The sequence below is a fragment of the Pempheris klunzingeri genome, chromosome 20 (assembly GCF_042242105.1).
Source record: "Pempheris klunzingeri isolate RE-2024b chromosome 20, fPemKlu1.hap1, whole genome shotgun sequence".
Taxonomy (NCBI): Eukaryota; Metazoa; Chordata; class Actinopteri; order Acropomatiformes; family Pempheridae; genus Pempheris; species Pempheris klunzingeri.
Window position 1 is genome coordinate 22,145,731 of NC_092031.1, and position 260,431 is coordinate 22,406,161.

Here is a 260,431-nt window from a genome sequence, read left to right on the forward strand (position 1 = left end):
CAAAGTGCTTCAGAGGCTTCAGCCTCTCAGTCATCCGTTCACACACACAGTGACACACTGACGGCAGCAGGTGACCATACAAGGCCAACCATCTTGAGCAATTTGGGGTTCAGTGTCTTGCCCAAGGAAACTCAACATGTGGACAGGAGGGCCATCATACAATCTGATGGTCTTGCATTTCCACTCCCAGATACTCCATTGAATCCTCCAACAAAGACCACAAAGCGTGACAGCTGAGAGAATGCTGAAATTGTAGTAGCTATCCATGATCCTGAAAAACATGATGAGACTTTCTGCAAAATCTCTGCCATAGCAAAAAACAACAGAGTCAACTTCAAGCCAGATGGAGAAGCTAAGCTGGAAGGCATGACTGTCAGTGCTGTAGCTGAAGGTGGTCCCTGAGGATTCATGGCGTGAGGGAGGAAGATGGAGGGGACATCATGAGCAGAATCACTGATATTTTCAGGAAAGTGACTCCCAAAATTCAGGACAGTTTGAAGGAGTGGGTCGACATTGTCCATTGCATCAGGTAACAATGATGAGAGGGCTCAAGCAGATCAACCATCGTCCTGTTTGCAATGCACCACTGTGATGCTGTCTGGAAGGAGGCGAAACACTCAAAGTTTCTTCTTGACTAGAAACTGGATCTCAGTGGGAATGTCCCCAGAGACTACCGCAGCGAGAGAGATGCTTTGGCCCTCAGCAGAGAAAGAAAGGCAAGAAGGAAAGGAAGCTTCATTATGCAGCACTTCTGTCTTCATGAAAGGAAGAAAGCTCGACTTCTCAGAGGTGATATAAGTATTCAGCTAAACTGAGAAGTGTCATGCAAGCTCATCAATGCTCACAAAAGTCATGTTCTTTTTCAAGAAGGCTGTTTTACAAAAGTTCAAATTGCACCTTATAGTCCTGGTTAACTAACTAAGCCAAAATGTTGCTTCTGAATATTTTATTGAAGTGTAAAAAAGTTGAATTACATCCCCAAGTCTGAGCCCAACTCCATCCACTGCCTCATTTATAAGAAATGGTTAAAAAGTAGGCAAGAGGCAGAAGGGGCAAGGGGGCATATCTGTGTGAGGCAGGAGCTGCTCAGTGATATGTTCCCCCGGGCCACAGAAAAATGGACAGTGGCACAGAATCGCAGGGGCCTACGTCACAGGGTGGAGGACTTCCAGAATCCCCTGAAGGGGACGTTAGTGTGGTGGAGCCTTGGTCCTGAGCAGGATGAGGCTCTCAGTTTTCTCTGTGCTCTCTGTAGATCACTTTCGTAAACATTCTAACTAGTAACTCTGAACAGAATGAACTCTTGTGAATGATGAGTCTCAATCGGCATGTATTAGAAAATGAGCGCTGTTTCACAGACGTGGCCGTTAACAATCGTCTTTTTTTTTTGTTTTATTAAATTCATGACATAGTTAGCTCCCAATCTGATGCTCATGAGAAAAGTGACAAGAGAAAAGGACCTACTCCTTTTCAAATGTGACCATGAGACAGTATTCCAAAAGATTAACTCATTGATGCAATCTTTCTTTTTAGTTTTCTTTCAAAATACACAGTATAAAACTAACCTGAAGGCTGTATTTGTGGATAATTGGGTGCTAATACAGGCAAAGCTTGTGTGGCCGACTCAGGGACTATATTTATGCATCCATTTTGAGGGGGACCTGCACAAGTTGCATCATTTTTCAAATGCATGCAGTAATATTTTTCTTCTTTTCCCCTTTTTGTATTCATGGTGGCATACACATGGTGGTGGAAACACTCTAACTGAGAATCCTATTCTATTCAGGCTGGCACTTCATCACATGGTCATATGTGGTTTGTTGCCCAAATCATCTCTACTGCAGTATACTATAGCTTTGATCACAGAGGAGCCCATGTTTTAGCAATTCCTGGGGTGGAATCCTACTGAACACCTCTCAGCATAATTAGTTCTAAAACCCCTGATCTCCTATTTCATAGCTTTCGCCTAGATTAGCACCCAAATTATTTCTATTTTGCAGTAGAGACCCGTCTTCTCTATGTGTTGAAAGGTTCAAATGGTTGTTCAATCATCACTTTGTTCACAGTGGAATTCTTTGAGCACACATCAAGGTTTTTTGGTGCTCAACTGGTTTAAAAGTAAACCTCTTTTTTCCTCTATGAATTTTAAGTTTAATTTGCTTAATGTAATGTCCTTAAAAACCAGGGGTATCAGGGATACTGAGGGGGAAAGCACACTGATTTAATTTCACTTCAGAAAACACATTCTTGGGTATTCTGAGGTATAGAATTCGGGAAAGCACAGTGTGGTGCTTTAGCTCATTTAAGCCACAGTACTAAGTAACTAGTAATCTTTTTACCTATAATTAAAGGGGATGTTCTTGAAACAGTGTCATCTGGTGATGGTAGATGGACTGCACTGATAATTAGGCTATCTTTATTGTTTGTTATATATATGATTTTAATTCCCATGCTTCTAACAAGGTCTCATTTAATGAAAAAACATCCAAATTGAAGGAACTAAACAATATCTACCGAGGTTCACTATTATTCTTTGTGGTGACTTTAGTGAATGTCCTGACGATATGAAGGGTTGATGTCCTCCCAGGCTAAACTAAGCTTCAAGGAGCAATAACCTTGTTTCATTGTTCTGTTCTGACCTTTCCTTGACTGACGCAACCCTAGTACGAAGGAAATTACTTGGTGCAATAGGAGAACTTTGAAATCAAGAATTGAACTATTGGTATCGATCTATTATCAGACCACAAGCAAATAATTCTGATATCAGGTGCTCCTCAGGAGACCTTTGCTGTGCAAGGTTATTAAAACATATTAAATAAGTGTAAACTAGCAATAGCTGCGACCACAGACACTGGTGCATCTATGCCTGCATGAGGTGGCCAGTGAATCTGTGGCACGAGCCTTTGTGGAGTAAGATTTATCAAAGCAAACTTTTTGCAAACATTCGAGTGTCATTTGTTGAGATGTGGAGCCGTGTGAAGTGTTCCTTGATTGTATTGTGCAACACTGTTCCCTTTGCAGTGTAATATCGTTAAGTAAATTAAAGTTAAGATTGTTGTGATCCAAATGACTGGATACTTGTTTGAATGTGAAATTCTTTCTATATTTGATGTGTAGCCAAAGAAAAAGTCTCTGCTGAGCTCAGTGATGCCTCCCTTAAGAATCTATGACAGACGCTTCCTGAGTTATGACAGGGGGCGTAAAGTGTAGGGGGGCAGGGCAAACCATCACCAGTAAAAATGTATGTGTGTGTATCTCTCTCTCTCTCTCTCTCTCTCTCTCTCTTGCTATCTGTGTGTGTGTGTGTGTGTGTGTGTGTGTCCTACAAAGTTTTGCCACGTTACTTGAATCTGTTTAAAACGTTTGTGCCTTGTGTTTATAGGCCACTCCCACTGTCACCCCCCCCCTTTTTTGGGGGGGGGGGCTATTGACTTTTCCACAAATTCTTGTGCAAATCTGAATCCATTTTGAAATTTTGCACCTTCTGGCAGTAGACCACTGTCATGCCCCCTTTTAGTTCCGTTTGCATGAACACAAACGCACCCCTTCATACAAACATTTAACTTTCCTGGCAAATTTCAGCTTGGAGAAAGTTTTGTGGGTTGACCAACCAACAGACAGAGGAGAGCTATGTCTTGTCGCAGCCATAAAACAAGCAAAGAAAATCCTCAATGATGGATTTAATAAGGACTATAAGAAAAAATGTACACTCTTTGAGTATAAGGTCAGATATGTCGCTATTAAAAAAAATAAGGAACTAAAGAAAGAAAAAAATATGCAAGAATCTTACTTGACGCACAAACTTGACCTTCTACTGACAAGTGAAAATATTACTTTGGGGGAAGAACTGGAACTGAAGGACATCCAGCTACGGCTGCATCAAATTTACTTAGTCATGGCAAAAGGAGCATCTATTAGATCTAGAGCCAAGTGGCTAGAGGAGGGGGAAAGGAGCAGGCATTAGTCTTGAGAAAAGAGATTTGAAAAGGAAATAATTTACTGTTCTTAATACTGGAGATTATATCTGAAGTTATCTACATCTGGAAAACTATATGAATCCAAATGTGATGCAAAACATTGTGCAAGTTTCCTGGAAAAAAAATGTCCCTTTAATCGATGAAGAATTCAAATCTATGTGTGATTCATCAGCTAATGAAACCCATGATCTAATCATGCACTCGTGGAAACATATTCAAATCCCTTAATCTGTATGTACAAATAATGCATCAGTCAAAAAAAGCGTCAGCCACAATGAAGCAGTTCATTCTACCTCTTACCCCCAAACCTCATAAAGGAGCCTTTATCTCTACATTATAGAGATAATTGGCGTCCTGTGAATCTTTTAACAGTAGATTATAAGATTAGTATATTCAAACAGGTTAGGGAAAGGGCTATATACTATTATGGCTGAAACTCAAACAGGATTTGTGAATAAGCAACTCATTTTAGACTCTTAGACTTAGATTAGTGAGATTATGCAGATGCAGTTAATTCTAAGGTGCTTATTTTCTTTTTGGACCAATTAAAAAAAAATACTCAAAAAAGCACACACACACACACACACACACACACACACACACACAAAAACAACAACATTGTTACACTAACAAGAAAGTAATTTGTTGCTCCCACCCCTGACAAAGTTAGCTCCATCCTCTAAGATAAGGTTGATTTGTATTTTTTGCTTTCATGCTTTGAATAGTCAAAATAACTGGATCACATTTGTTCAAAAGACAGCACTGAGTTTACATTTCAACATGCATAAAGCACGTGAGAGATCAGATGCACTGATTTCCATATTTTGTCTGATGACTGCAGTACATCCGTGTGCATCCTGGTGTGGGATAACTGCAGTGGAAAGACTCCGTGGTGCCACCGAGCGGCATGACCCCTGTCATTTCATTGTTTCCCCATAAGAGGCAGTGTCAGCAAGCACAGATTCATAATTGAAGGTCAGTCTGAGGCCATCAGTCTCTGGAGTCTCAGCAGGGACGCTACTGTTTGTCCCAGACATGTCTCACACACACACACACACACACACACACACGAGACACAAAAACACACATCCACCACACGTAACACACAAAAATATATGCACACATGAAATGCATATAAACACTCTTGCATGCATGCAGACACATACACCCTCCCAGTGACACAAAGCCAGCTCAGCACAGCTGTGGCTTGGTTTGATGTGAGCATGGCCATCCAGGCAGAAGAGGTCGTTTCCCAGCATCACTCATGGGTCCAACCTTTGATCTCTATGTTTCTCTCATCCTGTCTCATTCGCTGTCTCTCTCTCTCTCTCTTTACAGTTCCTCTGTTTGCCGTCAGTTTTCCCAACAGGATCCCTAAATGACTGATTGTAGAGTTCAAGATGTTTAATCCCAAAACCCATTTTTAACTCCCACTAAGAAGTTCCTCACTACAGTCACAAGTTGAATTGGTTTGTATTGTTTTTTCATTACTGAAAGGTAGAAAAAAAGGGCGTTGGTGATGTATCAGAAATACTGTGTTAGCCTCTGAGTGGGTGTGTCAGTGTGTTTGACTGACACCGAAGCGCTCAGACTGGTTTCTTGTGCTTATGCTGCATTCATGCAATGTCAGAAGAACAGGAAAACCTCCCGTTATTCTGATTTAAGACCATTACCATCATTATTCCAAGACGATCACCCCCACTGGCAGACTCGGGCTATCTGGGGGCACGGATGGCAACAAGGAAAAGGGCACCAGCTGCATGCCGTTCCAAACCCTGGTTGGATTAAAATAGTCTTATTATGTGACACACACGCACACACACATTTGACCTTCATAAACATTCCAGCTTCTAAAGGGTGGAGAAATTTTTGTGGACGGACCAGCCAATCAAGAAACGGACAGAGTGCGCTGTAGAGCTTCTAGCTAAAAAAACTATCAAAGAAAATGCTCAATGATAACTTTCATAATGACTGTGAAAATGTTTTTATTCTTTACATATAAGGTCATATACAGTGCTATTAAAAGAAGGAAGGAACTAAAAAACTGACTTGAAGAACAAACTTGACCTTGTAATGACAAGTGAAAATATTACTTTGGAGGAAGAACTGGAACTGAAGGACATCCAGCTAAGGCTGGATTAAATTTACTTAGTCATGGCAAAAGGAGCATCTAATAGATCTGGAGCCAAGTGGCTAGAGGAGGGGGAAATGAACACATTCTTTTTTTTTGCTCTTGAGAAAAGACATTTTAAAAGGAAATCATTAACGGCCCTTAGTATTGACAGCGGCCCTTCCAAAGACTTAGGTTAGTTTCTCATGTTGTCACTGCATTTTATGGAAAACTATATGAATCCAAATGTAATCAAAACATTGTGCGGAATTAAATATAAGAGTTCAAGATGTTACATCCAGAAACCCATTTCATCCCTCACTACAGTCACAAAACACGTTGAGGTGGTTTTTAATTTTCCTTTTAATACTGAAAGGTGGAAAGAAAGGTCTTTGGTGATGTATCAGAACTACTCTGTTAGCCCCTGAGTGGGTGTGTCAGTGTGTGTGTCTGACTGACACCTAAGACACAGCGTATAGAAACTGTAGCTTGTGCTGCATTCATGCAATGTCAGCAGAACAGGAAAACCTCCCGTTATCCTGACTTCAGAGAGTTATTATAATTATTCCACTGCCACACTAACACAAAAATAAACTAACATCTATTTAACCATTCAGAGGCACGTACAGGCCGACGCTCTGTGTCACATGGAGGGCAGCTTGTGCGGCACTGCATCATGTTTTCTCCACTGGAGGGGCTCTCCAGAGGGCACTTTGTCATGGTTTCTTACACATGGGGCCAATGTAGAGGTGACTCTATCATCTTCGATTTATCACAGGGGCATCCGAGAGGGCGCTTTTACGTTTTTTTTTTCTGAACATGAGGGTACCAGGAGGAGTGATCAGGCTGCTGTCTGGCTGTAGGCAGCGTTGTGCTGACTGTTGTAAATGGGCACTGCTTTTGTTGTATTGTGGCAGTTTTTAAGAGCTCTACGTAGCACAGGCATTTCTAACCCTCAGAATTAGGAAAAATGGCAACACCAGTAAATATTATGCACCTTATAGCAAATAGTGATCTTGATGAAGCCAGAGAATCAGCATTATTTAAACTGGTTGATGCGTATCATACATCAGCAACATCATAGAACCAAAAAATGGACTGTTTTCCTTTTTGACACAGATTTTATTTCAAAAACAGGTTTGCAATTTAACAATTTCATTTACAAGTCTCTATGTGGAAGCAGAAAAAAACATGCTATTATTTTCAAATGGTCCATGTCTTATTGTCAGTGTGAATGGCATGCTAAGATTGAGGCTCAGGGAGAAAAAAAAAAAAGAGAAAATATGTACGGAGCTAAGAGAAAGAGACCAGAGATTGAACAGCTTTGTTTTTCTGGCAGGCCGCAGGCAGCTTTCAATCCCCACAGCAGTGAGACAGAAGCAGTTGATGGGAAATACAGTAGCTGAGGCAGTTTACATATGAATGTGGTCCTGGACGGTATGGATGATGCAGAAGCAGAGAGCCTGGAGCGCTCATTGGTATCCTACCAACCAGAACACTTTTAGCGTCAGCTACTGTTTGTTCTGTTTTTGTTCAATTATCAATGTCCACAATGTTGCTAAATTCATGCAGCTGGGTTTTTTCCTGCAGCTTGGGAGATGCACCAAAGCACATGAAAACATCTCTCGGGAGAGACGCTGGGTTTTAAGGGAACTCTGGGTAATGAGCTGGAAAACTGCATTGATAATGTTGACCGTCACTCGCTGGACTGACGTGAACGTGTCAGGCTCCATAAATAATGTGTGAGGTGCAGTCTCAGTTTTGTGGTTGCACTAGTCTATAGCTCACCGAGGCTGTTCAATTATGTAAGCTCATAGTATAGAGAGAGGGGTGAGGAGAGCTAGGGAGGGAAGGGACTGGCGGGAGGGCTATTTTACATTTCATTTTGATGCTTGTGTTGTGTTATGAGGGGAAAATCACCTTTAACGAACACGAAGCGCCATCTGAGGTGCTTGTTAGTTGTTTCTGGTAACTACCCCTAACGATGTTAAACCTTCAAGTGGAGACAGAGAGCACACGCTCCACAAATAAACACTGGTGGTTTTTTATTAGCAGTGGTGTGTTTGAAGACAAAGGCACGTCGTGGAATATTCAGAGAATATTCTCAGCCCCAACGATCGGCGCAGAAATTGAAAATGCAAGACCCTAAATGGATTTTCCTCAACAACAAAGATAAGACCAACCTGGGAAACAAGCTTTGAGAGACTGAGCAGATATCAAAGAGAAATGGAGGGCCAGTTGAAGGGCCTATGGAAGATAGAAGGAAAGACGCACATCAGTATGACTGCTTATTTATTATTCCACGGGAAAGACCATGTGGTTAGAAACCGGAGTGGATGAGGGCGAGGGAAGGACGAGGTTGATTGTTGGTTCGAGGAAAGCCCCTGCTTTATCTTATTTTGGCAGCTGTGACCCACTTTCACACGTACACACTTGAGTTATGATATGCGCACTCACACACATACACACGCTCACACGCCCACACATGCAGCAGCGCATCAGTGAAGAGGAAAACAGAGGCATCTGGAAAAGCCGTCCTCTGGGAGGCATTGACATGATTTGCGGGGGGGGGGGGCTCACTGCGTTTCCCATAACTTTGGTAGAGCAGCTCTCTGCCAGGTGACTTCCCAGCGCGTTCGCTGCGTTAACTGATGGCTGCACAACTAATTGGTGAAACGCGTAATGGTGACCTGCTCGGGGAGGAACGCGCTGTGTCGTAATGTAAGGAGGCATGTGAGACCACACGGTGTATAAATGATTGCACATTAATGTTTAACTCTAGTTTAAGTGTCTCCTCAGGAGTGAGGGGGAGCGTTTAAGTTTCCCGAGGCTCAGCTGGAGCTGAATCGACAAATGTCATCTCAGATGTGATGGCCTTGTTTGTGGTTAAAGATGTTTGTTCCCTGACATATACTGCAAGCTCAGGTTATTGTTATTTAAGGAGTTGAGAAAGAAAGAAAGAGCAATTTTGATGCATAATTTTATATTTTGTCTGGTTTTAAAGCCCCTGTGTGTCACGTGACTCTGGTGCTGCACTGAAACATGAGAGAAAGGTGAATGAGTAACTGATGACATGAAATGGGATCACATTAATCTGATCAAAACCCCCAGCTGTAAACCATTACTTACTGTGGAAAAACAAGATCACAGATGCTTTGAACAAGATGCTGCAGAGCTTTTTTTTTTTTTGTCAGTGCAGTTTCTTAATGGGAATGAATTATCCATTTATAAGTCTGCTTCGCACGCTGATGCTTCCATGTGGGAGCGGGAGTTCCCACAATACCAAACTATTAATGGGAGGATACAAAGTGAGTGAGAAAGCAAGAGAGCGACGAGATCTCATGTCGATCAGTCCAGCTTCGTCTGTGAGGAGAGGAGTGAAATATGCTAAAAGTTCTGCTAAGACGCATTTCTTCTAATGACCGCTAGACGGCGTCTCCTAGAAAAGCCGATCGATACTAAATAAAAGAGAAATACTGACAAGATTTTAGAGTCTCAGTTGCTAGTTTCATTAGACAGTGCCGATACAGCTGTAATCCTTAAGATTTTAAATCACATTTACTACAGTTTACGATTAGCATGTTCATTTAAAGGTTCTCTATTTCATTTTTCAGCATCTCAGACCAAAACAAATGTGTGCCTCACATTTGGTCCTGTGTAAAATATATGTTTTCTTGCTGCCAAATGCTGCTAAATGCTCCACTATATTTACCAGCTAACTTCTTTAGTACTGGAAAAGTTTTTGGTTTTTTTTAGCTAAAAACAGCTGCACCTTCTGCATCAGGAAATGAGGTTAATGAAAGTGGAGTTGTTTGGCTGAAAAACCACAGCAATGAGCTGAAAACTGAAAGATGGAAAAAAAAAAAAAAAAAAGTTCTGTGCTTTGTGTTTGGTGATAATTCCCTGAAGTTCTGTCACTACAAGCAACGTCTTTCACATTACACATCGTCATTTGACTCTGTGTTAGTATGAAAATATTTCTTGGTGCAGCTTTAAAAAAAAAAAAAGTTCATATCTTTTACAGTGTAGATTTGGAATATCCCAGACAGTTGTGGCAAATTATAATAATCTGTAACTGATTACATTTAGAAAGAGAACTTCCAATTCCTATATGAGGGGACCGTTCCCCAGGCGCACACTACGCCATCAACTCCCATTCATTACATTGTACAAAGCAGCACCACAGTAATAATCATTTATAACCCCAGCCACTGAGCTCTCTGAATATATAGCCCTGATCAAAAGCCAACACTGAACATCAAACAGGCTCACTCAGTTGTAAGTCTGGCTGTAAATTAGTGAGACATTATATCGTGCCAGAACTGGTGCCAGGGACGGGAGCGGGGACAGGATTTTAGACTAACAAGACAGTTATGGGAAGTGATGACAGCGTGCTGGCAAGTGCCATTACTCCAAACCTGACCCGCTATTCATCCTGAGGAGGCAGCTGGCAAACGGCTAAAAGCCAAGAGAAATATCGACAGGGTTAAAATGTTTTAGTATTCGCAAAAGTGATGTAATGCATTCCGTTGGTTTCATTTGGCATTAGCACACCAACACAGAGAGGAAGAGCGTGTGCATCATTTACTTTTATTGGCAGCATACGAGGCTAAAGCAGAGATACATGACACGAGCAACACCTCCTCATCTCGTCCTTTCTGCCTGGGCTTTAATTCTCTGCCCTGGTCGACACTCCACCCCCCAAACCCTATGGCTCAAACTTGTAGCCCTGTGGGCGAAAAAAGGCGCATTATCAGAAATTCTTGACATAGCACTTTCCAGAGTAGGACTCAGCAGCACGCATAGTTAAACTCAAGGGGACAGTTTCTCTTAAAAGCTCTTGTACCAGCCCCAGCTCTTTCTGCAATTTGGGAAACACAGTTTTCAAAAGAAATTGGGTCATGGTAATGGCAGAAGAACATGGCATGTATAAAGGATCGGCCCCTGGAGAGAGAGCAAGAGGAGTCAAGAACAATGGTGGCCGGCTCAGTCGGGCCGCGCTTCATTGCTTTGTCAGTGCTGTAACAGCAAAGTCTTGTAGGCTGAAAAACCGGTTTTCCTCGGCCCGCCTTTCTGTTTTCCTTCACATTTAGGTAATTTGCATCATCTCAGGGCAGCTAGTGGGCATGGCGCTGATCCTGGGTCATTTCATAAACAAATAAGAAGCTTAAAGTGTTTCTCAGCCTCTAATGATTGTGAACTTCAGAGCCTTTCCGGATGAAAAAAGGGTCTTTTTGTGGTCATGTGGAAAAAAGAGAAATCCAAGGCACTTCTAAAACCTTTATTCTGCATGGCTGGTCATAATTGCAAGCTTAAAATTACAGAGGGAAAAAGGGATCTAAGGCACTCAAAAAATCAGTTAAAAAGCCTTTATTCTGCTCAGCTGGTCACTGTGAAGTTGTTAACTTATGACTACACAAACAGAAATGCAGAACCTTGCTAACAGATTTTTGCAGTGCCGTTAATCTCACTCTTTAACGTGACGATAAACAAATCTTAGAAATGTCTGACTGTATTAGGGATAGGATGGAATAGAACAGACTGGGGAAACAAATAAAACTCCCCTCTTTAACACTTATAACTCATTATGTTGGGCATAAAACATAATTCCAAATAAAGTTACAGCAGTAAACCTGCAGAATGTGCGCATTTTAGTACTCATGAAGAAGATGAATGTGCCATTTCTTTTCCCCCAAAAGTCTTGCTTTGCAAATGTCTGTGTATTTGCCTACATTACACTGAGTCATAAACCCTTTATGGATTGTTTATACCGTGCTTATAGAGGCCAAATCAGAAGGAGGGGTAAACATGAGGAGTTGGCTGGAATAAGAAAATAGCCATTGATTCATACAATGATATCACCAGTAATGATACAAGCATAAGAAAAAAAAAAAGAAGGGATGCAGTAATAACACCAAATGCAGCTTCGTGCAGGATGCACCCTCAATCATGTTTATTGCAGGAACAGAAATGGATCTGAAACATTAATGGTACGTCATCCCAGTCGGTCACAAACTGCAGCACACAGAGGCAGAAGCCTCAGATATTACCTTCTATCTATCTGTCTATCTTTTGGCTGCTTATGGAGCAAGCTTTAGGCCATGTATGTATTTTGGGATCCACTAACACGATTCATGGAGAAGGAGCAAGGTCTGCATTCCTACTGTGAGTTTGTATATTTTGCACCATTGTGTGCTTTTCTTCGATGCTCGGCTTCCAGCCCCGATCCATATGTCTCAGAGCGCATCTATATCTCATGTTAAAGTCCCAGAGAATAGTTCAGTAGTGAGTTTAAATTTTTCATTACAACAAGGATGGCATCGTAAAACGTGGTTACCAAGCAACTGCTTCTCAGCCTCCCAATCAGCAGCGTTGTTGGTTTGAGATTCAGACACAAATATCATCACACTCTCTCTTTTTCCTCTTCCTCCTCTGCATGTCACTCAGGCTGCAAAACCTGCACTGAATGGATTGATTTGATATGTATTAAATGAAAAAAACAAAACAAAAATGCTGATCAAAAAGTCTTTCAATTTAGTCCCCTGAAGGACAAATCTTCTCCAGCCTGATGTGCTGAAGGTGTATAAGCCATTCAGGAGATACTGTAAGTTTTATAGGAAAGGCTTAGACTTTAAATTAGGATCTTTTGGTACCCTAACCTGCTGCCAGTCACACCACTGGTGATAGTGAAAAAAAGATGCTTATGCAAAGCATTTTTCCCCCTACTGTTCCTGTCAGGGTGCTTTTGAAATCCCTTTTCTAATGAGAGCTGGCATTCCACCTTCCTTCAGTATTTCCTCCGGAGGGGAAGCAGGGAGGGTTAGCGACAGAAGGATGACAGCAGTGAAAGTGCCACAGTCAGGAAAAGTCTTCTGCTCTCAGCTTATAGAGAAGTCCTTCTTGGGTTTGAGATTTGTCTGTTTTATAAACAATGTCGTATGATTGCGAGGCGGCGGTCAGCTCTGTGACCTCCATCTGCAGCAGCGATATCTGATCTGGCACCGCTGGCTGTCCCTGCAAACCTCTGACAGGCAGTGCTGATGGGGGTGGATTCTGGCAACTTAAGGTAAACTTACTTAAAGGAAGTTTACAACTTAAATGTCCTGTGATAATCATTTTCTCCCCCCCCCCCCCCCCCCCCCCCCCCCCCCCAAGTATGTCCAGGAAATTCTGACTTCACCACCCTAACTTCAAGCCCACTGGTTCTTACTGCAGGTGTAGGTTTAAAAGATTAAAAAGGGCTCGTAAATATATAGTTTCTGTACTTTTCTAAAGCAGCTGTTCACTGCAGGTTTTGGCAAACAACAAAAGAAGAAATGGTGCATTTGTCAGGGACTATTTTCAGCAGATTGATGCATATTTGGTTGCATTCCATAGACACGTATAGGAGAGACTGAGCCAAAATAAATTACAATGTGTGTGTTCATGCTAATGAAGGAACATATCATATCATATATCAATACATAATTGTGACTCATTGATGTGTTTGTTAATAGTTTTTTGAAAACACTAGAGCTCTATTGCACAGAAGGTGAAGATATATCAGGCTGGGATGCGCACAGAACACACACACACACACACGACGACACATTCGTTGTTTGCTTTGGGACTTTTTGTTGGATTTGTTATCAATAAGAAATCTTGATCTTTAAACAAACATGACAACTAACTCTGTACAGGTGGAGTCGATGCGTCCTGATTGGCCGACACTAGGCCGCTAGTCCGCGCTGGGGACACACTACGCGATTTAAAGATTGATTTTAACCCCGATTTGGCCGTGGTAATTACCGAGATCGTGGCGAGTCTGCACTTATTTGCAATGAACAGGGCAGGTCGTCATGGACAGCTGGCTCATAGGAGCCGTAATTAGTGTGTTCTCACCTCCTGACCTGCTGAGTACTGGCTTTCCAGTTCAAATACTTTTAGTAACCTTATGAGGCAAGCATATACACAGATCGCATTCCAACTCAGCAATGATTTGAAATTGAGCAGAGTGGCTGGAATCAGTCCAGGGTAGTTGCACTGTACATACTGGCCACAGAAATGTAGAGAGTGGGCAGCTTAAATCACTCTTTAATATGAGCTGTGAAACATGTTTGATTTTAAATCAAGGCACAATCCACCATCCTTTGATATGCTCTTATGGAACTCAACTCACTGCAAGGAATTTCAATAGCTATGACAGCATAAAGGGATTTTTTTTGGCCACTTGTGGGCCGTGGAATGAGCTGAAAAGACAATATTGTCATGTTGTCACCTTATAACATTGATGAACATGTTGACAAAAAGTTGCCTGCCTACGAATCCAGCAGATGCAGAGCAACATTAGTATCGATGAATCCAGTGGTCACTCTGTTTCAGCTCTGTTTTGGTCTCCACCAACTCTCGTGGGGAAATTTCTGGGTCTTTAACCGCTAAATGCTGCTGGAAACAAGGTTTATAAGAGTGGAGTTACAGGGTGGAAAAAATCTGAACAAATAGCTTAAAAGGGCTAAAACACTCCACAAAGCTGAGGGGAGCTGCAGAGCGATGAATCTCTCATCACTTCATGCGACCACTTTAGTCCTCTGATCAGTCGTTTAGTATAAAAATATTTAATGGTGCAGCTTTAAAGAAATAGCAACAACCTCGATGTCACTTTTGTGACTCAACATTTTCTGCGTCTCAGTGATGATGATGCAGAACTGACGAGCTTTAACGTCTGTGCAAAAATGAACTTGGAGCTCTCTCTGCTGAGTGCTCACTGTGCACAACATCCACGACTTATTGTGCATTCACCTCTTTTCCACTCGCTTTCCATGCAAGTTTGGAACACAAGCGGCTGTATGGACGGCACACGTTTATCGCTGTGAACACAGGTTCATCACAAATCTTCTTTCCGCTGTTTGTTAGTTGTCTGAGGCTAAAGCTGCTCATTAGTTCTTAAGTCTTTCCATTGTAAGTCGCTGTCAGGGACATGTGGCAAAAGATAAAGATATACGAAATACAAAAATATAAAAATTAATTTGAAATTGCAGGTTAAATTAAACCCCACAGACATAATCACACGCTAACAATGTCTTCAGTGTCTACAATCCACACCCACGTCACATGTTATCTGCATGTAAATGAAGAAACCTTAATTCCTCCCATAAGATGTCTCACTAGTGCTCCTTTGGCCCACATCATTACAACCTCCCGCCTGCCAGAAACAATGTGCTGTGTTCTCATCACACTGTTCCCAACCGAGGCAGATAACTGCGATTTAAGGTCTCACCTCATCCTGCAGCTTCCACACTTCCCTGTACCTGCTGATGACAAGACACCGCGGTAGTCAAATATGGTGTGCAGTACAGCTCAGTGCTCTCCAACCAAGTGGCACTGAGAACCGTTTTTCATCATAACCAAGCTCTCTCCCTGCTGATTTGGTCCTCCCATCTGATTAAAGGTGTTAATTAGTTAAAGTTCTTATTTGGAAAGGCCTACAGATATGTATATGTATATACATATATATATATATATACATGACTTTCACTGGATATTGATGGCCACAGAAGAAGGATAAAAGGCTTTTTTTTTTTTTTTAAACGAGGACAGAGCTGTGTGTAGGAGTGTGCTATATAGCTTTGGTTCATGTCAGTGCAGCAGTGTTGAAACACTCTTCACTGCTAATTTAGCCCCATCACTTCTCCATGATCCCTCAGGTGGCATGGCTGGGCTACAGGGCAATGTGACCGACTCTATCTGAAATAAAGACTGTATTCACTGACAGCACCCCCAGTTACTGTTTCATCCTAAAAAAAACACACACCTGTTTACAGCTGCAGTGAGACACCAGCAAAAGGTCGAGGGATTGTGTGACTGTGTTAGGATGCAGAGGAGTGTTCTGCGGACAGAGGTGTGTGCAGCCATTTCATTTAGAAGTGTTAATGCCCAATAACCAAGCTTGCTTGCTTGCTTGCTTGGAGGAGGAGGAGGAGGAGGAGGAGGGGGCTGCAATTTACCGAGACTTGGCTGAGTTCTGACGCCAGCACTGAAGTGATGTAAGAGACGGAGGGAGGGAGAGAAAGCCGAGAAGGAGGAGAGAAGAAACTGGGAGGGAGAGAGAGAGACAGAGGAAGAGAGAGAGAGAGAGAGAGAGAGAATCATAGCTCTGATATTCTCCTCACTTTCGGAGACCCAGACAGAGAGCAGCTCCCCAGCGGGTATTCTAACTGAGGTAGGCTGTCTTTCCACACTCCCACCCTTTGAATAGACCAAGAAAAGAAAATATCTTATAAAGTTAGATTTGAATTGCGTTTGCATTTGATTTGACAGTAACTGTCCTGCGTGCACTGTGGAGCACAGCGGCGGTAGGGTGTGCTGCTCTGTGTCTGTCAGTAGGCTGCTGTGTGGGTGTCACCTCTCCAAGTTGAACGCATCGTGCAAAACTGCAAGAATGACTTCAAACAGTCATTTTTTCCACCACTAGAACGAGTCAAGTTATTGGGACGTGTGGGAGCCTACTAATTAATTAATGACGTGATTGTGACGTGGGGATAATACCTAATGAGCCCATTTGTCTTGACGTGTTTCTCCAGCCTAACTTGAACAGAACCGCCTGGGTCTCCAGGAATCAGCACCTCGGACAGCGACGCAGCCGAGGGAGAGCGCGCAGAGCCCCGGGCACCCGCCAGCCTCCCCCCCGGTCAGGATATGGTCCTCTCCCGCCGCCGCTTCCCGACGGGTCGCGATGGGCTTTAGTTTGTCCACTGCATAATAACTGCCGAGAAATGCCCTTGGCAACCGTCCGCGCACACTTGTATTCAGCATGACGGCGGCGCAGGAGACCGAGCGAGCAGGGGAAGATTCGGTGGCGAAACTTGCGCACGACTAAAGCCCCTGCATGCTTAAACAGAGTTGAAGTCTCGAAGCCAAAGCATAAGACTCGAAGAGTTCTTCACACGACCATGGGGATAAGGCACCTTTTGCTGCTGCTGATATACCTGGACCCGCTGAGCGTGCTGAGCGCCGCTACGGGCGGTAAAAAGCCCAAGCAGGCGCCCAGGAAGGTTCCCAAAGCCACCGCGGTCCCCACGGTCGTCCCGCAGAAGACGCCTCAGCCGGCGCCCGCCAGCAGCCACGACACCTGCCTGGGCTACTACGACGTGAGCGGGCAGTATGACAAAATGTTCGAGTGCAACAACACGGACCACCGGTACTGCTGCGGGACGTGCTACCTGCGCTTCTGCTGCGAGTACAAGAAGGACCGGCTGGATCAGAAAGCCTGCAATAACTACCAGACGCCGGTGTGGGTGCAGACGGCCGCACCGTCTCCCATCCCGACCGGCGATCCGTACGATCCCAGCATGGATCAGACCAACACGGCGGTCTACATCACCTGTGGGATCATAGCCTTCATCATAGTGTTGGGAGTGTCGGCCAAAGTTGCGTACGACAAAGCCACGGAGCCTCCTCAGGAGATGAACATACACAGGTGAGCGGGCACAGGACGTCATGTGTGACAATGAACCCTTGGAATGGAAATGTGCTCTCTGCTCATCGTGTTGTGCCAAATGGTTTCACTTTAGTGAGATAGAATAAAGATATCTATAGCCTATTGCTGGACAGACAGACATGTCCCCTTGCAGGGGGGGTCAAAGGTCAAGACCCACGTCACAGACAGGCCCAAAGTCACGTCACATGCAATAGTTTTCAATATGTTACATTATATTTTTATCTTAACTTGAGGTCAAAGGTTTTTTCCCCGTATATCAGAAATAATGAAGTAGAAATCAGGCTGGTGAGGCGTTTAATGACTGAACAGATTGTTATCTGAAGCCACTCTGATGAGCACCTTTCACATCAGATTCACAGCAGATGTTAAATCCCAAAGAAGTGCGTGCCAAAAATAATTACAGAGGAGTCAGAAGAGAACTATTACAGTGATTGTAGTGGAGTGTAGTAGTGTTTGTGAAGATTATGTGTGTGTGTGTATGTTATGAGTGGGAGTGGGAGATTTCTACCAGATGTTTGTCAGTTTAAACGACCAATAAAAATGCCATCTCACATGTTCGAATCTAACTAGAACCCGTGCATTTGGCTTGTGAGGCACCCAAGCCGAGGCGGGCAGCTGCCAAACGTCACCCTTCATGACGCACCCCCGCCCTAGCCTTCCACCCCACCCTCTGCACATCGGCACATGGCTGTCTGGTGTGTTCAGGTGGGGATTTGACAAGAATGTTTAGCAGCGATGGGGTAGCACAGGGAATGATTGCATCTCACCTCCTCAGCTGGGTCCCGCTTCCCCCTGGGGATTCGCCATATGAGAGTTATCATACATGAGTGGACCACATGTTGTAGACTGTACCCACATCAGTGAACAAATGCTGACACACATTATTTCCTCAAGATTGAATAGCTTTTTTTATTGGATGCATTATTCAACACTTGAGCAATCTTAAGACTGTGAATAATGGATAGTGTTAACGTTGAGGCTGTATCAAGGTCGTGTGACATGCATGCACCGCTGCACATTCAATAAGGAACAGGAAGAGGTGGGGGAAGGGGGGGGGGGGGGGGGGTGAAGTTAAAATATTAATTTAAAAGCAAAGGTTACATTGGCGATACATTTGTTGTACAAAAGCTTTGAGCTGCTGCAGCGCTGCAAGAGTAATTTGATTTCCCTTTTCAAAAGTGATGCCAGAAAAAGCAAACAAACACTTTTTGAACTTTCTTTCATCATGATTGCTTCTTCCTCTCTTCCACTCTCCCCCCCCTTGAGGGCTCCATCCTTCCATATGCACCTGGTGCGGTCTGAAAAACATTCAAATTCAACCCAATTAGATGAGATACTCACACATCCAATGTTGTTTCTCTTGCAAATGAACATTCGTCATGTTCCCAGACGTAAAAAAAAAAAGAAGAAGAAATAGAGCAGCTCTGAATTACCCATAATAGCACAACAGTGTCTTAACAATTAGCAGCCATTCGGCATGCAGAAAACAGACGTGCTATCACTTGATTTTTAACTCGGTTCAGCTGTTCTGAGAGAGAAAAAAACGGTATGCGCAAACTGTACATCTTTTTTGGTGCATTTTTAACAGTGGTTGTTTCTTCGGGTTTCCAGGGCCCTTGCAGACATCCTGAGGCAGCAGGGGCCCATCCCCATATCGCAGTATGACTGTGAGAATTTCGCAGCGATGAACGGCTCACCCAAAGACAACACACCAGTCAGAACCTCATCCAAGAACCACTACACCCCTGTGCACACCTCCAAATCCAACCACGGTAAGAGCTCTCCTCTCTCTCTCCTCTCGGTGCTCAAAGCCTCACAAGCATCCACTATAGTTTATGTGTCATGACTGTTGGTCAAATTTAGCTTGAAGGCAGATTTCTGCAGTATAGCCCTTTTTTCCACATCACTCTCACTGAGTCTATGGAAAGCCTTTGCAGTATATTCATTATTTTTGGTGCAAAACTCTGCACCCCCTCCCCCCACCCCCCCAAAAGAGCACCCACTGTGCTCACCCTTTCAGCAGCCTAATCTCCAATGTTAACATCCAGTAATCATCCGATTTGAGCGAGAGAGCGCGAGGGAGAGAACGACAGAGAAAAAGAGGGGCCTGCTAGTGGAGATAATTGCAGGCTGCCAAGGTAGCGCGGCCCTGCAGCCTCTGACAGGCTGGAAGTGATGACCCCTCAGTCACTCAGTGGGTGAATCACACGCAGCACACACACCGCGTTGATTTAACCCCCGCGATTCACAGAACAGACAGGGAGCATAAATTGGTAATATGGCCAAAAAGTGCAGAAAAAACAAAAAAGAAAACGTGAGTCCAAAGGAAGCCAGTCAACCCCGTCAGGCTCCTCAGGCAAAGCAGGTGTCAGATCGAGAGACGCTCAGGCAAAGGCACATAGATGGAAAATAATTATAATTATGAACTCACAGGAGTCGCTGAGATGGGAAGAAAAATGAAAGACGTGTGCAAGGGGAAGTAAAGAAATATTCCAATCTTGCAAACTGCCAGTGTTGATTTTGCAGCAGCAAAATGATGATATGTGTGTATTTAGCATTTTCTGCTACCTCGTTTATTTCTACTACACACAGTTTGTTATGTTAGGGTCACCGCAGCCTTCCAAACCTGCTAGTTTTGTTGCGTCAGGAAAACAATGAGTATAAACACACCAGTGAAAATCTGATTTCTATAGGACAGCTGTTGAGTAAAATGCAGCTGTCAAATGAAAAACCATCTATGTCCAGATCTGGTCATTTTGAATAATTCACAAACATAAATCATTTAAAAACACATTGGAGCATCTGAATCGCTAAAAATCGCTGTTTTACAGAAAAGCATTTTGGAGATGCACATTTTTCACAGTGTGTACATATGAATTATTTTAGTGATTTTTAAACTAGATTTCCCCAACATCTGCTGGTTTTCCATTCTGTGAGGACCTCACATCACTGCACTCTGCCTTTACATAAGAAATACAATACATTTCTATGGTTATATGTTATTCTCTCCTGTTCCTTACTTCTATCATCTTCCGCTTCGGACAACACAACAGCAAAATGCTGTAGGTGCCATCAAATACGAATCATTTTTGGTTTGAGAAATATCCATTTCTATAAGGACCACGAAGGTTTGTTTTCTCTATGTTGGCGCTATGGAGAAACCTGATTGGTGGATGTTGCAGTCACTGCCCTTAAAGCTAACTGTCCTCACTATTACTTTGAAAAAGGCCCAAACCACTAGGTCAGAGTCCCTCCACTCCTCTAGACCAGGGGTGTCAAACTCAAATATACAGTGGGCCAAAATTTAAAACTTGGACAAAGTCGCGGGCTAACATTGATATTTATTGAAAAAATGGGCCCAAACAAGTTCAAACAATATGGAACAAGCAAAGCTTGATATAACTTAATATTGCACACATGCAAAATCGAATTTAAAAAAAAAAAAAAACATCAATGGCATTCATTTCTTAAATAAAATTTAAATAAAATTCGTATGCCTCTTTTTTTATTTGCAGCCTTCTTTAAATTTAAATTTAACAAGCAAGAAAAAGTGCATAAAGACAACTTTAATTGTAGCTCAGTTTGCTACACACTGATCTACTCTGTGTTCAAGCCAGATACCTGGCATCTTTTCTTGGATGCTAGTTCATCAATATCTGGGCTCAGGCTCTGAGCTGAGGAAATCCTCAGGATCGAGCAAAGGTGTTCATCTGTCAGACGACTCCTGTGAGATGTTTTGGTCATCATCATGGAGGAGAACAGTTGCTCACATAGATAAGTGCTGCCGAACATGGAGAGCATCTAAGCAGCTTGGGTGCGGAGCTGAGGCATTGTGTCAGGGATGAAATGTGGAAACTGTGCGGCACCCACAGCATCATACTTTGACTTCAGCGTGTCACTACACTGGAGTTCAATCAGCTCCATTTGGAGGTTGGTAGGTGCGTTTTCCACGTCAACTGCAAACGGATTACTGAGCAGTTCAAACCTACATTTCTGGACATCAAAGTCGGCAAATCGCCAGGTAAACTCGGCACCGAGTTTTTCAGCAAACTGTGCACATGGGAACACGGCGGTAGAGATCTGCGTTTTAATTGTTTGGCAGCAGGGAAAATGGCCCAGGTTACAAGACAAACAGGTCTGTCTTTTACATATGTAAACTGATATTCTGCCTCCCACCTGTCCAGAAAACTCCTGTTTTCTGCCTTTCTTTTCGCCATTTTTGGGATGGGTAGCACGGTGCCAGTAGCAGCGTGAGGTCGCTATGACTACTGTCAACAGAGGAGAGGGTGTTTATGGGTCCTGTACTGATTGACGCGCCAAAACACGAGCAGAGCATTCTGGGATTTGTAGTATTAGCGGTACATGCGCTGTATAATACTGGCGGGCCAGCTCTAGTAGTCATTTGGTATTGCCTCGCGGGCCAAATATAATTACACTGCAGGCCATATTTGGCCCGCGGGCCAGAGTTTGACACCTATGCTCTAGACCATAAAATGAACGTGTGTCAGTATTAGTGGATACCAAAAAATAGGTCAGGGTCCTCATCATAGTACGTCTCTGTAATGAGCATGGTATTGTCCTGGGTAGCCGACTGTAACTGCAGAGCGCTGACGATGATGAAATGAAAACGTGTCTTCAAACAATTCATTTTGCTTCTGTGGACATTCGTGCACATGAATCATGCAAAGAACGTAAAGTACCTACATTTATCTTACCGTGCATTAAATCCACATCAGATATGAAGATATAGCAACATATGAATATTTAAAGAATGATAAATAGGAGGGTCAAAAACACTTTATGTGGCGTCAGGGCAGCGGTATTTAGTTCAGGGTTAACGGAGTGTAAAAGAGGACTGAACAGCTGCAGTTCTGAACTTCTGAAAGCCAACCTTCATAGCAGCTCATACAACACATGGAGATTTTACAGCTGGTTTGAGCTACAAGACAGCAAACTATTTTTGCGTCTGCATCTCTAAATAATAGATTCATTCATCCAGGTTTATTTGGGTTTGCAGACTATTGTATGTCATGTAAACTTGGCCTCTTTCTGCCATTACCCTCTATCAAATGCTTACTGGGAGCATTTCCTCGCAGCTCGGTGTTTGTTGCAACCACAGTCTGCATTCATTCATTTAGTGTCTCCTCCACTCAGCTGCTGCATCACTCTATACCTAATGGTCACTCTCCTCCACGCAGGGGGCTGATACATGGCTGCACGTGGCAGGCTGCCTCCAGTGTGACCTTGTATGCATTTATACTCAGTAAAGGTCGGGCATCATTTTATCTGTCTATCTGACGCTCTGCTTGGCTGCGACTATTTTGCCTGCTTGCACACAATCACTGCAACTCAGGCCAGCTCAGCTCAGTCTACCCCTGCCAAGCCCCCCCCACCCCCACCCTCATCAGGGACCACAGCAGTCCTGATGGGGTTGGACATGAAAGGCAGTGACAGCCCGGGCGAAAGCGTGGTTAATGTGTGCATATAAATTGGGAAGCTCCGCTTGATGCCCTAACAGGCTCCAAGGTGCTGCGGAGAGGGAGCCCACTCGCGCTCATAGAAATGCATATTCATGTGCGCCTAAATGGGCATTTGGCACAGAGCAGGGAGGCAGGCCACTTAAGGAGAGGGTCCTCGGCTGGAGTTGCCGCTGCTAAGAATGGCACTTCACATCCAGAGGCCATTGGAGACTCTTTTAAAATCAGGTGGAGGGACCTCATAAAGCAAGTGGCTAAAAGGCCCGAGAGGATCCTATCAACTTATGTCAAGAGTGGGAATAACATTCGTCTCTCCTTTGATCCCCAACGTGTAATGATGCACAGTCTCTCTCGGCAGTAATCGCCTCCATACCCCAGTACTTTTTTTTTTTAGTTTTGTTTAGGCTCGATTCTAAAAATACATGCTGATTTATTTTTTCATATTGCAGGCCTTGCGTGGTGACATGGCACCCTTGGTGCACTGCAAAACTTCCCTTATTTTTAGAACGATATATTCCTTTTAAAAAAAAAAAAACGGCCTAAAGCAGGAACAGTACAGACAGCATAATATGATACCAGCGCAAGTGCTGCTATTTCTATCTGCATCCACTCTGCATTGTTGTGGGGCTCAGATCCTCTTTTAGGCTGGGGTGTAAACACAGAGCGCCCCACAGCCACAACAAGGAGCAGACCTTGAAAGGGAGTAGATACCTTTACAGGAGTTCGCCTTTGGTTAAAGTAAACAATAACCGCTTCTCTGAGTAATGCAGTTTGGCCCACAGCGCTCCTCAGATGAAGTTGATTTATTTACCACACACCACAGGCAAAGATTTGCTTCTCTTTTTGTTTTTTGAAAAGTGTTGCTTGGTTTCCTCTTCTTAATGCGCAGAATGATGAAATATAGTTTTCAGGTAGTGCGGAGGGTTGCTATTTCCTCTGTCTCAGTTTACTCAACAGAAACCAAAGAAAAACAATTACTCCCATATAGCAGTTCTGCAAAAAAAAAAAAAGAATAAGCAAATTGGATTATGAGTTATGTGTCTGTGTTTACTGCACCGGAGGAATCAGAATACGCAGAATGAGAAGGATGACTATGTTAGCGTGTGTGCTCGTACAGGATCTCTACGTGTCGGAGCTCCTGTGCATTACTGGGAGGATTCGAGCAGTTGTTTAATTTTGTTTGAGCTGAGCAACCTACCGAGCTTAAAGGTCAGCTGCTGTGGACAATTAGAGGTCGTGATGATAGAATAACATCTCCAGCTATTTAGCTGCTTTGACGTGACCTTCAGACATTTTTAAAGCACACAGCTGTGTGTGTGTGTGTGTGTGTATGCTTTCTGAGAGTTCCCCAAACAAGACGATTTTCGCCTAAATAACAAAACAGTGATTTAATTACTCTAATTATTCGCCAAAAGGCACTTTTATAATCATATTCGTCGAGCCCCTCCTGCCCCCCCCCCCCCCCCCCCCACACACACACACACACACACACACACACACAAGAAACACCTCCCTCTTCCCTCCAATTAATTCTTTAAGTTTGCAGCTTTAACATCTCCACTGTGACCTCACTGCCCCCCCCATTGGCCAGATAATCATCACCCACGTGTTAAAAACAACATTTCTATGCTGACAGCATCAAATGCTTAATAGAAGCCTCCTCCTAAGTGCACCTGTGTTAAACCTCAGCATCTGAGAGACCCCGCCTAATTGTCTCCTGCCCTAGATCTCATTATTGCACCTTATTATACAGCTGGACCTTTGGCCCCCTGAGTGTACGTGAGTGTGTGTGTGTGTGTGTGTGTAAAGAGGTTTCGTGTTTGGAGGCAGGGATCCATCAGCATCTCTTTCCAGTAGCAGTACTGGTTAATTATGGACCAGCGTAGATCAGGACTTACTGCACTGCACCATTAGTTTCATGAGAGGGCAGTGGCAGGGTTAAAAGAAGAGGGGCATGTATTTGCCAAGGTGGCATTTAAAAAGCCCCATTTTTTTTAAAGAGGCGTCAGCGTGGATCTCAGACTGAGAGAGCGAGAGGGGAAGATAAAGGAAGATATGCGACGCGGAGCTCCACCTGAACAACTTTATCAAGATGATGTATACAGCTCCATGTCCACTCCAGCAGATCGGCATCTGATAATGCTATAAAATCAGTATACCATGTGAATTACTTCTGCCTGGCTGTGTTAAAGCTTAATCGACCTTGGAGTCGGATAACCTCCCAGATGCCAGCCTCACAGCACCACATCCAGCTCGGTTCATTATATAATTAACTTATTATTCCCGTTTTCCCAATCTCAGAGGTAATTCAGAGGTGTAGGTGTCCAGTGAAGAAGTCTGATTAAAAAAGTATTACCATATGAATCCTCACCGCCCGCCCGCTCGCTCCGGTGCCCGTTCATTTCAATGGCAAATCGTTGAGGTGAAAGTCACGATTTTCTTTGTATCAGGGACAATAAATTCATAATGCGTAGCCTTCCCCCCGCAGGCTCTTCATGCTACCTCACCTTAATGAGCTGGGAACGGGAGCAGAGGGAAAGGAGGGGATTGCTTTTGAAGGGTCTTTCAGACTCAAGGGTTGTCGCAGTGGGTCGTGGAGCAGCCTACCAATGACAAAGGTGACAAAGGAAGACAACAATAGCATGTGTGCGTGTCACACACAGAATTGCTGGTATGATGGAATGGGAAAATAACCCCAGCAGATTCTCATTCTGCAGCCATGAAAGCAGCGCAGGGAGAGGTGTGATTGAGTTCAAAGTGCACTGGTATGTGGGTGGTAGAAACATATTGCTTTTTTTCTGAGGATCATCACACTATGCTTGTTTGTATGGTTCACTTTTCCACCATTTCCCATCTATCGCTGCCTGAAGGAGAGACACCACGGGGAAGTTCTCCCATCATCATGAAAAAAGGACCTGCCAAAACACTTTATTTTATCCCAGTGATCCCCAACATTTGCAGATTCCTGTGAATAGAGCTGAAACTATTAGTTGAATGCATTACTCAAGTGACTTGAAATTTTTGGCAACTATTTTGACGCTTTGCTTTGTCTAAACCAGGGGTGTCCAAACTTTTTTCACCGAGGGCCACATACAGAAAAACATCCAAAGGGCTGGGCCACTCACTAGAAGTGAGCTATGCTGCTAACTTTAATCCACTGGAGGTGATGTATATCGCCTCACCTCTAGTGGATTAAAGTTGGCAAAATCAATCAAATGTAAATCAATCAAAGGTAAATTCTGCTTGATAACTGAATATGATTCAAGAAAAAAAACAGCCTTTCCATTAGTGGCCTTTCATTTATTAGTTGTGGTACAAGCTGCTCTTTGCCTTGTAGGCTCTTGTTCAGGGTGTTAAAGTGATCAGTGAGATCCACTAAAAATGCCAACCAGAGAGGGTCACTGAGCTCATGAAGAGCTCCTTCTCTCTTCAAAACTGGTCCATTTCTGATCTCAGGGAATAAAACCGCTGCAGCACAGAGCCACGACTTAGCCAGCACCAGCACCAGCACCAGCATCAGCATCAGCATCAGCATCAGCATCAGAGAGGGAAGCTTGAAATAGTCTGTGCTAGAGCCCTGGTGCTCGAATTAACAGTCTTACCTCCACTTTCTTGCCCCTCTGCGGACACCGTAGATTCCTTTGTGCTCTCCTGTCCCAGCTGGAGCTCCATCCCATCCTACCTCCACACAGCTCGTCCCATTTAAGTCCGATCATGCCAACTGCATCTGGCACAGCTTCAGAAACATCCTCACCCGTCGTGGTGCTCTTTAGCCTGCTAACATCCAGCAGCTCCTCCGTAATGCAAAAGTGATCGTCATTAGTTATTAGCTGTGCTCTCATCACACACCGCGTCTGAAACTTTCTACACTCACTTGCTCTCTTACGTTTCCTTAATTCTGCCATTTTGGGTCACCTGTAGCACATTTCTTCTTCTATTACTCATTTTATAGAGAAGCTGCCTCATTCAAGACAGTTACTCCACCTAGTGGTGACACTAAGAAGTACAATACAGTCCAGTGCAGGTTCCATGTGTGGGCCGTGTTACAATACATTTTTAGAATTTCCTGCGGGCCAATGAAAATTGGACCATGGGCCGCAGTTGGCCCGCGGGCCGTAGTTTGGACACCGCTGGTCTAAACTAAATATCTTAAAAGAGAACTCCACAAAACTTAACTCATCCGAATTTCTGACTGAACTGTCAGTGGTGGCGAAGCATTTTGAGCAAAGTGGGCGCTCAAAAGGAAATAAAAAAAACAAAAAACTTCAGCTCTATCTCTGCTGCAACAAACTGACTCAAAAGCTCACTCCTGCCAGCTGCCACTGTGTAGACGCACAGTGAAGTAATTCATTTCCCAAACGACATGTGTTTCCATGCATTTTTTTAATCCTCAAGTTTTGATAGTTCATGAAAGATATATCACAGAGAATTGGGAAGCTGCTTGACCTCCATGTTTCTTCTGAAGTTTTGCGTAGGTGAATTGAAGTAGAAAAAACAACCGTGTCTCCATTTCTGAGGGGAATCAAAACAGGGCCAACTAGTTGCCTCCAAGCTGTTGCTCCAGCATGTCAGAGGACATCTGAATGGGGCTGAACCTTGCTCAAGTTCCCATGGCGCACTACGTTGAGTCATGACTTCTGGTTGGAGGTGCTGTTATTTTCAGGTTCACGGATTCACAATGAACGTCATCCAGTCGTGTCTCCAGTTTTTGAGTCCGTGCGTGTGATTGGCAGGTTGGTCCATAATATGGCTCATGATCCAAAAAGATGGGCTAAAAGAATATTTCAGAATCGTCATTTATTAATTGCATTAAGTTATGGTTTTGGATAGCTCTTGGAATATTTTAAGGTTTACGTTGACTTTAGATGAAAACTTGTACATGAGTGCATCAGAAATGTCGATGAAATGAATCAAAAAGAGGGATTCCTGATTAAACAAAGGTTAGACAGAATATAATTAGATTATTTCCTATCTCCCTTACTGCGAAGGAATAGCATCTTTTGTTAGACCTTCCACGCCTGGTAAACAGTCACATCTCAACATGACATCATCAGGGTTATTTTCTCAGATGTGAAATATCTCCTCCTGAGCCACAGATGACATTGTACAGCAATTTTCACAGGCTGGGTACCATTACACATTACTAGTAAACTGATCTTCATGTGCAAAATAGTTGGATTGTCCCTTTTTATACTCAGAAATATGTACTTGTGACCTGTTTTATATTCTGGTAATCTGGTCATCCTGGGAGGGTCCTGCCCCCCAGAATGGGAACTGATCAGAACACTAACACTGTGTGTGTGTGTGTGTGTGTGTGTGTGTCTGCCTGACTGATTGCACCTGTGTGTATGTTTGTATGCATGCATTCCTACATGTTCCTGTCTGGTGGCCCTGCAACCTGCCTCCATGTGTGTGTGTGTGTGTGTGTGTGTGCGTGGACAGGTCTCCACTATGGAAAGGAGAGTGTGCGGAGCAGTGGAGGCGCTGACCTTCACAACTTCATCTCCTCTGGCTTTGTAACGCTGGGTCGAGGCCATCCTAAAGGTAAAGTACCTTTTCTTTCCAACTTTTCTTCTCTTTTCTCACACAGGAGATTGAACTGACTCTTATCTATTCTACAAACACTGTGTTGTGTACCTGCTGAATGCTAAAGCCACTTATGTAATGTTCCACTTGCAACACCAGCGATCAACAACAAGACACAGACGGAGGTGAAATGTTCCCAGATTCAATTTCTCTCCCAAACAATTCACATGAACTCCTGCCTCTGCTTTTTGCAATTAAATATACAAGCAAACACACACTTAGTTCTGCTGATGGGCGACAACGGGGTGGAGAAGGTGACTCCTAACCCGCACACACACTTCCACAACAGACACATACACAAGCAGCCATTAGTCTGGGAGGGCAGAGTTTTCCCATGGGTAATTCACTGATTAGTATGCAGCCATATTGGCCGAGCTCTTGTGATTTATTCCCATCTATTTTGGCTTCACGAACCACACTGTGTGTGTGTGTGTGTGTGTGTGTGTATGTGTGCGTATGTCACCTCGTGGGGGTTGCGAGGCAAGCTCCTTTACCTAAAAGTGCTTTCGAACGTTTAATTGAATGTGTTTGTACCGAGCAAGAACGCTTGTAATGTTTCGTGGCGACTGACTGCTTCAGTAAAAATCCACATGATTTAAATGTACTTTGGTTCAACTGCTGCGTAGGTATTTCCACTCTTCCTCTTTGCTCTCAAAACCTGCTGATATCCTGTTCATCGTCCTAATTACAGCAGCTGATGACCTGTCGTTGCTTTAATAAATGCCAGTTCAGATTTATGTGTTGCTTGGCAGGCGTGCGTGTCTCTTCTACCAGCAGAAGCTCATCCTCTTTTACAAAGTATCACGGCTTTGTTTCCCACTGCACAAAAAACTGCAGGGGCCTGGAAGCTTCTCTCCACTTTTATTTCTAATGAGGAACCATCGCATTTATGTTTACATGAAATTAGCTGTTTTTCTCCCTACTTTTTCCTTCGTTTGTTTTCATCCCCAGAGGGGGGTCCATTTCACAATTGCATTCATATGCAGCCAGAAAAAAACCCCCAAAAAAACAAAGCAAACTCTGCTGAATGATTAGGTTTTAATAAATCCTGATTCGTTTAAATAGATTTTCCTCTCTGTACAAATATCTTAACGGCATCACTGCAGCATCTGCGGCTATATACTTGTCGTAACAACAGCATGGGGTTTGGTTTAGCATTCAGCATCTGTGCGGCTAAATCTGTGTTTTCTTGCAGCGGGTAGCCTTTGAATCCTTTGCTGCCAAAACAAATGAAAAGTGACAGATTGAGATCTACTTTTTTCTCGCAAAAAAAAAAGTATGTGAAGCACATGTAAGAGCTTCCCTTCTTTAACAATATTCTTCTTTCCAACGTCTCTGTCTGGTTGCCTTGTGCCCAGAGGCAGGTATTACAGTGGATTGAATCCCCCCAAATCAATGAAACACTGAAGTTTGGTTGGGATGGTGTTGCTGCTTGGCTTTATCTTTAGCATTTCACAAGTGTACAATCACTTCAGGGTGGTGAAGGGAAACGAACAGTTTAACCATGCCTCCCCCGCGCTCTCATTGTCTTTTTACAAGTGCTCTTCATATCCACAAAAGCAGAATGGCTTCAGCTGCAGAATATATTACTTTGAATGATTGAAGGATATAAATTGCTCTTACTTACAGTATATTCAGTGTTGTTGACAACACACAGCCATTTCTTTATACAGTTTAACGATTCACAAATAGCCCAAAAATCGCTTGATCCTTCACTTGACCCAGCATTGAATTTATTGAAAATCTTTGGATGGATTTTAACGTCCAGAGCGATGAACCTGTGGGCTGATGTGAACTCACAGCGCAGAGATGGAGTTATGTCGGGGTTAACAGCAAGTAAACAGTCCGGTTGAATTTAAATCACACCGAGCTTGAATATTTTTGAAGAGGTTTGCACAGCTTGGTTTGCTCTGGCTGAGAGTAACAGTGCTGGAAAAAAAAAAAAAAGAATACAAATACATATTCACTGGTCAGTCAGTGGAAAAATTGTGCTTCTACGTGAAGCTGGAAACAGATGTTGTCTTCTTTGCCACTTCTCAGTTGTTCTTTAGCATGTTTGTTATTTCCCGCACTGACAGAACAAGGTGTAGAGGTCATGATTGAGTCCTCTGGCATGGGTATGGCATCTCTTTTGTTGCCTAATTATACGGGCGGAAAGTGTTTTTGTTTTTTAATGATATGGCAAGCTGTGTGCGTGTTTGCGAGTGTGTTGCAGTGCTGCCCTTTGGGAGGACATGTGAGGTCAGAGCAGCTGGATGTTTCACATCTGCGTGGTGGGGTACAAAACAACCCTTTGCTGAGCTCTAAATGAGATGTGCCATGAGCGCTGGGGTGGGACACTAAAATCCAACCTCTCATACCGCAGTCCAAGAGTTTGTCTGTTGTAATGTACCTTTTTTGGGGGGTACTAACCTTCCCCTCAGCTTACCCTGTGTAACTCTACTCCAGTTAGCGCTGTCCTACATTTCCCAAAATGCCTTTCAGCAGCCTTTAGAAAAAGGTCATGATCTTGTTGTTGTTTGTAGGGTGCACAGAGTTTTCACGTGCGTCCTAATTTCAAACTATAAGCTAATTCTGAACAGGTTTTAATAGGGTTTGTGTTTACATGGGGAATGGGACAAAACTAAGCTTTCATTGCGAAGCAGCTGTAGGAACTGTAATGTATCTGTCACCAAGATTAGGGGGGCTTTGTTAGCCGTCTGGGATGACAGAAAAAGACACAACCACAATGAGTCAGTACACGAAGAGCTGCAGCTTTTACCAACATGTCACCTTTTGCGGTGACATGGAGTCCTATGGAACACCATGTGTGCCAGCACAGCCTGAATAAACACATTTGCTCACAGCTTGAAATGACACAAGTGTCCCAAACACCTATCAAAAAGAGCACGAGCACACACAAAAAAGTTAGGCTCGACTTTTTGAGAGTGCCGTTGATGCACCCGTTCTCCCACAATGCAATGCCTACAGAACAAGAGGGGCCGTCCGAATGTCTAGTGAAAATTATTATTCGGTATAGTAGACTCAAATGATCCCACAGTGCAGAGAGGTTCGTTCAGATGACGACGTACGTCAGATTTCACCGTTTGACACACTATATATGTGCTCTATATGCAGAAGAATGCACAGAAGAATATCTTTACATATATATATATATATATATATATATAAATTCAGAGTAGGAAATAAATGAATGATTTGAGACGCCGACTGAAACAAATTGCAGAGGACGATGAGGCAGACAGGCAGATATTGGTAAACAACAATGCCAACATTAAAAGGAACAAAGCATTAAATCTTTGCATTGACAATCTCTCTTTGCTTACAAAAATGATACCAATAGATTTACAGCTAACAGCAAACTCTTTGTGCTAATAAAGCTCCAAACCTAATTAGAAAATATGGTGGTGCATTGCATTCTGGTCATACGGGACACCATTTTGTTTTCATGTGGGAAATTCACACACACACACACACATGGGAGTTTCAGACATGTACGTGTGGTGAATTATGCACACGTGATTTTTCACACATTATGTGTCTCACGTAAAATACAAGACGTGACAAATGGAAACATTTGTGAATTTCACATGGTTAAAGAAAAAGTCAGCACCAGTAAGGGCTGTAAATCAGTAGCCTCTTCAAATGAATGATCAGTTTTAATATAAATAGAGAAACCGTCTGTCCGTGGGGCCTTCACACCCCCCCCAGCGTAAAGACCATCCACGTCTCTTCAGACGGAGAAGGGCAGTGTGTGGTTTTTGTCCAGGCAGTCAAACTACCGGCAGAGACGGGCTTTTTGTGTAAGACCATGTCATTTGTCACACTTTCTTGGCTCCTTCCAAACTCTTCTGCTACTGTATGGAGTCAGGTGGAGTTTGAGGGTGGGTGACCATCTGTTCTCTGCATGACCTCCCTTTGCTCAAAGTCCCGGCTGTGTCTAAACACATGATGACCACCAGAACTACTACTGGCTGTAAAGGTGGTTTTAAATTGGGATTTCAGAGTGAATGCTTTTTGCTTCTCTTAAAGAAGATAAACGGCTCAAACACACAGGGTCACTTTTGTTTGTTACTCATGTTTTTCAAATTTCCTCCAGCCTTTTTCCCAGAGTGACAATCTTTTAGCGATGCTAAACTTTATTTAGCATGCACAGCTGCTTGCCCTGCTCCTGTCCCCTCAGCCATCTGTCCAGATCGATGCACTGCCTCACAGATTCCTCTGCTCCTGTGTATTCTGTTGCCCTCTTGTCCAAAATTAGGAGGCAGCAAGGTTGAGGCTTCTGTCAAACTGAGCCAAACTAATGAGGATGCTCACTGATCTGTTGTGTGCGTGTGTGTGCTGCTGTCAGATGGGAATGCACTGTTATACTGCCTTGGGTGTAAAAACTGCAGAACTCAGTTTGAAGGTTCAGAGTTGCCAGTAATTCTATAAGAGTTCTCTGGAAACGTAATCTCAGAAGATAGATCAGAGGGAGCCGGAGCTACTTTGCTCTCCCTTGTTTGCTGGCAGTGGTGATGCAACGCTGCACCACATCGTCGCTTCAAGCCTATGCAGACCGATGCCCAATTGCAGGCTTATATTAATTGTTCTTGTCACAGACGTACTGTGGTGTACTTTTCTATTCACTCAATGTCACCAACTAAAACTCTGCGCTGTAAATCACTGTCACATTGCCACAAACATTTCTCTGTGCTGGTGAGTGTCGAGTGATGAGAAAAGCTCAGCGTGCAGGCGCTGAGGATTGAGAATCCCTGCCAATGATGTGGTTAGATTACAACTCTAACACCTTGATTGATTGGGCTTTTCTGGCTCAGACAGGAGAGTGGATTGACAGGCAGCATACAAATTTGACAGTGTATTTAAAAATACAGCTTGCCAGCTGTTATTGGTTGAATGCGTCCATTTTAATTATTTTTCCATATGTCAGTCTTGTTGATATGAAACGCAGCCAAGCCACAGCATCCGGAGAAGTGATTACTTCAGACAAAGCCTCCATCCTTGACTTAGCGTGTGCCATACTTCATTACCTTGCTAAGCCCAACTTTTAATTCTGCCCTGTGGGGGAAGTCAAATTGGTTTTCATGGCAGGCAATTATTGTTTTTATGAATATGATGTGTCTGGAATGGTGGATATGGCGATGGAGCAGCAGAATTAGCGGGGGGACGTTATCACATAACTTTTATTTACAGTGCATCTTCAGCACATTAACGAGTGCAAGAGCCACTAATTGGCATGCTCCTTATGTGGCAAGTTGTACTGTACAACAGTGTAGCTCTAAGAGGCCGTAGGGACTATCAAGGGAAACTATTTGAAGCAAAAGAGAATCTAACAAAGCAAACACCAATCCTTTGGTTCTGCTGTTACAGACTAACAGCTGTTTGGCTCTAATTTGTCCTTCTTGTTTACCTTTTGTGAAGAACTTGATGACAGGGTATAAAAAGCCCCTCTCTGCGTTTCAGTGCAGCCCTCTGATTGTGAAACAGTCATCTCCTGTTCCTCCGAATGAATCAGATGCCATGGAACAACAAGCCCACAGGCAGTATCATCATTTCCAGCCCGTGTAATCAACACTCGAGGCTGATGAGGCAGAAGATGAAAACATCCGTGCGGGAAAACCTTTGGTGGTGTTTAAGGTACACAAGGAAAAACAAGCCCAGACAGGAACTGATTCATACTGTGACCGCGAAAAACTCCAACGCATCAAACCGGAGTTGGAAAGAGAGATCCATGATGCAAAATGTACCTTTTCTCGGTGATTGGAACAGAGTAATCGTCATTTCAACCTTCTGTCCAGTTTGTCAGCTTCTATTGACTCAACGATGCTTTGTGCATTTTGCGAGGCCCTCTTTTAGCTGCATCACTGAGACTTGCAAAGCTGTTTTACCTCTACTCTTTAGACTGAATATCTGGCCTGTTTATCTTGAAATAAAACCACTGTATACCTAATAGTAAGCTGTATCCAAATGATTTATCATATACTGTACAAATATCTCTAAGTCACTGCTAGTGTTAATAAACTAAGGCTACGCTTACTGGTGGCTTTTAAGCTGCAGTAATTGATATTTGGATATTAACATTAGAATTACTGCATTGTGTTTGCATTATCACATCATCTAGCAGCTCATACTGCAGCCGTAGAGTGGAAGTCCACACATTTATTCTGACGGTGAAAATAGGGATGCTTGAGTTGGTCATGGTCAGCCGCCTCCAACTAGTTTTGTCCTCCACAGTATGGATGTGAAAAGTCCCGTGTAGTAAAGCTCATCCAGCATTACCTGCTAGCTTATCATTATACATTAACAAACGTGCAGACCTGCATTGTAATCTGATTGGATACATCTTTTAAGAAGAAGAGAATGCTTTTAGACAGAACAAATGGATTTAATTGGGATGAATTAAGGTGGAATTGATTTCATTGAGCAGATGCTTGTACAGGTTTACTGTTTTAGTTGATAAGAGCGTGGCCTGAGAAGTGTGGGCTTAGTTACTCCCTGGTGAAAACGACATCCAGACATCTATCAAACTCTACTGTAGGTATGCTGTGAGTAAATAGAAGGTATGTCAGCATGAATATCCATGAAGGTTGCAATGTCACCTCTTGTCTTTTTTTTATGGATCAGTCGTGTTATTTGCTTGTCCACTGAAGCCTCTGTTGATCACCCCACACGTCATGGCGGTCCTTCAAACGTCTCCCAGAAGAAGTTAAATCTTCATCACTGGCTGCTCTTTTCTTCCCTCGCTGACAAAACGTACTCTTTAAACACTTTGGAAACCTTCAGTTTTTTCTGAAGAGGGACCTGACGTGGAAGAAAGTTTCGGCTTTGACTGTCAGGAGCTGAAAATGCAGCCAGGCTGCTCACTGTTGGCTCGGTGGCTGTTTTTGATTGACAGCGGGCACAGGTGTACCTGCTCATACAAATTGATGGTCAAGTTCAGGGGAGGTGGCACGGCTGACCTGCTGGCTAAGCACTCTGCGGAATAACCAATAAGAAAGTGTTAATAAGGTCCTGCAGAGAGCAGGGCCGAGGCCGTGGCACTCATTAGCGGAGAGAAAGATCAAGACAGATTTCTCTTACACACTATGTGGAGAGTTGACCGGACATTTCTATACCTCGCCCCCTCTCTGGAGCCTCCTCTACTGAATATGCAGCAGATGCCACGATGAGGACAGGGGAGAGGAATTGTGCTGATGTATCGTCCCGGTAAACATACTGTCGGCTCAGTTAGGGGTTAACAGGGTGTTGGTGGGTAAAGTAAGAGAGTGTGACAGGCCTGTTTTATCATTCACTTTGAGCTGCAGCAGGAGCAGACGGGAGTGGGAAAGAAATTGGATGGTGAAGAGTGACTTGCTGAGCCTTTACCTCCACTCCAAGACACCTAATTGCAGTTTTTCTTCACCCCCATTTGCACAACTCTCTAGTGATCCGTGGCGTCCTTTAGCCGAGGACTGAATTAACAACTATCTCTGGGTATTGAGAAATTAACACATGCGACAAACACCTTGTAGCGTTTTTCAAAATACCACCGGAACTCAAATATGTTGAGGTCAGTGAATGACAAGCCACCCTACAATTCCTGACAAGACACTCGGGTATCCTGAGGAACAATAGCACTTCCAGATACACTGCAGTCAATTACAGTGATGTGAGATGCGGGGGCAGACAGAGGAAATGACAGTTGGGAGACAGCTCTCTTATCATTGTCCTTCTGTTGTGGCCACTTTGAAACAAGTGGAGCTATTTGTCTGGCAGTGAGGTATGCTGGAGGGAAGAGAAAGAAGGCTTTTATCAAAGAGAGACGGGAGAAGGGAATATGCAAGGAATGTAGCGCCGACAGAATATCTGAGTGGTAAAAAAGCGTGGAGCTAAACAAGAAAAGGGATTTTGAGAGCCGGAGTTTGGCAGGTAAGATGGCAGGAGAAGAGATAGAGTCCTCGCAGGCAGGTATTCGGGGACAATGGGCTGACAAGTCTGCTGTGATGTTTGCTCGGGTGCGGTAGCGCACTCTTAATGTGCAGCATCAATCAAGATGCTGCCCACTGCACAGCATGGCAACTTTTATCGCCACTCATTAAAGTAAGTGCAGATATTTTATGCATCAGTTGAAATGCAAGGACTTTTTCATGCTAATTTCCCTCCTTTAGATTTGTTATTCATCATCTTTGATCAACGGGGTCCTGTACACAAATAAAGTGGAGTGGAAGCTGTGCGCCTGATGAATCGGGAATCCTCCATGTGCTGAAGCATCACATCTGTGGATTGCTACCACTGCTTAAGTTTATTTAGCAAGCTCAGGTGTTTCATATATATCTAACTAAAGTGTATAATATATAAAACCCTCCTCCAGTTGTTTAACAAGGCTTTTCTTGGGTCAAATTAAAGAAGTGTTGCACTAACTTGTTCTTACAGTACAGAGTATCTATCCTGAAAAAAAGTGCTGGCTGGAAGTCAAGGTTTCTGTCGTCCTACTGTTCCCATGGGAGCCATTCCCTGATGAAAAGAACATTTAGCAACTTTAAATCCATACCTTCTTTGCCCCCTGCCTCCCCCACCTTCACCCCCACTTCTGCAGGTCCACCCAAGACTGATAAGATTCGTTAAAAGGCCTCGTCTGAAATAAAATGAACTTGTGACCTTCGCCCCAAAAATCTATCCTTGTGGGCCATTTCCTCTCCCTCGTGGATGCGTTAGCAGATGAAAGGAGGTTGGCATGAGCGGTAGAATTGTGTTTTGGGTCAGGTCCCAGTCTTTGAATTTCAAGCTTCTCCACAGTGGGGCTTCTATCCCCCTTCTTCTTCTTCTTCTTCTCCTTCTTCTTCTCCTTCTTCTTCACAGCGTACGCTATGGGGATTGAATCCAATGTTTAGATTTAATTGATTTTTTATGACTGAACGTGAGCAGTGAACACCCTCTCTCATTAGAGACATGGACGCAGATGTGAGAGCCGTTAATCCACTGCTAAAAGGAATGTGTCAAGCCTTTGAATCAAACAGCCTTTTTCTTTCAACCCTACCTATGTGAGATGCCTCTCAGTCCTGACTGCATTTGTTAAATTACACAGAGGCAGTTGTTTGGATTTTTGTTTTCCTCTGAATACCTCTAACCTGGTAATCTGCCATTGTCGCTCCCCACCAGCTGAAAACATAACATAACATGCATAAAGGCGGCTGAGCTTGGAACACGAGGGATAAAATGTGTTAAGTGCAAAACAGCGGAGTGCTCCACAGCCTGGGTTAGCAAATATTTAGCAAGACAGGCACCAAAAATAGCTGGCCCAAGCTGTTTATCATATTGAAAAGCATGACATTGTATATTGAACAGCCATGTCCTTCACAGAGTTGCTTTGAGTGATAAAGCAGCCGTTATAAATAGTCATGCGAAGGGCGTTTTGAGGATACTTCTCCAAGTGTTTTAGAAAGACCTGCTAAGAGACTGATCTTGGCTCTGCTGCGCTGACCTCAAGCAGCTTCATACCCACCTCCCTGCAAGGCAAACTCCCGCTCTCATCTGTAATCTATTATTCATAACGAAGAGGCAGAGACGAAGACTGGGAAAGGCAGATAACTTGGTGGCTTTTTCCTCCATCCACCCCACCCCCCCCCCATATTACTATTATCCAGAGGCCATTGTGTGGGAAAACAAATGGAATGATTGCCTTTTGTTGTATAGGAGGGGGGGAATTTTGTATTCTGTGCAGAATTTGACTGTAGATTTGCTATTCAGAGCACACAAGCTATGACTGCCAGTTGCATTGTGCAAATAATGATGCATGGGAGGGATCAAATTAAAATTTATCAGCCCTGGGTTGGGATCCATCTCCAAATCTATTTCCAGCAGATGAAAAATTGAAAAGGGAAAGGGGAGTAAGTTTTTTGAGTTTGGTGTTAATTTGCTCAGTCACTCCTTCTTGTTTTGTGATTGATTCTGGCCAAATGTTAACAGTCTGTAGTGGAGTGTGTTGGGGCAGAGGTGATGCTTCTGATATTGATTCAATTTCTTCAGTTAAGACATGCACAATCTAAATGCATCAAGAGTTACCTTAACTAAACCACAACCAGTGCACGCCTTAGCTCTCACCCTAAACCTAAACTAAAACCCTATTCTTAACTGTGGGGACCCGCTTTTTGCCTTCAAATGAGTCCCAGGACAGACTTTTGTACCCATAATATGCACGGCTCATATTTGCATGGAAAAAATCCAACACCTTGCAGCAGACTAACAACCCTGTGAAGCAGCCCCGGTCTTATTGTGGAGGCTGATAAATGACTCCTGCTGTTGTGATAATCTGTAATCATTATCACTTTACAGTGGGCAATTGTTTACTGAGCATCTAAACAATTTGCTAATTTTGCATTCACAGTTGATAAACCATTATGAGGCACCTTTTGCTTGATGCCGTCAGGGAATTAGCGCAGTGATAATCCAATTCGCTGAACTGGACCAACCAAACCTTTAAACATACCTTTTTATTACCTCTGCAATATATTTACAACAAGCCGAGTCTCTCTGACTCTCCGTGAAGCAGGTGCTTTTTTTCCCTGGAATCTATTTCACACTGTTGTTCATGCAACACGCGAGCTGGAGGGATCAGAGATCAACACCTTGTCAAGCGTGGTGTTAGGCTCCAATCTGAAACAGCGCAAGAGATGACAGAGGCCTGACGTGCTGAGAGGGGTCCCGTTGGACTGATAAAGCTCCTCCACGAGCTGCTGGCTGAAGAGAGAAAGCGGAGCCATGTCTACAACTCTCGGCTGTCACTGACTCCATTCCCCCACCATACATTACGCCGCAGCGGTCCCAGCCCTCTGCGACCACAGCGGCAAATTGTCTCCACATTGTGACCGGTGCAGGTTCTGTGAACTTTTCACATCGCGAGTCGCTTGAATTATCGCTGATAGAGGCTACAGGTATTCAATCTAAATGCCCAGGCTGTGCAGTAATAGACAAGGGGGCTGAGGTATTATACAGTAATTGAAAGGCCCCTTCAATAGCGATAAATAATGAAGTTTCCCTTGGGGCCATTAGGGGTTGGGGAAGAGAGTGTGTCAGATGAAGGGGGGGGGGGGTGTTCTCACATATAAAGAGCCAGCCTGTTAACCCCCCTCTGAGTGAGGCATGGAGGGAATATGATACGGATGTGAAAACACAGGAGGGGGAGTCACTCACCGTAATTCATTATGAATCAACCGGAACAGGTCTATGCCTGACGTAACCATGGTATTACTGTTAACTGAGGTGCTGTTTACTGGGATTATACACTGTGTCTATGAGAAGACATTACAAAAGCTACTTCACATGCTCGCTCACCATTTAGCAAAACATTGTAGTTTTACACATATTTTCAAATTTGAATTTGAAAGAAAATGAATGAATGGAAACCAACTACCGGTTCAGGCATCTACTTTATGTCCACTGTAAAAGTTCCAAAAGCCTGACAATAGATTTACATAACATATGGAAATAAATGGAATCCAATGGCTGTCTGGAGTGGGTGCCATAGATTTCCATTCTTTATTAAACAATATGACCTTACTGCTGAATCGAACATCAAGCATTACATTCACCAGTTACACCTGATTTTCATAACTGATAGAGTAGAAACCAATGGCGGGAGTAGTCTTTTAATTCCATTCATATGTACGCAATCCAGTAGCAGACTCACACTTGCCATTCACTGTGATGGATTGTATAGCTCAAACAAGCCTGCTTCATCATACTGTATAGAAATGAACAGAATCCAATGGCTTCATGACGGGGTGCAAACAATAAACCCCCAAATACTCTAATACTGTATTTACAGTACTGTATGTAATATACTGTATTAAGTGTACGTAATTTGTAGTTAAAGAGCTCAAGTGTGCAAACACACTGGTATGGTCCTTTATGGTCCGGGATCGACCCACCGACCTTCTGATTGAGGGACGACCCGCTCTAAATATGAGCCACATCTGTCGATTTACCAAAATGTTCATGCCACAACTGGCTTCTCTCGAACATTTAATGAAAAGGTAAATCTCTCTCTGTAGCCATGACGTGGTGAACTGGTAGTTCAGTGCTTTGAGGCAGAGGAGGAACATCATCAAAATGCAAACAAACTTTTCTTTTCCCCAAAACTAGTGCGCACTCCTGCCATGCGAGTCGCATGCCGCTGCCTATAGTATATGCACATAGTAATTGGCACACCCTTGAAGCGCTTTCAAATCAGGCAAAATTAGCAGCATGCTGCCGCTTCTGACAGATATGAGCTTTTCAATCCTCTTCCCAGCTGAGTGGAGGAGTTTTCTGTGTCTTAATTACCTCACATTTGGCACAGTGCACTGCAGAGCTAGCAGGAGCCGCGGGGAGATGGGGACTCAGCTGAGACACTCAGACAGCGGTTGGTGACAGAAGCCAGGGGAGGATGCAGTGGAGAAAAGGCTCCCAGCTAGCATGCCTGGGATGACAGGAGTGGTGGTGGTGGTGGTGGGGGGGGGGGGGGGGCAGAGATCCCCAGAGGAGGAGCAGAAGAAAGAGGAAGAGCTAGCTCAAGGGAGAATTCCCCTCAGGCACATATGGCAGAATTGAAACATCCATATGCCGGCGTAAAACAGAAGATATTCACAGTGTCGATGCTCTCAGTCGCTCGCTCCCTCTTCCTTTTGTGATATTGCGCACTGCCTGGTCTGTTTTATTTTGCACACAACATATTCATATCCCCCAGGAGTGCCGACAGTGGTAGAGGCAAGACAGGGATGTTTCAGGAGCTGTACACTGGGAATACAATGTCATGGTCAGTGGATGGAGCTACAGTAAATAATGTAGGCTGGGACAATATAGAACAAATCTTATATTAAAGCTGCACATGACATTAAGAGTTACTTTTGCTAAGAAACCATTATATATCATTACATATGCATATATATATATATATATATATATATATATATTGCATTCTGCACTAATTCAGTCAAATTGTATTTATCTAAAAGGAGATTTACATTTCAATTACTTTCCCTCAGTGACTGCAACCGTAATATTAGTGTCCTCCAGGGGGTGGGAATTTTCGGGACCCCTAATGATGTAGGTATTTAAATTTAATTGGCACACTGTCCCTGTAAGCTGGCACTAAAATTATTATTTTTTTTTTTATATCACATGCCTTTCAACTGCCTAACACACACACACACACACAGTTTAACCGCCAGGGGGCGATTTTGATTGAAGCACTCCCTGCGCTACACACACCACAAAAGCTGACACTGTGTCTTATAGCGCTTTTAGTTAATTAGTTAGATCATCAATTAGTCAGCTGATGCTGTGGGAAATGACCACTCAAAGGCTTGAGGTTTAGTCTCTTTTTCCACATATTTTTGAAAGACTACATGCATCAACAGCGGCACTAGCACATCATTTATACATTCTACCATATGTTCTTACTCTGCATTAAAACAACATGCTTTGGCTAGAAAATGAGCACAGGATTGCATCCATTGTCAAGAACATATGGGCCAATCAAATCATAATAAATGAAAAAAAAACTATCCTCTGTTAAGTTTAATGACCCCATTTAGAAGTAAACTTAAAATAAAGCACTAATGTGCACATATTTTACCCAAGCAATTTCCAGACAGTATTTTCACTTAGTTAGTTGATGGTAAAAAAAAAAAAAAAACCACAGAAGGAGCCTGCAGAGAGAACTGACTCCTGCAGCCGTGGGCAATGAACCGCAAAGGCTGACAGCGAAGCACTCGAGGTGTTAGTGTAAAAACTGCTCCCGTATCCACGCTACAACACTCCGCTACCCAAACCCATGTTTGCTTGCTCAGTTTTTTAGTTAAAATAATCAGCTGATTGTGGGTAAACCATGCATATTGACAGCAGTAACGTGACACAGATGCGAGATGTTGCGACGCTGTAAAACAAGGTGGATGCGGAGAAGCGTTCGTGACCGTGCCTGCTCTCAGTGCTGATGTGGAGGCTGTTTCTGTTCTCCTGATAATACACAGTCTACTGAGGCTTCGTGCTGTAGCCTCCTGTGTATAATTTCTGTCCATTGTAAATCACAAAAAGTAGATCTGCCTCCAGTTCAGTTGTGCTCCTTTCTCTAAACTGTTTCTAGCTCCTTGATGTGGCATTGATCTCAGAGCATTGTCTGTGCCAGCCTGACCAGCGCCATCAATACTGCATCTGATTCAGTCTAAACAGCTCAGAACTCTTTTGCGGCCCATCGGGGGGAGAGGTAATAAAATTCACGCCTGTCTTCATTCCCTGGATGAGGAGAGTCACATGACAGCTGATCTGGCTCTATAGCTTTATTTTGTATACTAGAGGACAGAATGAGTCAGACAATCTCTATTTGTGCCAAGAGGTGATGTTAGGAAATGATACTCTTGGGCCATGCAAAAAGTAACTTTTACATTATTAATTAGCTCAAACATAAATTAGTAATCCTCTGTAATTAGTATTTGGTCCTTTTATCACCCAGAATCAGCTGTTCCGAGAAAATTAAATGTTTACATGAGAGTGAGTCAATATTTGCTCGCTGGAAGTTAAATTGAATTATCTGAAGAATTACTTCTGAGTGCTCAAACCCACCTGAGCAGCAGTGGGAGTTGATGTTGTCCAGCTCTGTTCTCTGGAACACAGTTGGGCCAGATTTTGGCCCAAACTCCACCTGACTTTTCATTGTTCCCCTCTCCATCTCTCCCGTGACCATGGTAGTTTATCTGGCAGATATAGCAATCTAGAGAAGCATGAAGATATTAAATTAAACCAGGAGGAATCAGCCATGCAGCTGCCATAATGCCCCCTGGGAAATATAGTAAAAAATGGAAAATGTTTCCAGAAGATGATATCTACTGCTCTGGCGGCTCATTGACTTCAAGCCTTTTAGCTAGCTCATTAGCCTTTTAGCTATAAGTGACTCTGCAGAGCCCAGTGGCTTTATGGTCGTGCTGATGTTATACTGTCCTGTTTTTAATTAATGGCCTGAGAAGATCTTAAAATCCACATTGTGTATTGTTGTGATGCACTTAAATTGTGATTAGTGCAGAATCAGGGTCACATGACAGACTTCATGACTAAATGGGATGTCTTGGTTGAGCAAAGGGACCAACCAAGGGCACGACCTATTTCTGAGGGCGCTGCAGCTGAGTTGGCTAACGATCTCGTCCAGTGCAACGACCTCAGGCTGCCATCTTAGGCTCTTTTTTTAGGAACACTAATTGAGGAAACTCATTGCCATTTTCCCGTCCTCTTAAGAGAAGTGAATCGTCTCAATTTGAAAGGTCACACATTTGCATGGTAGAAGATCTTAAGGATACGTTCATGAAAACAGGTCTTATGTAAGTGTTCTTTGAAGTTACTCCCCCTAATCATTTAATAGGGCATCACTAATGTAGTCTAATTTGTTCTAATTGAATTTGAGTATGGAGCTTGTCTGGAGCTGATGTATTTGTGCAAAGAAAGACAACTTCCATTTTACACTCACTGATGTCCATGCGCCATCCAACAATTATGATACATAAAGAAATTAGAGCTGCAGCATCAGAATAGGTCGGTCTAATTTAGACTGATATGTATTGAGTGAGTAATGGCTTTATTAATAGTTAAAATATAATTAGTAATCAGTTGTGTGCCCTTAAAAAGCCTGAAAACTTCAATACAAACTTCAACAATCAGAGTTGGAGAAGACATATGTAGGTATTTTATATTAAAGGTGTGGTGCGCACAAATGTGGAAAAGGCAACAAATAAAGAAGCAAAGCTCTCCCCTTTCTGCCTGACGAGCACAGACAGCTCAGGAAAATACTCATCATTCCGACTGTGTTTGTGATCCCCGGCAGCAGCTCTATGACAATTACCATCCTGCTCTTTTTTGCAAACACGTGGACCTGTAAAGCCATTTGACATGATATACACGGCCTGATTTCAGGCTCTAATGTTACGTTAGCAATCGCTCCATAAACATGACCTGTAATTATTCGCAGAAGTAGCAGAAGGCTGAACAGTTAGCAGCATTCAACACAACGTATATAAGCTAATAACCCACTGTAGCACATTTAGATATTACAGGAAATTGTGCAGCTTCAATCCCAATTGGATTATGATCCTGATGCCCTTATAGAACATTATGTACATAAATATAAATTAGCCCACAGCCGCCAGCCAGTTTGGAACTATTAACAACATTCAACATAGCCACTCATGGTCTGCTTCCATAGTAAACCTACATACACAGCATATAGATGTATTATAAGAGGTCTAATGATAACATTAAATCTATGACCCAACCTAACAAATCACTTCAGCTCAGATATTATGAAATCCAGTTAGTTCTGTCTCTGATATTGACTCGTGCTTTATGGCATTTATTTTCAGCCTCTCTTTTAGACTCTCTTTGCGATAAGTCTGTCCGTCCTTTGTCTGGGTTGCTTTGCAGTGTAGGCAATTGTTGCCACACTGGACTAGTAGCTTTTTCTGCCATGAAATCAGGCTTTCACCAGCATCTGAAGGGATGCGCACGCTCATGTGTGTTTGTAGAACAGCCAATAGGAACGCTCTTTCTCTGGGAGGACCGGTGACTGTCTAAAGTCTTCTGTCGCCTGAAAACACAGCATGGAGGAGAGGCGGAAGTTTTCTCTCAGACCACTTGAATGTGCTGAAATGTTATTATTATGGATTATTTTTTGCCTAATTACACCAAATGAGTGAGAGTGAGTGAAAAATGAGTGACAGTGAGCCTAACCCCCCAGAAATCTCTCGATGCTCTAAGAGCATGCATGCTTAGCATCTTTAAAGCAGCTATCATCAATATTTTGACAAAGAATAATTTATCAAATGTGAAAAGTTGCTGTATAGTGATGAACCTTCAGAGAATTATTAGCAGAATCTATATCCCCCCTCGGCTTTATGGAGCTTTACTTTGAGTATCTGTCTGACCCACAAGCTTTGGTTCGCTCTTTTGCGTCACGACAAAACAACTCTGACTAACTGCTCAGGACCAAACAACAGACAGACACAGTTACCAAGTTAGCGGGTGAACATAGTTGGTGAATTGGTGGTCGAATATAAAGTTAGACCCATTATCCCATATTAAGAACTAGTAATATTTAACTGTAGTAACTGCAGACTTGATGGCATAGGAAGTGAAGAACATTTGTTCATTCATTAATTACTTTTTTTTTCAATGACTTGAGTCACTTTGCAAACCAAAAGGTGTTCTTATTAATGGCTTTAAACGCAGTCCTAAAGCATGAAAAAACTAGGGTAGGGAGTGTATTTAATCAAGCAAAACCCCCTTTCCCTTCAGAGAACAAACATTTCCATTGACAGTTCTACAAATGTGGATGTGCATGCACGTCTCCTCAGATGCTGGTCAAAGCCAAATTCCTGCAGAAAAAAGTTGCTATTCCAATATTGGCTACAACTGTCTTCACTGCAAAGCAACCCAAAAAAGACTTGAAAGGGAGGCTGACAATAACAGCAATTAAGCCAATAAAGGCAAAGTGCTTTAGAGATGGACAGAACTGATGCTGCTTCATTATCCTCTAATGTCTAAATGTGCTGCAGTAGATTGTTAGGTTGTGTCATGGATGGAACATTATTATAACACCTCTTCCATATTTTCTGTTTGTGGGTTTACTATGAAAGCAGGTCTAATAGTTTAGCCTTCTGCTAACCGTAGCCAAAGGCTGAAGCTAATTCCAGTTCAGAGCCTTAAATCACCGTACTTTATCTTAAAGGGCTTTACAGGTCCACCCGTCTGCAAAGAAAACAGGACATAATTCTCATGGCATTGCCACCGTACAGTATAACAGCATTAGAACGGCTCCTGCAGCTTTAACCATTTGTAAAAGATGACTTATTAGAAAGTGGTACAAATACATAGCTGACATAGCTGGTAAATAGCTACCCTGTGGTGCACTGTCTGATTTCAAAATTCACAGCACAACAGCGAGGGCATTTGTAAAATGCACCATCACTCTGTTGCTGCATGACCTATCAAGCTATCAGCAAATTAGGCAGTTGATGTTTTCTTAGCTCACAAAAAAAAAAGGCAAAAACTGGCAAGCTGTGCTTAACAATTAGTTACGACACCAAACTGAAGCATGGGAATATTTTGGATTAGAGAAAGCATGACAAAAGGTGAGGCTGTTTGCTGCCTTACAGTGACGTCACCATGAGAAAAACATAGATGACTTGGTGATGGTAGCAGTGGAGGCAGGATGAATGAATTGAACATCAGCCCAACAGCGTAGTTCAGGATGAAGCTGCATACCAATGGATGCAAACTGTTTACTGTGAGTGTTTCTTGTCATTCACTCAAACTTGATTTCTTGATAGAGTGACAGCCCCAGCAGTCTAGATGTCTCAAACAGGCTGGTGTCAGTGGATGTAACCTCAGTTAAAGGGTCAAGCTAACATTTTGTTACTGTTTCTCTCTCTCTCTCTCTCACTCTCTCTCTCTCATTGCGTGCAGAGGCTAGTCAAGGTCAGCACAGACATATTCCTCCCAAAATACCTTTGACAGGTAATACAATGACATCCAGGAGACAGAATGTGAGTGATATTTCTAAAAGCCCTCCAGCCTCTTTCATAAATAGCATGGCTGCTGCCCGTCCTTCATGACTTCCTTCCCCCGATGGGCTGATTGATAGAAATGCACACGATCCATTATTTTGGTCCATTGATTGAGCCCAGCGATCAAAGATCGGTGTTGTGGCCGAGGTAACTGGACCCTCCTATGCGACGGCTGCGTCGTGAGGCACAAGCAGAGGTGTCAGCCGCCGGCCTACTAATCACCCTGTGCTGTGAGTAATGGCTATGAAAGCAATCACAGGGGAAATGCATCATCTGTACGGACCCTCGATCTATCAACCTGACTCGCTCTCATTTGACTGAAACGTGTGCCAACGTGAAATATGACGCTTTGTCAAAGGCAGGGAGAGCACGTTGGCTCCGGAGCTGCAGAATGTAATAATTAAAGACACCCATAAAGACCCATTGTATTTCATACACTGACATGTACGTGTTGCGCATTCCTGAAGCTGTATCTCTGGGTAAACATTTCATGCTTGGCTCTGGTGCATAATTACAATGCTTCACCAGTTCATACAGAGTTCCAATATACTAACAGTCATTTTCCACTTCAGTCATCTTTCAATTTGTTTCCCCACATGATATCAACAGAGTAAAGGTGGAAGAAAATTCCTTGCTCGCACACCATCAAAAAACTATTTGTCAGAGAGTTTGATGTGTTTCGCCCAAACAAAAGCCACAAGCGGGCGTCCTTGGCTTACCGGTCCCTTTGATGGTTTGCATTATGAATGGGAGCAGAAATGACTTCCTGGTTTTCTTTACAAATCTGAGATATTTGAAGTTGTTTTGTGTTGCAGTTTGGGCTGTGCTGTTGTAATTTCACACTGTGGGGAACATTTCCTCTCCAACCGCAGGAGTCCCCGGTCCCATCACCTTGCAATCTGCAGGCTGGCCTCTCCCTGCCCTCTTCTCCAAAGTGCCTCTCAATTATGCAGGATGTTGTTGGTCTCAACAGGTGCCCAAAATATTTGCACAAGGAACCCTGGATTTTCCAGGTCAGGAGTACTCCAACGCTAAAAGAGTCAGGGTATCAACTGTAGAAGAAGCTCTAATTTGATCATTTGGCAAAAAAAAAAAAAAGACCGTCAGATGGGGTCCTTTGCCCCATAACAAATTCAGAAGATGATTTATGTTTTTGTACATCTAACGAATGCAATATTTGTCATTTTGGAACAAATTGCCACTGCATCTCTGGAAATGAATTCTATAGATTTTCTTCTCTGCTCATTCTGGTTTTCTCTCAGCGAGGGTTATTACTTAATTAGATCAGAGGAAGGCTCTGTCAGATATCTCCCCTGCCTCTGACTGAGCTTGCCTGACCTCAGCTGCTCACGTAGAATACTGATCGCTCTGCAACGCTTCATCCAATTACCTGATGTACAAATAATACGTGAAATGACACATAAATATATTTACACACAACATGCTCCTACCTTTGTTTCCTTGTTGTTGTGGGATGAGTCACCGTTTTTCTAGACTGGATGGAATTCAAACACAGCAAATTTGATTTCATTATAATTAAAACTAAATATCATACAAAGAATAGATTCCCACACCATTTCATGACATTTTCATGGTGACGATGTTCTGAATGTGTGCACACAGTGTTGAAACAGGGTGTGCCCTATCACAACCGTACAGTCTCAGCCGGAAATTTATCCCAAAAAAACGTATTAAAGTACCGTCCAAAAAGCTTTCTGTGGTTGCTGAATTTTATTATCTAATTCATGTAACATAAAAAATGTAACTGTTGGAAGTTTTCATGTCAGTTTTAAGCTCTGGCCAAACAGCTCTTTGTCCTCTTCAGGCCACAGAAGTTTCTCCTGACAAACCGTAGCACGCCATGTGAGAAAGAGTTCTGTACAGCTGAGGCTGATGGGAAATGTCATTAGTTTTGCAGTTATTTGGTCAAAAGCCAAAGTGCTGAACAATTCAAAACTTTGACCTGATGGTGGTGCTGGATGAAAAGTCAGAGGATCACTAAAGTTATTACAATTCATCCTGAGGCGGATCTGAGTGCCTGAACCAAATTTCATGGTAAATCAACCAAAAGTTGATTTGATGTTTCATTAAAAAGACCTCATGGAGGCACTAGATGAAAAGTCAGGAGTTCAAATTAGGATTCATCATCCAGGTATCATGTGTACAAAAATCCATGGCTATCCATCGGACCAAAGTGGTGGACTGTCTCACCGGCAGACATTGCCATCCCTTGAGTTTGCAATAGATGGTGAAAAAGTCACATTGAATCAGTGCTGTAAGACAATTAACATGAAAATGTCTACATAGGTGAGCACTCTCTATGGGTGCTGCATATGTTGTGGCGTTAGTGAACTGAAAAAAGAAAAAAAGAGAAAAGGACTTAGTTCCCTGTGAGACGCAGTCACAATGAAATATTAAAATGCCTACATATGGTGCCGTAAGCCTCACCCAAGTTACCCTGCCCCCCTTACTCCCTCTAGTCTGATCTGGAGAGCCACAAAATCAATCACAATAGCTGTGATCAGGGCGGCCGATGTCACTAGTGGCACTTTTCTGAAATGTTAATAAAGCCATATTGAATGGTGCACTATTCTCGGCAGGAGGTCCGTAGCCTGTGGCTGCTCACTAAATCTCAATGACTTCATTAACTCATTACCATGAGTCACGGCGTACAGTGCCAACAGCAATTAAAACACTACAGAAAAGAGTGGTGTCCTTGGGCCGCTGTTCTGCTTGCGAGACTGATACGCTTTACTAGATTTAGCAGGATGATTGACATATCAATAGGCACCGAGGTGGATTAAATGGACTCAATCAATATTCAGATTTGTCTCACTCACGCCTCGCTCGTTGCACACCTTGTCAAGTGATGTTGGCCTTTGTGCTCCGGGCTGTGCGATGCTGCTATTGAAGCGGGATATCCTGTCTGTCGCATCCAGGACCATAACATGACTCTGAAGATTTTATTTGGGATTATTTAAATGTTCTTCAATTCTTCAAAAAAAATTACTTTTTCACTTATGGTAATTGAAAAATGACCAAAAGCCAAAACAAAGCAGAGGTTGGTTGAGAAAATCCTAGAGGGCATAAAAGGTCACTGACATTTTCTCCCAGTACAGAGAAGACTGGTTAGTATTCATTCAATTCTTTTGTCTTTTTATTCCATATTCAACCAGGAGGCCAGAGGAGGCAGAAAAATTGTAACTTTCAATGAATATGTCAAGGCTTTAATTCAACTCTCTCCTCTGTCTTTTGTAGAAACACATTTCTATTCATGAAGCCAATCCTCCGTAGTCATGACACTGCATACTTATGTTTCTTTTGTAAAACTCCAGCAAAATGGTAATTAAATTGCAACTGTGGGCTTCTGTCCCCTATGCAGACTTAAAGAAGCCTTTATCTTAGCAAATGACTGACAGTTGATTATGAAAAACCCAACACTTCTTTTTTTCCCCCTCCTGCGTGAAAGCAGTCCACCCACACCTTCTGCTTTTGTGTGCACTATTGTTATGGCTCCATTGTTAATGAGTTTAGAATTAACTGGCTGTAATGACTGGAGACCGGAGCCCCTGCTGAGCCTGATTGTGCTGTTGAATGGGGAGCTGGCTGGAGGAGTAATGTATGGATGGATGGATGGATGGATGGATGGATGGATGGATGGATGTGCACACTGTGCTCGGGTATCTGCGTCTGTTGCTCGCTCACACGGGGAAAAAAAAAAAACACAAGCGGCGTCAGGAGTGGGTGGGTCGTTTTTTCGGGACGGTCACGCCTCGATACCCATCGCCGCCGTGCAACCTGACATCAGGTGTCATCCTGTGGCCGCTCATCTACTTTGGGGGATTGGATTTACAGTGATTTTTTTTTTTTTTTTATTAAGCAGACATCAGTTGTGGCCTCAGTCAGCTGGGGGTGTTAGATTCTTCCAAAACTAATCCATTACACTCTGAATTAGTGCTATAAACTCATTCAGAGACATTTACTTGGCAATAAAACATTGTAGATGTTGATACATTTATTCAAGAGTAGATTAATATTTTCTTTCTGTATCGTGTTGGGCAGTAACCCATTCAGTATTAAGTGGTGTAAGGGGTTACAGATTACAGCTGCATATGTCTACATCCACTAGTTTTTTCAGCTTGTCAGATCACACTCAAACCGCTAAATCTGGTGATTAAATGCAGAAAACTCAAAGTTTAGTAGTTGCATTTAAATATATATATCATAAAGCTGGAGGAGCATGAAACAGTGACTGGATCTCAGCTCTTAAATGCTGCCTGTTAACCAGGTGAACAGTAGCTCTGAGGTACTGGTCACAACGCTGTGAAGTCACCTGACAACATAAATACTGCTACATTCCAACTGCTGTCAGGTGTGATCCTCTATAGTGACATTTAAAATAGGATATCACAGACAGTGTTAGAAGCTACAGGAAGTTGTCTCTTTACTTTAACTGCCATTTTGAGATTTATCCACTCTTGAGAGCATTTGTAAAAAAAAAATGTCCCATGTCCCACCTTAGTGTGGACAGAATTATGTGATTGATCCCATAACGCTCTGTCACTTCAATATTTTGGGGGCTTAGAGGAAAAAAACACCTTCCAGTAACTCTTAAGTTGTCTTATTTACGTCTAGTTTGGATTGGAGGGTGCGTGAACCCTCGGCAGGCTCCATGCAGCTGCTGCACTAACGGTGTTTTTTATGGTAAATGCAGTGATTACCTCTAACCATTGGTTGGCTGCTTTTTCACCCGCAGCGTCTCGATTTCTGTCCCCACAGGTAATGAATTCAGACGATGTGGTGTGTGTGTGTGTGTGTGTGTGTGTGTGTGTGTGTGTGTGTGGTGGCGTCAGAGTTGTCAGAGATGACTTTGATGGACCTGGGCTGAGCGATGAAAGCAGTGAAAAGGACGGATGTTTCCTATATTATTATGTCGAACTGATAATGTTCATGTCAAATGATATTGTAATCAACGCTGGCCCCCTTCGTCTCTGGGAGATGCTGGGGCCACTTTAGTCCATTTACAGCGTCTATAAGAGGTGGAGAGAGGTTAGGTGTGCATCAGTGCTTAGTGAAAAATGAGTATTCACTACACTGTAGTAGACTAGCTGGATTTTGGGGGCTTTTTAAGTGCGCCTCTTCTGTCTCTGCTTCTCTTCTTCTTCTCTCCCCCTCTGTCCTGCAGCATAATTCTCTATAATGAGCTTGTGGACAGGAGATGAGATATGATTCTTGGAATTAAAACAGCATTTTCTACTTTGATCATCCAGCAGTGTGTGAAGCACTGAAATAAGACTCTCCCCTTCTTTATCGAATCTTTGCTCTCACTCCCCCCCCTCCCCCCTTAATCTTTCCCTTGCTCGCTCGCCCAGCTCTATCTGGGCTTGGGGGATTGCTGTATGAGATGGAGAGTTAATGAAGAAAGCTTTTTTCCCTCCCGTGCAAGAAGACCGGTAAACTCAAGCAACTTTGTACTCTGCTTTTGTTAATCGCGTCACGATCGGCTTTCATGCCTTACAATCCCAAACCCTGAACCAGTTCAGCATAAATATTTAACATCGTTATTTTCAAGCCCCTGAGAATATGTCTTAAACAATTGCATGAGCTACTACACGGATGAATCAGAACTATTTTTTGCTCCTGAAGTTGGCCGAACAGCTTTCGTCTTTCTCTGCGGAACAATCGACATCATCCCCTTTTGCCTGTAAGTGATGTAAAATCAAAAGATGGTGTGTAATGAAAAGGAATAACACAGCCATCACAGGGACCCTCGCTCTCATGCACACACCCACGCTCCTAAGTGGCCTTGTCTTCGTAAACTGCAAGTGAGATGCAACATTGTCAAAAAGCCATTTAAGATGCTATCATCTAATATGGAGGTTGACGTGGGCTGGTGCTGGCAGCGTGGTTATGTAAGCAGCTTTCTCAGGGACTGATAGCAATCCAACACACCCAGCAGGGGAGCTGTGGTGTGTGTTTGTGTGTGTGTGTGTGTGTGTGTATGTGTCGGGTGAGGGGTGGGGGTGGGGTGGGGGGTGTGAAACAAATCACACATTCAGTACGCTACATAATATTGCACCCAGTGTTTTGCCACAGGTACAGAGAGAGGCGCTCCTTCGTGCCAATTGATTTGTTAATATGCTAATGTTCCGTGATTAGCGAAGCAAGAAACCAAGCGCGTCTTCGCTCAGTCAGGTGTTGATTGAAAGAAATCAACAACCGGGGTGGTGGATGACAAAGAAATGCACATTTTGGAAATCAAAACTTTGAAATCTGTATTGTAATGACAGGCCAAAGGGCATGAAGAGAGCACAGTTTTGGCGATCTTTCAGCAGCGAGGCAGTCCCACAGTCAGGCATGCTAACAGTGGCTTTACTGTGGCACACTGAAAGCCCTGAGTTAGCACATACTGTACACGGATGTTCAGTTTGTTTGAATGCAGTTTCCAGGCTCATGAGGGGAATGCATTGCCACCGTTAGCAAACATGAATCATGACACATTACATGTGCTACATTATACGTTAATATGAAATGCAAGAGTATCTGAAGTCCGACAGTCATAAAAAAACATTTAGCTAGTATTGCAACATACACCAGAATACAGCAGCGGCCCCTGGAGTCACTGCTTCCATCATGTAGCCTTAATGTCGCTGGCATTACTATCAATGAAACTCCCAGCTGTGGCTGCTAGATGAAGTTTTAGAAAAAACACATTTACTTTTGTGTATTTTGTGAATCATATTCAGCTCAGTGAAGACTGAGTGGGCCAAATGGCTTTCAGCTGCACACAGTGTCCTACAGAAGAGTGAAGTGTTGCCGTCAGTGCTTCTTGAAGACTCGTCTTACCTTGGTTCTGTGTTTATTGTGAACGCATGGCACGTTTGCGGCTGACATTTTAGTGGGCCTGAGTCCACATCATTGATTTCCAGAAGATAGCCCTGCTGATATGTCAAGGCCATCCGGGGTAAGGGTGGCAGGGATTGCAGCGGAGCCCGTGTAGAACGAGTTACCTTGGGCTGAAAATCGGAGAAAACATTGTTAAGCGCTGATGGTAGGCATGCTGGCAAGTAGATTTGCCCTGGGAGGGAGGTCTCCTCAGGGCACTGACTCCTCTGCAGTCTTTCCACTCGCACTTGTCTTTCCACACCGGAGTCAGGAATTTCTGCCTGTTCCAGCCAACATCCCTCCTGCAGACTTCATGTAGGTGTAGCAGTTGACTGCAAAAACACAGTCCTGTTCCAATTAAGGAGCATAAGCAATGCTGTTTACTGTTGAGCTGCCATCTACACTTATGTCATTTGAGTCCTGCTTTAAAAGTCTCACTTTTATAAATGGAATCCATCGACTGACAGTCGCTTCTAAACCTTTTGATGTATCTCTTCTCCCTGTATTGCAAGAAAACGGCTGACTGTTTTACACGGCAGCGCTGTGAAATGAGACGATTGTTTGCTTGTGCGGTGCTGAAGGGAAATGCTGAATCTTCCTGTAGCACTCTTCAGCGTTACAACTTTCTGTTGACTAAAACACTGCACGCATCATAAATATGCCGCATTATGTTGAGTCAGGAGAACTGTAACTAATGCTCGGGCATCAAGGTTTCTTGTCACATTGTGGTTCTAAATAACCTTGCAGGAACACTCAGGTCGGTAAGCTGATGTGTGAAAGACTGTGAATGGAATGCTTTGGTCTTTTGCAGCTCATAGCAGGATCACAAACAGATGAATTGCCTGCATTACTTCAGTCAAAGCAATGGGAATACATGCTGTAACTACTATAACAGGTTTAAAGCAGCTACAGATTTCCTCAAACCTGCAGAGTAGAGTTCAATGGGTCCACCGTGTCTCACACTATCTGCATCATCCTCATTATCCCCCTCTCACCAGGCATCAGATACGGAGTCTGTCCTCTGGGGGGAATATTCCACAAGCATCAATAAATCAGCCTTGCATTACATGTCTGATGGATTTATCAAGCCATCGATAAGGTATTGACTGGAGTAATGCTCAAGGTCATCTTGTAGGAATCTCCAGTAGCCCTGCCTAACAGAGTATTTTAAGAAATTAACGTTAGTGGTCTGTTTCTGTTCCTCTAAGGTACAGTGAGTACAGATTTCACTCCTTCATTTGGTCAGAACAACACTGAAAGATCTGAGAAATACCAATGGAAGTGGGAATTGGAGATCTGTGCGCTCAAACTGTTCGACAAAAAGTATACGAATTAAAAAATATGATGAAATTCTTAAACAAAATCTTCCAGTACAATTTAAATTGCTTTTACTGTGATGCATCACCTGTTCAGCAGACAACGTTTGGACGACACAACCTAATTGATGATGACAACTACAGGCAATGTCAGTAATTGTTGAGGATTGCATGTAATAGCCCTTTAATAGTAAAAACTCTTTCTAGATGCATTAACAGGTAAAGACAGTGAGATAAATATTAAATGCATGCATGCTATGTTTTACTAATTTCTTGACGTTTCTTTAAATGTGATTTAAAACAGAAGAGACCAGACCTAATGTTCACGGCCTTAAGGCATTCTTGTTTTGATGAGAGGGGCTTTTCTGCAAAGGAGACACTGTGCACTACAGTGGATTGAATATAGCAGTGCAGTTCTAATCCACAGTATGTGCCCTCACTCTGCTGGTACTGATGTTATGTGTACTTTAGCATTTTACTACAGAGATGGGCTGTTTGCATATTTCTCTCACAGGGGATTTCATGTAAAGCTCCTGCTGTTATCAGTACCCTGATGTGGAAAAAATCTGCAGTTTGTGCTCATCAATGTGCCAACAGCAGCGCTGCATCTGTCATGAATGTACTCCAAGCTATAAAGGTTCATTTGGATAACTGGGTTTAAGGTCAATACCAGTGTGCATATCGTTCAGAGCTGGGGAGAACACATCCCTGTACCTTTGTGTTGCCGCGAGGGAGGCCGTAGCGATGAGAAGCTGATGGTAAATCAATAGTGATGGATCAAAGTGCCACATGGCTGGAGCCCCGTGGTGTCCGGGTGCGGGGAACAACGGTGACTTTTTACACCCCCTCCCTTCTTCTCATTATCCTCTTCCCCTCTCCTGCTACCCCAATTCTCTTTCTTCATCTTGAAATTCCAACTCCTCTCTCCTCTTCGCCCACGCTCGGTGGCATTTTATGTGTGTGTGTGTGTGTGTGTGTGTGTGTGTGTGTGTGTGTGTGTGTGTGTGTGTGTGTGTGTGTGTGTGTGTGTGTGTGTGTGTGTGTGTGTGTGTGTGTGTGTGTGTGTGTGTGTGTGTGTGTGTCAGAATGTATGTGTGAGAGAGAGGTGACTTGATGCTTTGTGTCGTGGTGTCAGGTGGCATCAGCCAGTGGTTGATGGGAAGATAAAATGTAACACAATCGATATCCGAGCGCTAAAATTGTTCTCCTTTCCAGCGGCTTTCTGCTCCATGTGTGTCCACACGTCTGGTGCTGTGACATGTCGGAAAAACACGACTCATTATTCAGAAAGTTTAGCTGTTGTACTGCTTTATTGTCTAATGTTTGGGAGCAGCAAAGACTGGTGTGAATTGAATCCTTTTCCCTGCATTTCAGTGTAAATACAACTGCCGCTTGTTCAATGTGACTGTATTGTTCTGTTATGTTACCATAAAAGGAGCACATTCTAATAAATAACCACTTGGTTCTGTTTTCTAGGAGAAAAACATTGGCCGGTCCGCTCCCAGAGTCACCATGGTAGGGATGGCTGTTCTTTCTTAAAGGGTCAAAGTTGCCTCTAACCACTTTCTTTCTTTCTTTTTTTTTTTATGATTTCTGCATTTCTCTAATGAGCCTGTTAATGAATAATAGTGGTAATCTGAAGTAAAGTGTGGCTCCTGATTAGTGTTTGGAGGCAGCTTATCCCCACAGTGTTAATTGTAGTGCAGTGCCTTCCTGTTGACCTCTATCTATCTATATGGCTAACCTGTGTATTTTCCCCTTGACATTTAGCTCTTCTGTCTGTCCCATGAGTACATGTGTGCAGTCTAGTCTGTGTGAGCTGGTTCTAGGGGTGGAACGGTACACAAAATCCACAGTTTCATAGAAAATGTCCATTAAGACGAGTACAGCAGGCTCATTATTCACTTACACACTTAAAGCTATTCTCCTTCTTGCCAAGAGTTGTATGAGAAGGTTGATGCCACTCTCATGTGGAACCAGGAGGCAATTATCTTAGCTTAGCTTAGCACAAAGGCTATCTATCCGCTCCTCTTAAGTGCACAAATGACCACATTGCACTTTGTGTGTTTAATCTCTACACAAACAGAAATATATAAATGACAGTGTGAGGGGGTCTGATGGGGATGCTGCTAGGACTTGTCACAGTGGGGTTGCCAGACCAGTGCAAGGAGGCTCAATCAGCTGTTGTTTGTCAGGACATAGTCACACTATGTAACTCCCTCTCGTTTTAACACAGGCACCTTTCCGTAGTCCTGAAGGTGCACCAGACTGACCAAAGGGCACGTGTGCAGGGACATCATAGCAGGCCTCTGGCCCTGGAAAGACTGAGCTGAAGCTCTCTGAGTGGGACTCTCTCCAGAATTTATGCTCCTCACGTACTAAAACAGTGACCACATTAGACAGCATTAAGCTAATCCAACAGAGAATTAAACACATACCGTTTCACCCCTATCTGATTCTGTTCAAATCAATGGTGTGATGATGTGGGCTCGCTTACAAGGAAACATTCTAAAGAGGAGATTTCAATTGTACAGTTTTTGTTTTCAACTAAGAAATCCATTTTCTGAGTAGAGTTTGGGCCTAATTAATGAAAAAAAACTAACCAAACTAGGACATGCTGTATGTAAATAAGAATATTCTGTACCTCTTGATGTTTGCTGCAGCTGGCCCACATTGTTCTTTATTTCATTGTGCTGTGCCTTAAAACCCAACTGGTCCCATTTTCACTCTGTTCTAATTCCTGCCCTTTGAAATGTGTGTTTTGAACTGTTTCACTGAAGCTTTTTCTGTGTGTTGTCCACTTTACTGAAATGAATGTCCTTACCTCTATGGTGTGCGTAGTCTTCGACTCTGTCCGTCTCAGTGGAGAGGAGGGCTGGTCTATAAAGGCATGGATAAAGGCAGTTTTGATGATGTTACTTCTTTTATTTTAAGAAGACATCAGATAAATCTGTGCTTATCCTTGCTTAAGATATACGGACCCTCCTCTTCCTCCTCTACCTCTTCCTCGCCCTCCGCCTCCTCTCAATGGAAGTCTGCTTTTCAACAGCCCGCAAATGGATTCGGTTGGTATGTCAATCAACTGTTGAGAGAAATGGCTTTTTGATTAGAGTATTATTCCTATGATGTGACATCCGATGAAAATGCCATACTGTTATACTGTTTGATTTTTCAGAAAAGATTATTACTTTTAAACCCAGTGAGTCACCTCGACTTTTGTAGTGAGGGAACAGAGTGAAACCAGAGGAGCTCTGTAAGAACATCATGGAGCACCACTTCAATAAAATGGATCTCTTATTGCCTCTTAACACACAGGGTCACAATAGTCCACAGTGGGTTCACTGTCTATCACATTTCAAAATGAACTGGATATGAAGTCCATCTCAACCTCCTGCCCTTTCCCATCCCTGCTGAGACTATCAAGACACATTTGTCAAGCTGGAGAGGCAGCGACATGTCAAGTAACTGGTTGGCCTTTGGTGTCTTGAGGGTGATTGTGAGTTATGAGATAAAGAGTGATACTTACTGGCAATATGGGCAGAAACTGCCTGGACAGGGATTTTCTTGCACTCGGAAGAACACAAGGAACTTTGCAATCTGCAGCTCTCGTGACTCGTTAATGGATTTATTATCTATGAATGCATAATGATATCAGAGTATTTCGGTGTAGCTATTCATTTCAACCAATTTAAAACGTGTGTTAATTAGTTTTCACTCATTAGCAGACATGAGATGTAGATTAACCGACAAGCACAGCAATTTAGCAATATACTGTATTTGCAGGTACACAAATAGTTATTGCTGCAATAAAACCACATCACCACAATAAAAACCACATTTCTTAAATAGCATACAAACCGGTGGAAACAGCTCATAACGCTGCCGCGGTACACTGAAGTGAGCTAATGCTTTTTTTTATGCTTCAGTACACGTTGATAGTGTTTTCTTGTGTCAACATTTTTAAAATCTAACCCTTTTATCTTATATACACACACAGAGTTTGAATCAATTAAAGCCACTCTAATCAATATCTAACATCAACATTGCAGTTTCATAATGTGAAACGTTTGGTGACTAACCTGCAGAGAATTATCACCAACACTCTACAGAGCTAAAAACAGAGAGAATATTGTTGTTCAGCAGGTCACCAGAAACACTGCAGATGTGGATGTGCGACGCTCTGAAACCGGTTTTTATGCACATTTTCAATCTGCGCATAAAAAGTCTGAAAATTACAAAAAAAATCTATTTATTTTTAATTTCTATTTTTATTTTTTTTTGTTGCAATTTTAATGCTTTATTTGACAGGCCAAATACAAATCTGGACCTCTGCGGTAAGGACAAAGCCTTAATGGTACGTGAGTTACTGCTGTGAGTAAAGCTTTCAAATGGAGCTGGAAAAGTTGGCATGTGGATAACAGCAACGCAAACAGACTCAGTGAATACATCACAGCGTACATGAAGCACCAACTGTTCGTCTGTATGCATCAGCTCCTAATATACATACGAGAGTCAACAAGTTCTCCATGCCAACTTTTCTTCCCACAAGAGACCCAAAAAAAGAAAGCTGTGACAATGTGCAAAGTGTTCCCCCTCACATTCTCCAGGAGCTGGTGGATTTAGTGGTGGGAAACTTCAATTTTACACACGCAAAAATACGACGAGGTTCTTGATATCAGTAGCTGAGATAGCTTGCAGACCCACGTAGCTCATTATTTTCAGTCTAATTACCGTTAGCACGTACATTGCTGCTGCTCTTTCTTGCCAGCATACAACAACCGCTGTGAAACAAGTAACAGAAACAGTTCCTTCTGAATAATTTAGAAGATGCTAAAAAGAACACATACAAATTCTACACATGGTGGCTTTAAACTGTGATTTTGAAGGAGCCAGACTATATATGCTGAGATCAGGAATGTGGAAGTGACTTGAAAATCCTCTCAGCTCCTTTGATCTGAGCAGTTTCTTCATTTTGTTCTCTATTTTTCTTTTTCTTTTTTTTCACGTTCGCTCCCGAGTTGTAGTTATTCCATTTTATATTACTGACACCTTTTGGTAGCATGCAGTCAGTGGAACGCTACAGTGCTTTTGTGCTACACTTACAGATATTGCATGTCAAACCGTGTTCCCATTGCTGTTTTTCAAATTCTGTGTCGCTTTATTGGCACATCGTTAAACGCAGTATTGCCACAGCAGCCAGTACAAGCTTGTCAATGTAAGTAAGTGTTGTTTCATGTATACTGATGAAGGGTGGCGTTCTTCTTGTTGTCATGGCGGCTATTGCCAATGCTGCACAGTTCATCCTCTACTTCTTACACAGCTGCAGTTGCTCAGGCTTCTCTGAACTAGCTATAGGTCGAATCGTATCAAACAGCAGCCGCTTATCATGAAAATGAGACTTTTACTTAAAGATACCGGTTAAGCCTTTCTATCTATGCAAAGTCCAAGTTCTGACTAACAGTAGCCTTTCAGTTAAAAATGAGCAGTGGAAGCTAAAATTAGCAGAGCTAGAAGTGCTATAAATATAACTTATAAGCATTATCACCAGCGCTGCAATTGGGTCAGAGTTAAGCCTCCGTCTCTGCCAGTGAAATCAATGAGAAGGTGGGAGCTACTTCTGTCCAGGGGCCTGTAGCTTTGTCCCCTGCTCGCTGAGTGAAGTGGGGCTATTATGGCAGTTAACATTTAGCGATTATATGTGCACGCTCTTTGTCATTTTCTAAATGTCAAGCCCGTGGTGGCGTCCCTGCCCTCCCATTCTTCTGCTGGAAGAGGAGGGCAGGGACGAGTCGGTAGCACCAAGACTGTCAACACGGCCAATAGGACGGAGACGTCTGTATTCATGCCTGTCACACACAGTTTGCACAAACACTTACAAACACATACATGCGCAGCGCACTCTGTAACCCCCCCCCGGCGCTACCACCTCCACCTCCACCTCCTCATATCTCCTGAAGCTCCACTTGGCAGGGCTAATGGGATGGCAGGGCTGTTGGTTTTAGAGAGGGATGACATGTTGAGAGTGGAGCAGAGAGCGGCTGAAGATGGCTCTCTAATAGATCTGGGGTGGGTGGTACGGAGTCAGGGTGGGGATGGGGGTGGGGTGCCTTGTGATCACTGGCCCATGTTGCTTTTTCTCTCTTCTTTTCATCCCACTGCCCCACCGCATCCTCCTTTTTCATATTTTTCCGTCTCTTATCTGCTTTCTGTCAGTTTATCCTGTGCTTCTGTCTCTGCAGCCCTTTACTTCTCCCCATTCCCCCTCAATATGTTGTTAAGAGATACCAAGCCTTTAGGGTTTCCATGAAGTTGTGCCCATCTGTCTGTATTGTCTGTGCTTTGAATTCCCTCTGTGTCTACCATATCTACTTATAGTTTGCATTTTCCAATCAGTAAAAGGGTTTCTTGCTTTTATATGCTTATTCACATCTGGTGCATACAATGTGTGCTGGGTGCTGCATTTCCTTTTTGTCAAATGTTCATTTGTGAAACTCTTCTAAACTTATTCTTAAAAAAAAAAGTAAAAGATTGAAGCTCAAGTTACACATCGTGCCTAAGAGTTGAGGGAATTAGCAAACACGGTAAAGGGAACACCAACATAAAGTGTGCAAACATGTATTGTTGTAGGAATGTCAGATGAGCATCTGAGAGCCTTGGGTGCTCACATCCCGAAGTTGCTCAGTTGTTCAAGCAACTGATGAACTCGTCTGGTTGTATTTCAGGTTAATTTTAGCTCCCTTTTTCAGTCTGTTTTTCAGGGCTCCATTTGCCTCATCTCTGCTCTCAGAATGACTTTCCGATTCATAGAAGAAAAAAAAAGAAAAGAGACTGTGGCCAAACACGCTCACACACTCAAACCCCTTCCACAGAGAGCTGACTGGGTGTCGTGACTTGACTGTTCAGTTGCTGGACAGAATGCAGATTCTTGGAAATCAATGATCTGATGGTTAGCTCTGAGGATGTGACCACGATTGATTGATTCTGCAAAAGCTGATTTAACCTTGGCACAGGGTTCAAGGTGCTTTGTGGTCAGCTCAGCGCGCCTTCTCTTGCCTCCCCTGTGTGCTGTATGTGGATGTAATGTTTGGAAGTGCGATGTGAAACAAAATGCCACGCCAAATGTCAGATTACTGAGTCACTTGCATGCCATCTGGATGCTATTATGCAAACTCGGCAAGGAGGTATTCTCTGGACATCAGTTATGAGCGAAGGGACATTTAATGTGAGTAATCTTCTCGCGAAGGTGAGGGCGACTGTATCCAGGAGAAAGTGTCTAAGAGTACATTCTGCATTGATCTGCGGTTAATTCAGACACTAAATCTGACTGACACCATCTGACAAACACGCAGCTGCGTCATCAACAACTGACAGAAAAACATCCATTTAGCAATTTAGATAGGGACCCTGTTTAACCCAACAATCTGGAGAGCATGTCAATCATAAATAATCAGCCCACTCTATGATTAGACAACAGCACTGGCTTTGCATCTATTTCAATATGCCAATTTAAGGAGATGAAGGCAATAACTAATGGCCAGCACTGTATCCGGGGGGGTCTCACGCTCCACTGTAAGCTTCATCACTGACAAATAGTCTTCCGGAGCGGCTTCATGGCAGCACAGCGTGTGGAGGTTGTTTTGCAGCGTTGACTCAAAGTGGCGGGAAGGGTGACGGTGCGGTGGGGTGTTCTGAGCCGATAAGCACCCTCATGGCTGTGAGAGGTTGAGGGTGTGGGGAAGGCGCTGATTGTGCTGGGACTCCTTTCCTGAAAACAGTTAATTGGTCCCCAGATTACGGAAGGATCCCAGAACATTGGCTTCCCGGGTTCTTAATGAGCTGCCGTCCTCTGTGCCGCCGCTGTGGGCCGCTCAGCTCGGCCCATCTCCCCGGGCCCCTCAGACCAGGCTTTGAGTGGAAATCACCAGATTGAGACAAACCCTCTTAGAGATATCAGTGGTCCATGTCAGGGCTCTGGCACTTTTAAGTGAGAGAATTATCTTTAAGAACATAACACCTCCGTGACCAGTTCTCTGACATTTTAATTTCTTTTTGTGAAGTTTGTTTTTCAGGAAGTAGGTCGCGGTTTAAAAATTCTCACTTTTATGTATTTGTTTTCCTTCAGTTATCAGTATTGCTGATAATCTGGAAATGAAGAATGGATGTTGAAGTATGAGGTTGACCACTTTTTTTTTTTTTTAATGATTAACAAAAACAATTAGCTTTTCGCAATTAACAGCCTTAACCTGCAGCAAACAACGTGCGCTGAATGCTGAAAAAAAAAACCTGCGAATGTGACCCAGACTAAATTGCATTTGCTCCAAATGTTAGTATATATTATATTAGCATATAATATTAGTGTAAAAAGGTATTTTGTTGGAGACAGGGTAGAAATATTTGCTTCCTGACACCTAAAAGCAAATTCAGCAACAGTTTCATTCTGGAAACTATGATATGCTCACTTTTCTCTGTGTCACCACATGTTAAAGCTTTTACATTCTGGCTGTAGGTTCAATTCCTCGTTATACAATAGATGGTACCAAAAGTGACATATATTCATATTCCAGTGCTGTTAATATATACAGTCTCAGATGACTGTGCTTTTCCCCCTCAAATCATCTCCTCTGTGAGAATCACTGTTAAGCATTTATATGAAAAAAGAGAAAGCCAGTGAAGGAACACACAGACAGCACATCCCATCTATCTCCATAGCTCGAGCAAATATTGAAACCCATGATGTGTAAGCGCCGGGCCTCCCGCTCCTCCTTCACTTCTGTGACAGATGTAAATGGACGTTTCAGCAGTTGGCTCTAATGCATTTTTAAACAGGCACAGCAGCAGACAGCAAATGAACGTGTCGCGACGGCAACACTCCACGACGGGGTCTCCATCTATCGCTGCCTCCCCCTCACATACAAACATACAAACCCGTGCTCACACACACACACGCGCACGCACGGTCGGTCCTACACACTGCTGAGAATAGCTGTCATTCATCAACTTTCCCAGTACAATGGGCTCAGTAAAGGTCTCATCTTTCAACTAAAGCACCTCCACACTGCGGTGCCCAGCCAAGCAGTGTACCACTGCATCACATTCCCTGTCAAGCGCAAACACTCCTGCACAGTGGGATGGATGGATGATTGGGTGAAACTGTTGTTTATTCTGCGAGTTGAAAATTAAAATGGCTCGGCTTCCTTAGATGTCAAAACAGAGGACTGTTACTGCTGATTAGTCCACACGGAGAGCCAGAGAGAAAAGGGCTCGTGGCCAGAGACGGACGGAGAGAGAGTGTGTGTGTGTGTGAATGTTTTAAAGAATTTTACTGTAGGAATGCTAATAATTTGCTAATAATGACCATGTGGTTGAAAGCTCAGAAAACGTAGGAGGATCTTTTAGCAGAAAAGGAGTACAATATTCATAAGTATTTTCTTAGAAGTGTTTAATCACCTGAAACAATCGTTGTGTTTTCGTCAGCTTAAGATGAGCCCATTACACCTACATACACAGCCAGGTTTCTACAGTAGCCTTTCGCAATAAACCGAGCTAAAGTGGTAGCTTGTATTTGGCGATTGGAAGATGTAAAGGAAGAAGGAGAAGCAGAAGGAGAAGGAGAAGCAGAAGGAGAAGCAGAAGGAGAAGGAGAAGGAGAAGGAGAAGTGGTTGCCGGTGTTTTGTGTTGTACGAGAACCCAAGTTCTGACAAATGAAGGATTATACTCGTTTCTCCTAAGGGAGCGGTGAGGCGAGGGGTATTCGGACACCGCTAGTGCCACTAAATTCTACAAACTGGTCCAGCAGTGGATCATGAGTTTACATAATTCCATACTTTTCCTGATCTGAACTTTCACTGCATTGTTTTGTCTTAACGTTCTAATTGGATGACTGCTGGAGCTGGACGGATAATGCTAGGTGTATAGCACTACGGAATACCTGCTTCTTAATGGTCCTGACAAACAGTGGAAGGTACAAGCTAGAGGGTATTAAAAATATGTTACATATCAACTACAATTCCCAAGGTGCACTTTGATAGCAACCATATGCTTGGCTTAAGATCTGGTGATGTGCACTGCTGCTAGCGGATGGAAGCACGAGATAACACAAGGGGCACCATTACTTCATTGATTTTCAGGATTCTTTCATTTCTTTTTTTTTTTTTGGCAACAGCTCTGATTCACTCACTAGTTTATGTGTTTTTTCCTTGCAATAGTCTGAGGCTCATGGGTATTGTAGTGTTTTGATCCGTCTGCCAAACTAACAGACGAAACTTGATGGTCATAACTTCTATGGCGTTGTTACATGAAATGACACTTCCCAACAAACACTGAAACAATGAAACAAACAGTGGATTACACAGATTCTCAGAAAAACAAAGGGTGAGGTGTGGGTGTGAGCTGTTTGTGTGAGAGTGTGTGAGGCCAGGTGAGGATGTGTCTGCAAACAATACAAGCAGGCAAAATAACACTAATGCTTCTGCTACCTTTACTTCTACCACTTTGTAACTCCATCTGCTATGCGTCTTTGTGTACGTTGTCATATTGGTGGATGTGACTCTTTGCTCTCTTTGCTTGATTAATATGAGGCATTATTTTCAAAATGCAATGTATTTGTTGCCATGGTGGTAAAAAAAAGAGTATCATTTGATTGTGCTTTGTCTGTTTGCTTGTGGTTTCTTCAGTTAAACGGTGTTGGCTTCTAAAAAGTCCCACATTTGTTTTCATGGTGACTGCACCGGTCAATGTAGCCGCTGTCTGCACTCTTAAATAATGCTTATATAAAACTTTCAAAAGAAAATGGAGGCCAGTGTGTTCCAGGACAAGATGTAATAAAAATTCTATCCAGCTCTGTTTTTGTTCGTTGTTTTTCTTCCTGTCTTTTTTTTTTTCTTCCTCTCATCTGTAAGGTTTGTACTGTAGCCTCTGATTCTCTGAATTATTGTTTGATGTAAATACGTTTTGCAGGATAAATCTGAGGTCACAGCGGGCTCCGCCTACCGTACTTCCACTCATCTCACAATCTCTCTCATCTCTCTTTATGTTTCTTCCCTTCATTTGAGGAAATTAAAGGGATATTTCACCCATTCAATAATTTGCCAGCAACTGTATATTGGTGATGTGGCACTGTGACTTGCATACGCTATGCAAGTCCATTTACAATGCACACACATCTCTACATAAATCTGTATTTTGTGAATTATATAAAACGCACATTTCAAAATGCCACCAAAAGGCAACCGCATTTTAGTGAATTATCCCTTTAATTGTCGCCCTCACATTACTAGCAGTCTGTATATGTGCTGACACATAACATTCCTCATGGACCCTGAACAGATCTTTCATTGCTTTTGTCATTGCAGGTACCCATCAGCACAACTATAACCATGTGGCTCTAGGTAGCCCTACACGCACACCTAAGAATGGTAAGACACACTAGATGGAGAGGGGAATACTCAAGTGTCCAGTTCAGTTCAGTGTTTGAGACCAAGCCTGGACGTGGGCAGGAATGTGAATATAGTGTGAAAAACCATTGACATTGTCCTCTTTTCAATACGCCCCACTGCAAATCCATTCTGTTATTGAAAATGAGGCTTTTTCGTTGAAGACTGAATCACAGAAGTGTCACATCCCATAGTCACAAACATCTTTCTGTACGTGGAATAGGCCGCAGTTGCCGTCCATCTCTTTTTTTTAAAAAGGGAATGAGGATGAGGATGAACTTAAGGTTTTGTCCTCATGTAGTCAGAGACCTGCGACGTTCCCTGCTGATATCCCAGAGAACTAAAGTTATGGCAGTGACCTCATGCTCCCCGTGTGGTGCATCACTGTGAAGGTTTTTTTTTTTTTTTTACTGATTTTTACTGATGTCATGCAGCTGTTTGTTCCACTAGTTTGTGTGAGCGGGCTGAGGCTGGCCCGGGGTCGCAGACTGGCAGATGTGGAGAGTAGCGGTTGCATAAGGATGCAAGGTTGAGGCTGGAGACAGGAAAGACAGCAGAGATAAAAGGAAAGAAAGGAGGCTGTAAGCTCAATATTCACTGTCTTCTGTATTTATTAAATCACTACGATCTTACCACTTGATTTATATTCTGTTTGTTTCTGCGACAAATATAATTCTTGCTCGCTCTCTGGCACTAAGGGGCTTGAATTCTGCAGCCAGAATTGCCTCTTCTTTACGGACATAATTAACCATGTGGTCCATTTTACACGCACACACACGCATACATACAGACAGAGAAAGAGAGGGGGAGAAAGAGAGAGAGAGAGAGAGAGAGAGAGAGAGAGAAAGATAAGCAAACCACAACTATGCAGAAATGCCTTGGAGATCTATGGAAAACATGAAAAATCCATTTCAACAACACATCTAACACAGACTTTGATCACAGACCCCCTGAAAGGCTTGAAATTTCAGCACACAGTGTATTTTCTAGATAAAACTCCCCGCTACGACCCCCACCCACCCACCCCCAGCAGCCTGCAACTGAAACAAGTAGGAGATACAGCATCGAATCATGAGCAGAAAATGTGCAATCCTAAACTTAAGTGTACATCACATGCCTCAGGAAGTAAAAGCTGATTTGAATTATTTTTTAAGGGGGGGGGGATTTTCTGTACTTGTCATGCTGAGTGTGGAGTAGGTCTTTGTAGGTTATGTTTTTCTCACCATCAACATGTTTCTGAAATGTTTGTTTTTCACTTGGGTTTGGTAGCTCACCGATCATTGAGACGTGGTAAGTCATACATACATACCTTTGATTTAGTGTAAAAACTCATTCATGACATCCCAGCACACATTTGTGTACACACGCACCACGCACACCGACCTCACGTTTGTGTCGACCTTTCTACCACTTAAACCGGTGTGTTTTCAGACCTGATTTAAGTAGCATTTGCCAAGAACTCTTTGTTGAACAAGAACATTTGCGGTTTCTCATGCAGGGCAAAAAAAAAAAAAAAAAAGTCTAAGAACCCTTTTGATCCGCTAAAAAGTTTGTGAAAATACAGGACAAAAGCTGAGGCTATAAAGTCCAATATATATTCTTCTATATTTTTCTTATTGTCCACAAAAAGATCAGGACCAGTGATGTGTCCGTCCATCTCTAAATGCTTTCTGACTCTCCTCGTCTGTTTGCGGCACTCAGCTACAACTGACTTCTATTTTTGACAAGGGGTCACGAATGTAGTTTCAAAGAAGCTCATGTAATCCCTAACGGTCCAGGCCCAGTTCCAGGCTTTGGCTAGAGGGCCAATGCTTATTAGTGGGATCAGTAAATTGTTGGCTTTGCTCTTCGCATTGGATTTGTTGGCAATAAGAAAAATATATTATTCACCAGACTTGTCCTTAAAACACACGCTAGCATTTGCAAAGACTATTTGAGCCAGGTCTGTGTGGTTGTACTGTATCGTGATGAAGCAGTGAAATGTGTTTGCAATTGAGATAGGTAACAGCATGCCACAGTCTGAGTCGATTCTCCCCTTATCGATGCAGTGTGGCAGACAGTCCACCGACAGATCATTCACTTCCTTCGAACCCCCTCCCTGCAGCTCCCAGGACCCCCTGCTGTCGACCGCCCCTGCTGTCACCCCTCCGTCCAACTCTCTTAAGCTCCCCTCCTCTTTTCACCCTTCCATTTTCTTTCCTTCTTGTATTTCAGTCTCATTTCCCCCCTTTTAGATTCTCTAATCTCTATCTCTTCACTTTCCCTTTCCTTCCTTCTCTCCATCCTGCAGCAGTTACTAAAGCCCTATTTTTATCTGTCCATTGGAGGCTGGTCTGGAGCCGCACCCATATGCCCACTGCTCTGCACTGCGTGACAGACTCACAGCCCACTGGGGAAGGCGAGATAGAGCAGGAGCGAGAAAGAAAATGAGAGAGAGGGGAATACTGAATGGACAAGAAAGAATTAAGGAGCGAAGGAAAGTGGGTGGCAGCATGGTAGCACAGATAAGATTGACAGAGCAAGGATGACGGCGGTGAATGGGACAGACTGCGGATGTTTGTGTGTGTGCATGTGTGAGAAAGAGAGATAAAGAGAAAGACCAGAGCGAGAATAACAGAGGGCTTTGGTCTGGTCGCTGCCCTCCTACCCCCCCCACCCCCTCCCACCCATGCGTCTTCCTGGCATCATATCACGTCACATCAACGACAGCCAGCGCAGGCACTGCTCCCTGCTCCGTCCCAGATCACATCACAGCACTGTCACAAGCAGGGTCACTCTCCAGCACACATCTGTTGTTTGGTGTGTTGTCTCATTTTTTGCTTTTTCGTCTTTTTGTCTCTTGTTTTGGACCGCTGTTTCCTCCCGTCAAACCACCGCGTCACCTGTCAAGTCAGTCCTGCACCACATGCTCACTGAGTGCCTGATGTGACCGCCTACACTCTCCCCCATCCCTGCCACCGGCAAGTTGGAGTTTTAGATATGCAACCATTTCTCAGAGGCTGACACACTCAGTTCCTTGGCTGAGTTAAAGCTCAGGATAAGAAATAAGTGATGTCCTAGTGCCTGTGATACCAACCTTAGACTGTATATAAAGCCTTCAACCAGCCCTGGTTGTGGGCTTTATATACAGTCTAGCAGCCAGGATTTTAGAAATACTGAGGTCCTACGTCAAACTTCCCCCAAACACCCCTCAGAAATATGTCGGACCAGGCAGTATATCTGTTTGATTTCCTTAATATTTAATATAAATTACATTTTGTCTCAATTTTATCTTCTTAATGTGTCTAACTGTAGGTTCTAAGCTCTTTCCACACCAGCAAAATATAGTGATACTGATGGGGATGTACTAAGTCCCTTTTCTAATTTAGTTTTTGTCCTAAGAACAGTCCAAGTGAAGAATTTGACTCTAGGCTTAGATTATGATTGTATCCATTTTGGATGCACTTCCAGGCTAATAAACCTCTTCTAAAAGTCTGTAGTTCTCCTCTTTTTTTAATCAGCAAAACACAATAGTATCAAACAGTCAGGTAACAGGCTTCTCATGTCTAGCAAGCACTGACGCTCACTTTTGCTGGTTAAAATGACAAATGTACTGCAGCAGATTATTTGAACTAGGGGCTTCATTTCATACTAACATGTAAGCCATTTAAATAAATCTGAACGTAACCCAGTTTGCTCATGAATTTAAGGAATCAGTATCTCTAAGTTAAACTTGGAGATATTGGGACATCCACTATTGGCATCAAGTAACTCATGAAAAATAACGGGAGCGTATAAAAAGCTATTGAACCCAATGCGACACAACAAGCCTTTACAGCCTTGTATATAAAAATGTTAAGTTGCTGTTCTGTCCTCTGTGTGTCCTCAGCAGTAGCTACAAATTATTTACACCTCTCGCTTCTTAAGTGTATCCAGAAAGAGGTCTGAAGAAAGATCTGAATGCGTTGTAATATCTTAACCTGAATATACTTGCACAATAAAAACTGTGCTTCAATCCAATCATAGATCCTTCCGTAATACTAATAAGGTTATTTCAGAGCACCTCTGCCTCTGGGAAATATTTGCAAGACTAAAACTCCAGCTCAATCTTCCCTTCTCTACCTCAGCAGGTCTTCCATGACAGTCTCATCCTGGCTGTCTTTTTTTTTCTCTCTCCCGCGGTGGTGGGTGAGGGGGGTGTTGAGGAGAAGCCAGCCTGCCCATTTTTCTCTTCCCTTTTCTGTGTCTGTATATGTATGTATGTGTCTCCAGAAAACAATCGGATAAGCGGCATCCTGACCTCACAGACGGAGCCCTACGACCTGTCTTTCTCACGCTCCTTCCAGAGCCTGTCACACCTGCCGCCCTCCTATGAGGCGGCCGTCAAAGCCGACCTCAGCCGATTCTCGTCCCTGAAGAAACTCAGTAGGTCCAAGTTCACTGCACTAATGCAAGAGTAGGCTCCCTGCCCTGATGCCCTGCATGAAAAAGATATTGCATTACGTATGCTTTCCCGACTCCTGACTGGGATTACCGAGTGGCTCCGAAGTATTTCAACTGTGAAAATCATTTGCTTTCTATACTAAGGACTTAAAAAAAGTAACCATACACGTGTTTCTGGAGATCTTTGCAACTCCCCATTGAGTAAACATTTCAGTGGATGTAGAGGGCCTTGAATCTGAATCAGAAACCCTTTTCTCAACTCTGATCCTTCATGAAATCCGCCAAGTCATCTGAAGAAACTATGAGACATTGAGATTCCATGCTTCCCTTGTCCCCACTTAAAGGCTGCAGCCACTATTTCTCTTGGAGCGTATAAGTACATTAAGCGGCTTCTTGTGCCTGGCCCGGCTCGGTATTGATTTAGCGGTGCTACGCTGGATTTCTGCTGCGTAATGAGGTCTCATCTCATGATATTCTCCGAGTGGAACGCAAATATTCCTTAAGGCTTGGGTAATTTCATCATGACTGCCCCACTTCAGTGCTGGCTTGCAGTGAAAGTGAAGGATGACAATCTACAACTCATCCCGTCAGGGCTCTCTCCACTACTGGCTCCCACTCGTAGCTGCCAGGCACCATTTCAAAGTAAACGGCTAAATGGGTTTGCAGGGTGCAGTGCTATTTACTGGTCCTCCATTATACAAAAAAACAAAACAATATTATCATCTAATTGCTTGAAAAATGCTCGTGAGTATTAACATAATGGTATTTGATAGGCGGTTAAAAAAAAAAAGCCAAATGAATTCAATAGTCAAAGATAGTAACCTACAAAGGAGACGGTGTTAAAACAGAAAAATATCCTTAGGCGGTGTCCTTCAGTCTTCCTAACTTTCTTTCTGCTTCCAAAGCAAATTATTTGTTGCAGCAAACAGCCAAAAGGCTCTGCAGTTTCTTTTTGTTGCTCAACTAGTGTCTGCACACTGATAGATCATGTTGGATTGTGCTGGAGGGAAGATAGAGCAAGCGTTTTCATTGTCGGGATAATAAAAGAGAAGAATGCTACTGCTTATTAATGCAAATTGGTATCAAACTGAAGAAAAGCATTTAGCCCATTGCAGTGGAGGACAGTATACATCGCGAGTTATTCATTCACTCCACGGTAATATGGTTGATGAGTTTGCAATGCCCTGCCCAGATCTTGAAGACTATTATGCTTGAGAAAGGAACATCTTGTTTTTATTATCTCTCATAATGAATCGATTTGCAGCAAGCACCCGTGGATCGCTGTTGAAGGGGATTTTGGCTGAGTGTAATCTTGACAGGTGGCGTGCACAATGCTGCACCCATTATTGAAAAAGTAAGGCTCAAACTCAGAGTCATCTACGGATTCTGAATAAGGTGGAGAGGTCTGCTCTCCGGGATTTATTCCCATCATTTAAATGGCATTAGTGTTCACCTTAGACTAAGAATGATGGTTAAACATTCATGCTGGTGTTCAGAGGGAATAAAGAAGTAGCTTCTTCGTAACAATGGACTTATAAATGTTCCCATTTTCACTGATTTATGCTGCATTTTGTCTCTTTGTCTGATGTTTTTTGTAAATGTTTGTCACTACGTGTGTGGTTATGTATTCAAAAACAAGTCTTTATGCATGGGTTTGTGTTGCGTGGCATGAGGTTGATGCGACATTCACTCCTAGACTCCTCTCTGGAAATGTATTTGTCTCTTTGATCTGCTTCTAAATGCATGTTATAGCTGTTTGTACACACTAGGAAGGATAAAACACTCACTCAAGGACATGAAAACACTTGCAATTCTCAACGTGATGTGATTGTGCAGTAATATAATTAGCTTTCCGGCATGTCTATACGAGGTGTCTGCGTGCTTCCCTCCATGTCTGTATGATATGATGATGTTTGTGTACAGACTTTCACATGACCTTTGAAAAGTTTGCCCCCACAGCCAGAGCTGCCTGTAGAATCCAAGATGAAGCCTGGATGTGTGGATGTTATGTGCCTAGCATGTAATACATTCTGACTGCAATTCCTCTGTCTCTATTTTCTATTCCCCTCCATGAGCTTGGAAAGGTGAAACACAGATGGCTCCGCCAACACCCTTCTCTGCATTGTGTGCAATGTGCTCCAATCCCACTTTATCCGATTTCTCCCCTTGCATTCTAACACCTACCCGTTCTCTTGTTTTCAGTCTCTGAATCTCCTCTTCACCTCTTGCCTCTGTTTTTTTATTCCCATCTCCTCTGCAGCAGATAAAGAAGTCGAAGACTACTACACTCGTAAGCGCCACCTGCCTGACCTGGCAGCGAGAGGCACTCTTCCCTTGCATGTTCTAAAAATTGGTCAAGACCAGGTGGGTACACAATTGCTTGGTATAAGTGTGCAGGTGTCTAAACAAGGTCATGTTCTTTGCTTTTATGCGTCTATGAGACGAAGCCAGTGCGCTATCTCTGAGTCTCCAGATTTGAATTTCTTAGAAGCTACAGTTGCTCTTTCAGTCCTTTCTGCAGTGGTGGGTGGAAGAGCCTTTTACCCCTCAGCATGTGGATAAATTCACCTCATTCATCTTTTGCTCAACAGCATCGGGAACAGCAGCAGCAGCAGCTCCAGAGTCAGCCCCCCCTGTCCTCCATCTCCCAGGCCCCTCCCCAGTCGCAGTCTTCACAGCAGCAGTCTCAGCAGAGGCAGAGGCCCCGGCGTGTCCAGAGGGCCATGTCCCAGGACCGCGTCCTGTCCCCACAGAAGGCCCCACAGCAGGATTACAGCATGTCCTCTAATGGTATGTCCCCGTATGGAGGCAGGATACTCTCAGACGAACAGCTTCTGTCCGCCGAACGTCTTCGATCCCAGGAGCGCCTTCTTCCACAGGACCGCCACACCTCCCAAGATCGCCTGTACTCCAAGGACCGCATCCACTCCAAGGACAGACTCCTGTCGCAGGATCACCTCTACTCAAAAGACCGCCACTACTCTCAAGACCGCCTCTATTCACAAGATCGCCTGTACTCACAAGATCGCCTCCTGTCCCAGGATCCTCTGCTCTCCCCGGACAAGCTGATGATGTCGCTAAAGCGCGGCATGGTCAGCAGCATCTCTGGCGGGTTTCGTGGCAGCGACATGTCAATGTCACGCGCCATCTCGCACACAGACGTGTTCATACCAACCACGCCTCTTATGGATCGCTACAAGATGACCAAAATGCACTCCCATCCCAGTGCCTCTAACAATGGCGGCGGAGGGGCTTCGGGAGCAGGAGGCAGTGGGCACTCCAACACTTTAGCTATGAACCAGACAGCATCTAAGAGGCAGGCGTTTGCCTCCAGACGGACTCACACTGTGGAACAGCTCCACTACATCCCACCTCACCACCAGCAGCAGCAGCAGCAGCAACAACAACAACAGCCACAGCACTACCGCACAGGCAGCAAGACTGAGGTGACTGTGTAACGGCAGCCAGGACTACCTGAACTGCACAGGCAGAAGCACTGTTGTGTGCCAGCGGATGGGGTTGATTGCTGGGTACACTGGCCTTCTTTTAGAGTAGGACGGTGGCGATTTCACTTTCTTTGACTGAGGTTCCTGCAAAGTCAGAGATTCCAGGACCAAGAATATCCACTTGCTTACTGTGAGAGACCGGGACAAACGAGCTACACTGTATACTGCAGACACGGGCCCAGCTAGATCTGAAGCCAGAGAGGGTTGTGGATGCAGAGGGTGTGATATTATCCAGCTAACTTGCCTACTATTATTTCCACTGTCCTGATTACCCGATTCATCCACAGGCTACGGCCTCATTCTGTGTATGTTCTAGTGAGAAAACACTGATTGTGTCTGTTAAAGCCTTTCTCTGCCCCCTTTGTCCAGCAAATCTACTCTGTGACCTTTTCTGGCAAATCTTAAAGGGCTTTGCATGGTTAAACACATAGACCGATTCCTCCGTGACTTCTGTTGTGCTACACAACACCACCACAGGTGATGAACTAGGATGAGCCTGTTATAACTTTATAAATATATAAATAAATAAATAAAAAACAACCATTTGTACGCCCTGTCCTACTCATAGCTCTAGAGAATCTCAATGAGAGAAATTGAAATGGATGTTATTAGCACTTCTATTTGGTGCCTCTGACAGATGTTCCATTTCTAAAAACGAAGTGGTTTTGTGGGTTACAAAGCACAATCAATAAAAAAAATTCTGTTTTTAATTCCGTTTTTCTGTTTCAATAGTGATGGCTAGCTTGTTTTGTTCTTAAAGCAATGGCAGGTTTTTTTTTGCTTCCAGTAGACGATTGTAAATAAGCTATTCTAGAAGCAGTATTATGGACAAGTCTGTACTGGATGGACTTTGTATTAGACTGTCTGTTTTCAATAGATTCTTAAAAAAAAACAACTATAAATCATCACTGTTTTGTGAGTTCAGAATAGAAACCCACTTAACCAAGTATTTGACAGGATCAATTAATACTATACTGTGTGTGTCTTTGCAAAACTGTTTGTAGGACGAGAAGTGAATGAATGTGTTGTTGATAACAGATATACCACTGTTCATATTTGGATGTAGACTATGTTCCATTGACATCAGAGGAGTTGAACATCATGGAAATGGATTATAATGCTTGTTATAGTAGGGTCAAATAAACCATTCATATTTTTCTAAGCATTCAACATTGTTCTTTGAGGGATGTCTGTGTTGTGCGTTTGCTTTAAAGAATTGATGCACCACATTACCCCCTGTGAGTATGCAACCAGTAAACAGTATTTCTTGAAGTAGAGCATTCACCAAGTAAGCTGTTTTGCAGTGGAGGAACAAATTACCTCATTGGTTGAGTTCAATTTCAGAAGCAGATTTCCTGGATGAAATACATTTAGACTGAATCACTGTAAGGCTCGAGGTAATGAGGGAGTTTGGCTGCACAGCCTAGTGGTATGTTTACCGTCTAGGGAAACCACAAACTAAATTCCAAGCGAAATGGAAAAACAGGTAATTTCTCTATGCTTTCCAACAACACAAGTGTCTTACTGACCTGAGGGGTGGACTGCGAAGCAAGTTCTTTGTTAGAATAAGCTAACTCAACAAACCCTAAACTCACAACAGGCATCACAAAGGTGGCTATCAACTGCCTCTGTTAACTCAGGCTCTCTGCTTTAGGCTCTCTGCAAATTCACATAAAAAGGGGTTGTTTGACATCTTGGCCAGCACATATTCACCACATTCGCTGTCAATAAAAACAGAAGTGATTGATTGCGGGCTGCTACTTCAGTCAAGAGGAATGGGTTGTTATAATGGAGAAATATGAAGACTATAAAAACTGTTGTTGCAAATAAGGCACGGTGCACTCTCTGCCTCGTGTCTGTTTCTAAAGTAGCAGCTGTACGTTGCAGAGGTCTTACTTAATACAGCATATTTAAACATACTCAGGTGCAGTTAGGTCCGACTCTGTCCCATAATGGAGACGTGGTAAACACTTTAGTTCTTGGCAAAATCAATGTGAAAGGGATTTTATTGGCATATCTAACGTATGTAATAATTACCAACACCAGCAGTTTAAAACGGACTTTGCAGCTATTCAGGGCCAAGCATAAAAACATAACCCACAGCGGTCTGTAGCTGCCGAGCTGTCACCATTCAGTGTATGGATGATCTGCTTGTTTGTGTGTGTAACATTACAGATTTTTTTGCATCACCGACTTAATGTGGTAGATTCCCATGGCAACGCAATGCATACATTACTAATGTATGGCTCAACAAGTTTGCATCACGACTCGCATACACAGTGCATCATATTCTCTCTTCTCTGAGGGGCTACTTCACCCACAGAGAATATGGTCAGGGAAAAGAGGGCAGCACTTTCTGCAAGCTGTAACTCTGAATATAACCTCCTCCAGACCACGTTAAGTTTTCAACACTGAACTTGTCTAGCCAGGTTAAAAGAACGCCACCCTCGTGACACTGATAAACCCTTAGGCTTTAGGCTCAGCATTGCTACGCTGTGCACCCCTCAGGTGCAAGAAAAACCGTAAAAAAAACTGTATTGTAATGATTGTTTTATGTAGCCAGTGTTACCTGTTAGTAGGAGACAGGATGGTTTTAATTCATATGTTTTCTATGAACCACTGATTTGGTCAAAAGAGGACATGTCCAGGCTAAATTTGCCTCTCACCATACAATTGCCGATTATTTCAATGTCCATATGCCAGTATACACTGTAGTTAGCAACGCCTTCACAATGACATGAAGTACGGGGTCATTCCCTGGTCGGCATCAGCTTCTTCACCTACAGACTATTATTCTATTATTCTACTATTATTATATTGGTTGGAGACAATTACCCTGCCGTTTCCTTCATGCCGATACAGTTTGCTGCTACGGTTTGTTCCACCATCCCAACCATCTTTCTTACTCTATGTGCTCACTTGTTGGTTTACGTCAACATTTGTGTATGCATTTATTAAAGGGGGTTAGCTGTTTCATCAGAATTCTCATTGCTGCATAGAAGAGCAGGGGTTTTCTACTAACTGTATAATCATGTACTTGGTTGAAATCAAAAGCTTTCACTTTTTAATCCTAGTTTTAACCCAGATCTCTAGATGTGCTTCGACCTGAAAATCAGAACATGCTCTTCGATCTCCTACTGAAGGCTGTTTGTAGCAGTATAAAAACAGACATCTACTGAACGTCCAAAACAAAAAACCTCTTCAACCAAATGTATCCTGGTTTTAATGCAGGCCTCTCCTGATATAGTTATATACTTGACTGATACGCTCTTTGACCCACCCAAACGTCCTACCTACAGCAGCAGTCCACCCATTTTAAACATACAGGCGTAGTTTATGCATAAGAGTTATATAGAATATTACCCAGCCTGAGAAAACTGTGGTATAACGTCCGTGTAGGGTGACTGAGAGGTGCTGAATGAACTGCATATCCAAAACACTAAAATTAGAAAAACACTAGAACATTAACTGAAAGCACAAAAGCAAAAGCCACAACACGAATGCAAAACTCATTTCAATGGAAGTCATAAACAACGGATTTTGTTCCATCAGCCTGGTGATTGTTTACTATTGCTATGGCAACAAGTGACAACTGATGGTAGCACAATTTAGCTTGTTTAGCTTAATCATCCGAACAACAGTAACACACAAAAATACAATCCGGCACATTTCAACAAAAGCTACCCACAGCCTTAGTCCTTACAACCGTACTAACGTGTTGTCAACCTTTGCCAAAATGAGCTAAATAGTCACCTTATATCATAGTGTACCAAAGATGTGCTTCAGAGGGGGTTCAGATGTACTCTAGGTATAAACACTACACCATCTATGATTCCGTACATGGGTACAGCTTAGGTTACATTCATCTGAATGACTAATGTTAGCTAAATGACATAATGCTAACATTAGAGTACATGAATATGAAAATATAAAGACATTGAACAATATTGCTCATTTGTGACAATTACATAGTGGTAGTGCTCATACTAGCACGCAGACAGTGTTTCACTTATGAATCTGCATTTTGTGGATATGCAGCTTCTTTGACACCTCTCAGCTTCCGTACTTTTTTGTGTCGGGAGGAATTTTCCTTAAGTTTGACAAAATGTATGATTACGTCGTCAGGGATGATCTCGATTTGGGTTTAGAGACGACAGATTTATAACACAAAGCCTGTATTCACACTGTGAGGTGTGGTGTTTGAAAAGTGCGGGCACTGGCAAGGAGGGTCAACTGTGATGAGCTGCATCACGGGAGGTGTTATTTTCTGGAGTTTGACCCATAGACTAAAAATCCTGATATCTCGGCCTCTGCTGTTTTGATTTTGAGCACTCTATTTCAATCTGTCTCTCCTCAATCCTCCCACTTAATGGAAGTGCAATACTAAATCTTTGGAGCGCGCTTTAAGATTTTGTAGCAGCATAAATGACTGTACTTCCTCCTTTGCCACTGAACATAAAATCCTGTGATTTGCACTGCTGTAATTCTTCTACTGAGAATAGTTGCTAAGGTAGTTGTAAATTCAATTTCTTCTTCATAACCTCCAGTTAACGAGCATCCTTTTTGTCCCTGCCAACTGAGGTGTACTACAGCCAATGACATTATTTCTGCCTCCAGAGCAGCTCCTCCTCAGACAAATGTTTGTATAATTACAACTCCCATCTACTAACTGAAAGGGTTTGATTTTAAAGAGGTGGAGGGTCTCACACCTTATTAGACAGTGTGCCACAGCCAGACCCACATCTTTAACTGACAGTGTCACCGTGATATATGGCTACAGTGCTGGTTGAGGCAGTGCTTCAATTTGACATCTGAATTAATATAGTTGACTTTAATGCTGCTCAGTGCAATTTCAGACCTTCTTTAAATTCATGACAATCCATGGGTGCGAACGACAATTCTCACAGCAAACAACGGCGCCTGCAATTGCACTCCTCCACAAACACACAAGGAAAAGAAAGGACAAGAAAAAACTGGAATAAGTTTGGGTTTCCAATTTACACTGATCCTCTAGCCCATCAGCATTTAAATGAAAATATGAGTCTGCAATCAAAAAGAATCTATGGATGGGGGAGCAGCCGAAGCGTAAGAGGTGAGATGGCTACGATAGCCTGGAACAAGCACTGCAACCAAAGTGAAGGGAAGAGGAGGAAACTGGGCAGGAACCGGCCTTTCCATAAAATAATCAGCAGCTTTCAAACTGTCTTTCCACATTTCATACAACACACATTTCTTCAACAATGTATTTCATTATCCGTCTCTTCCACTATTAATGCAAACATGGTCCGGGGGCAGGAGGAGTATTTAGTTGGTTAAAAATTTAGTTTGCACTCTCTGTACTTCTTTTTCCTTTTGCAGTGTTGGTGGTGCTGTCAGCGAGCGCTGTCAGAGAGATAGTCATATCTAGATTTGAAATAGAAAGGTTTTTTCCTTTTCAGATTTGATCCTCAGAAAGTTTTCCAGTGACATTCAGAGGATGTAGTTTCAACCAAAAAAAACGTTGCTGCATTTTCTCACTTCTGGCCCGCAGAACGCAAGACGGATGAAAAAGGTGACAGGTCCGAAACCAAAATCTTGTAAAAAGGCTTTTTTAAAAAAAAAAATAAAAAATTTAAACTAAAGCTGCTGTGGATACCTTGAAAAAGGCCAAAAGAACATGACAGGGGTCCAACCCCTGCCGACACATCCACCGTACTGAGCAGACATCCAGTAGACTATGTAGTTAAGTTCAACTGCATTATGTTCAAGGGCATTATTTTTTTCTCTCTATGAAACAATGATTTAGTCATCATGCTTCTCTCTTGCTATTTTTCTTCCTCAATCACTTCTACCTGCTGCACTTTAGAATGACTGGCAGTGAAATCCATCTTTTTAGTGCAGCATACACTGACCCTGCGACATCAGTATCATCATCAGATGCACAACGCAGACAGAAGTACTATAGTTAAGATAACACAGTGACAATCCAAGTGAGTAAGTGAGACAAAACTGCTGCTTTTCTGGGGGGGGGTTATATGTCAAGACACCAATGGTGTGTAGGGCTATACATAAAGAATAAATAGTGCTAGATACTTATTAAATCTGTAGGTTTGGTTTTGGCTAGGGTTTGAGGTCAGTTTACAAAATGCAAAGTGAGCGAACAGAAGAAAAATCTAAATCAAATCAATATTTGGAGTGACCTCCCTTTACCTTGAAAACGTTCTCCTTGTTACTCTTGCACACAGTTTCTGAAGGAACTCTGCAGGTAGGTTGTTCCAAACATGTTGGAGAACTAACCACAGATCTTCTGTGGATGTATTCTCTTCATGTAATCCAGACAGACTGGATGATGTTGAGATCAGGGCTCTGTGGGGGCCACACCATCACTTCCAGGACTCCTTGTTCCTCTTTACGCTGAAGATAGTTCCTAATGACACTGGCTGTATGTTTGGGGTCCTGCTGCAGAATACATTTGGGGCCAATCAGACGCCCCCCTGATGGGATTGTGTAATAAGTATCTGCCTGTGTTTCTGAGCATTGAGGACATCATTAACTCTGACCAAATCCCAACTCCATTTGCAGAGAACCTCCACCAGCTTCACTGTTGTCTGCAGACACTCATTATTGTTCTGCTCTCCAGCCCTTCAGTGAACAAACTGCCTTCTGCTGCTGCTAAATGTTTCAGATTTGGACTCATCAGTCCAGAGCACCTGCTGCCACTTTTCTGCTCCCCAGTTCTTCTGTTTTTCTGCACAGTGAAGTTGCTTGGCCATGTTTCCACCTCAGAGGTTTGGCTTTCTGGCCACGATCCTTCCATGAAGACCACTTCTGGCCAGACTTCTCTGGACAGTAGATGGTGTAACTGGTCCCACTGGTTTCTGCTGGTTCTGAGCTGATGGCTGCTGGACATCTTCCCATTTTGAAAGGAAGTAAACATAATGTGTCTGTCATCTGCTGCACTGAGGTTCCTTGGCCGACCACCGACTACCGTCCTCAGTGCTGCCTGTTTCTTTGAGCTTCTTCTTGAACAGCACATCCTGAAACCCCAGTCTGCTCTGACATGTTTGCCTGGCAGAGACCTTGCTGATGCAGTAGAACCACCTTGTGTCTTGTTGCTGTGCTCAGTCTGAACATGATGACCTGTTTGGCTGTTCTTCACCCAGTTTTAATCCTCCTACAGCTGTTTCTGTTCCAGTTAATGACTGTGTTTCAACCTACATATGAAACTGATGATCATTAGCACCTGCTTGCTATAACTGGTTAATCACAGACCAGACTATGATCCTTCAAAGGTGGTCACAGCAAATATTGATTTGATTTTGATTTTTTCTTTTGTTTGCTCACGCATTTTGTGAATCCACAGTACTGTATATTTAGGTGAATAAAAACTATGATGAAAATAGTTATCAATCTTTCCATACTACTGGAGTATACTATTCAAAAAGACGGTACGAAAACAAATGTGTTTCAGTTCCCTTGATAGAGACCTGATACTTTATGATAGATAATGTTGTATTCGCACATGTACTACAAGTTTTATTAGAATCAGCTTTATTGGCCAAATATGTGTACGCGTGCAAGGAATTTGATCTCAATTTGAAAGTGTTATCAATGTCATCAATGATAAATCAACATAAACATATAACTATTATGTACATACAATAGGTGTACTGTATATTTAAATGTATATATTCATAAAAAGCAACAACAACCAACAACATACAATTTCTACATACAAGTCAAACGTTTCTCTAAACTCTAAACTAGAATGCAAGTAGTGCAGAGGAATGAATACTGAGAGGGTAATGATTATATTAACAGATTACCTTATATATGTGACATTGGTGGCTGCGGGGAGCTGCTTTAGTACATCACCCTAACGTCTAACTACTGTTCATCAGAGAAGATTGCGGGTCTGCAATAGATTGCAGGACGCTCGGTTAACGCACCAGTTAATACTGAGCTTGTTTAAGAGCGCCATCGGCCCTTTGCACCTTGTAAATGGAATAAACATCAAAGGACAGTAAACTTGAAAGTCTCTTCCCATTGGATGAATTTGAATTTCTAATCTTGCACATTTTTAGAGATGTGTGTGATTGTTTCTGATGTTCTTCATACGTGCTTGTGTCTGACTGTCTGCATTTTGTCGTATGTTTTATCGGTTTTTCTTACTCCAACACTGTTTCTAGAGAGATACGTCTTTCAGCATTACATTTTTACATTCATTTATGTTCCAATGCTGTGAGCACCTCAGGGTGAAATCTCAGAGACAGATATATCTTTTTGCTGACGTCGACCTGTCTCTTCAAATATCTCTAAAATCTATTTACAGAATTTCACACGGACCGACACAGGCTGAAAAACAAATTCAACAAAAATAATAACTGCAACAACTGTAGTTACAAGTAATAAATATTCAATATTCAGTGCGTGTTAGAACACAAGTACAGCCATTTTGAAAATTTATGAATCACAGGAAGTTCCTAACATGCACACAGTAGGTGCTGCTGCTGCTGCTGCGACTAGTTTCTGCCTGACTGCTCAGAACGTGCCCCAAATCACTATCCTCTCTCAGCTTATCTCACCACATGCAGGACCCAGCCCCAGTTATTCGTGATAATCCACAGATTGTAGGCAACTAACAGACATTTGTTTTACGACAGATGCCAGATTCAGATAAACATTTAATTAGCAACTCATCAGCTCTGTCAAAGCTAATTACCCGAGTATCCAGCCCTCGCCAAAAAACTGCTCCTCTCGCAGTTGGTGTGCACAGCAGCTGACTGCTGGCTGTGGCAGGACGTGAGGAGCCAGGAGCGGTGCAGAGCCGAGGCCCTCGTACTGTAGCGGGACTGCGAGTGGCTAATCCGGCCACCGGCCACTGTGCCGGCCACTGGATCACTTGTCAGCCACTGCTTGGCTGACAAGTGATCTCTGGGAAGTGTAGTGTAGAAACAGCAGAGAAATGACTGCTTTGCAGCGGAGATTCATCCGAGAAAAAGAAAAGGCTGACAGAAAATAATGATAGCTGTCTGTATTTAACCAAAAGACCACAGGATACTTAGACTGCCCTCCTGTTAGAAGATCTCTGCGGAAAGCACATGTGGTCCACGCAATCACATTTCAAATTAGAACTCTGCATTCTTACATATTGTACACACTAGGCCCTAGTGACTAGGGCATCTCTATAGCATTCGCATCAGTAGCTTCTCTGCACTGACCTGTAACCTAGCAACCGCCTGACGTCTCACACAAGCAAATGATTAAAGGTACCTTCTTTTCCATTCTGAGCATGAACCCTTTGATAGATCCCCCCTCAACTCCAGCATTCTCTCCTCAGTAGCATGCCAAGAACACTCATATTACCTACATATATGAAATATGATTCTCCACACTGTTTTCAGCCTTTTGAGACCAGGGGTCGGCGGCTGCCGCAATCTGCAAAGCCCCATCATTAGCTGCTCTGGAGGGCTGTTATGCATCTGGCTTTTCATGCCACACCAGGACAGCAGTTGATCTGCAGGGGTGGCTGGAGGACACTTTAGTCAAAGGAGAAGCTCATATTCTGGGCCTGCACCAGTTTACGAGCATGAATAAACGACACAGATGCCGGTGCTACAATTTGGAAGGTAGGTTCCCTTTTTGAGCCTTTGCAAAAACCAAAACCACAAATAGGTAATTGTAAGGAACAGATTAAATCTAATATTAGCTCTAAGGGAAGCTTCAAACATTAGCATGTTGGACTACCTCAAGAAGTCATCTAGTGACTTTCAGCACAGCATCACAGGGTTGCTCGCATGGCCGTAGACTAGTCTTGCACTACAGTAGGCATCCAAGCAGAGCTGACGCTAGGTTAGAATGAATAAACAAAAAATAATCAAGCATTTTCATTTCTAATTCTGAGCTAGCTAGCTACATCCTGCAAAGCAAGAACAATGCTGCTCCTTTATTTCCATGATACATTTTACTTTTACTTCTATGTGGATCATTAGTTGACGAAAATGCTGACTTTTTGCCTAGACATGAACAGCAACTTAAGACACATTTTCTCAGTGGGATCCTATCTAAGAAGCTGTCAAGAGCATATATAAGGGCTTTTTTACTGGGTTCTTTAAAACATGTCACCTGGAGACACTACAAAGAGCTACGGAGGAAGATTTCAATGAACTGTAGAATGACTCAGGTCATTTCTATCAACAAAATTGATTACTTGTGTGTGTGGACTATATTACTATGCTACAAGTCAGTATTTCTAGACATGATTATAAACTGCATACTGTATGTGCCTAAAAGCTTGACAGGCATAGCAACCGTAACTAAGTCACAGCTTTGCAAAGAGACAATTGGACGAGCGTGTGATATTTCAACACGTAAGAACAGCACTGCTGCACCACAGGCCAAAATGTTTCTCCTGTGTAAAGCCACACTGCGGTTGCATGTGTACACAGGCAGAATCTATTTTCATAAAGCCACCTGAAAGTGCAATGTGGGAGTTCTCCATAAATTGCCTCACCCCTGCATCATTGCTTTCCTCCTCCTACTTCCTCTCATCTGCTCCTCCTCACACCTCTCTATCTCCGAGTGCATTGTTAAAGCTCTCCGATAACCAGATAAAGGAGATGCTCGGGAACCTGGGCTGAGACAGCGAGAGAACAAGGAAGAAAGGGGAAGAGATTTTTTAGAGCTGGGTTACGCTGTAGTGTATGCATCTACTGTACATGCTGTTGAGGGATATCTCAGTGAGACTCTATACTTTCTGCTTTGGATAGGGGTGTTTAATCTCAAATGGGGGAGAGTGGAGGGAGGAGAGAGAGGGGAAGAGAGTTGGTCTAAACACTTGGAGGAGAAGAAGCAGGATTTGGAGACTGGAAATGGGAGATAGGGGAATGACAGCACATTGGCAGTAAAATTGGGTATATTGAGTATGTGAAAATAAAACCAAATGCACATTCTGGAACGCCAAGATAAATCATCTTTACTCAGGATTTTTTCTGGGAAAAAGTGGAAATCAATGTAAAATTAATTGTATACATAGAAAAATATATACTTTATATGGCCAATTAAGGCATGATTATGTCATCAGAAAAGGTTTACACAGCAAAGGTAGTTTAACAGATTTGAATTTGGCTAAAATGTGTGAATTCATCCAGTAGTTAAATTTGTTCTGTGATATTCGGCCTCAGCTTCATAACACCTCCTCAAAAACTGACGCAGAGATCCATGATATTACAGGAATTTCTCCTCAAACACACAAAGTCTACAAACTAGTCATGGGTGATTAAGTCTTCAACTACTGAAGGCTCAGGGAGCTGCATTTAAAGGCAATTTTACACACTGGAATCCTTGAATGGCAAAAAAAAAAAATAAAATAAAATAAAAATGAGACTGCAACACTCCAACACGATCTCATCTCTCATGCTGGTGCTCTCTGTTCCTGTTTTCTCTGTCAGACCTTGGATTTTATTCCTGACAAGTAATGCGTCACGTCCCCTGGGAGGCTACTTATAGTGAGGCACTAAATTCCCCCCCTTCATTTCCAAAGATTTTATGAGTCAGGTGGTTTAACGCCAATCATAAGGTAACGTGATTGTGAGTGGGTGGAATGCGGAGACCGTCTAGGGACCACTTCTACCTCCGACTGAATGTACTGAGCTAGCACTAATGCTAATGAGCTAATCAGCTAGCACGTTTAGTTCCAGCTGACCACTAATGGCCGTGTAAGCTCTTAATATAATGTTACGTTACCACACCCTCGAAAGTCGCCCGAGTGGAATGGCGCCACGCAGGAATATGTCTCCTCGATGTATATAGACAGAGACATGTTGTTTTACTTTGTGGTGAAACCACTGAAATGTTTAATCAAATGCTGAAACGTAGGTGTGTAACAGTGGCACAAGTAGAGGTGAGTCACAAAGCCAGTAAAGTGACTTAGTAATCACACATCATCTATCTATTCGCTTACATTAGCTAATATCAGCCACCATAAGCTACTGATCAGATCAGACCAAGTAAGGCTGTTGCAGCAAAACCCTGTAGGAAGACGATTTCTTCTTTCAAAACTTCCATCGTCTTACATAGCTTTAAAATATTTGTTCTAAAATTAATTTAAACCTCGACCCTGTTGGCACCATAACCACCACAATAAAGCACTTGGACTTTTGCTAGATCTGCAGAAGCAAGGCCACTCCAGCTAAAGTCCACTTGGAGGGATTTTCTTTGGTCTTTAGGTTGAAGGTCCATACGTAGGTTGGTCCCCTCTGGCGGGTCTTATAGACAGGACACTGGTACACATTTCTGTTCTCCTGTTTGTCCACAGGAATGGCCTTGATGAAGATGACTGGCATGGTCGGGGTGAGTTCTTTCAGGCGAGCATCTACAATCAAGCCAGTCTGAAAGAGAAAGAAAGTTTGGAGGGGAAAGGAAAGGGAAGGAGGGTGGAGGGGCGTGCAGGGGGGAGTGACAAGCCAGTCAACCACAGACAGAAACATTTTAGAGCGCTGAGGGAAGTTATAAATTAGTTTGAGGTGCAGTGGAAACTTCATACAGACGCTCTACGTTGAGGCTGCATTTAATAACGTTCTTTTGTAGGAGAAAAAAAGAAAAGAGATGTTTGACTAATCTTGGTTGGCAATGTTAGACTCCCAGTTTGCAGAACACAATAATGTGGTACCCTTGAAAAGTGGTGAAAGTCAGTAGAGTTTGACTTGAAGTCAAGCTGCCCTGCCTTAGAATACACACTCTATAAACACACTGAAACAGAGTGGTCTGTCTCATTAATTAATCCTCCTACACTTAGTGCCTGACAAACAGAAGTTTCACCATGCATGCACAGTGACTTTCACGAATGAATATAAATCCTGATGACTTTGGAAAGCTCAGAGGACAAAGCCCTAATTGCATCTGCATTTGCTATAAAACTTTAAAGAGGTGTTAAATACCAATAACATTTATGTCTGTTTGGGTAAACACACGTGGTGGGTGTATCAAAGCAGTCCATGCAGGCTCATTGACATTCATTATAAATTAGCTTAATGACACTGTATATGCACTATGACTATGATAACAGATATCTATTTTTATTGTAAAATAACAACACATTGAGAGACCCAAACTGTATCAGACTTCATCAGCATTAAGCGCTGTCCCTCGCATAAAGGCACAAGCTTGTCCTGTGTACTGTCTGCATTTCCATCATATTGATTCAGCAAACAAGGTGTTTATCATACACAATATCTAGCTGTCTTTGACGTCTGAGACCCCTCTGAATAAAATGCAGGGTTCATTAATATAGATAAGCAAGTTTATCATAAATCTTGGACTTTTGTTGCCGCACAGAGCTGTGTCCAGATGGAGCGCTGCCCACCCCTCTATTCACTCTGTGCTACTCCCAGCCAGTGGCACAGAACTGGCCTTGGGGCTGAGAGGAGAACACGAGGAGAGGAGGAGGAGGAGGAGGAGGAGGAGGCGGAGGATGGTGGAGGAGCTGAGTGGTGAAGCCGCCCCGGCCTGTCTGTCCGCCTGTCTATTTGCCTGCGTCTCCAACTTTAATGAAGAAAAAAGGAACCACTCCTCTAAAGGGCGATCTAAGTGTTCGAGTGCGCACACTGCACATTCCCTAATTAAGAAGTCTACAGGGATGCCTCTTGAAAGCTGGGCGCATATACAGTAGCTGTATGTATGTAGATAGATAGAGCCCTGGGAAGCTGAGTAATGCACTGCGCGCCGAGATCCAAACGCAAGCAGGATGCAAAGCAGAAAATTAAGTCACAAAGGGAACGTGAAAGGCCTTCAGGGGGAAAATATCCAAGTTACTTTATTTGACTTAGTTTGAAGATGGATTTTGAGGTTAGCTCGCCTTATGTTCACATGTTCATCTATCATTAATTATCAGAGGTAGCGTCTAAAGAAATGTTTCTGTATAAGGTGCTTTGCTGCATAAGGTGTTTCTGATTTTGTATCCACGCCATCCCTGACCGAGACCAGACGTCAGAGTTAGCTATTTGCTGCCTCTGTGACGGGCAGCTGAACAAAGAAATCAATGAATGACTCATGTACCTGTGTGTCCCAGCGTGCACCTTCCATGTACAGCCCATGTACGTAAGCCCCTTCACGAGGCGGTACACTGAAGTCCTCACGATTCTTCTTGGTGACGTCACACTGCAGACTCATGCTGTCCAGAGGCCACTCGTTCCTGTTATCCAAACACGGGGAGACTTACTCTGTGATACAAAATACTTTATAGACTATTTAAGTCATTGAAGCGGTCATGAAAATGCGACCCCACCTCCGAGCCATAGCCTGCATGATAGCTGTGAGGAAGGACTGTGGGTTGAAGAAACCAGCCAGCCACACTGCAGAGGGTAAGACGAAGTCCGCCGACCAGGCTTCCAGCTCCTTGATCCTGGCCAGCAGGTCAGTGAACCACAGCGTCAGGCCGGACATTGAGGGGTAAGCCCGCTTCGTCCAGTTGTCTGGCACCACGTCCAGGAAAATAGCATTCTGAAGGTTCTCCATGTCACTGGTCATGGTTAACTCTCCCTGAAGGGTGGGGGCCACACAAAAGAAGAACTTAAATTAATTCAATAAATTCAACTAAATTAAACTTGCAAAAGAGTTTCATGGACTCACTTCGTCCCTGTGAACAAATGCAATGATCGGGGTGATTTCTATACAATGTTTAATTTTGCTATTTCAAATGCTGATGTGAACACACCTGTGTTACGGAATAAAGACGACACCGATCAGAATCAGAATCTGCACTAATTGGTCTTGACATTTGCAGTCATGTTTGGACTTGGACTCCCGAGTTCAACTTATAAAGGTTGAGTTCGAACTTGGTCACTCTGTGATGTGAGGCGTCATGTTCGTACATAAGAAGGAGACAATAGCTAGAGAGCTAATGTGGGCTGTGGTACATTAATTCTTGTAAGTCCGTGGCTCTTTGCCATCTGTTGTCACCCTTTTAGGTAGTAACATTTTGCTCAAAGGAGAGCACAGGACACGTGATTGAAAGATTTGTAAGCTGCAGCAGAAAAAACAACATGCAATTTCATTTCAGACAGATCTAAACTTTAATACTGCTATAATTTGAACGTTCCTGTGTTTTCCTGCTTGGTGTTTGATGAACAGGATGGCTGTGGATGTTAGAAAAATCTGTTGTATAATTTGGCTTTTATTCCCTTTCTGATCATCTGGATAATAGCTATTTTAATTAGGACAACTGCTCTCAGTGCTGACAGGTGCTGCCTCTTTAGTACTGAAAAGTTCTTCATTGGTTTGTGAATTTTCATTACAGGAAGGAAGCAGGAGCTCAACATGTCACTTCCTGTTTGTCTCAGCAGCCAAAAAGTGAAGGTGACACCTCCCAGCCGCGTAGGGTGTTGAATGGTAACAAGCCCTCAGAAACAACTGACGCATACATAAACATGAAGACAATCATGGCACGCTAGATAAGAAAATATGCTGTGGGAGAAGATGGCACTGAAGAGTAATGACACAGTGTGCGAGTGAAAACAACGGTGTCCTTCACCCACTGATGCTGGAGCTGATGAACTGCTGATGTATAGATACCCATATGTGACAGTCATAGCAATTCTTTGCAATGTGATAAGGTTCTGTAAATTGATCTCCATCTACGTGTTTACCGTGAACCTTTCACCTTCGCGACACTCCTCAAAACAATCCCCGTCTGTCAGTTCTGCCGAGGCACACTTTGACACGCCGTGCCAGTACGAGGCTGCACCATCTCACCAAGGCTAACATTCTGATAGTTCCTATTTATTCCACTATAAAGACGAAATATGATTCCATTTGCTGGTACTATAGTCTACATGGCTTTTAAATCACTGAGCCGATTTATTGAGGCTTGTAGTGTCAGGAGATCGAAGCCTTATAACTTCTGACAAACGCTTTTATACCACCCCCCCCTCCCTCCCATCCTTTCTCTTTTCGTTTGTTGTTAACACACGACTCAGTCAGGCTTGACACACAGAGTGCAGACGTCTCATTCCTTTCTGCTCGACTATAAGCCAGATCTCTGAGTCATTTTCAAGACTGGGCTTCTGACAAACAACAGGGAAAATGGTTTAGTTATGCAGGAATACTAATGCAGCAGCCAAGCCAACGCACTGAGAATCATAGGTGTTGAGGATAATTGAGGATTTAGTGGTGGATTTTGAGGGACATTTAACTTGAAGTTAATTTGTTTTACATTTAAGGTATTTGGTTCTCAGCACCATCCCTGCTGGGTTCTGAAAATGGGATCTGTAGACACCCTAGGGGGCTTTAGGTGGTTCCGGGGGGACACCCAACCAAATGAAAACCAAGTCCCATTTGATCATTATAGAGGGAGGTAATGAAATAGTCACTCATGGCATGCTAGATGGCATTTCTACGATTGAGAAATTACAGGATGGGGGGGGGGGAGTTGAAGGGGTGTTCTCTGCTAATGGTTGACATGAACACCAACATGAAGCGGGGGCTCGCTGAACGCTACGCATTCAGTCCACTGTGGAGTCGGTTAAACACCGAATATTAGAGGGATCAAATAGCTTTGAGGATCGAATGAAATGTCTGGTTATTACTGACGAGTTTCCACGTTTCATATATTGGAGGGGATGCGACCCCCTGTGTCTGGGACAATTCTGCACTTGAACAGAGCTAAAAGGAGCGGGAATATTGGACTTGCTGTTAGCTGGGTGGCCAGACACATGACTCCAGATAAATGCTACCGTAGCAGGATGTGCCGAAAAGGCAATTGTTTGCTTACACTTGTCAGTGTTGTGTTCACAGTTGATTTCATTGCCCCCAAATGGCCGTAAATGAAAGTAATTAATGAAGCTTTAAATACCTCACTCCAATAAAAACAAAAGGTTGCATATTTTTTTAAATTACATTTATATTACTCAAGTGAGACTTTTCTGTTACTCATAAAACCAAAAGCCTTGGTTAATAATAGTGCTAATTATGCTCATGTGTGTTAAAGAATCTCATCAAGATTTGGACTGAGAATGTTCTCATGCACAAGACAGCAGGGGAAGGCAAGAATACAATTCTAAAAAATGACAAACTTGGTTGAACTGATTGTCACAGCTGATGAGTGACTGCATATACTTTGATATTATCCGCTATAAAATGCCAGTAGTAGAAGATAATCTTGTACATGAGTAAAAGTGCCCATCCAACAACATTTAAATAGGTCATTACAAGCAAAAGTGCTGCGTACTTTTACCCTTTTACACAAAGGGTCACCAGATAAATCTGAAGAGTCATGAGATGATTCATAGGAAAGGAAATAAGAAATATACAATTGGATTTATTTTTCAAACCTTTCCCTATTCTTTGCTGTTTTGTGAAATGCTGAATAAATTGACCTCTCTGTGCTTCAAACAAATGTTTAGATCAAACAACATCAGAGGTTTATGGGGAAAATCTCTTCCTTTTGGAATCTCATGGTAGAACTGGTAGACACTGCTTTATTGTAAGTGATCACGAGCCATAACATTTGGGAACCGCTGCACAGTTTTATTATTTTCTAAAATGCAGAATGTTAATCTGTAAAGTATTATTCTAGTAACGACATCTTATCATCTCCCTTTTGAGCCTCTCTGTGCATTTAAGTCACCTTGAGTCCAAGGCTGAGCTCGCGGAGGGACCGTCTGATTTCCTGAGTGAGGAGGTTCATGCGCTCACACTCCTGTAGCGCCACCACCTGGTAGGGAGTCCGCTCCTCCGCCTTCCCCAGCAGCTCAGCCATGTTGAACTCCTCCGGTATCTTCTCCATGATTTCCTCCAGCACCGCACGCACCTGACAATGTGTGAAGGAATGAACGAGCGCGTCAATGAGTGACTGTGTAAAGATGTTCAATACATTAATGTGAAACTAAAGATACTTTGGACAAGGAACACACAAGGGCAGAGGATACTTGTTGAAATAAAAGAGAGAGATTGGGGTTATCTGTGTCAGCCCAACTCAGTACTGCCATTACTGACAAACTGAGAAACTGCTACAGTTTGAAATAGACAGTCCCATAAATATTCATGAAGATGTATTTTGCAAGGCAGCTTTTTGTTTATAATAACAGTCTAATCCCCCCAGAAAATCAATGCTCACATCATATTTTTGTGGGTAAGCGGTGAAAGCTAACGTCTGTGTCAACATTTTCCCAAGGCAACCAGCATTAGCAATCAATCAAGGGATTAGGTGCCGAACAAAGGATATGAGGTCATCATATCTATGGATTTTTCAGTTCAAATATCTGATTTGGGTTTGGCAGCTACTGAGCACACTGAATATAAAGTGAGCCCTGCTGGTAGGCTCTGCATTGCTGTCATCTGTGAAGACAGGAGCATCCAGGCTTCAAAGCCAGTAAGGTCACACATCACAATGCATCAAGAAAGGGAAACACATACACACCTAACATACAGTGGCTGAGATGGTTGATATTAAAGGCATGTTTGATAAAGTAAGACGGGTTAAGCCGAGCTCACTTTGGTAAATCAGGCTGATTTTCAGGAAAAAACCTGACCTAAGTGTCCATGGAAACTTTAAAGGTTTTAGGTTTTGTTTGATTTGTGTAAATAACATACCAGCCTAAATATGGAAATAGCTTCAGAGAGGATGTCGGCCCCTCCGGTATATACACGTCATAGATTTTTCTAATTTCATATCATTTAAAGGGAAAAAAGGTGAAAGTGTTCGTCAATTGGCCAAAACTGTTTCCTAGCTTCAGCAATTCCTACAACACAAATATTTTTTCTATTCTTGAGGGGGAAAATAACCATCATTTAAATGTTCTATATTAACCAGGGGGAATGCTTTGATTTAAGGGCTCCAACAGGGGAAGGAGGTGGCACTATGACCACCCAGGGAGACAAACACTTGGACACCTGCTCTGCCGTACTTACAGCTCAGCTCTTGGCAGCAGTATGGTACACTATTTCATTACAGATCTAAACCAAATGTTTCTCAGAGCTTTCACAGTCAGGCTGCTCACACCCCCCCTTGGACCACCACAAGATCACGGCCTATTTGAGAAGGGCATCGTCTAACTATGGGCCCCCTTGGCGCTGTCAGCTGTACAACACCACATACTCATATAGGTGGACATTAGAAAGCAATGGAAAGTCCCAAAAAGCAAATACACAAATGCTCCCCGAAAGCAAAGACAGATTTACAGAACAGGAACCAGATCTGTGAAGTATCGTTCTGTGAGAAATGGAACAAATAAGGAGAATCAGATTGCTTTAGTGAACTGTTGTGTAATGTTACAATGAATGATACAATACATGTATAAACTAAATGGAAAAATCAGAGGCTTCTAGATGACCTAATCACAGAACAGTTAATAGAAATAATCCAATCCCTGAAAACAAAAAAAGCTTGTGGAATTGATGGAATCCTCAATGAAATGATCAAACACTCAGGCCCTAAATAGGCAGGCTATACTCAGACTGTTCAATACAATTTCATCAGTTGCACTTTTTCAGACATGTGGAATAAAGGTTTAGTAAGCCCAATTGATAAATGAATGAAATGAAATATGTGTCACTGGACATTATCAAAAACAAACATGTCAATTTTCCATAAATTAAACTGGATTCTCACACAATAGATGAACTTTAACTGATGAAGAAACAAAGAAAAGATCTATGCCTGTTTCACTGATTTCAGAAAAGCTTTTGAATCCATCTGGCACACAGGCCTTTTCTATAGGCTAACTGAAACTGCCATTGCCAAAAATAAGATATGATTTCATTCAGGGCATGTATAAGAAAAGCAAATATACTAAAAAGATTGAAGACACACCAGCAAGATTCTTCTCCCAGGGCAGGGGAGTGAGGCACGGCTGCAATTTCAGTCCAGTTCTCTTCCATGTATGTAACAATGAGTTAGTAAGCCAATGGCAGCATTCCAGGGCACCTCAAATCACCACGAACGACACAGGAATCTCCTGTATGCTGACAACTTAGTGTTGCTTTCACCCAGTACAGCAGGTTTGCAGCAGCACTTTAATCTTCTGCAGAGATTCGGTCAGACCAGAGCCCCGACAGTCAACACAACTAAACACAAAGATACCGATCTTTCAGAAACAACCCAGACGTCCCGCTAACACACACCACTTCTATTTGCTTCCAAATACTACACTATGACATACAAAAAAAAAAAAACTTGGCCTCAGCATCGCATACACAGAAGGCTTCAACATGGCCGTGGCAGAGAGCTTTCTATGCAAAGAAAATAAATATTAAAATCTGCGTCCCAATTCAAATCAGGCTAAAACAGTTCCAAATGGTACTAAAACCAGTTTTTCTCTATGGTGGTGAGATTTGGGGACCAAAACTAATTGATGAATTTGACAAATGAGATAAAACCCTCATAGGACAAGGTCTATAAGAACATTCGGCATGTCCACATAAAGACACCAAACAACATGTGCACAGCAGAACTTGCTAAATACTCTGTCAAACTAAAAATATAAAAAGATAAAAAGATAAATCAACACCTAAAAGCAAGTAACTCCAGACAAACAGTACCACAATAAGGCTACAACCCGCCAAGAGCTGAAGCCAGAGAGGAGTAGCCTCAGCCAGCTGGTCCTGAGGCTCTCTGCAAACAACCCGATATGTCCCTGTCAGCCTCAGGGCAGCGACATCCACTCAATCAGATCAAAACTAAATGATAAATAATGGAAAAGAAAAATATATTTTATATTGGTAAGAAACAAAAGAAAACACAGAGTAAATCAAATCAAGTAAATGAAAAAGGAAATTCACAATAACAAATTGCCTGACCACAATAAAAACTACTAAATAAAGAAAAGTATTGCCAATGTGAACGCAGCCCGGCCATAGAGAAGGGTCACCAGAGACAGAGCTGGCTCCCACAGGAGGAGAGGCTCTGCTCCCAGTGTGACAGAGGACAGGAGCTGCACTGCCTCACCTCTTGTCCAAAGTAACAGCCTATGCAGGAGAAACATTACCCAAACATGGCCAAAATATGACTGCAGCAAAACGTATCTCCTCATGCGAGACCTGACAGCAACCAGAAGAAACCAGTGGATGAACATGAATAATCACCTTTGTGGTTGTTTGTATGTTCACTCATACATGCTAAGTTTATGGATTACCAATGACTTCATGAATGAATCTCGTTACCTTTTACATACATCAAAACAGGAACCTTTAATAATAATGATGTGATAATAGTCACAATTATTAAATATTGTTGTCTTAACGATTCTTTCTTGCTTTTATACACACACACATACAAAATCACACACAAATACATATGCACAAACACAATACTATAATGTGAACACACACATCCACACAGAGAACAATGACAAAGCCCTCAGGTAAGGCTAGTTTCAGACTTTGTGAGTCGAGGAGTTTTCTTCAAGTTCCTCCACGACAGTTTCTCTTTAATGCTAAGATCAGCTGCAAATGTTGTTAAGTGACTGTCAAACAATTGAGGGTATTTATCTTTCAGAGAAACGCAGGATTGTCACGCTACTGCTGGGAGAGGGAACGCAGTCAAAATGTAACTTCATCACCGATTCACATTGGACGGAATGCAAGCTATAGGATTAATAGTGTTCGTAATAGCAATAGAGCTCATGTGTAAGAACCACCTCATCGTTCACACGTAGCCATGACCTTACTAAGGAACAAGAGATCTGAGAAGAGAAATAATGGCAATCCTATAACGTAAGTCCCATTTTGCTGCTCGTTTCAAGCAACAGTAAGCATAAGTGACTTTTTAACAAAGCTAACACCCTTCTTTATGATAAAAAAAAAAAAAGGAACAGTTGTTCCATTGAGGGAGTGCACAGGGCTGCAGTCTTTCTGACAGAATATGTGTTTGAGCTTATACACTTTAAATAAGCTTTATTTCAGAGCAGTACTGAACCAGAAAATGCACCAGAATACGCCATCCTTGTAAAAATCACCCTGGGTGCTGTCAGAGGCCCCAAACAGTTGGTCTGCAATTTATTTTCAATTTGGTGTGCAGCAGCCGCGGAAAATGTCACCTGTTGTCATCGTACATTTAAGATTTGGCGCTCTTGGCCAGAGTTTAGTGAAGACGTTCGACACCGTGAAAGGCCTTGATCTTTACAGAATATCATCCCAGAATCACAACATGGATGTGTCAAATGTTTTACCCCTTTAAACCTCACTGTGCTGCTTGTGGATTTTTCAGAATAAATTCATGCAGTGCAGCCAAACATTGCTCAAACCCAAAGAGTTGATTTAAGATTACTAAAGAAGAACAAAGCGTGACCAAACGCATCAGACTGAATTTGGGGGGAATGTGTATAAAATGATGTATGAAGAATGGAGGGAATGGATTATTTACACTCATGCATCATGTGTTTGTTTTGTATTTTTTAGTTAATATTAAATGATCACAGATGCCAAATTTAGTTATTAAAATAAAATAAATAGTATATAGTATACTTCTCTTTCGACTTCTTTTTAACCTTTCAGAGTCTGGGTTTTTTTTACTGCTTTTCATTTCACCTTTGTGTTTCCCATTAAAACTGCTTAGCTTGCCTTTCTTTGTGTCTTTCTTTTCAGCACAACCTCACCTATGTGATTCTACAAGTATTTATTTATTTTGACATAATATATGGACACACTGTATGTAAAAGTGGAAAAAGAAACACAAAATCCGAGTAGGAACTAGTTGGATCTTTGGAGGAGCGGGGGTCTGCGCGGACACCTCCTCTCGTTCCTCTTTAGGCGCAGCATCCTCTTCATCCTCTGAAACTGAAGTCAGAGTCTTCCAGTGGAGGAGTCTTCCTCAGAATCACAACGTTCTTCCCCAGATTCAGCATCTTCTAACTCGTAGAAGAGCTGTAGTGCACGACTTCGGCTCTTCATAAATTTAGTCTTAATAGGCCGATCGACAAAATTCAAACACTTGTAAAAAGTTTGAAGTGTCCGCTTTCCAACAGTCTTTGAATTGAGCACCTGCGTGCTTGTGTCACAGCTTTACGTTTTCAAACGTGCGACATGTGACTTTGACGGCGTGTGGCGGTCCTAGACTCCGAAGGGTTAAATGGTCTGCTCCCTTTTCTTCTGTGCATACACTTGATGTCATATTTACTTTGAGAATAAGACATTTAGTCTGTTTTTACCAAAGGCTGTGGTGTCTGACCTCAGTCTTTCTAAAATGCTCCTCAGATGCTGTCGAGTCAATGAGGAGCTGGAACACGCTGGTACTGTATTGTATATGTGACGCAGTGTGGAACCTTAAAGCTGCAAAGGAAATTGTTATGTGCAAAATTTTTAAACTGTCAATAAAAGATTGCCAAGACGTTGCTTTTGGGACTCTTTGGGACCACTTTAAAGTCTTGAGGGAAATATGGCCCAACATAACCAAACAAATCCAATGAATAATGATAAAGCAGCCCCAGACCACACACTGTTTTCCTATAAGGTTTTGAATAAGTTATCGCTAAACTGATGATGCATGCACAGTCAAGATATGTTTTTGTAATGGTGAAAACCAGCGTGTTAAACAGCATTCAGATGCTACAACGGCAGGAAGAAAAGGAAGAAAACAAGCACATCTGAGATCTGGAATCTGAGTATAACGTTAATTGGAATTGGTCAAACATATTTCATCCATAAATATTTCCCTGTTGGCGTTGAAACGATGAGACCATTACACAGTTAGCACATCTCCAGAAAACAAATCTGCGGCTACTGTGATGACTGAATAATCGTTGTGGTCATTCTTCACTGATTTATGCCTCTCAAATGTGGGATTGGCTGCTTATTTGTCATGTGTGACAATAAACTTATCTTTAGGTTTTGGAGGATTGTCAGATAAAATCAGACATCTGAACCACCATGGGCTGCGGGAAATTGCAATGGGAATGTTTCACTTTTTTTCTGACAAGGCAGGGTATGTAACTTTTGTTATATTTACTGTCACGGGGCTATAAGGAGCCCGCTTGACCTCACTACCTACATACCTGCCTACCGATGCATACTCTGCCCATGATGAGATAGTTTCATAATCTAGCTTGCTCTTGCTAGTTTCTCCACTGTTACAGACCCTGCCTAGGACAGACAAAACAACAAAGAAAATAACTCAGATTAATAGATAAATGGTGAATATTACCATTAGTTATAGCCCTATTCCTTGTCTACATACTTTGGTGTGGCGGTTTTCCTGCTCTTTAGTCCAATTAAGTGAAATCTTAGAATGAGATATTCAACAATCACTTGTATACATCATTGTCTTTACCTTTTCCTCACGTGTCGTCCCACTGCCCTCGCCGCCCCCTCCGTCCCTGGGCTGCATCTCCAGCACGGTGCGGAAGAGCGTCTCCGAGGTTTGTGTGAGGAAGCCGATCTCGGCGTTGGGATGAAGGCCGTACAGGTAGGGCGACTCGGGAGGTATGGTGTCATCGATGTACTGGAGCGGAAGAAATCCGTGTGAGAACTGCGTAAAACTCTTTTGTGATCAGAAACCCAGATTTATGGGTTGTTTGAACCGATGCGCAATATCTCAACGCTAACCCTAACTTAGCCCTAGATTATTTTATATTAACAGTGTAAAGATTTGGCAAATCCAATTACTTCCTGACAGAAAAGTCTTTTTTCCTCTCAGGTGTTTTTCTAAAGTAATGCTGACAAAGGAAAGGAACGGAACCATATAAATGATGAGATACTTCTGGGTGAGATTCAAACACTCAGGATCAATTGACAGACTGTTAATGACCATAACAAGGGAAAGGAAATGTGGCATTTCCATCTGCTGATCCATAATGAATATCAATATGCTTTTAAGTGAGTACAGATGAAAGTGGAAGCTCAACTGAGAAAGGCTGCTTTTTGTGAGGCACTTACATTAAATAAAAAAGCTCTTCTAATCATTATGTCCTGATGAAAGTTTTGATGGAAAATATTGGCCTTTAATACAGAGACACTTTGTAGTCCGCTTGTTTGATCTGCTCTGTACTTGCTAGCTAACTTTTGCTGATTGCATACACCTGTATATTGTTGAAAGAGGAGTGAAACTGCTGAGTCCCCTTTCTTCTTTGTGCCCATCCTACCCCTTTCCTCTCCTAAATATACTGTTCGCTCCAAATGGCTGTGAGGGAGGCGATGGCCTAACAGACCCCCGGAGACTCTCAGGCCCTGTTCCTCAGCCAAACCCCAACCAATCAGGCCCCGGCTTGACTGTGTGGTGACAGCCAAATGTAAAACGCTACAGCCCTTCCCACCGGAGCCGCTGTAACAGCCAGGATCTGGCCGCTGAGCAGCACCCAGAATAAGGGAAAATTAAATACAAGTCGTGCTTTCCGCTCCCTCTGCCTCCCCGGGGACCGCAGGGGTGAAATCTTGACTGTCTGCAAGAACACATTTTCTGAATCACTGTAATTCATATAAATTTTGGCAGCTGTTAGTTTTTCTTAAGGGACTCCAGGGAGGCAGATTCCTGCCGTCAGAGAGTGAAGCTTTAAAGAAATACAACCACTTTAAATTCCAAACCGAAGTGACCACAATATGCTTGGCTTTACTTATTCATTCATTAATGAGAGTGATAAATAATATCTCATCCTATACAGTGCACTGCAGCAGCTTACAAAAAAAAAAAACCTACCTCATTTCTGACCTGTCAATCAAGGTTTGTGTTAAATGATAAATGATATACTACAGACAAGGAGAGGCCGCTGAGGTGAAGCAGCAACCTGTCAGGACTGTCGGGACAGTATAAATGGTGAGATCACACAGGCGATAAAGCTGATGTATGCTGTATATTTACTGAAGTATTTTATATGTTTAACTCGGTCCAGTCACACCAGAGAGTGGCAAAGCTGAATTCATGTGTACATCTTCATGAAATAGGCGGTTTTGAATGCTTGGAAGTAAAAGTGGGGGGGTTGGAGTGATGGATAACCAAAAGTATACACCTTTCTCATCCCAGATAAGGTTTATGAAAGCCTTCTTATTAACTGTAACCACTGTCTGTCCCAAACCGTAACCTTAACCACACTATTGGCATTGAGCTGTAAATGTAACTCTTGACCATGGAAATGAAGCAGTAATGTGACTAAATAAAATTAAGTCAAGGTCCTCGGTCCTCTTACAAACTTTTTCAGGAGATCTTCAGTATATATCATGGTCTTCGTCAGTGAAGGGAGGTTGTTAATTTGGCATGGAGACCGCTCAGGTGTCATAAACTCTGAAAGGGGGTTGAACGTTCCAGAAAAGGCTAGAAACTGAATCTTGAGTAAAGAACATTTACACTAGTTTAACACATAGTTAATACAAAAATGGTCAAACGGTTAGGAAATAATTAGTGCAGCTTTGAATGCTTGAATTCACTGCATTTATCTCCATAAATGATAGCTCTGCAATAGACTGGTGTTATTTATCATTTATCCCAAGGCATGCTGAGATAGGATCACCCACCTTAGCTTTAGTCAGAACTACATAGCTGCTAAATTAGTTTTCCTCACCATTTTGTTGTGCATGTGTATAAATACTTTGTGTGTCCATGACTCATCTAGCTCTACTTATTTTGACTTTCATGCCTTTCAACTTTCCCTGTTTGATGACTTCTTAATCTCAGTTTGCTAACATTCAAGTTTGCCAGTCAGCCTTACTGGCAAACTCTTTCCACCCACAGAGCAGCTCCGCCTCAGAGAAATATTTATATAACTCAAACTACAATCTGTTATGTCGCAGGGACCCATATGGGAAGAGTTTTGTTGTTATTGATTTAGTATTAAATTGTTGAACTCCACACAGTACATGGGGAATTGTGATGGTGAAAAAACCTTTTAATTATAGTGATTCAATTCGGGCAATATTAAACCACCATTAATTTGCTGGAGGCCGTATAAAAGTGCCTTGGTTACCCCTTGTGGCCCCAAGAAAACTCCTAAAGTGCCACTGCGGTAATCTTAATATTAGTTGTAATCTGCACAGTATTGTAGCTATGGGTTACATTGTATTCACTGCCTGAACTCACCCTTCTATTCTATTTTTCTTTGATGTTCTTTCCTTTTTGTTGCTGGAATGTATTTTCATGCATCACAAAGGTTAGGGAAGGCGTGATATGCGTCACAGTCTTGTCTGATTCACCTGGTGGTAGCTGTTGTAGTCCATGTTTCCAGGCAAGGGGAAGCCAGGCGCTAGGTACAGCTCTCCCTCCATCATCTCGGGCTTGATAAACTCCTCCAGGTATGTGCGACACAGACGGCGGTCCCAGTCGTCGGTGATGTGACCCCCGTACATGATCTCACCGAACAAGTAGCGTAGGTCATCAAACGGCACCTGTGCATTAGAGACAGAGGGGATGTTGGTTTGCTAGATGGCGGCCTGTGATGTTTAGTGAGGTCATATGTGCTCAGATTTCCAATTAAGATTACAAGCGGCGGTCTTTATAGTCCTTTGGACAGGAGTAAAAGAAAAACAGAAACACACCCACCTTAGGATTGGCCTCCAGGTAGTTGTAGAGGACGTTGATTGAAATGGTGAGGTCTCCAGTGTTAAAGGGGTACGATCTGTTCCAGCCCTGAGGACCAAACTTCCTCCTCTCTGCCACCACAGCATGGAAGTAGCACAGAGCGAACAAGATGCTCTTAAACTCATTCTCCCGAGCACACATTTCCAGGGTGTCCTGGAAAACAGATTAAAAAAAAAAAAAGTAAAGACTGACACATTTAAAGGACACAGCTCATGAACTGTATAGCTGCATTACCAGAGCCACCTTGGCGTGTTACAGGTAAAATGTTGTGGCAGGCAGCCCTGTGATCTGTTTTACTTTGTCAAGTCCCCAGCGCTGCGGCACACTAACAGACAGACAATGAGATGACTAGATAGCAATAAACCCGACGATGAGCTTCCCTTTTAATTGTCACAACTTGTCAGGCGTATTCAGCCTCCAACAGTCTCCTGGGCTCATTATTCTAGACAGGCAAATAAAAAACTGGACGTAAATGGCATTGTAATCTCAGGGGGGAGAGACAGTTAAATAAGCATGCCAATAACCCCTATGGAAATAGGAAGGCTAAATTCTCTTTATTCCAGCATGTGTCATGGTGAGTGCTGCGGTGAAGGCCTTTTCACATCCCCTGCTGCAGTGCCCTGGGGAGCTGACTACTACTATGCACACGCATACACACAGAGCAGTGAGTTCTGACTACCACACACACACACATGCACACACCCTAACGGAGATTTAGTTAATATTCTGCATGGTACTCCTCTGCTCAACACAGCTGAAAGAGATGCATAGCCTCCCTATTCATGACCTGTGGACTGGAGAGAAACGACATGCAGTAAGATCGCAGGGAGAATGACACACAAACACACACCTGCATGCACTACGCAAGAAATGTGCACGTGCATGTGCATGACCATGGAAATGAAGTATACATACAAGGAAAGCTCGAGATTAACATCAGTGTATGGATGAGTCTGAATAGTTGGAAAACTTGAAAGATAAACTGAATTGATCAGTTTCAGCAAAAAGGGAAGTGCAAATCCACAGCAGCTTATTTCACAACAGTACTATAACATGTATCTCAGTACCTCAGAAAAAACCTAAGCCATTTTGCAAAACGTTAACTTTAGCCCACCTAGACTCCATCTTACATGCTTCTGGGAATGGAAATAGGCAATGGAGCTGTACACATCTCTCTGTGAAAAGGTCAAGAGGAAAGAAACTGTCATTTCTCTGGCTTAGCGCTGGCTTTAGAAATGCGGGTGGGCTATTACAGAGAGTTAGCCTAACATTGATTAGCTTTCACTGAGTACACATGACTGGAATATTCCCCTATTCTTAGCTCAGTGGACCTCCCCGTGGCTCTGCCTATAGCAGGGCTCACAGGCATGTTGCACTTATTAGGCAGATAGGCATCGGCAAACTGAGGATCGCGGAAATGGAGTGGGGGGGGAAGCAGAGTGCCCAGGTAACGGTGCAGAGGCAGATCCATCGGCAGCAAAGCACTGAGTTAATGGTGAAGCTTAGATAGAGGGGAGAACTGATAGGGAGAAAATGGTGGGAGAGGCCGACTGCAGCGCGTGGATCCATTCTAACTCTAGGGGCTGTGGAATGTCCACGGAGCATGATATTGTCTGGATGCTGTCCAATAACAAGACACAAAAAGTAGCACACTGTGATTTCCGTGCTTGTGTAATACAATTGTCTCCCTGCACAATGTTGCCACCAAACTGTTGCTGCATTCACATCTATCCTCCAAGGGTCAGAGGCAATTCTGGGGGCGAGTGAAAGGTGACTCTTCCCATCTGCTAGCTCCTATATTTCTGCAAAGTGGCAACTTGATGAGAAATCTGGAGTGAAAATTGGCATGTGCTGTCTCGACTGCTACTTGTGGCAAACATGGAAATGAGTCCTTCAGAAGGAGGAGGGCGTGTCATCAGTGTATCTTCAGTGGTGACCTTATGCTTCACCAGTGGGTGTAACTAAAAAGCCAACATAATAAAATGATCACAGATTTTTCAACTAGAATGTTTTATTAAATCAAATCATCTTTCTTGCCTTTGACAACTATGACAGGAAATCTTCATGTTAATGAAGTAATGATATGATTTAATTGGACCTTTAAAATAAAAAATACATTTAATATAATGTATAATTTGAATGTTCTGGTCAATGATGCATTGACTATGTAGGCAGCATGTTAAAGTTACATTTACATTTAAGCTGTGATGCAAACTCTGGGTGTTATACCTGGTTGAAGTTGTCCAGGGCCTTGTGCAGGTTGGCGTGCATGCCAGTAGGTGGTTCATTGGTGATCTTGATGGAGTTCTCTAGGATTCCCTGCGGGATGATGTGGCCCTCTGGGCTGGAGGACGGCTCGGCACTGACAAACACCCTGAAGTTCTCGTGGCTTGCCTCTGCATGCTGCTCCAGAAGTTTCTCTAAAGTACCCAACCAGCGAGCCACCAAGTGGATATTCTACAGGGACAGGGACAGCAAGTACAGAGTTCAGAAGGAACATTGCTTGTTATTGGTTGGCGACAAGTTGTTAGGCAAAATGAATCTGGGTGTAGATAGCCTAATCTGCACCCAGAGACTGTTTTCTTATGGATATTTGTGAAAGTCTGGGCTTTAATGGATAACACATAATAGCTTAATAAGGTACTTGATGCTGGAATTGGCTGTATAATTTATGTTTGTAATGACAACTAGCAAAAAGGAGCAATTAAAATGTTGCAGATTCTCCTCTCTTCACTGTGACTTTGATGTGGCACCAAATTAAATGGTACATAGCACTTGAAACACATTTCCAGGTTGCTGACATTAAGCAACCGTTCTCTAGCGTAACTTCAGTCGGACTTTTCTGCATATTCATCTCTCAGTGCAGCACGGGCAGCGAAGCTGACTTGTACTATCACACAAGCATGGATGAGCTCAATTTTCCATCTCAACTGTCCTGACACTTACAGGATATCCTATGAATGATAAGCCCCCCCAACCATCTCACCATGCAGCACTGCCCATTCCCTAAATCTAATTACAGCACTAATAACTCCAGTCATTAATTCATAAGCCTCTTTGCTTTCTCATTTCCCTTTGCTTCCCATATTTAATCTTTCTCATGCTGGCTGAAGTTAGCCCTCTTTCCAAATGACGTGACATGACAGGGAGCGGAGCGTCAATTTCTGGGGGAATCGTTGAAAAATAAGGGGAGAGAAAAGTTTTCAATTCTTAAGAGAGAAGTCCAGCAGGAGCTTGAAGCTGAGAAGGGAATAAGTTAAGTTTGCCTCTTGATGCCTGAGAGAATAATGAATGGTGTACAAATTAAAAGTCTAAATTCAAGCGCTTTTTCATCGAGCCAGAGTACAACCCTTCCTCTTGGCATGTAAATAGTTTGGCAATAAAGGGAGCCAACAGAAGAAGTGAGAGACTGCCTCAGAACTTGTCACTGTAATGAAACCATTCATCCTCTGGCTGCAGGGGGAGAAGAGGGGGGGGGGACAGAGAGAGAGAAAGGGAGAGAGGGACAGACAGACCAGTAGGCCGACAGACAAACAAACAAGACAGAGGAGCAGCCACTATTTTATGGCTTTTTAATTAACTTTCAGGTGCAACATTTTTTGTTCCCTCAACATCTTCTTGATAAGGGCCTTCCAGCCCCTGTGATGACTGCGCTGATACTACATCAAAGAGTCACCTATTTACATAATAATATAAAAGTTGAATCTAAAACCCATTAGAAGTCACCACTGGCAAGGTCTGTGATGCATTGCTATCAAACGCAACCTGAGGGAAAGCACAATGGCACATCGAACTGTCTGTCTCGCTCACACGAGCCGGCTGGTACGCGAGCAAATATAGACACACGCAGGTGCGCGCACACAATCTCTCTGTTTCACACATGCGAAGCCGCATTCTTCAAGACGCAGCGCCGAGGACAGCTGCACAGCTGGGCTCCGGCGCAGAGGAGGCGGCCCTGCAGTGGAGAAGCAGTCAGACTCCAGACTGACGTAGGAAAAACAGCTAAACAGGACCGAGGGACAAACAGGACTGCCGACACACTGCGGGCACTGACAGCATGACAGACTGCCGAGTCTAAATTTAAAAATGGTGCAGATAAATCGACAAATATGCAGGATACAGTATGAGTGCTGCAGGTTTTGAGGTCTTTATTCTCAAAGATCTGCTAGCTCTCTGCAATACATATAAATCTATCGAAGGCAATCAATACGGGAATTAGATATGAGACTTACAAAGAAAATAACTAAAGAAAATAGAGCCAAAAGGCATTTGGAGCTCTTTCGTGGCTTGAATGGAAAGGAAACTCTCGAAGGTGAACCATCAGTACAAAAGATGAGCAACTATCTTAGACGATATCTTTAATGGAAGTCAAAAGGAACTAGTGTGTGCAGTACAATGAAAACGTAAATAGAAAGGCTAAGTACAACAGCGGTGCATTTCGATAAGAACTATCCAATCACCGATCTTAAAACGACGTTACGTGTGCTGCTAAGATTACACTCTTTGTAGATCTGAAAATACAATCAGCAATTCATCCTCGAATTCTCGATATTTTTAATTTGCTTACAGCTCCGCTTTGTGCCTGATCGCCGAAGCGATGGTGGGTGAGGCTCGTCTGCACTGTACAAGAGCCGTCCACTATAGCGAACTGATGGACAGAAGAGAATGGATTCTGTGAAAACATCAGCGAAATTGATACAGCTATCATAACTGAAGCTTAGCTTAGCAGAGCAGTCACGTTTGCATGAACTGATTAGTATAGATGTGTCGTTTATGCAAAATTATTGACTCATTTGCCAGCTGTGTGGCCATCAGCTACACATCTTACCATGCTCATTCTAGAAGAACTCAATATGACTCTATTATTACATCAGCTAGTTGAATCTCTGTGCTTTTGTGTTGACGAACATTAAAGATTATCAATAGAAGAAAACTTTAAGACTGGAATTAACGTTGGGGAGAAACACCCCTGGAATCAGTGGCTCCTACCATTCCACAATCACTTCACACTCATTTCTGAAAGGCGAAGTACGTAACTTATTTTGAAAGCATTTTTGTTATATTTGTGCCCAAGAAGTTGTTGCACATGGCTAAGGCAGACTTATTGCTACAGCTAGTGAGCAAGCTGCACAACAATAGTAGAGAAAGTGCAGCATGAAGCACACTCATCGCTATTGTGGACTCGTCTTCCAGCAGCAGCCGGGCAGCGTGCGTTCATGTGTTTTAGGGGAGTGGCTTTGGCAGGACGTCTGAAGGGAACGAGTGGGATTCTTTGGTTGGATACTTTCAGAATCAAGCTGCTCTTGCTCCAGCGTTACACACCGAGCCTTTACACAGGGCCACAGTATTGATATTCTCTGTGTAGCCATCTTTGTAGGTTAACAACTGGTCATCTCTTCATCAATAGTTAAAATGAATCTTGTCCAACTCTCAATGTAAGATTTCAAAAAAGAGGAATGCATGAATCACTTATGTTTCCACAGACTACCACAGCTATCTTGCTCTTCCTTACAAAGTCTAGTGCAGAGCGGACATTGTGGGAGAGCATTTTTTGCCAGATTGTCTCCCCCCCCCCCCCGTCTCTCTCTCATATCTGCACTTCTTTCTGCCACCAGCTGCAAATGGGGTGGCTTTAGCAGTAAATGTGCAAAGAGGATGGCGAGTTTAGGCCACTTGATTCCCACTGCCTGGCCAATGTGGGATATTCAACTCCAATCTGCCCGATTGATTGCCTTTCCATCTGCCCCCCTCCTCCCTCCCAGTGGGCTGCTTTCAAAGTTTCTGCATCTGTCTCTCAGGCCCATCTGAGCAGGAGCTGCTGTTCTGCAGTATAATTACCCGTCAGTGAAGGGGAACCTGCCATTGACCTGGCCCTCCGCTGATGGAGCCGGGCCTGGCAGCGGGAGTGTAAAGGTGGACTGTGAGACACGGGTGGTGGTGTGTGTGTGTGTGTGTGTGTGTGTGTGTGTGTGTGTGTGTGGGGGGGGGGATAGCTGAAATGAGAAAGCGAGGAGGGGAGGGAGAGATAGCGGTTTTGCCGGAAAGGTGGGAGGACGTGAGGATTGATGTGAGGGTAGATGTGGTGTGAGAAAATGATAAGTCTAAAGTATGAAAGTTACGTGGCGGAATGAGAGGGTGGGAAGCAGAATAGAAGAGAGAAGATGGAGCGTTATATCAGGAGAAGATACTGTTGATAAACACAGGAGAGAGACGAGAATATGATACCTCCCCTCCCCTCCGTTTTCCTCAGTGCTACAGGGGTGGCTCTCAGCGGGCAGACAAACAGACAGCTGATGATAAAGCGAGTGGGAGGTTTGTTGCCAGGGGGACAAGGCCTTTTTAAGCCTATCGATCGGGATTCTTATGCAAAGGTAATTAAACAACTGCTTGTCTTTGCTATCCTGGGTCTGCAGCAGAGTCATGGCGTCTTAGTTTTTTTTTCTTTTTTTTTGTTGAATTTCTCCCAGCTGTGTATATTAAAGGAAAAGGGTGTCCCGCCGTGCCCAGCCCGTGGTTCATATCTGTCGATACTTCCCATTAGAATTCCACCAAGGTTTCCACTTAAAATGCAAACGCCGGCCTCGGCCTCCAGATAAGAGGAGAACAGACACTGCGACTGTAGATATTGTACTGTATAATGCCGCGGACCGTTCAGTTAGGAAATTTCCGCAGAAAATTAAATTCACTTTTCCATGAAGACGAACCTGGGAGGAAACCAAACATCCCATTGAGTGTGTAATGAAAAACAATGTGATAATACACCTCATTCGCAACATGCACAGATAAAGGAAATGCCACCTAAAAACGCTCCTGAATAGAAAATCCTTGAAAGAAAATGAACCCTGCATTCATTTTTCAAAATGTGTTTTATTTATGTGTTTGTTTTGCGTCTGCCTGATTGAGGTGGATGGGGTTTACCAGAAAAGACAATTCAGTGAGAGATAGGATGTTTAAACAATCATACTGAAGTGTCTTTTTATACATTTCATTTTAGTCTGCAACTACCCCTAACTATAATTGGATCTACCCAATATGACTGTGGAAATGCTCTCCTGAAAACACATGTATGTGGTAAGTGGCATGTGGGCAGCCTGTGAGTGGTGAATTTATGTGGTGAAGAAAATAAAATAAAACACACAGCAGTATTTAATGTGCATAGTACAATACCACAGGGAGTTTTATTGTTTGTGTGTGTACGTCGTGTGGATACTTGTACTGTACCTGTAATATAACCCAATGGCCGTCCTTAGCTGCCAGTTCGAGGGCTTGTTCAGCTATAATCTCCTGACCCTGACCCAGGGAAACATTGTGGAAGTTCTTGTTGTCAAATGTGTAACCCAGCTTCTTGCCTGAAAGAAAGCACACGAGTAAAAACTACAAAATGCCCTTCTAACAAACCCATTGCTGAACACATAGGCCTCAAACAGTGGCCTGACATTTCGGAAAATTTGCTTATTGTATCCATTGAGACATTTAGCCAAGCGTACCACAACGAGACAAACAGAAGTAGTGGAAAAGAGCCAGCCTCGAATTAAAACATAAGATAAGTAAATAAAACTACTACTAACTTTAAAGCTGTCTCATTTACATTTTGTTTGCCAGGAAACATGCCACCAATGCACAAAAGAGTCACTTGGGTTTGAAAAGTGCACAGAGCGACAGCCTAATAATGAGAACAGGACTTTTTCGATGCAGCGTGGCACCAGGACGTGAGCTAACTTCTTGCTTAGTGTTTTCTGTTTCTACCTGTGTTAAACACACACACTAAGTATTAACATAACAGCTTTGGAGTTGTTTGGTGCAACTGCGCTACCTGTTTCCACCTATGTCCAGTCTCTGTGCTGAGCTAAACATCTGACAGCTAAAAAGCATTGCAAACCAATGTTTAACACAGAATCCTTCAGCATACTGAATCATAAGTTTCCCTGACTGGATCTAAAGATTTCTGGCCTCGCCACATACACATACAATGTGTGCGTCACAGATTGCTGAGCTATTTTTTCCATAAACAGAAGTTCCATGGGACCATCAACATCCTGAAGTTACCGCTGATGTGAAAACAGATAGTCACACCACCATATTATCATTGTGTTATGAAAACAAGCTATTTACTGCAATTTTACTGAACAAATGGGGCTGACAGTGGCAATGACTGTCCCATCTTACACGTTAAATAAGCAAAAGTGACAAAAAGTCACCTTACGTGTTTAAGGACATAGTGTGTGTCCACTGGGATTTAGCTAGAAAAATACAATTATTTTTGTCTGTTTCATTAAAACCTGAAACTAGACAGATAGTGAGGTTTTGTCTCAAGGATATTAAGTCCCCTGCAGAGCATACAAAATCACACCATCTATCTAATGAAAATCTAATTGAAGCCTAATACCAATGAGAAACCCAATAGTCACAGCTATAATGGAAAAACACCTCTTTGTGGTTCACTGTAATGTGGCTCCCGCTACTCATCACCACCATGCTCTCTCTACAGCAGCAACCATTGGTTATTTTTACCTTTGATGTCACTGACTACGCTCAAAGTGGGGGTGTTGGTAATCAATAATCACACCCCTGAGAGGCAGATCCAGTAGGAGTGCTCCCCTCTTATCATATAAAGAGAAGATGGTGGATTTTACATTGGACCAAAGCTATGTCTGCAGCAGCTCCATGGCTGATTTAACCACCTGCTGCTGTCTGTGATCCGAGCCTTTGTAAAATGAGGCATCTAAAGAACTCACAGATACTGGGCTACTGTGTAGCAGTCATGTTGAAATGCATCTATGGCACGAATTCATTTGTTTAAGAGAGACTTTTAAGCAGAAACAGAAATCCAAGGAAGACAGCAACAGTAAATCGGTCATAATGATGATGATTACTTGAATGCAATTATACTGAAATTTGAAAATGTGTGCCGATTCTATTATAGAGACACAGTGGAAATCTCTTTGTTCCAGTAAACTGATACAATCCCTGCAATCTGAATATTTCATAGAACTGACTTCAAATACCCACAGACTGAATTAGTTGGCAGCCGATTCAAAAGTGTCAGGCTGTGATGGCGCCCCGTTCCAGGTCAGTACAAAAGCTTTGACTTTTGGCATATTTGTGGTCAAAAATCAAAAAGGCGCGCCCTGTTGCTATCCGCATTATTCATACAGGAATGTAAAGTAACTCTAAAGCCAATGACATTTACTTTCTGCTGCCCCTAATACGCCAGTGGTGTCGTCTCATATATTCGTGACCTTTAGTATAATCCCTTCAATCTACCCAGAGCCTGTTGTGCATTGGCGGTGATGGCTGATATCACAGCAGACACATAGCAGATGTGTTGGGATGACTGCTGTTCTGACAGATAATCCTATGCAGTAGGAATCAAAGTGGAAATCATGCATGCAGGTATGCCTGCACTTGACTTCAATAGACTGCGCCACGAAAATCCTGCATGTTCCCATGACAAAGAAATGACAGATAAACTGGCCATATGCATGCTCTGATAAAAGTCCAGAACACGCTCAGAGGCTGAACTTTATGGCTTATTAGAGATAAAACAAGTGAAAGCATTACCATGTTTCTCCACATCCTTCAAAGGGTCAACTCCAGGAGAGAGGATGAAGAACATGGGCGTAGCTGGACTTGACTCTTCAAAGGAGACGGCGAAGTCCAGCGATCTGCCAATCACGTACTTGCTCCCCAGTTTCTCCTCTACAAAGTCTCTGCAGGGAGAATTTGACTCAGTTTCCTCAACACTTTTTTTATTATCTTTGACCGACAAGCTGAATAACTTGAGGAGTGGGAAACTTTTATAGTAAAGTGCCTTACATAGACAGCTGATTATGGAAACAATTGGAATTCTGGTCACGACTGTGTTTTCACCTTTGGATTAAACCAATCAACCTTTAAAACATTATGATTTTCTGACAATTGTTCCAACCGAACTGTTCACTCTTAAATAGACATAGCATTTATATTGTCTGCATGTTAAATGGTGGCTGGCAGAATGTTTGAGGATGCAAAGCTCACATAAAAAACAATAAACAACAGAAAAACAATCTGGAAAAAATGCCTGCTATTAACATGTGATCTGTATTGTAATACATTAGCTAAATGATGGCATGTGATCACATTACCTTTTATTTACACCTGGTATTAACAAGCATTTCACTCTCAGTTCTGCCCTGCACCGTATACAGATACCAGGATGCACATTTTCTATGCACTGATGGTCAGTAAATAGTGTGTGGCTGGTCAAGAACAGTGATGTGAAGTACTCTTGAGGGAGTGCGAAGAAGAAGGTCACAGAAGGAGACAGACGGTCCAAGGAATCGCAGCCCTGCTAACTAGGTAAACATTCTGTGCACGGTTAGAGCGAGCGAAGAGGTTTGGTAAGCGCTGCTGCTTGCCCCATAAGTGGCTATATTCTTGCATGTTGTAGCGGCCCCTGAGAAGATCCCCCACAGTGATGCCACTTTATGGGCTTGACTTATATTAGCACTGCTGAACACTGAACTGAGGGGAGTCTGCTGATTATTCTCTGTGGGTTCATCATTAATACCCAATACACTCATTTTGTCATGTGCTGCTATAAAAACACTGATTAGTGCAGCTTTAATGTTTAATCTCCAGCAACCTGAATATGAAATAAAACAATCTGGGTAGCTCCAGGTGTGACTTTATTTTGTCTCTTTGTTGTGTTTAAATATCCAGACATGATAAGGAGAGATTGCATGTTAATACCACGTAGAAATGAGGTCCAAGTTTGATACAATGATGCTCCTTGACGGAGGCTGAAGGCTTTTGCATACGGCCTTGATTGCACCTGCGGACCTGTGTAATTGCTGCTACTTCTCAGCACCAGACAAACATGGCAGCAGTGAGGACAGGTGCCCTCTCAACTGAAAGTATAAGCCAAAGGTTAAGACGTTACACCTTTGCCCTTTCACCAAACGGCATAGGTCAGTAAGATCCTTCACAGATCACAGAGCAAAGGGCAAGCTATGATTCCACCTCTTACCGGACGGCGTATGTCATGCGGTCAGGCCTCAGGGCTCTCATCATGCACAGCCTCTGGAGAGATGTTTTGTTCTTCCATTCCTGTGGGAATTTCTCTTTTTCTGGACACTCTGACTCCACAAACTTCTTCCAGCGTTTGGCCGAGCCCTCAATGTCTCTGTCCAGGTTCCTGAACTCTTCCATGGAGCACAGGGACTGGGGATTGGAGAGAGAAAAAATCATCCATACAGCAAAATTGGTGTATACTGTATATATATTTTTTTTGCTGCTACTCTGTGATCAGTGATGCACATTTAAGTTTTTGACCACTTCAGAATCATTTCACAATACACAGCAAAAAGGACTAACTTTGTTTGCAAGAGGGAAAAAAAAAAAGAGACAAAAAAACAGAAAGAAGTGCTTATCTTTCCTCACGCCTATATAAATAATATTTATTCAAACGGAAATGCTGAGCAAACACGATCCCTTTCATAACGGGAAGGGGGTTGGGCTGGGCTGAATATGCCTCCGTTGCAGAACCAGTGGGGGCTTCATTGTGATGCCCCAGCTGACAGACACCTTATCTCATCTACGGAGAACAGCGGTGTCACACAGTGCAGCCTCCAGCAGGTACACTCCCTGACAAGTATACACACACACACACACACACACACACACACACACACACACACACACACACACACACACACACACACACACACACACACACACACACACACACACACACACACACACACACACACACACACACACACACACACACACACACACACACACACACACACACACACACACACACACACACACACACACAGTCTCTTGTACTGTATAAACAATGAAGAGGGTCCTGAAGAACGTCCCCACAGCACACACAGACACGGTGTCATGGGAAAAATAGCCATGTGAATCCATAAAATCCGCTTTTCCACAATAGCTCACCACTGGGCATGAGATGGAAAGGAAAGTGTGGGGTGAAGTGCTCAGCGCACAGTCCGTCGCTTCGACTCAGTTTGTTTAATTACCACAGGTGGTTGGCCACCTCTCAGCCCCACTGGGGGGAAAATACACTGTGTCTCAAGGGATTTCTGCTCAGCTAATATCATCAAAAGGGCCAAGCAATGAGAGGATCCTATCCTCCTTTAAAGTATTCCGACTGATTATGTTTCCAACTGCGATAAGAAAATCAAGTGACCGAATTTGATTAGCAGGGCCTTAAACATCCACGGCGGTTCGAGTGCAGTTAGGGAAAGGCCGTCTCGATACACTCACAGGGGTTTAGGTTAAATTAATATTCTAGGTGGTACAGATTGAAAAATTCATGAGCATGAGAAGCTAAAAAAAAAACACATGCTGCCGTTAGGGTTTAGTTTGCAGCTAAACTGATCTGACAAGGGAGGGAACCTCTGCTGCTTGATGTCCACAGGGCTGCATTGCCAGACGTCTGTTGGGTATGCAGAGTTTGTTCCTGTGCCCTTTCACTGTTAAAACGCATAAGGTTTGCGGAGCTGTGCCGGGCCCCCACGCTGTCAGAGTGGAGGTTTGGTTGAAATAGAAAAAAAAAAAAAAACAGACATCAATTACGCTGCCAACTCTTTAAGTATGTTTTCACTTCCTCTTGCAAAGTTGTTGCCGGGAGACTGGGCTGCACAAATTGCATCATAGGAGGCAACTCCAAGCACAGCGTAAAGCAGCTAAAGTGCTAAAATAACTTGAGGGAAATTGTGGATTTCAGTCATGCCTCTCATACATGACAGGCTGGAGGAAAACTTGGTTTCCAAAGACATAGGAGTCAATTAAATCTTTTACTAGCGGAGACTTTTTAATCGAGATTTCAGCATTGAAGGGCTCTCAGGATGGGATTCTAAAGATAGAGCTGATGTACAATTTAACACTCTTCATGCATCTTTTTAATACATCTCAAGATGAGAGTTCTTTCTTTATGAAAGAGCAAACTATTTTGGGATGGTATGACAAACTTATATTACAGTTTTGTACAGATCTTTGCAAGAAAGTTTTTTGCAAGGACTATTATGTGAATGTAGAATACGTGCAGCATTAATATTTCATGTCTTGGTTCTAACCTTGTCACTCCCCCAAAGGAAGGACCAAGCTTAGCACCAAGCAGAGAGGGGAGTGATAATACTACCTTCTTCTCAGAGAAGGCAGAGTCTACAGGTGAAAGCTGGGATGAACTTAAATTGCCTGAACTCGCTTACAGGATCACTTAACTCAAAGCCAAATTAATTCATTTCAATAGAGCAGTAATCAGAGATTCTAACTCGCGCTTACTCAGTGAAATAGGTCTGTGCAGAGCTTTGTTGGAAAAATAAACCTTTGACGCAGGACTAGACCACTGACTAACTGAAAAGTGGAGAGTGCTGACCTTTGAGGGGATGGACAGAGCAAAATGCAGAAAGCCATAATTCAATTTCATATGAGCCCAGAGTATAAACTTCTCCACAAAGGAGCGCACACGTCGGGTTACTGTGGTAACAACAACAAGATAACATGCAAGCTAGGGCTGCAAGTAATGATAATCTTCATTATCAATTAATCTGTCTCTTATTTTTTATGATTTACTCTTCAAAAGATTGTTGAATAGTAAAAAATATCATAACTTCCAAAAGCTCAAGGTTACATCTCGAAATACCTAAAGAAGAAAACCTAAAGATAGTCAATGTCAAATATCTAAAACTGAGGAAAACAGCAAATTCACATTTATTTTCACATCACATTCATTTTTCCTTGATATATGACTATAAAAAGATTAATCAATTATAAATGCTTTGAAGTTTAATTTCCTCTCGACTGACTTCACTTAACTGACTAATTGTTTCAGCAGCACCGACCACAGTGGCAATTACCACACCACGCCCTGAAAATACATTTGGTCTGTTTGCACCCCTTTGCATTTCACAACAAGAATTTTGTTCATCTACATTGTCATTACATTTCCGTAGCGGTAAGAATACATCCATCTCTGTCTCTTTCTGTACCTTGATCCCTCCCCATGAGCGACTGGAGAGGAAATCCACTGGTGATGTTACACCTGGTTGGACAGGGTATCTCAGAAGGAAGTCCAGTTCTGCAGGGTTTATTTCGTTATTCATCAGCAGGATCTGGGGACACAACAAACAGGAAAGACTTCGAAATGTTGTATTTTCAGCACAAACTGCATTTCCTTTCCACCTGATTAGATCCAAACAGGGCCGCTAGTCCCAGGAGCAACTGATTCAATGGCAAGCTTGTTCTCAAAATAAACCATGCATAAGATGAAATCGGCTCCCCTTCCTACCTGGAAGGCGAGCTGAGCGATGTACGTGAGCTTGTCACACTCAAACAGGCCTCTGGTGGTGTACTGGAAGACTGAGGAGGTGATGCTGTCAATTAGGTTGGACACCCGCTGCTTCAGAGCCTCGTCCGGCTCGGCCTTCAGAACCGCTTTCTGGAAGACCACGCTGAACGCCTGGGGACGCGCAGAAGTGGGCGCAACACTGGCTCAGTGTCTGACATCAAAATGTTTCAAGAACCAAAGTAACAATAGTGTTGAATATTAGAGTCAACAAAATCTAAACAAATAAATCAAATGAGTTTAATCAATAGCTGGGTTGTGTTCATATATGGCCCTTTAATTATAAATCTGACACCATCAAGTAAGTGTCCTTCACCTTCGACATGATGGATATGATGTGGAGAAGATGAACTAATCGATACTACTTTAGCTGTTTACAGAAAACCCTCAAGTGTAATTGATTGAACCGTGTTCATACAGTGAGAGCATACAATACATATGGTCTCATATTGTATTGTCACACAGCAGACAATACCAGTAGATTGTCCAATATCTCTCTATATATTTTTAATTGTCAACAAATCCCATAAAAAGACCCACACCACCACAACATATCCTACTAACAAGTATTGTGTATTGTGTATTGATATATCACCTTCCTCTGTGCCACAAAGCTCAATTGTTGTCCGAAAAGGATTAAAACACACCATTAAGTCACACTGTTGCACCGACGTTCCTTCATTACCATGAACACACAGTGTAGTTTATTTAGACCCAGTCCCAAAAGCACGGCATGTGTGATAGATTGTGCGGTATATGGGTGTTCTTCAAATAGACTGTTAACATTACTACAGCACAAATCAATTTCTTCCTGAAGTCCTGAACACATCTAAGTACTAATCTAAGTTCTGGTCTCACTGTAATTAACAATTACAGCCATTTTCTTCTCCTCTGCTGTTCTGGTGTCATTTCTGTCAGGTTAGCAGAGTCACACTTCACTCTCACCTCGTGCGAAGAACACATATTGCAATGTATTTCATTTCATTCACAAGGGTCAAAGGTATATATATTCTTTCAATGTGCTTTCATTTGATTATGTCGGGAAATAACTCGCCGAGTCGGGAGTGATTGCAAACCATATCTCAGGCTGCCTTCTCTCAGCACTCGCTGGCTGACAATATGAAAGACATTATGCTCTACATAACCACATTAGGGAGCCACAAACACAATAAAAGCAGGGCAAAGAGCATAAAACATGGCGAGCAAATGGAAGGAGTGGAGGAGGAGTGAGTGTAAAGAGGGGTCTCACTGAGGGCCCGTGAGGCGGGGAGGAAACATGGCGTGTCAACAGACAGGCTACCTTGAGAGAGAACTGGTACATGGGGTGGATTTTATTGAGGTCGTTCATTATGAAGTACAATAAGGAGGCCCGTGCTGCTGCTGGTCGGTAGTGCTCCCGAGCCTCATTGATTTTAGCCTCTGTCACCTTGGCTTCTTTTACCTACAGTAAAGCAAACACAAAAGGAATCACACCTCACAGACAAAAGCAGACGTCGGCACAGAGATGCATACACCCAGGATTCATCAATCAGCTAATGATGAAATTGTGCACCATCCAATAAAACACCCTCCAGTGAAGAGCAGAGCAATTCCAATTTCACGGTTCCAGCCAAAATGTTCTCACACTGCGTGGAACACGACAATTATGTGCTTTTTTTTTTTTTTTTTACCAGCGAATGCCTGCGCAATTATGCTTAAGACTGAACATCTGCAAAGGCAGCGCTCATCTCATCGCTGACAGAAGGCACACTCTCACATCATCATACAGTACTTTCTCAGGAGTGATCTGAAGTACCAGAAACATCAGTGATTCTCTTCTAGCAGAGCTGATGCACTAAGATCACATGATGTGATCTGCTGACCAAATGAAAGGGAAACAAAGCAAAGGAGTAATGGAGAAGGGAACACTGCAATGCTTTAGATGTACATACTATGGATTAGCACTGAAATACCTACTGGGTACCTGCAAGTAGGTACAAGGGAAGGAGCACTGACAGCGAAGGGCTAACACATCTGAGTTTGGGTGGAAACTGGAAATGATTTACACTGGAAAAGGTTTGAAATGAAATTGAAATGACCTGTTACATGTGGGTACATATCATCAGACCAACAAGCTTATCCTGTAAAATCACCATGATTATAAAATGACTTTCATCCACCAGAAAATGGGGAAACTATATATATTCTGGATAGTCTTGCCTTGTGGAAATGCTGCCATTGTTGTTGCAGAGAAGTATCATGCAAGTGGGCTAAGGCTAGCAAACCTCCACTGTGGATGTAGCCTATTGTGAGGTCATTTCGCAGCAATTAGGAGGGATGGAGTGTTGGCACTGGGTGTGTGCAGGACCTTGCCCAAAAGCTGAAGAAAAATAAAAAAAAAAACCCCAAAAGAAACACTAGCATGCCTCTAACTTGACTGACTGCAAAGCCCAACATGTTTTATGAACAAACAAATGCTTTACATTCTACTCACTCTTTATATCTTAATGCTGCGATGCACACAGTTTTTCTGTTTAATGTTATTTATTTTGATGATGGACTTTTGTAATTGGAATGTTGGAATAATTAAAAAATACTTACAGCGTCACTCATTTGTAAAATCCGCTTAAACGTCAAGTTGTTTTATTGCTGTCAGCAGCTACACTGTAGTTTGCAAGTGGAAAAATGATAATAGAAATACAAAGAGTTGTAAAGGATGAAAAAACAAGAACGAGACCTTTTCTTCTATCTCGGCAGCGGTGCGTTTGGTTGTCTCCAGGTTTTCCACCAACTCTGTGTCGCCCAGGAAGTTTCCTGAAGCTGAGGACAAACGGGACAGCAGGTTGTCCTCCAGCGTCTTCAGAGTGATCTTGAAACCGTTTTGCTGCTTCGTCAGGTCAGACTAGTAAAACACAGAAACATACAAAAATGTCAATTTAACAGGACTGACATCATCTATGGAATCTATATTAACAATGCTGATTTTGTCAGATACACCGTATGCCTGCTGTCAAGGCTCTTTTCTGGCCTTATCATCATAATCTGAGGCGGTGGGAGATGTTCGAGGTGTCGCTCAATATGGGGACATGGAGACAGAAGGGCACCTCAAAGGCAGAACTAATCAATACGCTCTGCATCGGCTATCCGGACCCATGAAGGGAGCGCTCTGGGCTGGATTAGCTACCTTCCGTCTGGTTGCCAACATCAAACCTCTGCCGAGCGACCTAAACCTCGATTTGATGAGACCGTCGATTTGAGCAATAGGGGAGGGAGCTTTGATGGGGAACAACACACACACGCACACGCACACACACACCTTCTATGAATCATCTGTTGCCAGGCATTATGTATTCATCATTTATGAACCAATACAAGCATCATGCAGAATATGCACACATAGCTCACACGGCTCATAATGGGTTTTAGTCACACCTCACCATATGGATTAGTGCGCCCCATCTTCTAATAAAGCTTCAAGTCAAACTGGTTTTTTCTGTCTTTGTTCTAGCTGAAAAAACAAAAGTGTCTAAGAGAAACTTTTTTTTTTTTACTTTTTCAAAGCCAAGCGGTTGAGAGGCGTTGGGAGAACAAAGTCGACAGGGCACGGTTACTTCTCTTTATTGCTTCATCCCGCTTTGTCCTTCATTATAGTCTGTTGTAGCTCCTTGTTTCTGCTCGATAATGACTTTGCTTTATTGAAGTTTCCCTTAATAGAAGCCTCTGTGACCTTTGAATTGTTGTAATTACGGGAGGGTGGGCCTGTTGTGAGATTTGCCTGCCCCAGTGTTGTTGGTGACTGATAATAGCCGAGGGTTTTTGAGTGGCATGATCCCCGACAGAGAGCGGTAATGTGTTTCTAACAGAGGCGTTTCTGCCCCTATGTAATCATCGGGTGAGGTGGGTGAGGGGTGTGGGGGGGATGGAGCTGTTCCTCCTCCCCGTGGTATAATGTTCCCATGACAAAAGACATACTTAGTTGAGATTGCGCTGGGGGAGCAGATAGTTTAAGAGATCACACTGCTTAATTGCTCTCTTTATGACAGTATTTCCTATTGCGGTGATGGGAGGTATTTTACACCATTGTTAAAACTAATTGAGCCTCTGCCTTGTTAAATCCTACATGCTCTGGGTTTGACGTTATTACCCACTCTGTAGATGGAAAGTTCTCCTCTGCCAAAACTGCACGGCATATAAATGATTGGTGGCATTTTAAGGAAAGACCTGACATGCGTGTGTGTTTCCAATCCGAGAGAAAAAGTACAGAATGAGTTTGAGTGGTGGACATTTGCCTGTGTGAGTCAACCATGACCTTCTACTACTGGCCCAGACTCAGTGGTCTTGAGGGGAAAAGCTATCCACACTAGAACATTCCCAACTGGTTCCAGTAATGAGTCAGTTTTTAACGATTAGCTTTCCTCTAGCACATTGTACTTGTAATTACCCTTGCTTGAGAAAAACAAACAATTAACCAGTCAGCAGAACACCCTAATTGGGATTAAAATGAGATATTACATCTATCATTTTTTAGGCAGATGATTACTGAGTGCCACGGAGCAGCCCTGTTAAGGTAATTTGGAAAGTGGAACGCTTTAGTTCTCATTAACGGTGAAGGTCCGCGTAAGAACTGTGCTGGAGCAAACACACACAAGGATGTACACATGCTCGCTCATATGCGCAGAGGGAGGACCAGAGGTAGTTATTGTGGTAAAAGGTTGTAGACTGATCCCCCTGTGCTCTCTCCAAAAAAAGGCAACTTGACATTTTAAGCTCCTTAGCCCCGTCTTTGGCTCGGTTAAATGAGAGCTCTTTCACCCAGTAGTCGTGTTACGGCTCAGTAACGACGCTAACCGCATTAAAGGGTATAATGGCACCGAGTCATTCAGAGAATATAAACAGGTACAGCCAATTTGCTCTTCGCTATCAGTCAGATGATTGTTATCAGTCCGGGTTGTTTACTGACAACAAAAACCCATTCAGCACTTCATTCCACGGGCTCTGTTTTGATAGGAGGGTGCTCCAAGTGTACACAGCGACCCCCCCCCCCCCCCCACCACCACCACCACCACCCACCTTCAACTTTCAGTGTTAATTAAAATGATAAGTGAGTTCCAGATCTTGTTTTTTTTCACCCTCCAATCTCAGTGAAATGCTAATTAAACAAGCTTCATTAAATCACATTTCACTTCTTCTCCATTGGATTTTGCTGAAGGGACATTAGGCTTAAAATAACTTTGGTGGGTTTTTTTTTCTCCCCCCTTCTCTGTTTATTAAAAATGCTGATTTGTCTATGGATGAAAGCCTACAGGTCTGAACAAAGCACTGCCTACAGAGGCCCAATGCAAACAAGGACACCTCCAGAAAGCCATCAAAATGCAAATAGGCTCGTGTTCGAGTAAATCTGCCGGACCCGTTAACAGAGTTCCCACATTATCTTCCGTTTTGATCTCTAGGAGATGCCGCTGTCAGCCAGACATGTTCTGAACGGAGAGGGTTTTATTATTTTCCTCTCTCCCCTCCTCTAACGAGAGCTGCATTTAAGGAACAGTGGAAGTGTGTCAATGTGTTGTCTAATTGCTGTGGTACAGTAGCGCCATCGGCCAATCCATTTCAAACAGCTGACATGAAAAGAGCAGATTGTCGATGAGACGAGCACCAGGCATCATTAGTCACCGAGGCTTTGATCAAGTGAAGTTTTGCTTAATTACGAACATTTACATTCACACCGTGGACCATACTGTGGATGTCGTAACTATCTGCTGCTCATTACTCCTTGAAAGTTGGCCGTACAGCTGCCAGGAACCTGCTGTATCGTACGGAGACGGCCATTAACTCTGACCAGCGATGACGGCGTCAAGATATAGCTAGTGACGGCGACGCTTATCAACAGAGCGGAGCGGCAGCTCTCCTTATAGTCAAGGGGTCCAAGGTCCACGCGACAAAGACATTCATTTACATTAAAAAAGGAAAGCGCGCCTTAAAGTGTCCTCCATCCACCTCTCCTTTGATTTTGGAGCGGTGGATGTGGAAGTGTGAACATAAATGAGTCTGCCAAACTGATAAGAAAAGGATGAAAGTCCCTTGAGGATGGCATCAAGACACAATTGCGCAATTCCTGGAGTTTGATGATAAATAGAAGAGTGTCTCAGGAACAGCACCCAGGGTGACGGTGACACAATGGTAAATCGTCAGTGCTTCAAAAGTTAATTTGATTTTTTGATTTAGTATTATTGAATTATTGCCTTTATGGGTGATTCTTCAAGGATGAGCAACAAACCGTGACATTCAAATAGGAACACTTTCTCTTTGGCATCGTCTATCATTGTCTAAGAAAATGATACTGTTCATCAAGATTTCTTGATTTTCTATTTAAAGCTATTTGTTGGGTGGGTCTTGCACTGTAAATAATTGGTTTGTAATAATTTAATGCAACTATTAAGATGTTGCATGCAGCATGTTTTAAGAAATGACAGAATTATACTATAGCCTTCAGACAGACATGCTGGTGGGGCAACTAGAATGTAAAGTTGCAAAGATAGATATCTGCATTTAAAACAATTAGTTTTAATATTATCAGTAATCTTGAAGCAACATGCAGATATTTCTTATTTGGAAATTAGCTTTGGGCAAATGTTTGTGTGCTACTCTTTATCTTGAAGCCAACTTAAAAGTGGCCTTGACTGAGTTTCCTTGTAAACAAGGAACAGTTGTGATTCACACACTCACACTCACACTCGCACTCCAAAGCACAGCTTCAGGAGCAAGCTGGGATTCGTTGTCTTGCCCGAAGACACCTCGACATGTGGACTGGAGGAGCCGATTGATGGACGACCTGCTCTACCTCTGAGCCACAGCCGAGCCATGCAGATGTGTACATTGCAATTTGGAAAACAGTTAAGAACAGTTAAGTCATCAACTATTGTGATGAAATTGATGTGGACATATATTTGATTAAAAAACATTATCCGATGCACATTTAAACCTGATTAATCTGATATCTCCAAGCTCCACGTACACAAGCCACATGAAAAGGCAGGCACCCAGTGACAAACTCAGACTCCCAGCATCCTGAAGTGAGGGACCCAAAGCCCCATAATTATCACACATCCACTTTGTTTGCCGGTAATCAAAGGCGCCAGCTGATTGTTTAGAAATCAAAGAGCCCGGACCTGCAGCCTCTTGTGATGTGTGTAAAGACAGGCTGTGTTTTCTTGCCGATGCGTAGCTTTAAGATGGATAATGACGAGCGAGTGTGCTACACCCGGCTTCTGGAGGCCCCTGACTCCTCCGACTGTTCCTATTAATTACACCTGCACAGGAAAGATGTTAGGAGAGGAGCTCAAAAGAGGCCAACGTGGAACGCTTGTTTGTTCTCTGATAGCACCTGAAGAGTGTGACAGATCTTGCTTTCATGTCTGCTCACCATCACTTTTACATTCCTAAGACATGTCAGTTGAAAAGAGATCTGTCAGAAATTCTTCTTTGTTATTAAAGAGGTGTATCAGGTAGGGTCTCTATGCACCCCCCGCTGTGCTTCCTCACCTTCAGCTGTTCCAGGTCAGGTCTCTCCATGCTGACCACCGCGGCCAGCAGCTGATCCTCCAGACCGTCTCTGGTCACCGTGAAGTTTATCAAGGTGCACTGGGCCTGCAGCTCCGGCTGGTAATGAGGGCTGGCGAGCTTAGTGTGCAGGATGAGGCGGAAGCTGGGGTTGTACTCACATTCCTTGTCTCCCATCTTTATGTACCTATTTGGGTGAATAAGGACCGGAAATCTCTTGATCACTGACAGTCACTAAATGGAAGTGAAAATTTAAAACTGTGTAAATGTTACTACAGCACACACCGGTTAAGAGGATTCGTCATCAACGGCAATGCTACAAAGTCAGACAAAGGAATTCTCTGTGTTATGTCTAGTGGAAAAAGTGCATTTGTTGGGGACTATTTTCAGGGGCAGATTCATATTTTTTGGTACTCTAGTAACTATATACATCTGCCTTAATGCTATTTTTTTTAATCATGTTTCATCACCTTATACTTTCTCATTAATCAAAATTTGGATTTTGGTTTCCCTACATGTATTCAATGATGTCTTTATAGCTTGGAGTTTCTAATTTACTTTACTTCCTCTTAATTACGAATTATTCGTGCTGTCAAAATTGTAATATCGTAATTAAAATCGAAAAAATGAATACATTGAATAATCTATGTAAAGCATATGAGTGTGTTTCTGCCACAAGTAATACATGTTTCAGCACTCAAGTAGAATATAGATACGGCCTCTGTGTGTTCAGATACAGAGGCTTTTATTCAGCTTTATTGTTGAATACGTAGAGATCTCACAGTGGTTTGTCTCAGTCTGTTTCTGCTCATTAGATGCCATATGGGGTGGAGGTGTTGCCTTTTTAGTGCATATGAGAAATGATTGCCTTCTACACCGATATCTTATTTTAATGGCTTTTATGGTTTTGAAATTATATCAATCATATAGGCCTGTGTTCTGTTAGTATTTCTGTAAATCTGCCGTGAAGCTGACCGTCCATTTTGCTATGAAACATATTTGGTATTTAATTATTCTTCAGTTGTGTTGATTCATTATTAGCTTCAGTCTTCACAAAAAAAATGTAATTAATCACAATTCATTTGTACTGTATTTTATTCATTTGTATTTCACTTTTCTGATCAGAGAGTACAAGTGGTATAATCATTGATTGATTATGTTCTATTAGGGGGAGAGCCTCCACTATTAGACTGTAGGGTAACACTAAAACTTTTCACTTAAACTAATGACAGCAACACTGTCTGCATTGCATATTTGAGTGAGCTCAAAATGCCTTTCAATCAAATATGATTTCCATATGCAACCGAAGACGTATCGATCATTTAAACCTTACAACAAACGGCATCATATCCATCATGTCAGGGGCGTGTGACACAGACTACATGACATCTTTGCTAAAGGAGAGCCAGTATGAAACCAATATAGATCCAGAGCTACATGAGTGACTGATATACAGTGACTACATCTGTGGTATCTGTGGTACTATACACGTGAGCTTAAGTAATCACTTAATGGGAAGCATAATCTAAGTATATTGTGCTATTTGAATCCAGAGGGTTTGTGTGGACATATATGAAATACAATCACTGCATCTGTTACATATCCACAAAGTTCTAAGTTACACATTCTGTTGTCTGCTCGGTTTTTTTTTTTAACCACATACCAACTTGTCCTGTCATTTCAAATCAAGCCGCTCACTCCCACTCTGCAGTAACTCCTTTCACACCGTTTCCTATCACCTGTCTATCTTCTCCACCGTCCACCTACTCACCTGTCCCCCATTTCCCTCATCATCCCCACAGTATTCTATATAGACCAGCCTGTATCCACTCTTTCTACAATAGCTTTCAAGCTTTTTCTTCATCTGCCTGCCTGACCATTGGACTTCTGCCCCCTCACCTTCTGCCCCCTCACCTGGACCCCATTTTGGATAAGTTTGCCTGTTTTGACCTGCCTCCCTTTTTTTTTTTTTTTTTTTCTTTTTCCGGCAATTAAACATGAACTTCTATCCAATACTGCTTGTCTCTGATTCTGGTTCAAACCCATTTCTGTACAGAGCCATTATGACATCTCTGCATGTGGTAAGAGTGGAAACTATGATTGCAATAGACAATCCTGTTCATTTTTGTTTTCCTGCTGACTTAATAAACGTCATAATACACACAGAAGAAACTGGGACTCAGTACAGCTACTAAATGGACCTTGAGGCAAGATTGTAACAGCTGTTCCCAAAGTCAAGAATTAAGTTTTGACACTCGAATTTTAAACATACATGGACAAGAAGTCTTTGAAATACTCAAAAAGAACTAAATGGTAAATGGACTGTATTTGTATGGAGCCTTTCTAATAATTTCAACCACTCATAGCACTTTTACATCCCATCCTCATTCACCCATTCACACATCATTCATACAGGAGGAATCTCAGTTGAAGGAGACTATTCTTTGACACACTAAAACTATGCTTCAGGGGCAAGTTGGGCCACAGCCGCCCAAAGATAATGTGACAGGACTTGAAAGCCCAACAACTCAATGGAACTTAACGGGAGATTGTCTTGCCAACATGTACCAACAATGTAAGGTTCAATGCCGAGCTCACAGTGTATAACAGTGACGTTTTTGAAAGGCTGAAGTGTTCTTTACCTGCCCTTCTTAATGGTTTCTCTGCCCAGCAAAGGTCCAAGAACCGGATCCAACGTTTCCTCCAAGTTCTCTATCAGAACCACATCACCTGCTGCCAGTGCTCTCTCTATGGCATCCAGGTACCTTTAGGGCAAAACAGCAGAATTCCTCCTGTCAAATCTTCCTCCGTAACTGACCGTGTGCACATTTTACCGTAAAGCCTCTTACCCTCTCTGTCCGACACGGATGACCTGCAGGGCTTCGCCGTATTTGTTTTTGATCCACTTGATTCCTTGCAGCTGGGGGTCTACCATGAGGGGCCAGCGCTGGCAGGAAGTGAGAATGGTGGCGTTCTCAGTGGACATCCTGTCAGCAGGCAGTCCCTCGTTCTGCCACGCCGCGATGTCTGCATCGTCTGTCAGCATGGTCAGGGGGTCCAGGTCAGGGGTCACGGGGATGGGAACCTTACAAATGGTATCCATGAGTACGTATGAAGGTTCAATCATTTTTACCACTGTGGTGAAGTCTTAAGAATGGAACACAAAGTTTCTGCTAAGCACCAGTGAATTATGCAGAAATACAGTTTCCTTCTTCTGCAGAAAAAAATGGAAGTGTGATGAGGGCATTTTTGAGAAAGTGCACGAGGCAGCAGTCCTTAACGCATAAAGCATAAATCTCACTTAAGGCCACCCACCTCCAGCTGACTGAGATAAGGCCTCCAGGTGTTGTCCATAAGCTGTAGCCTGTAGCGTTTGGTAAAGTATCCCAAGTAGGAGATGAAGGCGGTGATGAGGAGGACGTCCCCACACAGAGTACTCTCCTGTTTCTTGAAGTTCTCTACAGCCTCGGCCCAGCGAACGTTCTCTGAAGCCAGACCTCCCACCTGACACACAGGGACAGACCAAGGGCATATTCCACATGGGCATCCAGGAAAGCCAAATTCGTATTAATATATGGCTGCTGTCATTGATGCACAGCCTCATGAACGTCAGGAAATCTCCAGAACAGCAACGCCTTGCTACCTTCAAGTCCTTTTTTATTAGGTTTTTCATATCCTTTATCACCTTTCTGCTTGTGTACAAACACCTCGACTCTTTACTGCAGCAATGATCCAATTTCTCTTCGGGGACCAGTAAAGTTTGCCTTAATATCTCATCTTTTCCAAACTTGAGAGGCCCCGTACTTGGAAACAGACTGTAACTTCTCAGCATACATCATGGAAACACTGTATTGTACACATCAGCAAGTTGACTGCATTTGCATTGATATTTGTGACTGACTAGCAGATAAGCACAACCTCTCGTCCTTCTGTTGCTCCTGTCAGGCCTTTAGAAATCTTCCCCTGAATAATTTAGATTATCGTACTAACAGTGTCAACACTCATCTTTTTTTTTTTCTTTTTCATTTTTGTTGTGCTGCTGTCAGCACCAGATTTACACAATGGCAGATAATCGTGGGATTTATGTGTGTGTGTGTGTGTGTTACATATGAACTTTGCACCTGAAAAAGGGACAGCAACACAAACAAGCACAGGCAGTTATTTTTTTTTGGGGGGGGGGTACGTGTGTAAAAGCAGGCTAGTGCACTCTAATGCCAAAGCTACTATCTGTGTCTGTTCACCAAGTTAGCATGTTGGTATGCTAGCACTGGCTTACTTTAGTGGGCATTTGGTCGTAAACAAATTGAAACCAGTGCTAGAAGAAAGGTTAGGGGGTTACCATGGTGATGATTTATCCTTAGGGGAAGATTTCATGGCGATCCATTCATTCACTCAATAGTCGTTGAGATATTTCAGTCTAGACCAAAGTGTTTGATCCACCAACAGCCAGACAGACCAATAGACATTCCCACATGCCAACATATGCTACAAACATTGCTAAAAAGTGCTTCACACAGGAGCTGTGTAAAGTCAGATTCATTGGGCCATGACTTTTATCTTTAAATACTGGAGGACTTGTATATAATAACAAGAAGCCCAGATGCTGTTGATGAAGAACAGGCCATAATACCTCAACAGGCCTTACTGCATGAAGAGAAGGCATTGTATATAATGCAAAGAAGTCTAACAAATAATTGGTTTGCAGTGTCTATATTAAAAATGAGCACGCTATTGACCAATCTGCAATACTCCTTTGGCCATTTTTCTTTAGTGAAAAGACAGTCCCCACTTCACCTTGTCATTTCCCATCGATCGTCTTGTTACTAAGTTACTGAACACAAACCACATCCAGTGTCTGAACGCTGAAGGCAAAATTAATTAAAAAAATTAATTTGTTTATATCTCGACAGATCTTCATCATGAACATCGGAACCCATAACACCGCCGGTGTCCGTTCAGATGTGTGAAATTTGTGGTGATTTGTGTCGAACAGTGGTGATAGGAATACATTATCTGTTCATATCCATAATGCATTCATAATGGTTTAAACCTCTACTCATCATGCATGTGCATCTGAGAAAGACACAAGTCACCGTAAGAAGCAGAGATAAGAAATGTTTATAGGGATATATGTTTATAGGAACAAGTTTGTGAACATCGGTGTTTATCTGAGGGATGGAAAGAGAGAATGTGTGTGTGTGTGCCATGCATGTGTTAGTAGCTGCTGCTCAGAGTCACGCCACTGTTGCCCTCCTCACCAGACGGTTGGCCAGGGAAATGGTGCGCGCAGTTGATTCTGCTTCCTGTTGGCACTTGAGCTTGTCTGCAGTAGCTTTCTCAAATTTGGCTGTCAGCTTGGCCAGGTTCTCATTGAGGTGCTGATGGGCCACACACACACACACACACAGGCAGACACACACAGAAAAAGAGAAGAATTGGCACTTGTTAAAATACAGCATGGTCATAAAGAATCTTCAAAGACGAAGAACAAAGATAGCTAAAATCTCTCTATGAAAGAAACTTGCGAGTGTGTGAAAAGTTGGGTAAGACATTCCCTCCACTATGGATTTATTTGGCATATGGAAGCAATTAGCACAAGGACAAACAGGATTAATCGGCGAAGAGGCACACAGGTTCAGTAGATTAGTTTGAGGATTGCTAATTCCCCTTGGCTCTGAACCCACTCTCCGCTCAAGCGATCTGACTGAGGGCTGAAAAATGACAGCGAGAAGTCATGCTGGATCTTATTAACAGTCGTCACTCTGCACTCTGCGGGGTTTGATGTAAGCAGCCGCTGCTGCCACAGTGTCCCGAGCACCCTGCCCTGCTGGGGCTCTCTGGCTCTGATGTGCTGAATGTCAAACAACGGACAAACAATCATTTACAGCTGTTTTTATCAATAGGGTTTTTAGGTTGATGGATTTGGTTTTAGATTAATGAACAGAAAAAGCCTTAATAGCACTTTCACCAGCTTTGTATTGACAAAATGCTGGTGGTATATCATTACTGGCAGGGCTCGTGTGTCAACTGTCACTCAAGCCTTGATAAAATAATTCATATCCTGAATTCTTGCTTCAGCTTATAGCCTCTTGTTGTTGTATTTATTGTATTTCTGCAGCATCAGACTTATTATATTGTCTGGGTTTGATACTTGTTGATCTACACTGATGTCTTAGACATCTTTTATATCTGGGTGCTGGGATTTGTGGCTTTCACAAGTCATTTTTCAGTCCACCTTCTGTTTTGTGCTAAAGTCTGTACTAAAGCTAAAGTTTCAAGACACTATTTAGTGTTTGAGTCAGTGTCAAAGAAGAACAGTAAGCCCTTTCTTTAATAAAATAGCAATACGATTTCATAGAATATATCCTCTGGATTTTAGATACTGAAATGGCTTTCTTTTGAAATAGATACTTGGCATCTAGCAAATAAACATTTCATTTTTTCGTACTGTCATTCCGATGTGATGGCTTACATTGATCTTGCTCTTGATGGCAGCGAGCTTCTCCTGTGCAGCAGCCAGCTCTGCGTTGGCCTTGCTCAGAGCCTGACGTTTGGGCTCCACCTCGCAGTAAACCTCGTAGAACTTCACGATGTTCAAAACCCAGGAGCACAAACCGGCCGCCGCGTTCGACTTGGAGGCCACCAGATCTGGATGGAACTCTGGATCCTGGAGAAGATGGAAAAGACGAGCAAACCCACCATCAGGGCTCTGAAAAAGTATTGCTGCCCTGTCCTACAAAGCCAGAACATAGCAATATTTGCTTAGGATTGAGTTGAGACCAGATAGTGGCTTTCTGGCAATTGTCATATCATAAAAAAGTAGTTTAGCAACCCTTGTTTCCCCTGGATTTGGCTGGAGAGCTGGAGAACATGGATCTATAGATTTCATTTCAACATGGGGGTGGGGGTGGGGTCTAGGGGTCCTGGATAAACACTTGATCTCCTGCATTCTGGTGAATTTTTATGCACAAATGTGTTTTTTCTGCATCAATCAATTTATTGATGTAAAGAAAGACACAAAATCCAGGCTCCACATGACAACTGAAAATCTAATGGCGTATTAGCATAAGGCTCTCTGACTTTCTGTATTGATTTCAAATATTTAGTCTCCTGTAGATCAACTTACTGTTCTCCCTGCTGAATCAAGACAGGTTTAAGCATGGCTTGCTCTTCTGTCCCCTGTTGTGTCTTTTGTTTGGGGACGCACCCTCTTTAAATGTACATGTAGCACCTATTCACATGATCATAATAAAGATCATAAAATGATCAATGGAATTCATTTATAAACCCTTGGACTTCATGTGTTTCTGCAAGTAATGTTGAGCTGATCACGATGTATGACAGTCAACAGCCACTGAGCCTCTACCATCGTAACATCGTGATTTAAAAGCTGCCAAACGCTCCCAATGACACTCCAGAGGGGACATGAGACTCTGAAGAATAGCTAAGGATGAGAGTTCACACAGTAGGCTGTGTTAGCTGACACTTAATCATCACGGTATAACACCAAGTCAAGTCAGTCCAGTTAGGAAGCACAAGTGACTGTAAATAAATTTCACCTGTTTTGGTGTAAATGAAAGTGACGACAGGTGCACTGGAGAGGCAACAGCAAGACAACAGGAACAGGAGGAGCAGTGCCAGGGCCCTACATAATGACCTCCAGTAGGCAGACTCCATGAGGGTGGCACGAGGGCCCGACGTCCTCTAGTGGGATCCAGACGTTGTCAGGAGTGCACACAGGCACGTAGGGGCTACACGCAATACTGAGTCACTTTATGAGTTGTTGTGATGAAAGTCACGCAAGTTGGATCTGCCTGTGATTTCAGATTTTTACTTGAAGGGCTGGATTCAAAATCAGTCGGTGAGTTTGGTTTCCACTGTTACAAGCATACATCTCACTTAAGGCCACCCACCTTCAGCGGTGTCCATAAGCTAAAGAGTAAAGCTTTTGAACTTTAATATTGAGTTCATCAAGATCTGATGTGTGATTTAAGTGTTCCCTAAAATTTGAGCAGTGTATTTTTAAATGTAAAGCTGAAAGCTGACTTAGAAAATCTGTTTGTATCCGACAGCTACTGCATTTCCTCCGTTTGTTCCCTTCAAGTCTGCCTATGTAACTTTTGCTTAACACCAGTCACCGTGGCTACAAGTTACAAATACAGAATAACGGAAAAAGTAAAAGGAGTGGTAACAGAGGCATACGTTAAGAGTCATGAAGACAGTGAACTTAGTCAGTTGTACAATAGGCAACATTTACCACCGTAAGCTACTGCTCATACTACCAAGTATGAGCAGTAACTTCATTTGTAGGAGGATCGTGTGCGCGTCTATAATACTGTTCAAAGGAAGTGTGCAGTATCTGCAATTCTTAGATCTGATAATAAAAGTTGTTCCACTTTGAACCTCAAAACTTTGAACCTAATTATAAAAGTCACAAGGATATTTTGATGTTTTCTTTCTTTTTGACCACCACTATTAAATATTAGTTTTTAATTAATAAACTTTAAACTGAACAATTTAGAGTGAATTTTGGCTTTATTTGCTGCACCAGCTCACCCAGTATTCGCTCGGTTGAACTTCATAATCAGAGGGGCTGTATAATTTGTAATGCTTAATTAACTGGATGATTTTCTCTGACTGTCATTTGGACGCTCGACAGCCATAATGTGCCACTGTCATTGTAGTCACGCCCCTGCTAAATTTAAGACTTATTAGTTGAACTTCCCAAGCGGCACACATTGCACACTGTGCGCCGTTAGCGTCAGTTTTAATGAATACAGACTAATTGAAACACTCACCTGCAGGTAGGGCTGTATAGCTTTCAGACAAGACTCTGGGATGTTCTCCTTGTTAAAGTTTATCAGAGAATCCAGGAATGCGTCCACTTTGGCCATCATCACCTTTGCGGCCTTCCAGCTGCGGTCCTTTGGAACTTTGCCGCCAGGCGCCGTGAGGACCATCACTGCCGCCGTGACGTTGGTCACCGCCGCCACCGGAGAGCCAAAGGACTTCAGCTCTGTCAGGTTGTTCTGAAGTAGGCGAGATAGAGGGAATAATGGATGGAAAATGAAAGAGCTATGATTTAATTGAGTTTGAACAACTGCATATCTCTGTGGTCTGCTGGGGGAGAAAGAGAGAAAAAGGAAAGGGCTGGAGTAAAGGAAGAAGAACCTGTGCTGACTTTGAGAAGACAACAGAGAATTCTAATTAGGGCATCTTTAGAGAGCTCTGAGCAGTGATTGAACTGTCGGTTCTGCTTGTTTGAACAGAGAGCACCTTTTAAACACAGAGGGTGTTTTTGAAAATCCCCCAGGCTGTTCTTAAACCTACACGGGATGCGAGGATGAGGTAAAATACCAGCAGAACATAGCAAAGACATTATTCTAGCAAAGGCTTGGCTAAATGCTGTGATTATTAATCTTTTATACAGTTCAAGGCTTGTGTGGACATAACTTATTCCACTGAAGCTGGGAAAACTAGATCAAACAAAGAGAAAAGAACACAACCCCTCTTAAGAGTGGAGAAAACTAAGAGAGAACGATGGAGCAAATCAATAAGACAGAACAAGAGCTGAGACGGTAACAGACCTTGTTGAGAGTGTTAAGGGCATCCTGAGCAGCTAGGAGAGCTGGTTCAGCCTTGGCCAAGTCCTCCTCGCAATCCCTCTGTTTGCCGCTAACCACCACGGCGATGGCTGCCACCTTTTCCTCTTCCTCATCAGCTACTGCCTTCTCCTTGGACACCTTCTCGGTTTCCACCCCGACTACCTGGGGACGGCATCGGGTCTTACTGATGGGTCAGCAGCTCAGCTTTCACAGCATGGATACAATGCAAAATAAAAGAACCTTTCCAAGTCACCTTGTATGCAGTTCAGGATATATAAAAAAAAAAAAGAGACAAAAAGTTTAATTAAAAGTGACTTAATATTCAACTGAAATTGGCACTAGACAAATTCAAACATTAGTAAAACCCTAGAATGGCAAAAAGAAAAAATTGACATGCAGGAAACACGCAGAAAAACATCGTACAGCATGCTAATGTTTACCCCCCTGACCTATCCGAGATCGATCTATAACAGACGATAACAGAAGATGAAACAGATCAGACATTTAAGTCCAGCTTTCTCTGAACTTCTCACGCTGTAGTGCGCAGTATCTACCCCCAGCACCAGGAACCTATCTGCTGATTACCCAGAGCAAAGACGACATTGCTCCTGCAAGGACGAGCCGGTGCTGATTTTTTTAGGGTGTCATTACTCATTTCTTTGAGCACCAAGACCAGAATATCCCCAACACCTGAGCAAATAAAACCAGCACTGGTTAGATACCCCCGGAGATTAGCAACATTTAAAAATGATATGTTTAAAACAGCTAGCATGCGCTCTTGCCTGGATCAGCTTGTCAGCGTCCTCGTTCTTTTGCTTGAGTTCCACTTCTTGAGCAGCCAGCTTGGCCTTGAGGTCATCCACCTATCAGGGGATGAGACAGGGAAACCAAGGGGTCAGGAGGATGTGAGGATGTGACGCAGGAGATTTGGACGAATGAACTGTAGATCATATTCACTAGACGAGAGTGATATATCATAAATATTGTACTTTTTGATCTATGACAGCTGCAGTTACTTATAGATTAAGATAATAAATATAAAAATATGATGTATTTTGATATATTGAACTGCTCACGGTGTTAGAATTATCCACCTAAGCATGCTTTGACATTAAAATAGGGATTAAACAATTGCAATAATGAATACAATGATTCATTAAAAGATTGCAGATTATTTTTTGAATACAATAAAATCGAAAATAAATAAAAAATAAAAGCATTGTTTACATCAACTGTCAGTCAGTGAAAAAGCATGTTTTCGATACCACCCTCTGCAGTCAGCAAGAAACCTGCTCATTAAAACGCTGCGCCAGAGTGTCACTACAGGTCAAACTCCACAGGGTACCTTTGGGGAAACATGCACATTGGCTTTCTTTCTGAGAGTTAGGGTTCCAAGAAGTCACTGTGCCTGGCTGTTGGTCACCAGTAGTTCCAGCACTGTAAAATCTTTGTGTGTGGATCAAACAAAATTGCCGTGTGTCGTGTTAATCGGGGTTACTCGTCTTTCTACTCAGCTCATCTCAATCTTTTCATGCCACTCTTAGAAATGAGGCAAATCCAGCAAATTTCACAAATACGTTGAACTACTACTTTAAATGTTAAACAGGACTAAACACACGAATGACTACGTGTGTCCAGTCAACGTAAGACTGGAGGAAGAAAAGAACACGTGCAAGCATACGAGGGCAGTCAATACAGCATAGGGGTGGGCTGCTGACAATAACCTATTTTTGTCTCATTAAACAGTATAAGGAGCAATCAGTGTGTATATCACGGGCACTAATGAATCTATCGCTATCATCTAATTGAATCTCTCAGGCGGTTTTGAGGGACTGATCATTTGTTTTTGTTGTTTGTATCCTCGTTGGATCTTATTAGTAATACAATCGCTGATCGAGCTCGATGGCTATTTAATTGAAACCTAAACATCTCCTCAATGGTTCAAAGTAATAAAGAGGATTCTGTGGCTTAGGAGAGCCCAACAAATAGGCTTCACAATGGTCTTAAACCTTTGCGGATAACATTTTGTGCCCTGCAGGATTGTGCCATGGAGCATGCATGTGACCTTTAATCCATTATTAGAAAAAAAAAAAAACTTATTCTGTCCCACAAGATAAAAGGGGCAGAAAAAGATGAATGGCATGCATATCTGGGAAAAAGAAAAGCTTTGGGATCAAGAGCTGCTATCAGCACACACAAACGCACAACCAGGAACGGTCGTAAACAGAAATTAAAGCTTTAACAAACTCCTCATACCTCCCTGACAAATAGGGCTCTGCGTTACCGTCAGACTCCATCAAAATGTTGCACTGGGGAAATAAAAAACAGACTGTTTTTCATGCTTGTCTTTCGGCTAATTAACAAACAGGAAATCAGGCTGGAGGGGAAGATGGCCCTTTTGGGCTGTGACGATTCAAGAGATTCGTTCGAACATTAGACGAGCACCTAGTGAGCCATCAACATGATGAATAGGCAGGGGGAAGATAGGAAGGGGGGGTGGGGGGGTGGACAGACTAATTGGAGGGAGACATGGGTGATATTCAATACAAGTGTGTTTATCTACTGCAGATGGAAATCCAAGCAGGGAAACATGTCTCTGTTGTTGACTATCTGTATAAAACAGCCCACTCTCACTCCCTACCGCTGCACATGTAGATTATAACTATTGTTTCTTAGGGGCGAGATAAGATTTGATCCCGAAGCAACAGACTATGTCCATTCATCCATGTGTACGACGGCTTATGGACTTGTGGTAACTGTAGCTTCATTCATGAAACAAAGAGACATCTGGCTGTGTGTGTTTGGGAGGAAGAAGTCCAACGTTTTCCACTTATTATCCTTTTAAGGGAAACATGACGGTTTTTTTTCTCCCAAAAAGCTGTCAAGATATAACTGATGTTTGTTACATGGAATGAGTATACATTGCTAACTGCTAAATGCTACTACTACTACTAATACTACTACCACTAAACTGCTTCTACTACTATTCCTACTACTACTACTAGAATTACTTGTTCTAGTACTGGTATTACTATTAATAGTTCTGTTACTTCTACTGCTATTACTACTATGAGTACTTGTACTACTATTAGCATCACTAGTACTACTAACGTTACAACTTTTAACGAGGCTGCTATTACTGCAACTGTTACTACTATCCCATTTTCTATTAGAACTACAAGTATTCAGGTGTGTGTGTGTGTGCGTGTGCGCTGCACTGCACTGAATCCACACATGCACACACACATACCACTACTCAGCCAAAGGTAGGACAGCACCCCGACAAAACAGGAGAGGAAAAAAAAACAAAAAAAACATGGAACTAATGTGTCCTCGAGGGAGCAGATGACTCATACACTTATACGGCATCTCCTACTACCCCGTCCTCCCCTACACACATACACACACACACACACACACACACAGATTATGCTTTAACCCTCGCTGTTTATCATGACCACAGCAGCCCCTGGTGAGCCACGGATTCTCTTCCACAGAATGTTAAATAACAGCACTTGCAGCATCAGTGTGGATGCACTAACAGGGTGCATTAATGGTTTCTTGCTGCTGTAAAGGGTGTGCTCTCTAATTAGAAGCCTACTCAATTACCATACAGCGCCGCTATATATGTGTGTGTGTGTGTGTGTGTGTGTGTGTATCTATCTTTGTGAGAACCAATATGAGTTTTAGACCTTGGAAGTACGGACATTTTTGAAACGTGGGGACATTTTGGTCAGTCCTCACAACTTCAAAGGCTTCAAAGACTTGTTTTTAGGCTTCGGGTTAGAAGTAAGTTTAGGTTAAGGTCAGGGTTAGCCATTTCACAGTGATGGTTAAGGTTAGGATAAAAGGCTGGGGAACGCATTATGACAATGACGCTCATACTCACAGGTATAAAAGTAAAAGGTTGTGAATCTGTGTGTGTGTGTGTGTGTGTGTGTGTGTGTGTGTGCGCGCGTTGGCTCACTCCTACGGTAAACAGGCAACGAGAAACAAGACACTCCGCGGCTTTCAACCCATTGATGTCACCTATGTGTTAAGGATGCTTATGCATGTGTGTGATTTTGTGTGGGCGGGTATGTGTTGGCATGTTTATGCAAAGCAGTGGGTATGCGTAGCATGTGAGAGTGAACTGATGTATGTGTCTATGTGCGGCTTTACATTCACTTGCACAGCGTAGCGGACCCACTATAATTAGAGCTGCTCCACACACAGACCTTGTGTTGCATTATTCATACAGCTCTCTTCTGCAAAGGTGTGGGGATGGCAAACATTTGGACAAATGGATCCAGGTGTCGATATTAAAGCTGGAAACGCCAAATGATGCGAATAAATATTTCTCATGACAAAGTAAAGAAAGGACAGAAAGTCTACCAGGTACTTTTCTGCTCAGCACAGAGATTAGTGGGGCTAACTGGCTGTGCATGGAGCATTTAACTACTAATACTGCCCTACTATACCATACCTCCACTATACTGCTACTAGCATTACAACATGCATTACTATTATATTACCAATGCAACTATCATTATACTTTGCAACTTCTATTAATATTTAAGCTATTTTCTACTACTGCTGACATGACAACATCATTAGTGCCACCTACAACTGCTCATATCACTGCCACTAGTATGTGAAAATTAATTGCAATGAAAAAGTTACCACACAACCTAAACAGTATAAAAACAATACTAGACACAAATAAATGGTAAATAAAATCACATAAAACCTTTGGATGGAAAAAAAACTGATGAAAAAGATGAAAAAGAGTGTTAAAATAGTAACCTACAGTCCTACAGTCTTTTAGTCAGTCAGGAAAGAGATTCTATAAAAATGGGTTTTGGGGCAGGATTTGAAAAACAAAAACACTGCCAGCAGACTGAAGCCTTAATGGAAGAACGTTCCAAAACTGAGATGCTGGTCAGTAAAAAAAAGTCCCCCCTGGATCTGGAGTATGGAACCGCTAAAAGGCCGAACCCAGCAGACCGTGGAGGCATTTTAAACCGTAGAGTGGTAAAACATCACAGATTCAATGATGAAATGTGGTGACAGGTCATGCAAACCTTTGCATGTAATATGTACACCCTGAAATGGATTGTTGAAACCGACTGCTGGTACAAAGAAAGGAACATCAGGGTGATGTGGGACCATTTGGTCCTCATCGGTATCCTGGCTGCATGATTCTGCTCAACTCCAAGCTCAGCTACAGGGACACGAGGCAGTGAAACATGCAACGGTACCAAAGGATGTATGACTGTGTAATACTCCAATACATGGGGATTTAAAAGTGCTTAATATCTGTATATAATCTGAATGTTTCATTCCAATACAAGACGTCAACCACTACATTTACAGCTGCAGGGACTCTCAACTTTGTTTTTATTCTGGCCAACCATTGGCAGCCACACGATACCTGTGCTGTCAGGTGAGGGACATTCATTACATTGGTATCATAGGACACAAACCACACTCAGGGTCATTCTATTACTAGATTAAAGGAAAATTATTTGGGTATTTTTCAACCTGTGTCTTATTCTAGTAATTGGAGCCAATCTGACTGTGAGTCATGCTAATTTTAACTAACTATCCCCACCTCTGTTGTAGAGACAGGGGCACACAAAATAAACACATGGCAAACCACAGCTTCCCTGAGTGAGACAGAAAAGTACAGGAATTTTCCTTTGAACAAAAGGAGAAGTAATTACTGCAAAACATTACATATGATAACAAATGAAAAACATTAGCATTGAGCAAGAGCCCTCGGTTGGGTAGCTGATTTAAAAATGCAGTCCCACTCAAAATGATTCAACTCCAATTGCAAATTAGGGGCATTTACAAACTTTGTACTGTGTACAATGAACAACTCAAAAAAGAACAATTTAAATAGCTCACAACTAACATTACAAGTGGTTTCTCTAAATTCAACACAATATGCCACTTTTAATGAATACTACCGGTCTCAAAATGATTCAGCCCCCTGAATAGAATGCCTCATAAGAGCTTTCATTTGGAAATCAGATGTTGTCTCAAGCACAGCTGATGGAACTAATGAAGGGCCTCATTAGTTGCATCAGGTGTGCTTGAGAGAGAACACATCAAATACCCGGACTGGCTGTGGGTTTGTTCACAGCGACGTTTGGTTGCATGTTAGAAATGTGGGAAATCAAGAGAACTGTTCAAAAACTCGAGAGAGATCATTGTCTTGCACAAACAAGGAAAAGGATACAAAACGATAGCAAAGGCACTGAATGTTCCTAGAGACGGGAGGCATAATTAACAAGTTCAAAGCATGTGGCAGAAAGACGAAGCGGTCAATGGCTGCCACCAGACTTCTGAGGAGGCAGCTGCCCAAAACCCCTCGAGTGACTGCAAAAGACCTGCAGCAAGACTTGGTGGCAGCAGGCTCTGAGGTTTCAGCTTCTACAGTAAGGTGCATACTAAATGCTGAAGGCCTCCATGCTCAAACTCCAAGACGTTCACCACTACTGACCCACAAGCACAAGACAAGTCAGCTCCAGTATGCTCAAAACCATATAAATAAGCCACAAAGGTTTGGAATTCTGTTTTGTGGAGCGATGAAACTAAACTGGAACTTTTGAGGCATGTACTGAAAAGCACCCTGCCTACAGGGAAGCACGGCAGATGCTCGGTAATGCTCTGGGGCTGTTTCGCTTCCGAAAAAAAAAACATCAGGCCGTCTGTAACGAAGCTGAGGCTTGGGTGCCATGGGACCTTCCAACAGGTCAAGGATCCCAAACACACATCAAAGTCCACCAAGGCTTGGCTTCAGTCAAAAGTCCTGGAAGATACTAGAGTGGACGTCACAGTCACCTGACATGAGTTCCACAGAAAATCTCTGGTGGGATTTGAAGAAGGCTGCTGCTGCACACAAACCCAAGAAAAGCTGGAGGCTGTTGCCCATGAGGAACGGGTTAAGATTCAGAACCTGGTGTCTGGCTATGCATCACGTCAGCAGCAGGTCATAACAGCTAAAGGGTGCTCTACTAGGCACTAAAGCTGCTTGTCAAGAAGGGGGTGAATCATTTTGAGACTGCAGCAGTCATTAAGTGGCAGTTAGTGGCATATTGTGTGGAATTTGGAGAAACCGCCTATAATATTAGTTGTGTTGAGCTATTTGAAGTGTTCTTATTTGAGTTGTTTAACTGAACACAGCTGAACGTTTGTAAATTTTGCAAATACAATTCATTTGCGATGGGGGTTGAATAAATTTGAGTGTGTAGCATTTCAAAATAAAATACCTCCACAGGACTTGTACTGTGTGTTTTGGACCACTGAGTTTTGATCATCTTTACAGCACATAAACAAGAAAAGATTTTTTTGTATTGACCAAGTATCTTTGCCCCATGAACAATTTCAAAAGGTGCGTTTAGTAGCTGTTCTGCAGATTTTGACCATAACACATGATTTTTCTTTAGGAGTGTGTCCAGATGAGATGGAATAGTAGGTGTTCAAATTTCCATTTTTTCTGAGCATTTTAAAATTTGTGATCAGATTTTGAATTTGCATTTCAGCGTCTTCGAAGCTGAAATCAAAATTCAACCAGAACAACTACTGAATGGACCTAATGGTGAGATTATTTTCTCAACCGTTGCTTCTAGGATCGAGAATACATTTTTAAGCCAACAGTGGCTACACTACATACAGAGGTATGGTTGGGGGAGTAAGACTGAAATATTCTGTATTTGACCTGGGGCAAAGAGAGAAGTTTTAAATGGATGGACAGTACCTGAGCAGAGGTGCTGCTGAGCTTCTGCAGGCCGTTCTCCAGCCGCTCCATCTTGGTGGTGAGGTCTTTATTCTTCTGGCCCAGCAGGCTGCGATACAGCTTGATCTGCTCCAGGAAAGACTTGGGTGTGGTGTAATTGTAGCGTCGCTCGTTGGCCAGGTACTCCTTGGACGTGTGATTGACACTCATGTGGACGTATGCCATAAATTTACTGACTGACTCCTTCACTTGAGGCTGCAAGAATTGTAAATCACAGCACTGGTTACTTCACATTAAGAGAAGATGACAGTGCAGATTTAGCTGGAAAGCAATATTTCCTGAGGCTCTGAATTTAATTTTCGGGGCCTCCGGTCTGCTCTTGAAATTAATATCACATTCGTTGTGTCACGGTGCCTGACATTTTAAATTATATTTTCAGAGTGTGAACATCATTTTTGTGGGTGGCTTCATCCCTGTGTGTATATTAAAGTATGAGCTGTTCTCACTTCAATATTCTCCACCTCCTGAAGGAACCTGAAGCTGACCGACTCCAGCGCCTCCTGCGGCCACTCGTGGAACCAGTCGATCGCTGTGCAGTTCACCACTGCAGGGAACTTCCTGCTGCGAACCCTCAGTTTACTACCCACTGGAGAGAAACACAGAGCCACCTGGAGATCACACACACACACACACACACACACACACACACACACACACACACACAAGGTCAAACAGAATCAAGTGTGAAGTCTGACACAGCAGCAAGCAGTAAAACTAGATTCACAGTCAGACTGGAAAAGAAAAAAGAAGGAAAGGGAGGGAATTCTTGCTCTGATTAGCTCCTCTTCATGGTCAAGAGCGGGGGAATGGAAAACTGCGAATTAATTATTTGCAGCTACATCATTAAGCAAATAAAGCCTCCAGCCAGCATGTGAATTAAAAGAGTGTGTTGAGCTTTGGGCTACGTCAGACTGATTTTCACTGTTGGAGACTAACAGCTGGCTTGTTGAGAAGCTCAGCCAGATGCTCGATACCATTAGACTGAAGAAACAAACATGCAGAAGGCACGCCCACAGACTCGACTGATGATAGTCAACTTTGGGGAAAGAAATAGCTGCATTCATGTTTCACACTGCCTGCGACATTTGTTTTACACGCCGATTTCATCCAGAGAAACACTCGCATTTATTACAGCATTCATTTAAATCACAGTGCATCTCCACCGGGTTGTCATAACTGCATCCTTTCCCGTTGGAGACCCTTTTATATGAAACTACTGCCGCTATCATCACTCCTAGGACTGATTTAATCCTACTGGCAACTCTGCTGTCAGACTACAAGTTGCCTTCTCAAATGACTTGCCAAGTTTATGGTACCACATATTTTTAAGTGAATACAAAATGAGAAGAACTCCTGCACACGGTTTTGCTGACTGTTGAAGATATTTATTGATTTATGATGTTTCTGTCTGTTCGACCTTCATCGGACATGATACCAGATGAAAGTGAAATATTCGGGTGCGCAGAGACTTTTTCAGTTTTTTTCCAGCATTTGTAAACGAGTATAAATGGAAGGTAGAGATTCCAGGCAGTGGTGAACAGGCCAAAGGCTGAAATTCCTCTCAGTGCGATCGTTTTTTCAGGTGGCACAGGGCTTTAAGTAGATATGCGATAGACACACACAGATATACTTGGAAAGATCAGCTTTTGACGGGTTCACAAAGAATTTGGTTTGGATCTGCGGGTGTGTATCTCTGACTGCTGTACAGGTCGTCCAGTATGCAACCATTCATAGAGTGCAATGCCTACAGTAGAATATGCATTGGAACTTCAACATTTTCCCTACAAAATATTAAATATTATAGTAATATAATAGTAAAATATTGCTCGACAGTCACTGTGAACTATTTGAAAATTATTTGAATATGCCCCCCGCCACCACCAGCGGGCCTAGCTCATTCAAACTTCTCTACATTGCTGTTTTTATCAACTATCTACTACCAGGCACCGGTAAATAAAGGGAAATATATTTCTAAATCAAGATAATACTCATTTACTACATATTTTAGTTAGCAACTATTTGAAAATTTGAAAATGGTGGCCCATTCCTACTATGTACGTGTACTACATGTGCATGTATCAGTTATTCTGTAGATACTGGAATAAATACACATTTATTTGGTGTTGTGTGGCTTTTAAAGACAACGTCAACTACAATAATCCCTTTAAGTTGTGAGCAGTTCACAATGATTTCTCAGATGCCCTGAAGAGATAACACATAAAAAGAAATTAGGATTTGTAAAATGTCAAGAAATAAATATATTTTTGTATTTCCCTCTCAGTAATCATCTTGAAATCCCTTTACAGTCACTTAAGGACCGCCTGTAGGGGGTCCTGACAGCCAGACTGGCGACCACATGGATTTAAACAGGTGCTCAACATGCAGAGTTACACACACAGACACACCCTCAGCAAATTCCATGCAAACACCGTGAATCAGATTACCAACATTTCGGGGAATGCGCCCTTTCCATCCAGACAGACTATTTGAAAGACAGAGAACCAAATAGTTAGAAAATCCACTCTTTACAAGCCTGTGCCCATGGGATTGCCTTCCCCATTTATTCACTCACCAACCCAGGGAGGCCTGAGCTGGGAGCCAGGGGGGGTGGAGGGTGTGGTGGTGTTGGTGGTGGTGCAGACTGTAATAATGACAGGATAAGCAACCCCCTGGAATCCCTCTCTCCCTAGAGGGACCAAAGCGGCTACACGTTGGTGAAATTATCTGCAGCTAAACGGCAGCTTTTCTGCTCATGCCGGTGATTTATAACAACGTCCACTGCCTCCAGGAGCATTCAAGTTCATCTGAAAATGTCAGCAAAGAAAATTGTCTAGGGAAAGGCTTCATCATAAAGCCAGATGTTTATCCAAGTATGAGGGTTTTTTATTTTGGAATGGTAAATTAGAGTGTGAGGCGGCATGCTATTGCTATATTAAGAGAGAGGGGAGATCAAACACACACGCAGTTCTATAAGAGAGATTAATGGCAAACTTTCCCCCCTAAGGGGAACCACTGAGAACAACTTTTTCTGGATGATTAGTAGTGAAATGCAGAGAACACACACAGCTCTTTGTCCTGCACCTGTCTGTCTACTTCACCTTGAGCTGTCTGCGAACCCGGTCGATGAAGAACTTCCAGCAGTTTTCTCTTGTATCCATCAATCCCGAGCTGCGCACCTCTGTCCTCACACTGCCAATGATGTTCTCCACCTCGTCGTCTGGGAACAGGTCAGGAATCTCTCCTTCGATGAATAAAACCACCCACATTACCAGTTGGAAGACCACCAAAACTGAAGCAGTCGTTGTGATTTTTTTTTTTTTTTTTCCTGCTAGACAAGTAACTTGTGCAAGAACTCTCGAGAAGTTTCTCATCTTGTTAGGATCTGAACTGACACTGAGACTCTTACATCAAATCTAGGTGTGCTAATAGACGTGTCAGCAGCAGGAGTTCATACAGAGGGCTTATGCTAATGCAGAGATCTGCTGTAAGTCTCAGCCTCACAGATGAAAGGTAGAGCAATGAACGTGTATGGACACGGCACCTAAAGATGCTCAGGATCTTAAGTTTAAATGTTTGGGCTTAATCAACCTTTATTTCATCAGTCGCTATAAGGGTTCTAACCACCCGACTAACGTAATTTTCAGTCGACAGAGATGCTTCTGCAGTTGCGAGGAGCAAATCAAGGAATATGCTTATAGAAGAAATAAAGACATCATTTTTAACCTGGAGTCTAATATTCTGTAAAGTTGGTTGATGGTTCAAACAGTAGTCAGGATTGTGGATATGAATTGAGAATAATTAAGTGATCTCATTTTATAGTCATATTTCATAATGCTATGGGATCCACCCTCAAAATGTCAAGTATAAATCTAGATGGGAATCTCAGCCTCACAGTTCCTCACAATGACGTGTTGTGGCTGATGAGTAATGCTGCAGAAATGGCACCACAGTGATTTGTTGCGGTGGCAGAGCGAAAGCATTTCTCTCTCGCAAAACATGACACGCAGTAATTAGTGAAGCCTGCTGTTACCCGATGCCAACAGATCGTTGACCAGAACGAGGAACTTCTCGTCTGCCACTTGGGCGTCAGTCATTAGGAGCACGGTGCCAATATTCTTCACGCCAGCTTTGATGTAGAGGGATGCCAGGTCACTCTGGGTGACAGGGAGAGAGACAGACATGGAGTGGGAGAGTGGTGCACGTAATGAGATTGGGCTGTGAGAGGGCTGAAGATTTGTTATTTTGCAGTGATACATGTTTGAGACCTGAATCACTGTGTGGATTACCAGTACTGTGTTTACATACTGTGGGGATTAGGTCTATATTTCAATCAGATACACCTCTATGCTTAAATTGAAACATCACCTGGCTGTAAGAAACTTTATATAACACCTAATATGACTCAGAGGGGCACTTTGCTGTTTTTCAGCCAGCTTTATGTGACTACAATGTCATTGGCCACTTTTCTTCCCACCTTTCCGCAGCGAGAGCTCCCCACTCGTCATCCAGCTCTCCTCTGCCAGATGACGTGACATTTACCAGCTCCAGGGCTGTTGTCTGATCGCATAACTGACTTAAGAATAAAAAGATTACTGTTATTTTACTGTGTGAAATAGCCCTAACAGCCCTAGAGCCCGGCTGCGTCATCGGGCCGACGATAAGCTTGACGATGAGTGGGCTCTCAGTGCAGGTGACACGAAGGAAAGGTAAACATCGATCATCTGCATATATTACCAACAATGTAATGAGACAAAGGCGGTTGAAAATCGGCAGGCAAAGTATCCCTTTAATTGAGTTGTTCGGATGAGTGTTTTTGCAGCGTGGTATGTCTGTGTAATCCTGCACCAACCTTCAGGTCAGCTATACTGTAGCCTTTCCTCAAGGTGATCTGGAAAACCTCCACATTGGAGATGAAGGCAGCCAGTCGGGTCAGACTCTGCTTGCCACTGCCGCCCACTCCGACCAGCAGCGCATTACCCCGCGGAGACTCCAGGATTCTGTTTATACGGCAGCTACATGTGGAGGTTGCAGACAGTCGGGGGAGGGAATGGTGTGAGGGAGGAATCCGTGGAAGGGTGAGACGAAAGGTAGGGGGGGGGAGGCAAGTCGGATAAAGACTGAATGTGAGTCATAAGACAAACAGAAAAAGACAAACAAACACAGGTAGTTTCTGTCTCCTCTCTCTGCTTTTATACTGCCCGTTATTTTGTTTCATTCAGATGTATGAACTGTGTTAAACACTAGATTCATTCGTACCGAGAATCTTTTGCCTTCAGTAAAACAAGACGAATGTTCCTCACATCCAAGTTTACAATCAAGTGATTTCATTTTAATTTTCGGTGCTTCACTTTGGGGGAAAATGCCAACACACTTCAACACTACTTGAGCACCATCTGACACTTTAACCGTTTAAAGTGTCTAACTCAACTGTTTATAGCACAGTTTTAATGTTTTAGTTGACATCTCAACTTTCATCTTTTATTTCTAATACTAATTCAGGTACTTTCACTGCTGACATATAAAGTGACGACTCAAGCCTCTGTGGGGCTTAAACTTTAAGTTCAATCGCCTTCAGCAATTACACCAGATTAGACTTGATCAGTTACAACTGATCTATAGTTGCCAACTGCAGTACTTTCAGCTAGCACCTCAGCTCCACTCAAAGACTCCACTTTGCCACTTAGCACTACTTCACTGCTTCCGCTTCAACTCTAAAGGTTCTTCAGCGGCAACTCCATACGTCTCCATTAACTTCAATAACATTTCACATGCAAACAATGAACACTTCAAGATATTTTAACCTTCTGCGCCTGCAATTTGTGAGCAGACAAAGCCTTCAGTACATTTGTTAGTCATCTTACCCATTAATACAAGAGCCTGACTCTTACTGTAATCTGTCTGGCAGATCATTCAGCTAACAATCATGCTAACATTTTAGGAAACACTATGTTGAGAATCAAATAAATTAAAAGATTGACCTTTTGAAACAAGCTGTGAGTCGTTTTTATTATACGACTTACGGATTCACATTTTAGTTTTAGCTTTAGTGAGGTGTATCTTTAGAATATCCTCTTCTTGCTGAAGGGACCGTCTAGTTCAAACCAGCACATTATCGTTCGTATGCCTCCATAAACAGTCATTCAAAGCTGGTGCACCTTTACATATGCTACATATTTCCATTACCATTTGAGTCCTTTTCTTCACATCACTGGAAAGATACTATATTTTTCTTGCTGTCAACAAATCCCACTTAAGAAAAACTAATCCAACAATGCATTTGCCATTCCCTACCCCGTCTGTGAGTCTCAGCTCCAATCCCACCGGTTCCTAATGCAGCCATAAATCTTCAAAAATGGTACAGAAATATTTTGTTTCATTTTTTAAAAAGGCTATGTAGTTTCTAAAACAAGTTGGCACTGCAGATTTCAGCAAACATTACTCAAACAGGAGGAAATGGTGCTTTTGATGGGGACTATTTTCAACTGTGGATTAACACACATGGTGCACAACAGCCCTCGGACGTACGAGGGATTGACCACCCCCTAACATGGTTCCAGGGATTCCAAAACTTCCACTCACATGTGAGCCATGGCATCCTCAAACAGCACCAGGTTCAGTGTGGCGTTGACCTCATTGTAGCCGTCCAGCACCTCTAGCAGGGTTTTACTGAGGGCGCTCCAGGACTCTGCAGCCATGTACCTGGCCTCCCCCAGCCCACGGGCAAAGTGGCAGTACAGGTTCATCTCCCTGGTTTGCTCCAGAGTCTCGTCCACGTCCTCGGGGAGGGACACACACATATTGCAGTGGTAAACATACAGACCCACACACTGCCCCTGTCAGCATAACATTAGTGTTAAGCTTAAACAGTGTGGACAGGGACACAGCTGAATATCACAGCTGTGCAGAGGGTGACCTAGTTCATTTTCACCCTGGCAACTGCTGGGCCCTGCATATTTCACTGGAGAGACTTTTCTGTGTCTCTTCACGATGCTTGTTTTCCCTCCTAAATTCCACAGGCAAAATGTAGGTGCAGTTAAGCAGGCAGTGGGTGAGATAAATGAGGGCAATTCTTATAAATTCTTAAATATAATGGTCTGGCACAGTCTTCATTGTCACTGCATCAAGTGCACTTTCTTACAGTGCAACGGCCTCTAAAGACTTGTCTTGTTTGCATGTAAAAATGGCAAGAAAACATGCTGCATATTGGTCTGTGGCACAGGAGCAAATTGTCCTAAGTTTACCGAAGGTGCCAACTCTGAATAATATATTCTAGAGTGGGTAGTATTATTCTCTCTCCTTCTCGTTCTCTTTCTGTGGGTGTGTGTACACATATAGTTGTCAGGTTCTTCATTGTGGCATGACTAGTGTGCATGCAATAGAGCCACAGAGGGTAGTGAGGGGAGCAGTGGACAGAAAACCATTAAAATGTTTTCCAATTTGCCGGGCTGACAGCGCAGACCCTGACAGCCAGACCCCCATACCACGCTGATTAATATTCTCTCCAACCCTCTCCTGGCCCTCCGCCCTACCGCCGCCCCCCACCCAGCCTTCCTTTTTCTCCTCGCTGTGTTGGCCACTGATGTCCAGGTCCAGACACAGAGCAGGCAGCCTAATGATTTCCCCCTCCTCCTCCCCATCCTCCAGCCTCCCGTTCCTGTCTTCCTCCACTGAACTTTGTAAAACTCTCACCTCATAGAACTTTTTCACTGTGTCGGCCTGCAGCTTATCAAAGACCTGGAAGTCCTGCTCCTCCACCAGCTTGTCTCTGTAGACCCTGTTGGACTCGTGCAGGTAGATTTTCAGCAGGTCCGGAGGGGCTCTCAGACACTCACCGGTACAGAAGAGAATGCCCTGGGCAGAAAAGGGAGAGGGGAAGGCTTAGAGTTTCATTCCAGGGGCTTATTTGGTCCATTTACACCACAACAAGGAGGGAAATGCAGCACAGTCACTGTGGGTAAATCAATGGATATTGAGTGGGCAAGCTGTTAGTAGGTGTGTCAGAGAAATTCTGAAAATAATGGCAGTGCTTTTCTTTCATCTGACTGCCTCAGAAGTATTGCTGCATGTGGAATTAAGTTCTGTGGGCAGGTGTCGGATGGAGGAATTGTGAAAATTCAGAAAGAGTCTGCATACGACTGAAAAGCTTCAAAAGATTGTACATTTTCAAAAAAGACAAAGGCCATGTCTGAAATACGTCCCTATTTACTAAACAGTGCACTGTGTTTGAAAAAAAATCCCACAACGGAATATAAAAAGTGTTTTCCATGGAAGCAAGCTAATGTTCAGCAGGCCTTACTGTACAGTGCTCTTTAGCAGGTTTACAATGGTCACCATCTTAAATTAGCATGTTAGCGTGCTAACTGGCACTAAACAGGGACAGTTGAAGCTGGAGGGAAAGTCATTAGTTCATAAGATGTAATGGTTGTATGTATTAGGTCAAAAACCAAAGTACAGGATGAACTGAGATTTTGACTTCATGATGGTACCAGGCGAAAATGGGGTGCAAAGCTAAGGGATCATTGAGTCAATATCATTCATCCCCTGGGAACCATGAAAGTTTGTATCAAAATCTGTGGCACCTCTTGCAGATGTGGAGCTATTTCACGACACAAGAGAACATTTTCACCTGCTGGTGATGTTCTGTAAAAAAACTCAGGGGATGAACCAAATCCTTCAGATTCATCCTCTGGCCATCGTGAATGTCTGTACCAATTTTCACGGCTGCCCATCCTATAACTGTCGAGCCATTTCACTAAAAAACAACAACTGAGCCTCTTGGTGGGGCTAGAAAAAACGGGATTGCCAGTGTCCGTAGGCTTAACCCAAGGGCATGGCTGAAAATAGATGGGCTGTTCTGTTTGCAATTCATACTTTTTTTTTTTCAGTCCTCTGCTCCACAAAAGCCAAAATAAAAACTGAAAATCACGAAAAACGTGGGCAGATCAGTTATTAGTCAATGATTGATGATTAATGTGTCTCTAGGAGGCTTGTGTGACATGCTGGCTTTCCCACAGGGCCATTCATAAAGCAGTCGGGCAGAACGCGGCGCAATCTCGGTGCCTCACAGAACAGGTGCCGTATAGGATGAGGACGAGGACAAAGAGGCGCCCAGGCACTGTTTGTTCCCCTCTGCGCACTGTCACCCAGGAGGCAGAGGCAGAGGCAAGCAGATGTTGTGTGTTTCCTGCCCCAGAACTCACTCTAATCAACAGAATCATCTCCAGGGGTAAAGCCAGCTGAATCTGATCTGCCTTCATATCTGAGCTCGCTGAATGTGACAATTGGCTGCTAAATCCACTGTGTAATGGTGCAGATGGGAGGTGTGCCCGTGTGTGGGGATATCTGCGTGGATGTGTGTGCCGAAGATTCAGACTGAGCCAGAATTATCGCCGCTACTCTAGATCTACAAAAGCCAAGATGTTTTCCACAAGTATGTGTGAATGATCTAATCCTCTTGACTTTTAATAGATCTGTCTTTTTTCTCCTCCATTTCATTGCTTAATGGTGTCAATCATGACACCCTGCATTTATTGTGTAAACCTGTGCCTGAGCTAAACAAAACACCATATGGCAACTCTATATAGCAGTCATACTTGCAGGCTTAGCTGTTCGTTGTACCAATGGAACAAGCGGCAAAGCGTTAATAAACTGAGAGAGTGAGAGAGAACTTTGTTTTCCTTCTATCCCGCCAACTTTGGCAGACTCGCCCTCTCTGTCCCTGATCTTTCACTGCTTTGTTCAACTCAGAGGAGAGGGATTAGAGAGTTCTGTGTCGGCATGTATCTGTCGGTCTGTCTGTCGCGCTGTCTGGAGCGGGCATGCTTTCCTCATGGCCTGACAGCTGCTCTGAACCCCAAACAATGCCCCCCCCCCACTAACAAATGCCCCCAGCTGATCCACGGAACATCATACAGACATATTGTGCAGTCAGTACAGTTTGCCTCTCTGCACTGCAAGTCTCATGTACGCTCTTTCTCTCCCCTTCCCTCGTCTGTTTGTCCTCCTCTTTCACTTCTTCCATCTTTCCCCCCCCTATCCCCCACCTCGCCTCTTGAGCTTCGAGGAGCTCATTTGGGCTGACGTGGAGAAGACAGGCCCTCCGGATATGCCCGCTGGTCAGGGCAGAGAATGAACATTGGCAAGAGTACTTTGACAACGCTCCCAGTCGGATGCCAAATGTTTGTCCTGACCTATAAGTGGAATTTGGCTACTGGACGTGACTTATAGTGTGTCTGATTTAACATCCACTAGGCATAATGATCAGCCACATGTTTGGAGAAAGCACAAATCTATAGACACAGACCATATGAGGGAGAAAGACTGCAATAAAAAAGTGGAAAGGGACAAATTTGAAAAAGTAGTGGAGAAAAAGGGGGAAAGAAAGGAAATTAGCTGACATTAGCCTCTACTTACTATTCAACAAAAAACCCTAACCTGAGAATTTTGTCAGCACATAACAGCAATAACATTCTCATAAAGATGCAACCTCGAGTGTTGTCTAGACCTGCTTGTTCTGTCACATTTAAAAACACCTTTGCAAGGAGTGTTGCAAGCTCTCTGAGCCCAGTTTTCTGGCTCATTAGAGCTGATGAGACAGTTGCCTTTGGCTCCATCTCTGAGTTTCAAAGTTTTACAAAACAAAGTGAATCACAAAAAGACCCCCAATTATTTCAGCTGAGACAAACATCTGAAACGTCAAGCCAGAAAACACTGTGACAACCATTTAGGACTCATGCTCAAAATTAGAGGAAGCGTTTGTACTGCTTCGCCAAAAGAATTTCCCACTTCTGAAGGTGTAAAGGAGGTACCGGAGGGGTGGGGGGTACAGCTGAGGCAGAGCTATGAGCGGAGAGGCTGCCCACCTCTTCCCAGCTGTCCTAAGGTGTTAGAGCTGAAGAAGTTAGGTAGGAGAACTTCAAACGAGCTCCAAAAGTCCGTTTCTGGTTTTCTTTCTATTCTCTCTATCAAATGAGAGAGGAACAGTGGGAGAGCTTTGACACTTTCCTCTCTTTGGCTAGTGGACATACAATTGTGCTGCGCAGAGCCCTTAAAAAAACTATGACAAACAGGCAGAATGGCCTCTTCACACTTGCTTCAAAGTGTTGTAGTGTGGCTAAACTTCCTACTGCTTCAGGGCATCTAATCAACTTATAATAATGGCTAAAATTATAATGGAAATATCCATCCTTCCATCCATCCATCCATCCATTACCTATACCGCTTATCCGTCAGGGTCGCGGGGGAGCTGGAGCCAATCCCAGCTGACTTTGGGCGAGAGGCGGGGTCACCCTGGACTGGTCGCCAGCCAATCACAGAGCCAACAACCACTCACGCTCACACCTACGGGTAATTTAGAGTCACCAGTTAAGCTAACCTGCATGTCTTTGGATTGTGGGAGGAAGCCGGAGTCCCCGGAGAAAACCCACGCAAGCACGGGGAGAACATGCGAACTCCACACAGAAAGACCTTCCTGCTGTGAGTGCTAACCCATAATGGAAATACGGTTAATATTAACATACTTAAAGACACAGTGAAACGGCATCATCAAGGCGTCGAAATGCTTACACCAAAGTGGTGGTTGAACGGTTTCACAGTGTCTGAAGGCCTCCTCCCCAAATGAACGACAATGATATAGCATTAAAGGAAATATGGCATCTATGTTTTCTTATTTTTGAGGAGGGTTACAGTCTCCTCATCTCTCCACACAGATCTGATGTATTTCGTCTGCTGCTCAGTGGAGCGGACGTTTAAGTTCCACGCTACAGCTACTAGCTCAGCTGTACACACTCTGGGGTTAGTCAACCAGTTGTCAGTCTCTGCCCGCATCTTCGACAAAGCACCCTTGGCTTCTAACCTACTAACAACAAACTCCTTTTACATTACACAAAGTCATTTTTATCCATTGTGATGTAAAAGATATTGATTAGTGCAGCTTTAAAGAAGTGAATATGAATATTTCTGTATCATGCAATGATAACAACTTAGAGCTGCCTTTGTAAACTCCTAGATGGAATTATGAAAAATGACGTTCCTACAGCTGAGTGGCTTAAAGCATTAATTATACAACGAAGTGTGTTAAATGAGAGAGCCTGCCCTCCATGAAACCGTGGAGGATTTTGACAGAAATATCACCCAAAACCTTCTCCCTTGACAGTGTTCGTGCTCTGATATTATATTCATTTAAATACATTAAATCATCACTAACACCCGTGGAAGTGCAAATCCATTCTATTTTCTGTTACACTTATTTCAGACTTATTTCCAGTTTCAAGACCCAGCTCTTAAATCAATAATAATTTAGATGAGAAATTACTGACGAAGCCTGGCTCTTTCCATGTGGGAAGCAGAGCCGTAAAAACAGAGAGAATCAAGGCAAAATATCTACGTCCTTGTTTGAAATGGAAAGGTGAGTAATATGAAAAGACTCACAACTTTTTCCATTTAACTTCTGACATTTAATTGTGAAAAGATTAACCTGAGGTCATGCTTCTGAAAGAACGTCTACGTAGATAAATCTTTCTGGTATATTCTCCATCTGTCTGTCACCTGGAATATGTTAGAGAGGTCTCGCAGGTTGAAGATGTAGTGGAACTTGACTGCGGTGGGGAGGAAGGTGGACGAGACACGCTGGTGCAGGGCAAGGGCCAGCTGGACCAGGGCGGGGCAGCTCTTCTGCAGGGCAGCGGCGAAGCCCTCCCCTCTCAGGTGCTGAGACAGGATGGAGGCGTAGATCGTGCTCAGGGCCTCGGCTCCAGGAAACGACAGGGCAAAGACAGAGAAGTGGCGCTACGGAGGGAGAGACGGCATAGAAGGAGCAATGGTGAATGTGTTGTTCATCATCAACGATTCATTTCTCTTCTAGACTTACCACAAAAGTCACCTTCAAATTCAAATACATGCTCATTCCACATACATGCTATACATGTATGTGTGTGTGTGTCATCGCTTCACTCCTATGAGAAAGCTGGGGGGGGGGGCACAGAACACTTCAAGGGTGCATCTTATTACCCTCTTGTACGCATACCGACGCCAGCTCTCTTAGCCAAATCCTAATTTTTTTAATTACCCAATGTTGGTAGTTTCATTTAAAAAGTCCAATATCTAGTCTACAGTATATTTTCAGAAACAGAACATTTTATCAGTTGGTAAAAGGATAACTCATCTTCAGGTGAATTTGAATTAGTTGAAAAAGAACTTTTAATTACCTCAGAAATGATGTTGGTTTCTCCTCTCTTCAGTTAAATAAGTTTAGAGTGAAGAAGCTCAGAGATCCTCATGTCCTTGAGGTGTTTAGACTTCAATCACAGGAGAGCAGCTTTATAATGGCCTTGTTTTAGTTAAGATACAGTTTGGATTGAGCCACAGAAGCAAAATAATACGACGTTACGTTAGATAAAGACTACAAGATTTAAGCATTCCTTTGTTCCTGCTGCTATCACAGAGTTTAACGGCTACATACAGCTGCTGGCACTGTTGCACCATTTGTAAATGTCTAATTATGTCTCATGATTTAAAAGGTACACATTAGGTACTTGGGGGTCACATTTGCGTGTGTGTGTGTGTGTGTGGCATTTTTATTTATGGAGAAAGTCTAGACGGGAGAAGCCCGTAGGAGTTCGACTCTTAGTTGGCAATGTTGTTTACATATCCAAAGAGTGCGGTCGATGTGTCATTTATTAATGACTCCCTCATCATCCTCCTCCTCCTCCTGATCTGAGGCAGGTGTGGGTGGAGGCAGTCCCACATTCTCACCCATGTGAGACTTGTACCCACAGAGAAAGTCCTCAGCAGAAATACAGCAGCAAAGATCGTTCGTATAAACGGCTTGTTAATGATGACTGTCCTCTGCCAGTAACAAAGGCAGATTTTGCATGATGTTGTTACAAGGCTAGAAGGTATCTTAGAAGGGGGCAGGGTGAATTCTGGGACATATAAAACCACGGTTTGTTGCTGGTTTAGGGGAAAATCTCTTTCACTGTTAATCATTCAAGACCTGAAAATATTCTATATTTTATTCTATATTTGTCTTACTGTCAAAAAATCCCATCAAAACAAACACCAACAACAAGTATTGTGTGTGTGTGTGTGTGTGTGTGTATTAAAGCCTGATAATCTTCCTCCTACGTGTCATTGAGCTTCATTGTTTTTCAAAACCTTAAAAACACATCAGTGAGCCAAACTGGGTGCACTGGGCAACATGGTTCTTCATTACCATGAACACACACACCCTTGTAGTGTATTTAGACTCAGCCCCACATGCAGAAACCTGCTGCCAGAAATACTGACTAGAGTCCAAAACGTCATTTAATCCACTGCTGAAACGAGTCCCCAGCAAGAACTACAGTGAGACCCTGTTAGGTAAAGTAGCGCTTTTTAAAATGAAACTATGACTAACCCATTTTTAGGCTTGGGATTTGTAGACAATGAAATAAGACTCTAAATTAATGGCAGCCTTGCCCTTTAATCATGTTTAAATGTTATCACATAAGCAGGCCTTAATCACAGGCAGATCGCAAAACTCTCGCACTTGTTTTGGGACCACTCGTGTGTGTGTGACTCAGATTATGATATTTAGACAATACACACACACACATTCATCCAAAAACCTGACAACTACCAGGATGCAGGTAAACTAAGTAATGTCATGTCTGAGTCATCTTATCAGACCGATGTACGAATAAGAACGCACTGACGCCGAATGAACACACGAACAGTTATTGTGGCATCCAACCTCTACCACTGTGTTTTAGTCTGGTAAAGTTTTGATACGTCAAATCGGTTCAGCCTGCGATGCCTCACAAACACATGAACAGACCGATAAGTACGCAAACAACGTGCCACCTCCCTCAGGCACGCCGGGGTGATTTCCTAAATACTGAAGTGCTGTGTCAGAATTTCCATTTTGTTTACGTTTCATCTAAATCGAATCAACTGTGCGTGACTGGCTTCACCAATGAATGAAGAAACAAACACAAAGAACACACGAAGAAACAATACAACGCAATATATAACAATTCAGTTTTGCTAAAAAAAAAGAAGAAAGAAACCAAAGCAGCATATTATGTCACAAATATATAGAAAAGATGATGATAAAATGATAACATGTGCAAGAGGAATTAGTGCACATGTAACCTCAGCATTGTGTTACATAACCAGTGGAACACAATGTGCTGTAAGGACATGCTGTATGTGTGTGTGTGTGTGTGTGTGTGTGTGTGTGTGTGTGTGTGTGTGTGTGTGTGTGTGTGCGAATATGTACTTGCAGTCGTGGATTGATGGTGAAGCTGCCGGCTGTGGGGTTCATGCAGGACACGTACTGAACGCTGTGTATTTCCTTCAAAAGCAGCTTATTACGGTCATACCTGGAAGTACACACACACACACACACACACACACACACACACACTCATCATTTAACAGCCTCGCATGTACACAAATACCCACCCCACACCCGCACATCTTCCTCCCGTTTTTTGCCGATATGGACGCCTCAGCTCCCACTTAAGCTGGCGTGGCTCAGTAGCATCCTCCTTCCTCTCAATTTCATACCTGAAATCCTCCCAGCATATCTCTAATGGGCTGACCGTGTCTAAGCCAGTCAGCCTGTGTCTGACGCAGTGGAACCATGTTCAGAATGGCCTCACTGTGTCACAGAGATGAGCAACAAAATCCTTTTAAGGGGAATCATACAACCCTGCTCTCACATTTGACTTCTGACACTCATAAAAGTTGTAGCATATCACTACTGAGGCGGGGATCTTTCTGAATACTAAAAGGGAAATGTTTTCAGTGGAGGAGCTGTTCCTTTGAATTATTAGGGAATTGAACCCATCAGCTGCTGGCACTCTATTATCTGAATTATCCTTTTCTATGCTAAGACATGGAGAAATTGCCTGGGCCTGTCCATCATTTCAGGAAATAAACTGAGGTACAATTCCAGTCTAACATCATCCTCTTTAAACAGTCAAGGCGTGTACTCCTGTTTGCTCATGTATATAGAGTCCTACCAGTGGTTGTAGTCCATGTGCTGGCGTATGAGTGTGTGAGGTTGCACAGTGCCATATGCATCCACCTCAGGCATATTCATGTCGTCAATGAAGTAGATCAGTCTTCTGCTGCCTGGAGGTCCGTAGTTGCGCCCTGCTTTCTTCTCAAGGGGCTTTTCCAACACCGCTGTGTGAGACAGGAATGGACGAGCAGAGGGCAGAAATGTGGGAAAGAAATGAATGAACACTGAGAAAGATGTGATTGGAAAGCAATATTTGTAGGGTAGTTTTGAGTTGAGAGTCACAGGTCACTGCGGCAACGGTCTTCAATTCAAAAACAGCCAACAAATTAGAGCTTTTGAGCAGAGCAGAGATGTCATCTTCCGACCTCACAACAAAAACAGTGATGGTTGCAGCTGCACAGGCTGCTGCAAGTTGGTTTTAAGAAATAATGAGTCTTGAATTGGAATACTCCTGTGATCAACACGACAAATGTCACTGGCTAGGGCCAAAACAAAATGGCAATTTAGTCTTATCATCAACTACTTTAGAGAATGGACAGCATCCAACATCAACAACATCTATCCATAGACACATGATTTGGTAGAGGAAACACAGTGCTCTAACTGTAAGTTAACAGGGGGTTCAACTGGAACCGATGTTCCAGAGTAGAAAATCACTCACGCAATTTCAACGACAGGCTAATCGGAAACAAATATATGAAGCGGTGATAGCGGAAAGCTTGGTGAACAAATGCACATTTCCAACCTTGGAGCATTGCAGATGTGGTGTAATAGTTAAACGGGACATTTTTAATCATGTATTTTTCTGCGTCCAGTGATCCCAGTTTGTCCCCGACCAGGACAGACTTCCCCGTCCCAGCGTTCCCGACCAGCATGACGGGTCGGCGGCGTTCCAGGAGACGGTCCATGAAGTAGCGAATTCTAATGGTCTCTGTGGTGTGGACTAGACATGCCTGCACATGGAAAACATACATATATGTATATACAGCAAATCAGTCCTGTGTGAAATCAGTGCAATTCCACCAAAAAAAAAAAAAGCTTGAATACTCGTAAACAACCTGTTGTACCTGAAGCGGGGTATCCATATCCATTTCAAACTTGGGCACCATCTTGGACCAGGGTTCAAACTTCTTGCTCTCAGTGTCGATGTAGTAATCAAACACGGTGCCCTGAGATGGGAACTTGATGGTTTTGAACTCGGCCACCCACCACTTGCTGAACTCCACTCTGTAGTCGACCAGCTACACTCACACAGAGCACACACGCAGAGACACAGAGGGTAGGCTGAGCGGTCAATACTCTAAAATGACTTCCTCTCTGCTGCCCCCCCCCGCCCCCCCTATACAGTAGCTATGGATCCGTGCGTTTGATTTACACTGGTGTGAGTACAAACCAGACGACAAATAAATGGCGACAACATAGAGATGCAGCCACAGCAGTTGAAGGGTAGAAAATGAGAGATGGCAGGCCTATCTATCCATCTGTCTGATTCAGACAGTGAAGTAGCCTCATCACCTGCTGGTTGGCAGCTCCTCGCCTTCCTCTCTGCCTCCCCAACCCTCGGTACCTGTCTCCTCTATTCACAACCAACTCTCAAGTCAATAAAACCACTTAGCATTTAAATGCATCTGTGATGGGAAAATAAAGTGGAGTACATTTGTACCGAGGGGAGAGCAGTTTTATCCCATAACTTAGATGGACGCGCTTACTGTACGGCGCTAACTGGATTGCTTAGCAACTGCTCGCCATGACTCTCGCCGATTTAAATTCAGCCGGCCTGTGTGTTGTTGAACGGGAATTGAGTCCACTTCATTTTCAGATGGAGATCTCTCCCTTTTCAAAAACCTGCCGTTTCTTCGACTGGAAATAACTTTCAAATGACTTTTCATAGACACACAAAGTTCAGTTGCATAAAAGCCATCAGGGCTTGAATAGTACCGAGGAATACCCATAATGCAAGTGCAGGGAAGAGTTATGAGAAAAAAAATCATTCAGCTGTTTCAGTTATGTTCCATTCTCTTCCCCTTTATGCAACCACTTAGTAAGCGTCTCACATGCCTAGAGGCCTACGCAGTACCTGGTCCTGGAACATGGCTCCCCCAAAGGCCCAGACCGCAGCAAAGACAAAATAGAGCTCATAAAGTTCCTTGGCACAGTCTGGCGGGGTGTTTTCTGGAGTCAGCAGACACTCCAGCAAGTAGCACAGCATCTGGACCATACTCTGCTCAGGGATAGGGATGATCTTCTTAAACCTGAGCAGAGAAAGACACATTACATCACCAGATTGTAGCCTTACCGCTGACTTGTGTTCCTCATTTAGCACGCAAAGTATCGGCCGAAGGCAGAAAATAAAATGTAAGAATATGGTTTCATCTTATCTAATTTGGAACTTTTTCCCCTGATTTAACAGAAAAAAATACAACTTTTCAGAAAGCGGATGACTAATGTGTCTATGAATATCTACTGTATGTGGCATTATGGTTCTGTACAGTGGTGCAATTTCTAGATTTTTGGCGTAGCAATGAGGACAAAATATTCCTCCTCCCCGTCTCCCTCCTCTGCTTCCTGTTTTTGTTGTCTGCTCCAATAACAGTGGTGATGGAGGTGCTGGAGGAGGCGAGTGGTCTTGTACAATAGAATGCGGGATGGCATCCAGTTCTTCTGAGTCAGTCCCTGTTTGCTTCGGCCCACTTTTGCACAGTCCCTCCCCATGTTACGTCACATCCCAACATCCTGCGTCAATGACCGTACAAATGTCCTTTCGTGGTGACACAGAGCAGAGCTGAGGAGCTGTGTTACCTTGATCTGAGGGTATCCAGGCAAGTGGGGAGGTACTTGTCAAACAGTATGGTCAGGTTGGCCTTCTCTGATTGGACCTCCCTCTTGTCGATCCAGCTGGACACTGGCGGGTTCCAGCCGAGGTCTGCTGGGTTTATGTACAGGATGCCTGGAAAGAGAACACATTTAGTGATGACAATGCCAGCGCACATGGCTCTTTTAACCCGTTATGGCTCCCTGGGGCAAAAATGTGTTGTCGGGCAGCTTTTCTCCACCCCCACACCTCCTGCTTGTATATATGCGCCATGTCACCTCCAAGTACAATACAGGCTGTACCAGTATTCGACACCCAGAAAGCAAACTGTGCTCCTATGCCGGAATACTACATGGCCTCAGGTTCTGTGTGCATCAGTTAGTTTAAGACAATTTGTACACACAGAACACAGGAATATATACCAGTGAGAAGGGATGTCACTTCTTTTGAAAAAAGTTCAAACAAATGAGATCAAACACATCATTCGCTCACATGCATTTGTACACAGCCCTCATAGACAAATTCCTACATTTCATTGAACGACACTTGCTACAGTAATTAGCACTAAAGTAAAAAAGGATGAGGCAAAGAAAGGAAAGCAAGGACTACCTGCTCTGGATACTGTAGCGGGGGTAGCGGTGCGAAGGTGGCTGATCTCAAACACCAGCCTCATGGTGGGGTTCAGGGGGATCCTCTCATTACTGGCCAGAGTCAGCACCTGACAGGAGGAGACGGCATGTTTGCACACAGTGGACTGTAGATATGACTGAAAGAGAGCGTGGGTTTTTTTTAGCTGCCTTTTACACATTCTTAGCCTGGATTATGTCACTTTCTGTTCTCCTCGGCTGCTTTCGCTATTTTTGGCGTCACGCACACACGCCGTCATTTATTGTCTCACTCAGAGTACAAATAGTTTACTACTCTCTCGCATCGGCGATGAGTCAACCACATCTTTCTATTGTATATATATATGAATGCTGATTTAGTGAGCTGCAGACAGTGAAAATGTGTGACCTTAGTCTTTTTCATACTGAATTAAAGACCATGTATTCATAAACACAGACACGCACAACTCGCTCACACCTTGTTGTCATCCATGACTGTGTTGAGTGACTCAATCCACATCGGGTCAATGTCTCCGTCCAAAACAATCCACTTAGGTCCGCTGTGACTTATATTGGCTAGTTCACGCATTATACTGGAGAAAAGGCCTGCAGGGAGAAGCATTTCACATTTTAGTCATTAAATATTTTGTACTCATCAAACACTGTTGCTGCAGGACTCGGTGATCACCGTCTTTCCACTCTCTGGTTGCCGGGTTGATGATGCCAAAAAGCTCGTCATTAGTCACAGCCTTTGGGTTGAGGTCCGCCCACACAGGTCTGCGCTTCATGTTCTGATACGTCCTTTGGAGTGACCTCATCACCTGGCTCTTTCCCGTGCCCGCGTTCCCGATCACGAACACAGAGTGACGCACCGCCAGCAGCTCCTCCAGCTGCACCACCTAAACACACACAACCAAACGTTTGTGCTGTGCTTTGTTTATATCACATGAAGGACACTGATGACACGGTGTACACCTAGACACTGAACCTTTTTACAGGATAATGTAGCTTTTCATGGGCCACTACACTGTTTCACTCAGTCTACTGCACCTCCTTCCTCATGTTCTGCTTTATGGTGAATATAAAGTGATGCAGAATGACGGGGTTAGTACACTGGCTTAGTACGCTGTTCACACGCTACGATAAATGACAGCAGTGGTCTTCTGGAAGGACAGATATCTGCACTCTCATTATTCTGTGTTTGCACACTTAAAGGGCCACTCTGCCTAGTTTACACACAAAGATCAGTTTACTTGTCATGTCTTCTAATCTTTCTATGAAGACCAAATGTGTTCAGTATTGAAATTTATATTAATACATACAGACAAAATAAATATTATATAAATATGAAGATGGGAAATGAACATTTTGTTTTATTTGCTTTCATAAGTCCTTATCTCTGTCAGTGAAGGCAAGCAGGCCAGAGGCAGTAATGTGATTGGTTGTTGCTTTGGTCTGAATGTGCAGACGGCCAATCACAACAACTGTCTCAACCCTGTCTGCGTTGATTCACAGACAAGAGCTTATAAGGTGTCCCAAAAGTCAGTTTGCATACTTGGAAAGATGTGCTTTCATTGGATAGTATCCCCCCACAATGTAATACACAAAGGACGTGGAAGAGCTGCCAAAAGCCCTAACAGCTTGGCTTGAGATTACAATTGATATATGACAGAGAGCCGGTGTTACAAAATGGTGGAGTGCTGTTTGTAAAAGACAAACATACCACCATAAAAGGTGTTTTTTTTTTTTTAAAACATGTATTTACAAAAAAACTGACTTATTTCATGTTATTTCATTAAAGCAGAAGAAAACAGTAAAATGTGCATTCATGTACCAGTTTAAAGAGCAGAGAGTCGCTGGTTTGTAACCTATTAGTGATCAATTCATTTTTAAATCATCCACACTGTTTTCTCAATAACCATACTTGCACAGTTTCTCCAGTGCTGAGGATGTCATGTGTCATATTTAAGTGCTTCATGTTGAACGTTAAACCCTAAAAATGAACACACACACACACACACACACACTTGACTTTTTCCTTGAATTGCAGTGTAATATTTTCAGTCAGTTCAGGTACGTGAGGTGACACAACAGAGAGCATAATGGAATAACAAAACAGAAAAAAAAAAAAGGAGAGAGAGATTTCCTCCCCACTTCCACTCAAACACACAGATGGCAAGCTCAATCAATGCCATCGACCGGGCTCCTAGCGGCTCCTACTCACCATCCATTCACCCGGAGCGCGGGCCGCTTTACACTCTCAAAGGCCCCGGCTGATTACTGCTTTGATGTGGGGAGGGCTAATGCTAGCACAGGCTAATGCTAAAGGTATGCTGTCTCTCTCACCTCGCCTGCCCCTCCTCCTCTTTGTTTGTGAGGCCAACCTTTTGATTTCAGACAAAGACAGTAAAAGTTCAGGCTCTGGGGGTGGACGGTTGTTATTGACCGCTCTCCCATTCTCTCTCTCTCTCTCTCTCTCTCGCTCGCTCGCTCGCTGTGTTTCGCTTCCTCTTTGTTTATTTCTGTGGCTGTCTCTCACAATGTCAGGGTTAAGTGGCATGGTGCAGCGCCAGCCTCCATTGATGGAGCGTTATTATGTGGTTCCCGTGTCTATTTGACCTGAGGCAGATTGCACTTATTTCCCCTGGTCCTGCGTTCATCTGTCTCTGACATATACCGCCTTCTATTGTGCATGTGTGAGTGTGTGTGTGTATCTAGATGTAACATAATGACTAGAATTAGGTCAGCAGCTTGGGCACCTGAACTCTCATCGCAGCCAACCGTTGGCTTTCTGCAATATTTGCCCGATTCATCCAGATGCTGCAGACTTTTTTGACACTAATGTGTATTTCCCAGTGGAAGATTATGACGTGAGGTAAATAGCTTTTGGAAAGAACTAAGATAAATCTAAATGAAAGTGCTACAACTGTAATATCTGTCTAAGTTGTTAAAGATGAAGCCCCCCTTTAGGGACTTTGCTTGTGCTTCACAGACAACTTGTGATTGTGTTTACCTTCATCCGGCTCTGTAACACTCACATTTTTTGAGTTGTAATCAAAACAGAATCTGATAAAGGGCAGCAGACAAGCATGTCAGGAGGCAACCGGGGGATGTGTTTTCCGTACCTTGAGTACAAAATTGTCTTCAGCCTGTAACTTCAAATCCAGAATGGACTCCTTCACGTGCTTCTCAAAGTCCGGGTCTCTCTTCCTGGGGACATCCAGGGCAGGGAACAGGTCTCCTATCAGCCCCATGAACACGGGCATGTCATCGGTCACAATCTTGGGGATGTTGAAGTCTCTCAGAGCTCGCATCAGCACCTGGTCCTCGGCTCGGCCAGGGTCTCCTCTCTTCAGAGAGCCAGCCACCACCAGGACCGACTTGATGGCTCGGAGGCCCCAGTCATAGTGGTCCTTTGGGAAAGGCCAAAGAGATGTAAGTGAGCTGAACACACATGCTTTTAGTCTCACAGCAGTACGTGGTGTAGACCGGCCAAAACTGGAGAACACATACTGCTGCAGCATTCTCAACCACCATTTTCAAACTGGAAGCCACAATAATATTAGAGCATTATTTCAGCTCCCTGCTGATTTGATAGCATGAATGTATTTCAGAGTCTCAGTGTCTATTTGCTGGCAGGAAGAAACAGCAGTCATACTGCACAGGACCAGCAGCAGAACTTATCTAATATTAAACCCACTATTATGATCCACTTGTTTAACTCCAGAAAGTAGTTCTCTGAATCTGCACTTTCCATTGATTTGCAGTTTCAGTCCTTGACTTCATTGCCACCAAGTTGCTAATGTTGGAAAACTCAGAATGAAATTCTGGCAAACAACTTTAAAGCAGCTAAAAAGTGTAATTAAGGTGATATTTAAAAATGTCCAAAGAAGTAGAACTTTATAAAACAGCCATAAAAAAGGAAATATATAGCGTTGAGACACTTAAAATGGGCCTGTGGTCATGGGAACATTCATTCCGAACTGAGGGCTCATCAAACGGCTTACCTCAGACAAGGAGCTCGACTTTAACTATTAGTCAGCGCTGTGAGTGATTTTATTGCTTTCTTGAATAATTAAAATAATGGCATGACATGTAAAACAGGAGCAGACTAAAAAAGGATTAAAGAAACATTTCTGATGGAATAACATCATAACTCCCTGCAGCTTATTATTCATATGCATGTAACACTTCACTCAGACAGTTACGTTGGAAAGTCAGCTCTTGTGTGGTGTCCCTGAGTCATTCTTTTATCAAAAGCCTCAAGTATAAAAGGAACATTGTGTCAGTTGTTCCGCTTTGAAGTGAAAATAGAGCCGGCTCTTTCTAACCATATCAGATGTGTGAAAGAGAGCAGATCGTACCTGTTTGGACAACAGCTCCTTACACAGCGTGTAGAGGGTGATAAACTTCCTGGCGAGGACCCGAGCGTTCAGGAAGCCCTCGGCCACCAGCATGATCTCACAGATCAACTCGAAGTCGGGCACCACCATGGCACATGGTCTGTGGAGACATGGACAGAGAGAATTAAAAGGAACTCCGTTCCTGATCTGGGATTAATAAATGCTTTGTCATCTATCGTTCACACAATTCACTCAACTTGTTATACACAATCTACAGGAATCTACAGAAAGACACAGCAGATGACTAGAAATTACTTTTGTTGTTCTCACAAACAGGAATGTTTGGAGAATAACATCAAGTTCATTTAAAGAGACTTGTGTTTGGGTTACTAGAAATGGCTCCCCATAAATGTTAAAGGGTTGGTTCACTCAAATTACATTTTAAGAAAACCCTAAACACATTTTCTATTGCAGATTGTTTCAGTTTTATTGTCCAGGGTTTGAGATGCTTGTTCTGCTTCCACACCTGCACAATGGACAAGAATAGGATTTCACAGGGGGTTGGAGCTTGTCCCCTGACATACCTGAACAAAGCCTTGAGGTTCTCGGGAAGCTCAGTCCTGCCAGCGTAGCCTGGATTCATTGTGATGAAGATGCCAACAGAGGGGCACAGATTGACCTCCTCTCCCATGAAGTTAAACCTCCGCTTCTTATCTCGAATGGCATCCTGGATGCTTTTAACCTGCACACACGGAGGAAGACACACAATACAGAGTAGAAGGAATTGTCACAGTTAGAGCTGGATATCCAACCTTAATAAAAATCTGTTTATGACACCAACATTCTTCGTCCTTGTTAAAACCTGGAGGCTAGTTTACCCATAATGCAATTCAACCACCAACAGCTTGGCCGGCAATATGGGTGTCTGGCTAATGCTGCCAGCCTCAAGTAGAGACGAAGAGCAGGCTGCAGAGGTTTGATAAGCTCATGTCTTTCTAGCTCTACACCAACAGATTCTTTTCCCTTTCTAACTTGTAGTCTTGAGTCCCAGTGACTCAAATGACATCACTTGAGGACAGATATCACATTTGAGACAGGTCCCTTCAGAGGCACCTAAGGCTTTATACAACTTTTTCACGTACTCACGTTGATGTGTGTGTGTTATGAGTCCACCAAAATTATTACACTTATTATTATTATTATTATTATTTCACAACATGAGTGAAAAGTTTAACCTTCTGGTCGTGCTAAAGAAAACATCTGAGGATCACCAAAGTCAGCAGCAAATTAGAACCTGCCACCTGCTGCAGGTGAATTTGGTGTTTGATGTTCCACTCCCATTCGGAGGTTGGCAGTACAGCACCTAAAAGTAGTTTGCCAATAGTCTCTACACAAAAAAAAGATGGAGAAGAAGAAGCATAAGAAGAGGAGGAAGAGGAATAAAAGATTTATGGCATTCCACAGTGCAGGCTGAATCACAAGTCTGCTTGTTTCACTCAGACACTTTAACCAGGGGACAGAAAAACAATCTGGCGTTACATTGCAGGGGTTAACCTACCTCATCAAATGCAAATTGCACCAGTTCATAGTTCATGTGTGTGTGAGTGAGTGTTTCTGTGGGCATGCTTGGTGTAGTGCACTGGAACAACACATTTTTTTCTCCAAGTGAGGAATTAGAATATTCGCAATCTGGCGCAAACGTCACCGGTGTTCTCCACTTATTAGGCTAAAAGCACTTCACCTCTGTGTGTGTGAGTGTGTGTGCATGTGTACAATGTGCATGTGTGTATGAACGAGAGAGAGACAAGAGATGTCAGTATTTTCCTTAAAAATCTAATTACCCTGGCCTATTTTCCTAAATAGTCAAGCTTGAATATTGTAGATCTCTATTATTTTTCTCTACATGTAGTTACACACCGTGGGCTAAAACAAGGAAGTGGCTGGCAGTAAAAAAACACACTGGCAGGTGCACAAAAAAGTTAATTTTCAACCCTGTCTGGAATTCATGAATGTCATGGCAATATCATGGCAATCCATCCAACAGTTGTTTAGATATTTCAGTCTGGACCAAAAACAGACACAGACGGCGCTACCGATATTACCATCCCTTTTAAAAATGGTTTGAGAAACTTAAGTACTGCATTGGCACCACTATCAGAAAGTTTCAAACCATTACCAGTCCTACTCCAAGTCAACCACCAACTAGTGCAACCCTCACATGGGAGAAGGTTTGGTATCAACCATTAGCATATCATTAATATCAATAAGCACACACCAGAGTTAATTTGTAACAGCCTGTCAAATTGTTATGCGATATGCACCTTTTTTCAGGGACACAGTTTCATCAATAACATGAGCGTGCTATCAGCCAAGGTTTATCGGATGGATGAACTGCCAAGGCTCCGTTTGTCTACATTATGACTGAATGAGATATCAGAAATGAACTTTTTGTGAGTGTGTATGTGTGTCTTGGCCTAAAACTCTGAATCCCTGCCTGTAAGAGGCTTTATGAATTTAACATGCGTGTGGTAAAAGAGCGTAGCGAGTCGACAGCTGGAAAGAGGAGGAACATCTCTTCATGGATGAGTACTCGGCTACAGATCACTCAGTCATACTAACACAACAGGGAGAGGAGGGGGGGGGATGCAAAAACAAACAGTGCAGCTGCAGCACAAAAAAAGAATAAAAGTTTTCATGAGAACATCAGTGGAGCTTGTTTTTTATGTGAAATGACAGCAGCCCACCACTGCCATCCTACAGGGATATGAAGGGAAGTAAAACACCAAAAACACATTTAAAAGAAGTTCAAGAACAGACACCGTTCTGAAAGGTGTGATCCAGTGGGGTCTGGCTCCACTCTTTGCTGTCTCTTTGAATGTACAGGCCAGAGCAACCAGCTTCGGTATATCCACAGTCCAGGCCTGTGTTGGCTGTAGCAGAGGCAGAACTTCGCCGATTTATCTCCATGTTGTTACGTCTGGCGGCCTTCTGTTTGTCTCTGTTTTATTTAATGGAGAACCGGTCCCACCACCTGCGTTAGCAGACCCAACCAGCAGCCGAGTATATCGCTGCCCGATGCTAGCTGCTCCCTGTTTAAGAGGATGGATTAGGTGTGTGTGCTATGGTGAGAGATGCCTCAGCGTTGGCTCCACTGAAGCAGGCTGAGCGATGGAGCAAGCTGCCAGCTGTCACAGCAGGGGTTTGATGCTCCTCTGTTCTCAAGGTCTACTTCTCCACGTATGAGCCACCATGATTTATTATTCATTATGTCACGTAACACCTATTCATTCTTCTGGCACTTTAAAATTCTCTAAGTACTGTAGACTTCCACAGCTTATGGAAAACGGCTGCTTGACTTTCATTGTTGCTTAAGAGAGAAGAAAGGAAGGGCAAAGGAGTGAGTGTGAATAATGATCGTTTGAGGAGCTCTGTCTCCATTATCATCATGATGATGATCAGCGTTCTTATCAACTGTATACATTTTGCCGTGACAGTACTGCACACGCATGAAGATGCTGTCTGGGGGCGACAGCATGGAGGATTTCACTACACCAGAGGGACGTTTGAAACCACAGGGAGGGGGTCTGTTTGATCCAGGATAACGGAATGCAAAATAGCAGAAAAGCTAGCATCAGCTGAAACACACAGAATGCGGCTGAATTCTAAAAAGAGTCCCGTAATCAAAATGATAGCTACTGTAGGTCACTCAGAGTATACACAGTTCAGTGTGTAAAGAATAGAAAGTCCTTTTTGTAACTTTATGTCACTACGCATGAGACAGAGATAAAGGAGGAGAATGAAGACAGAGGCGCTGTCAGAATGATCCGTTCAGTTCATCCAGAGGACTCCAAGATGGAGCACATAAAGGACTATCTCAGGTCATACGAAGGAATGATTTAACACACTTACCCTACTAACCCTAACCCTTACTCGCATGGAGGGACATATTTAAACCTGATGAATAAAGCCAAAACATTCAACCTGCTTTTAGCTCTGTTCTGGTCTCCACCAACTCCTGAGAAACTTCAACAAATAAACTTCAATAAATAAAAGACATGCCAAAGGGAGCAAAAGCTTATTTCTTTCTTGTATTGAGCCACAAAACATAACAGGAACACTCTGAAGTCCTTCCCAGCAACATAAGCCAACCAAAGTGACCGTTGCATGTAATTATCACAATGTTATTAGGGTAAAATGTTAAGTGTTGCCTGGATGCAGCTATATTTACAAGCAGACTGCTTGTGCGTGCGTGACTTTGACGAAATGTCATCATAACCCACCTCGTACCAAAAAGAAGTTTGTCAGACTTGCTGGTGTTAGCGATAAAAGACGCGAGCATCGTGAGCAGCTCCACAGGCGAGCAATGGAGGTGGTTTCCATCCTTGACTCCCAAATCAGATCAGAGAGGGCTCCAATTATGAAAAAGCTCTGCGGTGCAAAGGTGCCAGCCTTGGTGGATTAGTCTTATAGCTGAAGCAATTTGTGCTTGCAATCTGTGATGAAGAGGCTACTTACTTCTGCTGTGCTTATTTTCACTGCAACATCATTTGGAAAGAGCACTTCTCAAATAACTCGCACATTTAGCTCCTGCCTGAGGTGACGATGCACAGAAACTGGCCTCACAGTGGAGTCACACCCTAAATGGGATTTTGGGAGTACCTGAGGCACAGGAACTGGAATTGTTCTTACCTGTACAGCCACCACAGACAGCACCTCCACTGAGATCCTGTTAAATTCGTCAAAGCAGCCCCATGCCCCCGTCTGAGCCAGGCCTTTATAGATGCTCCCACAGGACTGGTGGACACACACACACACACACACACACACACACACAGGTATTCAGATGGACTCAGCGGGACAGGAAGTCAGTCAGGCAGGCTCACAGGTGGAGACCCTGTCTGACTGACTGATAAGCCACATGGTGAGGCAGGCACGGACGTATCGCCAATTAGACAGAAGATATTTGGAAAAAAAACGTTCATTGCAGTTGCCACAGCACAGCACCGCAGCAGGCTGAGAGTAGGCGAATAACAGGATGATACATAAACAAGGCGTCACACCAATAAAACAAGGTGTTGATAGCAAAAAAAAAGAAAGGCTAAAATGTCTACCACCCACATTTTAGTCCTCCCAAATCAACTTAAGGGCAGGTGCACAGCCCTCTGGAGAGCAGCTGGACCAGAATGAAGCAGGCAGCTGACTTTTCTCTCCAATTACAGGGCCGAGGAAATCTTCTCTGACGCAAACCGAAGCTGACTGGAGGATTGATCCAACGTGTGTGCGTGTGTGTGCGTGCATGACTGAATATGAGTAACAGTGTGGGGCTCTGAAGCCAGCTTCTAGTGCCTGTGTTCCTCCTGGAGTACATTAGCACTTCTCTCTGACACCTTGCTGCGGCGTGTATAGCCAGAGGTGCAGTACGCCTCTATACTGTAATGATGCCCTGTGAAGCCGGATCACAAGATTATGTTTATGTCTCCCTTGAGCACTCTATATGCAGAAGGTGTGTGTGTGTGTGTGTGTATGAGTGTACAAGAGCGCATAATAATGCAAGGTGGGGCTTGGGTGCAGAGTGAGTGCATTTTGACATGGTTTAGTAAAGAAATAACCATCACAGTTTAGCTAATCAGTCGTTCTTTCAACGGGGGGTAGAAGGCAAACAGAAGATGAAAAGAAAAAAGATGAAAAGAGAAGGGCGAAAAAGTGGGCTGACAAATGCATACCATATCACCGACAGAGGCAAAGATGAAAAGAAACATGCATAATACGGGCTGAAGTAAATGCACATCAGCTTATATACGTGGACGCACGTGTGTTTGCTCACCTTGTAGTCCATCTGCTCAGAGCAGTTAAATACATAGACCATGATACCCAGGGCTCGCCCCAGGTCTTTGGTAGTCTCGGTCTTCCCTGTGCCCGCAGGCCCGGCTGGGGCCCCACTCATGGTCAGGTGGAGAGACTGGGTCAGGGTGATGTAGCATCTAAATATAGCCGAGACACAGGCACATAGTCACTGATGAGAGCTAGGGTCTGACAGCTCGCAACAAACAAATGGCTTTTGACTGATTCGACTGACCGCTCTTCCATCTACAAATACCGGGACGAGGCCACCTTCTAGTCATTCGCAGTGAGGGGCTTGACTACACACACTGGCGCATTTTCAGTTCCGTTTTAGGTACCTATGGCGACATGTTAGCTGAGGAGTAAGCATTGTCTCATTGTTATTTCAGGTCATGGCACTCATCTTTTTCTGTGCAGTTTGCAGTTCTTTATGGAGTCTGAATACAAATAAAAGCACAAGAGTCAAATCTAAAATAAAATTCTGCAAGCAACACTGAAGAAAATATTGTGCAATTAATTTAAAATGGCACTGGAAAAGATTCCAAACTGCATTATCTGTTGCTTATCTGCTTTCTTTCCAAAAGCTAAATGAGAAGATCAATAAAGCACGAGGCTGGGAGCCAGTTGTATTAGCTTAGCATATCAAGTGTGCACAGCAGGAAACCGCTAGCCTTGCTCTGTCTGGAGTTCAAATAAATGCCCATCAACTTCCTGGAGTCTTGTTCTACCATGTTTTGTTGGATAATGCATACACTAACAGAAATATTACAATTAGGGGTTATTGCTTCTGTGCAGAGTCTCTGCTGGCTGCCTAGCAACCTCCCCGTGACAACAAGATTCAGAAAGTGAAAATTAGCATACTAACAGTTCAAAATGTCGAATTACTCCTTTAAAGACGTAACGCAGGAACAGAATTTGTGCTTGAGAAAAATCCTGTGACACACTCCATAGAGCCACACATGCCCTCTCTTAACGATGCTCATGTTCTGCTGTGTGGCAAAATGTTTTTCATAATAAGTATGAAGTGGGGTGCAAAACCTGTAACCAAAAACCGCACGGATGGTTCAGCAAGTGGCTTCATCAAACAGTCAGAGTGCGGAGAGGCATTCAACGGGTGGAGCGTCAAGTGCCAAAGATCACCACCATTTTATGACAAATCAGTCAAGAACAAGTCTGCCTCAAGCCACTGCATCAGCTGGGAAGGAAACACGTTGGAAAAGAACAGTACAAACAGCACTGTGTGATTGGTGGGTTTTCTAGCTCACGGCCAGTGGACTTCCAAGAGGAATCAATGTTCTACTACAGTACTACAAAAATATAAGACAATGCTCCCACCAACATGTTTTGCCACTATGTATTAACACATAATCAAATAAACAAGTTATGACTAATTACTTGCAGTAAATCAAACTTCTTTTACAGGCAGAAACAACAGTTTTCCAAAGTAAACACTGAAATATTCCCAAAAAGAAATAATCATAATATCATGTGAAAACATTCAAAACTAGCTGGGAATGGCTCCAGCGTCTACACGGCTCCCCATCAAACTGCCCCTTTAAATCATCCTGACTGGATTTTAGTAAATGCACCCTAGAAAAAGGTTGAATTTCTACAAAAACTGCACACGGCTGTCAACAGCGCAAATGACAAATCCAGAGTTGACACAGTCTTATAACCAGCGCTGACATGTCTCGCAGCCGGCTCAGCCGTCATCGTACATAACCTCATTATATGATAATATAATCTGCTCCTGTGCTTTGATTATCACGCGGGCTGATTAGTGACACCAGTGATTGCTTCTCCTGCGGAACCTGTCAGGACCAACAAACAGTCTGCCAGTCTAGTATCAATAAAAACCAGCAGCATCATTGACGTAAACTGATGGAGACAATCAAGACTTTATTGATCGGGGCAATAAACACAGTGGTTTGCCATGAATATCAATACGGCAATGATTTTAATGAGCTGCTGGTTAATAGATGATGTATGGAAGGCGAAAATATTGGAAAGCATAACTAGAGACAGAAGCTGAGAAGAAGACAAATGATCCCATCTGTATACAGTGTATCATCCGAATACCGGTGCCAACAGGCTTTATGGCTCTCCCCTGAAATATGGCCAAAAATCTCACAATCAGTCGTCTAGGAGGCTGGATAAGGATGTCCTGCACGGAATAACTAAAGCCAGATAGAAGACAAGACTGTGAAGTTAAACCGGGCAGCTATGACAAGGTGACTTGTTTTATTACAATGTTTTTAAAAGAAGCAGCTATACATCAGTCTGTCTGTCTCATTCTCCCTCCATTCCTCTCCGTGTTGGTCTGTGTGTGTGTGTGTGTGTGTGTGTGTGCAGGGTAAAATATTCCTGACATTTTGCATAATGGTGCAGCTTTGGAGATCCTGCAGTAAGTATTGAACGAGTGCTAGCATTGTGCCGATAACAGTCCTGCTGTTATAGATTAGCGAGCGTGATTCCTTTAGCCTAATTATACTGCTGCAGAAGGTGAACACACCACACTGACTAGAGCCAGCTCGTGGTAAACAAGCACACACAGGCCTGGAATCACAAACGTTTCCACAGCAGCTGCACATGTATGGCTTTACATTTCCTGTAAGTTAAAGTTAAATATGTTTTAACTTCAAACTATTAGATGTTTCAGGTTGGTTACTCGAATAACGAGAAAAGCATTGAAGTTGAGTATGTGTACCAATTTTTTTCAGCTCAAGGGCAACTTTTCTCTCTTTTCAAAGCTTTCAAACACATGTCACGGTGTTCATCACCAAAAGGAACTGGCTACACGGGCTCCAGGGAATGTCATGTGTTTTGGAGATATTTGGTCATAAAAACAAAGGCGGCAGAATTTATATGGGCTGTTTCTTTAGTAGACGGTAGTCTGGTTCTGCCTGCACTGACAGCCATGGCTGTGAAAGATCATAAGCCACACCTGAAATCAGGGTGCAGTTATGAACAATTAAGAGGCAATTCCAAAATCTCAGAGAACTTGAGGTGTACTGCACTGTCACTCTTCTGTTTCATCTGTCTATCTATATCTATATTGCCTTAATTTTTTGTATATCTTGACCTCATGCCTTTTTATCTCTTATGTAAAGCACTTGGAACTGTCATTGCTGAAAAGTGCTACTCAAACAAACTTGCCTTGCAGCATATACTAAAACATGCATAACGTCGAACTAAAAACAAGCCTTTTATTCTCAGCTGCTGTGATGTTTGCTGATATCAGGTTTTCACTTGACAGTGTCCTGATATATTCTTCTTTTGCCCGATCTGTTGCAAAGAAAGTCGTGCAACAATATCACAAAGCAAACATGCTTTTAGCTGTTTTCTCAAGTCGTGGATTAAAGGATTTGACACCCGGCCCCCTGGCCCATGGTCCATTGTTGAAATGAAAGCCTGTGGCAAACTGTGTGAGCCTCAGCGAGCCGCAGCGAGAGCATGCACCATATGGCGAAGTCTTGCTACGCGGCCGCTGATCTGCCCATCAAAGCCCATTGTTTCTGTTTGTTCAGGCTTCAAAGGAAATACTGGTCAGTCTGGAAAACCTCACAGTCAAACTCTGCAGTTTGCCAAAAGGGCTCTGGGAAGCAGGTATTCATCTCTGTGGAGTTAAAACTTTATCGGGAATCCTGCAGAAACATGTGCGTGTGGACAAACAAGCTGTTGGCACAGTGCCCCGAGCTGAGTTGCTCTAAAAGGTTTCGCATGAGGTGGGTGTACATAATGATTCAGATTTAGATCATTAGAATGCGTCAGATGGTTATTATTAGATAAGAAACTTGTATCTTCTAGTTTTTCAATTACAAGGGGAAAAAAAAGACAAATTTTCATCAACAGAAATGGATTTTGGAAATTGTACTCTAATGGATTTTGAATGGGCCTCATGCAAACTGGCACATTTGATAAACCTGTGAAGGAATGCATGCCAGATACTAGTCCAAAACACCCAAACTGTGATATTTCATTATAGCTTTGCACCATAACTAGGCACAGCAGGCCTGTCAAGCTTTGGATTTCTCCACATGCTAAAGCACAGTACAGTAGTGGGACAGTAGGAGGAGAGAAATTCAGAATTCAATCAGTATTGTTTTTAGATACTCCAAAACCAAAAACACAAGAGTAGTTAGCATGCCTGGCTAACTAGCTTACTGTGTTAAGTCTAAATTCAGGCAGCAATCATTTATATAAATACTGAGAAATGTACATCTTAGATGTGCCGCTTCTATCTCTGTCAGCTGCGTACGTGACGTGTGAAAACGGAAAGCTTGGTAGATTGCTAACGGTAGACCGCACTAGCTTCACCTATCAGTCAGTCGGCAGTCAGTCATGATGTTTTGTTCCCTCTTAGTCTGAAAGACTCCTCCGTACCTGTCTGTTAGAGGAGTGATGACTAATCGTGGAGTGTTGCCCAGGTATTCGTAGGAGTAGAGAAACTGGGCATCGCAAATGTTGGCAAAACAATGCTTCTCCTTCTCATCCCAACGGTGTCTCAGCTGGGAGAGCCACACGAAGGCCTGAGAATTCTCCACCTTGGGAAAAAAAAAAGGGTTGAAGAGTGAGTGCCAGGGCTTGAGGTAAAGCCAGAAATAATCGGTGCTTTTCTTCTTCTAATTATGGTAATGACATACCTTGCTTGAATATCTTGAGTGCATTACTCACTAGTAATAGCCTCTTAAAAAATACAGCAGCAATCACACTGTCTGCATACAAATTTATAGAGTAAAGATTTATCCACCACGCTCCCCCCCCCCCTTACCTTCTGAGCGATCATCTTGGCGACCACGTCTCTGGCGTGGACGTCGATGGTGCAGATGGTCATGACTTTCTGTCGATCGCCCGGCGTGAGCTGCCCAATCAGCATAGAGATGAGGGTGTTGAGCTGGGACACCTGCTTCCTGTAGTAGTCCTTTATGGCGTTGTCGTAGCCCTCCTCCAGACGGGAAAACGCCATGCCAACATCAGAAGTCCACCAGATCTGAGTGCAGGTCAGCGCCACCTGAATCAGAGACAATTAGAGAAATCACAGGCAGATTCTGTAGAAAAATGTAGCTGATGCGATTCATGGACGCGGATCCTCTATTCAAGGTTACTCAGACTCTCTCTGGTTGTTTACTTGCATCCAAATCTGACACAAGAAAGCATCTAAATATGAAACAAATGTCTGAACTGAGCCAACAAATGAATAAGTATAGGCCCATATGTTTCATGCATAAAACTGGCAACCCTCTTTCTCTTTACATATGTAAGTGGGAACATTTGGATCGGGATGCAAAGTATACGTTTGTCAGCCATGCCTGTTTTTGCTGACCAGTATGGGAAGTCAGCTTCAAAGAACCCTAGATCAACTTTTTACAACCCCCCCCCCATTCCCTCGTCTTTGGTCTTCTCAACTAAAATCTCTTCCCGTCAAGCTGTCTTGATTCACATGAGAGAAGCTCTGACTTGATAAAAGTGTTGACATTATCATTTATGTCCCTGTATGTATTACCATATGTTCACAGCAACAAGCTTTATGAAGATTAGTGAGTCCTGCCTCCGGGGATACCGGGTGCCCTAACACTTTGATTAGCTGACTTTATCGGGAGGGTTTTTATGTCCACAATTGCAGCCAGAGAGAAAGACCCAGAGACACGACTGGTCTGTATGGTTTTTGGGTTGAAAAAAAAAAAAAAAAAAAAATCTATCATGAACAGCACTCTTTTTTGGTAACAATTAAAAATACATTAAAAATGTGTAGTTCTTGTGTTGGGTTAACATTATGGAAAGCATGTGCAAGTTATTAGCTCGACTGATTATATTTATTTTTGGTAGAAGAGCCCTAAACTTGATTTTGTCCCCCCTCACAACAACCCATTCCTTATACCCAGTGTCCGACCTACAGTATTTACCGCACCTTTTCTGGTTTTACACCATTTTCTGTGACCCGTCAGATTCTGTGACTTGATAAGGAACTTTGGCTTTACAGCAAAGCCTTATTTCCGTGGTCATGTGCGGTAGTTGGGCAGCTGTTTGTTTGAAAATATATGACCCAGTCTAAATGCAGTAGATATATAGCGGGCACTGACATTGCTTCCACCTCACCTGTCAATATTTGGTCAACACATCAGCCTGTTTTTCACTCTCAAATCTCCAGATGCACAAAAACTGTCAGGTCATAAATTTCGGTGCGGCATCGGACCACAAATGATCAGAGAGGGGAGATTTGTAAAGGAAATGGAACATGCTCAGGAGAGGATTTAAGGCTTTTGCAGCTCAGGCACAGATGTGACGTCGCAATTTGCTTGTCATCTGAGTGAGCGTCTCTACTCATTGCATACGCATTAAGGGGAGAATCGTGCAAACAGCAGGAAAAGACGTGTTAACAGAGGTTGATTATGCCTTCCGCTGGTTTTACTGAGGTCATACTACTTGCAGCAGTCACTTTCTGTCAATGCCGCTGTCGCTGATTATTAGCAATAAACATGAAGTAATTAGGCTGTTACTCGTAGGACAATATCTGATTACTACCACACAAACAACGAGCGGATGGATGTTGTGGTTGTGTTCATCAAATTTGAACTTGATCATCTATGAACTGAAAAATCTGTAGCGGCTATAAAGTAATCAGATATATGCTTAAGATTATGACATCATAATTCAATGAGTAATTATCGCCGTGACAGCAACCGTTTTTCTCAGGTGGAGTTGGTCAAAATACATATTTTGTAATCAAGGTCGCTATGTTACAACTTCTTTTCTGAGCTTTTTGATCTCACAGAAATCCCTCTCTGAGCTCACCGAGGGCGCCTGGAGGTTCAGTACCGGGATCAGTCCAGGAGCTGACTGTGTAATAAGGTGCGCCTTAGTAAAACACACACTGACTGCACACAGATTGAATACATATATCTGCGTTTGCCATTTTCTTACTAAATCTGGTCCTCAGCAAGAGAATTTTTACACTGTTGATTTATGACTGACCTCAGTAACGGCTCAAGGTTTTTTAATCCACAGTCAATCAAAGAAATACTACGCTGTATTACTAAAAGATTGACCTTTGTATTTTATAGGTCGCATAGCTACTTGAAGCGTAACTCAGCTCTGTAAAGTAAACACTATTGATCCTGGAGTTCAAAATCGCTCTTAAGTCCGTTCAGTTTTTTTTAAACGCTCCTCTCTGCGCACCATGTTCAGCCCCATTCCAATTAATGATGTCAGGCACATATTTTGTAATTCTTTGCATCAAATACTCCATTTAAGGAAACCACTAGCATTTCCAGATATGGACACGTTATTATTATTATTACCATCACACACGCACATATTTGTTCTCACTTCTTGGTGTAATCTTTCTCCCTGTTTGCAAACTTTATATGTAAAGTATTAATGAGTGTGTGCACTGGACTGATATATCTATGAGAAGCAACAGACATGAAAAGGGTGATTTGGGGGAGTTTTTCCCGATCTGAGTCGAGGGTCTAAGGACTGAGGGTGTATGTTGTGCAGGCTATAAAGGCCCCTGAGGCAAAGGTGATTTGTGATTTTGGGCTATATAAATAGATTTGGACTTGACATGATTATGGTACCAGTCTATCAGATGGTGGATAAGTTGACTCATGGGAAAAATGAGTGTCGTCAGTTAAATCTACACATAAACCTGAGCCTATTTACCTGAGCCGAATAGTCAAACAGCCACTGCTCTCGGGGTTTGTCCTCGTAGGCCATCACTGCCTCGGTCATCTCGTGTCGCACCGTGGAGCGCATGGTGTCCAGAACACGGTTCAACCACACCTCCACCTTACACAACAGAATCAAAGATAGGCCCGTGAACACACATGTAGAGAAACATTGTGATGTGTGTCACGTGAGCACCGACGGGCTCTCTTATCAATGGACCCTAATGAGGTCATTAATAAGCATTAGAGTGGAAGTGGAGTCAGGCAAATACTATGGGATATAATGGAAAATTAATGGATTTATGGGTTTTGATATGCAAAACCCCAGGGGCAACGACAGACTCAATTTCATTTGGCTCCTTTATTGTGGGACTGTGATATCTATATTTGATATATATTTTCTTCCATTGCAGAAAAGGGCAGGTAAGTGAATTTTCTCATCTATTAAAATAATCTACAGATAAATTGTAGTTCCACTGTCAGCAGTAATTCTAATGTTAGACTCTAATTGTCTTTGGCATTTAGCTACCCACACAAGTTACTATACCACAGTTTTAGAGACGTGAATAAAAGTGTATGGGTGTATTTTACCTGTCCAGTACAGTCACAAGACTGATTAAAGGGGACATACTCCTCCTCTTTGCTGTACATGCCCAGACCGGTCTTAGAAGGATTCCCCTCTCCATCTGCTTCAAATCGCATCTTAGCCATGTTGTCAAACAGCTTAGACAGATGCTTCTGGACCTGAGCAAACAAACATACATTCAGCTCAGGCTCAATTTACGCTCAGCTCATGTCTAACCGATATTTTCTTTGCCAAATAAACAACGTTTCATTACTGTTTTTCACAATCGTTTATAGAAGGGCAGGACCCACGTTCTGCAGCGTGCCTGTTAACTTCCTCTTAGGGAGATTTAGTGGCAAGTTGTGCTTAACAGTGATTTATTTCTGCAAGGTGGAAATGCATGATGCAATGATGGAGGTTTGAGCAGGCTGGAAAACTATAAGCGACATTGCCCCTGTGTGGACACCAGAGGTACTGCAAGAGTCAGCAGCACCAGAATAAGATCTGAATGGTCCAGTCGAACATGGTTCAAGAAAACTGTTAAAAAAGCAGCTTACAGCAAGTGCTATGCATGGTGCAAAAAGTTTTTTTTCACTCCGTGAACAGACTGGAGCATAAAATTCATTGCTGCCCCTCAGGCAAAAATTAGTGGAGCCACCTGGTGTGGGTTGGTCCCATTAGACAGGATGTCCAGCAGATCAGCAGAGGAGATGAAATAAAATCTCGGGAAGGCCAGACGCTTGGTGTCCAGGTATTCTGCCAGAGCTTTTTCACATAGAGACAGTCTGCAGAGAAATACACAGACTCAGTGTGCGTGTGTGTGTGTGTGCAGCCATGTGTAAGAAGTATAACAAGAGTGCCTCTGATAACAGACATAAGGAGTAGAAACAGAGAGAACTCTCACCTGCTCTGGATGTCCTCCAGTTTACCAAACAGACCTGCTTTATTGGTGGCCTCCACTACATTGGGCGTTTGATGCACGGCGTCTGCCAGCTCTTTGAAATCAGCATCAATCCCCTCAAAGCGCCTGGAGTCCTGCGGAGGATTTCACGAGGGAGCCCGGCCAGGGGATTTAGGTTCCCAAAAGAGAGAGAGGAGAATCGGAGTTTAATAGCAAACATCTGGGTTTAAGCACAGCCTCGAACATCGTGGGAGCAATTAAAAAGTCGTGCAATTTCAGCTCCTAAACTAGGAGTATGAGCAAATTAATGCATTGTTAATTAACATCTATTACAGTCAAGCTATCTGGGTTCATATGGCAACAACAAAGATGCAGGTTAAGGCCTGCATACATATGAACGGGTATAGGTATCCCCACAGAGGTGTAATTAACTGTGTGCTTGTGATTCTATCTATTCAGTATGCAACCTCAGGCAGCTGTGAGCGGATGTCCTCTGAGCCAATGAAGATGCTTTCCAGGTGCGTCCATGTTCGCTGCACTTCAAACCAGATAGAGATGACGGAGTCGGCCACCGAAAGCTTGTTCTGCCATGACGACACTTCATCCAGGAAGTGGGCGATGTACTTGGATGACATGAGATTCTGCAGCTGCACCTGGTTGTCTTCCAGCGTCTCAATCAGCTCCTCGTCCGTGCGCAGCAAAGGCACCAGGGTCCGATGGTGGGGCTCGTACTGGAAATGCATACCTGGACGGGATCAATACACTCTGTCAATGTGTCATAAATTCTTGACGGCAGGATGAAAAGGTCTCATTCAGAGAGAACGTGAGAGTGCTACCGCCGACTAAAGGGCCGTGTGGTTACAGCAAAGTGTCTCCTGTACCTGTCCATGTGGAGTTGAGCTCAGAGAGGACTTTCTCCATTCCCATTTCTTTCACAGCCTTGTCCACAATCCCCCTCACCTCCTCTTCAAAGCAGTGCAGATTCAGCTGCAGCAGGTCAGCCAGAGTGGTCTCCTTCTTACAGAAAATCACATTAGCCACAACTCATATAAGTTACATTATATAATGTGATAATATTAGTAACATATTAGTGCTGGGCACAGGCTGTGCATTGCTGGTTTCACTATAACAAGGACACACAGTGTCATTAATGTGAAAGCAGCAGAAACCAGGCATTATAATCACACTGCAGAGCTGCAGTGACGGGGGTTCGCAAACGCTGCTCCCGTCCAACTTGTTTTACCCGCAAGCAAGAAAATTAAATGCTTCTGCTATTTTGACACTCGTGCCATCTGCGGGCAGCTGTAAGCATAGGCTCTAACCACCCGCGGCACGATGCTAGGACTATGAAGAACATTCGATGGCTGCTAGTGCTGACGTTATTATTAGGAGCCTGTTTAATATTGGAGTAATACTGTGATTTATTTAAAGAGGCCTGTATTTGTGGGCTACATGATCACCAAACAAGATATGTCTGTACCAAGCATTCCATATGAATACGATCAGAAAAAAGAACACGGCTGCTGGTCTGAGTCTTAAGATTATAAATATTACTATGGCAGACCTCCCTGGAAAGAGAGGTGGTTTGTAAGGGATTCAAACTGCAGCAGCTTTCACTGCCGGTGGGTAGCGGCATCTGCTCTTACTTCCCTTTCCTGTAGGTGGTGCAGCTCGGCAGGTAACTGGAGGAGAATCGCTGGGTTTGTGAGAGCATTTTAAGGCTAGTGTTATGCGGCCAATTTATTCTCTTTAATACATTTTTGTACAAACTAAACAACTGGAGCAGTACAAACTGTGCAAACAAGCCCAGCGAGGATCCAGATAGAGCTAGAAAATAAAGCAATTGGAGAAAAACGCCTCGTGTGTATCCCCCTCTTTAACTCATTCACACCACTAATTGTTTCAGGAAATTGAAGACTGAATGAAATATCAAATATACCTCATCAAACATACAGCTCATGAATTCAACATTGACCAAAAGTCATGAACAGAACTGTATAAGCAGCATGATCTTATTGCTTTTCTCTAGAATAAACTGGGAACCTGGTCCATGGTGAAGCGGACTCCAGTAGCAGCCATCAACTGATGCCAGTGTCGGGCCCGTATCGCCGGGTTCTGGAGCTCTGCCACGGCCCGGAGGGATATCAGGAGGTTCTTTACCCTGCTGTCCAAACCTGTGAAGGCCTCCCACGCTCTAACCTAGCAGAGACAAAGGCCAGGAATCAGTACAAGCCCTTCAGGTAGAGAGGAGGATTTAATCCTAGTTTTACTTATTGCAGTGTAGTTGACATTTATGCATTTACACATATTTGGACATTTCATGAACTGAGGCTAAAGATTAAAGTCCTGGGATATAAGTCTGCAGTTGCCTACACATGTACAAGAAATGGAAACAAAGAAGCAGCTTAGCTCTTGTTTTGCGGTGTAGTTGCTGGTTAATTGCAAGTATGAAGGATATAACCACATAACCATTGCTGGCTGTTTAGCTTACATCCTGTTCACTTTTAACTTTACAGGAGAAAAGGATTGTACAATGAGGACGAATTAACGCCTTTAGCGAATAGCAATTAACTATCTCAAATAAAGTTGCTAAAGTCTAACTCTCCTCACCTCTTTATCAAGCCCCCGTATATCTTTGGAGAAGCGTTTGCACTCCAGCTCCATGTCCTCCACATGGATATCTCTCCAGGCAGTCGTCCTCCATGCCGCCATGCTGGATTCTACCATGGCGATCATGTCCCACAGCTCCTTCAGCAGGCCCACCTCACGCCTACAGGATGAAGACGAGCGGACAAAGTGATTTAAATCAGCATGAGAATTGTCAGAGACTGACTGTGAATGTAAAAGAGCATCTCTGCTCTAATGGCTCATTAGTTTTGAATTTGGCACGGGCTTGTGGTATTTTCTCCTTCTGGCTTTGGGCTTTACCTGCATTGTCTGAGCTGTTTGTACTCAGAGACGGTGACCTCGAATAGGCTGGCAGACTCCACCAGGGAGGCCATCACCGCCTCCCTCTCCTGGATCTGCCCGTGGAACGCATCCAGCATCTGGTAGGGGCTCTCGTTGTCAAACCTGGACGAGCGCACGAGCCCAAACAGAGCCCATCAGAACACACACTCAACTGCACAAGCCCAGTATAAATCAGACTGTGTTTAGGTAATGAAGGGCTGCAGTTTTGCCAAGCCCGACTTGGCTGCAACATGACCAGACCAGAGTCTCCAGAGCCGACTGTGCTCTGTGACAATTAACAATGACTTCCATGACATTAATGGGAAAATAATCACCAGGTTATTAAGAGACCAATTACACAGATAACTAATCTGACAATTAGACATTATGACGAAGCATCTCTACCTATGAATTAATTATCATTATGTTAAGATTCAATTAGCCTTGTCGAATGCGAGAGCCTTGAGATAACACTCCTCTAATATCAAGTGAGAAGGCAGAAAGGTGACATTCTTATCTTTCCAAAGGTACTCGCTGAACTTAGTCGCCAAGGAAACCATACAGCAGATTGTGTTGCCTTTATTGTCTGAATGTAGAACACCAAACCTCCCCTATTTATAATACTGCTATAAATAAACAATAAATTGCTTACAGCACATAATAATTCATGCATGCAAATGTGTTGATGCTTGCTTTAAAGCTGACAATATGGTATAACAGGTGATAATGTATGACAAGATACCTTCTCATGTTTTATAGAAACATGAAGTTGAAGTCAAACCTTTTGCTGAGCAAATTATGTTTTCTGCAAAACTAAGTCAAAATATATTTCATTTGTTTTACTACGATGTCTATTGTTGCAATACAGTATCCTCTCATAGTAACTATGGCATGACTTACTTGTTTCCTATTTATGTTTAGGCAACTCAAAGAATTTAGTTAAGGTTACAGGTTCAACATTATACTTAGGGTTAGGAAATCAATGAAATCCTGTCGCGGATGGCATGAAAAATTGTTGAAAAAGTCAATGTTGCCCATTTCTGAACTGCCGCAGTCATGTAATACTACTTTCCAATCACACCAGGACTGGTGTAAAAATTCAAATGAGAAAGGACAATGATGGCGGGTTAGAAAACCGCATTGCAGTCTGCACCATCCGACTAAGGTGCACTGTGAAACCGCTGTTGGTCTTATATCTCTTATAACTGCACTATAGCGCAATAAACCATTTCTAAAATGTTTATATACTGCTTATACATGATTCAAGTATCAAAGTGAAGTGTTATTAATTCTACCTGAAGGGCCCATTGTTGCGAAAGTGCTCCCTGAAGGTGTGCTGGTCCACATCAAATGAGGCACACTTTCGACGCAGGCTGGTCACCTCGGTGGCCTGCAGGGGCGCTACCTGCTGTTTCACCAACACAGCCTGCTTTCTCACGTTGTTCCACTTTTCTGGCAACTCCTGCAGATGGACAGATAGACAAACAGACAGATATGAAGAGAGGGAGATAAAGAGAAGGAGATTAAAGCAAGGCGGGCAGAAGTGGCAGATGATGAATTGCCAGAAGGAAGAGCAGAGAACACAGGGGGGCGATTGGAAGGCACTAAGAAAGAGCAGAGAAATGGCTCTGTCGGTGTGCTAGGAAAATATATGTGCAGGGAGCGCACATCAGCCCTTACTTCTAACTGTTTGTAGACCACATCGGGCAGCTCCTGCTCATAGACCTTCAGCAGAGCAATGGTTTGTTGGAGGGGCTCAAACATGGCATCTGTGGTGTTTTGTCTTTCCTTAACAGCCAGCAGGTGACCCATGACCCCCACCAGGCCGCTGTAGTCACCCTCCTCCACCTGCTGGCTCAGGCCAGCCTCAGCCACACGGATAAATGTATCCAGATCTGACAGACTGGGGATGGATGACAATAATCAAAATCAATTGAATACTCATTAAACACTCCCTGGTCATGTTAAAAGTCATTTGTTGTGTAAAATCGGCATAATCAAGATCAGATATGTGTCACAGGAATAACCACTCAGTCTGTAAAACTGGATATCTATTGTCTTCTTCTTCTTGAGGAGCTTGGGGAACAAAACCCTTGAGGGTGCCTCACCTGTTAGTTACGTGGTCAATGAGATGCTGTTTGAACATGAAGCTCCACTTTTTGATGATGTTGAGCAAGGCGCTCTTCATGCTACGGCCATCCACCTTCATCCACCCGTGGAACACATGCACTGGCTCCAGAGCCTGCACCTCCTCGTAGAGCTTCTCATACCTACAGAAGGCCGGCGAGCAGGACTCAGTCAGGTAAGTGGAAGCTACACTTAACCCTATTGCTTATTTTAACCGTTCTTAAACATAAACTTCATGTTAAGCTTCATTAAAAAAAAAAGAAAAGAACTGATTCTAATTCCTAAGGAGATGACCAAAAAAAGATAGAAATTTACTCAGAAACACTCAGAAATACTCTCACACTCCCCCTGACCAATACCCACCTGTCCACCTGCTCTCTGAAGTTATCCAAGGTCGGCGGGCTCTCTGAGACACCATCGTCAGCGTAGAACTCGGATTCCTGGCTGCTAAGAACGTGGCCGTACAGCAGGAACTGACGCATGAACTCCTTCCTGTCATCCACATACAGGTAGCTGTAGCGATCCAGAGAGTTGCGAAACTCGCAGCACGTCGACATGACGCCCTGCACGCGCTCCATGATGAGATTACGCATGTCTGCCAGGTCGGCCATGTCTTCCATGTCAGCCTGATGGGAAGTTTTGATCATTCGTTTTAACATAAGGCCACTGTTGGTTAGTGAGATGCAAATGAAAAAGAATTCCACATTATAGATTTATAGTCAAACTCTTGACCTGGTAGTGGGGGAAGGGGCTGTGCTGGGCAAGGCGTGGCACCAGCGAGGAGATTCTGAACACATCATTGATGAGGCTCTCCACCAGCTCAAAGAAACTGTCTCCTGCCCCAAACTCCAGAGGTGGAGTGAACACCATGTCAGGAACCTTCAGATCCAGCTGAGCCTCAAACAGAGGGGCCACAGCCGCTCTGTGGTCTGGACCCAAAGGAAAGAATTGGAAAACAGCAGTGGAGACCCTGCTACAGTAAAACATGGATGATGTGGATTTGTCACGATAAGTGAGTTACTTGAACATTCTGCGAAAGATTAAAGACTTCATTTTCAGCGTGTTCACACTGTACACTTCACCAAATGTATTTCCCAAAATGAAAACACACCGCCGTCATGTTGTTTGTGTAAAAAGACAAAAAAAAAAAGAAAGATAATGAGGTGAAAGAGGAGTGGAATAAGAGGAACGTAAGGAGTGGATCCAAACTGTCGTAATAATTGGATACTCTCTCATTGCATAACTACATTTCCTTGACCTTAATGGAAAATGTCATGAGGTCAAGAAAACCTGCAAAGGAGAATCCATAACGAGATTAAAAAAAAAAAAAAACACCAATGTGGCTAGAAGAAGCCAAATGAAATCACAGTAGCAGTAGAAAAATATGCCTTGAGCAATGAAGGTTTCTATGGACATTTATGGCTCCCAGAGAATGAAGTTAAATAACTTTGGTGATCCTTCAGCTTTTCATCGAGCACCACCATCAGGTCAAACGTCCTGTCCAATACTAAGACCAAATACCTGCAAAACTAATGCTAATGAGTGAAGGCTAGCATGCAGCTAAACAAGATAATGCAAAACATGTACCATCTGGTAGAGATGATGATATATCTGAGCATATTCCAGATGCAGGTGAACACCATGTGATACAGTGCAAAAAGTAGGTTAGAACTGAACTCAAGCTCACTTTTTAAGTCGATGTGAACAGAAGTGCTAAACTGTTCAGAACAATGGATCGTTTGAAAATATTGCACGACAACTGAGTAAAGTCCATGTTGATGACTACTGAGCAATATGATCAAAAGGGAGTAAGTAGATCTTAAGTTGAGGTTGTTTTGTGAAGTGATGACATTTATCTATAAGCTGAGCCGTTGTAGCAACATAGAAGTCATTTCTATTTCGGTTATCATTTGTGTGAATTTTCTTTCCCAAAATCAAATTATGATGTAATATTTCATCCTGTAGAGGACAGCTGTCCTGTTAGCTCCCCACTAGATATTATATCCAGATGAGTTCACTCAGCTCGGAACGTATTCAGAATCATAAAAGACGATCAGAAACCACACAAGTCTAGAGACCACCTGGGACCCAGTGCTGACTTATTTGGATGGACTCAAAGTTCTGCCTAATACAACCTAGCAGTAACTCCTGCGTATTTTCCATCTTATTTACTTATAGTAGTAGGAATAATAATAATGCTAATAATGATTGTTGTTGTTATTGTTATATTTTTTTTCCTTCTCTTTCTTCTTCGAGCAAGCTACAGTAGGTCCACTCAATAATAACACCGGGTATAACATTATTTATTAATTTTTCTCTTATTATTCGGTACATATATTGTCACCTTCATGAATTCTATGTTTGTTGGATCTGTAAGTGTCAGGTGTCAAGTACTCCCTATCTGCTAATCTAGGTGAGGTTCCTCCATGTTTCTTGGGTAGGTGGGAGGGTGGGATGGGTGGGTGTTATGTTAACCTCATTTTGTGTGTGTATATATATAAAGAAAAAAAAAATAATAGAAATGTCAGTGATGGTACATACTCATTGTACTCTTATGTCTGTCAACATTTCTAAATAAAAAGAATATTAAAAAAAAAAAAAGAAACCACACAAGAAGGACAAAAAAAAGGAATTAGAAGCAAAAGAGCATATAAAATAAAGAGGAGAAGAAGAACTGGACACAGTAGGAGCCTGGCAACTATCCACCACATCTTGAATCACATCCCAGTCCATCTAAACTGGTTGACAAAACTCTTGCCAGCAATCAAGTCCAGACCTATTTTATGTCCACAGCCAATACAGGCGGACACCCAATTGACATCAAACCCCTAAGGATGTGTTCCTAAGACACTGTCCAAGTCGGTGCTGGCTGGAGGATGATGTTATTAGTTCTCTGTGGAATCAGCGTAGCAGGGCTGGATGTTGGGATATTATAGTTGGGGTTGGCAGCAGCATTCTAACAACAGTAGTAACACTAACAGCACCACAGGTCAAGTGCAGTGTGTTGTTTGGTGAACTGATGAACTTCCTACCAGTGTTATCCAGGAAGAACTTGAGAGAGCATTCGATGCTGGTGAAGAATCCATCTATGATCATGTCGTCGATGTACTCCACATAGGCCTTCCACTCCTCAGAGGTCTGCTCACCTCTGAACCGCTCCAGATTGTTCTAAGACACAGCAAAAAGTATTGCACACATAAATCATCATTTATAAAATTCAAAGCTAATCAGGAACTGCTGAGCTCATAATAAGGTGAGCCACTATCGACACAAACAAGAGGAAGGCTTTTCCCACCTTAAGCAGGAAGTGGATCTTTTCTCCAGAGGACCGTATCAGACTGTAAAACCTATCCAGCCTCTCGGCCCTGTCCTCCACACTGAGCAGGGCATCTTTTTTGCCCTCCTTCCTGTCAAACATGGGGCTGGCCCAGCACCTCATGCAGCTCTGGATCTCCTCCACGTTGTCCTTAGTTCTCTGGAGTCGGCTTTCCAGGTCACAGATGGAGTCTCGCAAATCCTGGATATACTGCCAAACACCTAGAGGGGAATGGATGGTAGAGATGGGGGGGGGTTGAGAGGTCAAGAGGATAGAAAACAAAAGAACCAAGCATGTGACTGAAACACAAAATGAAAATGTTCAATTTCAGATCTCTTAAAAGGTTTTCTCGTGTTTGACTGTCTTTGAGTATTAACATGCTTTAGGCCATGATATTGTACTTTAATTCTACTTAAGTTGACTCTAAGTTATGCATTGTCTTAACATGTCTTTACTGAGGCACTGATTTTAGCACTGACCATGATTTAATTTCTGATACATAATTCAATGATTTTTTCATGCATTGCTGTGAGCAAGTAGCCGACAACATGTCTGCATTGAATTAATAGTTTTTTTAATTTTCGATACGTCTGTGACGATTTCTGCTTTGAAAACAAACTAATCTGTCTAACAGTATTTGTTGCCTATAATATTTTGTATAGTGTTTTGCAATAAAAGATTTCATCCCTCCAGTAGTTGCTGAAACGTTTTACTGCAAACCACAAATGTCAACCTCATGGCGATGCCAGAGGAAAAGTCATGGGATAACTAATAATAACCAAAGTCATTAGGATTCATTATCTCTGAACCATGAATGTCTGCCAAAGTTTGTGGCGGTCCACTCAAATACTTTAGTCTGGACCAAAGCTCCTATTGTTTGGATCAGGTTATTATAAAGCCAGAGGAATAAATCTGATATTAGCTTACCACAAATATATCAGTGTTACCAAATATGCCAGCTGATAAGTACCAAGATTTAGAAACAGTGTCACACAGTGTCCTGCTCAGCACTTCTCTTTTATACAAAACTGAAAGGGATCCTTGTGAAAGATTTACATTTTTCAAATGTGTTTACATAAAAAAGTGAATATGGGCCATTGTTATTAGTCTTCCCAAACTCTCAGGCCTTAAAATCCACTTTTAGTTGGTCTATAATCTTCATTCCAATCCTTCCATTTCAGGGTATAACCACAAAACTGGCGTCATAAAACATGCAAATGCTAAGCAGTTTCAACTGATATTAACAACAAGCAGCATTAGCCCCAGTGTCCAGTGTCCCCTGCGGTCAGACTGTAAACTTCTCTCAGCATCAGGATTTTAGTGCAGCGTGAGTTTCTTATAAAATGCAGAATTGTACATCAGGGTGACAGACTTGAATAATCACACTGGGTGTCTGAAATTAATTACAGCTAGAATTATCACCTGTGTTTCTCCACCAACCAGTCAAGTTGCAGTTTGCATCCATGTCTGGCCAGACCCAAGATTAATGTCACCAATTCAGTATCCAACCAAATGTGATATATGGTCACAGTCTTCCCTTCTTTTCCTGAGTGCTGGCATTGAATAATGGGCCGAAAACTATTTTAACCCTACAATGATGTCACACTGGGGTTGACCTTTGAACTTTTGGATATAAAATGCCACCAATCCATGACCACCAATCCATGTTTTGTAAGTTCACAGTGACCTTTGACTAACAAAATCGAATCAGTTCATCCATGAGTCTAAGTGGATGTGTGTGCGTGATTCCCTCAAAGTGTTCCACAGATATCACATTGGACACATGAATCTGAAATGGAACGAATGCTGTGTTGCCCTACATGGGCGAAAGTAACTACAAATACATATTTCACTGAATAACCCAGTGCTTGTCAGGACCAGAAGAAATGCGGAGAAAACAGCCGGCCTATGACCTTAAAACCAATAAATGAAGAAGTAAACCAAAAGCATGTGGAATGAACACACGTCACAACATACAGCAGATACGTGTGCAGCTGCTGTATGTTGTGCAGAGGGACTGAGAGTTTATCCCCGCAGACAGTCGAGTGCATTAGCTTGTACCGTAAACACGTCTCTCATTTCTGCTACGATCCTCTGGGTATCCTGAAGCCAAATAAACTAACTAACATGACTGCCAGCGGAGTGTCAAGCAAAGCTTATCAATGATTGAACACCTCTCCCACTCTGATTTTATATGTTTTTCAAAAATGCAAAGCCACTCTGTTCATGTCACTTCTCAGAGGAGCCTGCTCTGCCCTAGAAATGACAAGGATGGAGGGAAACGCAAGGAAGGAGGAATGTTTCTATAATAACCTAGGAATTTAGAGTTTAGAATATATAGTACTGTGCAAGTCTGTAAAGTAAGAATGCTTTCAAAAATATTACATTTAATTGTTTATTTTTAGGGATTTCATAAATGCAAAGTGAGCGAATAGAAGAAAAATCTAAATCAAATCCATGTTTGGTGATCAGCCTTTACCTTTAAAACAGCATCAGTTCTTCTAGGATTTTATAGGATCACAGTCAGGTTCATGATTAACCAGTTATAGCAAACAGGTGCTAATGATCATCAGTTTCATATGTAGGTTGAAATGCAGTCATTAACTGGAACAGAAACAGCTGTAGGAGGATTAAAACTGGGTGAAGAACAGCCAAACAGGTCATCATGTCACAGGCAGTGCACCATGGACAGACTGAGCACAAGGTGGTTCTACTGCATCAGCAAGGTCTCTGCCAGGCAAACATGTCAGAGCAGACTGGGGTTTCAGGATGTGCTGTTCAAGAAGAAGCACAAAGAAACGGGCAGCGCTGAGGATGGTAGACGCAGTGGTCGGCCAAGGAGACTTGGTGCAGCTGATGGAAGACACGTTATGTTTACTTCCCTTTAAAATCAGAAGATATCCAGCAGCCATCAGCTCAGAACCAGCAGAAACCAGTGGGATAGATGTTACACCATCTACTGTCCAGAGAAGTCTGGCCAGAAGTGGTCTTCATGGAAGGATCGTGACCAAAATGCAGAAAAGTGGCAGCAGGTGCTCCAGACTGATGAGTCAAAATGTGAAATAATTGGCAGCAGCAGAAGGCAGTTTGTTCACTGAAGGGCTGGAGAGCAGAACAGTAATGAGTGTCTGCAGACAGCAGTGAAGCTGGTGGAGGTTCTGTGTAAGTTTGGGGCTGTATTTCTGTAAATGGAGTTGGGGATTTGTTCAGGATTAATGGTGTCCTCAATGCTCAGAAACACAGGCAGATACTTATCCATCACGCAATCCCATCAGGGGGGCGTCTGATTGGCCCCAAATGTATTCTGCAGCAGGACCCAAACATACAGCCAGTGTCATTAGGAACTATCTTCAGCGTAAAGAGGAACAAGGAGTCCTGGAAGTGATGGTGTGGATTCCTATTAAAGGAATAGCTTTTTGAGATGAGAAGATCAACATCACTCTCATGTCTATGTGTGGTACAGGACAAAGCCAAGCTAGCTGTTTCCTCCTGCTTCCTGTCCTCATGCTAAGCTTGGCTAAGTGTATTTGACACACAGACATGAAACATGACACTGACTGTCTCATATCGCGCTCACAAATAAAGGACATTTCTTATGGTGTTGATTTATTTCAGGGACACTTAGATCCTTCTTGTTTTGAATAATCCAGAGTGAAATACCCTGTAAACGGTCTTCAGTTACTTCTGTAGTTCCTATGAAAACCGTTCACGGTGAGGTCTGTAGACCTATTGCTGTAACTTTGATGATGTGAGCGTCACAGATGAAATTTCGTTCAAATCCATTGAACAGTGTTGGACGAAGGAACCTCAGAAACACACATCTCAACTATCGGTGTGGCTGAATACCAGGAGAGGCAAGTGAAGATGTGTTTTTTGTCATTTGGGTAAACAGACCCCTCAACAATAAATAATCAGACATTTAAATGTGTCATTCATCACAAGCTGGATCTGGTAGTGATCAGTTAGTGTCCTGACCTTGGCTGTTCCAGTTCAGACTCTCCTCTGCCTTTCTGAGCTGAGTGTCGATGTCCCTGAGCTGGCCCTGAACCAGAGGACGCTCCACGTCGAGCACGGAGTGCATCACCTGTCCCCCAGACAATGGAGAGAGAGAGAAAAAAAAAAAAACAGAGAAAAGATTGGATGTGATTTGCAGCTCCCATTAAGTGTGTGCAGAATTATCATTTTAATATAACGCCTGGCCACTGAAAGGCCACGCAGAAGCCCAGAGCATCAAGACAGGATGTCATCCTCATTAAAGTCGCTGTTTCTGGATCGTTCCATGTTGCCATGACTTAATTAGACTTGAACTTTTAGCTACCTGAAGCAATGAAATGCTGTATTTTTAAAATGTAATCATCTCATTGCAGGAGCTGCAGGAGCTGCAGTACGTGCGGTTGAGCTTTGTGGAAGCTGTCCTCTGTGAGGCCGAGTTAATTACACTGGTGATTGCTCTTATTGTTTTACGCTACATGATTAAAACTGCCATTTTGCCCTCATGCCCAGTTCCCATTAAGACCAACATTATGTATTTGATAGTGTCTGTGGAAAAGAGAAGCATACTTTATGTACTAATTCTTTCATTTAACTCATTTAGTGAATACACACACAATGCACATCCTCATTAGCATAATTACATTACGATATAATTCTAATATGCGTGTTAGCTTTCCGCATGCACGGTAATCACTGTAGTCCAGTTGAGCGGAATGTAACCGATATAGTCAGCCATCTTGCATAAAAATACAAATGTTGAGTTGTTCATTTTGAGATGTTAAAAGTAATAACCATGAGGGTGACAGTAAAGGCTAGGGGAACACAGTTAGGATATGTCATCTGACGTCCATGATTATTACAAACTCTCACTTACCTTTTTATCAATGTAGCGCCAATAACCAACATAGAGGACAAACTGAAATTATGCAGTCATTGGGAATTTTTCTGGCTCCTCCTCAGGTAGATAAACTATTTAATGCCCTCTTAGATGAGCAGGAAATTGCATCGTCAAAAAGCTGAAAAATGGACTTTTTCCGACTGATTATAACGTAGTTAATTAGCACAACCTCCTACGGCAGTAGAATACAACACAAGCACAATGCAACAGTAATATCAATCCGGAAACATCAGATATTATAAGAAAGTGCTGTGATGAGAATTTGCATGTCAGAAGACAAAGAAATGTAAATTCACAGTTTGATCCACCAGGGTGTGTCCCGACCAGACCGCAGAAGAAAGAGGTGTTAAAACATTTGGTCTGTCAGGATGCATCCCGGCCAGGTATGGGAACAAAGGAGGTGTTGAAATAACGTCCGATCAACAGGATGTGTATTGTTTTGCATATCCCAGGGTCTACAGGCCAAACCCCCAAGCCTACAGGTCCTCACCTCATAAAAAGAGACAGAGATACAGACTCAGGGAACTCTGTTTCAGAACTGTTAGACTGCAGGACTGTCTCTGTAACAGCTGTTCCTTTTTGCAAAAATAAATGCGCACAAGAACTCCTTGCAGCAGACTTTATCTTTCAGAAATTTCCACGACAGCGCTGACAGGGAGCATTTAACTGGGCTATGAGCAGTTCAAGTAAGTTTTGCTATAACAGTTACTACAGGTTTAGAATCCAGAGCTTTTTACTTGTAGTGGAATATAAATCAAAGTGGTCTGATCTGAATATTTCTTCCACCGCCATGTAGCACATTAGAGAGGAGAGGTAGAGTAACTTGATAAGATGAAAGATTTTTGACAGTGAGGTGTGAGATGGATTTGTTGTTGACAATGTAAAATGATTAGGGGAAAAAAAAATAGGACGCACCGATAGTGAGTTTAGTTTTTAACACATCAGAGATGCAGGATGTGCGCCGAGCAACATCACTGGAGGAGACAACAGTCTATCCTCAAAATAATTAGCATTCATCATCTTGGGGTGACAAATGTCTGGACCAACTAACTTGGAAATCTATCCAATAATTAGTTGGACTGACTAATATACAGTATGTTGTCAACAAAGGAGCTCTGATGCAAGCGCAGCTTAAAGGCCTCATGCGGACATCTAGTTTTCTCTTCTGCTGCGACCCCACCCCATGTGAACATGTGAACAGGGGAGGCTTTCGAAGGACCACTATGGCCTGCAGAGGGTCACATGACTGTGGTAAGCTAAATTTCTGTCTGTCTGTCTGCTTGTACTGTTAGAAGACAAGCAGTGAGGAAGTGCGTAACACAACAGTGCCTGAGCATTTTGTATAATTCACTAGAGCAAAGAGAAATATGTGGTAAAGGTTGTTAATCATTGAATAGTCAGCTTGTTACACAACACTGTGCCATCGAAAGCTGGACTGTGTATAACAGTCAAATGACTCTCTACTGTAGCTCTGTGTTTTGAACCTCCACTCAGACAACTTCTGCTATATTACATTATCATACTGTAATAAGCACATAAAACACACATCAACTGGGGCATTCACAGCTGCTGCGTTTTAGTAGTCATCAGCTACAGACCCTCATTCAGTAGCACAGTACAGCTAGATGAGGCTGTCAGATTATTAACATACATCATACCCAAATGGCCTATGTAAAGAGACACGTCAACAACAACTACCCAAAGCGCCCCCAGCTGCATATCTGCTGTGCTGCTTCTACTTTATAGGGCTACTGCACCATGTTGACACCATAAATAAATGACTAGTCTACAACAATCCGCAGTGTAGGCTTGGCGATTGCTCTGTGAAACCCCTAATACCGACATATTCAAATAAACCCAAACAGTGGTCAGGGTTTATCAGACTGCCGTCAGTTTTTAAATCGGGCAGTGCGTTGCAAAAGTGGTCCCACTTCCAGTGCAGACAGGAAGTTACAAGAAGACGCCTTGGCAGTCAAAGCGGACCCTCGGAGAACAACTTTAGTAATCGTCCCTAGAACCTAAAACAGCGAGGGTGACTGAGTGAGTGTCATTATCCTTTAACACCACGTCCTCACTGCTTTTAGCCCAGTCTAAGCCAACCTTGTTGTATCTGCCCACGGTGAGCTCTAGGTTGGCCACATACTGCCACAGCTGCCCCCTGGTGGTGTAGATCTGCACTGCAGCTTCAGGGATGACCTCGGTCTGTCTGGCCTCCAAGTACTTCACTTCCCTCAGCACAGACGCCAGCTGGGAGGAGGAGGAAGGGGAAATTAGGAGCACTGGAGGACATTTGGACAGTGTTGATGGTAGAAGACTTGCCACTAAAACTCAGATTAATGAGATGTAGGTTAGCAGCTGACCCAACATTACTGCCTTTAAATTAAAAATTGAAGTACTGACCCTCCTAATGTGATCCTCCTAAATGTTATGCGCAGAGAAAATACTATCTATAACTTTATTTAAGCATTTATGCTGTCTTTTGCAGCTACAGGCGTGTGTATAGCACTTACTGGAAGGTATTTAATATACCAGCAGACTAATAAGCTGCTCAGACACTGTCAGCAGGTATCCAAATCAAAAAGATTACAAGCTGTGACACATCTAGCAGCTTGTCTTGTATCAGTTTTTCCAGCACGTGGGCTCAAAGTAAAAACCTGCGGGCTGAAGTTGACCGAGATCAACGGAGTGTCCGGGTCCCTGCTGATTAATGGCAGGCTGAGGTTGTACTGAGAACTCTCGCCCACGGTCTCTGTCCATGTCTCATACAGGCTGGTGGAGTAGCTGGAATACCAAACACAAAGAGCATAACCCGCGATCACAATCAAACCAAAGTCATCATCACAGAAAAACAAACTGTGCATTTACCACCAGGGCAGAGCATTGTTTCATATTTCCATTAGAAGGGCCGGAGCTTTTATTTCACGAGGCCAAAGGCGTGAAAACAGCCCGCATTATGGAAATTAACATAAGCAACAAAAAAAAAAGCAGCAGCTAAAAAGGCACATGATTGATCCATTTTCCCAATCCTCTGAGGTTGTAAACAGAATGAGAGGCGTGATTTGCTCATCCATATCAAGCAGACAATAAGGGCAACGGGAGAAGTAGCGCTGAAGGAGACTTAGATGTAGGCGTGGGGGGTAATATGAGAATAAACGCTGATTCATCTGGCTGGGAACAGACAATATGTCAGGGCTCTGTACAGCTATATCAATCTGTAAATAGCCACGATTATGATGAGAACTTCAGTGCGCACTGTGTGCTCCTTATTGGATTTCTGCTGTGAGCTTCATTTCCTGATAGTGGCACCGCAGACGCAGAGGCAATCAAATGCCTTGGTCATGGCCATAAATCACGCTGCATTTTGTGTGTGGGGGTAATGAGTGAGCATGCCCGTCCTGCTCCTGACTGAATATGTATAATAATGGTGGCGTTCATCGGAGGCAGCAGCAATGATTATTACAGTATAACAAGGCCTCTAATTTCTGATGGGAGTAAATTGAGGGCAAAGAACTGGTGTTGTTCATCATTCCATTACTCTAGGAAGGGGGACTTAAAAGTGAGGAAGTGATATGAAGCGTGTGAAGCATAAAGAATGGGAATTTGTGTGCGTGAGTGTATCTGTGTGTGCACACTGTGATATACATTTGTGACATACTTTTGGGAATGCTACACACAGTCAACAGCACTTTTATATTACCTAGCTGTAAAGACCTTACTATACTGAATCCCTAACCTTTAATCTTCCACAATGCACACACAATTTTAGTAAGTGCTATAACGCTAATATTAAACAAACGGTCATTATTTATCAATTAATAGATAAACCGTATGGCATACAAAGAAAAGACAGAACATATAATAATATAAAAAAATGAAAATGCCCTTCACTATTTCCCTTAATTGCTTGTTCTGTCTTATCAGTAAATTATAAGTAAAAGCAATTCATCTCTGTTACTTTGGTTTGACAAATGACTCTGACGCACAATTAATCTATCAAAACTGTCGCAGCTGGTCTAACCTAACTGCTACATTGACTGCTGTCCTTCCTCATCCTCTACAACATGTGTAAGAGAACATAACATAAAGAATGAATGGTTAAAACCCAAACAGACTGCGTCCGTTTTCGCTGGGATTTTCTCATTTAGCCACAAACAAAAACTTGGGCCCATCTCTACTGTTATAAAGCTTACTTACATAACGCACAACTTTAGGTTGAGATAACCCGTGAAAGGCAGTGCTGCTTCATGTCTGCTAGCGACATGTGTGCGCAGAGATGTTTGCTAATGTCGCAGGGCTGCTGCTGCTGCTGAGTTTTAACGCTAAACGCAGTTTTCGCACCTTTTGAAATACAAAACGACGTTCCCTCAACCTTTTTACTCACTTGTCATTGGCTCATTTTCAAATGTTTGAGTCAAATTCTACCCCATAGTTTACTGAGCAGTACTGACAGTTTAGAGCCAGTGTTCCTCACCCAGTGCTGCAGGACACAAACCCCCTCCCCTCTGTATTTTTTTAAATATATTCTCATTTTAAGTATTCATTTATTAGGTATATTGTTATACTGCCCGGTGTTTCTGTTATTTGGTAACCTTAGAGTGGAAACCTGAAACCCGTTCACCGTGTGGGATCTTTCTCCTCTTTGTGTGAGGACATTTCATCAAAAGAAATACAGAAACAGAAAAAAAAAAAAAAAAAAACCTGTCTCTCTTTGACTCTCACAACTCAGTGTGACTCCACACAAACAGCGTTCCGCCCCGATGGGATGCTTTATCTTGCCGGGTTTTGAAGTTGGAAGTGGTCTAAAAGGCCATTTCTCACTTGGCATCAGTGAGCAGCGACAGAGCATATGGGATTATGGGACTCCTGTGAAATAATCTGCAGAGCAGCGCCACAGTAATGAGAACATAAATCACGCCCGGAGCTGCATGTCTACATGCTATTCCACAGGGGCTGCTTCATAAATGTTAGACACTCAACTAACAACAACACAAATGTTCAGTTTAAATACAGCATTGCTGTAAAATTACAGGAATAAAAAAAAAAAACATGTCAGAGACAGAACTAATATCTGATTCATGTCGTTGGCTTTTATTAGATTTACAGTCCAATAACGGGCCGTTCTATTCTGTCGCTTTCAATTCTGTTTAATCTTCCTTCCTCTTTTTTTTATTCAATAACACATACATCTAAGCATGATGACATACAGTGTAATACAAGGAGATCATATCTGCACCCACCTGTCCAGCAGTTGCATCATCTCCTCGTACTTGTGGATGACCCGGGCTCCTCCTGCAGACTCCAGGCACCTGCAGAGAGGACGCGATTTTACGGCCCATGCAAAGGTTAAATATAATATCTTTCCAGTGGCCAGTATTCCAAAACATCATTTTTACGAGGCTTTTAAAGCAAGTCGCAGAGCAATTAATTCACACTGTGACCACTGGAAATGCATGACCACACCGAAATTCATTTTTTTTAATCTACTGTGAGACTCACGGGTAGGAGAGGTGTCTGAATTTGGAGAAGGGGGTCTGAATGCGCTGCTGCAGCTCCTGGGCCCATCTCAGCCCTCCAGCTACTGCTGGCATATTCTTATTCACTGGCGTCCAACCTGAGGATGAGAAGAGTCATTGCTTCCTGGCGCACAGAGAAAAGACTGAGCTAAGAATTGTACATAATGTTATGTTACTCATTTCACAGAGATGCCATAAATGTGGCATGCTGCACTGCCTAAACCTAATTCTGTACAGGAAGTGATAAATGTAATTTGTGAAGGTTATCTACGTCGCGTTACAAGATTTGAAGTGCCCACACCCACAAAGGAGTAGAGGTCTGATTAAGCAACGTGACAGCACTCTAAGCTTTAAGGGCTTTAAATTACTTAAAGTATGCAAAAATTTCAAGGGTCTCTCTTAACCTACCTCTTTTTAATTAAGACGTTTAGTCAAATGTAATCTCTTCAACGACCAACATGCCTTTTCAAAAGTGTCCTTGTGGCTGTCTTGTGGATATCAATTTGGGGAATACAGTTGCACTCAAATTTGGTGTATTTGCATAAATGTACAAACTTTCAGCTGTGTTCGATGAACAAATCAAAGAAGAACAGTTGAAATAGCTCAACACAACTAATATTACTGGTGGTTTCTCCAAATTCAACACAATATGCCACTTTTAATGACTTCTGCAGTCTCGAAATGATTCAGCCCCCTGAATAGAATCCCACATAAGAGCTTTCATTTGCAAATCAGATGTTGTCTCAAGCACAGCTGATGGAACTAATGAAGGGCCTCATTAGTTGCATCAGGTGTTAGAACACATCAAATATCCCCGACTGTACAGGGGTTTGTTCACAGTTACGTTTGGTAGCATGTTAGAAATATGGGTTTTCGTTTTCTCCTTGAACACGTAGGGTTAACCCTGGTCACCTTTCACCAGGTAGATATATGCCAAAGCCAAACCATCTGGGAGACTTCTCAATCTGGGTGGGATCCACAAGTGTGCTCCCTGCAGAGACGTACTGCTCACTCAGGCGTCTGTCTGTGAAGCGGCTGTGTAAAACACGGGCATTGTTATGCCTCTCACCCAGCTCCTCTGCAGAGCGCACATGTTTGTTGTAGAGGAGTTTGCAGCAGTCCAGCTCTTTGTCGAACATGGAGACAAGGAGGGGGTATCTGTGCAGAGCGTCTGTGGCCACTAAGGGGCGCTCCAGCAAGCTGCCAAACATTTCCAGAACCTGCAGATATCAGATAAGTGAAAGGGCTTGAATGAAATAAATGTGTGTGTGTGAGAGAGAGAGAGAGAGAGAGAGAGAGAGAGAGAGAGAGAGAGAGAGAGAGAGAGAGAGAGAGAGAGAGAGAGAGAGAGAGAGAGAGATTAAGTCCTCAGACCTTGAAGGCATGCTCCAGTCCGTAGGTGTCCTCAAAGGCCTGACAGAAGACAGCTCCTAGTCGTCGGTCTGTGTCATCCACCTTCAGTTTGAACTCCCTCACATCTTCTTCATACTCCTGCAGGGCAGATAGCTCAGCTAGACCGACAGCCAAAACGCCACACAGCTTTGCATGCTAACGCAGAGCCAGCACAGCATATTCCTTTTCACATCTGACTGCCTCAAAGCCATCCAGCGGAGAGCACTGACTGGGTCTTACAAGCAAAGTAAATTGCTTTTCTTGCTATTGCTCAGGAACATCTTGGTTAAGCAACTAGATGGCACTGAAAAAAAAAATCTGTTTGGTCAGAAAAACAATTTGCTTCTCAAACGGTGGAGTGATCAGGCAGTGGTGGTGTTCGCCAGCTCGAGGGGGGGAAAAAAAGAGAGCATGTGCTGAGAAGTAAAAATGACACTGAGCGTGTAGCCTGTGTCGCATACTTCAGGAAACCCATTTGAAAATAAACTGACCTTCAAAGTTGCTCTGCACAATTATAGCCCATTTTTCCCAGCAGGCAAGTGAACGAAAGTTTCATGCACCGTGTGATTCTAAAGCTCTGTACCCTGTTGCTGAGGTCCAAGCAGTCATACGGCTTCTCTGTGAAGACTTTGTAAGTGTCCGCAAACTCTTGGTGGAGCAACTGGACCCGCTGGCTGAGGGCTCGGCCTCGGACGCCTCCGATCTCCACTTTCTCGAGCTTCAGCAGGTCCACGGCTGTCAACAGGACGTCCTGTAGGGAAACAGGAATGGAAAATGGAGGGCAATCAAGCTAAACTGCAATAGCGCTGCAAAGAAAGCACCTAAGTTTCACTTTGGCATCTCAATCCATGAACCAAAAACGCAGATACTTTTCAGTGATTCTGCACCTTTTTGAGTAATGAATACTGTTTCCACACTCACCTTAACGGTCCGGACTCTGTTGATAAAGCAGTCGAGTCCAGAGAAGACCAACAGAGGGGAAAAGTCCCAAGGCCTCACCAAGTTCCCGTTCCTCTGGTACTGGCTCAGACTGGCCCTTCGGTCCTCGTAGGTGCTCCTGAAGAGCTGCAGGATCTCCAGGCTCGTCTGCACCCTCAGGAGACTCTCTGAAACCTCTCCTCTCAGAATCTCTTCTGGAACTAGGTACACCCTGGCCTGATGTTGGAGAGCAGGAGCAGGTTAGCTCGGCTCATGCTACAGGGACAGCTAAACGTTTGGCTAATTATCCTCGGCTTATGAACTTAGATTTCTCTAATCTCTTCATGAAGCCCAAACAAGCTGCTTCTTTGTTTCCACATTCTGTATCTGGATCATCGAACAGAAACTATCAACCCACCAGTATCTCTAAAGCTCACAAATTAACACGCTCAATTTTGTTTGTTACGTGCATCACAAAAAGAAATAAAAAAGAATTGTGATAGTGACCTATGAGCTGGACCTACTTCTCGTTCAGGCACAGTGACTTCCTGGAGTGTCTGCTGGTTGCCTGGCAACCTCATTGTGACTTCAGTAAGTCATAAGCCTTTTTTTTTCCACAGCAGACATGTTAGCTTTTCATAATAGGAAAAACACAAGTGTTACTATTAACATTAACAATGGCTCTGTCGCAATAAGGCGTAATGGCGAAGCAGCATGCACAATGCTGCAACCTGAAACTAAGTAGAATCCAGCCATCTTTCATTTAAGTATTTACACCTGTGCTTTTCCTACAGTGACAAGTCAAATGTCTGCCGTCTCCTGGCTCCTGCTATATATTTAATTGACAGATATGAGAGCGGTATCAATCCACCTATGTAAAGTCTTAACAATGTTATTATTCATCATTTCAGCTGATTTTATGCATGCATAGTGAATATTCCTACTGGAGGGAATATTTCAAACTGTCACACAACAAACCTGAGCAGGATGGTATTCCAGATAGGAGCACCAGTTGGTTTCTGAGGCTCTGGGCAAAATAAATTGAGAGTGCCATGTGTAATCTGCCACGTGCACTGTGGGCACTTGAACACCACAGGATATATACCAATCCTGAGAATGACAGGAACTTTGGGGAGGGATGTGAGTATGGACCCACTGCTTAGTTTTGCCTCAGGTCCCTCTAGCGGATTAATCCAGCCAGCTACACAACACATTTCTGGTAGCGAAAATAGAGGTTTGTGCCAAGAAACTGAACCTAAGGGAACAATAGTGACAGCATGAACAGCGAAGGCCTTCATAGCTGAGGAGGATGAAGAAAAGAGTTCCACCCACAGACAGAAAACCCAGGAAGACAGATCACAGTACCCCCCCGCCCACTCTGTATTGACAGGTGATCTCTGACAAGTGCTGCTCAGAAGCCCCGCAGTAATGACTGCTCAGCCGCACTGACTGTTGCCACAAAAGATGAAAGAAGAAAAACCTTCTCGTCGGACTGGACTGCCACTTGATGCAGAGAAGAGACTGCAGCTGACCTGCTGTATGAGGAGGTTGCAGGTCTCCCGCAGCAGAACAATGAGGCGTGCTGGGGTGTTGTAGTATCTGGAGTTGGCCCACACCAGGCACACGGTGTGCATCAAAGGGCTGATCTGACCCCCGACATCAGGAAACTCAGCGCTCTCCATGTCCTCAAACAGGCGCTGCAGGGGCCTCAGGTAGGCGCAGATGTCCTTCGCCTCCTCCAAGGCTGGCCAATGAGGACGTGATCAAAGTCAGCTCATTTGAAACAGCGGATTCATGTGCTCCACCTTAGAAAGCCTCACATCATCAGGCGCATACATCGTGTCGTTACCTGCAAGGACATCCTGCTGCACGTTAGTGAAAGCAGGGGAGTAGCTGCTCTCGACAGCCTCCAACAGCATCGCCATCTTGTTCACCTTGGAGGAGTTTAACTGGGAGTGGATGCACTCCAGATCTGCATGTCTTCAAGGAGAGAAAAAAAAAAAAAAAAAGGAGTGTGAAAAGGTTTCTGTCATGAGAACCCCGCTCTCAGGCTCAATCTCACACTCGAACGCTGTTTGAACAAATCTCACACGCTTAAAAAAGAAAGCCTCAAAGCCATTCTGTTCTGGAAAATATGGTTTAAACAGGCTTTCTCTGCACACAGGACTATGTCTCAACATCAGGCCCCCCCCCCACACATTTCAACACCAATATTGTTCTATAAAGATTACAGAGAGCACTACAGACACATCGGTCAAGATCTTACAGTGAACGACCTTCTGTGCTTCTCTACACTTCAGACAGGTGGGCTGTCACACACAGTTTAAAGGCTACAGAGAAATCACTTGCTACACAGCGGTCGTCCTCAGGTTGAGTCCTGAGCTCCATCCGAGCTGTCAGGACATTTTTATTTTACTGTGAGTAAAAGTCTGATGCGTTTACTCTACTGAGTCAAAAATTATTTTCTGTTATGTCAAGTCTCACAGTATTTCCAGAGGTGGTACTATTGTGTGCACGGAGCACGCTCCCATACACTGGATCTCTGAAATCATTCAAGTGCATCATAAAATAGCAGGATGTAACGATGACGACACATTTCTATTGTATCATAAGTCGCAGGAGTTAGATGAGCCATCATTACATTACATTACACTAGATGGCTTTGGCTCAGCAGGTCATCCACTAATTGGGAGATACTGAACCCCAAATTGCTTTGGTGTGCGAATGTGTGTGTGTGTGTGTGTGTGTGTGTGTGTGTGTGTGTGTGTGTGTGTGTGTGTGTGTGTGTGTGAATGGTGATGAGCAGCTTGTTGGTAGTCCCTCTTATCAGTGTGTGAGTGTTGTGTGAACGGGTGAATACACATACATGAACTGCTTGCTTCAAGCTAACGTTCATTTTACAACCGTTCCACCTGGCACTTTCTAGGTGTAATCTACTTTGCGTGGCGTGGAATGATTAAATATGAGTAAATCTCCACTTAGAACACAATAATATTACTTCTTGGCTAATTTTTGAACTCATCGCCATCTTTGCTCTCTGTGTCTGTATCTGCACAGGTGCAGATGGAGAAGTTCTTGTCACATTTGTGCAGAGCAACAACAAAATGAAGAAAGCAGAGGGGATTGGCCTCTACAGACATAATTCTGCCACGTCAGTAGTTACGAGAAAGTAATACAAAGAGCACCAGGCTCCAAATGACATTTTTCACTTGATAGCACAGGTGTTCTGAAACTCGATAATTAGTAGCAGCAGCAAAAACTTCTAAAACAATTCAACTCCGAGGTCCTGTAGGGACGTGATATTTTGATGAGAGCAGCAGAACAAGTGGCTGCCGGTGGATATGCAGGAGGAGCTGACCTGTTCTTCCAGAAGAGCAGCTCTGCGTGAGGCGTCGGCTCTGTGCCGTCCAGCAGGGCCGCAGAGGACTCTTTCTTCAGCACGCCGCGGATCTGATGGCTCCACTCGATCACTGCCGACTCCAAGGAGTGGACGACGCCCTCATCCACTCTTCCTCCCCTGTGAAGTTTCACACCGTTTCAGACCGCAACGTGTGGAACAAATGAGGCGTTGACACGAGCCGTTCTGCCTCGCGCTCTCGCTCACCTGCTGTCCGTCTCCAGGGCAGCCCGGTCCACTGTCTCCGAGCCCGCGGGGGGGGGCAGCAGAGTCCGGCCTCGGACTTGGCCCGACACCACAAACACACTGGTCTTGAGGGAGTGGACGTGCCGTCTGATGTCCTGACGCACCACTTGTGGCCACTCAGTGTGGTTCCTGCTGTTAGACAGCAGCGGGGCCACAACCTGGAGGACAGGGGGGGGATTCACTCAGCACGGGACAACGTTTGCTCCAGACTCAACACAGGCTGAGTCACAGTGACGGTTTAGCACTGGATGTACTGTAACATAACAGGATACCTCCATCAGTGGATTGGAGAGGTGAGGGCCCAGGCCAAGTGGGCCTAATGCTCTTCTTTACAATGTCTTCTACTACACCACCAAATGATGGGGGCTTTAAGGTCATGCATCCTTCAGAGGGGCTACCCTCTCTGGCTTTAAAGCCTCTACTAAGATTATTAGAATTGAGAAGATTATTAGAAGACTCGATGAGTACCTTTACTGAGGTCAAATCTCGGCACTCACAGCTCTGCAGCAGACAGATCTTGTGAAACTGAAGTGATTTTCCCCTCCTCCCCCCATATGAACCTAATAATTAACACATTCCGCCCTGCTGCTTACCTCCTCCACCAGGGCAGAGAACTGCTCCAGCGGAGCGTAGGACAGGTCCCCGCAGACCAGCTCCCTCATGGAGTCCGGACGGAGCGACACACTCCTCCGCTTCACAAAGTAGACCGCCTTGGTTCCGGGGGCGGCGCTGAAGGCGGCGGAGGGCTGCAGGAGTCCGGCCGCGGTCACGGACACCACCAGGGTCCTCTGATCGGCCCGGTCCAGGAAGTCCTGCAGCACCTGCAGGCTCCCATCGTGGGACACACACTTGTGCCACCTGTCCTGTTTCAGCTTGAGGGTCCGCAGCACGTAGTCCGCTATGAAGTCCAGTCTTCTGTCCTCAGCAGGTGGCTCCCCCATGTCCGCTCTGCTGTCCCGCTCTCTCTCTCTGTGTCTGTGTGTGTGTGTGTGTGTGTGTAGACTGGCTGTGTCCCGGCCTCCATAGTAACGCAGTGTTTGCATTAATCAGGCCGTTGCTGAGGGGATCATGAGCGACCTGGAGCTGACCCAGGACCAGCACATCCCTCTGTCTGTCTGTCTGTCTGTCAGGCAGCTGGCTGACACCCATTGTTCTGGGCTGTTGTCACAGTGTGGCCACAACAATGGAGCTAATAAAGGGCCATTATGTGAAAACTAGAGTGAAACTTACTGTTACTTCATCGGGCTGTTTGACCTTCACTGGGCACCGGTACCTGTGATGTGTGTGTTTTTTGGTTTTTTTATCATTAGGGCCCGAGGAATTCTTCTCCTTCTCCTTCCCTCCATTTTGAGGAGCCTAAACGTACTCGAAAACTCATGAAACTTTGAACACGCATCAGTCGTGGCCCCAAAATTCAAGCCCGGACACTGTGTTTTATGTACATGAACGAAACTCGGCAGGTACATGTATCTCTTCAAGATGTACAAAAAAAAAAAAAAAAAAAAGTTTCCCGAGGCGATGACCTAAACCCAACAGGAAGTCGGCCATATTGTATTTTTTGGCGGTTTCACAGGGGTCATAAATGAACGAACTAGTCTGAGGGGATTGAGGCGATCCACTTCAAACTGGGTCAGCTGGTAGAAAGGACATAAACATCAACGATGAAAAGTTGTTAAAACTTTAACGGCGTACTTGTTCCGCCCTGAAGCCGTCACATGTCAATATTCAGTCACAGCGCCACCTGGTGGAGACAGGAAGTGCTGTGTTTTACTCTATGGCGGCTCAAGACCAGCCAGTGGACCAGATCCACTTCAAATGTGGTCAGGGAAGCCTCAAGACGTTGCTGTTGGAACTCAATGATATGTCAATTTATTGTTCATAATAAGTTGATTAAATACACATGTGCGTATTAAATTGGAGTGATCGCTCGTATTGGCCCACAGGACAGGACAAGCATGCTGCTAAGGTAATACTATCGTCATTTGTTGTTTCTGTCTCTATTTCTTAAACGTTTCTCCTGGTGGTCTCCTGGTGAGGACTAATGTTTGTACTCATGTTATCCATGCAGTTCTGATTGATTCCAAAAGATGTGATTGCCACAGTCGGCCACAAGGTGGCACTGCTGCACTGACAGCACGTCACCAGATGAGCTCTTTACCATCAGTGCATGTCTCAGATGTGATGAGCTCCTTGGTTTTAGTCAGACAAACATCTCTCCAAGCTCAGTAAACCTTTGTCTTGGAGCTCATGGCTGATCTGAACCTGTTGAGTCCTCTGAACGGTGACACGGGCCAACAGCAGACCGTCACACTCACTCAGCTTGCAAACTAAAGCGCAAAATAAGTTAGTAATAACAAGTTTAGGAGCTCATCTGTGCCTCCCTGGGAGCAATGGTCAGACTACACAAGCTGTTTAGTGTGATCTGGCTTCAGGAAAAATAAACAAAGTGTGTTCAGTATTCTGATGTAGGATGAGAAACAGGATTATCATCAGCGGAACATCAAATGTTTTCTTGGACATCTTTTGTCTCATGTAGGTGCAATATCATGGTGGGGTTTGATAGACCTCCAAGGAAGGTGTGTGTGTGTGTGTGTGTGTGTGTGGGGGGGGGGGGGGGGGGGGGGGACCGGAAGGTGTGAGTCACTCAGATTGTCCAGATGCAGCAACTAAGGAGGTTCAGTTCCTCTGAATGACTTTGAAGATTAAGATGACAGACCAAAGAGAAGCAGCGCAGCCAGACTTTCCATTTCAGAATCAAACGAGCCGCTCGGTCACTGATATGACGGAGCTGCTGGCTGCATCCAGCTGGGTGGCTGCACGCTGAAATACATAAACCAGGAATGTCTGCCTCGCCCCTTATCTTTACATCGGCTAGGAGAATTAAAGGAAGACGGCCACGGCATAAAAATGGCAACCAGCTAATCACTGCTCAGACTGGAGAGATTTCTATGAAAATTACACTTCCTGCTTCTGGAAGTGTGACTTCTTGTAACCAGAAGAAAAGATTGCTATTGTGATACTGTATGAAATGTGTTGAACTCATCAGCAGGCACAGATTCCATTTACTTTAATACACGTATCTATTTATGACAAGTGGGGTTGTGTTCATTCATTCCCCTGTAATGTCATCACACGCACTTCAATACATGTAAACCATCATTTCACAGAGCCCAAACTATTTGTTTGAGTTTAGATTACAATGATGCAGCTGGTTACATTTTCAATTTTCAACAGAATGTGAAAATCAGTTGCCAGTTGTTTTTTTTTTTTTGTTTTTTTTATTGTGACGTCCAACTGGCTAAAACAACAGTTCCACAATAAATCCTCCCCTCGTGAAGGTTACGGTGCTCAGCTTTTACTGAAACTGCTTTAGGGAGGAGTTGATTTATGGTCACGGACGAGTTTTTTCCAACACTTTATCCACAACATTTATATCAGTTTGGACTAAATATTAGAAAAACCTCCCAGAATAACGCAGTGCAATTAAACAGCAGCCTAAAAAAAAAATGAATGCAGTGTGTGATGTGGTTTAAACAGATACTGTGCTACTATAAAGACCTGAAAGTAATGCCCTAACGTGATATATGACCTCATTGCTTGGCTGTTTTGTAGCTTTATATACCAGGAGGCGTTTGGATGTGAGTGAGACACGGTTGGTTGCACTTCCTCCCCGTCACCAGCAGAGGTCGGTAAAGCTCTTATATTTCATGCTCCTCCGAGGCTTTAAATTTAAGCATCACAAAGTCTTACAAATGCATCGCTGAAACATTTTCAGTGTTCTCTGCAAAGAACAAGAAGTTCCACAGATCCATCTGAACACAATCATCAAACAGTCTGAATGAGACAGACCTTGTCCTCGGGTCCCGTGGCCCACATTCAGAACATCTGTGTCTGCGTTAGCACAAACCCAAAGCATGAATACGGATTAAAACGGCGTGCAACATTAGAATCTCATGTATCTCACACGTTACCAAAGGTTATGAAGCTTGCTTATTCGGGTTGTTTGTCAGTCAAACACCACTTCACTGTGGAAAGTTGACCATTTTTCAGCTTCACATAAAACCTTGTAAACGGGTACAGGATAAAAAGGTATTTATTAACCTGTTAAAATTCTTTATTCGCCATCTGAAATTTGCCCGTCCTTCTCTTCTCTTCCTCGTTTTATTGCTTTCAGATGGGCAACAGCACCGGGTGGGTGAGAGAGCCGAGTTGGATTCATTTCAGGAGGACTAACAGTGTTGGTATTTGTCCCAAACTATCCGTCGACACATCCTCATTCCTCTAAAATAAAGCTAAACCGGGCTCACAGGCTTGGGTCGCGGCCAAGAATCTAAAGAGTAAACACGTACGGAGTTGTCACTTATGTATTTCCACACGTTAGCTTACTCGTATCAACACTCTGGGACTCTGCAGACATTCCTCTGTGTCTAACTGCAGCTTCTAAAATGACTTGTTTTTGAAACGCGTCCCAGTCTGGACTCCGGGTACACCTGGTTGAGCAAACCTCTCTTCCCGTCACTCTTTTAAGTTTTCTGTTTCACTTCTCAGATGAGTCAAACACGGAGGCCCTGTGAGAGAAGCGAAGCCCTAACAGAAGATAATTCTGGTTTGGTCGAGCAGTGTGGGCCATCATGACGGCACACTAAGGTTTAGATGTTACATGTAGTGGAACATCTGATCACAAATGAACCCCATTATTGAAACCGCCCATTGCAGCTTACAAACAGCTTCCACTTTTACCAAATGTTATTATCATAAGTGTACATGTACGGTAACAAACGCGAGGTTCTTCTTGCCTTGGGAGATTACCAGGGACAGTTTACATCTCAACAGTTACCATGGCGAGAACAATGTAATCCTAATCAACAGAAATAAAACCCAAGTTCCACAATTATCCTTTGAATTTGATGTGTGTGTAATCATGTGTCAGACCAGGGTTCTACTGTGGAGCTCGATTCTTCTCCTAGTAATCTTTAGTTCATGTGCATTTTTTTAATAGGGTGCAAACACACACACACACACACACGGGTGCTCTACCAGTCCATGAACTTGTGGCTAGAGCCAGATGATGTGTAAGCCATACTAGTACCGTCAGTTACAACAGAGAGAGAGAGGGGGGGGGGTCTTGCAGCATAACACACTGACAGCTCCTTTTGACACACAAACACACACACACACACACACACACACACACTTGCAAACCTTCACACACGTCTGTGAGATAAACATACGTTTCTTGCCTGTGTGCCTGACAGTGACCTCATGCATGCGGCGGTGAAACGCCAAGCATAACCAGCTCTCTCGGTGATGATAGAACACACGGAGCTAACTGGGACTATTCGATTTCAAAGGAGGCAATTTCATCGACCAGCCGCCAAACACTCAAAAACACTAAAACCACAGGGAGACCACAAGTGGACACAGAAAATGTAATTCGTTTTGCATCCGGTTTCCCTCAGCTCGCTCCATCTGCAATTTAAGTGAACACACGCACTTCACGTTTGCATGAGTTGTGTGGCAGGATGGCTTTCGCACGCCGCTTCCAAGTCATTCCTGGCAAGGCTGGCTAACCGAGCAATGTGACGCAAAGTCTAGTACTGAGGATATGCCACAATTCATAAAGGCAAGCATCTGTTTCAGCAGCAGCCCGGCTCCTGGTGCTTCGCCAGTTCAAACCCTTCACGTCGGCGAGCTGACGGTCTGGACAATCCTAACCTGACACTGGCAGGGCCGAGAGCAGCACCTGACACCTGACGCTGTTTGTGCATGAATGTGTCTGAGGAATCTGGCGAATACCTCAGCCTCTCGGGAATGCCAGTAATCCCGAAAAGCTTCTGAATGATGGTTTTCCTTCTCGGTTTGGATGGAGTTTGATTCATTTGTTCACTCCGCGTCAACAGCAGCAGCATTAATCATACTTGACTCAGTCTGAGTGAGGGCGAAAATCAGAGGAGGAACTATCCGCGAAGTCGGCTGCATCTCTCACCCTCTGACAATGTTTTCTCCTGTTTGTCAGTCGTGAGGTAATGCTGCTTCTCTTGACAGCCTCATTGAACTTCAGTGACAACGTATTATTATGCAGTACTGAAAACACAAGTGGTCCTCCCGTGGCTGTCTGAGTTTACACATTTGGAACCCACTATAGTGATAGAAAGTATCTCCTGTGTCACGTCTTCACAGAAAGAGAAGGGCGTGCACACCAGAGACAACATGTCGAGCTATTTCTGGCTCCGACACTCCAGTGGGATGTGACACGTTGAGCGAGGCAGGGGTAAAGCGCTGCGTATGAGAACGCTGATAACAAGCCGAGAGGAAGCCGGTGCTGTTTATCTGGGCTCTCTGCATAGCTGTAATCGCCAGGCCTCGCGGTCGTTGAATTATGTGGCCTTACAAATGGCTCAAAACGACCCTGGTTACTTTGTTTCTCGGAGGGGGGGGTGGGGGGGTGGGGGGGTTGCGGTCGGCGGCGGTGGGTACAGTCGTGTTCTGCCAGTCAGATCTGGCCTCTGAGCCATGTGGAGGTTTGTCAGAAGGACCGCTGATGGCTTTTAAAGAGCTGCAGGCCATGACTGGATGGGTAATTTTCATACTTTCACGATTTGGTGAGGGGCCAAAAGCAACATGCTGGAGGCTCACTCTCTCTGAAACAGGATATTGGGTTAGTAATGGCTGTCGGGGGACCAGCAGAATGACATAAATGTAGGGCTTTTTTCACACGTATTATTGAGAGCTAATAGAAGTCTCAGCATGTATGAAACCCATTTTAAACGGGAGAGTCAGGCACATGTTGGATTGATATTGTGCGAATGGCTCTAGGTCACATTTGACCTTGTACAACATAAAGCTGCTTGTTCCCCAATATGGAGAGAAAGCAAGTCAGTCAGAACAGAATATAATCCTAATACAGATTTTTCAACTTTTCAACTTCACTTTGTTCATTCCCATAATATGGAAGGAAAACACAAATGAATGCACAACTTTTATGTGAATATTCCGAGTTTGTTCATCAAGACAAACAGCTGGTTGGATTAAGGTTCAGGTCGGTACCGTTAAACTATAGAAGAGCAATAATAAATATCAACACAGTTCGAGACTAGACGGTGAACATAGTGGAGCATTTAGCAGCTAAAGAGCTAGATACTTTCCTCAGGAGTTGGTGGAGACCAAAAACAGAGCTAAAAGGAGAATGAATATTGGACTTACATTCATCAGGTGGACACAAACACCACCCCAAAATGAATGATGATGTCGCTGAGTAACCACTGGATGTGGTTCACTATATCAGCTTAAAATATGCCAAAGTTCACAACATGTTTCCACCTGGCGCCAAGTAACCAAATAATCTCAGTCAGTTGTAAATCAGAGATTTTTATTGTAGCTTCAGATTTATTTTTTATTTTGCTCCCCTGAACATTACTTCAGCATGGATGAAGACGCTGTATATGATCATCTAGATGCAACAAAATATTTCTTTCGTTTACGAGGAACTAAATCAAAGAGGCTATTTTTTAAATTAGTAATAAATTGCACATCGGGAGGGAGATTTGAAAAGATAATTTCCCAAACTGTCCTAGATGCAAAAACAAAGGAGTATTTATTCATGCTTCCATCACATCAGTTTGGCATTGAGCTTAAGATTAGTCCATGTTTGTGTCTCATGCCTGATCGCTTTCTGGATAACGGAAATCGCAAAAAAACATATTTTGTTATTTTGGAAGGAAAAGTTGACCAATTATCAGACATGGTTAACATTAGAACGATTCGGCTAATGAGCTGATTTAGGACTTTCATGTTTGGAAGATTTTCAGTAATGAGGATTTGTAGGTCAGAGAGGACTACATTTATCTTTATTTAGCGTATAGGAATTAGTTTATGGCTGTTCTCACAAGGCATTGCACAATTTAGTGGGCTTTTTTTTTTTCACTGTTACAACTTCCTGACTATAAGAATCTGATTGTTCAGATATTTGGCAAGATGTATGTCGTTTCCGGAACCTGACAGATGGTGAAAAGTTGTGTAGACGACGGATGGATGGATGGATTTTTATTGATTGTGTATCTGTGGGGTTATGGGCCGGAATGGAAGATTTGATTTGTGTGCCGGTGCTGTGATCTGTTTTGATTTTAGCACATTTTAACATGTAACGGATGAGGCATGACCTGTTCATGAGAAAGCCGGGAAAGTACTGTGTTTCAGACTACCGTTCTACAGCATGAGGTAGTTTTCAATAACCACTCTGTAATCCTTTAAGAACATTATTTATTAAGTGATTATTCCTCTTTGTCTGCTTTTAAATTGCATAAAATTGCACTCAGGAACAGCAGTAATGTAATAGCCCTAATCTGGGCTCTAACTGAGGGCCCACTGGGTTTTAGCCCTGCGGTGACACCTTACCTGGGCTTCATAACAGTATTTGGCAGCGGTGCTAACCCCACCTCGGGGCTTGGCCTGGCTGGATTCGGAAAAGTCTTTCTAATAGCTGTGTAATCAAGCCCAATTAGGAGCCAATTAGAGGCAGGGTTTCACCCATGAGGTCAGTGTCCACAATCGGTCCTGGATGCTCACCAGCTCATGGCTTTATAAATCACAATATAACAAGAATGCACTTGAGTAATAGTGAAAATGATTTTCGACTTTCTTTCTATAATTGAACTAAAATGCGGAGGGAGAGCTGGCAAAACAAGCGTGCTGGAAAACGGTGATTCAGTATGTGCTACAGCACTCTTTGAGGCACAGATGTGTTATAAATCAGACTATCTATGTATAGACTGCAGAGTTTTAAGCCACAAATCAGCTCAGAGGCCACCAAGGCATACAGTAGTAAGTTTTTCTAACAGGGCTCCTCTGTCGATGAAAAGACATGACATGACATTAAAAGATACTGTCTCTGGCGTGGCTGGTGAGTGTCCCTTACCTCACAGATTCCTGTGATACGGCTAAAGTAAATTTGGGCCTTGTTGTATATGCCTTACAGAAGTATACTGTTTATTTAACATCTCCAGTGTGCTGAGTTATGACTAGTAATGATTACTCAAATGCCCAGTGTTTGGGCTATTGTACCAGGAGTGCCTCCAAACAGGCCCACTGGTGTTTATTTGAATTTTCCATTTTATATTGCCACGTGTCATTAGGCTGTTTAGAGTTTACCCTGAGTGATGGATCATTTCCTTCACCCCTCTCCACTCACTAAAAACCTGCTGGGATGGCGCGTGCTTGTCTCCTAAAGGTGGAGAATATGTGCATGTGTGGGAGATAATGGCACCCAGAGTGCATGACAGATGTCTTGTTTCATTACAATACAGACAACACCTATACAACCAGTGTGCCGTCTGGCCCTGGGAGAAACAAAAGCTGAACTTTAAAGCACCTTCTCCCCCGAGTTTTCACCCATCTCCCTCCAGGTCGCTGAACAAAATAACGGGAACATTTGTGTAATCTAATGCAATCCAATACACCAACCCTGCAATAAGTGATACCACTGAAAAGCCTTCAATCTTCTGTGGCTCGTGGTGTTGATGTATTGGATTGCATGAGCTTGTAACGTGTAACTATTACATTGTACCTACCATACACAGTATATTACAGTCTGCAGAGGTCACTGTGGTTCCTGAATGCATAGTGTGTTTACTGGCTGATGATTTATTCTCAGCCCGTCACTGCTTTTTAACCTCTTTTAGCTTTTTCTTTTTTGGTTTTACAGCCTCAGATTTCGTTCTCAGCATCCCTACAGTTGCAGGAAGCTGTTTTCACAACTCAGTCTCATGGAAGTTTGTGAAATAGTCATGAAAATCAAACATTCAAACAGACAATTTTTTTCATGTCCCTCTGCAGGAATTTCAAACTAATGTATTTCTATGGGATTATCTTTTTGTGTCTATATCGCATCTTTTTTCCTGTTAGTGGGACTAAAGTAGGACCTGGGAGAACACAAGCTCTGTGTGTTATTTCTCATTTTAGATTCATTTTCATTTGTTTCTCCTTCCTTCCTGAATAATCATGTTTTTTGTCAGTTTTGACAACGAAAGCGACTTGATCATTTAGACTTACGGAGATACTCCGCTTTTCATCACTGTCGTCACTTCCTGTTAAACATCTCTCAACATAAAAACATGACAGTGTCCTTGAGAGTTCAACAAAACAGTGGACCATGGTTAAGGCCGTCATTTTGAATGATTTCCTCCTCGATTCTAAAAACAATCAAGCTTTTTATCCGTTCATCATTAGCTATGAGCCTCATTGACTTCTATTATTGCTATGATACTGTTATATTGTTTTCATTGCTGTATTAAATCATAGATCGTCTAGATGCAGTGTTATTACTAATTTGGCTGAATTAGACATTTGATATATATTCGATAGATTTATCTTTTTACAACCCTACTTTGTAAACTGTAAGAACTTGACAATCCAAACCTCATTTTCTAGGATAGTAGCTTAAATATCTAGCAGATACTTTCATCAGGAGTTGGTGGAGACCAAAACAGAGCTAAAAGGAGATTATTGCCCTCAGATTCATCAGGTGGCCAGAGGCATGACTCCAATTAAATCCAGATGTTGCTCCTTGTCTGCTGGATTTGTAAAGTGATAATTGTTTGTTAACACGTTCGCCAGCTAGCAAACTACTTCTTCCCCTTGTAACTGCATTTACGTATGCATGTATGTGAAAGCATGTGTATACATTTATGTGTGTTGATATGGATCTTAACACGTAATACGAGTAGCTGTTGCACTGATAACACCTAATGGGGATCCGCATAAACAATAAACAACAAAGATCTCTCACTTTAACCCAAATTAAGATTCAGATTTTGGACTTCCTTTCCAGAAACAAAGAAAGAAGTACCAGGTAAACCCAAAGTCAAGCTGTATGTCCTCTCAGAAATGACATCACATGTACAATGATCATGTTTTCCTGCATGATAGACTTGTTAGTTTTCAATTAATTGCATTGAGCATCAGCAAGAGATACTCACCATTTTCATGAATCATGCTGCTCAGACCGTAAATCATGAGGTAGGAGTGTAATAAGCACATAAAAAAGATCTTAGAGTGGTTCTTTAAAGCAGTTTATATTTGGTCTCATTGGGCTAAAATTCCATAATAACCTCTCAGCATATTGTAATTCAAGTCGGCTTGGAGAAAACTAGACTCGTGCACCTCCTCTTGGCTGTGTTTTTTTCAGGCTTTAGAAAATCCAGCCTGTGACTGGAGACAGCCAATCACAGGTCCTTTCACAGAGCTTTTCCTATTGGCTCTTCTACAGAAAATGCTTGATTCAATAGTGGAAAATCTTGCAGTAAAAGTTACTAATCCAGCAGTGACAACAACTGTCACTGCAAAGCAGTTCAAAGAAAGAAAGATGGACGTGTCAAAATAAAGTCTAAAAGAGAGGCTGAGTTTCACCGAGAGAACTTTGCAGCGAGGCTACTAACTTATCCCGTGCTCTAAATGTGCTGCAGCGGCTTGTTAGTTTGTGTCATTATAAGATTAATTCCAGTTTATGGTGATGTTGCTAGCTAACAATAGAGCCTCGAACCACAGTTTATCATCTGAAAGGGGTTTACAGGTCCCCTAGTTTGTAAAGAAAACAGGATAGTAGTTCTTATAGAATATCCACAATATGACAGCATTGGGATCATAATCACCATCAGGATGATAAAAAGCTGCCATCTTCAGTTTCATGTGCCCGTGCTCGTCTGGTGGGACAGTCGAGGGAGAGGAGGAGAGCTGTATTTTTCAAATTCTGGCCTTTTTTTTTTTTCCAACTGCCTACCTTTTTTTTTTTTTAAGTTACCATAAATTTACTTTTTAATTTCAAAGGTTTAGGAAAATAGTAAAAGAAGACTAAGTTTAACTACCTGCTGGCTGAGACATCAGGGACTTTGTGTTTCTCCTCAGCCCTGAAACTACCCAGTCAAACGAGAGAGGACTCATAAATTAGTTTCCCCTGTAATCTCTACACCCTGGCTGGCTGTCCCAAGATGTCCTCCTAGATTTAAAAGCAACAGTGTAATGTTTATGTTGGCTGAAAAAGAATATGCATCCAACTCCATTTGATGTATTAAAGACACTGCTGAATGTTGTTTACACACGCAGGTGAAAGCTCGGTGGATAAAATCCTATTTTCTCCCTGTTTGATGTCAGCGCTTTGAAGGCAGAAATTAATCTTAAATCAAGATAAGAGTTTTTAGTTCTGGGGTTTGTGGAATCACTCAATATTGTATTTTAGATATTTCAGTGGAAAATGGGCTCGAAATGTCTGATAGCACGTATGAGTTCATAACATCCTCTGATTTCCCGTGTTCCCTTGCATCTACTTTACATTCATTTTCTAACAGACGGTCAGACGCAATGCTGTAAGACAGAGCTGTATCTCTTGAATTCTCAGCAAAAACAAGGTTTAATTTATCGGTAATTCGATAATTTTCGAAGAATTTGTCACATTATCACGGACAGTCAAATGAGTAATCCTTTGGCTGCCTGTGTTTCTGATAGATAACCCGGCAGAAATCCTTTCACTGCACTGTGTTTGAGCTGTTCAAGCCCCCAAAGCCCTGTTTCATGGGAAATGGGAGTATGCTTATTTTGAAAGTCATGCCTGATGTGAGTAACACACTGTGGCTCCTCTGTTTCATGTGCGACTCAAGTCATGAAGAGTGATGAAATCCATTTTGAAAGCTACTTATACAAGTTATGTCATGCAATATTCATGTCATTTGTGGTGTGAGTGATATATTTGCTATTGTTCTAAAAATAAAAAAAAGATTTTCCTGAAATTTCCCCCGAAAGACTTAAGGAATCTTGAAATGAAACAGCTTGAATTGAGCACATTACACAGGTTGTGGAAAGAAATATTCCTACCATAAACATGGCGTCACTGTACATATTAACACGGAATTCTTTCACGCCATTGAAAGTGTGAAATGCAGCAAACGTGATAGAGACGAACCACAAAAACAACAATGTTTGACGGAACAAGATGTTGACTGTGCCTTGATTCCCACACTAATTTCATACCCTGATGTATGACACTGTCTACAACCTGGAAACATGCCTTTCATTACTGGTAAACCTTTTCTGCATTTAAGTTCAATGAAATTGAAAGATGTCTTTATTGAGCTGCATGAACGTATTGTGCATAAACATACAGTGAGCGACTTTCTATGCACCATCATCATATTACAGTCCGCGCAGCATTTGGTACTCATTGCTCGGTTCCTTGAGGGTGTGAACAAATCAAAGCGAGGCCTACGCAAAACAAAGAGCCGAAAACTGCTGATAATGTCGCCTCTGTTCTTAGATGCGTGCTTCGCTGCTCTGATATGGATAGAGTTGGGTTTCTCAGGCATCTCCTCGCTTCCGTCGCTGGAGCCGTCCTCGATATGCAAACGCTGGTTTCAGTCCCTGCTAAAGTTATTAATGCAAACTGCGGAGAGATTCTGGCATCTGTGTTTATTTAGGGGGGTTGGGTTGAGTTTGAGGGAGGCAGCGTGGTTCAGTCAGTGCGAGGAGGAACATCAGGAGTCCAAATCCACACAGTTAAAAGATAATTCAGATTTATTACAACTTTGGTCTAATTCAAACAGTTTTGGCCATCATTTCCATCGTTTATGATAACATTGTACTTGCCAAAGAAACCGTTCAGATTGGGGAATGCGGCAACAACGTTACAACTGAGTCCAACAGGGTGAATAACACAAGCAAGCAGACATGTAAATAAGCTAACAGTTTAGGGAGATTATCGAAATCACTCATTCTCATTGCCCAAGAAAACTGTCTGTAATGCTATGCTAAGTATGGCTGTAAACTGATGGATGCGCCAAGCACGTAGGCAATACTTTTATCGCAGCTTTATTTTCTCTTCCCAGTAAATTCGTGCTAATTGAATTTAATTGAATTGAACTTGGGGTTTTCTTTAAATCTTGATGCTACTGCAGCCCTCTTGAGCAGCCCATTATACAAGAACAAGCAAGAAAGATGCATCAACTCCTACTTGACAAGCACATTTAGTACTTAGTAGAGCACCTGACCTGTTGCAAATGTGATGCATAGCCAGACACCAGGTTCTGACAGCGTTGCTGAGGAATCTTAGCCCATTCCTCATGGGCAACAGCCTCCTGCTTTTCTTGGGTTTGCGTGCTGCAACAGCCTTCTTCAAATCCCACCAGAGATTTTCTGTGGGATTCAAGTCAGGCGACTGTGACGGCTCTAGTATCTTCCAGGACTTTTACCGAAGCCAAGCCTTGATGGACTTTGAGGTATGCTTGGGACCATTGTCCAATGACGTCCAAGCTTCAGCTTTCTCACAGACCGCTTGACGTTTTCTCTTAGGATTTCCTGATACTTGATTGAATCCATCTGTCCATCCAACCATGCCCTGCAGGTTTCTAGTTCCTAGAAGGAGCAAATGAAGCATCTCTGCATTACCACGCTGTATGTCCAGTTGTCCTTATCTCTAGTGCAATGGTGTCATCAGACCTGCAATGGAGAACTGTGCTTGAAAACAAGGTGACCACATCTATCGGAGGAGACGTGTGGTAGTCTCTACATATCAAACTGGCACTCCATGTTCCCTGTGGACAGACACAGACAGAGGAGGGTGTTAGCTGTAGTTAGCTATACAGGTGGCAGTGAATTCAGTCAAGAGATGCTGTACTAGACTAATTTAATTGGTTATTCTGCAGATAAAGTAGAAAAACAGGTTGTTTTATCTGTTTGAATGTTTGATGGTGGTCAGAAATGGTATTGTTGTTGTCTAGTGTGGCCACTTCCAAAGACTTAAATTGAACACCCTCTCCTGAGTGGTTCTACATTGAATACAGGCTGGGTAGGAATTGACTTGGGGAACTGTTGGGTCAATGTCTGACGTCTGTTCGTATTCTCTTTGTGCCCTTTTGGAGCCAGACCAGCATTACTGTAAGGTTAATGTAATATTACCTAAACTACCCAACAACAGAGAAAAGCAGGCAGGTGAGAACAAGAACAGGTGAGTGTTACATAGTGCCTCCTGGGTAATGCAGTTCATTTACGGCCATTATGAGCTGTCCAGAAAACCTGGTATGGAGAGGACAGCAAGGAATATGTCACTGAAGAGTAAAATGTAGAAGAGCCGGTACTGACTGGCCCACTTCATGCGCTGGTTGTCATTACTAATTTGTTTGTTTGTGTCCACCTGGTAAATGTGAGTCCAGGTTTTTAGCTCTTTTGTCTGTCTGCTGTTCGGTGCTGGTGGAGGTAGCGTAGCGGGGGTTTATTAGACCCACGCTACGCTACCTCGTAGATGTAAAAGATGTTTTCTTTTTATGAAAACATCTGCTTGCTGTGTCTGGGAAACGAGGTTGACGAGAACCTCGTGTCTGGGGTCAAAACTATGTGCATGCTACATTGCATGAGCTGAAAGATGTTAAAATGTCTCTGTGGGTTTGTCACTACGAGCGATCCCTTTCACCGCACACATGGTCTTTTGATCCACCGTTAATGTAGAGATATTAACTACAACAGCTTTAAGCAGCCTGACGTATCACTTTGAAAGGTGCTTTTTTCGGATTTGCACATGAACGTCTCTCTCAAATTCATTGCATGACAAACTGATGTTTTGTATTTTTAACCCACCCATGCCCATTGACTCTTTCTCCATATTAAATATGAACACCTGCTCTTGACTTGATATGTATGCACGATTCCTTTATTCCCAATGAAGTTCAAATAATACCCCAGACTCTTCTTTCTTTCTTCTCTTACATCAACCTACAGCTCATAACACGGACTTGATGCACTGCGCTTTATTCACAAGAACAGGAACATTTGTCAAAATGCAAATAAAGATATACGAGTGCAAGAGAGGCTTTGAGGAAACGCAGACCACCTGGCTCCTCTGGCCCTCTTTACCTCCCTGCGTGAGCAGACCCCTACTAACATGAGCATGTTTTCAGTTTGTAGCAGCGGGAATAATATATCTGGATGTGAACAATTGTGCTCGTTTTACCATTACAATCCAGGCTGGGCTGAGTTCAACATTACAATAGTTGCTATTACGACTGGATGACAGCAGCCTCTCTGCCCAGTCTTCAAGCACACCGCACTCACTCAAAGCTCCACAGTGAGGTAATGCCTGGGTCGCAGGCCAGATATCCATGCTCAGAACAGGGATACGAAATCAGATCTAAATTTAGAGGATTGTTAAGTAGACTCTGTAACAATTCCATCAATCAAACGGACTGACTTCTCCCTCTCATGTTTTACAAAAGAGAATATTCGACATTTTATTGCTATGTATCATGGATTACGTCATGGCTGTGGCTCATAAGCAAAGAGTTCTGTGGTGTCACATTTTAGATGCCTAACTTCAACGTCATGTTAGGCACCCAGGTTTAACCCCCCACCCCCCCAAATTTTGAGTTTTTCCTTTTCGCACTCCACATGACCAACGGCTGAACCCCTGGTTGATAAGTGAAGGAGCCTTATCCTCGGAAGAGAGCCGAGAAGCAGGTTCATCGCTCATCCTCAGAATGTTTTGATACTTTGCTCTTGATCTGAGGTGAACAATACAAGCTTCTGATAAATACCAAGCTGACTGTAAAATATTAGCCCCTTCTTTACAGGGTATCACATGAGCCTGCCTCGGGGCGTCGCTCAAAGCTCTTAATGCCTTCCACCCTGCTGCAATGCCACTTTTCCCAGGAGCTGGACTGTCTGTCAAACTGGTCTCTTAGAAAAGAAAAGAGAAACAGATTTGACATTAGAGAAAATTGGATTCATGTCTGTAATTACGTAGATATTTAATTAATTAGTTAGTTAGTTCATTGATTAATGAATTAATATACATAGACAGAAAGACAGATTAATGCTGTACTTCATTAATCACCAGGGCCATAGCTACCTTAGAGGGTACTGGGGAGAGAGAGTTTTTTTTTTTTCCTGGGGCAAGTCACACATCTTTTTATGAGCTGATCCTCGTCATTACTCACCAGGGTTCAGTAGTGTGGGGATGGTGTTTAGACCTTCATGGCGGGAAATGAAATGGTAAAGCTTTATTTTACGAGTACTAATGGTTCTTAATTGTTTCCTTGGAAGTTTCCTGCAGATAAATAATGGGAAAACAGAGACCAGTTCTAGAGTGTAGGTAGTAGTGTGAGGTACTCTGAGCCTATGTACCTCCACATTTTGTTATGAAATTGGTTAACAGAATTCTAACAACAACATCACTACCTGGTTAACCCGTCCTGACATTCCTACTCAAACGCTCTGGGTGAAGGCAGGCAACACAAGTAACCAGGAGGCCCAGACAAGCAGCTCCTCTGCCTTTAACAACCCTCAACTAGACCGTGATTGGCTGCAGGTCCCCATGTTGGCCGGCCAATGGCGGGAGACAAGGAAGGAAGACCTGAAGCTGAGGCCCACAGAGCCTGAGGAGCAAAACACAAACACATTATACACATAAACATATTAAAACAAACTGGGTTTCACCTCTTTCACTCTCCAAAAAAGAGTTTACCTGAAGCCAGCTTGAACGCCATCGGTCAATACAACACACACTACGAATGAACACTGGGATGCCTCCAATGCCAAAATCTTAGCCCTTGCCGACAGATTCTGCATCCATATATAGATATAATTTCGTAGACATGAATCTGTGGTAAATCAGTAACTCCAACATTTGAAGTTAATTAGGGAATTAGGGAAAAAATTGCCATATTAAAGCTACTCAAGGAATTCCTTGAATGTAAGCGAGAGGCGAGTTGATAAAACTAGTGAGTCCAGCTTCCCTAATTCTGAACCTGAGATACGGTGGACGGGTGAACAAACAGTCTGAGATTGAGCCAGATAAAACGAAGGAGTGGTTAAGCCCGTCTGAATGATTACCAAGCTGTTGAGCCACTGGAACTCATCAATTCCCAGTCGCTACACGCTTGTTTTGCAGAAATTACTCTTACCCAAATGACCTCACTACTCTATCAAATAACTTTGAGATAAGCGAGTGGAGGTAACAACCCAGTCTGCAAACAAAAACCTCCATTTATAAATAGCCTTAAGAGTGCTTCAGACTGCTGGGAGGAGAGAGCTCACTGCTTCACACACACACACACACACACACACAGTTAGTGTTGTACATGTGGAGCAGCAGCAGCAGCAGGGCCGGTTGAGGACACCCCCTCGCTAGATCAGGATTACCCCACTGCTGTAACAAGCCTCCACCGACCTGTCAGTGTGAGTTATGCAATATATCTTCCCTCATCTTCTCTGTCGGGAGCGGACTGATGCTAATTTATGACAGAATTACAATACTGTGTGTATTTGGCTTTTTTTTTTAAATCAGAGCCTCACTTTTATAAAGTGAAGCAATCTGGAATAGCAAAGCTAAAACATAAATAACAGTGAAATAATATTGTGCTGTGTCATTCATAAAGGATTGCAAAGCTCTCCTGTCCTCTGCTTGACTTGTCCAATTTCAGGTTCTTGTAACAGTTCTTGTGCTTCACTCCTACTTAGTGATCAAAGTGTGGTAGGAAAGGATGAAGATATTTCACTCAAGTATGCATTGTGATACTGGCTTCAAAGGCATGCAGTATTAAGATTCATAACTGCGGGCTTTGGATAGGTAACTTCAGAAGATGATAATAGCCTGAGCAGACGTTTGCGGTGATAATGCAAAGGTGAACTTGTTTTTCTAACTCAGGGAGAGAGGTGGCAATTAAAGGTAACGGTGGAAGTGAAGGAATGAGAAGAAATGAAGAGAAAATGGCGTTTCAAGTGAGCGAGTGAGTGAAAAATAGGCGAGGGGGGACAGAAGGGTGAGAATGTGGGCCATGAGGCTGGTAGCATGTTGAGGGAATATAGACATGGCAGCACTTGAGCGCCGCTCTGTTAAAGATGACAGTCCTGTTCTCCACTTATGATCCAACATGCTGTTTGCTGCTCACATCTGCTACACTGTTCATTTTTCATAAAGTCAATGATAGAAAATACTCATTGACAAGTGTTCTCCATGACCAAAGTCTGAACAAATAAAAAGTAACCTGTGAAAAATGGTATTATATTTTAAACATATAGTAATAGTAATGTTAGCTGTTATCTTATCGGCAAATGTTCCAGATATGATTATTATTAGGCAAACGTGCAGCAAGCAGCAGGGCCATGAAGACGTCTTGGCATAGGCAAATGTCGGGGGCCAGGTCTGAGGCCCCAGCCAGCTCAAGAACCAGAGGAGGGTTGTTTATAGAAGCAGAGACGTTCAGGAGGAACGTATCTTCTGGGCTGATCCCAGGAGCCGAACCTAATTAGAAACAACTGGTCGAAATTCACTTCAATGGCTACACAGATCTCTCTTTTTATGTTGCTTGGCTGGTCCTGTGCGTTCATCAGCTGCACCTCCAGGCTCATCTCCATCTCTTAAGACTCCCCTGGCTGCACGGCGTTGGTGGATTTCATGGATGGTAAAAAGAAATTTGAGGCCCGTCACCTAACTCCCCAGCGTTATCTCTCTTCTCTCACACACGAGCACACATGAGCACACACACACACACACACACATGCAGACACACACACACACACACACAGGTCTTGTCTTGAAACAACAGGCTACAATCACACTTGTCAGGTCAAATCTGTTTCCAATTGGCCCTGGACTTTCATGTGTTTAGACCTCGCCCTGTTGCTTTTGAGAAACATTACATCATGGACCTGGTTTACTGTAGCTGCACTGTAGGTGCCTCGTAGCGTTTTAATCTCTCACCCCCGCTTGTGTTTGGAGTTGAGTCAGTTATCATTAGTGATGAGATCACCGAGGGATCATGCTGTAGAGCAAGAGTGCCACTGCCGAGTTGTTCAAATCCAACTATTCAGTGCTGACCCGGTGCACAGCGTGATTTCTACCACAATGCAGCATCCATACAGTGATTACATGTCTGGCAATATTGCATTTTGGCACACACGAACCCAGACGTGAACCCCTCCAGGCTTTCAAGTCAATCTAATCCTGTCATCAGACCATCTCATGAGGGAGTTCCTCATTCAATTGGCATCCGAACGTTCTCTCTCAGACGAGCACTGGCAGAGGCAGTCTCTCATATTTGAACCAGGTGATGGAGTTTCACGTCAATATTTCTCATAATACAGGCTAAATAATCACAGGGAAGACTTATCATTGCTTCTGCGGCACAAATCCTACACGACGGATGGTGTTACTCCTAAAAAATAAGCTTTATTTTCTCACCTGATACTATTAGTGGGGAGATGTCTGTGGAAATATACTGATAGAGAGAATGAGAACATTTGAGAAAGGGCTGTTGTGAAATTGATGTGGAGATGTGCTGCGAGCGTGAAGGATGAGATTGCATAAGATACATATACAGCACATAACAGAGCGGGCCTGTGCAGAGACTCAAGCCAGACACTTGGTGGTTATTTGACTCATGAAAGAAAACAAATCAATCCTCGGCTGAAAATAAACTCTTCACTATTGACTACTGGTCTGGTTTGACTTTATTGTAACCATAATCCCCGGAATTCACGCCCGTATCCCAACCCTATCTATTTATGATGAAGTCACTTGGAGGAATTGTCTTTGCTGCATGGATCTTAAACATTTTGGGCAATCCAATCCAATAAGTCTGACCAGTGATCTGTTCGGTAGGTAGATGTTTGGGCATGCAAGTCACAGGACTGTGACTTGTTACATTTAGGCTACTGAACCACTTCAATGTGCCACTCAGCTATTTATTTTTATTTCTTGAATATTGACGAATATTGACACAAGTTATATTTGTTCTGTTAACCCAACCCCGAGGATCCAGCTGACCAAAGACAAACGCATGCATTCAACTTAAACGTCTTTTCCTAGTCTCGATAAAGGGCTTTGAATTGCCAACACATCACCATGAATACACAAATTATGCTTCATTTGTTAGGAGGAGATATTATAAGGTAAAGCATGGGAGATATGCTGATGATGAACATGTTCAGTATGAAAGTTTTGTGTTGGTCTTGATGAGTTGGGTATAAATGTTGCTTCCTTATGTTTCTGCAAAACAAGAAAAGATCAACCTGAACTGCCAGTGCTAAGAATGCCGAGCCGTTCTGTTGCCGTACTCCCCATAAACACACATCACTGTCAGCCTATGTTGAAGGCTAATATCCTGCGTGGAGGATTCAGTCTGTTTTTGTAAAACACACATTCCTCCGTCTGTGTTTGGGACAGAAAAAGGCTCTAGGAAGTTGTTATAGCTGTGCGGCTTTTAAAGGCAAGTCAACCTAAACAGGGCTCCGTTTAAGTACAGTACATCAGCTGTATGTGGACCAGAGGGGGAGCAGCGTGTGTGTAGGGAGGGGGGGGTGGGGGTGATGGTGGTTTTCGTCAGTTTAAGGAGAATGAGTAATATATTCGCGTTGCGATGATTCATAGCCCTCCGTCTCCAACTGGACAGCACAAAAGGAATCACAATGAAAAATGATATAATTCTTGACCTTTATCGTAATCACGTAACACATCGAGGGCTTAGCTGTAAGCTTAAACCTGGTGTTCCAGGCCAAGGGGAGCTTTCACAGACAAATGGTATCAATTTGCTTCCAGTCATTAGAGCACATTGTTGACTAGGATGACATACTGTAGAGCCAAGCTAGCCGGGACCCCACTCTTAAATCAAATGACCAGCTTTCCCTCAAAAGGATGTACTCGGCCTTCAGCGCTGGAAGAAAATACTCATTTCAGACTGGGGGTTTAATGGTTTAGACAACTGTGGGTAGTTTGCAGGGATGATTGAAAAGGTTCCGGCTGCTAACTTCTACTTTTCTTTTTTTTTTCTCCAAATTTCCCCTCCTCTTTAAAGGGGGAAAGAATGAAAAACAAAACAACTCATTCCCTCTCTTCCTCCCACTTTCCCTGACTAGCGTGCACACCCCCGGGGAGAGCGCGCCAGAGGCGTCCAACAGAAACACCAAACAGAAATAGAGCTGCTATTTCGGTCTGAACTGGCTGTTATTTTTAGAAAAAGTGACATGCTCTACGTTGAATTACAACATCATAAGGTCACTCCATACCACCACTGCCGCACCCCCCCCCCCTTTATTTCAGACCTCTAGCCTCCAGCCTATGACTCACTACAAAGTATGTGATGACGTACCCATACTATCCACCCCCATGTTCTAATCAAAATTTTGCTATTTGGCTCATTGACCTGATTCAATCAAAGGGGGTAACTCTTACTATCCACAAAAATCTGCTTCTTGTTTGAAACGATGGTTTGATATTGCCGTCCTACAGGTCAAACCGAGCAGTCTGATCAGGATGCTTAATATGTTTAGGTCAGACTGGTCTGTTTTATGTTTTTTATGTTATACTACCATCATGGACCAGCTCCATGAAACATGCACAAAACACATGCTTCCAATTTCTTACTCACTTTAGTGTTACATCCAACCAGTGATGTAGTTAGAAATGAAAAGGTGGTTAATCTGCCAGCCTTGGTCGATTATCACCATGAGGTAAAACATTGCTAATAAAAAACAAGACGACCAAAGAATCTTGACCTTGTGCGTATGTTCATATATATAATCTGTAAGATCTTACAAAAATGTTTTCAGAGGAAATCATAAAACTGTACAAACAACTAAAGGTGGATAAAAAAGAGGGGATTAAAAGGTGCTTAATAAAGAACATATATAAAATATAAAATGAGGTACATAGCACAATGTTTTAAAATGTCTTAAGAGAAGTGGCTATAAAATGATGATAATGAATTCTCCCACTCGAAGTTCCCCTGGCAGCAGCTCCTACTGTCTAGAGGCCCTCCCTCTTCCGTCTGGAGTAAAAGGAAATTAAGAGATCTGAGATCATATATCAAGACACAGAGGTACTTGTCATCGTTCAGTGAAATCTTTTAACTACGCTAGAGGAAGAAAGATTTTTATAAAAGTCTTAGGAATGAGCCTACGTCTTTGGTGGACGGGCATGTTCCTGTCTGTGTTTGATTGATTTTCAGCTGGTAAGATACCAAAGTACCTGTGACCCAACAGATTCTTTGACCTGCCTTGTTGGTGAGATTGGTTAGGTTAGGGTTAGGACTGGACTGAAACTTTAGGGCTAGAATATCAGGGCAGGTCACAGGATCTGATGGCTTACCAAATATGGTATAACATCAGTGTTACACTTTAGGGAGATGAGAGACAAAATAAACAAACTTCATATTCATCACCTATTTGATCAATGCATCAACCCACTTCACATGAACTTTGTGTGATTTTGGATTAATAATGCGGTGCACGAGCTACACACAGCTGTTAAATCATCTGTGGTTTAACGAGTCCAGTGAACTCCTCCTGAGCTTAAGTAGAGGCAGGCTTCACCTCTGGGGCACAGGTGATCAGTTATGTTTATCTTTTTCATCACGTTAAGTTGTAGTATAAAATTGACTTATGTCTTTTACTGTTTTGTGTGGCGCTTTTCTTCTGTGGAGATTTAGCCAGTTTAATGCCAGGACATGTGTAAATGTTCCACCAAACAAGTCCACCTCCCAACAACTATTTTGCGAGGGCGCTGTCGCTGCAAGGGGACAGACCTTTCAGCACTCAAACAAAGTATGGAAATAGGTCTGGCAATGCGACGCTGACATCAATGCTTTATGTAAATCTAATATCTAAAATGAAACAATTTGAGTGGCTATGTGGACAGAAGTTCTCCATCTGTGTCAACAGACAACAAACTGTCTTTAAGCAAATCCATGCATTTATGAATTCATGCAAAACCAGAACCATGGGCAACCATGATACCAAAAGATAACATAACATAACAATGATCTTTGCCTGACTTAAACCATGTCAAGGTTGCCATGCGCAGAAAGAAAGAATATTAAAAAAATCTTCTCATTGAACTTTAATGATAATTTTGCAGAATCACCCAATAAAAGTATTCCAGTCCTAGGGGAGCATTAAGACATTTCTATCAAGCGCACTTGCATGGTTGGCTGGTGGTGGCTTGGTTTGTTCCTTATCATTCAGTGCAGAACTAAAACAAAGAAAGCTTATGCAGTTGCTCTGAAATATGCGGTCCCGTTTGCATAATGGCTATCTCGCATATCCAGCAGTCTAAAGCTTAGCTGCAGGTGACCTGAATTCTTTGTAGGGAAACCAGAGCAGAATCAGCCATGCAGAAAAACAACTGTCAACAAATAACGATACATAGGCTAGCTAACCTCAGGACTGTGGTCACTCCAATCCCAGCCGACCACTACTATATAGACACAACTGCTACTGCTACAGGTTGTTGTAAATGTCAACACTTCAGACACTGAGGTGAATATCATTATATAGAATATTAAAGGGAATATCATTTATCTTTCATTCAAATGTCATAATGTGCTTTCCAGTGAAACTGCAAAAGCATAAAGATAAAAATAAACATAAATAAAGGCAATAAGATCAAACTAAGTTGGAGTCCACCGAGATGGACTAGGACTAGGACTAGCAGCGGGTCATGTGGACAAGAAGCAGCTTGTCAAAGTCAAAGTAGTTCTTTGTGTGTTACATAATAACACATAAGGGCCCCCATAGTGATGTCTGACAATATAACATATAATAAAATAAAATTCATAGGAGATATTTTTCTGGACTACATTTGATACTTTAAGCTTACTTTGCTCATTACGCTTTTCTTGATGCCTCCACGGGAGATGGCAGCTCACTGACTGGTCTGGTGAGTGTTAAAATGATAAAACCTTCAGGAGGGTTTGGAGCAAACCATAATGCGATGCATAATAAGTGCATCCTTTAAAGTTACAGACAGCAAAGCTGACATACAGCTTGCTCTGTGCCAACTACATCCCACTGCTTGGAAACTCAGGAGCATGCATTTGTTAACAAGTCGTATTAATGTCAATGTAATGACAAATACAACTGTTAATAATTACTATGTCTCTGACAACACTTGAAGGCAGCATCTATTGCCTCTCATTCCACTGGAATTATGTGTTTTCCAGTGAAACCACTGGTCACCAAAGGCAACAGAAATGACTATTTATAGTAAACTTGTTCAGGAGATGGGCCACCCGCGTCAGCTGAAGTAGTCATCCTTTGATAACAGGATTTGTTAACATTAATGTGGTGAAGGCTAATGTCTGGATAGTATCAACTAAATGCTGAAATGTTTTTCTTGTATCTTGTATGATGGATTCTCATCTTTCCACCTCATCAACCTCATATATTTTTCTCCTCCTCTTCAACTATCGTCGGAGCCTGTATTCCTCTCTGCAATTATGTATTTATACACATTTAGTAAATTCAGATCAACCACTTAGCACGCCATACACCACCAAATACTTCCACCCTGAGGCAGTTTTTGTCCACAAGTGTTTGCTAGCTTCACTATCTGCCTCTAATAAAACAGTGAGATATATTTTAGGTCAAAGATGAGTATAAACATGTGATGCACTGTTCAGAAGGAGAACACTTGACGGCGACAGTCTTACTGAACATGTTTATCTTCTTAGAGAAGTGACATCAGCTGCCTGCACCAAACTCTCCCTGTTATTCTCTGTCCCTACGTTCTCATTACATAATTTGGTGCATGCAAACTGACGCTTCCCACAATTTATCAACTGCTTCACTCTGGAAAAAAAAGAAAAGCAAATAAGTATCCTCATATAATTAGGGTTTGGACTAAACTTCCTGAAATCCTAAAAATCCTGGTTTAAAAAAACCAAACATGCTGGAATCAGACATCATATCCAGGTTACTGATTAATGACTGGTGCCTCCTGAATTTGAGTTGCACAATAGAAAATTAGACAAACGTTTCGTGCGGTGGCTAAATTGTATCTTTGGGCTTATCTTCCACAGCTTCTTCTTCTCCTGATGTTCAGATTGAGTGGCTGGCTAAGAAGGCTGTTGTACTGTTTATATATCTGATCTGAAACTCGATTTAAAGTGTGTTAGAGTATTATATTTTGGGGCGTTTTATCCCTTTACTTCGCTTTTTTTAGAATTAGTAACATAGTATTGTACGGGGATCTCAACCATCATCAGTTATGCTGTCTTCCATGAAGAAGTCACATCCCAAATATGATCAAAACTTGGCACTTTCCCTCTGGGTGTGTCATTCCACTGTTTCCATTGATAGTGACAGAAACAGACGGAAGGAAGCCACTGTCAGATCTGCATTATGCAAAGCAGTGTGGTGGCAGGCCGTGTGCTTTGCATGCTCACTGTTGTTGGCTATGGGAGCGAGCAGCAGCGGGTGTGAGGACACTCACTTCTCCCTTCTGGGTAATTACTGTACAGGAAATTGGACGTAAAATGTTTGAATAATCACGTATCTGAGGTGAGTTATGGACAGAGCCTACAGTAGTGAAGTAAATTAAAACAAGTGAATCCAATTACTGTTTATGGAAAGCAGCTGCCCGAGCAGCATATGTTGGTGAGTGAAACTATGAGACTAATGTTGAGGTTTGGAGCTCTGCTTGCCTGTATAACACGATGGCTGTTTGAGTCTTTCATCTGTGCATGGATACAGATTGACAAGCCAAAGGACTTTTCGAAAACCTCATGCTGCATGTTGTGTTTGGTAGAAATTACAATATCATAGGCCTACATCTGAAGGCCTGAAGTCAATTGTCTGTCTTTTTTTGTCCCGGTTAACTCACGCTCCACGAGGGTATTCTGATGTCATAACAACACGATAACTCGCCTCTATGGATTTACAGAAAAACAAGGTTGGTGTTTGCTTACAGTCGTGGACAAACTCTGTTATCCGTGTGTTTATTTATGTACACTGAATCAATTCATCTGTGATACAGCCAACAGTCATGTACTGGATAAGCTTTCGTTTCAAAACATTTGGATTTAATTATCATGGGGATATGATATCCAAACAATCTGGTTTCTTCCATTAATAACATGATTGCGGCATGGCAGTGTGAGCTAAGGCCGCAGCGTTTTCATATATTTTCGTGGATTTGGAACTTGTTTACTTACTATTATGGGCATGAGGCAAAACCCAATTTAGAGTAATGATACAGTTTACGTTTTGGAGTTTTAAAAGATCTGTGCGAGGAAGTGTCCTGGTTCCACAGCCTGCAGTATCCCGAGTGAAAAACAAACATTACCCGTGTGACTTTTTCCAGAATAAAAGAATCCTCGCCCGCTTCGGCCCTTTGCAGGTCATCGCCGTCGACATGAGGAAAAGGAAATCAGCCAAAGGTTTTGTCTAACTGATAGCTGAAGCACTGTACATTGAGGAAACGTGAGCGGTGTGTTAGTTTACAGATAAAGCGCCACAAGGCACCATGCTCTATTTATAGGCATTAACCACGGTGCAAACAGGAGTGTTCTGCTGCTCCTCCAGATTACACTGTCGGACTGCAGGGCTGGAAGCGGCGATCATCTGGCACCTGATTTGGAATTTGTTTCGGTGTTTTAATGACAACATCAGTTTCACTCCCATTTTTGATTATTGTTGAAGTCTACTTAAAACATTTTAGTTTTCATTATCGATATTTTCAATTGTAACATTCGAAGCTCTCTGGGGCTGCAGCCATCTGTCATGGTAATGGTTACTATGGTTACAGGTGTTATTGTCATGTTTTGAGCTTAGTGGGCAATATGACTTTTCATTGAATTTTCATTTTGAATGCAGTTGTTACTCTAAAACTTCCTCACTGATGGTCAAAAGCTGCTATTAATCTCGCGTCAGTGAGCCCTAACCGAACACTAAGCTCACAGTAACATGGACATTAACTGAAAGCGCTGTTCATGCTGATTGTTGTCGTTGCTTATGTTACATTAACGTTAGCTTACCTTTTTAGAATTGCTGGCCAGCCTGCGTGTATTCATGGGTTGTCCCCACTATTTAGTTGAGGGATCCTGTGTGTGCCTGTTGGGGAGGAGGCTGTAAAGAATCCCCTCAATAGTTGTGCCAGTTATCGGTAGTGATACTTGTCCAAACTATTCGCATTCTGGGTGTTCACCTGATCCTGACGTCTATGAACTCCTATGATTTGACCAAATTAAGAGTCTTTTTGCTGTTGATTTATTTCGCATGGCATGCTTTTGCACTTTAATGGTTGGATTTCAATAACAACTTCACTCATTTCACCAATAACTTTACTGCTCAGTCATAAGTTATATCACATTTCACACCCTCATAGATCTTATGAAATTCCTTTTGTAACACAAAAGGATAATACGAGTTCATTTGTCCGTTCGTCTGTCTTTTGCATTATCCTCAATAAAGAGTAGCCCCTGAAAGTGAAACCGATGATGAAATGTGTGACAATTTTTGTTGAGTTTCCATCTTGTTTTTTTCATATAGTGTTGTACTTTGTCCTAGTTTCCTTTGATTGAGTTAACAGCAGTTGGGAGTATATGATCAGTGGTTAGAGTGTGTACAAGCTTTGTGTAGGTGTGTGTTTGTGTGTTTGCCTGGATGTGATTTCAGTGGGACTCCCAATGGTTGAACCATTCTCTTTTTGATTTAGCGCCTGCAAATTCCTCTGAGTCGCAGCAACAATATTGTTATGTTTCTCCTCTCAGATCCAGAGGAGACCAGGGAGACACTTGATTTAGGGCCAGTATCTCTGAGCTAATTCATTACCAGTTTTTACATTGGAGATATATCTGAGAAAAGGCCACTAGGTGTGTTAGGCTCTCCTTTTCCTCTCATCTGATGACCTAAAAGCATGCAGCAGTCACAGTGTCCAGTTTCATTAGGAGGCACATCCTACACATGGCAGGAGACAAATCATTTAAATAGGCTGCGTCTATTGTCAGTTGTTAAGGGCTTACTTTGAGTGCTGTGCTCATATTTCAAAGAGCTCTCTTTCCCTAAATTGGTTTTGATAATCAGTATCTATTGGATGGCCTGCCATTAAAGGGCTTTACCACTTTATTCCACAGCTTGGCCCGTTTGTCATCGTAACCCCCTAATTAACCTTTTACTTTTGGCATCTTGTTTATTTCACCGTTGATTTTGAAGGGTGCCCTTACATTAAGGACTGTATTTTGACTTTGTGCAATGCCTCAGCGGCTCTGCGCCAAAAACCCCTAGTGTGTCCACTGTTATCTCCCTCTGATAACACTCTCTTTTTGGTTTCCCTCAAGACACACTCGTGTTCACTTAACACTCACATGTGTTGATGTTTCCTCCGCTTTCCCTCTAAGTCCCGTGCATTAGTCTGGCAGCGTGTGGTTGGCCGTAACCTTTAACCTGATGCTCTTTAACTATGGTGAAGGGCGTGCAAACAACACACTATTAATCAGTGCGTGGTGGGATCTAATTAGTCAAGCTGGAGTTGGCATAGTGATGTCTAGTCTCTATAATACAATGGATATTGAATGATCTGAAGAATTATGGATGATTAAGCGAAAAAACTAGGGTTGTTTTTGGCATAATAGGTTAACATACAGGTATTTAGATCTTAGAGTTGAGACTGATCATTTTTAGAATTCTGACACCATATTCTGTATAATTGCTGCATATATTTAGTCTCTCAGTTTGTATATTTAAAGGTCAACACATGGTCTCTGAAGCAAAACTCTTAACGTACCCCTGGTATGAGATTAGAATTCAATGGGATTCATCTTCAGCCTGGAGAAAAGTGGTGGACTGACTGATCTTCACCGATATTCTCATAGCTAGCAAAGTGTCTTTCCAGAAGTAATGGCCCAGGTAGTCTGGATAATCCACAGATTATAGACTATGAACGGTTGCCATAGGGACTATTTCTTCTGTAGAAATATTCTCCAATGAAAATTGTTCATAGTTTGTTATAGGTCTGTGGATTATTCTCAGTAATGGAGTGTCAAAGACAAGCAAAACAAACTTAGACGCACAAGCCAAAACTATCTGCATGCTTAGACCTCACTAGAGGTAAACTTCCCATTAATGATTTATTGCATATGGGAGGACATTCTGCACCCATATGCAGTGTGGGTTAAACTGTGGTCACTGACTGTTCTTGCAGCTGGATGCCACCTACACTGGCTGCATGTTACCGGTCTGCTCATGAATTAGCACTTGGTCAAACCTTACCACATGTGTCCAATTATATTTCCAGTAAACTGAATTGGCACACACATCCTACATAATTTGCATCGCTGAAACGCAGCCTATGGGTTTCCTATGATGTCTAATTACATTGTAAGACACGAGTAATTGCAATAATAAGTAATGTGTTTAGATTATGCAGAAGTCACTCCAGATGTAAAACATCTGTTTTGATCCCACAGTTGTGCTTTTGTTACTTTACATGGTATTGTGATTGTGGGAGCTGCTGTCAAGATTGTTCACGTCTCTCATGTAAATTTCGGGCTGTAAGAGTAAACGCATGCGCTAATAGCCACATCTTGCTTCCATGTTACCCACATATTGTAAATTCAAAGTGAAGTGAATTGCGTTGTCCCATGTAAAGCAGGGAGTTCTTCTGGCATGTTGGCAGGGTGGAGCCACACAGTAGCCTTATTGTGCTGTAGAATAGCCATAAAAGAGATGAGGACTATAGATTTGTTTCTGAGTCAGCACACCATCAGTAAAATCCTTGCTTTACATGTCTCATATGAACAAACACATGGAGCATATAAATGGGAGGATGCCACCTGCTCGGCCATGTAAAAACATCAGGAATGATCCCCATGATCAACAGCAGGGCCGCTAAAGCAGGAAAACAAGAGGGCTGCATACTAGATGGGCGTTTAGGGATCCAGCATTGGGATAGTGAGGGAGATTAATGATATCAAACTTAAGATAATCCGCACAGACCAGTGTCTGACCTGCGCTAAGCTTCTGCAACCACACAGGTACGACTTCAGCGATGATATAGGTTTTTTCAGATAATCTCACGTGCTACCTATGTTTTTGTGTCTTATCGTTGCTATGTCCAAGCATGTAATTAAAGTTCTAGCTATACCCAGGATGAGCAGCAGATCCTCTGGTGCCTAATATGGGCACGACCTTCAACTGGAGAGGTCAAATTTTGATGTACTGAATAAAGAATTTGGAATGAAGCATCAAAAAGCCCTGCAGATAAAGTTACAGACAAATCTGGCAGGTTAAGCAACACCTTTGCAAACTTTAATGAGTTTATTCTGCTGCTGTGCACAAAATGGTTTTAAGATGTCATTATGAATTCTTGCAGCGGAATCTGTCTAATACTTTGGTGGGTTTGTGACACGGCTTAAAGGGATTGAGTTCATGAGACGTAATCCATGTTCAAGCCGATATGCTTTCTAGTCTTTTAACCTTTTATTTAGTGCTCAGTGTGCCCTGACCTTCACATTCATACCTGTGCAAAGTATTCACCACTGGATCGCTTCGACTTCAAAGGCTCTGATGTGAAATAATGTTGCTTTAAATATGTGCAGTAGATGACAGGATCCTGTTTGGTTTAGGAAATAGATTGGGTGAGCCTGCAGAGTTTATATGAAAAGATCAATACAGTCAGCTACATGCACTCCCTAATCAGTCACATTAACTAAGAACAGACACTATTTGTCTTAAGACTTCATAAGTTTGTGAATAAATCAAACTGTATTTTTGTTATCAAGATCCAGCCACTGATCATCACAAGCCATAAAATACAAACCTGACGCCAGTGAAATGAAGCTCATGCAGCTGGTGAGCTGGGACATGATAATGGTTTTTGATGATGTATCAGTCAACAGCTCATTTGGTTAATGCATTACTCTTGATTTGAACTTTATTCCAATTAGTCCAACTATCTGGAATATTTCTATGATGCAACTATAAAATGAAACCTTGTGAGATGAGGAAATCTTTTTTTTTTAAATAAGTAGCACTTTTCTTTACCTTGATTTAAAGTTAGAATCCTTGAGATTTTCATAATATTACAACCCCATTTTTGATAGTATTTATCATTTAGCAATAGCCATTCAATGTATACTGTATGCATGTTGTAGTTGCCTCTTGAAATCATAGTTTTCGTAATTACTGGTGTCGTCTGTCTTTCCTGCTTGAAATTTCAATGAAGAAGCAACTCTTCTAATGCTGCTGCTTCACATTAAACCTGAAATGGCATTGAAATTCATCTTATTATAAGAAATTAGCACATATATGCTTGGTGTTTGACTTGTGTCCTTTTTTGGTTGGGTTCCAACTGATAATGTCTATACTGGAATTTGATTGGTGCAATATCAGTGTGGAAAAGTAGTTCATGAAATTAATTCAGGTAAATTCAGGCAGTTAACCAACTGTAAGGTTCACATTTTTTTTCTGTCATGGTTCATGTATGAAGTGCTGAGGTCACAAGACTATCTTGCTGTTCATTTTAAAAGTTTGGTCGTCAGCACATCTGGCCCCATGAAAAAGAGACAGCTAATGTTAGACGGCTGCCAAAACAACATTCAGTGTGCACAAGCTTGACAATAGCACATTTCAAGATAAGATAAGATATTCCTTTATTAGTCCCACAGAAGTGAAATTCAGTGTTACAGGAGCAAGTACACAAACGTAAAAGAACAACAGAAATAGAACTTCAATAAAATGATAAACTAGTGGACAGAGATATGCACATAAAATACAATTTAAACAAGACGAAGTATAAAATAGGGACAATATACACAGGAGGGAATCTAAAAGAAACAAAACAACAAAAACAGGGGAACATAAAAAGTATTGCTCATTAAGTGAGGAATATGTTGTTCTAAATAGATATATCGCATAGAGTGATGTTCACTTTAGTTTATAATGTGTTGAAATAATACTCAGAAAGTGGAAAGTAGTTAGCATCCAGTGAACTGTGTGGTGACTTTTGTTGTCAAGCAACAAATGCAGTGTATTTGCCCCCAAGGTTAGCAGTGTTTTGTTGGCATTGCTATTGTTCACATAAAAAGATGTGTTTTGTTTGGCTATATGATATATTCATCTTCTGCACTTTTTGTCAGCATATACATTTAAATTACAAGGCAGGATTATGAGCTGTAGGACTAAAAAAACATATGGTTCACTCACTAGCTTCGCTACCCCAGTGGACCCACGCAAGCCACTTCAAATTGAACTCTACGGGACCTGTATTGTTAAACACACTTATAACCACAGGTGTCGCAAAATTAAGCAGAACATATAAATGACCTCACAGAATCTGAGTCAGTTCATTAAAAGAAAAAAAAAAAACCCACCAAGATGCTATTAAGTTTTGAAATGTTTAGCCTGCCTTATATCTCTCACAGTGGATTTATCCTTTTAATCTAACAATATGCCTTTAAAATGTGTCTGGTATCCCTTACAGAGAAGCTTCAGCAGTGACTAAAAGCATATTTGGCATAATGATTAAATGGTGATGACTTTTTTTTTTTTTTAGATCAATATGACGATATTGGCTCTCCACTCTAATGCACTCGTGCTTGTAATTGCTAGTGTTTAAAATTTGCCATAACAGGAATGCGCCTAAACATCTGGCCACAGTTAAATGGACCACATACACTAGATGACTATCACATATGCTGCAAACACATACACAATGTTTACAGTAGGACGCAGTGTTTATAGAATTGGTTTTAATTGGATAGTGAGTTAACCTGAGTTTATACTCATAGATCTCACTGATCAGATGTAGGGTTTCAATGAAAATACAGTGACAAGCTATTATTTTGTGTAACTTTTGTTATTTGTCTCTGACTTGGCAGAACATTGCTCAGCGTGCCTGATTAGACTTTGGGTGTTGTAATGCAACCTTTCCCGAAGAATGTAATGATCTCACACATCAAGCAGATGTTCTCAATCAATATTTGTTGATGTGAAAGCCCATTAGTTTGCTAATTACATTTGCATAAACATTTCACCATTTCATATTTACTATGCTAAATTGGTTTTCAAACAGAGTTTACATACAGTGGCCCTCAAGTGCTCGCACATGTTTGGTGCAAATACTGTTTGGCCCGAGTAATAATGTATACACGTACATATACAGCCAATCACATACTGTATGTTTGCAAACTCATGACAACACACACATATGCAAACAACATCAGCAGCATCCCGCGTCAAACAGCTTGCATTCCCCACCAATGACTTGCTCAGAGTAAGCAAACATTCATCTGCCTCTCCAGCAGAGCATCGGTGTGGTGGTGCTGTTTGTTTGGTGGACACCCCGGCTTGATGTAAGCAAGCTATTTGAACTTTGTTTACTCAAAGGTATGATTTGGACGTATGAAGAGGATCCGTCTGCTCGTAGCCCCGTGCGGCCACAGTTTAGAAGATCTAAATCGCTGTGGTTTTGGCTGGTTGTCACTAAACTGCAGAGCCTGGCAGTGAAGGGCTTGATGTAATGAGTAAATCTTCTGGTGACCACACTGGCGGTCCTCCCCAATACCCGTGAGCAGTTTTGCATCTAGACATAGCGATGATATACTAGCTGTGTCTGTGCAATTTGGAGGCAAATCATTTCACCAAAATAATTGGATCCATTTTTAGCTAATCAGTATGATAAAGTACTCTGTTGAATTTGCCTATAACATCTTTTTTTGTTGCAAATAGATCAACATCAGAAACCGCCTACATTACCCACAAAGCATCATCAGCAGTTCAACATGCTCAAATAGGCCTTTTTCACAGAGGACATTTTCACAGTGAGGAAACGCACAGGTGTAAATAATCGAATGAATGAGGGCTGGATTCCATTTAGACGCTTTAGTTTGTGGGGACTGGCATCGTCCTTGCTGGTTTATTGTCATTTTAACTTACAGGGACAGAGCCATCGTAAATGTTAGCAGTAACACCTGTGCTTTTCCTACTCTAAAAATAATAAAAACACACAAGTTGGGGTGGTGAGAATGTAATTAGCCCAGGTTTTCTATTTGGTCATATACCAAATACAAATTGGAATATTGACTTGATGAATGTCTGCAGTTAATTAATCAAAAAAAAAATTTGAGTTTATTTGCATAGCTGAAAACAACAGCACAACAGTGTGTCAGAGGGCTTTTGGATATTTGCACCCTCCATATTTAGACCTTCAGTTTGGATGAGGACAAAAGCCTTTTTCTGAATTGCAGCTAAATTGAGCCCAAGAGGCTGCGGCTCCCAGCAGACAGTTTAACATGGCTTAGCAGGAGAAGCCCAGGTGCAGTTGATAACATGAATTAATGATGGCTGCATTCCCCTCAGGTGTGTCGTTTTCCACGGCCCTGACTTTGTGCATGTTTCACTGATGTCTTTCTGGGACGCGTAAATGGATTAGAGCCATCGCTGGTGTTAGTAATCACACCTGTGATTCTCCTGCTGTAACAAGTTAATACGTCTGCTGCATATTTAGCTTTTCTGAAAGACTTGTGCTCGAGGCTAGTACGGAGTTTTAGCAAACTTAGCAAGCTAAAGACCTGGAGATTTTTTTTCTCAGAAGATGGTGGAACTAAATCAGATGTACAAGGAGATTTCAAAGTGGATTCACTCACCAGGCTTCCAGAAACACAGGATTTGTTCTTCTGCATCTGAGTGTGTAAGGAGGCAGTTGTTTGCTTACAAATGTATGTTAATACTTTAGCCATAGCAACTTCTCAAGTATATAATATATAATATAATAATAGTATATAATAGTTTTATACTAACTTTTTGATGTATACCTTTATGTTACATTTTGGCACATTTTATTGTTTTATTTCATTTAAAGGAGCTTTTTGGCAAAAGGTTTAATTCTGTTAAAATGTTTAAAAAAAAATGAGCAGTGAGTTAACTATAAAACAGAGAACATGAAAAAAGGTACTTAGTCCAGGACTTTGCACCTTGTAGGCCACAACAATGTTAAGTTACATTCTCTGCATATGTAATTGTTGACTCCAATATATTTGGAGTTGTTAAGACTACATACTTCAGACTACATTAACAGACTTGGACGTGAGTGTCCCAGACAGTACAAGAAACTTTATTCAAAGAGTACATAGCCCCGTTTCTTCCACAGCCAGTGTGCTGCTGTACTAGTGAACGTGGCAGCTGTTATAACTGGGCAACCATTTATTAGATTATAGCTGTTTCTCGGTGTGTGAAACGTTGCCTCATTACCTGTGCTTACTGTACATTAGAGGGAGTTGGGATGCCACATGTCCCTCTGGCCTTCCATACCACAAACACGACTTTTTCGGCCGTCGATTGGTTATTATATATTTGGACCTTTAGACATACATTTGGGGAGGTGACAGGACACCCCAGGAGATTTGTGACACAAGTGATGTTTCTGCTTTTCCTTTCAGGGCTCTGTGCGCTGAAGTGCGGTTTGAATCCCCTAGAAGTCTGGTTTCACTTGTTTAAACTGTCCATTTTTAGATGTATAGTCTTCATCATATATCACCCGACACATACCTCTAGAGAGTTAGAAACATGTCATGCTCTCTTCTTATAACTGGTTTGTATTAGTTGGGTCTTGATATGACAACATTTCAGAGCGCAGGTTTCTGGAAAGTCTGTTTAAATTATAGAAAGGGAATTTAATCAAATCCAGATCGCGGCTGTAAATCTGGAAAAGTATGAATAGTTTGTTGCTCTTTCATACCGTACCAGGCCTTATGGATACATCGTGCACATTTTAAGCAGTTATAGGTCTGCACCGGTCACACGTTTTAAGACAAACTGAATTAGTGGCCCCTGCAACCTATGATGAATGATTGACTCATCTATTTGCTATATCGCATACCTCCTGCTTTGCCTTTCACCCTGTGAGTCCTCTCACCCTTGGCGGAGGCTTTGGAAGCTGCACTAGCCCTCCGTGTGCTCACCACTCGGATTAATGGCTGTTTTGGCAACATATGAGCTCATGGGTAATTGGCCGAGGTGATGTTTCCTGTTGAATGCTACCTGGATCTTTTGTGGTCGCCCTCATGGTTGGTCGCTTCCCCTGCCACTAAGACTGGTAATTGAGCAGCACTTCTGTGACACCGGCTGTGAACCGTGATGAGGAAGTTATATGTTTCCTCAAAGTGTCATTGGAGAGAATGACAGTGAAGAATTGTTCTTCAGAGCCAGGGTGTATCTTTTTATGCTCTACCTAATTTTAACTCTTGTGTTAAAAATAAATGGCGGATTGTCTCTGTTGCCCACCTGCTGTCCCCGCCTGCTCCTCCTCACCTGTTTGAGAAGTTCTGCCTGTTATCTGTCTGCCTGTACCTTTTGTAAAGCGGTCGTTGTCTGCACTTGGATCCTCCTCCCCTCTGCCCACGTGGACTCTTGCAGTCTGGTGAATTCTGAAGCCCTTCCCTGAAGGAGGTGGACATTGACTTGAGATTTTCTCTGTCAAGGAAGAATGAATTCACAAACATACCAAGAAGTTTTTGGTTGTTCCAGAGAACATTTTACTAAGGCAGCAACAATACTTTTATGTATCATATATTAACCTGGCCAGTGGCTTATACGAGTCATTTTTTTGCCTAATTACTACTAGTGCTATACCTCTATAGTTATATATATAGTTATATAGGGCTATAACATATATAGATAACACATATGCATAATACTGTAGTTATTATGTTTGTCCACTTTTACAGTCCTAAAACAGACCATTTTAAAAACAGTGTTATTCTCAAAATAATTCAAAGAAGCAAGCATTAAAACCCTGTAAAAGTGGGCCTTTGTTGAACTTAATTGCTGACCCCTGGTGTTGTTAAAAGATCTGCAACCTCATTAAGTACGCAGGATTTGAACCTCTTTTTTTCACATGGACGAAAAAGTAAACCGTGAACTCCTTTGAGGATCGGCTCTCTGAAAGTGTGCATCATTCTCATTCAGGCCCGCGTAAAAGGTCTATAGAGAAAGAGAGCATGAGTTTAGAGATAATACATTCACCCAGCCTTACAGGCAACCACCGCGCTGAAAGAAAGAAATCAATTACTGCATCCACAACACACACATCAGCATATGCAGAAGAAGAAGAAACTAACAGAAATCCCTGGGGGCAAAAGTGCCAGAATAAGATTGTTCCGTTGTAATAGGAGACTTGTGATGTTTGGGTACACGATGTGCCTGTAATAACAATCTAAGTGGGAAGAGGTCTTGGATTCTCCTGGTATGAATCCTCTCAGTGTAACTTTGCCTTAAGCAGCCTGCATACATAGATCAAAATAACAGGGCTCAAAAAGACCAAAGTAAAACTGTCAAGAATGGGCACTGGTGTGGATGAATGGACATGGACGAGGCTGCGAATTCTTCCACTGGGTTATGGCCTTGTTGTTTGTATCCTGAAACAGATGTTATACTGAATCCATCACTCAGGGGGAAAATGATGTGTATGACTCCAATAAAACACACATCAGTTCTTTTTAAAATAGATTCTGTAGCACTGAAATAATTTTCTTCTCACCCTTAAGGTCAGAAAAGATGCTCTCACTACTTATACTTGTGGAGTATAAAGAGATAATGAAAATTAGGGGCTATCGCTGTTATTGTTTTTGGCTGTTTCTGCAAAATCCTTGATGCTGTCATTAGAGTAGCTGCATGAAATGGCATGACTTCATGACAGCGTCATTTCCTTGGAAAGGTTTTGTAGTCCTTATCACATGGGAAAGAATTATGTTTACAGGATCTATTAAACCAAGCAGGCTAGCCTTGTCTCCTCAGAGTTTCAGCAACTTAATGAAGACATCGTGAAATGCAGGTTATTACTGTGCCATTCAGTCGGGGTGATTTCATATGAAACCAGAATACAGCTGATGAAAAACACTAGATCTTAATTCATCTCAGTCTCTGGGCTTATTGAAAGATTTATATCTGCTGCCCTCCTGTTCATTCTTCCAAGATACATAAAAGAATATGCACGCTGAGAATGTGTATGAGTGCCTTTTAGTCTCTGTGTGTTTTTGTGTTTGCTTGTGCAAGATAGTAAAATCAGATGGCTTACCGAGCCCTCGAGCAATTAAGTTCACGCCTCTGCAAACAAGCTGGACTGTAGCTAACAGGAACCCTCCTTTGTGTCCTCTCTCCACTTGTCTGATATCACTCTGCACCAGCTTCAAACATTAGGTCCACATGGTTGTGTAATAAGCTCAGGCTTTTGGCTTTAAGGTGCAGAAATCAAGTCCTCTTCAATTAACTGGAACCTGGCCACTTCCCTGTTGTACCCTCTCCCAGATCCCACTGGGATTGGCAGAGCTGATGGGGCTCTGTGGGATCCACATTAACTGTGTGAACATTCTTGTCGTGCTATTCTGGTGCATTTATTGGCTTCTTGATTACATGCGTGTTTACTTGGCAGCTTGTTGCCCCGCCAGAGAGAAAAGAGAAGCGCGTCCAGGCATCGTGATCCACGGGGATAGCTGAAGCTTTCGAGGGTTGTGCTTGATCGCTTTGACGCGCTGTCAATCAAAGATGGAAACTGAGCAGACGGAGGCTATTTTTAAATCCCAATCCACCACCTCTGATGGAGAACAATGATGTTGACGATGAAAGATGGGGTTGAAGGTGGAAGTTGTTAATGCTGACGGTGGTCTCAATTCAAACAAAAGTCGTAGACTGCACAGGTGAATGCATGCATATTTATCATGTCCAGCATTATCATGATATCTCTGTCCGACAGGTGGGGGGACACCAGGCTGTGGAACAGGAATGCCAAGTGATAACCAGTGAACAGGTAGGATTTCTGTCAGCCTCACATTTGCTCAATGGCAGTTTGTCAGATGAGAATTACAGAAAAGAGATTAGATCCAACTGTAAAAGCCTGTCTGCTATGGTTATCACTCTGTGTTTTGGTATCTCATAAACTTTAAAATAACTGTATGTAATGGTTCATTTTGTGTATGTCAGCTTTGAATGAAACCCAGTGCATGACTTTGAATTAAATTTGTGTTGTGAAGCATCCTGGCAAAGCCATTCAACAACCGTTGCTTTGCTCACTGTGGTTCGCCTGCAGCAAGAATTAGTCTGAGACAGATGTGACATCAACGTGAAAGCTTAAAAATTGTTGCGCAAAACATTGTCGAATCTTTTGTTTACCACCAAAATTAGTTTCTGAGGTACAGCAGAAGAATAAATACAGCAGGAGTTGCATTGTTATGTTTGCTGTTACGCGTGTAACACCTAGTTTTAGCAGGTGTTTGGAGGATCATTAATGGTTGCTGGGTCAATCAATATGTATCAGATGCGGCTGAGTAAATGTCACTGTAAAACTGAGCTGGACAGATGTTGTTTGGCTAGTTGTGATGCTGAGAACTGCCTACCAGCAGCCAGTCACTCCACCCTAAGCTTTCAATACTCTTATTTCATGCTTAAATCTTCATTTAAGACCAAAACTCAAAATGGAAACAAGTTTATCACCCTTACTTTCCCATAGTGACCGCTATAGTTACCGGAGCTGTAAGTTTTTACATTTTGTCCCATGTGAAATACAGGAAGAATAAGTAAGTCCTCATATATGGTCTCAAAATGACGATTGATGATGATTTATGACTAGTCTGCAGGGATTTAAACATTACAGGCCCTCATGAAAAGTGACTATGTACATTTTTCCACCCCATAAAAGTTCCCTCCCAAATACCTTAATACATATCAATCTGCAGGAGCAGGTTTAGTTTGACTCTCAGTAGCAGCTTTGCAGGCCTACTGTGTGCGTTACCTGCCCGATGGTGTGCCTTTTGTCTGAATGAGAAAGAGTTCATTGTTGTGACATTTATTACAGCCTGTCACAGGGAAGCTCGTGGGGCCTTTTTACTGTCAAGCCCCGGCAGCGTAGGGCTTATTTCCAAACGGCCTCGTGTGTCAAGAGACCCCTAACATCAAACTAGTGTCACTCAAACATCCCTCTGGTTTCTGTACATGCGTTTTATGTTAGTGTTTTTCACTTAGCTTTCCTGGAAGGATGCCCTGCAGATAAGCAGTGTACACACACACACACACACACACCCTGTACGGCCACCCCATCTTACCTCATCTAATGGCACCTCGATTTGGACAGTTTAGGCACTTCTCGTTGATCTCCTGCTAGCGCCATTGCACGACTCTTCGTTTACCACTTCCTCCGGGTCAAAGGGGAGCACAGAGGTCAAACAGAGGTCCCGCTGCTGTTCCCAAAGCTATATACCAGGCCATACAGCTAAACCGTAAGAGATTCCTTTGAATAACACGTCTTGAAAAATGGCCAGTGCATGTCATGAGATCACAGCATCCCCGATTCTTAGAGGGGATTATCATCTGACGATATCTCTGCTTTCTTTAATTCCTCTGCTCGGGGTGAATTGCGTGACCTTTGATGAAGGGGAGGACTTTGCTGTCCATGTGCACAACGTTTTATGTCAGTGTGGTTGGACGGAATGCTAGAAGAATGGGTTGAAGGTATCAGATAAATGAGTGAGAGGAAGGTGGTGGGTTTAGGGTATGATTTAGGAATTTTTACCATTTTATTTTCTGGTTCAAATGTGTCTATATAGCTCCATATATGGACGCTTTAACTGCTTCTTCAAATGAAATTATGTCCATTAGGAACATTCTTTTGCTATATGCTCAAAAGGTATGCTTTCCCTATTTTTAGCCTTACCATGGGAAAGTGTGCACACCCTGTCCAATGCTGTAGGATTCATAGCTGGGTAAAAACTATGTTTTGTGTATCACAGAGCTGTATCATTTGGGATTGTAAAGGACATCTGTGAGTAAATTATACAAGTTTATAAATAGGATCGATGGGTGCCTCATGGAGATATAAAATATTGTTCCTTTATTCTTAACAGTTGGACTAATACACCCATCCCAACAGAGACCCAACCCAGATTTGAAACATTCATGTTCAGTTAAAGTGTATAATCAGAAAATATATATCAGGAAACTCAGATGGAAGTTGTTCTGTAAAGACTGTCTATGATAAACAGCCCTTATTACCTGCACCATCGTGGGTGAATCAGGTTCAGGTCTGACTTTGTGACCCATGAATTATGTCAAGAACAAGACGAGGTACAAGACGTACCTAGTCATAAATGAGTGCAGTAATGAAGTTCAGATGGTAGGATAGAGACCTGCTTCTTGTACCGCCTCTAGGCTGTGGGAGAAAACAGAGACGGGAGGCTAAGTGTAGAACAAAGTATTTCGATTTGATGCCCGTAAATTCCCCGTCGAAAGAAAAAGTCATGCAGAAGTTCAGCTTAGTCAGAGTGAGGCTGTGCGAGGAGATAACACGCTGTACTGGCAAGTGATCCTCGAACAGCTCTCAAAACAACTCATTGTGCAGTCAAAGTGTTGATGTTGTTTTTTTTGTCCTGAATTTTAGTGGCAGAGGGATGATGAAATGATGACTGTGATCCCTGGAAATGTAAGAGCTATATTTACAGTACTGTGCAACAGTGCTAGGCAGGTGTGAAGAAATGCTGTAAAGTAAGGATGCTTTCAAAAGTATGAAGGACTAGGACTTTTGGAACTATGTGTAACAGTTGCACTCATAGTTATTCAACCCTCATTGCAAATTCGGTGTATTGGCAAAATTGGCAAAGTTTCAGATGTTCAAATCAATCAAGCAGACCTGATGCAACTAGGGCGTCATTAGACGTTTTAGAGGCAAGGAAGGGGATTTGGTTAAAGCAGTCCTGTTCCGTTTATGAGATGATTAAAAGTGTCTGAATGTGTGTGATACATCTGATGTACTGTATGTCTATGAGAAGTCCTTCAGCTGGAGATACATGCACAAATGAACTGACTAACCATCATATGGTTCAGAACTATTGCTCATCTCAAAGATATTCAAATCTCTTGGTGTATTTAAATCTTCAAGTTTCATATTTGTAGATTCTGGTGTTTTGCTTGTAAAGCTGTGTTAAATCCAGAATAATATGCTTTCATCTTATAATAATAATAATTTGCTTATGGATGCTTTTCAGTCTATGGCCTCACACGTGTAAATCAGCATTAATTTAACACTCAATGATTCTTTTCATTAGTTACTTTGTCTTTTACAGCAACACGGTTCTTTCTTGATTGATTATAGCACTTCTCTTCTGTAGGAGGTTTGAAATACAATGATTTTCCTTCTGCTAATGTGCACTATTCAGGAAATATACTGTCGCCCTCAAAAGTATTCAACCCCCCTTTGAAATTTACAAACTTTCAGCTGTGTTCAATGAACAACTCAAACAAGAATGATTTAAATATCTCAACACAGCTGATTTTACAGGTGGTTTCTCCAAATTCAAATGGACATACCACTTTTAATGACGACTGCAGTCTCAACATTGTTCAACTCTCTGAATAGAATCCCTCATAAGAGCTTTCATTGTCAAATCAGATGTTGTCTCAAGCACAGCTGATCATCATCATCATCATCATCATCAGTCGCATCAGGTGTGACGTTTGGTTACATGTTAGAAATATGGGCAAGTCAAGAGAAATGCCTTTCACAAGTATAGTGCCACATTTAAGGTCAGACAAACGTTCTCTTTGTGAATGCATATCTCCACGTTTCATCATGAATCAGGGTGGAAGCCTTAGTCTTGGACCTCGTGTCATCCTTAACATGTGATTTAATGTCTCCTTTCTCAAAATGAACCTACCCAAGAGTGAACAAGTTAACTCTGTCAGCTTACCGGCTGAAATGACTCAGCCACTGTAGCAAGGTAACAACTGAGCAGCTGTGCATTTATCTCATTTATATTATTCTATCAACTGACTGGAGTTTAAACACTTCATATTTCCTTTACACCCCTGTTTGATTATTTGAATATTATGTGTTGATGGTTTCAGTCATATTTTGTCCGGTAATCGTTTACCTCTTTTGCTTTTGTTTTCAGGCGTTATAGTTATTAGTTAAGAACACGGGAGGAGGGCTGAGTGTGGGTATTAGCTGTGTGTATATCCTTACAACACGATGCCGCTCCTTGTGGCTGATAGGCACCACTTTCTCACTCTGGGCAGATTGCAACACACTTTTTTTTTTGAAAAAAGGACTCTGAGCTTCATTTCAAGGCCTCTCAGGTGCAGTTATCTATGGCCACCCAGGTTTTAGTGAAAATTGCTTTCACTTGGCTCAATATTAGAACATAGTAACACTCTAGACTTCAAATAAACTGTTAGTGGGCACTTAGACGACAACAGAAAACCAAAGCTGTGCATCACACCAAAACTCCAAGCGGTCTCTCCATGTTATCTGTCTGCCAAAGTTTTATCACTCGTATTATCTGGGAATACAATCTGGGAATCACTCCAGCCTGTGTTTTTGATTACGCTAAGCCAACATAGCTGAGAGCGGTACAGGATCTGACGTCCCGTTCGATGACCCCTCGGATCAGTCGCCCCCACCTCTGACCTCTGGCCTCTCTGGTCTTGACCCCAAATCTGCACGGTTGAGATTAAAGGGGATTCCCTCCTTCGCTGGCCTTCTGTTTCTGTTTTGTTGCTATTTTGAGGATAATCTCCCCTCATTTTTCAACTTTCCCCTTAAAAGTGACAAGCTCTAAAGTAAAGATAATGCAGCTGAGAGGAGGGCCATGTCATAAAATGGACCGTTTGGCACAAATTCTGTCAACTCCTCTGAGAGTTTTATTCCTCTTGTGTGTCTCGGGGATGATCTTGGAGCATCAGTGGGTGAAACGCTGCCCACCCACCGAGGCCTTTCTTGTGGGGAGAAGCCAGGAGCGTTGTCTCCTCTCTCGATCTGTGACTTGTCCCCATGTAAACAGCCTCCCTGCAGCGGGAGGAGGCAGTACGCAGCAAACTGTATTACTCAGCTGACAAAGCCATTCACTTCTGAAGAATGCAGATTTAGATTTTGAACGCTCCCTTTGCTTTATCACACTGGACAAACAGTGTTGAGTTATTGGGAGGATTATGAATAACTTTTTTTTCTACAGTGGAAAAACGGAGATGTGGCCAAGACGGAGTCATCAGAGGTCCCTAAAATAGAGTGCAGTCTGAGAATGAAGCAGGGAAAGGTGAACGGCGCTGGTTGGTGTGCTTCAGTTAAGCCGATTCTGTTTCAGCGCCACCTCATCCCACCCCCCCCCAACAAAAAAAAAAAAAACTGATTCATTTCAGTGGAATCCTCACTTTTCTTTGGTGGATATAGCCTGTTTGGGTTTTCGGAGATGCTTCAGCTTTGAAAGTTGTGAAGCATTATTGTTTTCTTTTAATAAATGGTCTTTTGTGCAGCGTTAATGTAAATGTTTTCGTTGAAGTGTGCTGCGTGTGTGTGTGTTTACTTTGGCGATAATGGCGAGCGTGCCCTTTTTTTGTTTACAGCTCTTATTGGCTCTTCACTCCCACACTTTTAACGTGATTTGCTTATTCCTCTTCTCACTCATCGCATCTGAGACGAGTCAACAAGGCATCTCCACGAGCATGTGTTGGGCCTGCGTGCACGCACTGACAGACGTGCAAACATGCAGACACACACACACATGGAAGCAGTGTTCTGTTATGTATTATTTGCGAAAGATAAATGAGTTAGCATGTATATAGAAATGAACTAGCGATGTAAATAGAGATACTCATGGAGTATCTTATTCTGCTCAAATCTCCACAGACAGTTTAGCATGGTTCCCATGACAGGGTCGCAACAGTGCGGTGGGCGGCTCCTGCCAGCCCCTTTATTTTATTTTAGACCGGAGACTCATGGGAAAGCTATTTGGGGACCTTTTCCTGTCGGCCTCAGAAAACAGTGCTAGCGGGTTGGTTAACAGGTGCAATGTGACCAGAAGGGTTTTTTAAAATAGCCTTTTTCTATATCCAACAGCTTAATATGTGCTGTTGTTTGTTTGGTTTCTGTCTCAGTGTGTAGAAGCGGGGCTGGGGGTCATACGCTTTGCTCTACGGATGCATTTATCACATACAGCTTTAATGTATGTCAGGGGACTTGTTACAGCAGAGCACCAGCTATACAATGTGATCTGCAATTCTACTCACTAATAATGCACCCTTTGAAAAAGGCACATAAGTTGTATCCAATGACTCGTACATACCTGTATATTATATGCATATGTATGTACCTTGGCCGTATACATGTACCATACTTACATAGCACTATTATATAATATTTTGTGCATATTACTATGACTGACCTTCAGCCACATATATACAGGTACTGATTACACCCTAATGCACAATTATGTTGAAATCAAAAAACTAAGAATACTGTAAAAGTGCATTGTGTGTAATTAAGGAAATATATTATAAATGATTCAAATCAAATAAGGCACGAACATATAGGTAATGAATAGAGAACACAATGAAGTGTGTGTGTGTGTGTGTGTGTGTGTGTGTGTGTGTGTGTGTGTGTGTGTGTGTGTGTGTGTGTGTGTGTGTGTGTGTGTGTGTGTGTGTGTGTGTGTGTGTGTGTGTGTGTGTGTGTGTGTGTGTGAGAGAGAGAGAGACAGATATAGAGGAGGTCTGCCAGTGAGAGAGGGAATGAGTGAGAGAGAGTCCTGTCTTTGGGAGCAGGACGACCCATGTGACTCGGCCGGCCCCTCTTTGTGTTTCCCACACAGGCTGACATGACCGGAGCTATATCCACACCATCACATTCACAAGGACCTCTGTCTGTAAACTTCCCCCTACGTATGATTGATAGCTCACTGAAGGGCACCATGTTTGCTTACGGTACTGCCAGCTGCACACGGCATAACCAACCAGTTCTTTTTTTTTTCTGCAAAGCTGCTCAAAATATGTCGGTCTCTCTCCCTCCTTTTTACTCAAACTCACAGAGCATCGGAGAAGCGATCGTGCCGATATTAGTAACTTTCTCAGGATGATGGAGGCATTTCATTTATCACGAGACCATCTATATTTAAGGATCCCGAACAATCTTTCCATCATTTTGCCCATGTTCATGTTTATTGCACTCATGGTTATGTTCTATATGCTGTCTGCATCCTGTGCTTCTGTGGGAATTATCAGATAACATGGTCTCCATTATGAAAAATTACCTATTGTAGATGCTGTTGCCATGGGAACAGTTGGCATGCATGTTCAGTTTGTATACAGAGCAGCCTCATGCTGCACAAAAATAGGGAATGCAATCGGACATTAAATCAAGCCTGCGTGTTTTGTTTTTTTTAATTATTTGATTACAATAAACTTTACTTTCAATCAAATTTACCCCACTAAATGACACAGAAAACCCAGGACCAGGCTTCATCATACCCACAGTATGATGACGCTACCTAGTTTTTGAAGGATTTTGTGACACCAGGTACCAAAAATCCTAAATTGCTGTAGTCAGTGGGTAAATTGTGGTCAACTGTTTAAGTGGGAAATATCATTAGACATTTTTTTCATACACGTATGCATTGTTGGTGCTTTTCAGTGCTGCACTAACCTCCAGCTTGAGCCAAGCCGAGAGAAAACCAGACACTTTTTGTCCGGCTCTTTTGCTCACACTGTCTTGTAGAATAGCATGTCGCTGGGTGACATCCACAGATTTTATGTAAGAAGCGGACGTAGCCCCCATGAAGTCATACATTGGTTTGTGGACCATAGACTCATTAGGAAAGTGTTCACTAAGGTAATAAATCAACTGAGAAGCTAATTTTCTGATAGACTTCCGCACTATTGGACTTCTTTTTAGAGCCGGTGGTGTCGCCCCCTACTGGCCTTTAGACAGAATACAGATTTAAGGCACTTCTGCATTGGCTTCACTTTTCAGACCTGGAATCTACCGTATGTCCACTTCTTTTATACAGTCTATGCAACATGGATTTGTCTTTGGTTGTCTTGGTTTATCTGCGTTCACAATGAATCCTGGGTATTGGTGGAAAGATTGCAACAAGTGTGATTGTGATTGTTTGCAGAAAAGAAAGTAAATACAGCAAATCCAGTGTGTTTTTGAATAATCTTCAATTCTGTACCAGCTACCATAGGCCTGGCTACACCAGAGGGCTGTACAGCACAATTAATATGTGTGTCTGTGCAAAATATTTGGATCTAGAAGACTGATGACATAGTGACTATATTACTGTAACTGTAGTTTACTCACAAGCCAGTCAGGCTAGCACTAGTCAGTCAGTAGACTGAGATCAGCTCCTACAGATTCTCCTCATCTTCTGTCTATTGTCACTCCCCCTGGTATTTTGTAATCTGATGTGTAGATGGTTCGTTACACACGTGCATAACTTCGCCTGGCAAGATGGATATTCACACTGTAGTGATTTTGCGATGCTAGCTGCCTCACAAGCTAAGGTGTTTTGTTCACCAGCGTACACTTTTTTGTTAAAGTAGTTAAAGCTCATTAGCTTAGCTCGGTTGCTAACAATAAGTTACTTATTTGCATCCTCAACCACGGTCTTAGACACTACGTGTGTGCAAACGGTTTCCTTAGTTAGGCAGTTAAAACTCTGCACACACGATATCCAGAATTTGTCTGACATCCATGATTAAGTGTGCAGTGCAGCATTATGCTTGACTTTCCATGTTTTTCTGAAGGTTTTTATCTAAACTTCTGTTTAATCAAACTGAACATTAGTTCAATACAAACTGATGTAAGATTTTGAGCGTTTGCTGCTGTTGTCCAGTGTGTGACACTATGACCTTATGTAACTATGTGAGATATGACTCTGATGTTAAAATGTTGCCTTTCGTTGACCGGTCTTTGAGACAAAGTCAGTCCCCTTGAGCAGAACCAGTGTGGCGAAGGGTGGATGCCATTGCCGCAGTAATGCCATGCCGGACATGGCATTTTGGCAGAATCTCTCCCTCTGGTCCCGCTGTCCCCCAGGACCTCTCGAGAACACGGACCCAGCTTGTTTCCCATCTTCTCGTCCACAAACATAACCAAACAAAATATGTTGCACAGTGCTGCCAAAAGGCCGATCAGTGAACGTCACCGCTATAACAACCGTCACTACTACAGCTGTGTGTCCATCAGGCAGGCCCCGCAGTCACTGTCCCAGAATTTACAGGGGCTTTCCCCGCGGTCTGCGTGGCTATTTCCATGTCCTCCACCCCCACACCAGCAGCCCTGGGAGCCCCTCGGCTTGGCATCGGTCCAGAAGCATTTTGTTGAGCTTTTTTTTTTTCATCATTACTGACTGTCACATAACATTAAGCGAGATAATTGGATGAGCCCGAGACTTCTTGAGCCAAGTAAACAGGGAGTGTGAAAGTTCATGAAGAGCCGCTGGACATCATGTTAGATTTAGAGGGCCGATACTCACAGAAGTGATTTGTGGGTCCCCAGCCTCTCGACCGTCATGACACCATCACTGTCTGTTGAGGTAGAAGCCATGGGATTTCCCATACATGCATCTGTCTGTGTTAGCAGCAGATCTGATAAGGGAATAGTAATGTCCCTTATCCACCATAGAGTGTCTCAACACTTTTTCCTCCTCTTCAGATTTGTGTGAACTGGCTCGGTGAAGCCTGTAATCTATGATATATGTTGTCTCTCATGTAATTATATTATTAGAATGACAGAATAAGCTCTTGACTGGGAACTAGACTTGAGTGTTGAGTGTTTTCTGTCTTTGTTGCACTTTTCGCTCTTGGCTTCAGATAAATGTTGCAGTCTAAAGGCACCAGAACTTCACATTGTGACATTTTTCAAAATTAAAATCACTCTGGAGAGTATTACTACCATTCATACAATTTGTAGCACAAAACATAGTATTATGTCATTATGCTTGAAAATCAGGAAATCGGTCCCTGACAACAGGCCAGACCACAGCTGCTGCTTCTAGTCGACCTCTGAGACTAACAAATACAAACCCCACCCCCACCCACAATCCCTCACTCACACACACACACACACACACACACAAACACACACAGGACGGGAAAAGAAGTGGACAGTGTCACAACAAGGGGAGGGAGTGAGGAAAGAAGTAAGTGAGAGTGGAAGTCCAAGGCAACGACCAAGAGCCAGAGCCAGTGGGCCAGATCTGAACATAGAAGAAGAAGAAGAAGACATTAAATCCAGCAGGAGAGATTTCAGGAGTGGAGCCAGCGGAGCACAGTGGAGGTATTTTGAGTATAGGAACACAGTGTGATTCCCCCCTCTGTGTCTCACCCTCTAGGGGGTCTTGAGATGGGAGAAGGATACGGGATACTGTGTTCCCATCCCAGGATCCAGGGCAGGAAACCTCCCCTGCATTTCTTGGCCGTCCTGGCTGCTCAGACTGTCCGGTGTTGGCCCACCTCAAACCTTGCCCCCGCAGACCCCAGGCCCAGTCTTTATCATGGTGGTTGACCTAGTGTCATATTTTTGCTCTAGAAATGAGATGGTGGTTGAAAGGCTGAAAGGAGAAGAGGGTGAGAAAAAGGGACAATTTGGAGTTTCAGTATAATAACGGACCCTTGGCTGAGGCCCGCCTCCTTAGTTACTGTTGCTATGGTCGGCATCTCCTTTTTAGTTGACAATCATCAGTGCTGCTGTCTAAACTGACTGTTGCTGGTTAGAGCTAACTCCCTTCTGAATGGGGCTTTTCTGAATGTAACCTGTTATCCCTCGATAGCTGTACTTGGCTAATGGTATGCCACCTTCTTGGCCTTGGAAGTAACATCATTTCACTACTGTATTGGCTGTTGGTATAGTTGGCCATGTGAGCCAACACACGTACTGTAAAGTCCATACCTGACACTATTGGCTTTTGCGTTTTAGGTTTTGTGAAGTCTAAATATGTCTTCAGATAGAGAGTGTACATTTGGCACTTTAATGACTCCAAACCTTGCTCTGCCTAGTTATTCTCAGTGGATGAAGAAGCTGTCCAGATCTATTCTCCACTTTGGCACTACAAAGTCAAACTCACGTTTTTCTAATCATATTTAGTTTTGACAGTATGAACTCATCCACCGGTGTTTTGACTGTCGATTTAACTGCTACTCAGTGGCTAAACGCTGTCAACTGAGCTCCTCTTTGTGAAAATCAGCAACACGTCGACTACTATCAGTTCAAAACGGTCCCTTTGTCTCACTGTCACTTTGACTGTGGGGGATGTTAGGAATGCGTAATGACCAAAAGGCTGTGGTTATTGGGGCCTTGGGATGTAATATGTGGTTTGCCACCCCCGCTTTCACTTGTAAGGACCTTCTTCTCAGACCAAAATACAAATAGAGCAGGTCAGAGGGTGGGGGTTAGTTGAGAGGACTGGAGAGTTTTAGAATGGCTAATATGTAGTCTTGATGGATGTGCAATACTGTCTGTTGTACAACATGGAAAAGGGTCTGAATTAATGTGACATTTTTTTGTTCAGACTTACATTTTCTGTTTTGGGGTTGGCAGTGGGAAATGTTTTTTTTTATAGCAGCTTCAACTTGATGGAGAAATTTAGAGTGATTACTTTTATATGTCACTCTTAGATTCTGACTTCTCACTTTTCATTACACCAAGAAGATAACCCATGATTGGGCTACAATTGTGTAGAGTTTTTATTTTTATTGTCAGTGCAGATTTCAGGCCAGAGCAAAAACTTTATCAAGTGATATTATCTTTCTTTTGACAAATGGTGCATTTTGTGATGCTTCCATTGTATCACACTTCAGAGCTTTGGACCTGTTTAAAGAAAGGCCCATATCACGGTTCTAATTTGATGTACCTATAAAAATGCTAGAAAAGGGACCCACGGGACTGTTTCCACCATGTTCAGATATGTTTAGGTTTAGGCACATCTTTTAGAGTTTGTTAAAAATTTTGGTTTGGGTTAAAAACAACTTCATAAGGGAACTGTCGCCCTGGTAACATGATTGGTTAAGGCTGGGAACAGTTGAGGAAGACTGGTGACTGGAAACAAGCAGCATTCTCTCATGACACATCGTCAGACCACTTCTGCCTTTGCTCCTCACGGATGGGTCCCAATTTCCACAGCACCTCGGTCTTTGTCTGGAAGCCTTATGTCTAATTCGTAGTTAGACATTTGGACGAATGACTCGATGACAACAGTCTAATTTTTCTTTAACACTGAAACAATAAGTGAAGAGGGCATAGGAGGGGAAAAGGAAAGGACGATGTCTATGCACCGAGGTCCGGCAAGGTGGAGCAGAGCTGAGAGGTGGTGACGAGGAAGATCCACGAGACGAGAGCTTCTAAAAGTCCGAAGCAGGCCAAAGTCAGGAGGAGAATACGCAATGTACAGGGCACGCAACACAAGTCCAGGAGTGCAGGAGAGGGCTCGGAGAAGAGGTCCAGCTGAAAGAGGTCGAGAATCCTTGCGGGTAAACGAGGGATTAAAGTGGACAGCTCTGGACGGGGCTGCGGAGCGTGTGCGCCATAATTGAATTTCACGCTCGCTGCCTTCTTCTGAAGTCGTGTAGCAAAGCGATCATTTGAAAAGAAAGCTATTAGTCAAGCCCTCTGCTAAGCTCAGAGCTGTGCCATAGGAAATCTGGGATTACCAAGGCAGCGGGCTTTGGTGTACTCCGTCAAAACACAAGTGTCACGACAAGCCGCAGAAACGAAGGGACAGCAACAGTGTAGCATGGGCTGTGAAATGGTAATAAACACACGTCACTTATTTTGTGGATGTCTGAGCTCCATTTTCCTCCTCTTTTATTCCTCCCCTTGCTTTGGTTTGAGTTGAGCTTGCTGCGTTTACACACAAAATTACGTGGCATTACAATAGCATGTCTGCAAGTGTTCAAAAGTATTTAACATAGTTTCCTGAAAAAAGGCCTTAGAAGATATTAAAGTCATAACTTTGATTCAAATATCTCTCTAGTTAGGCGGTAATCTTAGTTGTTTGTGTTCATTTTCCAAACATTTCAATGAACCCAAATGAAATAATTATTTTTCATTGGGTAGTTCACTCATTTAGTTGTTATCTGGATCTACCGGGCCATCCACACCAAAAAAGATTTTATCTTATGTCATAAGTTCACGTGTTATTCGCCTTGAATTTGTTCTTTCCAATTCAAACTATCTACAGTTAATGCTCCTTTAATATAATACTAATACTAATGCTAATACTAAAACTACTTTGACTACCACTGCTACTGCTAATGATAGCTGGAATAACAATAATAGTATGCTCCTTTGTCTTCCCATCTCACTGTGTCTATTGCTCCTGCCCTTTTTTGAACCTCACCTCACCATTTAGTCTTTTTTTTGTGATGCGTTTGTCATGGATCTTGAAATTTGCCAGTTCAAACGACACTGTGCCCTTAACAAGTCAGTTTGCTGCAGTTATTCATCTTATATCTGTATTTTCAAAGTGACTAGACCACTTTATGAAACAGCGTCATCAAGCTAAGCAGCAGTTATTATTTCCTTTCAGTGCAAGTAAGAAAATATGAGCTGATAGTAGGAATTGATGCTGACTTTTAATACTGTGTGAAGGATGTTGTGATTGCTCCGCAGCAAACAGCGATGAAGCTCAATAATCATTAACGGTTTCCAGTCATTATTGTTTGTAGCAATTTGATTATTTTGTTTATCAGGGCTTGCTTTTCTAATTCTCTTCCAAAACAATATTTTTATTGTTTTCTAAAAACCAAACCAAGTTGATTGGCAGGTATGGAAGCAGTAAAAAGAAAGACCAGAATGGAACAATTATTCAGCTATTTACAGATGTTCTTTCATCAGACAACATGTTTAGTTTTCTTTCTCCTCATTTCCAAACTGCTCCCACTAAATACTGACTGACATGTGCACTGAATCAAGCGTCGTAGTAAAAAATGAAAGCTCTCATGAAGCGGAGCGATGCCGTTTATTTGGTTGTTCAGAATCATAGAAAATAAACGTTGTAACGGCACATTCATCAACGGCAGAACTGTTGCTTTTTACTTCCATTGTCCCAGAACCTTCAGCAGCAGATCACATTGTTACATGGCAGCTTTTGACATAGTTATATGTTAAGACGTTGTCATAACAGCTGGCATTTTTTTTGATAGGCTGTGAACCTATACTACAGCAGGGGAATGGCATTTGAATCTGGATATATTCTAGTTCATTTTCACATAGGCAATAAAAACTTAAGGGAATAGCGTGCCAATTTTTGACTTTCTAGCTTTAAGTCAGTCAAAAGTTTGGACACACCTTTTCATCCAGTGCTTGTTCTTTATCTTCTACATTGTAGATTGATATTGAAGACATCAGAACTATGAAGGAACACACATGGAATTATGTAGCAAACAAAAAGGTGTTACTCATACCAAACCATCTCGACGTGCTGTAGGTCTGGTGATCGTGGAGGCCAGGTCATCTGACAGAGCACTCCTTTACTTTCCTTCTTGTCTCAGCCTGGAGGTGTGTTTGAGCTCATTGTCCTGGAAACCAGGTGGGATGGCACGTCGCTGCAGAAAGTGTGACTTTAATTTTGAATAAACCCCAAACAACAGTGTCACCGCCAAGGCCTCCCCACACCATCACACCACCTCCACCTCCATGCTTCACAGTGGGAACCACACATGTAGACACCATCCACTCATCGTTTCTGTGTCTCACAAATATCATCAGGCCAAGGTACAGATTTCCACTGGTCTACTGTCCACTCCTTGTGTTTCTTGGCCCAAGGGATTCTCTTCTTGTTGTTCTTCCTCAGTAGTGGCTTCTTGACAGCCTGATTCACACATTCTCCTCTGAACAGTTGATGTTGAACTGTGTCTGCTGCTTGAACTCTGTGGAGCTTTTATGTGGCTCTAATCGGATGTGCTGTTAATTTGTGGTTTCTGAGGCTGGTAACTCTAATGAACTTATCCTCTGCAGCAGAGGTAACTCCCGGTCTACCCTTCCTGGGGGGTCCTCATGAACGCTGGTTTCATCATAGCATTTGATGGTTTTCGCAACTGCCCTTGATGATGCTTTCAAAGTTCTTGAAATCTTCCAGACTGACTGATCTTCAAGTCTTAAAGTAATGATGGACTGTTGTGTCTTTTTACTTATTATTAGAACAGCAGTCGAATAGGGCTGTTCACTGTATAGAACTGTGTACCAACCCTATCTCTGCACAACACAACTGATGGTTGCAAACACATTAGTAAGGCAAGAATTTCCACAAATGAACTCTTGACAAGGCACACGCGTAAACTGAAAACCATTCTAGGGGACGACCTCATGAAGCTGACAGAGAGAATACCAAGAGTGAGCAAAGCCACTTTCAAGAATCTAAAATATAAAATATATTCTATTGACACGTTTTTGTTTACTACATAATTCCACATGCATTCATAGTTTTGGTGTCTTCAATATTAAACTACAATGTAGACGATAATAAGAGTAAAGAAAAACCATTGAATGAGAATGTGACCGGTACGGTATGCACCATGAATGATGTTTAACTTTCCTTCAGGCTGCCTGCACATAAGTGGGTGTTAGTCACCTCTTGGTCAGTTGTTCGACTGAATAACTGAATAACTTTAATAAATTAATACTTCACAGTTAGGTCAGTCATTCAACTGAGCAATAGCCATAGATGAGCAAGATTATCTAAGAATTAAAAATACATTAAGTTAAGCTAAAATGTCCATATTCACTGTATTTACTCACCCAAAGCTGTGCTGACCTATAATAATATTAATCATTTCATTTATTTACTGTCACAGCTTTTGGTGATTGATTGATTCAATTATGTTCATTTATTTGAGTTAACACAACTTGTGTGACCCATCGCTTTGAAATTACA

At 42.8% G+C, this 260,431-nt stretch overlaps 2 protein-coding genes across 2 annotated transcripts; one reads left to right on the forward strand and one right to left on the reverse strand.

Annotated features, from left to right (window-relative positions):
- Positions 1–17,015: 17,015 nt before the first annotated feature.
- On the forward strand, positions 17,016–74,703 carry shisa6 (shisa family member 6). Its single transcript, XM_070851616.1, has 9 exons — positions 17,016–17,542; positions 19,175–19,335; positions 28,483–28,584; positions 56,867–56,905; positions 66,743–66,805; positions 68,093–68,113; positions 71,075–71,227; positions 73,506–73,609; positions 73,837–74,703. The coding sequence occupies exons 1-9, from the start codon at positions 17,016–17,018 to the stop codon at positions 74,701–74,703; spliced, it is 2,037 nt and encodes a 678-aa protein (XP_070707717.1).
- Positions 74,704–86,853: 12,150 nt separating this feature from the next.
- dnah9 (dynein, axonemal, heavy chain 9) lies at positions 86,854–205,942 on the reverse strand. The gene is made up of 78 exons (XM_070851240.1): positions 205,595–205,942; positions 204,963–205,159; positions 204,717–204,875; positions 203,208–203,338; positions 202,891–203,102; positions 201,362–201,595; positions 201,024–201,191; positions 200,423–200,539; positions 200,118–200,268; positions 199,032–199,146; positions 198,773–198,841; positions 196,190–196,316; positions 195,636–195,782; positions 192,620–192,728; positions 188,624–188,865; positions 188,361–188,496; positions 186,061–186,257; positions 185,692–185,954; positions 185,310–185,471; positions 184,882–185,104; positions 184,497–184,663; positions 183,181–183,324; positions 182,863–183,022; positions 182,296–182,451; positions 181,134–181,266; positions 180,720–180,997; positions 180,256–180,386; positions 180,010–180,136; positions 179,378–179,530; positions 178,782–178,907; positions 175,891–176,130; positions 175,503–175,663; positions 171,103–171,259; positions 169,968–170,072; positions 165,863–166,020; positions 165,300–165,438; positions 164,061–164,348; positions 161,624–161,834; positions 161,414–161,541; positions 160,940–161,048; positions 160,318–160,465; positions 159,596–159,770; positions 158,586–158,759; positions 158,264–158,471; positions 157,517–157,682; positions 156,769–156,871; positions 154,056–154,295; positions 149,199–149,360; positions 148,089–148,285; positions 146,359–146,521; positions 145,540–145,663; positions 144,608–144,750; positions 141,956–142,117; positions 141,471–141,704; positions 134,506–134,586; positions 133,706–133,885; positions 132,917–133,147; positions 130,591–130,785; positions 129,377–129,496; positions 127,434–127,622; positions 126,968–127,203; positions 126,761–126,883; positions 124,101–124,305; positions 119,299–119,463; positions 117,883–118,023; positions 116,526–116,696; positions 116,227–116,349; positions 113,232–113,425; positions 111,785–111,933; positions 109,445–109,572; positions 104,453–104,680; positions 102,185–102,376; positions 101,839–102,030; positions 98,990–99,160; positions 92,354–92,536; positions 89,015–89,268; positions 88,786–88,921; positions 86,854–87,119 (listed from the first exon to the last, which is right to left on the reverse strand). Exons 1-78 carry the CDS (start codon positions 205,940–205,942, stop codon positions 86,892–86,894), a joined length of 13,392 nt encoding a protein of 4,463 aa, XP_070707341.1. The 3' UTR covers positions 86,854–86,891.
- Between the last annotated feature and the right edge of the window lie 54,489 nt (positions 205,943–260,431).

Bases quoted from the DNA above. Each gene is read 5' to 3' on its own strand.
- shisa6 (XM_070851616.1), top strand. From the start codon at position 17,016: ATGGGGATAAGGCACCTTTTGCTGCTGCTGATATACCTGGACCCGCTG. The intron at 68,114-71,074 runs GTAAGTCATACA...ATGTGTCTCCAG, and splicing joins TCACCGATCATTGAGACGTG to AAAACAATCGGATAAGCGGC. The intron at 71,228-73,505 runs GTAGGTCCAAGT...TCTCCTCTGCAG, and splicing joins CTCGTCCCTGAAGAAACTCA to CAGATAAAGAAGTCGAAGAC.
- dnah9 (XM_070851240.1), bottom strand. From the start codon at position 205,942: ATGGGGGAGCCACCTGCTGAGGACAGAAGACTGGACTTCATAGCGGAC. The intron at 185,472-185,691 runs GTGGGTATTGGT...GGCCTTCTGTAG, and splicing joins TTCAGAGAGCAGGTGGACAG to GTATGAGAAGCTCTACGAGG. The intron at 116,697-117,882 runs GTAGCCTGTCTG...GCGCGTCCCCAG, and splicing joins TGTACCAGTTCTCTCTCAAG to GCGTTCAGCGTGGTCTTCCA.